General features: G+C 42.7%; 1 protein-coding gene across 1 annotated transcript; it reads left to right on the plus strand.

The window, feature by feature from the left end:
- The first annotated feature begins 78701 nt into the window (after positions 1 to 78701).
- On the plus strand, positions 78702 to 242816 carry ARHGEF38 (Rho guanine nucleotide exchange factor 38). The gene is made up of 14 exons (XM_073601859.1): positions 78702 to 79068; positions 129530 to 129717; positions 133912 to 134035; positions 140815 to 140962; positions 160854 to 160871; positions 170110 to 170309; positions 181665 to 181795; positions 182539 to 182643; positions 185847 to 185969; positions 196884 to 197204; positions 208925 to 209065; positions 220951 to 221149; positions 224728 to 224990; positions 241844 to 242816. The coding sequence occupies exons 1-14, from the start codon at positions 78867 to 78869 to the stop codon at positions 242027 to 242029; spliced, it is 2349 nt and encodes a 782-aa protein (XP_073457960.1). The 5' UTR covers positions 78702 to 78866; the 3' UTR covers positions 242030 to 242816.
- The last annotated feature ends 977 nt before the right edge of the window (positions 242817 to 243793 follow it).

Raw genomic sequence — 243793 nt, forward strand, 5'->3', positions numbered from 1 at the left:
GTATGTGTAGAGTTGCTGGCTTTTCATTTTCTCCAATCGTCTTCCAGGGCAGCATCCGAGAGATAGGCTCCTCCTCCCTAAAACAGGAAACACATTAGTCCACCATTATAAATTTCACAGTCTTACCTGCGTGCCTCAGTTGTTTTGTTTTTCCTCCGGACCCACAGGAGCTGCAAAGAATGTTTGTTATTTTCACTATGTCTCTGTGCTTGTTGCAGGAGACCCCCTGCCAGCATCCCATACCGCCCAACGGGCCTTGGGAGGGCGAGCAGGAGCAGCACTGAGCAACCTTGCTCAAGCCTGAGATTTCGCCCCTACTGAGGGGTCTGCAATCATCCCCCCAGGCTGCAGGGGGACTCTGTCATCCCCCCCATGCCGCTGCTCTAGGGCCTGCTATTCTGGTTTTTAGCAGGTCTGACCATCTCTTTCATATGCTTTCCATGAAAGCAGCTTCTCTGGCAGCTGTCACTGTGAGGCCGCCAGGGGGATACATCAGCACATGTACGGGTGGCTGCCCCCCGCCACCGCCGCCACAGCACACCGATCGGGTAAGTTATTTTTACCTCCTATCTGGTCCCCAGGTGGCCGCGGCCGATACCCCCGAGCGATGCGGCTGGTCCGGCCGGCCGCCCGCTCTCCGTGCGGCGCGGTGGCGTCCTCGGCACGCCGCCATGCAGGCCTCTCCATGGAGGCTCTGTGGGTGTGCCAAGATGGCGCCGGAGCAGAGGCGGTTCCGTTACCGGGTGGCGGCCATTTTCCCGTAGCCTATCTCCGGGAGGAGATAGAGCGGAACGCTCAGGACTTCCGGGGGTGGGAATTTAAAAAAAATAAATAAATAAAAAGAAAAAGCAAATACATACACTTAGGTTACAAATTAACCTTTGATACAGGTCCCTTCCTATCAGTACCATGGAGGAGTATACCAAAAGGCAGCGGCATGTGCAGGTGTGTCCACCAACCTGCACGGGGTCAGCTGGGGGCGGGGCCGGAGCTTATGCAGGAAGCAGTTAAAAAGGCCCTCTAAGCAGAGGATCCTGGTGGCTGATCATGTCTGACGCTTCTCCACCCTGCCCTGCAGATCCTGCGAGCCAGGACAGCTCCAAGGTAAGCCAGAATACTCTAGAGTTATCTCTGTCTTAACCTCTCTACAAAACTGCCTACTTTCAGGCAGTCTTTGACCACCTGCCTCACGGGGACTTTGTTTACTATGCTTGCTTCTAGGCATAGACCCCCGAGGAAAGGAAGGCGAAAGGCAAAACATGTGCCTCATGCAGCCACAGGCTTTCCCCAGATTGGAAAAAACCCCTATGTCAGAAATGCATAGACAAAATGGTGGCCAAAGAATCGCAGGGATTTTTGAAAAACCTGCTCAATTCTTTTAAGAAAGAAATTCAGAGCACTATGGCGCCACTACGCTCAGCTATTGAAAAATTAGAAGCGCCATCAAGTGTCGGTCAGGCCAGTATCCCATCTACCAGCGGAACAAACATTCCGGTGGGTAACAAGGTACAGGTAGATCAAGAGGTGGATTGAGATGAATCGGAGCAATCTGAATCGGAAGATGGAATCTGTTCAGACTCAGAGGAGGAAGATGACACTGCAGACTGCAACCTCAGAGGACACAGATAATCTTCTTAAAGCCATCACAGACACTCTAGGCATTAAAGAACAGAAAACCGCAGAGCTCACGATGCAGGACAGGATGTACAAGGGGTTACAGCCCAAGAAGCCAAGAACGTTCCCTGTACACCAAACCCTTAAAGACATAGTCAAAAAAGAATGGGAATACCCAGAGAAAAAACTTTTTATACCTGCCACAATCAAACGCAGATACCCGTTTGCGGAAGCAGACATCAAAACCTGGGCTAAATGCCCCAAGGTGGATGCCTCTCTGGCAAAAATTACAAACAAATCTGACTTGGCCTTTGACGACGCAGGTACCCTAAGCGACCCCATGGACAAGAAAATAGAAGCCCTCCTGAAAAGGGCATGGGAAGCAGGGGCGGCAAACCTAAATCCGGCTATTGCTTCCACCTGCACAGCCCGGACTTTGCTAATCTGGCTAACCCAGCTGCAAGAACTGCTGGAAAATGACACGCCCAGGGAAGAACTAATAAAAACCATCCCCACACTGACTAGAGCGGCAGCCTTCTTAGCAGATGCCTCAGCGGAAACTGTCAGAATATCCTCTAGGACCACAGCACTACTGAACTCAGCCCGCAGAGCCCTGTGGTTGAAATCTTGGGGAGGGGATGCCCCTTCCAAGAACCGATTATGTGGGATCCCATTCACTGGAGACCTAGTTTTTGGACCTGAACTAGAAACAGTCCTGGATAGGACTGCAGCAAAGAATAAGGGGTTCCCTCAAACCAAGAAAAAACAAGGGAAGGTGCCCTTTCGTCATTTTAAGAAATTTAACAAGCCAGGGGCAAAAAAGCGCTGGGGTCAACAAAATAAAAAAGGCAAAGGTGAATTCATCCTCAAGCCTCCTAACCAAAAGAACAAAAAACAATGACTGTCTCCAGGTGGGGGGCAGACTTGCAGCCTTTTCCCGCCAATGGGAAGAGACAACAAAAAACAAGTTCATATTGCGCACCATAGCGGATGGCTACGCAATAGAATTCTCCACCCACCCCCCAACCAAATACCTAGCAACCATGCTACCAAAGGACAGCGACCAAGCAAGAGGTTTTTTAGAATCCCTGCAGAACCTGCTGGATCAGAAGGTGATTCGTCACGTTCCTCAAGAGGAGGAACAAAGGGGCTTCTACTCCCATATCTTCGCAAAAAGAAAACCGTCAGGCAAACTAAGACTGATACTAAACCTCAAGCCACTCAACCGAGGGATAAAATACAAGAGATTCAGAATGGAATCTATCTATTCGATCAGGAACATCCTACCGTGGGAGACATTCATGGCAACACTGGACCTACAGGATGCCTACCTACATGTCCCCATAAGGGAGGATCATCAAAAGTTCCTGAGGTTCACAATTCAGGGGCCAGCAGCTACTCTGCACCTACAGTACACAGCTCTCCCCTTCGGAATCTCTTCGGCACCAAGAATATTCTCAAAAATAATGGCGGAAGCATTAAAGGGTTTAAGACAGCAGGGTATTGGAATAATACCGTATTTAGTAGAACTACTGTTCTTTGCGGACTCGGCAGAAATCTTAGAAAACAACTTGCGCACAAGTATGACCTATCTGCAAAACCTAGGATGGATAGTGAATGCAGAAAAATCTCAAATGACCCCAAGCCAGAGAGTGGTAAACTTGGGATATGTGCTGGATTCCAGACTGTCAAAAATTTTCCTAACAAAGGAAAAGGACGAAAAAATTACACAGGCAATTACCTCCCTGTTAAGGAATCATTCCACAACAATCAGGCACGGAACGTCCATACTTGGACTGATGACATCTTCCATTCCAGCCATCACATGGGCACAGATTCATATGAGACCCCTACAGAACTACATTCTGTCTCAGTGGGAAGGCAGGCAAGCATCCCTAGACAAGTCCATTCCCGTCCCAGCCACAGTCAAACACTCCACCGGTGGCTCAACCCACTTTGGTACATCGAGGGGCGCAGATGGGCTCAAGTCGATCCAGTCAGGATCACCACCGATGCAAGCGCCCTGGGATGGGGAGCCCACATGAAAGGGCTGTGCTCACAAGGGAAATGGACATCCAAATGGTCCCAAGCCTCCTCAAACTTGAGAGAGCTGAAAGCTGTGGGGGAAGCACTAAAAGCTTTCAAGCCAGCATTACAGGGGAGAGATGTAAAAGTACAAAGTCCCAAAACTTGATGAGGCTGACACAATCAATCCTACTATGGGCAGAAGCGAACATAAGATCGATATCCGGTATTCATCTGAAAGGAACAGACAATACATTGGCAGATTTCCTGAGCCGGAAAACGATAAGACAAACAGAATGGTCACTGAACCAAACAACCTTCGCTCAAATCACTCAAAAATGGGGAATACCAGAAGTAGATCTATTCGCTTCCAAGGCAAATGCAAAATCTCCAATGTTTTTCTCCCTGGACCCTACAGATGGCAACAGCGGGGTAGATGCTTTCAACCAAAGCTGGAAATGGCAGCTGTGCTATGCATTCCCTCCAACTGCCACAATCCCAAGGGTAATTCAAAAAATCAAGGCATAGAAAACAACGGTGATACTAATAGCACCGCACTGGCCCCAGAGAGCATGGTTCAGTCACTTGAAAAACCTCAGCATACAACCTCAGCTGACACTGACGGACCGGCCGGATCTACTATCACAGGGCCCGGTCAACCACCCGAACCACAAGATCCTGAAGCTTTCGGCTTGGTTACTGAGAGGGTAAAACTCCAAAACAAAGGACTGTCAGACAGAGTGATCAACACCATCTTAAACAGCAGGAAGCCGGTAACGAGGGCTATCTATGAGAAAATAAGGAAAAAGTTTGTTTCTTGGTACAGAAACAGACCAATCTCCAACGGCAGGATAATTCCATCAATTTTGGACTTCCTACAAGATGGTGCAGACAAAAACATATCGCCAAGTACCCTGAAGGTACAAGTTGCAGCACTTTCCTCGGTCATGGATACTAGACTAGCGGAGGACCCGCTGATAAGACGATTCCTTATAGCACTTAAAAGAACTAGACCAGCCAAAGCATACAGAACTCCCACCTGGGACATGGGCACGGTACTTAAGGGATTTCTGTCCCCTCCATTTGAACCTATGGAAGAAAGTTCAGACAAAAACCTCACGTTAAAAATTGCGCTCCTTCTGGCCCTAGTATCCGCCAGAAGAGTGAGCGAAATCCAAGCGCTGTCTACAATAAAACCGTACTGTCTGATACATCTGGACAAGATAATTCTCTCCCCAGATCCGGCCTTTCTACCCAAGGTCTCTTCTACGTTCCATAGAACCCAAAACATCATCATACCCTCACTTCCAACTACCATGGATAGTAGGAAAAGGGACATTTACAGTAAACTAGATGTAAGGAACACGCTCATAGCGTATCTCGAAAGAACGAAGGAATGGCGTAGAACGACCTCCCTTTTCATTCTCTATGCAGGAGTCAACAGAGGGAAACAAGCTTCAAAAAGTACCATCAGCAGATGGATAAGGATGGCCATACAGATTGCCTATAAGGCACAGAATATCACGCCACCTAGTGAAATCAGAGCGCACACAACTAGAGCCTGGGCAACCTCGGTCGCAGAGAAGGCAGGGGCAACTCCGGAGCAGATCTGCAGAGCAGCGACATGGTCGAGCTTCAGTACCTTCGCAAAGCACTACCGGATAGACCAGCTGTCTGACCAAGACCAAGCATTTGGTCGCAAAGTGCTCCAGTCTCTAACCCCACCCTAGTAAGTATTGCTTGATACATCCTCTCGGATGCTGCCCTGGAAGACGATTCGAGAAAACAGAGTTAGGTACCTGGTAACTCTTTTTCTAAGAAGTCTTCCAGGGCAGCACTAGTTCCCACCCTTGAAATGACAAATACCAGGTACAGCGGGGGAGCTTTGAGCTTACGGGTTATTCCTTCAGTGCTTTAACACAACTGAGGCATGCAGGTAAGACTGTGAAATTTATAATGGTGGACTAATGTGTTTCCTGTTTTAGGGAGGAGGAGCCTATCTCTCGGATGCTGCCCTGGAAGACTTCTTAGAAAAAGAGTTACCAGGTACCTAACTCTGTTTTTTTTTTGTGGGGGGGGGGGGCAGAACTCCGCTTTTATGCCAACATAATCCAGAGGAGACACCAGCAAAGTCACAATGTGACTCGGCAGGAGGGAGGGGCCAGGAGTGGCAGCGAGGGACTCCAGATGAGGATCTGGGCTGCTCTGGAAAACATGTATAACATGTTTGTTATTTTTAAATTAAAAGAAATAGACTTTAGTATCACTTTAAACTTTCTAGTCTCAAACCGTGTAACATACATTCCAGATGTTGTGATAAATTCTTCTAAAAGTAACTTTCCGGTGGCGGCTGGTGCTCCATTTTTGTGGGGGGGAAGCAAACAAACCAACCACCACGCCCCCAATCACTTGGTTGATCAGTCAAACTCCCCACCCCCGTCGCTCGCTCGTCCGCCCACCAACTCCACACTTACCCCATCTAGGTCGCAGGCAGCTTCGGCTCCTTCCTGCGTCTATGCATTCTATGCACCAAGATAAAAAAACCTTCTGTGTGCAGCAGCCCTCCCCAGCCCCCCAATACTTACCTGAGCACCATCTCGATCCAGCGATGTTGCACGAGAGTCTCGGCTGTCCGGAACTCTCCGTCCTCATTGGCTGAGACAGCAGCGGGGTGCTATTGACGTGAGCCAATGGCGAGAGAGAAGGGGCGGGCCGAGCCGTGGCTCTGTGTCTGCTGTGAGGGGACTCGGCAGGAGGGTGAGGCCAGGAGTGGCGGCGAGGGACTCCAGATGAGGATCTGGGCTGCTCTGGAAAACATGTATAACATGTTTGTTATTTTTAAATAAAAAAAATAGACTTTAGTATCACTTTAAACTTTCTAGTCTCAAACCATGTAACATACATTCCAGCTCTTGTGGTAAATTCTTCTAGAAGTAACTTTCCAGTGGCGGCTGGTGCTCCATTTTTGTGGGGGGGAAGCAAACAAACCAACCACCACCCCCCCAATCACTTGGTTGATCAGTCAAACTGCCCACCGCCCTGTTGCTCGCTCGTCCGCCCACCAACTCCACACTTACCCCATCTAGGTCGCAGGCAGCTTCGGCTTCTTCCTGCGTCTCCACCTCTTTGGCGGCTTCACTCTGCGTCTCCTTCTCCTCTGCGGCTTCACGGTGGCTTCACTCTGTGTCTCCTCCTCTTCAGCGGCTTCCTCCTCAGTGGCCAATACAATCGCTTCATCTCTCGGCCAATCGGGTCTTCCTGGGAAGCATGAAGACAATAGTGAATATTCATTCGAGCCCACCCTTTTTTGAAGCCAATTAAAGCCTCAGGCTCCAATCATGTGCTTAAAAAAATAAAACCCCAATGAAATCCATGCATCCGACGCCCTGCATGTAGATTAGGGGCCGGCGCATGGATTAGGGGGGCAGCACCCCTTCAACCCTAATGGAGCGGCCACCACTGTAAACTTCCTAGCTCTTAACACTGTGCGAAAAACCCACATCAGACACCCCCTTTCCCTCAAGATCCTGGCATCAATAGCCAAGCCGTAAAGCCAGTAAAAAAGGATGGAAGGTCCTTGCATAAGGAGATCTGGCCATGCCTGAAGACACCAAGGACCAACATACAGAGACAAATTAGGAGATACCTCAGTGTTCTTAGAGATGCCACCTAATTGTTAATGCAAAGCATTGGAAAAATACTCACCTTCATCTGGACAGTGTCCAGGAGCAGGCCCATATAATCCAATCACTGAGCTGACATCAGTGCCGATTTCTGGTGATTGAGAACCCAGCCAAACCTCTCCAGAGTGCATACCATGAGAGATACAATGTGCTCTAGATGCTAGAACAGATTGCTCCCTGAGCAGTAGATCGTCCGGAGTACTCCCTGGACCATTAAGAGCCCTAGAATCGGAGCCAGCACCTTTGTAAATACCCAAGGTGCTGTGGGAAGAGCAATTGGCAGGGCCACAATCTGAAAATGTCTTCTACTGCAAACCGCAAGAACCTCTAATGAGGAAGGAACATTGGGACAAGAAGGTAAGCATAATTTATGTCTACCAATCCCAGGAAGTTTTCTGGCTGAAACTTCCACGTCCGAAGAAACTTGAGATACCTGGGGTCCAATATAGGCCAAACCTCATTATTTGGCTTTGGAACCATAAAAAATTTTGAACAAAAATCGAGAAACCTTTAGTCCTGTAGAATTGGCACAATCACACTCTGAGTGATTAGGCGATCAAGAGCTTGTAACACCAATAATCTTTTTTTGCGGATAAATAGAAATATTTAAAAGCATTAAATAGTGTGGAAAATTATTGTATCTGGCTCAACTTGTAACAGTGAGCAAGACCCATTCGTCTGCTACCTCCCCCTCCACGAAAGCCCGCAAAAATCCCCCTTCATCGCGAGGGAGATTTAGCATCCAACTTTGTTGGCTTAGAGGATCAGGACTTGCTTACAAGCGACAAAAGGACTGCCTCATGTATACAGGAGTAGTAGTAGAGGGAACAGGCACCCTTTGAGATGCACGTTTAACCTGTCTTACGCAGAGGTGAGAAAACTCTTTCCTCCTGAAATCTTCTGGATATGTTTATTGATGCAAATAGAGGCTACCACCAGCTGCATAGCTGCCCCAACCAAAGCAAAAGATACCTAGAGCAACATTTCCAACTATTTATCAGCTGGATCATTAAAGACTAGAAAATCATCCACAGGATACTTAAGACTCTTAATAAAATAAGAGATTGTTGCATCATCAATGGCATACTCCACTTTTTAGTGATTTTTTCCTCCATAGGATATAGCTGCACAAGCCTCTTTGGTGGAACAAAGATTTTGTCAGAATGAATCCAATACGCATCCACCACTTCCTCTAGATGAGGATCTAAGGAGAATGACTGGGAACTTTGTGGCAGATCCCATGAACCCGGGGCAAAATCTTCAAAGATGCAAACTCGGGAAGTGAAACCTTTAAATCAGTGCGGACCATTTTGAAAAGAGAACCCATTAAATCCGGCCATAGATTTGATCCTTCTATGGCCTGCTGTAGTGGGTTTTCTGTCCAAAATGGTCCGCGTTGATTTGAAAGTGTCACTTTCCAGGTTTGCATCTTTGAAGGTTTTGCCTATATATTTCAATCCATCTATGGGTATCTCAGAAGTGCTGGAAAAAAAGGGGGAGAAGAATGAGGATTTCAAATCCCTGGATCACTACATCGGCTGTGTGAGCACTGACAGCTCATCATCTATGTAAGTACAGCAGGGACCAGGGGGTGGGGAGGATGTGTGGTGTTAGTAAGAGAAACAACATGTCAGTGCCACAAAGTATTGGAGCAAGGGGGTCAGAGTGGCAGCTAGGTAACTAGCATTTCTAGAAGAGAATAAAAATTTAAGCTCCCATGTTTTTCTGAAGATTGGTTTCCTTTAATTATTCGTAAGGTAACTATTGGGGGGGGGGGGTTGAATTCAGTGTGTTAAGAGTTTACTTTGCCTGGCCAACTGTCAAAAATAGCCCTTGGCAACATGGCTTCTTGCAAACTGTAAATGGGACTTCTTATGGCTTTCTTTCAACAATGGCTTTCTTCTTGCCACCCTTCCATAAAGGCCAGATTTTTGAAATGTAGGACTAATAGTCGTCCTGTGGACAGATTCTCCCACCTGAGCTGTGGATCCCTGCAGCTCCTCCAGAGTTACAATGGGCCTTTTATCTGCTTTGTGATTAAAGCTCTCCTTGCCTGGCCTGTCAGTTTAGGTGGACAGCCATGTCTTGGTAGGTTTGAATTTATGCCATACTCTTTCCATTTTCAGGTGATGGATTGAACAGTGCTCTGTCAGATGTTCAAAGCTTGGAATATTTTTTATAACTTAACCCTGCTTAAAACTTCTCCACAACTTTATCCCTGACCTGTCTGGTGTGTTTCTTGGCCTTCGTGTTGCTGTTTGTTCACTAAAGTTCTCTAAAACAGTGGTTCTCAACCCCGTCCTCAGGGTATCCCCAACAGGCCATGTTTGCAGGTTTTCCTTTATCTTATACAGGTGCTTTAAATCAGAATCAGTAGCTTGGTATTTTGGCCAGGTATTTTCTCTAAGAGAAATTCCCAAAACATGGCCTGTTGAGGGTACTTGAGGACAGGGTTGAGAACCACTACTCTAACAAACCTCTGAGGGCTTCACGGAACAGCTGTATTTATACTGAGATTAAATTACACACAGGTGGACTCTATTTACTAATTAGGTGACTTCTGAAGGCAATTTGTTCCACTAGATTTTAGTTAGGGGTATCAGAGTAAAGGGGGCTGAATACAAATGCACACCACACTTTTCAGATATTTATTTGTCATAAATTTTGAAAACCATGTATCATTTTCCTTCCACTTAACAATTATGTGCTACTTTGTGTTGGTCTCTCACATAAAATCCCAATAAAATACATTTACGTATTTACGTTTTTGGTTATAACATGACAAAATGTGGAAAATTTCAAGGGGTATGAATACTTTTTCAAGGCACTGTATTTAAATTTCATTTAACAAGTATCAGGATTTGTAGGTGTCATCATGTGTTGTAGAAATAAATAAAGGAACTTGGTGTTCGCTGAGTGTTGATGCATAAATATTTATGGCAGAGAAAGATAACGTGTTAGGCCTGGTCCATGCACGTTCTTGCAGGTTTTCATACCGTGCTGTGTCAGTAAATCCTGCTGTACCCTGTGCAACACAGAAATACTAGAAACTGTTTACTACTGACAATAAGCAGCTTGCAAAGTACAGGGCTCAAGCAGAATGTTGGTTCATTAAATGTCATTGTATAGAGTAGTAAAGAACTATGAATGCTTTAGTTTGGCTTCTCACTTGTGTGGTGTGCTAACTGCAGCACACGTTAACGCACAATTGTATATGTGTGTTGATGCCATTTAACACTCACATATAGTAGTTGCCAATGCAGTGGCTCTGCTGAGCACAACAACGCGCATACATACAAGTGCTGCAGATGTCAGTGTGTTGAGATGGGCTTCCTATATGCAGCACAGTTCAGTGCATGAAACCGCAAGGATTAACACATGAATAAGGGTGAAAGGGACCCTAAGGGCTCATGCACAAGTAGGTCAAACCATGTCAGATATTACAAGTGGATTGACCAGACACACTATATTACCAAAAGTATTGGGACACCTGCCTTTACACGCACATAAACTTTAATGGCATCCCAGTCTTATGCGTGTACACACGAGCGGACTTTTGACGGACTGAACTCCGGAGGACTTTTTGACGGACTTTCGACGGAGTTCCGACGCAACGGACTTGTCTACACACAATCACACCAAAGTCCGATCGTTTTGAACGTGATGACGTATGACCGGACTAGAATAAGGGAGTTCATAACCAGTAGCCAATAGCTACCATAGCGTCGGTTTTCGTCTGTCGGACTAGCATACAGACGAACGGATTTTTCGACCGGACTCGAATCCGTCAAAAAGATTTGAAACATTTTCTAAATCTAAAGTCCGTCTGATTTTTCGACAGCAAAGGTCCGATGAAGCCCACACAGGATAGAATGATCAGGTGGATTCGTTCCATCGGACCTTTGCTGTCGGAAAGTCCGCTCATGTGTACACGGCATTAGTCTGTAGGGTTCAATATTGAGTTGGCTCATCCTTTGCAGCTATAAGGAACTTGACAGGCCTGCACAGAGGCCTGACCTCAACTCAATTGGGATGAATTAGAGCAGAGACTGCGAGCCATGCCTTCTCGTCCACATCAGTGTCTGACCTCACAAATGCGCTTTTGGAAGAATGGTCAAATATTCCCTTAGACACACTCCTAAACCTTGTAGACAGCCTTCCCAGAAGAGTTGAAGCTGTTATAGCTGCAAAAGGTGGGCCAACTCGGTATTGAACCCTACGGACTAACACTGGGAGGCCATTAAAGTTCATGTGCGTGTAAAAGAAGGTGTCCCAATATTTTTGACAATATGGTGTATATTATACTGATATCATCATATTACTATAGTAAACTTTTGTCGTATCCAGTCATTTTGCTTGAAGAGCGGTCACCTGGATTAGATCGGTTGCTTTCTCATGTACAGAAGCTTACAAAAGTGACTACACCCCTCACATTTTTGTAAATATTTTATTATATCTTTTTATGTGATAACACTGAAGAAATTACACTTTGCTACAATGAAAAAAAGTGAGTGTACAGCTTGTATAACAGTGTAAATTTGTTGTCACCTCAAAATAACTTAACACATAGCCATTAATGTCTAAACCGCTGGCAACAAAAGTGAGTAAATCCCTAAGTGAAAATGGCCAAATTGGGCCAAATTAGCCATTTTCCCTCCCCCGGTGTCATGTGACTCATTAGTGTTACAAGGTATCAGATGTGAATGGGGAGCAGGTGTGTTAAATTTGGTGTTATTGCTCTCACTCTCTCATACTGGTCACTGGAAGTTCAACATGGCACCTCATGGCAAAGGAATCTCTGAGGATCTGAAAAAAAGAATTGTTGCTCTTCATAAAGATGACCTAGGCTATAAGAAGATTTCCAAAACCCTGAAACTGAGCTGCAGCATGGTGGCCAAGACCATACAGTGGTTTAACAGGACAGGTTCCACTCAGAACAGGCCTCACCATGGTCGACCAAAGAAGTTGAGTGCACGTGCTCAGCATCATATACAGAGGTTGTCCTTGGGAAATAGATGTATGAGTGCTGCCAGCATTGCTGCAGAGGTTGAAAGGGTGGGGGGTCAGCCTGTCAGTGCTCAGACCATACGCCGCACTCTGCATCAAATTGGTCTGCATGGCTGTCGTCCCAGAAGGAAGGCTCTTCTAAAGATGATGCACAAGAAAGCCCGAAAACAATTTACTGAAGTCAAGCAGTCTAAGGACATGGATTACTGGAACCATGTCCTGTGGTCTGATGAGACCAAGAGAAACTTATTTGGTTCAGATGGTGTCAAGCATGTGTGGTGGCAACCAGGTGAGAAGTACAAAGACAAGTGTGTCTTGCCTACAATCAAGCATGGTGGTGGGAGTGTCATGGTCTGGGGCTGCATGAGTGCTGCCGGCACTGGGAACTACAGTTCATTGAGGGAACCATGAATGCCAACATGTACTGTGACATACTGAAGCAGAGCACAATCCCCTCCCTTCGGAGACTGGGCCGCAGGGCAATATTCCAACATGATAACGACCCCAAACACACCTCCAAGACGACCACTGCCTTGCTAATGAAGCTGAGGGTAAAGGTGATGGACTGGCCAAGCATGTCTCCAGACCTAAACCCTATTGAGCATCTGTGGGGCATCCTCAAATGGAAGGTGGAGGAGTGCAAGGTCTCTAACATCCACCAGCTCCGTGATGTCATCATGGAGGAGTGGAAAAGGACTCCGGTGGCAACCTGTGAAGCTCTGGTGAACTTCATTCCCAAGAGGGTTAAGGCAGTGCTGGAAAATAATGGTGACCACAGAAAATGTTGACACTTTGGGCCAAATTTGGACATTTTCACTTAGGGGTGTACTCACTTTTGTTGCCAGCGGTTTAGACATTATTGGCTGTGTGTTGAGTTATTTTGAGGGGACAGCAAATTTACACTGTTATACAAGCTGTACACTCACTACTTTATATTGTAGCAAAGTGTAATTTCTTCAGTGTTGTCACATGAAAAGATACACTAAAATATTTACAAAAAAGTGAGGGTGTACTCACTTTTGTAAGATACTGTATATGAATTTATCAGACAGAAGTCCAAAACTTGCACGGTTATTTTTTTTTTTTTTAAGAAAGCACAGCAAAACTTAGTATGAAAACAACTCCTAAATCTGATGAAGTGTAAAGAGTAGTTCCCTACTGACTGCAGGTTTCTCTTTCCCCAGATGAGAGCACATAATTTGAATATATCCCATGTGTACTACACACTGTGATGTGCCAGCCTCCCGAGTACACACAGGAGCTGGGGAAGAATTCTAATGGCTTACTCTAGCAACTCCACCAGGAATTATCTACAGTGAAAAGATCTGGGAGGCTTTTATGGCCGTGAGGAGATTGCGTTGCTTAACAACTGATGCAAACTCAGCAAATAAGTGCTGGTAATTTAATGGTTGCTTACTGTATATGACCCAACAGTATTAATAAACAATATATTGTAACCCATCTAGTTCAGTGAAAAAAGTAATCTGATCAAAGCATTGACCAAACAACAGCAATCACTAACTCACCATATTCTAATAGAAACTCAGTTTGGAAAAAACACTCAACTCATATTGTATCAAAATTCTAAAACATACTGCTAGGTTTATTGGCTTTAGTTGGTTCTAGTGTGTATGCATTTTTGATATAGCTGTAATAGGGAGCAGATCAGTGGCGTAACTAGAACTTTCAGTGCCCTGATGCAAGAAACCATCAAGGGCCGGGGCCCTTCCCTCCCTTCATTGGCAGAACGCCAGGGCCTGGTTACAAGTTCGACCTTTGTGAACTTGGTAGTTCCGTCACTGGTGTCAGTAGTTTTTTATTATTTAAAAAAGAAAAAAAATTAAGAGCCCTGTTAGAGGGTTTTGGTGAGATATCAGGGATCTCAACAGACCTCTGATGTTCCACCTTAGAGAAAGAGAAAGGAAATTGAGGGCTTTGCTTCAGTTGAGCCTCAGCTGCACAAAATGAATGGACAGGAATAGCTCTGCACAAAGCTTCCAGTTCATTCACAAATTAAAACATAGTTTTTTTAGAAGCCCCATTGGGGGGTTTTGGTATCTCAACAGACCCCTAATGTTCCAACTTTGAGACTGAGAAAGGAGATTAAGGGCACAGCCCTCAATCTCTTTCTCTGAAGCCTCAGCTGCACAGAATGAAGGGACAGGAATAGCTCTGTACAGAGCTTCCTGTTTATTCACAAACTAAAGCATAGTAAACACAGTTTACTATGTTTCAGTTATGGATGGACAGTCAGTGAGCGGTACAGGGGCCGGGAAAGAGCACGGTGGGCTGGAGAGCACAAAGGGCAAAAAAAAGCTGGATCGGAGGAGCGGTGGTGAATGCACACTTCTCCTCCCTCCCCCTCCCTTGCATTCAGCGGCTGCAGAAGGAAAATGGAGAGATCAGTTCCTTTATATGTAGGTGCCCCCACCACTTCTCCTACCCAGGCGTACAGGTGGGCCGCACAGACCCCCTGCAGCATGGGGCCAGATTGTGATTGCAACCCCTGTAGGTACACCACTGGAGCGGATACAAAGCAAGACATAATGGAGAAATAAAGATGCAATGACATATTCTGAAAAAATCTGGGGTGAAGTAGGGAGCCTGCAGCCTCCCAGTTTAAAAACTATATTTACTGCCCACTGCAAATGAGATGACAGAGACACTAGGTTGAGATCATTTAGATATTTATTTTTTATAGTATATCTAAAGCCAAAACCTTTTTTGGTGGCAGCGTGAAAGGAATTGGTCAGGAGTGGTGGGAAATGTCTGCATTTGATAATAAGCTTCTCTAATTCCCAGGATCAACCTTGTTTAACCTCTAGTAGTCTGATCGTCACAAGTGATGCTCAAAATGTCACTTTTTGCCACCCTTAGGCTTGATGTGTTTGCTCCTTGGCTACTTCAGTGTTACATAATTAGTTAGGTTGAAAAAGTCAGGAAAGGAAGAGCAAAGATGTTATTGACCAGATATCGATCAAATGCTTGCATTCATTTTCTAGCTGGCATTTCCTTTCTTTAACCATTTCAATATTGGGCAATTTCACCCCTTCCTGCCCAGGCCAATATTCAGCTTTTAGCTCTCACACTTTGAATGACAATTACTCAGTCATATAACACTGTACCCAAATGAAATTTTTATCATTTTTTTTTTTTTTTTTAGATAGATGGATAGAGCTTTCTTTTGGTGGTATTTAATTATCAGTGGGTTTTTAATTTTTTTTTGCTATACAAGCAAAAAAATACCAAACATTTTGAAAATTAACACATTTTTCTTAGTTTCTGTTATAAAATTTTGCAAATAAATAATCGTTCTTCATAAATTTAGGCCAACATGTCATCTGCTACATTTCTTAATTTCGTAAAAATAAGCCAAATTAGTATATATTATTTAGTCTGTGTTAAATTTCTACAAACTGTGGTACTGTATAATTATAATTGATCAGTTCTGATGTCCTCCTCTGTTAGCGGCTGGCATAGCACACTATGTCAGTAGTTTTAAAAAACGAGTGTTGTAATAACCTCATTTCAGCTGTCTTCAGGCCAGTCACATCACTTGCGGCCGCTTTACAGCTCTGATCTATTGCTTCTGAGGGAGGGGCCATGATCTCCCTCTGACGTCAGCCAGGGAGATCACGTGGCCGGTTGTCTCCTCTGCAAAAGCCATGTCTCATAGCTGTAAAGCGGCCGTGAGTCACGTGACCTGACTGAAGACAGCTGAAATTAGGTATTTACACTGCTCGTTTTTTAAAACTACAGACACAGTGTGCTATGCCAGCCTCTTATAGAGAGGCTAGCAGAGAAATATTTTTAATTTTATTCTACAAGGGGGTTAAAAAACACTTTCATTTTTTAAAGGAGAAGTCCAGCATTCTCTTGTTTGGCTGGGCTTCTCCTATGGGTCACAGGAGTGCAATTAGTTTTGCACTCCTGTGACCCGTTTTCAGCAGCGAGTGGGGTGAAGTCCGCCCTCTGCTGACGTCACTGGAATCAGTCCAGGCACCGCATCATTGCGACAATAAAGTCTGGATCCGCCTGGTGCCTGGACTGATTCCTGTCTCAGCCTTTCAGCGAGCCACTGAGATGGCCACTCCCTGCCCCTCCACAGCTCATCTCTCCAGTGAGCATGGAGTAGCAGAGGGGAGCGATACTGATTGACAGTCAACAGCTCTCCCTCTGGGATCTGTGAGAACCGAACCATCGGCAATGTTCGATGGCTCGGTTCTCAGTGTAGAGACGCCGGGGGACAGATGCAGCATTGGTCCCATGCTGCATACACCTAGTTAAGTATAAAAGGGGGGAAAAAACCCCATAGTTATCTTTGAAATTATCCTTTAGAATCACTGTAAAGTGGTTGTAAACCCTTACATATACCCAGTGAAGTGACTGGCTTTAGGTGATACACAGACATAAAACAAATCCTCCTACATAAGTTGTATGTTTATCTGCAGCCCTCCCTCCTCTGCAGTCTTCTGAAACACACTGAGGCTGAGTGAGTCATGCAGATAGCAAAGAAAGTAGAGATCAGAGAGAAACCAGACTTGGTGCTTTGAAATCAGGATAGTACACACTATAGCGAGATGAGCTCTGTTCATTTTTCATGTCTGATATTTATAACCACTTTAACCCCAACCGCTCTATAACCGAAAGACAGCTACAACTCGGTTGTCCAGTTCTGGGAGGGCGTCTACTGACGTCCTCCCGGAACCTCGCCCCCTGTGCACCCTGTGATTACTGTGTCCTTTGGACACGTCTGATCACAGATCGAGTTAAAGGGCCAATCACAGTGGCCCTTTACCATGTGATGAGCTGTGTCCAATCACAGCTCATCACATGTAAATAAATGCAGGTTATCAGCATTTCCTTTCCTCAATGCTGTCACTGTGTGAAGAAAGGAAAGCCAATAACTGGGGAAATTTACAATGATAATCAGGGCATTGATCATCAGTGTAGCCCCACCAGTGCCCTGATTATCAGAGCAGCCGCATCAGTGCAGCATATCAGGGCCCCTTTCAGTGCCCATCAGTGCCACCTTACATGTGCAGCCTCATCAGTGCTCATCAGTGCCCAACAGTGTAGCCTATCAGTGCCGATCAGTGCAGCCTCATCAGCGCACATCAGTAAAGAAAAAAAATTACAAAATAAAAACTTTATTTTGGTCAAAATTTTCAGTCTTTTTTCATTTGTTTAGCAAAAGAAATGATAAGAATTTTATTTGGGTACAGTGTTGCATGACCGCACAATTGTCATTCAAAGTGTGACAGTGCTGAAAATTGGCGTGGTCAGGAAGGGGGTAAATGTGCCCAGTAGGCAGGTGGTTAAGCTAGCCATACACCCATCAATTTATTTTTTCCAGCCTGTGTGAATGTAACTAATTCTAATGTAACTAATTCCTCTTTGATGGGTGCATCCCCCACCACAGCTATTGTATTCTGACAGCCAGCGTCACCCACTGTCAGAATACCTGAACAGTGCCTGTATCCGATTAGATGCAGGCACTATTTGACTAACAATTTTCCACCCACCTTCTTAAATTTTTCTTAAATTTTTCAATCAAAGGTTGTCAGATTTAGTGGTGCAAGCAGGGCCACACATTGATCAAATTCTGGATAGTTCATCTGGCTGAAATTTGCTCAGTGTATGGCCAGCTTAGGTCTCTTATTTTAGCGTCTAGAATTGCAGCCTAAACAATGAGGGCCCATTCAAACCAGATGCAGTGGTATGTATTTTTGAATGCGTTCCCGCTGCATAGACAGTCCAAAATCCAGGTTATAGTTCATATTTTTTTCACACCACAAATGCGCGAAAATGCATATAAACTTGCAGAAATGCAACACAGTGCAGTACACATAAAAGCTCAAAGAAGAAGGAAGTGACCTCAAAGGAAATGCAAGCAGAAAAATCCCTGTACATTACAAGGATTATAACAACCTCTGTTGCAGATCCCTGCCTTTTGTTATTCTGGAGAAATCTGTGTGTGTGTGTTGTGCCTCTGTGCTAGTGGGTCTAATGGGAGTGGTTTCATAATTATCTATCAGCTGTGGCAGCTGAAGAGCACTAATGAGGAAAGCTGCAGGGCCTGCATCCCTTTAGGCCCCTTTCACACTGGGACGGTGAATGCGTGGGCAGTAACGCGCCGCTATTTGTAGCGGCGCTTTACCGTCAATTTTGCAGCACTATTCGGCCGCTAGTGGGGAGCTTTTACCCCCCGCTAGCGGCCAAGAAAGGGTTAAAAACCAGCCGCGAAAGGGTTAATACCACCGCAAAGCGCTGCTGCAGCAGCGCTATGCCGGCGGTATAGCCGCGCTGCCCCACTGATTTTAATGAGCAGGAGCGGTGTAGGAGCGGTGTATACACTGCTCCTTCACCGCTCCAAAGATGCTGCTAGCAGGACTTTTTTTTGCGTCCTGCAAGCGCACTGCTCCAGTGTGAAAGCCCTCGCTCTTTCAGGGCGCTTTGCAGGCGATATTTTTAGCACTGTAGCGCCTGCAAAGCGCCCCAGTGTGAAAAGGGTCTTAGACGTGTTCCTATTGGAAATATCTTACCAAAAATGACATTTTTGTTGCAGGGGATGCCGGAAATCTGACTTGTATCTTAGGCAGACTTCTGGGAAAATTGGTGAGCCAATTATACAAGCAGGAAATGATGTTTCTGGGGAGTGGTCAGTACAAACAATGTGTACAGAACAACTCCATGTAGCCATATTGCATTGCATTTATAGAAAATTACAGCGGACTGCAGATTGAAATGGAAAGGTAATTTTTAATAACATTCAATAACAATATGACTTATATCGCAATTGTACACACTATATTATTTTTTCTTTATTTGCTTTTTTTTCCCCCCACAAAAGTGGAGTTACCTTTTAAGAAAAACACATTGCAAATGTATGTAAATGCATGCAAAAAATGTGTCAATGTGCACATCAATGTGCATGCAAAAAGACGTGGTTTCTGGTGTGAATGGGCCCTGAATGTTGTAAAATAAATAAATGACTTATGCCGCGTACACACTACTGGTTTTGCCGTCGGAATAAACTCCGAAGGTTTCTCCGACGGAACTCCAACGGAATTCCATTCAAGCGGTCTTGCCTACACACGGTCAACCCAAAGTCCAACCAAAGTCCAACCGTCCAGAATGCGGTGATGTACAGCATGTACGACGGGACTAGAAAAAGGAAGTGCAATAGCCAGTAGCCAATAGCTTCCGTCTCGTACTTGCTTCAGAGCATGCGTAGTTTTTGGTTCGTCGGAACAGCATACAGACGAGCAGTTTTACCAATAGGAATTGGTTCCGTTGGAAATATTTAGAACATGTTCCATTTCTAGGTCTGTCAGAATTTTCAAAAAAAAAAAGTCCGATGAGGCATACACATGTTTGGAATAGACGATGAAAAGCTTCCGTCTGACTTTTTCTATCGGACATTCCGCTCGTGTGTACACGGCTTTAGAGATTGTTTTATTGTTCTGGTCAGCACCTGTGCATGCAAGTCTCATGATGTGGATTTACAATCAATAAGTGATATTGCAGGCCATTTGGCAGACCTGCTCAGTACAGATTTATCTGTGGTTGCTCTAGGATGTAGATAACAGTATGAGAAAATTAAGTCTTTTAAACAAGTTAAATATAGGCAGTGGAAAATATTGACACCGTGTTTTCCGCTGTATACAATAAAAGGTGCTCCATTTTCTTCCAATCGCCGCTTTGGAAAATCCCAGCATGCATCATTAACCTTTATAGCCCTTGTGTATTCATATATTAACATGTGCTGTAGCTGGTGATGTATATTGAAGCTTGGTTACCACAGACTATGTATTTAACTGTATGTCCAGGTTGCTGCTAGCTAGAGATGTGTGATAGTAAGTAGACAAATAGTAAGGAAGGCATCTCCTAAATCCCTAGAATTTATCTGGGTCTGTGCAGCATTCACACTCACCAAATGACTAGCAGTCTCCTAGCTAAGAATAATTAAAAAAAGCTATTGGAAATTATTTCTATACATAAAGGTCTATTATTTTCTGAGAAAACACAAATAGTACAAAAACCTTATTATGACCCTCAAGGTCAAATGCCCTCTCAAATTCCACATATATAAATGTTAAATGGATTACACATGCATAATGAGTGAGGGATTTACTGGTACAATTACATAATGACATAAGAAAATGAAGTAATAAAAACCTAGTTTAGACTTAACCCCCCTCTTCTTTAAGGCTGATACTTATAAAATGGTAAAGTGGGAAAACCCTTCCAAAAATATATTACTTTATTATTTTACAAAAATAAAATTAAGACTACACCAAAACACCAACCACACATAGACATACTGTAGGTTAAAAACATATAATATACAATGGCCCCCTCTCTCTCAAATCCTGATCACAAATGTCAACATTGCACCAATCATATTGCATATATTCTATTTATAATATTGTGGTAATAATAGCGCAGGTGATCATGTAGTGATCCTCTGAATGAAAAACACCTACTGTATTTGATTAGACACTCCAGCTTTCTGAACCAGTCAATGGATAAATGAATCCATAGCTTATATCCACTGAGAGTGAGACCCTTAAATATGGCCACAGTTCCAAAGCCTCATTGCAAAGTAAACTCAGCTGAAAAGCCCTGTGTAATGCACTGGTGATGCCTGAGTAGAATTATAGGGGTCTGATAATGTTGAGTTAAATATACAGTGGAGACGGAAAGTATTTAGACCCCCTTAAATTTTTCACTCTTTGTTATATTGCAGCCATTTGCTAAAATGATTTAAGTTCATTTTTTTTCCTCATTAATGTACACACAGCACCCCATATTGACAGAAAAACACAGAATTATTGACATTTTTGCAGATTTATTAAAAAAGAAAAACTGAAATATCACATGGTCCTAAGTATTCAGACCCTTTGCTCAGTATTTAGTAGAAGCACCCTTTTGATCTAATACAGCCATGAGTCTTTTTGGGAAAGATGCAACAAGTTTTTCACACCTGGATTTGGGGATCCTCTGCCATTCCTCCTTGCAGATCCTCTCCAGTTCTGTCAGGTTGGATGGTAAACGTTGGTGGACAGCCATTTTTAGGTCTCTCCAGAGATGCTCAATTGGGTTTAAGTCAGGGCTCTGGCTGGGCCATTCAAAAACAGTCACGGAGTTGTTGTGAAGCCACTCCTTCGTTATTTTAGCTGTGTGCTTAGGGTCATTGTCTTGTTGGAAGGTAAACCTTTAGCCCAGTCTGAGGTCCTGAGCACTCTGGAGAAGTTTTCGTCCAGGATATCCCTGTACTTGGCCGCATTCATCTTTCCCTCGATACAACCAGTCGTCCTGTCCCTGCAGCTGAAAAACACCCCCACAGCATGATGCTGCCACCACCATGCTTCACTGTTCGGACTGTATTGGACAGGTGATGAGCAGTGCCTGGCTTTCTCCACACATACCACTTAGAATTAATGCCAAAAAGTTCTATCTTGGTCTCATCAGACCAAAGAATCTTATTTCTCACCATCTTGGAGTCCTTCAGATGTTTTTTAGCAAACTCCATGCAGGCTTTCATGTGTCTTACACTGAGGAGAGGCTTCCGTCGGGCCACTCTGCCATAAAACCCTGACAGGAGGAGGGCTGTAGTGATGGTTGACTTTCTACAACTTTCTCTCATTTTCAACTTTCATCTCCTGACTGCATCTCTGGAGCTCAGCCACAGTGATCTTTGGGTTCTTCTTTACCTCTCCCTCCAAGGCTCTTCTCCCCCGATAGCTCAGTTTGGCCGGATGGCCAGCTCTAGGAAGGGTTCTGGTCATCCCAAACGTCTTCCATTTAAGGATTATGGAAGCCACTGTGCTCTTAGGAACCTTAAGTGCAGCAGAAATTTTTGTGTAACCTTGGACAGATCTGTGCCTTGCCACAATTCTGTCTCTGAGCTCTTCAGGCAGTTCCTTTGACCTCATGATTCTCATTTGCTCTGACATGAACTGTGAGCTGTAAGGTCTTATATAGACAGGTGTGTGGCTTTCCTAACCAAGTCCAATCAGTATAATCAAACACAGCTGGACTCAAATGAAGGTGTAGAACCATCTCAAGGATGATCAGAAGAAATGGACAGCACCTGAGTTAAATATATGAGTGTCACAGCAAAGGATCTGAATACTTAGGACCATGTGATATTTCAGTTTTTTTTAATAAATCTGCAAAAATGTCAACAATTCTGTGTTTTTCTGTCAATATGGGATGCTGTGTGTACATTAATGAGGAAAAAAAATGAACTTAAATGATTTTAGCAAATGGCTGCAATATAACAGAGTGAAAAATTTAAGGGGGTCTGAATACTTTCCGTCCCCACTATATATATATATATATATAGAGAGAGAGAGAGAGAGAGAGAGAGAGAGAGAGAGAGAGAGAGAGAGAGAGAGAGAGAGATCACTTTAAGAATTTGTAATGCACTTTCTTGCTTCTTTTTAGACACAGAGTTTTTAGTCCATGATGACCTTCTCAGACAGATAAGAAGCAACAGTTTATTCCTTTTTTGCTCCAAGAAATGGACAGTCTTATCTAGCTGGTCTGATCCAGTACCATCATGGCGGCACCCATGTTTTCTTTCACTTTCTATTAGTCACATGATGTAACCACCTACTTAACTGTTCCCTTGCTGTTAAGAAGATATGAATGCTGATTGGACTAAACTATACGGTCACACTTATAACACGCCTAGACCTTATGCATATTCATATGTATAAAATTGTATAGCCTGTAGCTGTAACCTCAGAAACACTTCCACTTTACTGCTTTATTGAGAACTGTGTATTGTGTTTCTCCACTGCAGTGTATGGAATAAAAGCACCTAATTCTCTTAAGATTTGGACTCACTGTCTCATCAGAAAAATGTCTTGTTTGGAGACTCCCTAACCTGATATAACATGCCCTAGAAACACTGAAAGGGCAACTTGGTCTAGAGGAGGGTGTATTACAGGATTTATGCTTGCTTCAATCATGGGGATCCAGTCCCTTTAGATGAATAAACAAATGACGAATTCAAGACTGTAAAGACCTCACTCATACACCAGTGAAGGCCAGACACACACCATAGTGGGCCCAGGAGCTTACACTTACAAAGGTCCCAAAACATAGACTTTCAGAGATCTTCCAAACTGGCCCGCATAGCCCACAAGGTCACACTCAAAGTGTCCATTGTTCTCCCTGCAACAGGAATAGGCTCAAATTGAGAGCATGTGTGAAAATATGTATATGTGCCATACTTATCAATCTATATTGGGTCACCAGAGAGAGGCTGGGCTATTGAAGAGGGCAATGCCTGTCCAGTTTAGCCAGGTATAGACCGGCTGCTTCAGAGGCAAATATTTGGCACTGTGGGCAGCTGTGCTTTTAAGTCATTTGCAAATGGCCACCATGCCCCGCGGGAGCATGCGTGATAACGTCACACACAAAGCATGGTTATGTTACTCGCTCAACGTCACCCATGGCCTAAACCTTCATAAGAAGTGCTGCAAAAAAAGCCCCTAACTACAACAAAAGTGTATATATACTGTGTTCAACTTAAAACAAATAAATAAAAAAAAGGGGGCACATTCCAAAAACATGACAAAATAACAAGGAATGCACATGATGCCCACCTACCCTTTAGGGAGAGCCCTAACAACGCGCCCACATTTACTTATTACATAAAGGTAAATACAATAATGCCATTATTATTACATTTTTATATAGAATAGATTAATACAATAGGTCAGTGAGTAGTGTAATCAAAAAGAATACCATTATAAACAATTTTCACAATAGAAAGCTCAGTTACATATGAGAAAAAAAAGCAGTCTTAAACCTTCAGCAGTGCCTTGAGTTTTTAAAATGTCCCTGCTGTTCTAACATATCCTCTGCAACCAAAACGTTTTACAAACATATTTAACACCTGCTCCAGGTTCGGTGTGTCTGTGTGTGATGGCTGCAGGATAATAATGTGAGAACTCATGCCATTCCAAGAAGTATTTTCCAGGTTTCTTCTACCTGCTGGGGCCAACCAGCAAGGCCTGGTGGATAAAGAAGAACCAATACTGATTTTCACAAGACGTTACAATAAATATTCTAAGTTGATTCTGCATTCTACATACTAATTTGAAAATGCAGGGTGCAATGAAGCCTGCAATTTCCTCCAGAGTGTTCTCAGTATAACACTGCAGAGAACACTCCATGATGGGTACATGTGACCAGTACCTTTCCCCTCCCAACATTTTTAATTCCCCATTAATTAAAGCCAGTCTTTGGGCAAATCTCTCCCATTGTCTGTCCATTCCCATCTGACTTATTATTAATATAATAAAATACCTTGCTACTGTAGTCTTCTAGATCCAGAGAAGACCCTGCTGTTTGGCAGCAAATAGGAAGTGTCCATGTCAACCAGACAGGGACTTTGACACAGGAAGAAGGACCCTCCTCTGTAGTAATTATATAATAAGACCTGGGGTATCACATGATCACAGATTTAGATGAGTACTTTAGGAATTGGTTGGAAATAGGGGAACAGATGGTGTGGGTGTGTGGCTGGGTGAGGATTTCAAAAATAAAAAAGGGCCTTCACTACTTTGGGACCCTTGCTAAAAGGACCATTTGGTATCCCATGTAGGGACTCATTTACTGTAATTGTTTATATGGTTGTCAACTTTAACTATTTTGGTGGGTGAATGGGACAGCAGAGGAGCACATGAAAGGTAAGTTACAGTGGAAAAAAAATCTGAATCACCTCATGATGAGTGCTGCACAAATGTACAATGTTTAATCATACCATGGGAATGCAGGCCGCACCTACCCTCCCTGAATACCACAAAGACAAGTACCTATTTAAATAATAATACAAAACCACTTGTTGGCAAAAAATTGGCCGCGGCACATTAGATAAGCACCTGAATGACCGCAACATTCAGGGATATATAATGTAATACTGACATATAATCACACACATAGGTTGGACTTGATGGACTTGTGTCTTTTTTCAACCTCACCTACTATGTAACTATGTAACTATGTAATATTTATTGGTGTATTCAGATCAATAAATAAAAATAACAACATCTTGATAATTTTATTAATTTATAAAATTCTTAAATTTCAAACAATAAACTTAAAACAGCTCAGTCTTAAAGGATTCGAGCATACAGAATATTTATAACCCAAGTCCTCCCTACAAATATGAAGGTTGACAGACCACATAACGTGCTTAGCGACTAGGGAGGGAGGGTGGAGAGCTTGTTGCACTGACGCTGACTAGCTGAACACTGGCAGGAATACTCCCGTGAGAGGGTCCTATATACAATAAGCCCCTTTCCAGAACATTCCAAGGGGGTCACATGACAATCTGGGAAATTCCCAAATGTCATGTGACCAAGTTTCCCACCCCAATCCTATTTGAAATGTTCTTAAAGGGACCTTGTCCCTAATACAGTAACATGTACATATATATATATTTCTATAGCCTCGCGCCACTAAATTGAATTGTGTGTAAATGCACAAATATGAAGCTGCTATCCCCCAAACTAGATGAATAATCTAGTGCAGTGAGAAAAAATATATGGTGAGGGGCGCTGGGTTGGTGAACAAAATTACATGTATAGTGTTAATAAACAACTAAGTGGCATACAAAAATACTAAATTAGTAAATATATACCAAAAAACGTGATTTACAGTCATGCAATCCCTGCAAAGTGTGAAATTATAGTGTCCTTGTGGAAAAACCCTATAAACGTATTTTTCTATACAAAAACCATACAAGTGCATATAAAAGTCCACATGCAATAAAAAATATAAAATATAGATTCCGATGCAGGTCAATATATATGAATTCTCCACGGTAAAAATTAAATTCCATAAATCCAATAGATGTGGAATGTCTTGCTGTGTTGATAGATATACCACCTTCACCAGCTGTAATAAACACCCAATGTGCTCAGTATATGGATATCCGCTTACCAGATGCTGTTGACCTTTTTAATTAAAAAGAGGTTAATATGGGCCTTTAGCAAAATAAGGCTTGCCGCCATGGTATGGATAAGCCTTGTAGATATCTTTTCCTCTCCCCCAGTAGCACGTCATAAAGTATAAAAAGAGGGGACAAAAAGGACTGGAATAGTGTAACCCCGTTTATTAAAAATATTTAAAAACAAAAGGTCAATTGGCTGCTTACATGAAAAAATGCCCTCGCCCGGCACTGAGGCTGTAATGCTCGTAATGGATCTTGTCGTTCCGCTCTGCGCATGGCGGCTGGCGTGCGCTTCACCATCCACCGCTGACAACCACAGTGACCGGAATGTGTTGTCACGGAATGCGTAACCAAGCACGCCTCAAAGGCGACAAGATCCATGTTGTCGCCTTTGTTTCCTTAAAACATGCCATAGGGAGCGGTGAGCTAGACATATTAATCTCAGCTGTTATCAATATTTGAGGATTAATATTACATGTTGCTGACGGAAGACTATTGCTATTGCCTAAATTGCTTATACTGACAGTATTTCTTCCCTCATTAGACCAGATGCTTCCATAATTACTGCTGTCATTTACTGGTGTATTAATATTGTCAGCCAATCTATTAATAGATTCCATAATGTTGTTAAGTGTATGTGCTAACTCACCTATACCACCAGGGTATAGGTGGAGCATTGGATAGAGCTGAAGCAGTATCATGCTGCTCTCTGTTTCCTCCAATTGCCAGCAGCAGGACGTCGATGACACTCGCACTGCCTGCAGCTTCATGCTGTGATAATGATGTACTGGGCAGGGCTTGCCTCTCCAGATCTCCTACCTCAGACACCGCCTCTGTCCTTCTCCGTGAAGCCGCTCCTCCCGCACGTCCGCCCTTGCCACTGGGTGGCCTTGGGGACCAAACCCTCCTCTTCTTCTTTTCCCTTAGGCTGACTCTCCACCCCCATAATATTAGCTGTCTCCTCCTGCCACGCCATGATACCTTCTTCTCTCTTTAGGGTAACGGGCTGCCGAGACAGCGCGCCGTGCTGGCATGTCTGGTGGTGTTGCAGGCTTCTTACCACTGGTCTGCCTCCCTGGGGAATACTGGGTAGGTCCACGGCTCTCTGCTCTCTTTCTTCTCCCTTCCGCTTGTTATCCTCTTCAGCCATGGTGAGGCACCTCCTGAGCCAGTCTTCCCCGCCACTTTTCCCTGCTCTTTCCAGCACTTGTCGCATTAGGGATTTCATAGTCATGCCGGCTGCAACTGAAAAGTATTATAGCCCTTCTGAGGAGCTTGTTGCACCGACGCTGGCTAGCTGAACACTGGTAGGAATGCTCCTGTGAGAGGGTCCTATATATAATAAGCCCCTTTCCAGAACATTCCCAGGGGTCACATGACAATCTGGGAAATTCCCAAAATGTCATGTGACCAAGTTTCCCGCCCCCAATCCCATTTGAAATTTTCTTAAAGGGACCTTGTGTCAGAGAGCTCAACTGGCTGGTCGCGGTGCTGGTGCACACCGGGGTGCGTTGGCGCGCGCGTCCCTGTGCGCACTGCCGTGCATGTCCCTGCAGGCGCTGGTCGGCGTACTGGCGTGCGGGCGGGCGCGTGCGTGCATGTGCGCGCGCAGGCATGCGCGTGCGCCTGTGAGCGTCGGTGTGCACGTGCGCGCGCTGTTTGGCGCCAATCGGCCTATTTAAGTTTGCCATGCACTCTTCTCAGTGCTGCCTGTTCATCAGCTTCCAGTTCCTAGCTTCCCAGTATCTGTCCCAGTGTTCCTGTGTTCCTGATCTCCTGGCGACCCGGCTTGCCTCTGACTCTCCTTTGATTGCTGCCCGTACCCGACCTTGGCTTGTTTGACCCTTCTTCTGCCTGCTCCTTTGTACCGTGCTGCCTGTCTGTTGCCGAACTCTGCCTGAACCCGGATCTGCCTGCTTGCTCCTGCTCAGCACCTGTTTGCCTGTGCTCCAGTTCACCATCTGCTGCTTGAAGTTCTATTCCCATCTACCACCTGGATTCCTCATCAGGCTCTCTTACCATTCCTTACTCCCGTGCCTCCTGTCCATCCTACCAGGGGCCGCGAGTGGGATACGTACGGGAGACCACCCTCTGCCCAAGCGGACTCACCGGTCTGGTAAGTAAGTCTGACAGTATCAGGCAGCCATGACCGAGTCCGGACAGGCCTCCCCCATGGATGAACTTTGCAGACACTTGGCGGGTCTTACCCAAGCCGTGAAGAGCCTTCAGGAAGGCTATGCAAGATTGGAGGAGCGAGTTTCAGTTCTATCCTCTCCTTCTGATCCCCAGGGAGCATCTTCTGCTGGACTCTCATCTGCACCCTCCGTGGTAATGCTTCCTCCTGAGCCTAAAGTACCCACTCCAGAAAGGTTTGCCGGAGAGCGCAGCAAGTACCGTGCGTTTCGCAATGCCTGCGAGCTCTATTTTGCTTTGCAACCACGCACCTTTTCTTTAGAAGCGACAAAGGTGGGCTTTGTTATCTCACTACTGTCCGGTGAACCCCAAACCTGGGCCCACCGCCTACTGGAACAAAAATCAGCTTCCTTGAATAGCTTAGATGCTTTCTTCATGACCATGTCCCAACTGTATGAGGATCCACAGCTGACTGCGACTGCAGAAGCCGCTCTGCATTCTCTTCAGCAGGGTCGCAGGGCAGTGGAAGATTATGCGGTGGAGTTCAGACGCTGGAGCTCCGACACCAACTGGAATGACGCCACCTTGCGTCACCAGTTCAGAATGGGACTTTCAGATCCACTAAAGGATGAGCTAGCACGTGTCGGGATACCCGCTTCCTTGGATGAACTCATCAACCTGTCCATCCAGATTGACCGTCGCCTGAGGGAACGATGGTCAGAAAGGTCTTCTCACCAGTTCCGCCCTACCTGGATGCTACCCAAGGTTCCCAGTGTGGCCAGTCAGCTTCCTCCCATCTCCACCACACCTACTCCAGACGCTCCAGAGCCTATGCAGCTTGGTTTGCTCCGTCCTACACTGACTCCTGAAGAAAAACTGCGTAGGCGAGCCCGCAATCTTTGTCTATATTGCGGTGAACCCGGGTACTACGTGAGGGCCTGCCCCAACAAGATGCGTAAGTGCCTTCCTGCTACTTCGTTTTGTGCATCTGTTGTACCTAAGACCGGTTCTCACCTTGCTCTCTCCATCATTTTGCAGCTTCCAGGAAGGACTACCTCAGTGACGGCCATCATTGATTCCGGTGCCTGTAGTTGCTTCATCGACCTGACTTTCGCTACCAATCTCCGTATTCCACTTGAACCTAAAACCCAAGGACTTACTATACACCTGGCAGATGGCTCTACCCTTCGTTCTGGCCCGGTCACCCAAGAGACTGTCCCTTTACTAGCCATCATTGGTACCCATCACCAGGAACTCCTTCGTCTGGATGCCATCTCCTCTCCGCTCTTTCCCATCATCCTGGGAATACCTTGGCTGCAAGCCCATAATCCCAGCATTAACTGGGCCACAGGGGAAGTTACTTTTCCTTCTGAATACTGTAAACAACACTGCCTGTACAGGTCTTCTACTGAAACCTCTCCTCTCCTTTGTATGGACTCAGATCGGGAACTATGACAGTCCATTCCTGAACCCTACCGAGACTTTGCAGATGTATTTAGCAAGAAAGGAGCAGAAACATTACCTGAGCACAGGCCTTATGATTGCCCTATAGAGCTTCTACCGGGAACTGAGGTCCCAGGCCTTATGATTGCCCTATAGAGCTTCTACCGGGAACTGAGGTCCCTTTCGGAAGAATCTTTCCGCTAACTGAGCAGGCGTTAAGCACACTAAAAACCTATATCGACACTTTGACACGAAAACTTGGAAAAAGGGTTTATCCGCCCCTCTACTTCCCCAGCCGGTGCAGGCATCTTTTTCGTCGAAAAGAAAGACCATTCTTTACGTCCCTGCATAGATTATCGGGAATTGAATAGGATAACTATCAAGAACCGTTATCCTCTACCCTTAGTACCTGAACTTTTTCAAAGATTGGGATCCGCAGTTGTGTTCACAAAACTCGATCTTCGGGGAGCTTATAATTTAATTCGAATTCGGGAAGGGGACAAGTGAAAAACTGCATTCCGCACTCGATTTGGGCACTTCGAGTACCTTGTCATGCCCTTTGGCCTCTGCAACGCTCCTGCAACATTCCAGCACTTTGTCAATGACATTTTCCGTGACTACCTGTATCTGTACGTAATTGTGTATCTGGATGACATTCTGATCTTCTCCTCTTCACTGGCTGTTCACCGCAAACATGTCCGGAATGTCCTAACCCGGCTCAGACTACACGGCCTCTATGCAAAATTAGAGAAATGTGAATTCAAACTCCAGAGCATCCAATTCCTAGGTCTAATCATCTTGGTGGATGGCATCAAGATGGACCCTCAGAAGGTGACCGCCATCCTGGCTTGGCCTGTGCCCGTAGATAAAAAAGGTGTGCAACGCTTCATCGGCTTCTCTAATTTTTACCGGAAGTTTATTAAGGGGTTCTCAGTAATAATCGCCCCATTAACCGAACTAACCAGGCAGGGAACTCGATTCTCTTGGACTCCTCAGGCCCAGACAGCTTTTGAGAAACTTAAAGAGCTTTTTACATCGGTTACCATCCTGAAACACCCTAATCCTGCTTTACCGTTTGTCTTAGAAGTCGATGCCTCAGAAATAGCAGTCGGGGCAGTTTTGCCTCAGCGGCAAGGTGCCAAAGCTCTTCTGTATCCAGTGGCATTTTTCTCACGCAAGCTTTCAGTTTCGGAAAGGAACTATGATGTGGGAGATCGGGAACTTCTTGCCATCAAATCGGCTCTAGAGGAGTGGCGTTACCTTCTGGAGAGTGCTGCTTATCCCATCTTGGTGTATACAGATCACAAAAACCTGGAGTATTTGAGGACAGCCAAAAGACTGAGACCACGGCAAGCCAGATGGGCACTTTTCTTTTCCCGATTTCAATTTCATATAACCCATAGATCAGGTTCGAAGAACATTAAGCCAGACGCGCTTTCATGTATGTTTTTGGATTCTGAAGAAACTCTGCCTCCTGACACGATCCTTCCCTCTGGAAACTTTTTACTCCTTCAAGAGGACCTTTTGACCCAGTTAAAACAAGCCTCTGTGGGAATGCCCCCATATCCTGAAACCAATCTGAGTGATGGCCTGTTTTGGCATGAAGATAAAATTGTAGTCCCGGCACCTTTACGGGTGACGGTGATGGAACTTTGCCACGACCATAAATTAGCTGGACATTTTGGCGTGTTGAAAACCACAGAGTTGGTGCAGCGCACCTTTTGGTGGCCTCAACTGTCCAGTGATTACAAAAGTTATGTGGACTCATGTACCACTTGTGCCCGAAGCAAAAACAGCCGGACAAAGGCTTTACCCATTCCAGAGAGACCATGGAAAAGAATATCGATGAACTTTATCGTAGAACTCCCTCCATCGGAGGGTTTTTCCACCATTTTTGTTGTCATCGATAGGCTATCCAAGATGGCACATTTCTTGCCCATGAAGGGCACACCCTCGGCCATGGACACCGCAAAAATTTTTGTTAAAGAAGTGGTGAGGCTACATGGAGTCCCGGCAAGTATTGTGTCTGACCGTGGAGTCCAATTTACTTCGAGGTTCTGGAAGGCTCTCTGTGATTCCTTGGAAATAGAGTTGGCATTCTCATCGGCCTACCATCCACAGACAAATGGGCAAACAGAGAGAACCAATCAAACCCTAGAGCAATACCTCCGCTGCTTCTCTGCATTCTCGCAAGACGACTGGGTCTCTCTACTACCTGTTGCAGAATTTAGTTACAACAACTCATTGCATTCAGCTATCAACCAAACGCCATTCTTTGCTAACTACGGTTTTCACCCTTCCTTCTTGCCGAGCTCACTACCCGAATGTACTGTTCCTGCAGTTGCGGAAACCATGGATTTTTTCTCCTCTAACAATAAACTTTTGCAGGAAACAATGGCCAAGTCTCAAGAGTACAACAAAAGGATGTATGATAGGAAGAGGCGTGGAGAGCTGATTCTGGAAACCGGCAACCAAGTATGGTTATCCACCATTAACCTAAAGATGGCCTGTCCCTCAAGGAAATTGGGCCCTAAATTCATGGGTCCTTTCCCTGTAAAGAGGAAGATAAATGATGTCGCATATGAGCTTGATCTGCCTGAGTCTTTAAAAATACACCCGGTATTTCATGTGTTGAATTTCATCTGTTGAAGCCTGCTGTCCCGAATCCTTTTACTGGCTGTAGGACCGGCCCACCTAAACCTGTCATAATTAATGATGAAGAAGAGTTTGAGGTTGAGGCAATCTTGGATTGCAGAAGGAGGAACAACAGAATTCAATATCTCATCAAGTGGAAGGGGTATGGGCCGGAAGACAACTCCTGGGAGCCGGAGAGCAATTTGCATGCCCCAGAACTTTTACGATCTTTTAAGAGCACCCATGCTTCCAAGCTGGCTCAGCTGGGCATCCGGAGGCTGCCCTTTGGGGGGGGGCATTGTCAGAGAGCTCACCTGGCTGGTCGCGGTGCTGGTGCGCGCCGGGGCGCGTTGGCACGCGCGTCCCATGCGTGCTGCCGTGCATGTCCCTGCAGGCGCTGGTCGGCATACTGGTGTGCGTGCATGTGAGCGCGCGCCTGTGAGCGTCGGCGTGCACATGCGCGTGTTGTTTGGCGCCAATCGGCCTATTTAAGTTTGCCATGCACTCTGCTCAGTTCTGCCTGATCATCAGCTTCCAGTTCCTAGCTTCCCAGTATCTGTCCCAGTGTTACTGTGTTCCTGATCTCCTGACGACCCGGCTTGCCTCTGACTCTCCTTTGATTGCTGCCCGTACCCGACCTTGGCTTGTTTGACCCTTCTTCTGCCTGCTCCTTTGTACCGTGCTGCCTGTCTGTTGCCTGAACTCTGCCTGAACCCGGATCTGCCTGCTTGCTCCTGCTCAGCACCTGTTTGCCTGTGCTCCAGTTCACCATCTGCTGCTTGAAGTTCTATTCCCATCCAGCACCTGGATTCCTCATCAGGCTCTCTTACCATTCCTTACTCCCGTGCCTCCTGTCCATCCTACCAGGGGCCATGAGTGGGATACGTACGGGAGACCACCCTCTGCCCAAGCGGACTCACCGGTCTGGTAAGTAAGTCTGACACCTTGTCTCTAATACAGTAACATGTACATAACCCTATATATTTATTTATTTTTTTTAATAGGAGGGGCAACTGCATACCCATGCTGTCAGGCTCAAAGCCTTAAGCTCTCCTAGTCCATTCTTTTATTTTTGCTCCATTTCTATCCCTTTAGTTGTATGTGTTTGTTGCTTATCACTGTATTTCCAGTAGAGGCCTTGCAGGTCACTCCTCAAATTACTACAGCGTTGTTACCCCTTCCACACAGTACGTGGTATGTGCTTTTGCCAACTTACAGGCAATGTCACTTGGAAGCCACACAACACCTAGTACAGTCCAGCAGTTGTAGTTTATCACAGGAGGAGGGTGCTTCCTGCCATGATGTCAGTGCCATGTTAGTTCCCACCCACTGACCACAGAATAAAAGTCATTTGATGCATCACAAAGTAATAAAAAGGTGCATTTTTTAATTAATTCTATTGTTGTAGAGGCAGACTAGCATCACTAGTCAGGGGTTTCGCCTTGCGGGTTGAAATGTAAAGGCTTGCCATCTATTCTAGGGCTTATTATTATATCTCTTGTGTGTATGTAACAATCAGCGCCACCCCTAATTCTTACTAAAGTGTTAAGTGCAAAATAATAAATAACAAACACTGTGCATAAATATATCAAAATATCACAGCTGCTGTAAACTCTAAGTAGATTCACTACATTACAAAGAATTGATATATACATATATATACAGTGGGGACAGAAAGTATTCAGACCCCCTTAATTTTTTCACTCTTTGTTATATTGCGGCCATTTGCTAAAATGATTTAAGTTCATTTTTTTCCTCATTGATGTACACACAGCACCCCATATTGACAGAAAAACACAGAATTGTTGACATTTTTGCAGATTTATTAAAAAAGAAAAACTGAAATATCACATGGTCCTAAGTATTCAGACCCTTTGCTCAGTATTTAGTAGAAGCGACCTTTTGATCTAATACAGCCATGAGTCTTTTTGGGAAAAATGCAACAAGTTTTTCACACCTGGATTTGGGGATCCTCTGCCATTCCTCCTTGCAGATCCTCTCCAGTTCTGTCAGGTTGGATGGTAAACGTTGGTGGACAGCCATTTTTAGGTCTCTCCAGAGATGCTCAATTGGGTTTAAGTCAGGGCTCTGGCTGGGCCATTCAAGAACAGTCACGGAGTTGTTGTGAAGTCACTCCTTCGTTATTTTAGCTGTGTGCTTAGGGGTCATTGTCTTGTTGGAAGGTAAACCTTCTGCCCAGTCTGAGGTCCTGAGCACTCTGGAGAAGGTTTTTGTCCAGGATATCCCTGTACTTGGCCGCATTCATCTTTCCCTCGATTGCAACCAGTCGTCCTGTTCCTGCAGCTGAAAAACACCCCCACAGCATGATGCTGCCACCGCCATGCTTCACTGTTGGGACTGTATTGGACAGGTGATGAGCAGTGCCTGGTTTTCTCCACACATACCGCTTAGAATTGAGGCCAAAAAGTTCTATCTTGGTCTCATCAGACCAGAGAATCTTATTTCTCACCATCTTGGAGTCCTTCAGGTGTTTTTTAGCAAACTCCATGCGGGCTTTCATGTGTCTTGCACTGAGGAGAGGCTTCCGTCGGGCCACTCTACCATAAAGCACCGACTGGTGGAGGGCTGCAGTGATGGTTGACTTTCTACAACTTTCTCCCATCTCCCGACTGCATCTCTGGAGCTCAGCCACAGTGATCTTTGGGTCTTCTTTACCTCCCTCACCAGGGCTCTTCTCTAGCTCAGTTTGGCTGGACGGCCAGCTCTAGGAAGGGTTCTGGTCTTCCCAAACGCCTTCCATTTAAGGATTATGGAGGCCACTGTGCTCTTAGGAACCTTAAGTGCAGCAGAAATGTTTTTGTGACCTTGGCCAGATCTGTGCCTTGCCACAATTCTGTCTCTGAGCTCTTCAGACAGTTCCTTTGACCTCATGATTCTCATTTGCTCTTACATGCACTGTGAGCTGTAAGGTCTTATATAGACAGGTGTGTGGCTTTCCTAATCAAGTCCAATCAGTATAATCAAACACAGCTGGACTCAAATGAAGGTGTAGAACCATCTCAAAGATGATCAGAAGAAATGGACAGCACCTGAGTTAAATATATGAGTGTCACAGCAAAGGGTCTGAATACTTAGGACCATGTGATATTTCAGTTTTACTTTTTTAATAAATCTGCAAAAATGTCAACAATTCTGTGTTTTTCTGTCAATATGGGGTGCTGTGTGTACATTAATGAAGAAAAAAAATGAACTTAAATGATTTTAGCAAATGGCTGCAATATAACAAAGAGTGAACAATGTAAGTGGGTCTGAATACTTTCCATCCCCACTGTGTGTGTGTGTATATATATATATATATATATATATATATATATATATATATATATATATATATATATATAGTGCAGTACTACTCACGTGAAAACTCTAATATCAAAAAACATTTGCAAAATTATGTTCATTAATCAAATATCAAACAGTACGATCATCACAATATCCCATAAAATAGAGTCCTAATGTAAACATACAGTATGTGTAACTTCTTGATTGTTGTGAACATCTGTGAATATCATTCACCCCCAAACTCTTCTATAAAGACTGCTTGGTTGTGCACACCTCCACCAGCCGTTATACCCGCACACCTCAACAATGAGTCAGGTAGACTCAGATATAAATCTTTACTCCCACTCCTCTACGGTCTCTCTCGTCCACAGTGGATCAACTGTTCATCATCAGCCCTTTTCTGCTTCAACAACTTCCCGTGTGACTCCAATGGGTAAGGAGTTGATCTCTCCTATATAAAACCCCGCTCCTTAGACTCTCCTCCACTTCTGGGATATCGCTTCCAGTGTCATGCAATCACAAATCTACTGAGGAAGACCAATCAGAGGTCGCTATGTGTGTGGAGGGGAGGAGTTCAGCCCGTGACGTCACGCAGCCATGGTGGTGAGCGAGCGGACGCTATTGTATTGTACAAATGCGGGTTTCATTTTATTATCCTGTAAGTGTCTTTTTAGCTGGGTTTTAATAAATTTTAAAACAGAGAGCACTATGTTTCCAGTGTTTGTGATTGCATGACACTGGAACCGCTTCACAGAAATCAAGAAATTACACATATGTTTACATTAGGACTTTATTTTATGGGAGATTGCGATTATCTTACTGTTTGATTTATGAACATCATTTTGCACATGTTTTTTGATGTTAGAGTTATCATGTGAGTAGCGCTGCACTAATATATATATATATATATATCAATTATGACCATATCTGCTTCTCTGTTATTTTTACCTGAATGGGCAAACTACAAGTTTACTTTGGTTCGCTTTAAACATTTTGTTAGAGCAAAATTCTGTCCTCATTCAAACTTCTCTCTTGGTGCGCTTGGTGAGGCGAGGCCTGTCAGGGAGAAACTTGCTTACAGGGCTGTGAACTCTCTCTCTCTCTCATGCCAGTGTGGCAACACGGTGAACCCAAATGGCCAATGACCAAGGCTTTGACTTGGGTGAAAGGATAGCAAGCTGCATACTCCCCATGAACAAAAGTACCAGTATTTTGCGCTTGATGTCCAGGTAGGTGGGAGAAAGAAGAGATGGAGAATATATGTAGTTGGGAATAGCCACCGTTAAGTAAATCTATTGCTGTTCCTGCATAGATAGGTTCACTTTGAAAAAGCCAAAATGCCAAAAGAAGGAGTGGGAGAGCCAAAAGGTAACCCCCCCCCCAAAAAACATCTCTAATATGCTATAACTTGTTCCCTAACATAGGAGCTATATGGGTCGGCATCCCTATAGTAAGAGGTTTGTGGCCCCTTGCTATGTTTATTACATTCTGTTTATTACATTCTCAACTTTAGTATTAGGAAGGTGCTGCCAAAGGGGTATTAAAAATAAATCTAAATGAGAAAGATACAATCAGCACAACCCCCAACTCTGTGTTCCCTATACCAAATTACGTAATTCTATATATACAGTGCATCCAGAAAGTATTCACAACGCTCCACTTTTTCCACATTTTGTTATGTACAGCCTTATTCCAAAATGGATCAATTCATTATATTCCTCAAAATTCTACAAACAATACCCCATAATGACTATGTGAAAGACGTTTATTTGAAATCTTTGCAAATTTATTAAAAATAAAAAATGAAAAAAAATCACACGTACGTAAATATTTACAGCCTTTGCTCAATACTTTGTTGAAGCACCTTTGGCACCAATTACAGCCTCAAGTCTTTTTTAGTATGATGCTACAAGCTTGGCACACCTATTTATGGGCAGTTTCTCCCATTCTTCTTTGCAGGACCTCTCAAGCACCATCAGGTTGGATGGGAACGTCGGTGCACATCCATTTTCAGATCTCTCCAGGGATGTTCAGTTGGGTTCTGGCTGAGCCACTTAAGGACATTCACAGAGTTGTCCTGTAGCCACTCCTTTGTTATCTTTGCTGTGTGCTTAGGGTCATTGTCCTGTTGGAAGATGAACCTTCACCCAAGTCTGAGGTCCAGAGTGCTCTGGAGCAGGTTTTCTTCAAGGATGTCTCTGTACATTGCTGCATTCATCTTTCCCTCGATCCTGACTAGTCTTACAGTTCCTGCCACTGAGAAACATCCCCACAGCATGATGTTGCCATTACCATGCTTCACTGTAGGGATGGTATTAGCCAGGTGATGAGCAGTGCCTGGTTTCCTCCAGACACGTTGCTTGCCATTCAGGCCAAAGAGTTCAACCTTTGTTTCATCAGACCAGAGAATTTTGTTCCTCATGGTCTTGACAAACTCCAGATGGGCTGTCATGTGCCTTTTACTGAAGAGTGGCTTCCGTCTGGCCACTCTACCATACAGGCCTGATTGGTGGAGTGCTTCAGATATGGTTGTTCTTCTGGAAGGTTCTCCTCTCTCCACAGAGAAACACCGGAGCTCTGTCAGAGTAACCATCGGGTTCTTGGTCACCTCCCTGACTAAGGCCCTTCTCCCCGATCGCTCAGTTTGGCTGGGCGGCCCGCTCTAGGAAGAGTCCTGGTGGTCCCAAACTTCTTCCACTTACAGATGATGGAGGCCACTGTGCTCACTCGGACCTGCTGCAGAAATTTTCTGTACCCTTCCCCAGATCTGTGCCTCCATACAATCCTGTCTCGGAGGTCTACAGACAATTCCTTGGACTTCATGGCTTGCACTGTTAACTGTGGGATCTTAAATAGACAGGTGTGGGCCTTTCCAAATCATGTCTGATCAACTGAATTTACCACAGGTGGAGTCCAGTCAGGTTGTAGAAACAGCTCAAAGATGATCAGTGAAAACAGGATGCACCTGAGCTCAATTTTGAGTGTCATGGCAAACCTGTGAATACTTATGTACTTGTGTTTTTTTTCGTTTTTTTATTTTTAATAAATTTGCAAAGATTTCAAACAAGCTTCTTTTACGTTGTCATTATGGGGTAATGTTTGTAGAGTGTTGAGGAAAAAAATGAATTGAATTCATTTTGGAATAAGACTGTAACATAACAAAATGTGGAAAAAGTGAAGCGCTGTGAATACTGTCCAGATGCACTGTACATAAATACAAATATCAGTGCTCATAAAATATAATGTGCTTAAAAATCCATGAGTTGCCGCTGAACACTACTTAGTGATTTCACTACACTAAAAACCATATATAACTCATAAAGTGCAGTGCTACTGGATAATTAACATTGTAATACCATGTTAATGTAGTCCATATAATCACTGTGCTATACACACATAAAAAAGTCGTAATGGAGCACAGCAGTAGATTACGTTTATAGAAAGACTTTTGGATGTGTGTATGGCACAGTGATTATATGGACTACATTGACACGGTATTATAATATTTATCATCCAGTAGCGCTGCACCTTATGAGTTAAATAAAAATAAATCTAGGCTGATATAAGTCTCCAGAAAGTTGGTATAGGCATAGGTCTGTGGGGGGTGAGTAACTGCCATGCAACAGGAGAATGCCAGAGTCTGTAAAGGTACTATATGGTACTAGGGGGTGCATGCTAACAATCTGCAGCATTGCTTTGCTTTCTAGGGCCATGTTAAAGGTTTTCTTTACACTAAAATTATATTGGTGAATCCCTCAATATCTACCTGAAGGGTCATCAGGGTGCTCCCAGAGCTTAAAGCCAAACTTTATTTTGGATTCCAGGTTCAAGCAGAACAGCCTTCCAGGAGGAGCAGGGCTTTTTCTTAAGCTCTATATAGTAATATGTGTGCTCTAATAATGTATTTACTGTTTTTTCACACATACCTAAAACAACAAGCCTTTGTTTGCACTCTTGTTTTACAACATAGCTTGCAGGAATCTTCTTTTGAGTTCCAGCCCCCAGCTGTCAGTAATTACAGCCTTCATATGGATTGTTGACAACTCTTCAAGAACTCTCAGATGGGTCACAGAAGGGGGAAGGGAGTAATAAAGATCAATGATCAATTCCTGGGATTGTGGCAAGGAGATTTATTGAATGTGATTTATTGATTTTAAATTGACTATGAATATATGCAGACTAGATGGCAAACGTATTGCCATTTTCTTTCCCAATTTAAAATGTGTGTGTGTAATGTGTTCATGAACACCATCAAGTGTGGCTCTTTTTGCGTATATGAATTTATTAGTTTACGTTGATTTTAGTTGGGGCCAAGGCTTTTTTTCTCAGAGAATGGGGTGCAGGAACTCCTCCCTTCCGAATCACCCCTTGACTCCGTCCCCTACCTACCTTCGAGCACCATTCCTTTGTTCCACCACTTACCCACCTCCCAGTACCACCCCTTTTAGAGAATAGAGAACCAAGTATCGTTTTGTGGTGCTAATTATTTTGTATGGAATTTGTTAATGATAACAAGAAAGGCAGTAAAATAGTAATCTAGCAACAATGAATACCCCAGCGACAATAGATCCACCCCAGCAGCAATGGAATCCCAACAGCCAGCATCAATAGACCCTCCAACAGCCATCAACATTAGACCCCCTATCTCAACAGTAGATCACTCCCAGTCTAGATTGACCCTCTGCAACTTAAGACCCACACTGCGCAACAATAGATCCCTCACCAGCAACAATAGACCTCCCCAGCAACAATAGACCCCAGCGACAATAGATCCACCCCAGCAGCAATGGAATCCCAACAGCCAGCATCAATAGACCCTCCAACAGCCATCAACATTAGACCCCCTATCTCAACAGTAGATCACTCCCAGTCTAGATTGACCCTCTGCAACTTAAGACCCACACTGCGCAACAATAGATCCCTCACCAGCAACAATAGACCTCCCCAGCAACAATAGACCCCCTGCAAAAAATAGATCCCCTTCATAAAAGGTAGATTCCCCAGCAGCCAGCATCAATAGACCCTCCCTCAACAGTAGATCCCTCTCAGCAATGACAGACACCCCAAGAACATAAGACCTACCCCAGCCACAATAGATCCCCCCTTCCTCCGCAAAACAGATCCTCACAGCATTAATAGACCCTCCAGCACACCCCCGCACCCCTTGCCATTACATACATTCAGTTCTGGAGGTGCCGGAACTGCCTTCCCCAGCGTTCCTGCTGAAAAAAAGCCCTGAATGAATCCTTACAATCTATGAATGGAGGACTGGCAGATGACTGAAAGGTCCGTCCCCTCTTTTCATAGATCTTATTACAGCATCCTAATACAGCTTCTATAAATGGCGGCGCTGGGCAGAAAGGGTGGGCGTAGTCAGGCATTCTTGATTAATACCAGCTTCAGCTCTCTCAGCTCTATAAGCCACTGTCTCAGTGGAAGATTACAGCTGGGGGAGGAAGATTTGAAGAAATGCAGGAATCAGCAGCACAAAGGACATATTAGATTATTAGTAAGCAATGTCCCTTCTGCTGATTTTAAACTAAAAGTAGGCTTTAAGAATACGTACTTGAAAAGATTTTTTTTTAAACCAGAGTCTAGTGGCACTTTGATGCATGTCAACACATGCGCACGGGTTGTCCATTGTATTAAATTGCGCGAACTCAGATCTTTGGAATGCATTATCTGTTTATGATGCATTAGCTATAGGGTCATTGATAACAGAGGCAGCACATAATAATGCAGGATTGTTCACAACACATGTAAAAATGCACAAAAATATGTACAGCAATCCAGCCTAAAGGTATTTGTCCAGTAGTTGTTTAGTTTTGTATAACGTTTAGAAGGATTAGAACTCCTGTTAGGTTTTACTGCTATCATGGGCACCATTGGAGAGATTTCCCATCATTTACTGTCCCGATGACAGAGGGTTTCCCAGACAGAAGTAAGGGGCAACTCTCCAACCGCAACACAGACAGAAAAATATCTATCTATATATATATATATTTTTTTTTAAGTAGGGAACTAGAACTCCTGTCAGTTTTTTTTCTGTCTGGTGAAACCATTGCAACTGGGGCAGTACGGCTCCTTCCACACCTAAGCATATTGGAATCACGGGCAGAATTGTGTGATTCTGCCTGCGATTCCAGAATTTCAGATTCCAGAAACAAAACGTTCAACGCGTTTGCGGTGTCATTATTTTTTAATGGCACCCCAAACGCGGTGCAATTTTCACCATGATTGTCACGAGATAAAACATGCAAAAATCAAGGCAAAACACACAATGCTAAACGTACCTGTTTTAGGGGCAAAATTTGGTACATGAGCATCTTTGGTACATTTTTGGGGGGAGGCAAATTCAAAATGAATGGTGCCACTTCAAAAACTTGCCACAAAAACGCACAAAAAAAGTGACACAGCAGTGTCACTCAGGTTTGGGCAAGGCTTAAGTGCAGGGAAATTTTTCTAAGGGATCTCTGAATAACAGTAAAAACCTGACAAGGGTTTTAATGCCTCTCCACTCTATTCAAAAACTAAAAAACTGTTTTTTGGGTTTTTCTGCTGGACTTAAATGTTAACCACCTAATATTGCACCATTGTAAAAAAAAAATGCTACATAGTGTTAGGGCATTTTTGAAGAACAGGACTTGAACGCATTAGGCACATATGTGCTCAATGTGCTAAATACATACTAACTATTTGGATTTGGCCTTTGGCATACATAACTATACTTTAAAGCAGCCTTTCTCAAATGGGGTGGCACGGCACCCTGGTAGAGAAAGGCTGTGAATGAGACCGAACTCCCGATCCTTAGCCAAATTGTAAGGCTAGGTTCACACTGATGTGAACTGGATGTGGGTTTCTCCACATCCAATTCGCATGGCAGGTGAGTGCGACCGGCTCTCAATAGAGCCGTTTCACACAGCTCTGGGGCAGTCGTGGTCCGCACTGGAAAAGGGTCCTTTGTGCCTATGGCTCTGTTTCAGGTGCGAATTCAGACAGAAATTCAGGCCTGATTCACACCTGAAACTGTGTACAGGGACGCATGCTGTGAGCTGCGGCCGGAGGAAGAGTGAACCCAGCCTAAATCGGCAATGCGGGAGCGCCGTCAGACTATGACATGAACTCAGCAAAGTGAAAGCAGTGGAAGAGGAGGTGTCTTCCTGAGTGTGTACTATACTTTCTGCCTCCCCCTACAATGTAGTATCCAGCTGTGTAAATTAAGGTAAAGTACTGAAATTTTTTAGAAAGCTATATATACAGTGGGGACGGAAAGTATTCAGACCCCCTTAAATTTTTCACTCTTTGTTATATTGCAGCCATTTGCTAAAATCATTTAACCACTTGACCACTGGGCACTTAAACCTCCTTAATAACCAGACCAATTTTCAGCTTTCGGTGCTCTCACATTTTGAATGACAATTACTCAGTCATGCAACACTGTACCTATATGAAATGTTTGTCCTTTTTTTCACACAAATAGAGCTTTCTTTTGGTGGTATTTAATCACCGTTGGGTTTTTTATTTTTTGCGCTATAAAAGGAAAGAGACTGAAAATTCTGTAAAAAAATGAATTTTTCTTTGTTTCAGTTATAAAATTTAGCAAATTAGTAATTTTTCTTCATAAATTTTGGCCAAAATTTATACTGCTACATATCTTTGGTAAAAATAAGTACAAATTGGTGTATATTATTTGGTCTTTGTGAAAGTTATAGAGTCCAAAAGCTATGGTGCCAATATCTGAAAATTGATCACACCTGAATTACTCTAATTTCTTGAGACCCTAATATGCCAAAAAAGTACAAATACCCCCCAAATGATCCCTTTTTGGAAAGAGGACATTCCAAGGTATTTAGAAAGATGCATGATGAGTTTTTTGAAGTTGTCATTTTTTCCCACAATTCTTTGCAATATCAAATTTTTTTTTTTCACAAAATTGTCATATTAGCAGGTTATTTCTCACACACCACATATGCATACCACAAATTACACCCCAAAACACATTCTGCTATTACCCCCGAGTATGGCGATACCACATGTGTGAGACTTTTACACAGCGTGGCCACATACAGAGACCCAACATGCAGGGAGCACCTTCAGGCGTTCTGGAGCACCCTGGCCAATTCTGACATTTCTCTCCTACATGTAAAAATCATCATTTATTTGCTAGAAAATTACATAGAACCCCAAAATATTATAAATGTTTTTTTTGCAAAGACCCTAGAGAATACAATGGCGGTCGTTGCAACGTTTAATCTCGCACAGTATTTGCGCAGCAATTTTTCGAACGCGTTTTTTTTTTGGAAAAAAAACAGTTTTATGCTTTAAAAAAAACAAAACAGTAAAGTTAGCCCAATGTTTTTGCATAATGTGAAAGATGAAGTTATGCCGAGTAAATAGATACCTAATATGTCACCCTTCAAAATTGCACACGCTCGTGGAATGGCGCCAAACTTCGCTACTTAAAAATCCCCATAGGCGACACTTTAAAATTTTTTACTGGTTACATATTTTGAGTTACAGAGGAGGTCTGGGGCATTATTGCTCTCGCTCTACCGATCGCAGTGATACCTCACATGTGTGGTTTGAACACCGTTTTCATATGTGGGCGGGACTTACATATGCGTTTGCTTTTGCATGCGAGCACACGGGGACAGGGGCGCTTTAAAAAAAAATAATTTTTTTTTATTGTTTTACTTTATTTATTTTAGTTTGACGCTTTTTTCCAAAAAATTTATTTTTTGATCACTTTTATTCCTATTACAAGGAATGTAAACATCCCTTGTAATAGGAATATGGCATGACAGGTGCTCTTTACAGTGAGATATGGGGTCAATAAGACCCCACATCTCACCTCTAGGCTGGGAAGCCTGAAGTAATAAAAAAAAAAACGATACTGGCTTCGATCGTAGCGGTAAGTCGGTAGAAGCACTGGAGGGTGGCGGGAGGGGGGGACGTCCCCTCTCGCCTCCCGTAAGAATGATCAAACAGCGGAACAGCCGCTATGATCATTCTTATAGTGTAGGGAATCCCCGGCTGAAAAAGATGATATCTGAATGATGCCTGTAGCTGCAGGCATCATTCAGATATCCCCGCACAAAGTCAAGAACGTCGTATGACGACGGGCGGGAAGAGGTTAAAACACATTTTTTTTAACACAAAGTTGTCCATTTATACAACATTTCTAACACATAGCATGTACATACCAAAAATGACACCTCAAAATAGATTCTCCTACTCCTCCTGAGTACGGCGATACCACATGTGTGAGACTTTCACAGCCTGGCCACATACAGAGGCCAAGTACAGCTGAGTATGGCTGAGCATGGCAGAGCATGGCAGAGCATGGCAGAGCATGGCAGAGCATGGCTGGGTATGGCAGAGTATGGCAGAGTATGGCTGGGTATGGCTGGGTATGGCAGAGTATGGCAGAGTATGGCTGGGTATGGCAGAGTATGGCTGAGCATGGCAGAGTATGGCCGAGCATGGCTGGGTATGGAGGGGTATTGCAGGGTATTGCAGAGTATTGCAGGGTATTGCTGGGTATTGTGGGGTATTGCAGGGTATTGTAGAGTATTGCTGGGTATTGCAGAGTATTGCAGAGTATTGCAGGGTATTTCGGGGTATTGCAGAGTATTGCAGGGTATTGCGGGGTATTACAGAGTATTGCTGGGTATTGCAGGGTATTGTTGGGTATTGTGGGGTATTGCAGAGTATTGCAGGGTATTACAGAGTATTGCTGGGTATTGCAGAGTATTGCTGGGCATTGCAGAGTATTGCAGAGTATTGCGGGGTATTGCAGGGTATTGCAGAGTATTGCAGGGTATTGCTGGGTATTGCGGGGTATTGCAGAGTATTGCAGGATATTGCAGGGTATTGCGGGGTATTGCAGAGTATTGCAGAGTATTGTAGAGTATTGCACATGGTATTGCACAGAGTATTGCAGAGTATTGCACAGGGAATTGCAGAGTATTGCAGAGTAGTGCAGGGTATTGCTGAGCATGAAGGAATGGCTGAGCATGGATGGATGGGTCCATGGATGTGACTGCACATGTCACAGAGCAGCGCTATGGGCACTACACATCCCGCCCACAGCGCTGCTGCCATCCGATCCCTCCCCCTCTGTGTACCGATCGTGTGTCATGACGCCGGTTTGTTTACATGTGATTTGACGGAGCGATTACATGGTAAACGGCCGCGATTAGCGGCCGTGATCCGTGATGCGCCGGGTCCTCTGTACCCAGCGGTCACGGATGTTCTCGGGTGCGCGCCCCAGGGGGCGCGCGAGAGCGGAATTCTGGGAGAACGTCACTGTACGCCCTCCCAGTGTTAAGAAACAGCCCTGTAGACGTCATTCGGCTATGGGCCGGTTGTTAAGTTTAAAAGTTCATTTTTTTTCCTCATTAATGTACACACAGCACCCCATATTGACAGAAAAACACAGAATTGTTGATATTTTTTCAGATTTATTAAAAAAGAAAAACTGAAATATCACATGGTCCTAAGTATTCAGACCCTTTGCTCAGTATTTAATAGAAGCATAATTTTGATCTAATACAGCCATGAGTCTTTTCGGGAAAGATGCAACAAGTTTTTCACACCTGGATTTGGGGATCCTCTGCCATTCCTCCTTGCAGATCCTCTCCAGTTCTGTCAGGTTGTATGCTAAACGTTGGTGGACAGCCATTTTTAGGTCTCTCCAGAGATGCTCAATTGGGTTTAAGTCAGGGCTCTGGCTGGGCCATTCAAGAACAGTCACAGAGTTGTTGGTGGCTTGAACACCATTTTCATATGTGGGCGGGTCTTACGTATGCGCCCGCTTCTGCATGCGAGCACACGGGGACAGGGGCGCTTTAAAATCTTTTTTTTTTTATTGTTCATTTTACTTTATTTATTTTAGTTTGACGCTTTTTTTCCCCCAAAATTTTTTTGATCACTTTTATTCCTATTACAAGGAATGTAAACATCCCTTGTAATAGAAATATGGCATGACAGGTCCTCTTTACAGTGAAATATGGGGTCAATAAGACCCCACATCTCACCTCTAGGCTGGGAAGTCTGAAATTTAAAAAAAAAAAAATCGATCCTGGCTTCGATCGTAGCGATGAGTCGGTAGAAGCACCGGAGGGGGGAACGTCCCCTCTCGCCTCCCGTAAGAACGATCAAGCAGTGGAACAGCTGCTATGATCATTCCTATGGTGTAGGGAATCACTGGCTGAAAAATCTGATATCTGAATGATGCCTGTAGCTGCACCCATCATTCAGATATCCCCGCACAAAGTCAAGGACGTTGTATGATGGCCGGCGAGTGGGAAGTGGTTAAAACGCATTTTTTTTTTTAACACAAAGTTGTCCATTTATACAACATTTCTAACACATAGCATGTACATACCAAAAATGACACCCCAAAATAGATTCTCCTACTCCTCCTGAGTAGGGCGATACCACATGTGTGAGAATTCCACAGCCTGGCCACATACAGAGGCCGAGTACAGCCGAGTATGGCTGAGCATGGCCGGGTATGGCTGGGTATGGCAGGGTGTTGCAGGGTATCGCAATGTTCTAGAAAGAGGGCTGGGCCTGGAACTGGAGTGGCAGGCAGCTTATGTGTGATCCCTAATCGATATTGGCAGGGGGTGGGCCTCATATATAAGCTGAGGTGATATGCCACTGGGGGAGGGAAGTCGGCTGAGTGAAGTGAGGAATGGCATGTTAGATAGCAGCAGGAGGCCATCCCCATCTGGGGGGGGGGGGGTGCGCCGATCGCAGGAGAAGGCCCAGGGAGAGCTGTGAGGGAACATTGCCTCTATCTACACGGTCATTGGCAATGTCTCTGCCACCACACGGTCGGATGGCGGGGAACTCCTGAAGCAAAGGGGAAGGTAAAGATATTGGTACGCATGGTCCAGTCAAAGTTCCTTAATCAAGGACTCAGGGCTGTTGGAAGGTCAGAGAGTGTTACCACAGTGGAGGGCTGGAGGTGCCAAGGGCTGGAAGTGCCAAGGAGTCTTTGAGGGAACTCTGCTAGTACATGGTCACTAGTGGAGTCTTCATCAATACAATACGGTGAGTGATGAGGAGTCCTGAAGCAGAAAAGAGACTGTGGGGATCTATGTCAAGTCGATGTTGCCTGCGGGCACATGATATGCAAGCTGGGGTGGCTGGGAACAGTAGTCCATATTTCCTAGAAGATATGCTTTTAACCCACTGGGCCTGGAGGTTCTGCGGGCCTCAGGCATAGTGGCAGCGAGCAACCAGAGGCACAGTAGGGAAGCTTATTCAGAGTGGGCCCCTACTATTCAATAGAAGAGGATGTGTCATATTTCAATACAGTAACTACAAGTTTGTGCAGGAGGAACCAAGTGTACAGGAGAAAACAAGTTATGGGCAGGAGGTGAAAGAGATCTAAGAACATTGCTTTTACACGGTCATTAGTGATGTCTCTGCCACCACACGGTCGGATGGTAAGAGAACTCTTAGATGGAATAGTCTGCGGAGGTTGAGCTGCAGGAGGAGCAACAGTCTGCATGGAGATGCAGGAGGAGATTCGTATCTAATTAAATTTGCACATTCAATCTTCTGGCTCTAACTTTATTCAGAATGTACTAAATCCTCAAATATGATGGCAATAACTTAAACTATGGGCATCCCATATTCCAATCCCTATCCAACGTGTACCCCCCCAATAAAACAAAAAAAAAAAAAAAAACTCGCAAAAGACTGTTCATTGTCTCTGAAGTGATGTATGAAGTCTGGCAGTGGGGTGATTTGGTGAATTGTTTGTTATTAGCTGCAATAGTCATGGCCATATGGCCGAGAGAGATGTGGATCACATAAACACGCAACAAGACTTATAACAAAAATAGACCTGAAGTGTGCCTTGGTGGTCTGGTCGGTATGCCAAGAAAACGGGTCATACCCAAGGTAAGTAATGGGTAGTTTATGAGGAAGGATGTGCTGAGAAGTGCCCTGAAAAAGGGAAGCTCGGGAGAGTATCGCGCACTGGAACCGACAAAGAGCATGGGCGAGTGGGCTGCTTAAATACCCTCCGGGCTCCTCCCATAAATTCAGGCCACCATACTGGCCTTCTTATTTATGGTCGTGGCCCTATGACCGAGAGAGAGATGTGGATCACATAAACACGCAACAAAGCTTACAACATAAATAGACCTGAAGTGTGCCTTTGTGGTCTGGTCAGTATGCCAAGAAAAGGGGGCAAAAGACTCAGATACTTGAATAAATCTTAATTGATTTTTGTGGTCATTGAGCCAGCTTGGTGAAGGCTTGTGCCATTTCTTCCTGAGGATTTAGGATGTATGTGGCAAAACAAGCCTAGTTTCTTGATTACGTAGTCTGATACTCCCTGTTGGGAGGCAGCTGAGGCTGCTCCAATCCGGAAGGAATATCCAGAGAACTGACTGGGGTTGAAGCCCAAGTTGCATAGGAGGATCCTGACATGCTTGATAAGCTGTCTGCCACTCAGGAGGGTGGTTAGAAAGGGTAGCAATGAGCTACCAACAGATTGGCTGGGTAGATGGGACCATAGTCGGTCGAGCACTGTCACTAGGCACCAGGTGTTGTAAGCCTGAAACAGGTTGATGTTAACCCCGGGGCCGGTTTGTTGCGTTTTGCAGACTGTGAGATGAAGAGTGTAATGGTCGGAAAGCGAGTCAGGTGGCGTCGGAGCAGTGTCTGACTGCCGGAGCCGCTGACAGTAAATTCACTAGATCGTAGGAAACCGTAGAAAGCCTGGTAGATGGCCGCATGGATGACTAGGCTGGGCAAAGCCCCAAAACAGAGGACGAGTAAGGATTTCAGACATGTCCCTGAAGAGAGCACTCATGATAGGTAGGCATTTGCCACTGACTATGGGTTGGTGCTTCTGAATGCCCTGTAGGAGGGACTTAACTGCATGGGCCGAGAATACTGACGGTATACTGGGGTCCTGTAAGGACAGGAAATGTTGGACACCGACTAGGTATAGCCTGATAGTATTGTGAGAAAGGGCCAGCTGCATGTGGCAATACGATATGAAGGCTAGGATGTGTCTAACGTCGCCTATCGCTGCTCCGGGGCAAGAGGCCAAAAACTTGCCGTAAGTGTTCCAAGCATCGCGATAGGCCTTCAGTGTGTTGCGTCCCAAGGAGTGGTTAATAAACTGGGTTGCGTTGGTGAGATGCAACTTCAGTCCATCGTCAGCAACGACCAGGTTGGGACAGGAGTAGTTGCTGGGTTGGCTCCAGGCTCCTACTGGAAAAACAAAGTAATGCTGAAACAGGACAGCGCATCAGCTGCGATTTTGCATTTGCCTGGAATATGTCTACAGAAGATATTAAACTGGTGACGGAGTGACAGCTGCGCGAGCCTGCACAGGAAGGACATGATGGGGAGTGACTTGGATCTACCTTTATTGATGATGTCGGCCGTAGCCTGATTGTCCATGGTAAAGAGCACCGTGTGTCCTGTCCAAGTGTGGCCCCAGACCTGGGCAGCTGCCACGATGGGATACAGCTCGAAGAGTGATGAAGACTGGGTGAAAGCATAAATTTGAGGGAATTTCTGGGGGCCAAGGTTCGGCCCATGGAGCCCATGGAGGCTTCGGCATCGGTGACCACCCGTGGTGGCTCGGCTGACACTGCCGGGATGAACATTGAAATGCTGTTCCAGTTGGTGAGGAACTTGTCCCACATAGCTAAGTCTGCTACTGCTGCTTGATCTAGTTTGAGAACTTGGTCTGGATCTTGCACTGGTGTGAGAAAGACTAAAAGCTGTGATATAAAGGACTGTCCTTGAGACATAATCCTCATCGCGAAGTTCAGCAACCCTAGTAAGGATTGCATCTGCCTCATGGTGCACCCTTTTGACCAGGTGAAGTCGTGGATAACTGTCCTGGTACGGGCTTGTTTGTGAGGGGGCAGGCTATGGCACACGTGTCCAGAGTGACACATATGCTCGGCCATGGGCACATTGAGATTGCTAAAGACCACTCTCAACCTGTCCAGATCCGCCGTTGGCGTGCCCGGTTGTTCGGTGAGTAGGAAGTCATCGAGGTGGTGGATAACCGTCTGACGGTGGGCCTGGTGTGACTTTACCTGAAATTAACTGGCTCACCCCTGCCATGCGACTGACCCTGGTGAAGATGCAAACTATATGTTATTCCCCTCATATTTTTTTGGGGGGGGGAGATAAAGTCCAACCTGGTGCTGGATGGAAACCTGAACTAACCTCAGGGAAAAAGACAGAGAAAAGAGGAATGGCCCGCGTGCCACTGAAGATGAATGGCCAACTGGGTGCCGCTGCGTGTTTATGTGGCTGATTGTTTGCCACTGAGGTGTGTTTGCAAGTTAGATTGTATGCGGGATTGCACGTAGGTGCATGCTGCGAAGTGTTTTATAATACTGGAGATGATATTGCGTGGTTGCAAGGGTGTCAGTGAGTGTGAGGTTGCTGAGACAATATTGCATGTTTGCAAGGGTCTCGATGAGTATGAGGTCTGTTTTAAGATGGCGTTGCGTGGTTGCAAGGGTCTCAGTCTGGTTTGCTGAGACATTATTGCGTGGTCGCAAGGGTCTCAGGTTGCTGAGATGGTATTTCGTGGTTGCAAGGGTCTCGATGAGTATGAGGTCGTTTGAGACGGCATTGCGTGATTGCAATAGTCTCGATGAGTATGAGGTCGTTTGAGACGATATTGTGTGGTTGCAAGGGTCTTGATGAGTATGAGGTTGTTTTGAGAAGATATTGCGTGATTGCAAGTGTCTCAGTGAGTGTCAGGCTGCTGAGACAATATTGCGTGATTGCAAGGGTCTCGATGAGTCTGAGGTTTTTTGGGTTTTGTTTATGATGATATTGCGTGGGGTCTCGACGAGTGAGAGGTTGCTGAGACGATATTGTGTTTGCAAGGGTCTCAAATGAGTGTCAGACTGCTGGGACGATTTTGTATGGCTGCAAGGGTCTGAACGGGTGTCAGGTTGCTGAGACAAGATTGTGTGGTTGCAAAGGTCTAGACGAGTGTGAGGTTGCTGAGATGATATTGAGTTTTGCAAGGGTCTCAAATGAGTGTCAGGCTGCTGAGACAATATTGCATGACTGCAAGGGTCTCAATGGGTGTCGGGTTTGCAGAGACAACAGTGCGTTTGCAAGAGTCTCTGTAAGTGTGAGGCTGCTGAAACGATATTGCCTTTGCAAGGGTCTCAACAAGAGTGTCAGGCTGCTAAGACGATTTATCTGGCTGCAAGGGTCTTAATGAAGTTCAGGTTGCTGGGGTGAGACCGCGTGGTCACAAAGGTCTTGATGAGTGGGAGGTTGCTCAAGATGGTATTGCATGGTTGCAAGGGTCTCAATGTGTGTGAGGCTGCTGAGACGATATTGCATTTGCAAGGGTCTCAACCTGCTGAGACGATTTTGCGTGGTTGCAAGGGTCTCAACAGGTGTCAGGTTGCTGGGCTGAGCTTGTGTGGTGACAAAGGGGTTTTTATTTATTTATTTATTTACTTTTATTCATATTTTATTTTTATTTTTTTTGACAAGTGAGAGGTTGCTGAGACGATGTTGCGTTTCGCAAGGGTCTTAACAAGGATGTCAGGCTGCTGAGATGATTTGCGTGGTTGCAAGGGTCTCAACAGGTGTCATGTTGCTGGGCCGAGATTGCCTGGTGGCAAAGGTTTTTCTTTTTTTTTTGATGAGTGTGAGGTTTGCTGAGACGATATTGGGTTATGCAAGAGTCTCAGGCTGCTGAGACGATTTGCACGGTTGCAAGGGTCTCAATAGGTGTCAGGTTGCTGGGCCGAGATTGCGTGGTGGCAAAGGTTTTTTTTTTTTGATGAGTGAGGAGTAGCTGAGACTGTATTGCATTTTGCAAGGGTCTCAATAAGAGTAACAGGCTGCTGAGACAGTTTTGCATGGCTGTAAGGGTCACAACGATTGAGAATTGGGTTACTGAGAAAAGGATAGAAACACCTGGTTTGTTTGGCTTACCGTACCCTTAAGCAAGCAGTATAAGGGATAAGGACAATGTCCATTTAATTCGTAGGTTCCGTAGGGGGAACTAAGGAACAATATAGGAGACAATGAATGGTAACGAATTGATAGGACATAAAGAATGTGGTAACAAATCTTACTTGCAAGTGGGCCATGCAAGTGAGTTCGCGGCGGACTGTGGCTGGAGTGCAACATATCGGGAAGGTGTGGCGTGATGCCGTGCACGGGGCAAAACAACAAGGTTTGGTGTAGAAATTAGAACACGAGAAGTGCGTATGAATGATTCCTAAGTTCCACTGAGGGAACCAAACACACGGTACGGGCGACACCGCGAGTGGCCACGAATTTTGACGTGACAGAACATGGTAACAAATCCTACCTGCGACAGTGACCGTGCGACTGGGTTCGCATTGGACTGGAGCAGGTGTGCAATACATCTGAAGAGTGTGGTGTGGCGCGGCGCCGTGCATGACACACATAAAATAACTTTGGTTTGGTAAATAAATGAGAGAGGAACCGTGTACAAACGATTTGTAAGCTCTGCTGCAGGAACTAAAACACATGGCATGGGGGGATACAACGAATGGCAACAGTAGAAAGTATGCAATGTATCTGATATGAATCGGTTGTAAAGAGAAATGACTCCGATACGATTCGGTTGTAAAATGTATGAAATGAATCTGATATGAATCGGTAGTAAGGAGTATTGAATGAATCTGATACGAATTAGTTGTAGAGTGTATGCCACCCCTTACTCTGAAACCGAACACATACCAACCACCCAGCCCCCCAGGCTAATCAAAGTGCAGACAAGGCATCAGGTGGGTCTAATTACCACCTCAATCAGCCACAGAACCTGTACAAACAATACATGTTCATCTACAAATGGATGAGACGGCAACCCAATGGACAGTGAATCTTAAAACCAGTGAAGCCTATGTCGAGTGATATTGGACAACAACCGACAGCGGCTCAGAGGCTTGGATTTACAAATGAATTGTATGTTGGCAGAAGGAACTTACACATGTACTACGCCTGTGCCAAATGATGTCGGAACATTGCCGACAACAAACTCAGAGGCAGGTTTTTTGAGACAGGGATGCAGGATAGGAAGCATAACGAATCACAATATTGCACATGATACGAAAAGGTTCGAATACTACCTGTAGTGAGTGGGAACCGCAGATGAAGACCACAAACGGAGAAGCCGCAATGCACTTGCGATCAAATGCACAGACTCACGAGCATAAGGTGAGCGGGGAGGAGGAGTTGGCCAAGTGATGTGTAGTATTGCGCACCAGAACCGACAAAGAGCATGGGCGAGTGGGCTGCTTAAATACCCTCCGGGCTCCTCCCATAAATTCAGGCCACCATACTGGCCTATATATATATATATATATATATATAGATAGATAGATAGATAGATATATCTATATCTATATAGATATGTAGATATTTATATATATGTGTGTGTATTTTAATGTGTATAGTATATATGGCCATGCCACTTAGTAGCCTGTGTGTCCTCTCCCGGGTCTCTCTTCCTGCCAAAGATGTCATCCTGTCAGCAGGGTAGGGGAGAAGAAAGATAAGTTAGGCAGCTCCTGCCCTCCGTCCAGTTCCACAGCTCCTCCCGCCCCCTGCCCTGCTGATAGGATGACATCATCAGCAGGGCGGGAGACATGGAGAGGACACACAGACTTATAACTTCCTCTGCCCTGCCAAAGGACTGTGCAGAGGAAGCAGAGACTGAGAGGGGTCAGTGATGTAAGAGAGAAAAAGGGAGGTCATGATTGCAAGGGGCACTGTGATGGGGGGGGGCTCTGATTGCTAGTTGCACTGTAATGTAAAGGGACACTGTGATATAAAGGGGACTGCACTGTAAAGGGACTGCCACGTACCTTGATGCAGAGCCTGACGTGTAGAAGGAGGCCTTTCGTACAGCCCCTGTTCTGAGACCACTAAAGTTGCGACAGTGGCCACAAGAGCACGGCGAGGTATGAGTGCCTGTAAGATGTTCCGTCAGCCACAGCAGCAGGCAGCAGGTCCATTGACAGGAGCAGGTAAGATCACTGGAACAGCGGATGGCAGCAGACCCAGAACTGGGCAGACAGCAGGTGGCAGATGCATGACGGGCAGCTAGCAGATGACTGGTGTGGAAAGGACTGGTAACACTCAGCAGGTGAAGAACCAGCAGGGACCAGGTAACATGCAGATTAGAGCTGGAGAATAACTGGATGTAAGGTGAGACAAGCCAGGTCGGCAACAAATCGTCAGATGTAGGCATAGACGGCAGGCAGCGAATCATCAGGGTACAAACAGAGGTCTGGAATGTTGAATCAGGCAGATAAACAGAGACAGAGCAAATCCAGAGACAGGCCAAAGTCAGAGCAGGAAGCGCTCCAGCAAGGTCAAGGCAAGCCAGGTAAGTAACAGGAGTCAATACAGGAACAGAAGCAGTAACACAGGTAATAGCTGCAGATCAAACAGCATTGGCTAACAGCACTGTTGCAGTTTAAATAGTGTCATTGGCACCAACATTAGCGACGGGGATTGTGCTTTCGCAATCGTGCACGATTATGCACAGGCAAACGGGCACCCACACATCTGCACCTGTGCACCCGTAGAGCTCTAGCAGCTTCAGCTGTACTAGTGCTAGTGCCTTCCTTACAGGGGCACTGTGATGTAAAGGGAACTGCATTATAAAGGGGCACTGTAATATAAAGGGGGGCTGTGATGTGAAGGGGAACTGTGGACACTCTGGTACTGCTTTAACCACTTGAGCCCCGGAAGGTTTCATGGCCAGGCCATATTTTGAGCTACGGCACTGTGTTGCTTTAACTGACAATTGCGCGGTCCTGCAACGCTGTACCCAAACAAAATTGGTGTTCTTTTTTCCCACAAATAGAGCTTTCTTTTGGTGGTATTTGATCACCTCTGTGGTTGTGTTATTTTTTGCGCTATAAACAAAAAAAGACTTATAACTGTAAAAAAAACAATATTTTTGACTTTCTGCTATAAAGCATATCCAATAAAAAAAATGTAAAAAATCCAATTTCTTTATCAGGAAAAAGATGGTTGGACTATATCAGGAGGACATTTCAGACAGTTTTTCCCATCCCTGGTTAACGTATAGCTTATAAAAGGAGGAAGAGGGGGGGGGGAAGGGGAAAAAAAAAAAAAAGAAATGGGGAGAGAATGGAAATCCCCCTCCTCAAATAAATGGGACTTTAAGGGAAAAAACTAAGTCTAGTAGGTGAGAATCAAACACGCTTGATAAAATTAAACAATATTTATTGAAATACAGTAAAAAGTAGTATTGTCAATACATATACAAACATATGACCATTCAGTAGTAAAATCCAGAATTCATACGTGACTAGAGCCAACATGTTTCGCAAAAGAATTTTCGCTTCATCAGGGCTAGGCACGATGTAATTGATTCATTTAAACTACTGTTAAAATTACAAAGGAATAAGGCTATTACCACCATTCACCGGACATCAACCGCAGAATCACCCAGCACGGACTGTCTCTGGGTGCCAGATCCCAGGCAGACAATACCGGCAGGAGGCCTGGACCACACACTTAGGGCAATATAGGCTGGTAACCCGTACCCTAGGTGTAGAGAACAAAGGGAGAGGAGCTGTGATGGTTCCTAATCACAAGATTGAGCGTCCGCCCGTTTCCGATGGATGGAAATGGCCGGACGCTCAATCTTGTGATTAGGAACCATCACAGCTCCTCTCCCTTTGTTCTCTACACCTAGGGTACGGGTTACCAGCCTATATTGCCCTAAGTGTGTGGTCCAGGCCTCCTGCCGGGGATCTGGCACCCAGAGACAGTCCGTGCTGGGTGGTTCAGCGGTTGATGTCCGGTGAATGGTGGTAATAGCCTTATTCCTTTGTAATTTTAACAGTAGTTTAAATGAATCAATTACATCGTGCCTAGCCCTGATGAAGCGAAAATTCTTTTGCGAAACATGTTGGCTCTAGTCACGTATGAATTCTGGATTTTACTACTGAATGGTCATATGTTTGTATATGTATTGACAATACTACTTTTTACTGTATTTCAATAAATATTGTTTAATTTTATCAAGCGTGTTTGATTCTCACCTACAAGACTTAGTTTTTCCCCTAAATTCCCATTTATTTGAGGAGGGGGATTTCCATTCTCTCCCCATTTCTTTTTTTTTTTTTTTTCCCTTCCCCCCCCCTCTTCCTCCTTTTATAAGCTAATTTCTTTATCAATGAATATGTATTCTGCTACACGTTTTTGATTTAAAAAATTCTCAATAAGTGTATATTGATTGGTTTGCACAAAAGTTATCGTGTCTACAAACTATGAGATATTTTTATGGCATTTTTACTTTTATTTTTACTAGTAATGGTGGGGATCAGCGACTTTTAGCAGGACTGCGACATTGCGGCGGACAAATCGGACACTAAGTTACACTTTTTGGGGACCAGTGACACTAATACAGTGCTTAAAAAATGCACTCTCACAGTACTAATGACACTGGCAGAGAAGGGGCCAACATCAGGGGTGATCAAAGGGTTAAGTGTGCTCCTAGGGAGTGATTTCTAACTGTGTGGGGAATGGCTTAACTGGAGGAAAACAGAGATCCGTGTTTCTGCTTAGCAGAAACACAAAATCTTAATTTTCCTCTCTGACAGAACTGCGGTTTGCCTTTTTTACATGCGGATCGCCGTTCAGCCTCTCCTATCAACGATCCCCTTGTCCCGTCGATCATTGCGTCCACCGGACCCGCTGATTGGCTCCCGCTGTGTCAATCACAGCGGGAGTGGGTCACCGGCAGTCCCAGACCTGGAAGAAGAGACAAAGGGGGAACTGTAAGGTGAAGGGGGACTGCGGACACTGATATAAAGGGGGGACTGTGCTTGAAAGGGGGGTTGTGATGTGAAGGGGGGGCTGAGAACTGACATCTGTGAACCTCCCCCCCACAAAACCAATCTCTGGTGCCAAAAAGGTTGTGGACCACTGCGTTAGTCCACTGATCTTCCCTCGTTTGGCCTGGAGGTTTAAGGCTGCATTCACACAACAGCGTTTTGAATCGCGGGCAGATTTGCCCGCAATTTGACAGCGCCGAGGTGTGAATGACAAAACGCGGGACTCGCATTCGAGATACCATTCATTTGAATGACACCTCAGATTGCGGTGCGGGTCTGCCAAGATTGTCTCACTATAAAACTTGCTGCAATCGCGGCAACCCGCATCGCAGAACGCATGTCGCCCAAAAGCGGCCCCTGAACTATTTTTGGGCCACATGTGTCCCGCGATGCGGGTTGCAGTACGTTTTATCGCGCAACAATCGCGGCAGACACGCACCGCAATTTGAGGTGTCATTCAAATGAATGGCATCTCGAATGCGAATCCCGCGTTTTGTCATTCACACCTCGGCGCTGTCAAATCGTGGGCAGATCCGCGGCAAATCTGCCCGCGATTCAAAAGGCTGTAGTGTGAATGCAGCCTTACAAGAAAAAAATAAAAGTGTATGGCTGGCTTACCTTCACTGTGACTTTCTTTATCTGCATTGTGTTCTGGGTAAACCAGACAACTAGCTTTTTTAGATGTTAGCCAGCAATGTGAGCCTTCATATTTCTCTCAGGACAGATTTCCATGAATGAGTATTGTTGTTCAAACAACACAAGTTTAGATGCAGCTATAGCAAACGCTCTGTGTGTGCCTCACTGTGCTCTCATGGAGATAAAATTACAGGACAGTGATAAATGAACACAAATAAGGCAGGTTCAAATCCAGTGTAACTGGAAATCTAACCAGTTGTCTATTATTGTACAGCATTGAGTGTAGACCTTCTCCCCATCATGTTTTAGCTTTTCGTTGTCATTCCCATTTCTGTAGGCATTTCATTATTCAGCATATAAACTGTATCTACACAATGGAAACCAGGAAAAAAAAAACAGATGTCCAATGTATAAGGTTAGGGGAATTTTAGCTGTCATTATTCAGATGTATGTTAGAAAGTAAAACCTGTTTTTCATTTTTCCATCTTCTACACAAGGTCCCCAGGATTAGTGATCCTGTGGAAGTGAAGTAGTCAGCAGCTTTGATTACGGGAATAGAAAATAATGGTGCAGTAAATCTGTTTTAAAATGTAACTAGTTTAAAGCAGAACTTCACTCATAAGGGGAAGTTCTGTCCCCCCCCCCCAATTTTTTGTATAATCTGAAAGATGATGTTATGCTGAGTAAATAGATGCCTAACATGTCACGCTTTAAAATTGCGCATACTCGTAGAATGGCGCCAAACTTCGATACTTAAAAATCTCTGTAGACGGCGCTTTAAAATTCTTTACAGGCTACCTGTTTAGAGTTACAGAGAAGGTCTTGGACCATAATTATTGCTCTCGCTCTACTTTCGTGGCGATACCTAACATGTGTGGTTTGAGCGCCGTTTACATATGCAGTCGCGATGTATGTATTCGCTCAATTCTGCGTGCAAACACGCGGGGATGAGGGCACTTTAAATAGGAATAGTAAAATTAAAAAATCTCCCTGGTACTTTAAATGAAGTGGGTACCATTTCTGCCAGTAAACAAAGTAGTAGTAGATACAGTATAAAATGTATTTGAGTAGAAAAGTTTACATGCATAGATATCACCAACACTTGCCAATTTAAAGTAGATACATAAACATAGAGTATTGGTACATAATTGTAATAACAGTCATGGTACACGGGCATCTATCCGACGCGTTTCGCGAGACCCGGCTCGCTTTTCAGGGGTGGATGCGTGTAGACATGTACCTAAGATGAAAAAGTATAAATTTGGCGATGTAATACAGTATTGATTATAAGGGCACAGGGTAAGAGGGGTCTTGGGTCCCCATACTCACCACTGAACTTGACCAGGGCTGCGGGTGTGTGGCTCTCAGAAGGCGGCAGCAGGTGCCTCACCAGGTAACTGAGGGGGTGGAGCCAGAAAGGAGAGCATGCACGGCATGGGTGTTGTGGTATGTCCCAGAGAACCTCGCTTGTCCATAAAAGTATAGGCTGTAAATATGAATATATTTGTCAGGCAACTAGAGTAAAATCAATGAGTATTGGCATTAAATTGTCTATGCTTGAGTAAGGGGACAGAGCAAAAGATGGTAAGGACATGGAGGCAAATGGGAACATAGAGTAGCAGGGGAATACCAGCAGATGAGAAAATGAGCTGTGATGTGAAAACCAAATAAAAGTGAAATGAAATTAAGTCCTCAAATATAAATAGGAATAGGAAAAGTGCATGACAGGTCTTCTTTACAGAGAGATGTGGAGTCTGTAAGACTTCACATCTCTCCTGTATGCTGGAAAGCCTGAGATAAATAACAAAAAAAACGATCTCAGCCTTTCCAGCTAAAAAAACACCAGTGAGGTCATAACGTCGTGCTCCGCCTCTAAAGGTCATAGAGATGGTGTGGGACCATCTGGTCCTCGGTTAGCTGTATGGTAAATGGCTCGCTGATTGCACGGGCGAGCAGGTAGAAGCACCGGAGGGTGGTGGGAGTGGGGGACGTTCCCTCCCACCGCCTGTAAAAACAATAAAGCGGCTGAATAGCCGCTGATTGTTTTTACTTTGCAGGTAATAGCCAGCAGAAAAAAAAGATATCTGAATGATGACTGCAGCTGTACCCATCATTCAGATATCTCCACACAAAGTCATCATATGCTGGCGCCGGGACTGGAAGACCAGTGAAGAAACTGGTTTGGGTGAGGCGCTGGATCCCTGGGCAGGTGAGTGTTTATTAAAAGTCCACAGCTACAGTTTTTAAAGAAATGACTGAAGAACCCCTTTAGGTACCTAAATTTGAATTGGTATGAGCCTGTTGTTATCCACTAAGCAGAAGACCTCTATTTAGTAGGACCATGGTGAAATAGGTAGAGGACAGAAGAATGATCTTGGCAGTCTGCAGCTGCTTTTTCACTATCCAATCACAGACTAGGGGTGGGGAGGTCACCTAGTTGTCTTACCTAATTGCAGCAGAGAAAGATCAGATCACCAACTTGGCTCTGCTGTTTGGCAGAGCTGTGTAAATCTCAGGACTGGATCAACAGCAATACAAATAGTTTGGCTAGTAGAACAGCCCCTCATGTGTTTTAAGGCATATCTAGCTGTGTACCTAGAGTTCAGCTTATTGAAGTGCCACTTCAATACAGGGCACTTTCGCACCTTCCTGCCCAGGCCAATTTTCAGCTTTCAGTGCTGTCACTTTTTAAATGACAATTGCGCGGTCATGCTGTACCCAAACAAAATTTTTATTATTTTGTTCCCACAAATAGAGCTTTCTTTTGGTGGTATTTGATTACCTCGGCGGTTTTTATTTTTTGCTAAACGAATAGAAAAAGACCGAAAATTGTGAAAAAAGTTTTTCTTTGTTTTTGTTATAAAATTTTGTAAATAAGTAAATTTTCTCCTTCACTGATGGGCACTGATAAGCTGCACTGATGGGCACTGATAAGGCGGCACCGATGAGGTGGCACTGATGGGCACTGACGATGGGCACTGATGGGCACTGATAGGTGGCACTGATATGCGGTACTGATGGGCATTGATAGGCGGCACTGATGGGCACTCATAGGTGGCACTGGTGGGCACTGATGGGCACTAATAGGTGACACTGATGGGTACTGAAAGGCTGCACTGATGGGTACATATAGGTGGCACTGATGGGTACTTATAGGTGGCACTGATAGACAGCACTGCTGGGCACTGATAGGCGGCACTGATGGGCACTGAAAGGCGGCACTAATGGGCATTGATGGGCACTGATGGCTGGCACTGATAAATTTAACTGATAGGCATCACTGGTGGCACTGGCACTGCCAGGCATTTTACTTTGGCACTGATTGGCAGCTGCCTGGGCACTGATTGGCGTTTCCCTGGTGGTCTAGGGTGGCATACCTGGTGGTCCAGTGTGGTGGCCATCCCTGGTGGTCCTGGCGGCATCCTGGTGGTCCTGGGCGGGCATCCGAGGGGGGGCTGCACTGATAAACAATCAGCACAAATCCCCCCCTGTCAGGAGAGCAGCCGATCGGCTCTCTTCTACTCCCATCTGCCAGACGCGAGTGAGGAAAAGACGATTAACGGCGCTTCCTGTTTACATCGTGATCAGCCGTGATTGGACACGGCTGATCAGTGGTAAAGACTCTCTATCAGAGATTCTTTACCTAGATCGTAGTTGCAGTGTGTCTGACTGACACGCCGCAACAACGATTACCACCCCGGGGGGGCGTGCATCGGCTTGATATCCTGAAAGACGTCATATGACGTCCGGTCAGGATATCGCAGCCACTTTGCCGACGTAATTTTGTTATATGGTGGGCGGCAAGTAGTTAAAGAGACATTTTCACATTGCCCACTGCAAAGTGACAGTGGGGTTGATTTACTAAAGATGAATAGACTGTTCACTTTACAAGGGAAGTTGCACTTTACAAAAGAAATTTTTAGTTTCCCATTGCATTTTTTTATTTTTAGTGCACATTATTGGGCATTCTTTGCAAAGTGAAGTTTCACCATATTCACTAAGCTTTGGGGAAATATATGTCTTGCAGAGACTCTAAGGTGTTCTGGGTATAAGACAGGAAGTCTCGGCTCAGAACATAGTGCTGTATGTTGTATACAGCCTCAGCTACCTACAGTTTATGCAGCACATCCAGTGGCCTCACGTTAGTGAGATACATTGTTTGTTTGGGCCAGCTTGGCCCAAACAAACTATGTAAAGTGTATCCAAAGCTGAGCTTTAAATCCCTACCAGACTCCCACCACCTGCAATCTGAAATGCTGATTTTATTTTTGTTTGTTCATTTACTTTACTTTTTTTTTTTTTACTACAGTTTGCCCACTGCCTCCAAGTCTCCTCGGCTTCTGAAGCCTCAGCTTTAGCACAGTGGTCAGAGGAGGGTAGACCTGGTGGTACATCATCAGAGGGCCAGCTGCCAGTTCCCAATGATAAAAAAAACAAAGATGGCAGTGCTGGGCCCACTACAGGCAATAGTGATTCAACAGATCACAGCAGGCAGGTGAGTATGTTTTTTAAGGACAACTCAACAGACAGGGTAAGTGGGAAAAGAAAAACAAGATCTGCAGGGGAAATGAAGTTGCTCTTTAAGTATATATAAATATTTGAATGTCCATTGCCTGGACACAGGTTGACTTTAAGACAATAGACTAAGGAAACATGCTATTTCAAGTCGATTATTTGTTCAAAAATCTCACATACTTTTTTGGCTGAAAATCACAAGAGTCCTCTGTGGAAGGGACAATTGATCTTTTAGGCTGGATTTGTCTCTACAGTTATAAATATACTCTTTTCATCTTTGCCTATATGGTTGCCTTTAATAAACAACTGTACATGGTATACACATACATATCTAAAGTATTTAAAAAAAAACATTCTTTTGGATAGAACTCATTCTATGAATGGCCATTATTACTGAAATTTCCAGTGGATGGTGGGATCTCAAAATACATGATTTTTTGTATGTCATTTTCCCTACCGCTAGGTATAAACTAGATGTTATTTGTCACTGTCAAGTCTATGTTGAAAGCTTTTATCTTGTAGTCAAAGTTGTTGCTATTTGCATATATGTCTGTACAACCGATGATTTGTACAAAGCTCTGGCCAAAGTAATTTAATCACTATGGTCAACTTGACCGAAAAAGGGTAGTTTGAAAATCTCCAGCAGTGAATAAAGATGATGTGTAATCATACACTTTATTGTTTTTTTATCCAGAGGGTTAAACATTTCCTTTTAGGCTTAAAGTATATAATCTATTCTAATAAGAATGCTTATAAGAAAAGAAAGTCTGAGGCCTGTAAGCTGCACTGCAGGATCGTGTTGTAACAAGGTAATATACTGCTGAGAGTTTGTTTTGATCTTTGAATGAATCAAGTATTTAGCTAAATGAAGGCATGCTTCCCACTGATTTTGGATCACAGAAGAGAATAAAAAGAATAGAATAAATTGCACATAACATTTAATAAATCGTGAAGATTATTAATTGCAGAAATTATAATTGTTCTCCTATTAGATTACATTTTTCCATTTAATGTGAACTTTAAATTGTATGTAAACCTTAAAGCGGAGTTCCACACAAAAATGGAACTTCCTATGCATGTCGAGTATCACTCACACCTAGAAACTCATAAGGAAGTTAGCAGTTCCAGGCCTACAGATGAAAGTTAAAAAGAATAAGCCTGGTATTGTGGTGATGCGATCACCACATGGTAAAAGGGTCCCAAAAGGGGAAAAGGGATAACTGTAAATGCAGAGATCCAGAGGGCAGCTAGGAGTTCTTAACCACATCCCAAAAGGGGTCCATCCAAGAGTATGGCCAACATCAATGCCAGGGAAGATGCAGACAGGAGTCTTGTGGCTGGCCATGCTCTTGGATGGACCCATTTTGGTCTGTTGCTAAGATCTCCTAGCTGCCCTCTTGATTTCTGTATTTACAGTTGTCCCTTTTTCCCCTTTTGGGACCCTTTCGCCATGGGATTACATCACCTGAAACTAGAAAACATGTAAAAAGGAGTTGAGAGCTCCTCCTACTGACTATGTCTGAGAATACAGAATATGTATTTGTCTTGTTACCTGTTGAAACCTTTTTTCAATGGGATGATTTTTTTAAACCTGACCATAATAAATCAATAAAATGTGTCCAGAAATGACTGTACATTACTATACAGGTACACTTTAAATTGCCAATAAACTTCTACAAAATATATTTTAAAGATCTGTTTGTCTTAGGATTAGGACCTAGAACAGACTGAATAAATTAAGACAAAGTTCTGTTTCAAATGTGTTTGGATGCTTTCCGACAGCAAAAAAATTGTGTAATCCACTTAATAATAGAAACAAAGCCAAGGATAAATCCAAGGAAAAAATCCAGGCTTACTTACCGACCAGCCCGCGGACAACCGAATCAACATGTCTAACAGTATGCGTTAAAAACAGGGGTTTAGTCTGCACACATCTGAAAATACATGCGTAATCTACAGGCCCCACCAAGGCACCCTGGTAGCTGTAGTCCTATCACTAACTGATAAGTGACTCCACAGTGGAAGCACATGCATTCTGATGTATAGATGGAGTGCAGATGAATTGAAGGGAGCCCACCACTACTTTTTGTAATGCACTTAATAATAGGCCATACATAATATAGGATATCTGAATTTCTCCCAAGATATCAAGGTATGCATAGCTCCCAACTGTCCCCGATTTGAAGGAGATGTCCCTTGTTTGAGACCAAATCCCTCTGTCTCTTTTGCACAAAATGTTTTATTTTACTACCAAAAGTGTTATACTTTAATACATTTTGGTCCAATCTCTATATTACTGCATTTGTTATTTTCGGATTCCAATATAAAGGAAAAATAGAGGTAAAAAAGGCATTTGTGTGGTTTAACCAATCACTTTCTACATATAAGATCTTTGTATTTGGCTCTGCATACTGTGTGCTAAAAGGCATCTCTCTTTATCAGAATACTAGGAAGTATGGCATGTCTGCATTTACTTGTGCTTGCAGCATTAGATTGACATAAAATGAGTAAAAGCTGGAATCTAAGCATTAAGACACATGCTAATTGATCCATATTAAATAAAAGTAGAATCCCAATTAAAATAGCAGTTGCTGTGGTTTAAAGATTACTGAAAAAAAGGATCTCCACCATCATAGCTTAAAGAACATATTTATGTACACTACAAAGAGATAGCAGGAATGCCAAGTCACACACATTCTGCATTCCCAGAATTAAACAAAGTCAAGTGTTTAAAGAAGATGCTTAGTACTTACCTCTATGGCGGGTGGTGCCTTGTACCTTTCCTGCTTTTAAGAGCTCTGGCGGCTAAAGAATGCTTAGCATCCAACACCAAGTGTGTCGCATGTCTGCTTCTCCACTGTGCTGTGTGATTCCTTTCACACACTAGATGGCTTCATTGGTGGCCACCAACAGCTGACAAGTTTAAAAGGGGTACTAGCCACTAGAAAGTTAATGGTCAGCACCGAGCCAAGGGTCATATACAAGAAACTCAGGAAAGCCACATCCTTTTTTTCGCTTATTTTTATTATACAGTGTCCTTTAGACCTTGCTCTCTGATGCATATTAACCCCAGAAGGGGCTTAACTGCTTCAGGTACGCCCCATAGCAGTTTTACTGTTACGGGGTGGCACCTGTGCACCGGATCACGTATACATACGTGATCCGGCTCTTCCGGGTAGGGCGTGCATGCCGGCGGCCTGCTCCCGCTGTGATCACTCAATGTCCGCCAGCACCCACTGATGATTTAGCAGAGAGGCAGAACGGCAGTCTGCCTATGTAAACAAGGCAGATGGATCCATGCCTTCCCCTAGTAAAAGCACCTCCCAAAGTTTAGAGAAACACAGGCTAGGCACACATTTAACCCTTTGATCGCGCCTGATGTTAACCCCTTCCCAAACAGTGTCATTAATACAGTAACAGTGCATATTTTTTAGCACTAATCACTGATCAATTGTGTCAATTAGTGTCCATATTGTCCACCGCAATATCGTAGTCCCGCTATAAGTCACTGATTGCAGCCATTACTAGTAAAATAAATATATAAAAATATCCCATGGGTTTGTAGATGCTATAACTTTTGCGCAAACCAATCAATATACGCTTATTGGTATTTTTATTACGAAAAATATTTAGCAGAATACATATTGCCCTGAATTTATGAAGAAATTCGATTTTTAAAACATTTTTATTGCATATGTTATATAGCAGAAAGTAAAAAATATTTATTTTTTTCAAAATTGTAGTATTTTTTATTGTTTATAAAAAATAAAAAATGCAGAAGTGACCAAATACCACCAAAAGAAAGCTTTATTTGTGGGGAAAAAAGACATACGTTTTATTTGGGTACAGGGTCGCACAACCGCACAATTGTCAGTTTATAGTAACACAGTGCCGTATCGCAAAATATGTCCTGGTCATAAAGGGGGGTAAATCTTCTGGAGGTCAAGTGGTTCATCATATAAAGCACTACCCCTGTAGCTGGATGATGCTTGTACTCTGATGCTGCCCTGACCTCGCAAGCTCCTCATCCCTTCTGTCATTCTAGGTTCAGACATAGTTTAGACAATCAGAGTTCAATAAATGGATCACCAATAATACCCAGCTCAGAGTAAAGGACAATAGACCACATATTTCAGCAACCACAATTATTTTAAGTAATTCAACATGGCACTAATTGGTATTCAGAAGGCTACAACAACACATTCAAAAGAGAAGTAAAAGGTAACACACATGAAATGGCAGTAATTGAGTAACACCAGCAAACTGTAATTACTCAGTAGATATCTACAGTGACTAAGGAAGGTGCAGTACTGGTTGTGGGGAAAGAGGGCTTAGAAAAACAGCCAATTCCCTGGCAGACACTGGTACAAAGTAAAGGAACCAAGTGAGAGACATTAATGCCCCTTTAAATAAGTAGTGAACGTTTGTGGTCAGAAAATGGAATAGGTACCAAAGTTGTAGTTATGATCTTCTGCTAGCAAGTTGGGGCCCTTTAAGGTTGAAGAGTAATGGAGGATGACAAAGTAAGATCTGCAAACGGGTCAAAGGAGTGACAGGTGGGGTTTCTTTAACTGGCCTGGATATACAGTATATACATTCAGGTATAGCTTCTGAATACATACATACATAAGCCTTTTTGTAGCATCTGTAGCATTTTGTACCTGTCAATAGGATATCATGGGAACCCCCCCACACTCAAGCCACACCCACACAAAACCCCACCTACATATTTCACTGCCCACTGCGTTCATCACAGAATTTCTCTACATCATGCTCAAAATAAATGTTTATTAAGTTAATAAAGAAAATCAAGAAAAACAAAATTACATTAAAGTGGTAGTAAACTGAATTAAAAAAAAAAAGGCGCCAGGCAGGTAGGTCATAATGTGTAAGTATGCATTGTATATGACAGACTTACCTGAAAATGAAGCCCTGCACCGCTGAAGGCGCTTCCATCTTCATTTGTCTTCCTTAAGGGTTTGGAGGCTTTAGCGATATGAATGGCCGAGCCGGCAATAGCATCCAGGGACGTGCGGTGAGGTCAGTGGCTGGTGAGGCACTAGCTAGTATCAGAGCCAGATACACACAGGTTACATACGCCTCAAACGTTAGAGCGAGAGCAATAGTTCTAGCAATAGAACTCCTCTGTAACTCTAAACATGTAACCTGTAAAAAATTTTAAAGTGTCGCCTATGGACATTTTTAAGTACTGAAGTTTGGCGCTATTTAACAAGTGTGCGCAATTTTAAAGCGTGACATGTTCGGTAGCTATTTACTCGGTGTAACATCATCTTTCATAGTATACAAAAAAATAACTGGCTAACTTTGGTGTTTTTTTTTTTTTCTTCTTCATAAAAAATACTGTGTAACATAAAAAGTTGACCAACGACCATCATTTTATTCTTTAGGGTGTCTGCTAAAACAATATATATAATTTCTGGGGGTTCTGAGTAATTTTCTAGCAAAAAAATGATTATTTTTACATTTAGGAGAGACGTGTCAAAATTGGCCTGGGTGGCAAGGGGTTAATTACCATAAGTAATATACAAATAATTATTATATATTGTATTTAAGGTAATTTACTATATTTTCAAAATCTGTACTCAAGTAGGTGACTTAACGGACAAATTACTGAAGTTTGAAGTTATAACTTCAAACCAGTAATTTCACAGTAAATAGATAAATAATAACATATAGCATAATAATATATGATTTAGCTTTATTAAAACAGTACCTTTTCAGCACTAGAAGATTCTCATTCTCCCTCTTAATCTGAGAAAAACATGGGATTATTGGTAAATCTTATACCCATAAACCCATGTTTTTTCCTTCTAGTTAAGAGAGCTGGGCTGGAAGGGAGATTGTGTCTTTCAGACAAATGCCCCCTTCTATGCCACTGCAGTGAGAGGACAGCCTCCACTGCAGCATTTTTATTAGACAGCTGGGGCCAATGGTACTTTACCATGGGTCCAAGGCTCCAAGCTGTCTATTGAGCTCAGTGCCTCTGACAAGAAGTGAAAGGCACTGTGAGCTCATTCTGTCAGTCTGCTGCAAAGTGCGCCAGCTTGTACTTAAACTGGCCGTGTTGTATGTAGCTTCTGACAGGCTGCGCAAGGAGCCCCGTATCTCTGGAAACCATAGGTCCCAGGAGCCCCAAATTTTGACCAGTGGTGGGGTAGGACTTTGGCTACAACCCCCCCCCCCCAAATTTGGGGTCTCTGTGACCCCAGGTCTGCCTCACCTGCCTCCCCTGACTGCACCTCCATGAGAGCATCACTCCTGTGCATGCATGTGGGAGTTACTGTTTACGACATGGCTCTGATGGAACGGCACAGGGATGCGTTCCTTCAGAGCGCATGCGCCAGTGACATCAATGGCTGCATCTAAAGTAAATATCTCCTAAATGGTGCACATTTAGGAGATATTTACTGTACCTATAGGTAAGACTTATTATAGACTTATTATAGGCTTACCTGCAGGTAAAAATCATACAAGGGAGTTTACTCCCACTTTAAAGAAAGTGCAACAGTGTCTTGCCATCTATGCAATCTATAGGATAACACTGCAGTGTCCTATCATCACTGCATTCTATAGGATGACCCTGCAGTGTCTTGTCATCTCTGCAATCTATAAAATGATCCTGTCATCTCTGCATTCTATTGGATAACCCTACAGTGTCTTGTCATCACTGCAGTCTATTGGATGACCCCCAGTGTCCTGGCATCACTACATTCTATAGGATGACCCTGCAGTGTCCTGTCACCACTGCATTCTATAGGATTGCCCCCCAGTGTCCTGTCATCACTGCATTCTATAGAATGACCCCGCAGTGCCCTACCATCACTTGTGTGCCAAACTTTACATCCATTGCTGTCAGTTTCCTAGCACTTGTCTCTTCCATGATCCTAAGCTCACCGCAGGTAATCTGTGCTTTGTCTCCTATCTGACATAGAAGAAGAGATGCCCATCGTCTGGTACAAGTTTAGGAGGATCACACTGGTTCACATTGACATGGGTCCTGTCCAGCAGCTACACTTTACAAATCAGCACTAACTTGCTGTCCCCCGCGGCAGGGATGTGGACTGTGGCCCCGCCCCTACACTGACCCCAGAGGGAGACAGATAGGTGGGTTGTGTGTAGAACACCACAGGAGGAAAAGTGGCTGGAGCAGCTGCCCTCATCTCCGTGGCTCCATCATCCCAAAACAGCACAAGTCACTCTTCTCACAACATGCTGCTGCATCGACCACTGGCCAAAGGTCGTCCGCAGGAACCGCATCATCGTTCACTGCCTTCTCCCTTGAACCTCTACTTACTGGGTAATAAAGCTGTGGTCACCTGTCAGATGCCTCTCATGGGGCCTCCTACTGGCCTTGGGCCCTCAGGCGCTGCCCCGTAGTGTCCTTCCTGGGCTGCTGACATTATATCTAAGATAGTGGCATCCAGCAGCAGTCTAATGGCTTTTTGATGTCTACACACGAGGGGATTTTACAGGTAAATAACATAAAGAATATACATAAAGTAGAACTATAGGCAAAACTTTTTCTTTCATTATGGATAGCGTAAGAGAGGGTTATAACCCCTGTCAGATTTTTCTCCCCATCTTTGTCCCATTGGGGACATTTTACTTCACTTTCTGCCCCGTAGCCAAACCGGAAGTGGGAGGAAATCCCTGCAAATTAAAAGAACCAGAACTAGTGTCCCCATTGGAAGGTTTTCTTTCTATTACACTTCTGGGGACAACTCAAAATGAGGATTTTCTTTTACTTTCACTTTCAAAGAATATGGGAAACAGGACAAATAGAGAAGAGAAATCTCCCTAACAGGGGCACAGACAGCAATAAAAGCTGAGAGGTGTTCTAATCCCTCCCCCCACTATCCAAAATGAAAAAAAAAGTTTTGCCTTTAGTTATAATTTAAAATGCTCATATAACCTTATAGAAGGATTTTTTGTTGAATTAAAAGTCTGGAAACAGAGTCTCGTTAAAATGGTTCTGTCAGCAAGCTGCTAACTGGTATAGACCCCTTTCACAAGGCCATTCCTCATTCCCATTCTGATCCAACTCAGCAAAGGATCTGCTGAGTGTGATCAGAACAGGACAAATGTAACTTTTGGGTCTTCTATTTCCTTTCCAATTTTGTCCTTCTTTTTGTGATGAAGGAAAAACTGACCCACACAATCTCTAAAATAGCTTTAACCACTCGCAACTCGCCGTCATTGTACGTCGGTATTTTGACGCTTAATACCATTGTTATGGCAGCAGATAGCTTCCATAACCCTGGTATTTTCAACAACGGTGAGCGGCTAGATTCAGATAATAAGTGGTCTCCGTGGAGGATTCGCTGCAAGGTCACTTTTATCAGGGGTGGGAGATGGCCCCCCTCCCGCCACGGTAGTGGTGGAGACGATGGCATCCTTCCCCCCTGACAGGCATGGAGCTGAGTGAGGGAAAGATGGCACCCCACTTGGCTCCATAACATTGAATGGCAGAAGAGACGTCAAACGTCACTTCCGCCCAATGGCCTTAAAGGGGGGAAAAAAATTTTTGCAAAAAAAAAAAAGAAATGACATTTTATTTTTTATTTTTTTTTATTTTATTGCATTTTAGTGTAAATGTTAGATCTGAGGTCTTTTTGACCCCAGATCCCACAGTTAAGAGGTCCTGTCATGTTTTTTTTCTGTTACAAGGGATGTTTACATTCCTTGTAATGGGAATAAAAGTGACACAATTTTTTTTTAAAAGGACAGTGTAAAAATAAAAAATAAAAAGTAAAATAAATAAGAAAATTAAAAAAATTAATTAAAGCGCCCCGTCCCACCAAGGTCGTACGCAGAAATGAGCACATACGTAAGTCGCGCCCGCATATGAAAACGGTGTTCATACCACACATGTGAGGTATCGCCACGATCGTTAGAGCGAAAGCAGTAATTCTAGCACTAGACCTCCTCTGTAACTCTAAACATGGACCTGTAGAAATTTTTAAATGGAGATTTTTAAGGGTAAAAGTTTGTCGCCATTCCATGAGCGGGCGAAATTTTGAAGCATGACATGTTGAGTATCAATTTACTCGGCGTAACATTATCTTTCAGAATATAAAAAAAATTTGGGCTAAGTTTACTGTTTTCTTTTTTTTTTAAGTCAAAAAAGTGTATTTTTTCCCAAAAAAATGCGGTTGTAAGACTGGTACGCAAATATAGTGTGACATAAAGTATTGGAACAACTGCCATTTTATTCTCTAGGGTGTCTGAAATATATATATATAATATTTGAGGGTTCTAAGTAATTTTCTAGCAAAAAAAATTATTTTAACTAAACAACAAGTGTCAAAAAGAGGCTCGGTCCTTAACTGTTTGCATCATCTGGTTTGTCACATTTGGGTCAGCAAAAACAGAAAGGGATGCAAACCTTTTCCTATTGCTTTTACGGACCTACACAGATTCAGATTTGAGCGGATGTAAATAGACACACCTTTGTTTAAATTTACTTACATCTGTGTGACCATAGAAATACGTTCTATTCCATCAAGACCCATCAAGAAAAGGAAAGACGGAATGGGCCTAAGTTGCAGGCATATAGAGACAACTACACATAGGGGTTGATTTACTAAAACCGGAGAGTGAAAAATTGGTGCAGCTCTGCACAGAAACCAGTCAGCTTCCAGTTTTTTTTTTTTGTCAACGCTTAACTTATCAAACTGGAGTTAGAAGCTGATTGGTTACCATGTACAATGCAGCTGCACCAGATTTTGCACTCTTCAGTTGGTAAATCAACCCAATACTTTCAGTATATTCAGCAGTTTTAAGTGACTTCACTTTGCTCAAATGCTTGGCTGTCCCTATTACCAAAAGCTTCAGAATTTCCTAGTACAACTAATATATATGTTTAAAATTATTACATTTTGGCCATTCAGAAAACTTTTTAAATAAACCTTTACATTTTTTATGGCTTTTGTTTTCTTTTACTTCTTACTCATTATATTGTCATTGATTGTGCCATAGTTTTTAAGTCTAGGCAGAATCTATTTAAACCACATGAAAAGGACTGAAGGGTTCCCAGCCTCAAATCGTGCTGAATGGTGGGATCTAGGAGAGGAGGATTTGTCATTGCACATATACAATTCCACCAGCTGAATTCTTTGCTGGAGATTCTGGCTTGGTTGGCCCTATTGTACTACAGTTATGTGAGATGTGACAGCTGGCTTAGCTTCTTTTATTAACCTTTATTCACTATCTCCTCTAAAAAGACTTAGCTAAACCTGCTTATACACTTTCCATTTGAAGAATTGTTAAGTCAATTTTAAAAATTGCACTTTATATTTAGCCACAGAGTGGGAAAAAAAGCACAATTCAAAATACAATTTTTTTTGTCCGATATTTTATTATGTCCATGTTTAAACTTTAAAAGTTGTATTTTAGTTTGAGAACTCTTAGGGACATGTTAACAAACTTGGTACCAAAGGCCACAGTGTCATGAGAAATATATAGGGTCTTCATTGTTGGCCCTCTTTTGGAAATGCTAGTTGCCTGGCTGTGTCTGGGTTCAGTTCTTTTGAGTCATTATAAACCCGTAGCAAGCATTCTTTAACTAAGTGTCAAAAAAGTGTCAGAATCCCTTAACTTGTTCCAGGTCAGAGATTCAAAAAGCACTGAACAAAAAAATCAGCACATTAGCCAGGAAACTAACATGGCGGAAGAAGAGGTCAGCAGTAAAACCATACCTCCAAACATTTTGAGATGGGAATGAGGGACACCTACTAGAAAATGTATGTAGGCATAGGACACCCCCCCACCACGCCCCTTAACCCCAAAAGGGGTTAAGGGGCGTGGTGGGACATAACCCCAAAAAAAAAGGTTAATTAACCACTAAGCCACCGCCCACCATCATATGACGGCTGGACGAGGCTTCTGTTGTTCTGGGAGGACGTCATATGACGTCCTCGCCCTCCCGCTGCGTCACTCGGGACCCGGTGCGCGTGCCCGGCGGCCGCGATGTCCGCCGGGCACCCGCGATTGCCAGGTAACAGAGCAGAAGCGTGGATTTGTGCATGTAAACACAGATCTACGTCCTGTCAGAGAGGAGAGGAGACCGATGGCGTGTCCCTTGTACATAGGGACAGCGATCGGTCACCTCCCCCAGTCAGTCCCCTCCCCCCACAGTTAGAATCACCTCCTTAGGTCATACATTAACCCCTCGAGCGCCCCCTAGTGTTAACCCCTTCCCTGCCAGTCACATTTACACAGTAATCAATGCAATTTTATAGCATTGATCGCTGTATAAATGTGAATGGTCCCAAAAATGTGTCAAAAGTGTCCGATGTGTCCGCCGCAATATCGTAGTCACAATAAAAATCGCAGATCACCGCCATTACTAGTAAAAAATAAATAAATAATAAAAATGCTATAAGTCTATCCCCTATTTTGTAGACGCTATAACTTTTGCGCAAACCAATCAATATACGCTTATCGCAATTTTTTTTTACCAAAAATATGTAGAAGAATACGTATCGGCCTAAACTGAGGAAAAAATTTGTTAAAAAAAAAAAAAAAATGGATATTTATTATAGCAAAAAGTAAAAAATATTGTGTTTTTTCAAAATTGTCCCTCTTCTTTTGTTTATAGCGCAATAAATAAAAACCGCAGAGGTGATCAAATACCACCAAAAGAAAGCTCTATTTGTGGGGAAAAAAATGATAAAAATTTAATTAAGGTGCAGTGTAACATGACCGCGCAATTGTCATTCAAAATGCGACAGCGCTGAAAACTGAAAAATGGCTTGGGCAGGAAGGGGGTGTAAGTGCCCTGTATTGAGGTGGTTAAACCTAAATTATTAAATAAGTGCTTTTTTTACCACTAATATTCCTTTATATTGGCTTTTAAAATTGACAAATGCAGCAATTTAGATCTTGGATGAAAAGTTTAGCTCTGGGAAACACTTTTTGAAAGATAAAAAGTGCATTTTATATACAACTATATAGATGAGACCAAAATGAGGGACAAATGAGGAGGAAAGAGGGACAGAGGGTCATTGTTCCAAATCAGGGACAGTCCCTTGAAATCAGGGACAGTTGGGAGCTATGGTGAAACCTTCAATATTTGTCTTGTGAGTCACTTTAAAGAGAAATTTCACCCAGTTGATATTCTCCTCCCACTGTTTCTCTCCTGTGCCACCATCTACAAATATCCCTCAAGTACTCCGATGTACTGCAGGTCTCTGATAGGTATTTGAGACCTGGCAGAGACCTGTGGCATGTCTGTGTATGTTTGGGGCAATCCAGAGCATGAATACACATACCGCTGGTTACTGGTATCTGGGACCTTGTAGAGACCCATGGGAATTACCTGCATGTGCACAGACATGCTATGGATCTTTGCCAGTTCCTGGTCTCTGAGCCTTGTGATGTTAATGGACCCCCTCAGTAATACACTGCCTCCAGGAATGTGTGACGAAGACACCCCAGAAGGCAGCAGGGGTCTCTACATAATTCTCACCTGGTCAAGAAAGCATAGCGCTATAGCACAAAAAAGGTACGAAACATTTCCAAAAATGATGAAACATTTTCCAATTCTGTAAGAGGGAGGTGGGAGGAAAACAAAAATGTATTTTAATGTATTAAGTCTGCTTGAAGGAATAGGTCATTCTTGTATTGTTCACAAATAAATATTTTAAAGTAGTGCACATTCAGTGTCATACATTATAACTATCCTTTAATCAATGTTTGCTTCAATAGTGATGGTTTGCATGCTTTTGTAAGGTAGAACCTTGCAGTGATGGAAGCCGATTTAACTATAATATGAAAAATGGTTCCAAAGGACAATCTGGTGCTAACGGCACTGCAATTTATTTGGACTAGGGACATATCTTATGAATTTAAATAGTGCCAGTATATTCCACAGTGCTTTACAGAGAACAATGAGCCATTCAAATCATTCCCTGCCATGAAAGTAGTCTAATGTGCCCACAACAGTCACAAACTTGTATGTTAGGCACATTTTTACAGAGGCTGATTAACCAATAGTAGATTGAATGTCACATTGGATAAAAGGATTGTAGCACAATACATACAATTTCAGTACAATACTGCAATAATGTCACTGTGTATAAGATAAAAATGGTTGAAGGAAAGGATTGCAGTAGGCTAACATAGGGTGGGAAAATGTGCTAGGGTAGAAAAAGTTTACCAGTAGCATATTGTTCTTCCAGATCCACAGTGAAAAACCAATGCTACACCACATTACCTATGGGAGGTAACAGAGAGAGTCTTATGGGACATACACGCGGTCTGACTTTTCGGCTACAAAAGTCCGACGGACCAAATCCGGTGGACAATCCATCTCGTGTGTGCTTCCCCGGACTTTCAGCGGACTTTTCTAGTCGAAAATCTGACAGACTTTAGATTTGGAACATGCTTCAAATCTTTACGTTGTAACTCCGCCGGACCCAGAAATCCGCTCGTCTGTATGCTAGTCCGACGGATAAAAATCCACGCTAGGGCAGCTATTGGCTACTGGCTATCAACTTCCTTATTTTAGTCCGGTGTACGTCATCACGTACGAATCCGTCAGACTTTTGTGTGATCGTATTTAGGCAAGTCCATTCGTTAGAAAGTCCGCCACAAGTCCGCCAAAAGTCCGTCGAAAGTTTGTCGGACGGGCTGTCGGACTTTTGTAGCCGAAAAGTCCGACTGTGTGTACGCGGCATTAGGATCTCCTGTGTATGCAGTCATTCAGAAATGTATTATCAAGTCCCTTCATATCCAGTAAGCTGTTTAGAGCATGGGTGCTCAACCTGTGGCCCTCCAGCTGTTGCGGAACTACAAGTCCCATCATGCCTCTGCCTTCATGAGTGATGCTTTTAACTGTCAGCCTTGCAATGCCTCATGGGACTTGTAGTTCTGCAACAGCTGGAGGGCCACAGGTTGATCCTCCATGCTTTAGATCATCCATGTACAGGAGAATCTCTTTAAAGACTGCAAATTCTTTCTTTTGTGCCAAATCTTCCTGTACTGCCACAATCGAAACATTCAGCTTGTGGACCGGTAACGTAGATCATTTGCAAAATGAAAAAAAGGAAGAGGGCAGCACAGTGGCTTACTGGTTGGCACTTCTGCCTTGCAGCCTTGTGGTTTAGGTTCAAAACCCAACCAGGACAATGCCTGCAGGGAGTTTGCATGTTTTCTTTGTGCTTGCATGGGTTTCCTCTGGGTACTCCAGTTTTCTCCCACACTCCAAAGACATGCTGGAAGGTTATTTGGCTCAAGTGTAAGTTGGCCCTTGTATGTGTGTGGATGCATGTGAGGCAGGCACTTTAGATTGTAAGCTCCTTGAGTGCAGAAACTACTGTGCAGTCCAATATGTAAAGCACTGCATACATTGTTAGTGCTATATGAATACCTGAAATAAATAAGGAACAGATAAATACTGATTACAAGAAATATTTAACTGCAAGCTGGACAATGTCATTAATCTCATTTCCTCCTAAGATCAATTACTTGACTCTGAACAATGTAAATCTTTGGTCAGCTGTAGTTCACAGAAATAAAGTCACTTATTAACGATCACCACTTGATAGCTGAGAATAAAGCTGGCCATGCACCTATAGAATTTTTTTCCAAAAAAGTTACCTTTTGGAATGTTTGTTCCATTTTCTAGTGGCTAGTGGGGTCAAATCGGCAATCATAGTCGACCATAGTGATGAGAAGTTTTTAAGGAGCAGGATGGAAATTTTTTCTTGTTTCTTATCTGAACAAACAAAATTCTAACCATGAATGTGGTTTCGTTGGGGAAAAATTGTACATTTGTAATGTGCATGTGATAGGCACAATAGAAACCTGTTTAATACTTCTGGGATTCCATTCAAATATCAAGTCTGGATGAAATTTTAGGGATTTTTGAAATAAATTAGGGCCCTTTCTCACTGATGTGTTTTTGCTGGATGAGTTTACCTTGCTACAAACACAAGAAAACCAATAAATATATCTGCGGGTGCGGTGTGTTTTGAAAAGTCCTGCATACTGCATCTTTGGTGTGCTTTTCAAAACAGCACCAAAAATGTAGCTTCCCATTGAAATAAATGAAAAACGCATAAAAAATGCACCGCGGTTGCATTTTTGGTAAGTTTTTTGAGTCACATGTCCATGTTTCAAAAGTGCATGCCAACCAGGCAAACGCACTGGAAACGCATATGCAGTTTTAACTGTTTTTTCGTCAAGGGAGCAGTGTAAAAGCACCCGAAGTTGACTCAGTGATGGCAAGATCGAATGCATTGATGAGCGAGTTTTTCAGAATTTCAATTGAAATTCTACTGGTGTATGACCAGCTTTACGCTGTCAAGCTTTCCCGGGAAGGAAAATGATGAGCGGGGGTTGTGCGAGGGCTTGGTTTGTTAGCTTTACTTCTTAGCAATCCTTTCATCAGTCAAGGAAATAAGTATAGAGATTACAATGTCTTCCTCGCAAGGTGCAGACACCTGTATTAGCATACAAAGCCCTAGAGAACATTTGACACTTTTAGTTCCAGGTAACATACTACATTCGCTGTGTGTCCCAAATGTTAGACACAATTCTAAAGCTGCTTGTGCATTTGTCACAAATGGCTGGCACAATAGGGAAAGGATAACAAAGGCATTGAATGCAGAGGTTGGACTCCCCTCTGTGTTGAAGGGCTTAGCAATGTGCAATCATTCCAAGCTTTATTATCACTCAAGGAGTTAAAGGGAAGAGAGCACACTCCTCTGCCTAAGGAAGTTAAGTTTGTCCTGGGTAAAAAAATGAGCCGGTGCTGCTTTGCCAGCTTGTGCTGCGAGTGTCTCAGGTGACAAGCCCTCAGGTACATTGTAACATGACTTCATAGGGGAGGAGCTATGATCTGTACAGGTGTCTCCCTTGGACAGGTTACTAGTGCAGGTACAGCTGATTACTTAGAACCAGCGCTGACTCATTCCATTGCTGGAATCATACACTTATAAAATAAAGCGGTGGCAACGGAGAGTCTGCTTTGGATGACCGGCCATGGACATCAAGGACATGAGTGGAAAAGATTCTGGAGGGATCAAGAAGAAGAATCTAACCTTTCTCAAAAGCAGGCTATACATGTTAGAGAGGAGGAAAACAGACACCATAGTAGAGCAAAACACCAATGGGGAAAATGGAAATTCAGGAACCCTGCGCAGGAGTCAGTCTGACAGAACAGAATATAACCAGAAGCTAAAAGGTAAGAAAGAAAATTTCAATAAGTACACTATAATGTTGACTGTAGATAGACAAAATTTGCGTAAGACTTGCAAGATCTGCATTAGAGAACGTCTGGCCTGCACCAGATGCTGCAGCGACAGTTACTTCTGACTCGTGCAATCTTTCTTTCAGCAATGCACTTGCAATCACAAGTACATTGATATTTCTTTTGGAAAGAGAAAAAAAAAAAAACGTTAGCATAGCCTTTCTCAAGTCTCAACAAGGGTTCTATAGAACGTTAGAGTTCCTCCAGAGGTTGCTAGGGGTTCCTTGAGCAACGCGAAATTTCTGTAACCAATAAGTAACCACTGACAACATTGATCTTTTCATGCTATCTGTAAGGGTGGATTCTTCCCGATGACCATAAGTCAAAAAAGCATTCTTTCAAGTGACCATTACATTATTGTACCCAGAGCTATAGATATGGTCATTTATAGGAGGGGTTCCTTAAGACTGGGAAGTTATTTCTAAGGGTTTCTTCATGTTAAAAAAGTTGAGAAACAATGCTTTACCAGCACTGTAACCATTTGCATTGCAAAAACCCACAATATGTTTATGTATAGTCATCCTTAGACTTGGAAGAGAACCTGGAAGCATTGCTCTTTAAAATGTGTTTAGTGTGTTCTTATCTGACTTAATCCATCCATGTACTCATTCAAATGCAGTATATAGTAAACTGTATATTCGTGGTAATACTGTGACCAATGCCTACATTTTAACTGTGCTGCCTTTAGCAGAACTATACAAAAGTATGTGTCTTGTCAGTGGCAGGTGGTGCTCAAAATTTTTGAGGGGGCGCAAACAAACTAAAAAATAAAACTGTTCAGGTGATTATGCATCATTACAGCTGGATAAAATATTGAAAATGTTATTTGTTAAAGTCATCTGTTAAAGAACACAATAAATGTACCATGAATCAGTGATTTTTTTAAAATCAGTAAACATCAAATGTGCACATCAATTGCCATCTCACTGTGCCCATCAATCGCAGCCTCATTGTGCCCATCAATTGCAGCATCACTGTGCCCATCAATTGCAGGCTCACTGTGCCTATCAATTGCAGCATCACTGTGCCCATCAAATGCAGGCTCACTCTGCCCATCAATTGCAGGCTCACTGTGCCCATCAAATGCAGGCTCACTGTGCCCATCAATTGCAGTGCCACTGTGCCCATCAAATGCAGGCTCACTGTGCCCATCAATTGCAGTGCCACTGTGCCCATCAAATGCAGGCTCACTGTGCCCATCAATTGCAGGCTCACTGTGCCCATCAAATGCAGGCTCACTGTGCCCATCAATTGCAGCCTCACTGTGCCCATCAAATACAGGCTCACTGTGCCCATCAAATGCAGGCTCACTGTGCCCATCAATTGCAGCCTCACTGTGCCCATCAAATACAACCTCACTGTGTCCATCAAATGCAGCCTCACTGTGCCCATCAATTGCAGGCTCACTGTGCCCATCAAGTGCAGGCTCACTGTGCCCATCAATTGCAGCCTCATTGTGCCCATCAAATGTAGGCTCACTGTGCCCATCAAATGTAGGCTCACTGTGCCCATCAAATGCAGGCTCACTGTGCCCATCAAATGCAGGCTCACTGTGCCCATCAATTGCAGCCTCACTGTGCCCATCAAATGCAGGCTCACTGTGCCCATCAAATGCAGGCTCATTGTGCCCATCAATTGCAGTCCCACTTTGCCCATTAATTGCAGCCGCACTGTGCCCATCAAATGCAGGGTCACTGTGCCCATCAAATGCAGGCTCACTGTGCCCATCAATTGCAGCCTCACTGTGCCCATCAAATGCAACCTCACTGTGTCCATCAAATGCAGCCTCACTGTGCCCATCAATTGCAGCCTCACTGTGCACATCAAATGCAGCCTTGTTGTGCCCATCAATTGGAGCCTCACTGTGCCCATCAAATGCAGGCTCACTGTGCCCATCAATTGCAGCCCCACCTTGCCCATTAATTGCAGCCTCACTGTGCCCATCAAATGCAGGGTCATGGTGCACATCATATGCAGCCTCACGGTGATCATCAATTGCAGCCTCATTGTGCCCATCAAATGCAGGGTCACTGTGCCCATCAATTGAAGCCTCAGTGTGCCTGTCAATTGCAGCCTCAGTGTGCCCATCAGTTGCAGCCTCACTGTGCACATCAAATGCAGCCTCACTGTGCCTATCAATTGCAGCATCACTGTGCCCATCAATTGCAGGCTCACTGTGCCTATCAATTGCAGCAGTACTGTGCCCATCAAATGCAGGCTCACTGTGCCCATCAATTGCAGGCTCACTGTGCCCATCAAATGCAGGCTCACTGTGCCCATCAATTGCAGTGCCACTGTGCCCATCAAATGCAGGCTCACTGTGCCCATCAAATGCAGGCTCACTGTGCCCATCAAATGCAGGCTCACTGTGCCCATCAATTGCAGCCTCACTGTGCCCATCAAATGCAGCCTCAGTGTGCCCATCAAATGCAGCCTCACGGTGCACATCATTTGCAACGTCACTGTGCCCATCATATGCAGCCCCACTGTGCCCATCAATTGCAGCCTTACTGTGCCCATCAATTGCAGCCTCACTGTGCCCATCAAATGCAGCCTCACTGTGCCCATCAAATACAGTCTCACTGTGCCCATCAAATGCAGCCTTGCGGTGCACATCATATGCAGCCTCACTGTGCCCATCATATGCAGCCTCACTGTGCCCATCAATGCAGCCTCTCTGTGCCCATCATATGCAGGCTCACTGTGCCCATCAGTTGCAGCCTTACTGTGCCCATCAAATGCAACCTCACTGTGCCCACCAAATGCAGGCTCACTGTGCCCATCAATTGCAGGCTCACTGTGCCCATCAAATACGGGCTTATTGTGCCCATCAATTGCAGCCTTACTGTGCCCATGAAATGCAGCCTCACAGTGCCCATCAATTGCAGCCTTACTGTGCCCATCAAATGCAGCTTCACTGTGCCCATCAATTACAGCCTTACTGTGCCCATCAATTGCAGCCTCACAGTGCCCATCATATGCAGCCTCACTGTGCCCATCAATTGCAGCCTCACTGTGCCCATCAATTGTAGCCTCACTGTGTACATCATATGCAGCCTCACTGTGCCCATCAATTGCAGCCTCACTGTATTCATATAATTGCTCTGCATCCACTCCACTGCTAGATACTGTATTTTCCATCCCTAACCTGGTAAAGCCTTTGAAACAAATGTATCAGTATAAATAATTAAGACATTATTTTTTTCTCTTTCATTTATTTTACATTTCTCTGAACCTACCAATAGAATGTGAAAGAAGGGGTTGCTCGAGCCGTGCGTTCCATCCACGGAGCTGCAGAGTCACTTCTGGTTTCCCACTGGCACAGAGTAACCGGAAGTGACACCACAGCTCAGAGCTAAGCACCACCCATTTCCTATGGTGGTGTCAATAGAAAACCCCACAGCAAGGAGAATGACTGCAAGATGGGAGCGTTCAGGTGCATTGCTTTGTGCCAAAAGGACTCCCAAAAGCAGGAAAATGAAGCCTCTCACCTGCAATCACGTGATTGCATAGACGTCACGCTGCCTATAGTGCACTGTATCCGGCGCCCGTACACAGTGCACTCAAAGGACCTTTTTTTTGTTTTTTTTAAAGGGCTTTTTTTGGTGACTAGCTTTGAGGGGGGGGGGGGGCGCCGCCTGTGGGCCCCCATAGACGGGCCGCAACTGTGTCTAAAGTTATAGGACAATCTGTCTCAACTGTCAACAGTCTCAATTCAATATGTTTATTGTTGCTGAGATGATGGATGGATGGCTGGATGTGGCTGTGTGCAGAGTAGGAGTAGCAGAATTTTTGTGTCCAGCACCATAGTGCAGATCTCACTGCATCTTATCTCCCTGCCTTTTCCCAATCTCTCTGTTTGCTGAACCATGTTAGGTTTGAATTAATGAATGCTTATACCATTGTTAAGGCCTTATGGTTGCCCTAACCCAGTATTATTAATTATGTCATTTTGGCAGTTGTGTGTTCAGCATTGCAAACTGTAGCCAACATCAACCACTCTAACATAATTACCCACGTATAGTGAATGCTTGAAGGGCAGTAATTGAAAACAACAGTTTCCATTTACAGAAATCACTGACAAATATTTCCGATTGCTGGGATATATTTTGCACCTTGCCTTACTATCTATGATCATTTCATGCATCCCTGTTTGTGGGAAAAGATATCTCCTGTGGAATCATCTGCACCCTATATTCGAATGAATTTCGGACATCTCTGGCAAAATTAGGACTTCACTATGAGATTGCATATATCTATTGTGGCATTTGCTTGCATTAGGCTTGCTTTTTTATCTATACGATTCAATAGGAGTGCAATATTGGCTGGCAGTAGCTCAGACGTAGGTCAGACGCAGCTCAGAAAGAAGTCAGAAGTACCGGTAGCTATGCTGCTTCTGACCTCTTTCTGAGCTGCGTCTGACCTACTTCTGAGCTACTGCCAGCCAATATTGCACTCCTATTGAATAGCCTAAGAAGGAATTTAGAAGGAACTTAAATGCAAACTTATTTAACCTGTAAGCATACCTCCCAACTTTTTGAGATGGGAACGAGGGACACCTATTAGCAAAAGTATGAAATAAAATACAGGAACTAATGTGCAAAACCACAAACTGAATAGATAAAAGATAGTACCAGATAAGAAGATGCCAACATAGATCAGTGTACTCACACAACCCTGACAGACAAGCATTCAAATATGATAAATATGTGGCCCTAGCCTATCCTTGTGTACCAACTCCAAATACAGGAAAATCCCAAAATGCTGCAAAACATATATATATAAATATAACTTCCTCTTGCAAGTGCAGTGTGCATATATAATAGCAATACCCTATGATGACCAAATGAGGTCTCATTCAATATATAATAAATTTGCCATAAATCCAAAAAATATAGTGCATCAAAATATTATATTAGGTTTCCTCGTGCTCATAAACATACAAAATATATTAAAGTGCTCCGTGCAAAATGCAACTCCTGTTGCGATTATTAGAACAAAAATTAAAAAGTGACAAAATGTGCAAAATTACCATAAAATGCATATGTGCATATGGGCATATGACAGTTGTGCAATAAAGTCTACAAAGACGCTGTTTCATGCAATGCGACTCGTAATGTCCGCAGTGGTTCGGCCGAACCCGGAAGCCTTCACTGCAGGTGAGAGGCTGGGGGAAACAATTGTCTCGCATCAGAACGGAATTGGAAGAATTTATCACAAGTCACCTGTATTTGCACTTTTCAATAGACTTTCCTTTGCGGAAATTACGAGTCGCATTGCATGAAACAGCGTCTTTGTAGACTTTATTGCACAACTGTCACTTTAGATGTACTGTATTGCCTATGTGTGGATGCGGGGCTCTTAGTCGCATCTTCAGTCGCACATATGCACTTTATGGTAATATTGCACATTGTGTCATTTTTGAATTTTTGTTCTTTTAATCGCAACATGAGTTGCATTTTGCAAGGAGCACTTTAATATATTTTGTATGTTTATGAACACGAGGAATCATAATATAATATCTTGATGCACTATTTTTTTTGGATTTATGGCAAATTAATTATATATTGAATTCTTAGTCGCATTTTCAGTCGCACATATGCACTTTATGGTAATTTTGCACATTGTGTCACTTTTTAATTTTTGTTCTAATAATCACAACAGGAGTTGCATTTTGCACGGAGCACTTTAATATATTTTGTATGTTTATGAGCACGAGGAATCCTAATATAATATTTTGATGCACTATATTTTTTGGATTTATGGCAAATTTATTATATATTGAATGAGACCTCATTTGGTCATCATAGGGTATTGCTATTATATATGCACACTGCACTTGCAAGAGGAAGTTATATTTATATATATATATATATATATATATATATATATATATATATATATATATATATGTTTTGCAGCATTTTATGATTTTCCCGTATTTGGGATAGGCTAGCGCCACATATTTATCATATTTGAATGCTTGTTTATTAGCAAAAGTATGTAGGCATAGGACACACCCCTTGCCCCCTTAAAGGTGAATTATACAAAAAACAAAATATTAGTTAATATTTTGCACATAAAAATAAAAGTGCAAATAAAAGTTATTATAACGTGAAGCTCTATGTATCCGCCTTTCTATTACATATAAATTATATATGGATACGAGTACACTGACAGCTGGAGATTTGATTAAGATCATATATGAGCACAGATTTATGAGCTTGAGGTGAGCAGGTTTTCTACCTGGGGTGTGGAGGTATATATATATATATATATATATATATATATATATATATATACACAGTATATATATATATCAATGGAAGATTGTGAAGGATAAAAGAAACAGAATTTTTTGGGGGGGGAACTGGACTTAACTTTTTTCTGAACTTTGCATGTTTTTGGATTAGTTAAAGCTGAACTTTTTTGAGCATTTATTGTGGACTTCCACAAATATTTAGATTCAGAGCATTTTTTAATAATCACTGATTATTTCACAGATATTAAAGCAGAGCTACACCCAAAAGGGGAAGTTCCGTTTTAAGCACCCCCCCTCCTATGCCACATTTTGCATGCCTTTTTTGGGGGGGAGGGGGGAGCGGGTACCCAGTTTTGAGAGGTATCAGCTCGCACTTCCGCTGGGACCGCCTAGGTGATCCGAGTGGAAGTTCTCCTCTCCCGCTCCCTCCCTGCAATCTTCTGGGACTCGTCACAAGTCCCAGAAGATTGGCCGATCATTTGAGAAGCGCACCACGACTCGTGCATGCGCAGTGCACACCTGGCTGTGAAGCCGCATGCTGTCACAGCCAGATCCCAACAGTTGTAATGCCGGTGAGAGGTAAGGAAGAGAATCGAGGGTTTGCCGGCCATATCGCTGGATCCTGGGACAGGTTATTGTGTGTTTATTAAAAGTCAGCAGCTACACTTTTTGTAGTTGCTGACTTTTAATAAATGGGAAAAAAAACAAGGAACAGCGCTCAGGTGGGTGAATCCAGATAAATGAATACGTGAAGTGAATTGAAGGACTCGTCTCAAGGGTGCTTGCCACGGCTCGCCCATCGTACAAACTGCTAAAAGGAAGAAACGGCTGTACTCCAAGATGATGAATATGAGTCCTTTATTAATCCATCCAAGTGACACACCTTTAACCAGTTGCTGACAGCCGCACGCCGATATACATCGGCACAATGGCAGCGGTGGGCAAATTGGCGTACCTGTACGTCCCCTTTAGGAGCCGGGGATAGCAGGCGCACCCGCCACTTGCAGCGTGACCGTGCCCGTGGGACCGGCGGACTCGATGTCCACCGGTCTCCCGGCGATCGTGTCACGGAGCCTCAGAACAGGGAAGTGCTTATGTAAACTTCCCCGTTCTGGCTTGTGTCGTGACAGAGATCGCCGCTCCCTGTCATCGAGAGCAGTGATCGCTGTCATGTGACTAGTAGCCCATCTCCCACAGTTAGAATCACTACCTAGGACACACTTAACCCCTTCATCGCCCCTAGTGGGTAACCCCTTCACTGCCAGTGTCATTTACACAGTAATCAATGCATTTTTATAGCACTGATCGCTGTATAAATGACAATGGTCTCAAAATAGTGTAAAAAATGTCCGATGTGTCCGCCATAATGTTGCAGTCCCGATAAAAAATCGCAGATCGCCGCCATTACTAATAAAAAAATAATAATAATAAAAGTGCCATAAAACTATCCTCTATTTTGTAGACACTATAATTTTTTGCGCAAACCAATCAATATACGCTTATTGCAATTTTTTTTACGAAAAATATGTAGAAAAATACATATCGGCCTAATCTGAGGAAAAAAAAATATTTATATATTTTTGGGGGATATTTATTATAGCAAAAAGTAAAAAATAATGCGTTTTTTTTCAAAATTTTCGCTCTTTTTTTGTTTATAGCACAAAAAATAAAAACCGCAGAGGTGATCAAATACCACCAAAAGAAAGCTCTATTTGTGGGGAAAAAAGGACGTCAATTTTGTTTGCGTGCAACGTCGCACGACCGTGCAATTGCCAGTTAAATCGGCGCAGTGCCGAATCGCAAAACATGCTCTGGTAAGGAAGGGGGTAAAATCTTCCCCCCAAAAAATGACTGGAGCCCCTCTTTCAGGTTTATTGTTGTGTATGCACAGGTACTGATTAGGTTGCGCTGCACTGATTTAATCCGAAATAAGACTCATGTACTGCTCCACCGAATCAATCCTCACATGTAGAGACCAGCCATTTTTACACAGACACCACATGCACTTTTGCCTTTGGAGCCTGTGTGTACGGAGATGAAAGGTAGTCGTATCTGTGGGCTGCTATATCGGTCATAGGAGGAGCACTGACAGTTGTATATAAGCCTCGATGACCTGAGGAGGTTATTACTGGTTGAGTCAGCCGTGAGAACCAATGCTCTAGGCTGTGAGCAGCATGTAATATAGTGCAATAAAACTCCTGCCCAGTGAGACACCAGCTCCTGCAGTGTGTCAGTGCTGTGTGCATAACAGAGTCCTCCTAGCATAGCAACAGATCCATGGTGACAAAAAGACTGTCAAACTATTTCCTCATACCCTCTGTGAAAGTAAACGATGTCATTCAACCACAAGCCAGATTTTAGGTGTTTTTATATGTGAACAGTATCCATTAAACAGGAAGTTGCTATTGGTGTGCACAGTTGTCATAAAATATGCATGTTAGATACCATTTACGGAGATATAAAAAAGTATAAATAATACCCGTGTCAAGTGTTTCTCTGGAATAAAAATTTAGATTTTTCAAGAGAGTCGGGAAGGATTAGCTCTTGTCAGATATTTTTGCTGTCTGTGTTTCCAGTGAGGAGATTCGCCACGATGAGCCTAAGTGCGCTAATGTAGCCAATTCATTTTGAATGAGCTGTCAACGCAACGCAATGATTTAGCGCACATTTACCTTTATTTCTCAGTGTAGCATAATACAACACCCAGATGGTTCACATATGTGCATTTTACATATAGCGTAAAGGTGGACAAAGATGCAGGCGCTGCATACTAGCACATTATGAAAGACTTACCTTAAAGCGGGGTTCCACTCAAATTTTTAACTTAATCTTACCCCCTTCAGTTAATTGCATAGATGTTCAAATGCCGCACGAAAATTTTTTTTATCGCTGTAATTACCTTTATATTGTACTTTATTGTGGCACTTCCTGTCTCTCCTCCCTTGGGATTAGACGCTTATCTGACTTGGTGTTTCTCTTTGATGAACCTACAAAGTGTGTAATAGTAGATAAGGTTCAGGTCCCCTATATTCTTGATTTTGTGGCAGATCCCTGGGATTCACATTTGGGCCAAATCACAAATTATAAGCAGATATGTGTTTGTGCCAGAAATTAGGAACAGCCCATAATGCATTGCTTAGCTTTTTCCCAGCTCAGCTGAGTGAAAAGAGCCAATATCCTCTGACTACAAAAGGGTGCGATCACAGCAGTCATATTGACTGTGCATGTTGGAGCTGACTATTGTATGTAAGGACTGTGTAAGGAGAGATAATGGGGTTGATTTACCTAAGGCAAATAGACTGTGCACTTTGCAAGTGCTGTTGCTCCAGAGCTTAGTAAATGAGGTAAAGCTTCACTTTGCAAAGAATACCCAATCACATGCAAGGCATATTACCAAAACAACATTTTTGCTTGCACATGATTGGATGATGGAAGTCAGCAGAACTTTTGCACATTTACTAAGCTCTGGAGCAACTGCTCTTGCAAAGTGTGCAGTCTATTTGCCTTTAGTAAATCAACCCCATTATCTCTCCTTACACAATCCTTACATAGAATAGTCAGCTTCAACATGCACAGTCAATATGACTGCTGTGATCACACCCTTTTCTAGTCAGGGGACTGGGTTATCCATTTCTTATGAATATTGGCTGCAGATTGCAGTAGTAGCCTACACATCCTTAGGTATCACATGTTCACCTTTCACCATAGTTTCAAGAAAATACTACACCAGACAGGTCTAATCAGAGGCATTTTTTTTTTTTACCTATTAAGATAATGCTTGGGGTGATGTGATAAAAAATGAGGTCACAACTATGCCAATAAACTCTTTTATCACTGGCCAATTTTTACAAAGAACCGCCTGCTTTATCTGTATTTTTTGAGCAGACACCTTCCTATAGCTTTTCAACCTGTTGTGGCTGCTACTTCCTTGGGTCAAAGCCAGCTAAGTACCACTTGATGAAATAGCATGCATCACAGCTTAAACTACCTTGAAAAAAAGGCCTTTTTTTAAACTCAAATGAATCCGATTGGGGTGCTGATGACGTCTATAAGACAATCTCAGTGTATGTGAAAAAATCAGTTCCATAGCCCAATATGCAATGCCAGAGTCATGCTGCCACTGTCATTCTGTTTTTGAAACTCCCTTACACCTTTAAAGTGGAACTAAAGTTTAAAAAAACAGGAGGGCTCTTTATTGCAGAAAAAAATGCAATGTATCTTCTTCAATAAAATACACTTGTCTGCCTGTTTGCAATCCCCTGTAGAATGTAAATTCAGCTACGCATGCGCAGCTCAGTTTACTTTCTGGTAGAGAGTGTCTATGTGCCAGGATGACTACACTCCTGCGCATGCATGGGAATGAGATCATCCTATCATCCTGCACCTGCCATTCAAGACAGCTGAAGACTGGCACCTGGAAGAAGCCAGGGCAAAGATGCCAGTACATATGAAGGACCTCATTGGCATCGGACCTTTGGAAGTACTTTTGCCTTTTGTTCTGTTTTATGGCATCGCCCAAGCCTGTATTTAAAGTATTTGTGTATATTCAATGTCAATCAGAAATTTAAATGAATGTATAAAAAAAAAAAAAAAAAGAAATTTGAATGAAAATGTATTGTTTCCTTTTACTTTTTTATTTTGTCATTGGTACGTGTTTTCCACGGTAGTGTCATGCTTCCCTTACCATTTGTTTCACAATAGCTTGCTTTTAAGCTCTACAAATGACCAGAATTTATTAACAAGACTTGCCCCTCACAGAGTTTATTGGGGTTTACCGAAAGTTCAGGGTCACTGAATATTTAGCACGATTTTTCAAACTGTTCGCAAATCCAACTCAGACATGTTTGACCATCACTAGTGTTATTAAGTTTATATGTTATATTTACTGGTATACACACACATTTATATATATATATACATATATTTGGCCACCCAGGCAGATCAGACCACTCAGTCCATGTTCCTGACTGCTGGTGGCCTCATCTGTAAATAATTTAGGCTTCTTTGATGGCCCAATATAACAAATAAAGAAGTTTGACATGTATGAGCAATGGTAAAAGCTATTGTACATAATTTGCATATATACACACCAATACAACCCTCATAAAAACCGACGTCTCTCATTCTGACCAAAGGTCATTTGCGCAGAAGCAGTTTGTAGGATCCTGGATTACTTTACTACAAAACATAGAAGGCATCTGCATCCCATTCTGCAGACAGCATTGAAGAGATTAAAGTTCACACAGGTTGATGCCTGAGGCTTTTGGGCATGAAGTGGCTTTGTTAAGATCACAGCAGATTGTCTTGGGAATTGGGAGTCTGGTTTCCAGGAGTATTCGCAAACATACCCAGTGTTACCAGATGACATACTGTGCTTTGTGTGCTAGCATAAATGTGACTACACATATTCAGTATGCCCTGCCAATTAATACAGATTAGCTGGTCTTGGGCCAGATATGTCCTGTAAACACTAACAGTCATCTGGCATGAGATTTGAAAACCTGTAAAACTTAAAAGGTCATATTGGCAAGGACAAACAATGATTCCTATTCAACGTGACCCTGTACTGTCACTTAAATCACCTAGTTCAAGTGTATGTCGAGCCAAAAACATTTTTTTTACTAGTTAGAGTAGGAAAATATCAGAACTTCTGTCAGATTTTAGTCCTATCTGGGGCTCTGCCAGAGAGATTCACTTGCACTTCCTGTTCTGTTGACAACATTTTACCACAGGAAGTGCGGGAAACTCTCCCATAGCGACACAGAAAGATATGACATTTTTTCTTTCTTTAATACTAGGCTAGGACCTCTGTCAGATTTTTTTTCTGTCTGTCTCCCTGTCGCAGATTTTCCCTCATGTCCTGTCTTCCTGTCTGGTAAGAAGATAATGAGGGAAAAGAAGTGAGAGGAATTTTCTCTAATGCAGCCACAGACAAGAAATCTAAACCTTCCCCATTCTAACCAAAACTAAAATACATTTTTATTTCTGTCTGCATTGCTGTTGTAGATTTTCATTCACTTCCTGTTTAGTGACATCATTGTCAGCGGAAGTTATAGTAAATCAAATGGAGCCCTCATAGCATTAACAACCTGATAGGGGTTCTAACCCTTTCCCACTCTAGCCAAAAAAAACTAGAAAAAATTTGGACTGGATATACTCTTCAAGCTACCCTTGCATATCAGCCACCATTAATTTTATCAGGCAGTAATTTTAACTTGTCTGGAATCCTTCTCTCGTTGTTCCTGAAGCCCCCTGAACATCTCATGCAAATACCGTATTTATCGGCATATAACACGCACTGAAAATCAGGGGGAAAGTGTGTGAGCGTGTTATACGCCGATTCCTGATGTCTCTGAGGGAAGAGGAGTAGCGAGCGCCATTGGATTATGCCGGTGTTCTGCCGAGAAAGTTCCCCTCGGCGGATAAGGACCCCCCTCTACTGTGCAGGCGCAGCGCTTGCGCAGTAGGAACAACAAGGGAGCCGCCGAAAAGAGCCGAAGCTGAACACCTGAGTCAGCTGTACACGGTGCCTGCGTGCCAAGACTAGTTTAATAAAAAAGAGTTTGTAACAGGCCCCTCGCGGGCTTGCTAATCTCGCCACGCTTCGGGCACGGCCTCGCTGCACTCGGCATATTATTATTCTACCTCTATGTCCACTTGGATGGTGGGGCTTTGACGTGGACATAGGGTAGAATGTAGTGCGCAGGCGCCATGTACAGTTGACGATCAGCTGTTCATCTTCTTCTATTTTCGGCGGATCCGTAGTCGTTCGTACTGTGCAAGCGCAGCGCATGCGCAGTACAGGGGGGTCCTTATCCGCCGGGGGAACTTTCTCGGCAAGACACCGGCACTCAGACACGCACAGCCAGGCCTTCTGGCCCCGCATTGGGCCACTGTTCTGTCTATCATATGAGCAGGGCCAGGAGGCTTGGCTATGAGTGACTGAGCGCCGAGTACACAGGAGATCGAGGCTTTGTGTAATCCAACACTGGCGAGGCTGCAATGATGGGAAAGGGGAGGCTGCAGATGGGCACTGAACAGGCTGCATTGTTGTGCAATTTAAAGGCTGCAGATGGGCACTGAGCAGGCAGCATTGTTGGGCAATTTAGTGGCTGCAGATGGGCACTGAGTAGGGTGCATTGATGTGCAATTTAGAAGATGCATTGTTGGGCACTGAGCAGGGAGCATTGATGTGCAATTTAGAGGCTGCAGATGGGCACTGAGCAGGGTGCATTGATGGGCACTGAGCAGGCTGCATTGTTAGGCAATTTAGTGGCTGCAGATGGGAACTGAGCAGGGTGCATTGATGTGTAGTTTAGAGGCTGCATTGATGGGCTGTGACCCTTATTGTAAGTTTTTTTTCTTGAAACATGAAGGTGCATGTTATACGCCGATAAATACAGTAATTACTTTTTTACATTTAGTATCAGAATATGCTTAGGCACACTTACCTGCCCCCAAGGTGCTAATTCTTTTGGCTGAGGGTAAGACACTCAGGCACTGACTGCTGTCACATGGAGGGATATGGCTGGGAGCACCGTGCTCTTGGCAGCTTTTGGGGTGAGGGGAGGGGGGGTTCTAGTTGCACTGAGAGGAGAAATATAAAAAAGTTAGAAGGCCTTGAAAAGTTCAGGAGTACTATCTGGCAGGTTATGGTACTTGGTATAAAGCAGGAAGAATAAGTGGGACATTTTAGTACAGTCTGCTACAGTCTAGGTAAAGTGTAAACCACATCAAATTTTTTTCTTTCTTTTGGATATAAAGGAGACGGTTTATTGTCACCTTCTAAGGGTTCATTGTGGAGATTTCCCCTCTATTATCAGTACACGAGGAGCATATTCTGGTCTCTGCTCCATCAATTGACAGTACATGAGGAGCATATTCTGGTCTCTGTTCCATCATCTGACAGTACATGAGGAGCATATTCTGGTCTCTGTTCCATCATCTGACAGTACATGAGGCGCATATTCTGGTCTCTGTTCCATCAGCTGACAGTACATGAGGCGCATATTCTGGTCTCTGTTCCATCATCTAACAGTACATAAGGAGCATATTCTGGTCTCTGTTCCATCAGCTGACAGTACATGAGGAGCATATTCTGGTCTCTGTTCCATCATCTGACAGTACATGAGGCACATATTCTGGTCTCTGTTCCATCATCTGACAGTACACAAGGAGCATATTCTGGTCTCTGTTCCATCAGCTGACAGTACACAAGGAGTGTTATTTGGTCTCTGTTCCAACAGTTGACAGTACACGAGGAGTGTATTCTGATCTCTGTTCCATCTGGTCTCTGTTCCATCAGTTGACTGTAAACAAGGAGCATAGTCTGGTCTCTCTTCCATCAATTGACAGTACATGAGGAGCATATTCTGGTCTCTGTTCCATCATCTGACAGTACATGAGGAGCATATTCTGATCTCTGTTCCATCACCTGACAGTACATGAGGCGCATATTCTGGTCTCTGTTCCATCATCTGACAGTACATGAGGCGCATATTCTGGTCTCTGTTCCATCAGCTGACAGTACATGAGGCGCATATTCTGGTCTCTGTTCCATCAGCTGACAGTACACAAGGAGTGTTATTTGGTCTCTGTTCCAACAGTTGACAGTACACGAGGAGTGTATTCTGATCTCTGTTCCATCTGGTCTCTGTTCCATCAGTTGACTGTAAACAAGGAGCATAGTCTGGTTCTGTTCCATCATCTGACAGTACATGAGGAGCATATTCTGGTCTCTGTTCCATCATCTGACAGTACATGAGGCGCATATTCTGGTCTCTGTTCCATCATCTGACAGTACATGAGGCGCATATTCTGGTCTCTGTTCCATCAGCTGACAGTACATGAGGCGCATATTCTGGTCTCTGTTCCATCATCTAACAGTACATAAGGAGCATATTCTGGTCTCTGTTCCATCAGCTGACAGTACATGAGGAGCATATTCTGGTCTCTGTTCCATCATCTGACAGTACATGAGGCGCATATTCTGGTCTCTGTTCCATCAGCTGGCAGTACACAAGGAGTGTTATTTGGTCTCTGTTCCAACAGTTGACAGTACACGAGGAGTGTATTCTGATCTCTGTTCCATCTGGTCTCTGTTCCATCAGTTGACTGTAAACAAGGAGCATAGTCTGTTCTCTCTTCCATCAATTGACAGTACATGAGGAGCATATTCTGGTCTCTGTTCCATCATCTGACAGTACATGAGGAGCATATTCTGGTCTCTGTTCCATTATCTGACAGTACATGAGGCGCATATTCTGGTCTCTGTTCCATCAGCTGACAGTACATGAGCCGCATATTCTGGTCTCTGTTCCATCAGCTGACAGTACATGAGGAGCATATTCTGGTCTCTGTTCCATCATCTGACAGTACATAGGCGCATATTCTGGTCTCTGTTCCATCAGCTGACAGTACACGAGGAGTGTTATTTGGTCTCTGTTCCAACAGTTGACAGTACACGAGGAGTGTATTCTGATCTCTGTTCCATCTGGTCTCTGTTCCATCAGTTGACTGTAAACAAGGAGCATATTCTGGTCTCTCTTCCATCAATTGACAGTACATGAGGAGCATATTCTGGTCTCTGTTCCATCAGCTGACAGTACACAAGGAGCATATTCTGGTCTCTGTTCCATCAGCTGACAGTACACGAGGAGTGTTATTTGGTCTCTGTTCCAACAGTTGACGGTACACGAGGAGTGTATTCTGATCTCTGTTCCATCTGGTCTCTGTTCCATCAGTTGACTGTAAACAAGGAGCATATTCTGGTCTCTCTTCCATCAATTGTCAGTACACGAGGAGCATATTCTGGTCTGTGTTCCATCATCTGGCAGTACATGAGGAGCATATTCTGGTCTCTGTTCCATCATCTGACAGTACATGAGGAGCATATTCTGGTCTCTGTTCCATCATCTAACAGTACATGAGGAGCATATTCTGGTCTCTGTTCCATCATCTGACAGTACATGAGGAGCATATTCTGGTCTCTGTTCCATCAGTTTACTGTACTCAAGGAGCATATTCTGGTCTCTTTTCTATCATTTAACAATAAAAGACAAGCATATTTTTGTCTCTGTTCTGTTAACAGAACACAAGAATTGTAATCTTGACTACACAAGAGGGGCTTATTCTGGTCTCTGGTCCATCAGTTAACAGCACTCGAGAACCATAATCTGGTCTCTATTTTGAATGAATACCCCAGTACATAACAGTCTAAAAATCTCCTGGCAGAACATTTTCAGCTGCATTGCGTGAGTCATACCCTGTGTTTGATTACTGATTTGCATGCTGTCATACTGGAGATTTCATCCTTGTGACAATATACTTCCGCATTCTGAAAGGAAACCTTCAAAGAAAAAACAAATGTATCCAAGGAATTTTGCATACTGCAAGCTACATTTAAAAGGCTAAAAAAAAATTAAATATGTTGAAGCGCTCTCCTCTAGTTAGGCTAGTGTTTGGTTTCACTGTAGTGGAAGCAGTGGTTGTTTGTTTGGTCTGTTCAGGGTTTACTGATCTGTAGATTTGATTCTTTCCTCCGGCCTCTGAATGAAATTTCCAGAGTAATAGGCAGGGAGTTTCAAATGATCAGGGCGAATATTTATCTTGCCCCAGCCAATCCTGGGAAGGAGGCATCCAGAAGGTGGCTGGGGAAGTGATAAATGTTTGGGAAGATTTGCCAAAGTTTTCTTTTCCCTCCAAGGTGGGTTTCATGTCTCTTGGGGCTGCTGCTCCTGGAGGCAGCTTTATTGAGACAGGAAATTGCAGTCTGGGCTTCAGCAGCTGCTGGACTGAGGGCTTTGGAGAAGATTGTCAATGGGAATTTGCTAGAGGGCACTGTACTGAAGTCCTCGACTGGAAAAGGACCTTGTCATCTCCCTCACTGAGAAACTACCTGTGGATGCTGGGTGGCTGACAGCTCCTGGACACTGTGAGTAAAGACCTTGCTGTAGACTATTGGCTGTGCAAGTGTCAGAAGGGAACTAAGTGCCAGAAGTGGCTATATGGACTGTTGCTGTAGGGTCCTAGATATACTGACTTTCTGCGTTACCTCCAGAAAAATCTACTATTAGAAGATTAGTGGAAAGTTTGTCCTCCCATTATTGCTATTGATTGGCTTGGTGTATCCTGTGACCCTACATCCCTCATGTTAAAGTTCTTCAGTAATAAATACTAAAACGACATCTCCTAGACTGAGCCTGAATTGTTGATGTGCGTGGGACTGTGCTTGTGTGAATGGCAGCCTCTGTACTACTGTGGGAAACCTGGGTATATTCTCAGCGGCCCTTTCGGGTTTAAGCATACAATTAGTTATGAGTCACCTGCTGGCTTCTTGTATCAGAAAGTCCATTGGTGAGATTTCCCCTGTAGTACTTTGTGCCACTTACAGACTGATGTAGGAGAGTCCACTGGGTAAGTGCAACATTATTCTTTGGCTATAACAATTCAGGAGTATTTTGAATTCTGGTGGGGTTTACTTGCTCACAAATGTTATACCCAAGATTTATCCCGAGCTCAGCTTAATTTTTTTTATTGTGCAATCATTCAGTTTACTGGAGGAACGAGGCCAAGGGGCTTTTGAGAAAGTTTATGCTATGGGTAACTTTTACTCATGTAGCTCTTGGTCCACAGTGCTGCTTCATCTGGCAGGAGGGACAGGCTACTGTACTACTGATGCTGCACTGCACTTCCTCTCCACCTCGCAAGCTGTTATGGACTTTGCAGCCACAGAGCAAGACAGAGCACTGGCAAGCTGCAGGATTGTATGCAGCCAGCACAGAGAGAGCTGGAGAAAAGCCCTGCCCACAACCAGAGATAACAGAGAGGGAGAGGAAACTGAGCTGCTGTGGACTGTGGGAAGGACAGAGCCTACTAGTTACCCATAGGAAGTTGAAAGCCCGGATTATGTGTGCTATGTGTCCACATCCCTAAACATCATATATACAATACCAATATTTGTAGTCATGAGACGTTTAAATTGTTTTTGATAATACTCAGTTCTCTTATATAAGAGATATGTCCACAAAAAGTCCAATGACTACAAATGTTTTTATTGTATATAAGCCTGCTAGGTATATCTGTGACTTGTGGGAGATGCCAGACAGACTGAGCCTATATTACAGATTGCCAATGGAGCTACAGATAACAGCATGACCAGGGCTCTGGAGAGGAAAAGGAAGGTCTGTTCCTGGGCTTGAGGCAGATGTGGTGATGACATTGTGGGAGACAGATCCTGCTGCATGCTGTTAGAAGAACATTTCACTATCACATCAGGGATGCAGAGAAGCAGAGTAGTAGACATCTCCTGGTACTCGAGAGCACCACTGTCACTGACTGGTGCTGTTACCTGATCGTTGAGGGGAACATCCTTCACTGAGCCATGGAAAGAGAGCAGAGGGAGATTGGCAGTCACCCCAGGATTTGATGAGAGGCTACTGGCAAAACCTTATTCCACCCAATTAAAGAGGAACAGTAATGTTTACTTAGGACACAGTGAAGGTGCTTATACCTGGGTTAGAAGGAACTTTCGAACACCAGATCTGGACCCCAATGTGCTGGCCAGCAGGGAAAGGATTTATACAGATTGACAGACTGTTATTGTAACATTGTCCTTTAGGCAGGACCCTCCCTAGTATAGACTTTAGGGGTCAATCTCTGGATCATTGATTTAATACCAGCTGCATATCCTTATTGCTACTGTACATATTCACAAAAAATATCCCCTCTTCTGTCTGGATGTGTCAGAGAGCATGGTGTTGTTTACACAGTCATTGGCTTTGGAAACAGGGGACTTGAGAAAATAGCAACTCCTTCGTGGGTTAGCGCCACATTTAAACTAAAACAAGTTCACTGTTAAATATTTCAGAACATACATACAGTACTTTATAAGTGGCCTGTTAACTCAGGCCGAGGCGCCCTTCACATTGGGCACTCTTTACGCTTTTGTTATGGCTTTGGGACCACCACAATCTACTGGGATAGCCAAAATTGGTAAAGAGTGTGTTAAAGTCTTGGAATGGATCAAAGCTGGTCAAAAGGGAACGAAAATTTGAACAAAAATCAAAACGTTCTTTCGATCTAACATTCGACGGCCTAATCATTGTATCATTCAATTTCCAGCAATCTTCAAAACCTTTCCAATCATCTTCAACATTAAACTTTGTTTTTTCCTATTGATTTCTACTACTATCCCTACTGTTCCTGCGCATTCCTCTTACATTTTTATTTTCAAAAATTGACCTACAAACGATTAGAAAATTGTTCATTCAAGATACATTTCTAACATGTTCAATCATTCCTTTTAAATCCTGAAAAGGAAATCAGCTGTAGCAGTAAACATACTAACCATACAAAAATTTAATGATCGGTCAACCGACTCAATTTTTTGTTTGCTTTCTATACATGTATGGCTAGCTTAAAGTAATTGTAAAGGTTAGTTTTTTTTTTTTTTAAATAACAAGCATGTCATACTTACCTCCTCTGTGCAAAGGTTATGCACAGAGTGGCCGCGATCCTCCTCTTCTGGGGTGCCCGGGCGGTGCTCCTGGCTCCTCCTCCTCATTGAGTGCCCCCACGGAGAGCCGCTTTCCATGGGGGCACTGGTGCGGGCCCGCGCCCGAGTTCTGCTGCTGCGTCCATTGACACAGACAGCAGGCTTCGGCCCCGCCCTCGACTCCCGTGTCACTGGATTTGATTGACAGCAGCGAGAGCCAATGGCCCCCACTGTTACAAATCTGTCCAATGAGGACTCGAGACAGCAGCTGGAGCTGCTGGGCTCGTCCTTGAAGCTGGAACGAATGGGTTCAGGTAAGTAAAATGGGAGCTCTGGGGGGGCAGCTGTAGCACGGGAGGTTTTTCACTTTAATGCATAGAATGCATTAAGGTGAAAAACCTTGAGACTTTACAACCCCTTTTAGTATGTTTTATGTTGCTTTCTTTATTATAGAGAATATTTTGTTTATGCCATAGCTAACAGGTCAAATGCAAAAAAGTATTTTTGTGTTCAATATGTTATAAATCATGTTCATTGTTTGAACAGGGTTATGAAAGTTTTTATGTTCTTATTAGCCCTGCAGTACTGCCTTTGTACTATTTACATAGGCTTCAAGTCTAATAAAGTTACTTATGAGTTGACCCTTTAAATTACTTGGCTGTACATTTATGGCCTATAACTTAGGCTAAAAGGCATCCTATTATATTAAAGAAGAATTCCAGGTGTGGATATTTTATATACACAGTAGTTACACTGGTTCAGCCTGGAGCAATGTAACTTTTTTGTTCCATACCTGACCAACGCTCCTGAAAGCCAGAAATCTCCAGGAGTAGAGGCCCCTGGAAACTGCTACTCCAATAATCACCACTTTCTTTTGGGTTATGTGCCAAGCGGCTGCACTTCTGGTTACTGAACATAGGAGGTTTTGCCATTTGAATGAATGCAAAGTGTTCTCTGATTGGGCAAGGTAAAGAGGTGGGGTGGTGACATCACACTCTCCACCTTGTCCAATAAGAGAACGCTTTGCATTCATTCAGAAGATGCAAAGCATTCTGTGAATAGTGCCCATGCAGAGTGGCTGACCTCCTGTGTTCACAATGCAGAAAGGCAGATCCTTTAGGAAAGCCCGGAGGGGCGTAACGCATCAGGTGGTCGGTGCGGAGTAAGGTCAGGCGCCATCTTACTGATATCTAATCTGCCATTGTGGGAGTATACTGTGCTTGTTACCACAAATGTGATGTGTTATTTTATCCTGTGAGTGTTTTTTTAGCTTTCATCTTTAAATAAATCAAACAGTTTACACTATGAAGCCCCTTTTTTTGCAATTTACATGTTCGGTACATGCTGAGGACTGGAGAGCTTGAAACGATTTCTGTATGCTGACCAGCTGGCTGCTCTAAAATGGGCTTATTGACCTCTTTTCATTAATGAGGTCTGCTTTATAAGGTGAGGAGACATATTCACTGTGAGCAATGGTGATCACTTTTTGTCCAGGGTGTTTCTGCACACGTTTGGATAGACTGAATAATTGCTGAAGTTCACAGGCTATTTGCCAGATCAAGATAGCTTAAAGATTTAAATTGGACTGTGTATGAGACTTTTACTTTGTCACTTTATAATCCACATGTGTGGCATTTGAGACTTTGTTTATGACTTATTTTTTCTTTTGCATTATTGTATTTTTTTTTTTTGCTGTCTCATATTTACTTTTAGGTTTGTAGTGTGGAGCGCTTCACTTTTACCTGAATAAATGCGGCAAGGCAGCCACTGAGCACAGGACCCAGAAGCTAGTGGAGATCACTGGAGTAGTGGTATTTTCTTCAGTGATTTCCAGCTTCCAGGGGCATCGACCAGGCATTGTATTTACTGTACATAGTTACATTAGTCCAAGCTGGACCAATGTAACTATATATTAACTATCCATAACTGTAATTCCTCTTTAAGTTGCGTATGCAATATATAAGACTAAACAAACAGAGAAAGATATCCCATATTTAGTTATTGTAATGCCGCATACACATGACCGGACTTTACGGCATACTTGGTCCGTCGAACCAGAGTCCGTCGGACAATTCAATCGTGTGTGGGCTCCAGCTGACTTTTTTTTCTCAAAAGTTTGACGGACCTAGAAATGAAACATGTTTCAAATCTGTCCGACGGACTCGAGTCCGGTCGAAAAGTCCGCTCGTCTGTATGCTAGTCCGACGGACACAAAACAACACTAAGGAAGCTATTGGCTACTGGCTATCAACTTCCTTGTTTTAGTCCGGTCCTATGTCATCACATACGAATCCGTCGGACTTTGGTTGATTGTGTGTAGGCAAGTCCGTTCATTTGGAAAGTCCATCGAAAAGTACGCCGGACAAAGTAAAGTCCGCTCATGTGTATGCGGCATAAGGTTGTTTTACACTGGTGCGAACACAGACATCGCATGTGAATCGCACAGCATTACTGTGCAGATCACATGCGATGTCTGTGCGATGTGAATTCAGCCATACAGTTTGTATGGCTGAATTCGCATCATGTTTGGACCCGCACAGGATTCGCAGGGTTTTCTGCATCGCACCAGTGTGAACCCAGCCTTAATCCTCATTGTAATTTTACGGGTGAGTATTCTCTGGTAATACTGTCCTTCTGGTCCCGGTGGCTCCTGTCCATAAAAGAAGAACAGTAAATGTATTTCATCATTACAAAGAACACTACAAAGAACACATAGTTTACTGCTCACAATCTTGTTTAACAGGTCCATAAATGCATACGCACACCCAAATTCTCTCTAACTCATAATAGTTTAAACCATAAAAAGGTAATGGTTGAACAACTAGGAAACAAAACTGTCAGTAAGTTTAAATATGATGAAATATTTATCATTAGTAATAGAAAACGCACTCACTTGTGCAAAGAAGCTGCTGGCAAAGACAGACACACTGTGCAATCAACTAAATAAACAACATTTTGCCGCCCTAAAGATATATTGTGATACAAAACACATGTCCATTTTAAATGTGCAAAGATGGTAACAACAGTCCCAATCGGAAGATGCGTGCACCACTGTGTAGTGAAAGGTATCAGGAAGCTTCTATATTCACCAAGTGGGCCATCACCAGTAGTAAGGTGGACTCTTACCAGAATCTATGGACTCTATTACAGAGTCAAATTGGCCTGCAAACAGTATCCTAGTTGTTGATGCTAAGACCTGGGTGGTTACATCAGATCCTCATGATATCTCTGATTCCCCAATGGTATATTGGATATATATGGCAACAATGATATTGCAGGATTCCTCAAAGAAATAAAATAAATATGCTCACATAGTGTGAATCTGTAAAACACATTTATTAAAAGTATAAAGCAAGGCTATTTATATGTGAGTCAAAAAAACAGCGCTGTGTATACAAAACATTCACAGGCAATGTAGTAAGCAATACCAGGTAACACAAAGATTCCATACAAGCGTGGCAACGTCACATGCATTAGCTCCATCCAATGCGTTTCGTCATAACAGATGTCATCGAGGGCATTACCGTAACACAGAGCTGTTTTTATGACTCACATGTGAGTAGCCTTGCTTTTTACTTTTAATAAGCATCTGATGTAACCACCTGGGTCTTAGCATTGAACACTAAGACACTGTTTACAGGCCAATTTGACTCTGTAATAGAGTCCATAGATTCTGGTAAGAGTCCACCTTACTACTGGTGATGCCCACGTGGTGAATATAGAAGCTTTCTGATTCCTTTCACTACACAGTGGTGCACGCATCTTCTGATTGGGACTGTTGTTACCATCTTTGCAGATTTAAAATTGACTTATAATATTTTTTTTATCACAAACTTTTACTTTATTGATGTGTTTTGTATCACGATATGTTAAAATATTTATCCAATAGGTAACAAAACCTGGATGTTAGATCAGATTTGTCACCGTCTGGGTATTATACAGTATATTGTGCAGCTCATTTTTAAAAATGAATCCCTTAATGTCCAGTGATATTCAAGTTGTTACTGCATTATTGCATAATGCAGACTTAATAAAATGAAAATGAACCATTAAAGTGGTTCTAAAGTCAAAACGTTTTATACCTTAATGCATTAGGTTAAAAAATGCTCTACTACATGTCCAAGTCCCCCCTGCCCCTAAACACTTACCTGGCTCTATGTCACCACTCTAGCACTGTCCCCATCTGCAGCACTGCTCCACTTCCTAGTCTCGCAGGAGACACAGGAGACACGGACAGCAGCAGGAACCATAGGCTTCTGCTGCTGTCAGTCAAATACTGTTAGGAGTGAGCAGGGGAGAGGCTTACCTGCACTATGTGTGCCTATGGATGCACACACCCTGGTTCAGTAGTGCTTGCTGAGGGGGCACGCAAAAGAATGAGTGCAGGCAGGGGACTCCTGAAGAGGAGGTAAGGGACTGCTCTGTGCAATATAAATGCACAGAACAGGAAAGTATAACAGCTTTTTTATTTTAAAGCAAAAAATATATATATTTCAGTAGTAAACTATGTTTTTTTTTTGTTGGTTTTCCTCTATTTTATAAACAAGCAACATAGTGGTTTCTTGATACTCTTCTGCAGGCTTACAGTGGTTGAAAAGCCAATTTGTTATCTTCCTAGAATCCCCTATGTTCCATTACGTTATGTACCCCAGTGTGCTATATAAAAAATATGCCGCTTTACACCTTGTTTCAGACTGCCGCTCTCCTCTCCCGATCTGACAACTACAAAATGCTTGTATACACCTGCAAAAACGCTCAAGTAAAAAACACCTGAAAATATTATTCATTATTCAGGTGTGAATGCAGCCTAAAGGCAATCAGCTAAGTTCACATCTATGTATTTTTAAGAAAAGAGAAATCCCCCTTCAATGGGACTTTTAAGACGACATACACTGATATAATGCGAAAAATATTTATTTGAGATACATAAAAATCTGCGATCAAATTAAATGATCGATATTAAAAAAAACATCAAAATTTGTACAAAATATACATACATATAAGAAAACAACAAAAACAAAAAACAACCGGGGATTACTATTTACCGGAGAGTGTTATCACCTTTTTGTCATGTTTTTCATGTAAACTGTTGTTTTTTGTTTTTGTTGTTTTCTTATATGTATGTATATTTTGTACAAATTTTGATATTTTTTTTAATATCGATCATTTAATTTGATCGCAGATTTTTATGTATATCAAATAAATATTTTTCACATTATGTAAGTGTATGTCACCTTAAAAGTCCCATTGAAGGGGGATTTCTCTTTTTCTTAATTATATCCCAGGGATGCGGCAACCACACTGTTTCAATCTGATATGGTGAAATCCTCTTTTTTGCTCTATGTATTTTTAGTGTGTTTGCAGAGCCACAGAAACGCACTACAATCCATTTAACCTTATTTCCTATGTGTCCGATTCACATCTATGCAGTTTCCTGCAATGTGTTTTTTGGAAAGTTGTAGAGACTCTTTTTACACGCAGCATGGTGCATTTTTGGCTCCCTAGACTTCAGTGGAATTGCGTCAAAAACGTATAAAATAAAACACATGTACATGTGTTTTTGGTGCGTTTTCCTGCATGACAACAGACACCTCCTCCTAGCAACATCAACACTACTCATGAAAAAACAGAAAATGCGCTGCTAAAATGCATCAACCGCACATGCATAAATGTGAACCTAGCCCTGGACAGCATAAAGTACTCAACAGGGGTTCAATATTTCCCCACTCTATCCAAAATAAAAAAACAAAATTGTTTGATGCATTCCAGATGCTTTTTTTTTTTTTTCCTCTTTTTTTTCTTCCTCTTCCTGTTTTTTTCACTGTACTGGGGTCGAGTGCGTTTTTGATGCATTTTTAATGCAGTTCAGTGTGCTCCAGTGCATTTTTGATGCATTTTACCGCGTACAGCTCTGTGCAGAAAAAATGCAGCATGTTCTACTTTTTTTTCTGGAACCGGAAAGCACTGGAACTGCAAGCACTGGTGTGAACTATGCCATTGAAAACCATGTAACCTGCTTTCTATGCATCTTGGATTAGAAAAAAAAAAAGTACTGGAACGATTGTGGTATAAACTAGCCGCATAACATTACAAAAGACACAGTCCAATGTGACCGCATCAATTTCAGGATACAAAGCACAGTGATTGGCTGAGATAGCAAAATGAGACATACAGGAGACATTTTATCCCAGGGAACAAGAAAAGAGGACCAAAAGTTGTAATACTTTCTTCCTTTTTCTTTGTTTGATACTCGTTCTTTAGTCAGTACAGTATCATGTATGATTCAGAAGTGGAAAGAACATAAATTAAGATAACAAAGTGTGCACTGCCATGTAACCTCCTCAGGGAAAGTCTCCAATTGTTTTGAAAAGTAGGTCACGGTTTATAGCAACTATATTTTTCACCATGTAGCAAGGCTGAGGGCCATTTTAACTCAATGCATTAACACTTGCTTTTGATGCGAAGTAATATGTTGCATTTATGTGTGTTTTAAATGTTTATTTATGTGCATTTTAAAGCCATGTTTCATGCAAAGTGAGGGCAAAATATTAACAATATAGGATTCCTAAATGTATTTTAAAAAGCATAAAAATGCATTTTATGTGCTTTGTTGTGCAGTTTTTAACATGCATGAACAAAAAAAGTGCTTTGTATCCTGTTTTTTTTTTCTTAAATCACCTTGCACATTATTAGCATGTCTTGTGTATGACCAAGGAGAAGTTCATAACCAGAATTGTTCTCATGAATATCTACCCCACACCATACATGCAGAATATAGGCTGACCATTCCAGCCACCATGCATGTCAAAAATATGCCTAACATTGGACATCATTACCAGTGTGGTTCTTGTTATCAGTGGGACCCCCCAATAGGTTCATACCTTTATCTTTAACAGAGAGAGGCATTGTCTACCATCTTTGCCAGGGTTGCCAAAATAACTTCACTCATCATCATTGTGGTCAGCATACTGATTTATGTTTGTCTATATGACAGATTATTGTTTGATGTTAATATAATAAATGTAAACCTTTGGCTTGTAATATATAATATCTATTTTTAATAAATATACTGTATATATTATATCAGAATACATATTTTCAATTAAAAAAATGTTTTCCATTAAAGTAGAACTAAAGGCAATTTTTTTTTTTTCATTTTGGATAGAGCAAGGGAGGGTTATAACTCCCGTCAGATTTTTTTTCACCATCTGTGTCCCATTGTGGAGATTTCCCTACACTTCCTGCCCCATAGCCACCAAACAGGAAGTGAGAGGAAATCCCTGCAAATTAAGGGAATTCCTTGGGGACCCCCAGGTCACCATAACTAGTGTCCCTGCTGGAAGATTTCCCTCTATTACTTTTCTGGGGACAACCCAAAATTTGAGGGTTTTTTTTTTTACGTTCCATTTCAATGATAATGGTAAACAGGACAAATAGAAAGGGTGAATCTCTTTAATGGGAGCACAGACAGCAATAAAAACTGTGTTCTAATCCCTCTCCACTCTATCCAAAACTAAAAAAAAGTTTTGCATTTAGTTATACTTTAAGTTTTCCAGTACAGTGGCTGAAGCTACTGTATATCATTTAATAGAAAACACATGTTTTAACTTTGTTTCAAATATGTAATGTAATTTTGGCATGTATTTACATTTTAGTTTAGTGGATCACAGAATTCTATTTTATAAGGTGAAATAAGGTTAGATTCCAGATTTACCATTGCAAATAATGATGGTAGTTTATATATGGATTATTCCATCATTAAACTCATAAGCCCATTTCCTAAGAACAACATTATTTGTTGGAAAAATGTATTTTAGTTTACTAGTTTAAATGTTTCAGAATCTTTTTAAAACAAAAGCATATTGATTACTATTAAAATATATGCACAGGATATAAAACCGCCTTAAGAGTTCCCTTTACTGGAACTAAGGGGCCAAGCCCAACCCCTGAAAAACAACCCCACACCATAATCCCCCCTCCACCAAATGATTTGAACCAGTGTACAAAGCAAGGTCCATAAAGACATGGATGAGTGAGTTCTGACCTCAACCCAATAGAACACCTTTGGGATAAATTACAGTGGAGACTGCAAGCCAGGCCTTCTCTCTTACATCAGTGTCTGACCTCACAAATGCACTTCTGGAAGAATGGTGAAACATTCCCATAGACACACTCCTAAACATTGTGAACAGCCTTCCTAGAAGAGTTGAAGCTGTTATAGCTGCAAAGGATGGGCCAACTCAATATTGAGCCCTACAGACTAAGACTGGGATGCCATTAAAGTTCATGTGTGTGTAAAAGCAGGCGACTCAATATTTTTGACAATATGGTGTATGTTAGCCATCGATTAATGCAGAAAATTTGGAGTTTAGGTGATACTCTTTTTTACTATCTTAAATTATCAAGGACGCAAGCTTTTGGGACACCTTAGGCCCTTTTTTCAGGCTTTATACATTTGCATAATTATGTATACTACTTTTACCAGAGACAGGTACAGGTACTTCGATGTGCCTGTAGGAGCCACCCGTCCACAGTACAATGCAGACAGGCAGTCCTAAAGAGGTTAATGACTTACAGTATGGTAGCCAAAAAAGAGTATCATGTAAACGTCAGACTTTCTTTAGAAAATTGTCATATTTGTCTGAGCGAAAAGTTCACAAATCTGTAGTGGAACAATTCTGGGGTTTGAAAATGCTTTGGGTAGTTGTAGATGGCCCAAAATTCACAAAAGTTACTCCCATTTTCAGTATCCTTTGCAGTAAAACCATATGTGACCTCTCTTTGGGAGCACACAGAACTGGCTGTAGAAAGTACGGGGACCGACCCCCTCTGTTACTTTGGATAATAGAGAACAATCAATTTTCTACATTTTTATTTCCCTTATTGGCAGCACAACCACTAACATTATATCCCAATCTGTTGTTCTCAGGAAGATATCTGTGAATTTTGGCACAGACAAGAGATAAAGCTCATAATCTGAAGAGGAATGTGTATCAGTCACTCATCACCCAAGGCAGAAAATAAGATTTTTTTTTTACTTTACTGGTAACATAAGAAGATAATACATGGTAGTTAGACATTAGCAAGCATGACAACTGCCTTATAGATTGCACATGTCTTACACGAATGCATGAAAATGTGTACAGCAGAAATGTTGGAAAAGTTTGATCTCAAGAGAATAATTGGCTTTAGTAAAAAAAAATCTAAAATCTAAAGTTCTTTCCCTAAATGGGTGTGCAGGGTGTCTGTTGAGGTCTGTGATTGCTCATAGACATCACTGGTTCTTGAAAGTTCCCCAGTAATGTCTGACACAGTAGGGGTTATTTACTAAAACTGGATCATGCAAAATCTGGTGCAGCTCTTCATAGAAACCAATCAGCTGCCGGGTTGTATTGCGACAGTTTAACTGAATAAGCTGACATTAGAAGCTGATTGGCTACCATGCACAGCTGTACCAGATTCTGAGTGCTCCAGTTTTAGTAACTCTCCCCCAGTGCACCTTTCTTTGGGCCTTTGTACTCATAGTTTTAGTGTGGAATTGTTTACAAGCATATGACTGTTCCATAGGACTTGTAAGACTCAAGTCGATAGGCTATAATGGTAGGTTTATTTGCCATAAATATTTATTTTCACCAATGAGAGACAATTGTAAATGATATTGTATATCTGTTAAAGCTTAGTAAATCAGGTCCATAGAGTAGGTTTTCTTAGGTTGGTCATAAACAAGCCAATAATTACAAACTTGAGGTGCTTTCAAATAGTTCAGAGGTAATCAGACAGATAACACAGTGTTAGCATACAGGGACGTTTTTCAACTGAGTGGTCCTCTTTAAAGTACCTTGCGTATGCCCATATCTGCCTTGGGCTAAAAATGTAGCAAGCACAAGAAAAAGCATATACAGTATATCCTAGCACAGTGTTCTCATGAAGTTATCTGTCTGCTCACGGCAAACTTTAGGGTTTTTACCTGAAATGCCTACCTGTTTACAATTGGCCCCTTGAGCCAAGCAAAAAACATAATCTGTCCAATCACAATTATTCCTCTGATAAGCCTGCTCCTTATTCTGCCCCTCTCTGTAGAAGATACTTGTAAGCTTGGCTAGGCTGACCCTACATGTAATGTAGAGTTCTACAGCGCTCTTACTAGAACAGAATAGGTAATTGGCCGAATGTTTAGAAAGGCTGTAACTGTAACTTGCAGTTTAATAAACAGGTGCATTGGGGTTGATTTACTAAAGGCAAATAGACTGTGCACTTTACAAAGTGCAATTGCACTCTACAAGTGCAGTTGCTCCAGAGCTTAGTAAATGAGCAGAAGCTCTGCTGACTTCAACCATCCAATCATGTGCAAAAAAAAATTCTGTTTTTTAAATTTTCTTTGCACGTGATTGGGTATTCTTTACAAAGTGATCATTTACTAAGCCTTGGAGCAACTACACTTGCAAAATACACATTCTATTTGCCTTTATTAAATCAACCCCAAATTGGGAAGCAATAATGCAAAACAAGTTCAGGACAGCATGCATACACTGCCAAATAATGAAAGCTACACAAACATGGACTCTTCAGAGCAATGTATCTGTGACTCAGTTAGGCCCCTTTCACACTGGGGCGGTGGGGGCGTCGGCGGTACAGCAGCGCTATTTTTAGCGCTGCTGTACCGTCGTTCTTGCAGCGGTATTCGGCCGCTAGCGGTGCGGTTTTAACCCCCGCTGGCGGGCGAAAAAGGGTTAAAATCCCTCGTATAGCGCGGCTATAGCCGCGGTATAGCCGCGCTGTCCCATTGATTTCAATGGGCAGGAGCGGTTTAGGAGCGGTGAATACACCGCTCCTTCACCGCTCCAAAGAAGCGGTTTGCAGGACTTTTTTCACCGTCCTGCCAGCGCACCGTTTCAGTGTGAAAGCCGTCGGGCTTTCACACTGAACAAACAGCGGAGGCTGTTTAGGGGCGGTTTGCAGGCGGTATTTTTAGCGCAATACCGCCTGCAAACCGCCTCAGTGTGAAGGTCTTAGGGTAAAACAGGTCTGCCTAACATAGGGGTTGATTTACTAAAGGCAAATCCACTCTGCACTACAAGTGCACTGCAAGTGCACTTGGTAGTGCAGTCGCTGTTAATCTGAGGGGAAGATCTGAAATGAGGGGAAGCTCTGCTGATTTTATCATCCAATCATGTACAAGCAAAAATGTTGGTGTTTTTTTTTCCTTTTATCCCCCTCGGATCTACAATGACTGCACTTCCAAGTGAACTTGCAGTGCACTTGTAGTGCAAAGTGGATTTGCCTTTAGTAAATAAACCCCTAGGTCTCTCTCTGATTTAATAGCAACAGAAAGTCCAAGCTGAGAATTGCTACTTCAGTAAAACAGTTCAGAACACAACTACTTGTTATTTTCTTCATAAACAGCATTGCTCTCAGTGATTTCCAGGGTAGCTTTGGTAACACAGGTGAACATCAGGAGGAGTCCAAGGCCCAAGGATAAAGGGCCCACCCCTCTGGAACTGCAGTACTTTGATAGCAATTAGGAAGGGACTACACAGTAGCTGTGCCTTCTGGAAAAACTGCATGCTATTAGGCGTTGGCCCGACTGTGGACACCAGTTCTGACAGTGAAGGGCCTCTTTCCTGGTCACAGATCACTTGTGCAGCTACTTCTGCCTCATCAGGTATGGCCTCTGTGAGTTACAGAAGGCAGGCAGCTGAAGAATCTATACTCCCTGGCCATGTCCAGGAACCCAGGGAGAGAGAAATATTAGGATTAAATGGGCCTGCATCTGAGCATGTAAATGGCCACTTCGCTACAGAACATGCAATAAGGGCAACCAAAACACCCCCTAAAGTTACTGTGCAACTTTAAACTGGAAGGTGGGGATCCATGCAAGATCCAACCACATTCAGAGCACAAAGGATGAAATCTGTTGCAGGTTGGTCTGAAAAGGAATGGAGAGGGGATATGGAAGGGGCAACTACAAACATGAGAAAACAGCTCGATTGATGACATGAAAATGACCAAACAGGAAAATGCCCTCTCTTGCCTGTGTGCACGTTCATTAAACACTTTTTATTTGAATTGTCACTGAAAAGAACTGTGATATAATCACAAAATTAGCTAACCAATCATCAATCCAACAAATCTTTTCTTCTCTGCTTTTCATATTTTTAGCTGTTAATCACGTTTTTATTCCATAAGTATTTTATTGTGGCAATAGTACAAATATATAAACATCTTGTTGTTAAGAATACTCAAGTTTCATTCACATTTTCACATTCAGGTAAGGTTCAATGCCATTTCATCTCCATGGCACCCCAATGCACTATTACAGGAGAAGGTATTGCACCATCACTATGGTGACCCACAAGTCAAAGAAAAATGTCAGGTCTGTTTGTCATGCATTGAGGTATGCTGCCAGCCCATTCAAACATTCAAATATATTGGGCTGCCTATTGTGTAATAATACGTTGCATTAACGAGGGGCATTGCTAGTCCCTGGCACCCAGAGCCTGTGCCCCAGGTCTTTTTTATGATTCATTCTATGCATGTCTCTGGTGGCCATGTGGTGTCTCTGGTGGCCATGTGGTGTCTCTGGTGGCCATGTGGTGTCTCTGGTGGCCGAGCAGGGTCTCTGGTGGCCGAGCAGGGTCTCTGGAGGCTGTGTGGGGTCTCTGGAGGCCATGCGGCAGTAAATCTGCTTTAGGGCAGTTGTGAACTGGGTAATAATAGCTGCCAACCTTAGTGCCAGCTTACGCAATAACAACCCACAGCATTGGTGTCAGTAGCTGCAATAATAAGCCCCCAGCAATAGTGCCAGTTTCTGCAAAAATAATCCCAGCAATGGTGCCAGTTTAAAAATAATAATAACCCCCAGCACTGATGGTAGTTTTTGCAATAATCCCCATGCAAACTGACAATGGGGGGGGTGGGGGTGCTGGGGGTTAGGGGAGGTTAATTAATTAACGAAGCTATTTGTAATATGCAGCATGAAGGGGTTAATTACCACTGACACTGGTGCCACTAGTGCAGCACAAAGGGGTTAATTAACTGACACTGGATACTAATGCATAAATGACCAGTGACAGTACATTAACCCAATTCATGCTGCATATTACAAATAGCTTAGTTAATTAATTAACCTCCCCTAACACCCCCCCAAGAGTGAACCACTTCTGTCAGTTCACACGGACACTGTGACACAAGATAGCAAGTCCTCATCCGCCAGCCCAGTGCCTCGCGTAAATTGATTGTTGTGTCCACTCACACATTCTTTCCTGTCAGGTCGCAGTGCCAACAGCACTCTCCTCTCCACTCCAGTCCCGCCTCCTGGCCTCTGAATGATGTTGAGCCAGGACTAGGAAGCACCTGTCAGACGGAGAGTTCTCCATGACTGTGTCTGACACAGACTGCGTTGGTCTTTGACTTGTGCGGGGTGCAGAAGCACATTGGCACTGCTACAGGCAAGCTGTATACAGTCCGGCCTTGGCACAGCAAGTATTTCTGGTTTCTTCTGCCCGGCAGCAAGCTGTATACAGTCTGGCCTTGCACAGCAAGTATTTCTGGTTTCTTCTGCCTGGGGTCAGCGCCGCCCCCCTGAAAAGTGCCGCCCAAGGCAATTGCTTTGTTTGCCTCACGGAAGATAAGCCCCTGCGAATCAGTATTATGGTTGGGCCACTAGTCTGTAAGATTAGATGTCCAGAACACCTCACTCTCCTTTACATCAGATGTCAAGAGCCCTCCACCATCAGAAGTAAAGAGCCCCCCACCATCCCTTACTTCACAGTGCACCCCCCCCTTACCATGTGCTGATGCCGGGAAGAAGATGGGGGCAGAGCTGGAAAGCAGAAAGTGCAGGGTCTGGAGGAGAACCAAAGGAGGGTTGGAATCAGCTGCCGGAGTCTGCTTAATACTGGAACCAGGGGAGGTGGAGATGAGGGCTTGCTGCAACTGCACAGAGAAGCACAGCATATGGTGGAGGAGTTCTGTCCTCCTCTCTGCTGCTGACTGCTAAAACAAGGCGAGGCCGGAGACGAGGGGGTTCCGCAGCTGCAGGAATGATACGAGGGCCACATGAAATGGACTGGTGGGCCGGATTCGCCCTGCGAGCCTTGTGTTTGACAAATGTGGTCTAGATGAAACCCAATTAAAATGACCCAATATATAGATACATGCTTAAAATCGGTGTCCTGTAATATTTATCATGCGCAGAAGTAAACCAATACACTTTTCTTTTAAAACGGCCCCCGAAGGGTATGCATATTACAAGAATTGTGCAAGCATGGTCTGACCACCCTCAGATTTCACGGTTGAGCACTGCATGCTCTTTACTAGTATTCTCTTCCATTGATGTTGCTGTCATGGTGGCTGTGTGTGTACCAAAGGAGTATATTTGCATTATGCTATGTAAGAGTTCCTGTCACAAAATAAACAGAGTTGGTGGGAATGTTCTGCCTGCTTATATAGATAAATATTTATGAATCCACTACGCAAAAAGGGAGACATAGTACATACATACAAGACTGTTCTACTCTACTCCACTCCACTCCAAAATGCGGGCACACTTCCAAACATGGTAGAATAGGTTTATCTGTGATCCACTTGGTAATCTGTTCCTTTTCTGGATTTATTCTCATGTTACTACGTTAAGGTGTACTTTTCCTTACTTTTCCTGATCAAACAGAAGATAAAGCTATGCACACAAGCACTGTTTGTCTTCGTAGCTCAAACACAATTACATTTCCCTCTAATATTGGATCATTATACCTGAAGGAACAGGCTGTTGTCGAAATGTCAAGCTGACTAGACTTGTGTTTTCTTTGAAATGATAGGTTAGAAAATAGGAATATGAAATGTACTTAGTTTGTTCTGAGAACTAGAAGATTTTTTGGCCCTGCCTAAAAATGTTATGTTTTCCACTTCAAATGATTTTTGAGCACCAACAGTGCACTTTGTTTCTCTTTCCAGCTTGAACAATGCTTTTTCTGCAATACAAGGTGTAGTTAGAGGAGTATACTCTTTTATTGGCTGAGTTTTTTTTTCCATGCAACTTGCAGTTAAAGCAAAATTAAACGTAAAAAATGTATTATATTGCAGCTTACCAATCCTCGAATATGGAGCTGCATTTATTTTTTTTAGGCCTTTATTCTTTATTTTCACCTGGCTATCTCGCCAATAGCACCCTTCCTGTCTTAGGGTGTCTCCACTCCGGATGGAAGAGCAGTGGAGCGCAGAACTTGCTGTACAATGCAGTATGCTCAGTACTCCCTAACAACACTACTGCTCATCATATCCCATTCATCTCCTTAAACTTTTGAATCAAAAGGGACTTCTCAATAGTTTTCAGCACTGACAAACCTAAAAACTCTCAGTGATGATGCTCCAGCCTCCCTGTGGAATACGTATGGTCATAAAGTGGTTAAAGCTGAACTCCATGCAGATGATGCCATGCCACCTAACACTATTATCTGTCCCATTGCTTGCATAGATGGGACTAGATATGGGTAGCCATGTATTTGAGTTGTGGAAGAAATTGGAGCCTTCAGAAGAAACCAACTGGATCATAAGGAGTACAATGAGCAAAGAGCAAATGTATGATGTTGGATTGGGATTGAGCCCAGGACCAAAGCAATGCAATCCATTAGTGCTATCTACTTTGTTCTTGTTGCTTTTGACTCCATGTTGTTATATTTAGTTTCCATAGCTATGGGTAGGCTAAGGCCGACCTTCTGTTTGGGTGTACAGGTCTTGTTCCAAAAGATAGGGTCTGAAAGAAGTATTATGAACTAAGTGGCCCCAATGGTGAAGTTTTTGTTATGGTAAAGCAAAAATAAAAATACATTGAGCCTACAGACTCTGCAAGGTTTTGGCATTGTCATTTATTTCCTATGTCTCAGTTGCTTGAAAAAGGGATCAGCAAGATTTGAATGCATGAACATCTGAGCCACTCTTTGTACCTGATGCTCATATACACGAGTCCTTACATAGCTTTTCTCTAGTCACCCAGTCACTCAGTAAGCGTAATCTATCTATTAATATATCCCAAGTAGCACTGCATTGATATATGATGCCATTAGCACAGTTAAAACTGTAAAACTACATTAAAGTACATATACATCCTAACTGAATAATTTTTAGTTGCTAAAGCACCGTATACCTTAAGCAATTACCATGTTTAAAAAAAATGCTTACGTACTTAAAAATACTTCTTTTACCCATATTTCATCCTTTGTTGTATCTCAACGCTGCTGATCTACTGCAGTCTCTTTGTGACCACTTTCTGTCTATATGCATGTAGTCTGATGATGACTTAGGGCATACTCACAATAGGAGATCTATGCCATGCCCGGTCACATTTGATCCCCGAATTAAAGTTTGTTTGTCTAGTGTAATTGCTCCACACTGTGCTCAGGCATGGTTCAGTGTACTGTGCCCTGCCCTGAGGTGGGTTCAGACAAAGTTTAGTTGGATTTGGGCACAGTGCGAATCTATGTGAGGCAGAGGTGATGATGTACACATGCGTGGGCCTGGCACAATGTGAGGGCAAGCCAGTGGGAGAGTGGGGCAATCATGTTCAAGCATGGTACAAGGCAACCATACCTAACGTCAGCATGCTCTAGGTGGCATTTCTCAGAGTTAGTTTTCTTATGATGGCAACAGAGGACCGTGCCTATATGTTGAAATGGCCACTTATAGTCTCCATCAGAAGTCCATCTGACAAAGTCACAATGCAAGAGCATAGATGGAAGACTGGGACAGGCAGTTTTCTCTCTATGATGGAAGGTGTTTGAATAAGGACCTTCTTGGCAGGAACATCATGTATTATTTTAATGAAAGACGAAAATTAAAAAAAAGAATGAACATTTTTTTTAAAATTACATTAACAAATTTGTGGTTTTAGGAGATTTTAGTGATTGGGTTTATATTTACTTTATCCACTTGCCGACTACTGCTGGTCAGTGGCTTAAGCAGGCGTTGCCCTGCTTATGCGCACGCCCTGGGATCACATGGTACCTGGGTCAACCACAGCACCCTGTATCATGTGGTAGCTGTGGCCAATCACAGCATCAGAATAGTAAACAATACAAAGTACAAAAAAAATGTTTAAAAATTTACGCTGTACTGCACTAGTGACTATGTAAAAAACAAAAGTGTAGAGAAAACACATTTTATTTAATTCCTTCATTTTTCAAAAAATGTTGACAAAAACATAACAACTTCAAAAAACTTGTCATGCCTCTTACTAAATACCTTGGACTGTCTACTTTCCAGAAAAAATCATTTGGGGGGATATTTGTACTGTCCTGGAATTTTTGGGCCCCAAGAAAGGAGATAGGCCGTCATTTCATCAGAATTGATCAATTTTCAAATATATGTACCATAGTTTTTAGACTCTAAAGCTTTCACACCAACTAAATAATATACACTGATTTAGGTTATTTTTACCAAAGAAATGTAGTAGACTACATTTTGGTGTAAATTTATGAAGAGAGATTATTTATTTACAAAATTTGATAACACAAAATCCCATGGTGATTAAATACCACCAAAAGAAAGCTCTATTTGTGTGAACAAAATTATATAAATGTATTTACAAAATGTTATACCAGAAAGTCCAGTGGTGATTAACCACTTCAGCCCCGGAAGAATTTACCTCCTTCCTGACCAGAGCACTTTTTGCGATTCGGCACTGCGTCGCTTTAACTGACAATTGCGTGGTCGTGCGACGTGGCTCCCAAACAAAATTTATGTCCTTTTTTCCCACAAATAGAGCTTTCTTTTGGTGGTATTTGATCACCCCTGCGCTTTTTATTTTTTGCGCTATAAACAAAAAAGAGCGACAATTTTGAAAAAAACGCATTATTTTTTTACTTTTTGCTATAATAAATATTCCCCAAAAATATATAAAAAAAACATTTTTTTTCCTCAGTTTAGGCCCATACATATTCTTCTACATATTTTTGGTAAAAAAAAATCGCAATAAGCGATTATTGATCGGTTCGCTTAAAAGTTATAGCGTTTACAAAATAGGGTATAGTTTTATGGCATTTTTATTAATAATTTTTTTCTTTAAACGGCGGCGATCAGCGATTTTTATTGGGACTGCGACATTTTGGCGGACAAACCGGACATTTTTGACACATTTTTGGGACCATTGTCATTTATACAACAATCAGTGCTATACAAATGCACTGATTCCTGTGTAAATGACACTGGCAGTGAAGGGGTTAACCACTATGTGGCAGTGTAAGGGTTAAGTGTGTCCTAGTGGTGTGTTTCTAACTGTGAGTGGCATGGCTGTGTGTGACATGTGACTGATCTCTGCTCCGATAACAGGGAGCAGAGATCAGTGACACTGTCACTAGGCAGAACGGGGAGATGCTGTTTACATTAGCATCTCCCCGTTCTTCCTCCCCGTGAGGCGATCGCGGGTATTCCCGCGGCGATCGAGTCCGCGGGACCCGTGACCCGACTCACGGAGCTTGCTGCGCGCCCGCTGGCCGCCTCTTAAAGGGGAATGTACAGGTACGTGGTTTTGCCTGTACGTGCCCTTCTGCCGCAGTATATCTGTGTGAGGCGGTCGGCAAGTGGTTAAATACCACCAAAAGACAGCTCTATTTGTGTGAAAAAATTATATAAATTTCATTTGGTACAGTGTTGCTTGACTGAGTGATTGGCAGTTAAAGTAGCACAGTGCTGAATAGTAAAAAATGCCTTGGTCATGAAAGAGGTCAAGTGTTGGGAAATTTGGATGTAAACATTGCATCTTACCTGTACTTGTGTACGCATTATATGACCATTTTCGGGTTCCAAGAATATTACAGACATTTTTCAGGATTTCCAAACAATTAAATTATAAAGGGCTTTGCAGTTTTCAAGAATATACCGTAGTTAAAATCCCCAATGGCCCTTATATACACAGGCTCCACAAGTCAAATTGTGAAAGTTTATTATCATCTGTTCCAACTGTATTTACTTCTTTATTTATTAGGGATGGTTCATCCCCGATTGCTTTCCAGTGGGTTTTTAAAACTCATGGAAAACGCATGCGCAGTGGCTTCCATGTATTTCAATGGCCCTAGTTCACACCAGTATGGTCAGTTCCAGTGCAGTCAACAAAAGTAGAAGCTGCTGCATTTTTTTCATGAATGAATTTGGAATGTTGTAAAATACATGCAAACACACCAGAACACATGTAAAAGCACCTGAATGAACATTGTCCTAAATTAAGATAAAGATTATTCAAGTGTCAACATAAAAAAAGTTTAAAAAATGCACTGAAAATCCATCAAAAATGCGTGCAAGCACACACGAAAAAATGCATCCGGATACAGAAATTGTGGAGTGAACCAGCTCTAAGGGATTTTAACAGCATGTGTAAAGGAAGTTGCAGTGATGTGATGTTTTTGGTGTAAATATTTTAAGATGAAAACCTTGCATCTTCTATTGATTTTAGCTACTGTCTGATTCTTAAAAAAAATCAGCTGTTCTGTTATTCCTTTTGGGTATTGCTTTCATCCACTTATCTCTGGCTAATAGATAAAAGTTCATGCTGCAGACCAACGTGGCTGCATTAATTGTCAGGGAATGTTGAAAAAGGGAACAATGTAAAAATGACTACCATGTCATTCCATGGTGAGCACTGTAACAAAATGTTTAATTAGGCATTTCTTGCCCTGTTTATCCAAACCAAAAAGAAATGCATTTACTATTTGTTTAAACACGCAGATAATTGATATGAGTCATGCTTTCACGTACATAAAAAAAGGGATATTATAATGTAAACTATACCCCTGCCTCCCAGCCCTGAAGCATTCATTTTCTAATGTCCTATGACAAGTTACACATCTATTGGGCATGAGGTCCATCCACAGAGGCACAAGTATAGACACACGCCATTGATCTATTATGGGGGAAAGAGGGCTCATCTAGCCTGGTATAACAGATGAATAGGACTACAGTGCCATACATGGACAGACTTGGACATTAGAGTTGCCACCTCGTCCCTTTAAACCCGAACACATGAATTACACAGGTTCTGAGACTAATTTAGTGCAGATAAGGCACCAAGTGAGTTTAACCACTTGCTTACTGGGCACTTAAACCCCCCTCCTATCCAGACCAATTTTCAGCTTTCAGCGCTGACGCAATTTGAATAACAATTGCGCGGTCATACAACACTGTACCCAAATGGAATTTTCATAATTTTTTCCCCACAAATAGAGCTTTATTTTGGTGGTATTTGATCACCTTTGCGGTTTTTATTTTTTGTTTAAAAAATGTAAAAAAAAAATGTAAAAAGGTAATTTTTCTCCTTCATTGATGTACGCTGATGAGGCGGCAGTGATGGGCACCGATAGGTGGCAGTGATGGGCACTGATGGGTGGCAATAATGGGCACTGATGGGTTACACTGATAGGCAGCACTGCTAGGTGGCACTTATTGGCACCACTGGTGGGCATTGATAGGTGGCACTTGTGGGCATTGATAGGTGGCACTGGTGGGCACTGTGGGCACTGTCAGGTTGCAATGGCAGGTGGAACTGGCAGGGGGTACTGATGGCACAAATGAGGCAGAATTGCCTCTTCCTCTTCGGGACCAATGTCCTTTGCTGATAAGCTGGTGATCGGCTTTTTTTTTCTCCTCGCGCTGTCAGCGTGAGGAGAAAAAAAAAAACGATCACAGAGCTTTTGTTTTGATCATGTGATCAGCTGTCATTGGCTGACAGCTGATCACATGGTAAGGGGCCGCGACCGGCCCCTTACTCGGATTGGTGATCACCCAAGTCTCAGTGACTCGGTGATCACAGCGTGCTCCGCGCGCGTCCTGCAGGGCGCGTGCACAGGGGAGGCCGTCATATGACGGCCTCCCGGAAATTCAGGTCCGCGCTGTAGCCATCATTCGGCTATAGCGCTGATGTCAAGTGGTTAATTACCACCTTAATCAGCCACAGAACCTGTGTAATCAATATGTGTTTGGGTTTAAAGGGATGAGGTGGCAACTCTATTGGTCATCCATGTTCGATTTAAAACACCATTATAGTGTAAAACAAGCAAAGACTTTGATCAGTGCTTGTGTTTATTTTACTTGTGCTTTGGGTGTCACAAACACCTACCAAGCCTCCCATTATATAGCAAGCAGTGAGAAGGGCAATGGAAATATGTAAAGTGCAGTAGCCAATAGGGGTCAAAAATCATCTTTCATCATCTTTCATCATCATTCACATTAGTGCAATTTCTCCTTCATCTGCCATCGTGCTGCAATGGAGGACAATAGAAATCACATTACTCTCTAGGGTGCGCCGTTCACATCAATACAACATAGTACAATGCAATTTTTGAAAGAGTGCGGGTGCTTCTTTTGGTGCAGCATTTTTGGACCCATGGATTTCAAGAAATTTTGAGAAATTACCCATTGAACCTGCCAGTCATGGGAACTTCCTCTGTCTTGATGGCAATGATCTGCAGGTTCATAGAACCTCTGCAGCGTTGCCACCCCACTGCGCACGCCCCCGTTCTTTTAACAAGTAAGCAATATCTACTCATGCCTTTAATCTCTGAGCCTCCTACATCAGCATGGCCTAGGTCACAGACTTCACTACGCCGCAACCCATCATATGTCCTGGTGATGTAGCTTTAGCTTTCTGAGGCCTTCCCCTCCCAGGCCATGCAGAACAGAGTGGGACAGTCAGTCAAGCAGCTGATCTGCAGGACATTGTTTTAGAGCTGCCTAGAGGCTGCTAACACACCAGAATGAATCAAAAATGGAACATGCGTCATTTTATTACAACCCATGTGATTTGGAGGGATATTGGGTTGTCTTTGACAATAATTGGCACTCCAACTTGCTAATGCAATGCACTGAACCGGAGAAGTCTTAATAGGCCCCCAACTTTATTTATATCAGTTGTATACATTTATAGTGTATACTTTCAGCAACTAGATGGGAGAATATCATACCTCCCAACATTTTGAGATGGGAATGAGGGACACCTACTAGCAAATGTATGTAGGCATAGGACATGCTCCCTGCCACACCCCCTTAAAGGAGAATTCATTAAAAAAAAGTTAATTAAAACCACCATGGATTTTTTTTACCACTACTATTCCTTTATATTGCCTTTTAAAATTTACAAATGCAGCAAATTAAAATTTGGATAAAAGGTTTAGTACTGGGAAACACTTTTTGAAAGATAAAAAGTGCATTGTATATACAACTATATAGAACAGATCAAAATGAGGGACAAATGAGGAGGAAAGAGGGACAGAGGGACATTGCTCCTAATCAGGGACAGTCCCTCGAAATCAGGGATAGTTTGGAGCTATGGAATAAGCTATGTTTTTGGCCACTTCCTATTCTAAAGATATGGATAAAATAACCAAAGAATGATATATGATTCTGATGGTAGATTTCTTTGTTTTAACAACAAAACAATCAATTCATCTAACGCTGCTATATCCAGAATATCCATAGAAGGACTATAATATTGCCTTGGTTAAAAGTGTGCAATTGACACGAAAAATTGGAAATGGAACACATAATATAGACAATGTTAAAAGTCATTCATTGTATTGCTGCCATTTGTGCAAAGCATTTATCACTGTCTGTGGTTCTATCCATTCAGCTAGGCCCCAGGTGCGTTAAGCAAATTACATAACAACACCTCTGTTTATATTGCAAATCTAAAAGTGTGATGTAGACTAAGAATCTGAAGATCTGACATGAGAAACACTTCATCACCCTCCAGCCTTGTTTGTAACATGGAGAGACATATTAGAAATGGAGCACTAATACATTGTTTAGACTTGCTTTGCTGTCTGAAGTGTGATCCACATTCAAATCACACTTCAGACAGCAATAGATAGGCAGTGAAGAGGCAAAGGGTTTCATTTACTAAAACTGGAGAGTGCAAAATCTGGTGCAGCCCTTCATAGAAGCCAATCAGCTTCCAGGTTTTATTGTCAAAGCTTCATTTGAAAAGCTGAAGATAGAAGCTGATTGGCTACCATGCACAGCTGCATCAGATTTGCACTCTCCAATTTTAGTAAATCACCTCCATTGCTTTGCCTCTCCACTGCCTGTTTTAACCCCCTAATTACTTGACAGCCGTACCACAGGCACATGCACTGTGTGTGGTTGCAGGGTGGTTGCAGTGCACCACCAATCACTTGAATGGGTCAAACTTAGTGGACAGTACCACCCGCTGAACTTTACAGGTGTAATTCCTGCATGTGTACACCCCAGACAGCAACAACAGAGGGAGCAGTTGAGGGGTGGTATAAAACCCCTTTTAGCGCCCCTCCCCCCAACCGCAAGTCTAAAGGAGGCCTAAATGATTACTAGTATTTTAAATATTAGGGACTGACAATGTGAAGTTTCATTGCATAACAGGCAAATTCATCCAAAGTAGGGGCTTTGCCACATAAACCCACCAGAATAGATGATAATTACTATGGTCAAGCATGGATCAAGCCATGTAACACTTAGGGGTTGATTTACTAAAGGCTTAGTGCGCTTTGCAAATGCAGTTGCTCCAAAGATTAGTAAACGAGGTAAAGATTCACTTTGCAAAGAATACCCAATTGCAGGAAAATTTAAAAAACTGCATTTTCGCTTGCACATGATTGGATGATGGAAGTCAGCAGGTCATTTACTAAGCTCAGAAGCAACTGCTCTTGCAGAGTGCAACTGCACTTTGCAAAGTCTATTTGCTTTTAGTAAATCAACCTCTTAGGCTCCATTCGCACGGGCATTTAGCCACGCTATGAAAACCAGTAAAAATAATCGACTGATTCCTGTGTCTGGGCATGACAGCTGTGTAAGGATAGCTGCAATGACAAGGTGCCACTGGGAGCCGCTATTTGTGACTGTTCTCATGCGGTGATCATGGCTGGATGCCAGGGCTGTTTTTTCCACTGGGCACGCTGGGCAGTTGCCCGGGGGCCCCACTTGTCTGGAGGGCCCCATCCAGGCCGATCCTCAGTGCTGCAATCTGCTGATTAAGTTGACTGACTGCACTGGTTGCTCACTTGCTAGAATCACCGGCCGCCCAGCGTCTAGCTAGCAACAAGTGATGTCAGTCAGAGGCCGCGGCCGCCCCAGCAAGCTCCGCCCACCTCTGCCATGTTTTTCAGACAGCGTGGAGAGGGAGCGGAGCGGAAAGATGGCCCTTGATAGCTGGCGCTGCCTTGCTGCTGTGAGTGACACACTGTACTGCACCAGGCCGGCGGCTTCAAGTAAGCCTAACACTGTCTACTTAAGTACATTCAAGTTGTGCATCACACACAGCCACTGTCTGTGCCAATTTAAAAGCTGCCACTGTGCCCATCAAAGCTGCCACCGTGCCCATCAAAGCTGCCACTGTGCTCATCAAACGCTGCCACTGTGCCCATCAAAGCTGCCACTGTGCCCATCAAAAGCTGCCACTATGCCCATTAAACGCAGCCACTGTGCCCATCAAACGCTGTCACTGTGCCCATCAAACGCTGTCGCTGTGCCCATCAAACTCGTGTTATATTGTCCAAACGTTGTGTTAATGTTTAAACACTGATTTTGTTGGAAGTACCAATAAATATAGCTTTTTTGATAATTTGCATTTTTATTCTCGTGCGTGATTGTGTAGACAGGGCCCCAGTGCACTGTATTGCCCGGGGGCCTTTAATGCTCTTAAGATGGTCCTGCTGGACGCACTTTGCCTGTACCACAATCAGAGCAGGGGACTTGTGGTGCAGGCTGTGTATAACCAATGGGGGCCACAGAGGTTGGACATTGGTAATTATATATCTGCAGAGGCGGAGTGAGTTAGTTCAGGGCCAAGGGGCAATAAAGGATAAGTACGCTTTTTTTTGTAAATGCACATATCCCTTAAAGAGGTTGTAAACCTATCTGTGGAAGTTGTACCTATAGGTAAGCCTAGAATAAGGCTTACCTATTGGTACTTTAAATATCTCCTAAACGTGCGCTATGACCCCGGTATTGTTTTTTTCATGAAATCATTCCGAGCAGCTCACGAGCTGCTGGAATTATTTCCAAAGTTGCTTTCCACCATGAAGTCACTTCAGGTTCAGGCTGGAAGTAAATCATTTTTATTTTTTTAAAGCAAAAGATCAAAATATTTTTTTTTCACTTTTTGACCCCAGAGCTCTCCATAAAGAGGACCTGTCATCCTTATTTCTATTACAAACGATGTTTACATTCCTTTTAATAGAAATAAAAGTGATTAAAAAAATAAATTAAAGGGACAGTGTCAAAATAAAAAGTGAAATAAAGAAGTAAAAAAAATGTTAAGCGCCCCCATCCTTCTGTACTTGCGCGCAGAAGTGAATGCATACTTAAGTCAAGTACGCATATGTAATCAGTGTTTGCACCACACAAGTGAGGTATTGCTACAAATGCTAGAGCGAAAGCAATAATTCTAGTGCTAGACCTCCTCTGTAGCTCTAAACAGGTAACCTGTAAAGGCATTTGAAACGTCACCTATGAAGATTTTAAAGTACCATAGTTTGTCGCCATTCCACAAGCATGCGGAAATTTAAAGCGTGACATGTTAAGTATCTATTTTCTCGGCATAACATCATCTTTCACGTTTTACAAAAAAATTAGGGTATATATTGTGTTTTTTTTTAATTCATTAAAATGTTTTTTTTCCAAAGAAATTGCGTTTTAAGAAAAACCGCTGCTCAAATACCGTGTGACATAAAAAATTACAACAATCGTCATTTTATTATTTAGGTTCTCTGCTAAGAAAAAATGTAAAATGTTTGGGGGTTCTAAGTGATTTTCTAGCAAGAAATACTGATTTAAACTTGTAAATCAAAAGTGCCAGAAAAAGCCTAGTCTTCAAGTGGTTAATAGCTGAAAGAAGCGTTTACTGAAAATAAAGTATATTTTGCTTTTAAAGATAGTTATACATTTAAAAAAAATGCAGAGTAAAGGAAATAACTACCCTTTCACCATTGTAGCTACAACCAGGACAAGGTTCGATAGTGAGAACAATGATTGTGTGAACCACCACAAATATTTTTCTTATTAACAGACACTTTTGAATGGCGGAAAATGACATCATACGACTCTGACAGTTTATTCAAGAAAGTACCTTAGAATCATTTGTATGTTGAGGAAGTCAGATGACTCAAATCTAACACAAGCATTTCAGATATACTATAATGAGAAGGAAAATATGATCTCATATCACCCAAGGACATATGTTTCAGCATTACACGGTATGCTATTTCCGCTGTGATCACCTTCCATTAAGAACTGTACTTTCCAGTTCAACCTCATGTTGAAGCATATAACATTGTTCATTCAGAAACTGCCTGTCACAAGTATGGAAATGGATGAATTTTAATTGCTAATGTATCCTACTTTAAGAAGATAAGCAAACAGAAATTAATACATCACTGAATATCCTAATTTTTAATGTAAAGCTGGGGATATTATTTAGCAAAGCTTATGTCAAACTGGCAGGCCTTAAAGCTGAACTCCAGGCAAACTGCTAAATACACAGATAAAATACATATATGCAAGGGAGCTGTTTTACCTGCCAAGGGATTTGTATTTCTGTCCATCCAGTTCTGAGATTTGCCAACTCTGCCATACAGCACAGCCCTGTCCAGCAGGGCAGGAGACCTGAATTTTTTTTTTCTGCTGCAGTTTAATAACATTAAGGCCTCATGCACATTAGCAGATTGGTCCACACGGTGTAAAAAAACAGGGGTATTTTGGCATCCAGGAAGCATTTGTGCAGCATACAGCCAGGGCCGGTGCTAGACTATTTTGTGCCCTTGGCAGGACCAGCTACTTGCACCCACCCTACAAAAAATAAAGGCTGCAAATGCAGCCAGTGCTGGGTTGCTTTCTCACCCCCTTGCCAATGTTAGTCCCATGTGGAGACTGACTGGGGAGCTGGGAGGAAGAGATGTTGCGTGCAGCACGGCTTGCACCTCATTGGCTGGATACCTCTTCTTCACAGATTGGCTGACGTTTGCAGGAGACGGATTTGTCTCCAGCTAACATCATCCAATCCTGCAGTGGTATGTGGAACGTTGGCGCAGTGTAAGAGGAACAGGGCAGCCATCGGAAATTTTTAGGGCACCTTACACAGCTTTATGCCTGGGCCCCCTGGGCCTGACCCCCCTTACATCAAAATTTACCCCTTTCATTAGGGTCCCCAAAGTGCCCAACCCTTATGTCAGGGTCCCCAGATTCCCCCTCCTTTCCTCAGTGTCCCCAGAGTCATCCCCCTTACATAAGGGTCCCAAGATTCCCCTCTCCTTAAATCAGGGTCCCCAGAGTTCGCCCTTACAGGGTCTTGTCGAGTGGGAGAATTATCGTTTTATCTCTGGAGTTGATCCCTTTTTAACCTCCCTGGCGGTATGATTATTTCAGATTTTTGATGCTGAAAGCGGTACAATTATTTTGCATGAAAATTTGGCGTTTTATATTGTAGGCCTGTAATTCTAATGCCGCGTACACACGAGCGGACTTTTCGACCGGACTGGTCCGACGGACCGAGTCCGGCGGACAATCCGATCGTGTGTGGGCTTCATCGGACCTTCAGCGGACTTATCCAGTCGAAAATCTGACGGACTTTGGATTTGAAACATGCTTCAAATCTTTCCGACGGACTCGAGTCCGGTCGAAAAATCCGCTCGTCTGTATGCTAGTCCAATGGACGAAAACCAACGCTAGGGCAGCTATTGGCTACTGGCTATCAACTTCCTTATTTTAGTCCGGTCGTACGTCATCACATACGAATCCGTCGGACTTTGGTGTGATCGTATGTAGGCAAGTCCATTGGTTCAAAAGTCCGTTGAAAGTCCGTCGGAAAGTCCGTCGGACCAGTCCGGTCCAAAAGTCCACCCGTGTGTACGCGGCATTAGGAATAACTCACTTAAATCTGACCAAACAAGAGTCTAGTAGACATCCCGGGTATGATAAAGTTTGAAAAACGAAATCATAAATTATAATATAATAAATAACTATAAATAGTTAAATCAAAAACACTGAGATTTTCTCAGTTGCAGAATTGTCGCTGTCATTACTTTCAGCGTTTGATGACGGATCTCCCCACAAATCACTAGCGCTCAATTCTGCGAGTGATTCTACTTTATTATCGCTGTTTTCTAGCTGGTCTAAAACCACTTTTGATGTAAAGGGACGGTTTTGGTTACAGAAAGAACAGTTTTTATAATATAAAAGTGCATGCAGGGCACTGGAGAAACCACTAGGAACAAAAGGGATGTGAAATAATTTCATACAGTAATGTAATCTGTAAGATTACAGTGTACTGTATGTATAGTGTGTGATTCACTTTTTGAATTTGGTGCCTTTCTCCGTCCCCGTGTGTCGCAATGCTCGCAGGGAACAGAGCTCGGCTCCGTGATGAATCAAGCGGAGGACGAGCCGCTCACACTGCGGGGGAGACATCGCAGGATCCAGGGGACTAGGTAAGTAAGCTCTTCCTGGATCCTGCGATGCGATCCCGAGTCTGGATCGAGGTTACCGCTTTTGGTTCTGAAATTCCACCCCGAGCCAGACTTGGGAATACCGCCAGGGAGGTTAATGCAAGCCAGTATTCTATTTGCTTTGTTAGCAGCAGCTTGGCATTGCATGCCATTGCTGACCCTGTCATCTACCAGGACCCCCAGGTCCTTTTCCATCCTAGATTCCCCCAGAGGTTCAACCCCCAGTGTATAGATTGCATTCATATTTTTGCCACCCAAATGCATTATTTTACATTTTTCTACATTAAACCTCATTTTCCATGTAGTTGCCCACCCCATTAATTTGTTCAGATCTTCTTGCAAGGTTTTCACATCCTGCGGAGTTGTGTCTCTTGTGATGATTTTTCTGTTTTTAGTTTTAGCTACACTCAGGCTTTAGCCTCCTAGCACCCTTTAAGTGAAAAATACTCCTTAAGGCTCTGTTCACATTTGACATGTTGGGATCTCGGGCAGATTCGCTGCGATTTTGCCCGTAATCTCAAATCGCAATGCAATCGCAAAATGCATGTCCGAGTGCCATTCATTTTCAATGGCACCTAAACGTAGTGCGATTTTGCCCCCCGATTACCGTGCGATGGATTGTGCTGCAATCGCAGCAAACCTCAATGCACAAAGCTTGTCGCCCAAGAGAAGCTCCTGCTCCTTTTGGGGCAACCAGCTCCACACCTTGCGGTTTGCTAAGATTGCTGCATGGCAAAACCGCACCACACTTTAGGTGACATTAAAAATAAATGGCACACAAACACATACTGTATGCTATGTTTTGCCAGCGTTGCAGTGGATTCCGCCTGCATCTAAAATGGCTAGATACGAATGGGGCCTTAGTAAATTACAGTACAATCTGGAGAAAAGAAAGAAAAGGGCAGACGTGATTGAAACCTTTAAATGCTTAAGGGGTGTAAATAAGGTTCAGGAGGGCAGTATACTCAATATGAAGCTAAGATCAAGAACACGGGGACATGACCTCAATCTACCAAGAGGAAAGCTCAAAACTAATCTTAGAAAGTATAATTTTTTTGAAAGAATAGTTGATGTTTGGGATATATTCCAACTAGAGGGCATTCAAACATGCATTTGTACCAACATAGATCAATACTCTGAAAATAAAGTATAGTATAGTATATGCTGCATACAGGATATATAAAAGGAGGCAGACTTGGTGGACCACTTGCCTTTTTTTCTGCCATTATTCTTTTTTGAGGCTATTACTCTACAATAATCCTTGTCTACATTACCAGAGTGCCATATTTTGCAAAATAACAGAAAATGTTATAGTCAGGGTCAGTTAGCACACATATTTGGCAAACATGTTGGAAAATCTGTTTACAACTGCATCTGAAGCACAAAAGTGCTTGCTAATGCCACCCTGTCAATTCCCACTTGGCCCATCAGTCTCACTTGTTACCTAAACCTGTACTATTTGGATGCTGCAACTATTGTGTCTAATATAACATTGGCTTTTTGACATAGCTAGAACCCAAAGAACTGCAACAGTACTTTAATTTTTTTTACCACCAACAGGTAATATTGGATACGTGTGAGTATCTGATTTGAATATCTTTCTTCTTTACCTTGCCATTGTCCCAGGGCTATATTTTGCAAGCATTTCTACCACATATATATATGGAACAACCTTTGCACTAGCAAGGTTTTGCCGAAGACAGTGGTCATCCAAGTGGGGTCACAGACAGCAATACAAATTTTAATACTTTCACAATCTATCCAAACCAAATAAAACTGGCGATATCTCTTTAGATAGCCCATAGTGCGTTGTCAATCCTTTGTCTTATATTAAATGTTTATTTGTAAAAAAAAAAAAAGTTGTGTATATATAGTTAACAGATATAAGGTAAAAATGCACAAATAATAATAAAAAATAAATACATAAAATTCACCCCAAATCATAGCTTTCTTTAAAGTGTTTGTAAACTCTAACAATGAACTCCTCTTTTTTTCTTTTTTTGGAAAGAAATGTCAGCTTCTAATCCTCACACCATGTGATTAATTTAAGTGCTACATAACTGTTAAAAAAAGGAAACAATTTACTATGACAGGTATAATTAATATGCCATTTAAATTACTGGATTTTGCAGCACAAACATGTGATATAAGTCTTGGGTTTTCCTTCTTTTTCACTTATCATAGAAAAGATGGCACCCAATGTTGCATCATCCGCTCCGACGTCTCCCATTCAAGACACAGAAGAGCTACAGAGGAGGAAAATGGAAAAGAGAGCCAAGATTATCTCAGAACTGATCCAGACAGAAAAGGACTATTTGAATGACCTGGAGCTTTGTATCAAAGAAGTTGTTCATCCACTTAGGGAACATCATGTGAGTTTTTTATTGTCTGTGTTTTTTCATCTGGGATTCTTATCTAATAAGATGTTATCATCTATCCAATAGGGCCATATGCCAATCAATCATTAAAGTAGTAAAGTATCACCTTGTAAAACAACCCATTCAGCTTAAACTATATGAAATGAAAGGCAAAACATTTGTGTATAGATATAAAAAAAATATAAATACCTTTTTCCATTTTTTATAAGTAATCACATTCTCTCTGTTCTCAGCTGCATAAGGGCTGATGGAAGGAGAAGCAGCAGCACACTGAGCTTCCAAGTGAATGGTTGCACAACGAGGTGTGTCAGGACAAGTTTGATCATTGGAGGAGAGCACACTGAGTTCCTAGCACAGCTAGAGACTGACCATGGTGTGCTGTCCTGCTTAGTGTGGTCAGTTTTTAATAGGAAAGCAGAAGGACTGTCAGGAACACCAGGGATTTCACATAACGGGAGCAATACAAAGACAGCATGATACCTTCTCATACAAGTACATGGTACAGCAGGCACTTTTCAGGATTGTAAAGTGTTAATTTACTAAATCACTTTGTTCCTCCTTTTCCATTATGAATATTGTGGTAATATGTACTGTAACCAGTGGCGGCTGGTGCTCAAAATTTTTTGGGAGGCGCAAATAAACTGAAAAAAACTGAAACCCCCCCATTAATTGCAGCCTCACTGTGCCCATCAAATGCAGCCATTGTGCCCATCAAATGCAGCCACTGTGCACATCAATTGCAGCCATTGTGCCCATCAAATGCAGCCACTGTGCATATCAATTGCAGCCATTGTGCCCATCAAACGCAGCCCCTGTGCCCATCATATGCAGCCATTGTGCCCATCATATGCAGCCACTCTGCCCATCATATGCAGCCACTGTGCCCATCATATGCAGCCATTGTGCCCATCATATGCAACCACGTATGCCCATCATATGCAGCCACTGTGCCCATCATATGCAGCCACGTGTGCCCATCAAATGCAGCCACTTGTGCCCATCATATGCAGCCACTTGTGCCCATCAAATGCAGCTACTTGTGTCCATCATATGCAGCCACTTGTGCCCATCATATGCAGCCACTTGTGCCCATCAAATGCAGCCACTTGTGCCCAGTATATGCAGCCACTTGTGCCCGTCATATGCAGCCACTGTGCCCACCGACCCCCCCACTCGCGGCTCTCGCAGCACCCCCAGCCCCCCTGCGCATGCAGCTCTGACAGAGGGGACTTACCGCAGTAGCTCCCCTCCAATGCACCAGAGCAGCGACAACCTCTGCTCCAGCGTGTCTCCTCCGCTCCTCTTCCCAAGCGCCAGGCATCCAATAGGGTGGCCTGGCGCTTTGGCCAATCAGGAAACAAAACAGGTCTGACGCTCTGCCTCCTGATTGGCGGGGAAAAAGGTTAGTGTGAAAATAGCGAAAATGAATTCGCTATGGTCACACAATTGGGTGGGATCAGGGCTGAATCTCTGCACCCCGAGCCCACCCTATTTTGAAGCCTATTAGAGCCTCTGGCTCTAATCAGGTGCTTCAAAAAGTACCACCCCTCCCACCCTTGCCATAGGAATCCATGCATCCGGCATCCTGAAAGGGGCCGGGTGCATGCATGGGTGGGGGGGCGGCGCCCGTGCACCCACAGTGCAGGGGCCGCCACTGACTGTAACAGGTGTATTCAGTAAGTGGAAGAGCAAAGTTCATAAACCATACAAAATGAGATCAGAAGTCTTACATTAGACAATAAACAATAAAGAGAAATATGATTGGTTATTATGGGTCACAGCTCATTGCACTTTACTTCCTGTACCATTTAAGAATGATAATACCCATTGATATTGGTCAGGAGTTTAGATTCCAGTAATTTACGTTATGTAATTTATGTAATTTATGTTACGTTATGTAACTTAAGTTATGTGGATTACAATGAAGTAAAAGAGACAGAGAGATTTTTCTTCTATTAAAAGAGATTTTTCTTCTATTAACACAGTGGTGTACTGGATAGCACTCTCACCTAGCAGTAAAAAGGGTCACTGGTTCGACTCCCAACAACGACACTACCTGCCTGGAGTTTGCATGTTCTCCCTGTGCCTGCGTGGGTTTCCTCCGGGTACTCCGGTTTCCTCCCACACTCCAAAGACATGCTGGTAGGTTAATTGGCTTCTGTCTAAATTGGCCCTAGCATATGAATGTGAGTTAGGGACCTTAGAGTGTAAGCTCCTTGAGGGTAGGGACTGATGTGAATGTACAATGTATATGTAAAGCGCTGCGTAAAAATTGAGGGCGCTATATAAGTACCTTAAATAATAATAATATTAAGTCTTAATTGCTTAATAGTGATAACAGGCATCTAGGACCCAAATATTCCATCACAACATACATTCCTTCAGCACAGGGGTAGTTTTATTCTTTGCTAAATGGGATGAATGTGAGGACTACTTTTATGGTTTGTTCCTTAATCCACATTACAAGTAGGGAAAGTTCAACTTGAATGACTTCCATATTATTGCTGGTGACATCATCTATTTGCTGATCCGTGTAACATGGAAATTAGTACAAAAGGCAACTTCTATGGTTTCATTTGACTGTAATGTGATCCACAGAGCGTAGTAACTTGAACAGTGACAGTGTGTGTGTGTGTGTGTCAATGTACATGTGTCGCTGATCATATACACACCTAAATATGCACTCATAAATTGTATTTGTTTGTGCATGCGTTTATATAGATCAGAGAAACCTGCAGAATGTTTAGTAATATAGTTATGGTAGCTGTTAAATGGATCTCTTAAAGCAAATAAATTCTCACCTTTGAGCTTGTTTGAAGTTCAGTTTTATCTTTGAAGGGAAACGGTAGGGCATTTGCAGTGACTAAACAGTTCATATCATTATTATATACTTTGTAGTAAAATAGTGACCCCTCCTGCCCCTGGTCACGAGCATTCTGTAGGTGTTTTTAAAAATAAAGTATTTTTAAGAACACCCTTGGCTAGCTTGTGACCGCATACAGGGCCTATTTACATATATACGAGCAGTCTTCAAAAAGTTTCCTCATTTTTATATTTTCGTTGGAAACGGTGAAGGAGGGAGGAATAACTTTTGGTTGAGTCATGTGACTAACCTGTCTGGCAAGCCGGATGACCTTGCCGTTTAGTAGAAGAGTTGTCACACTGTGGTGAAGATGGCTGCAAAACGTATAAATTGAACCGAAGAGGAACAGCAGTCATATCCATTTTGTGGGCAGAAGGTGTACCGGGAGCACAAATTCATCTCCGCATGTGTGCTCAGTATGGGGATAAAGTTTTCTCTTGTAGAGTTATTTATGAGTGGGAGGTTATGGAACACCCAGCTTATAGTCCAGATTTAGCGCCGTCTGATCGCCACTTTTTTGGACTTCTCAAAGAAGCTTTAAGGGGGAGAAGATTTTCATGTGATGATGATGGTGTGAAAGCAGCAATGCATCAGTGGGTACGCGCTCAACCAAAAACGTTTTTTGCTGAGGGCATTAAAAAGTTGGTACAACGCTGGGAAAAATGCATCACAAAGGAAGGTTTACTATTTAGAAAAGTGATGTAATTTGTTTTTGAAATTCTTAATAAAAAGGGTTTAAAAAAGATCAGAAACTTTTTGAAGACCCCTCATATTTTTGAAAATTCAATCATATAGGTCTTATCTAGGGGACAATAACTACTTCTTCTAGCCAATGGAAGTTTTTGTCATTGATGTTTATTCTCTTTCCTATAAAGGGCAGAGGAGTACTACTCATTACACATGTAGCCCTACCACATGTCAGAAAGTTTGATAATTGATAATAGCAGGAGTTGAAAATGCAAATATGATTTCTCCTGTCTGTGGGTTGTCTCTCAGCCAGCAGCTCTATAAACAAGTACACACAGCTTAGCTGATTTGGCAGGTTGATTCTATGGAGTGGGTGGTAGAGTCTGCACCAGACACTTGTAGTACTGGCTTATTTGGAAACAATAGCAATCCCTCAGACAGGAATGTTTTCTATTTCCCTTAAGATCTGTCAGCCAGGAGTGTCTGTAACCCACCATAGTCATGAAATTGTCACTTTATCTGGCCGAAGCCATCCATATTTTGCTACTGTCAGACGTCTTCATGCCTGTTGTACTATGAGAAACCTTTAACATGGTCAGGCATTTTGATTAACCTATTTATTGCTTGTGTTCATACAGTCAGACCGCTTTGATGTGGATGCTCTCTTCAGCAACATTGAGTCTGTCTGTCAAATTTCAGCCAAGCTGGTATCCTTGCTGGAAGAAGCCACGACCAATGTGGACCAGGAGCTTCAAGTTATAGGTTAGTAAGGATGTCCATAGACAATAGGGTGTTTGAAGGTGCAGACATGATCTAACTGCTCCTAGGGATCTCTATCATGTGGCCTCACATAAACAGCAACACTTAACCTAGCTCAGCAGGGAGGGAGGATAGCGGTCAAGTGGACACCACCAGTGCTGCTCATCTTGAAAGATAACAATAGCAAAACATGATTTTAGTTATGTTTTATTAAAAATAAACCTGTCACCTTGTCCCACACCCTCCACCACCAATGCATTCCCTGTATTACCTCACCATCCCATTCACCAGCCAAAGCTCCCTGAAATACCAGTTACTTCCATGTTGGGGGAACATGTGACCCTTTCTCCTTCCTTTTCGATGCTGTGCATAGTGTCTGAGTAGTCAGCCCGAGCACTAACAGGGAGATAGGGGAAAGTCCATAGATCTGTGTAAGCTCTGACACAGAACAGCACTGAACATACACAGGGCTATTTAATCAGAGCTCAGGCAGGCAAACAGCTCAGTGGAGAAGGTAGTTATCAGTAGCACAGTGACATGTTCAGTTTAAAGTATACCTTTCTATACTGTAATTTTACTAAACTGGCCTCAGGTCTAAAACTCAGACACCCAGTGGTATATGTGCACATTTTCAGAGAGCCAGGCACATGATTGTGAACAAGGATAAGCACCTGAACGACCGCAACATACAGGGATATACAATGTAATACTGATGTATAATCACACACACAGGTTGGACTTGATGGACTTGTGTCTTTTTTCAACCTCACCTACTATGTAACTATGATGCCTGTGAAAAAATGTCGAGATCCGGCCGCTGCTCCAAAACTCATAAGACCAAATGAGTAACAACAAAAATTCCAACACAAGAAGCGCAGTTCCAGTATATTATTACACAAGCAAAGTGGAGTAAAAAGTATAAATCTTTAATGACAGTTGTATCCATTCATAAACTTTAACCAAATTATCAAGTGGGGAATGTCTTGAAAGCACAGTAACTCATGGCTAGCATGTCATCCTCTGCAGACCTGGACGGGATGGATGGCTGTAACAAACCTTGGTACTGTGTGAAGACAGTGAGGCATACATAAAGGCATACATGGAGGCATACATGGAGCTCCCACTCTCAAACTGTCAGATACAAAACTAGGGAGGGTGGAGGGGGACCCGAATGCTCCAAGATGTAAATTTTCAGCCCAGGAAAGGCACACTCTGTTCCCGATGGTCGGGGAGGAGAGGAGAGACAGAGCCATAGAGGCTGTACAATCCTGATTGGAGGAACAGGAACAAACCAGTAGCTTATTTACTGGTCTATGCAGACAAATGTGCAGCAGCGATCACAGACAGGCTGAAAACGGTCAGGCTGGAGTATGACCATGGCAGCTGTGGGGGACCAGTCACAGTGCTGGAGGGTCCCTTCACGAGCAAGGAATATGCTAAGATTTCTTCTTAATCCTCTACCCCTAGACATAATGAGCATTTAAGACTTCCAGTGAGTAGGGCCCCACTGCAAGGGTGATATTTATATTCCTAGAGTTGGGCTTTAAAGTATAACTAATGGCAAAACTTTTTTTTGTTTTGTATAGAGTTTAGAGGGATTAGAAGACCTGTCCGTTTTTTTTCTGTCTGTGCCCCCATTAGGGAGATTCATCCTTTCTTGTATTATTTACCATTATCATTAAAAGTGAAGGTAAAAAAATCGTGAGTGTCTTACAGGATAAACAATTAATTGTTGACAAAATATGGTCCCCTTGGCTTGCTTATTTACAGGTCACAAATAAATGAAACTGACTTTATGGATGATCGATAGAGGATCCCCAGATGGACTTACCTTTTCTTTCTTTCTCCTCTTCTCATTTCTTCTATGACTTTTCTGATTCATACCAGCCTTGGCACCATGCTCTAATGACTTTCTTTTTCCTTTTTCTTATTTTAGTTGCTCATGTTTGCACTCTGGGATTAAGAGTCCCTAACGTGGGACCATCATGTTGCTGGGCAATAAATGTTTTTCTGGAAGCTGTAGTCGCTGGGGAAGGGCTTTCTAGATTTTTGGGCCTTTTTACAGTGACTACGCTTTAGCGAGATCACAATCTCAGGATCCTTATGTATCTTATTTTCATACCCTGATTATCTGGATAATTGTCTGAACCGCTACCTCCCTGTGTTTATGACGTTATTGACGTCTCATACTTAGTCTATAGCTCAATGCAAGCTCTCTCTGTTTATATGTGCTTATGCCCATGTACCCACTTGTGGCCTTGCGGAAGGCCTAATGCGATTGCCAAGTTTTTTTTGTTTGTTTCCCCTCCCGATTTATGTACCAATTTTGTTACATGTACAGAGCAAGCGAGGACTGTGCGCCACTCTGTTAAGGGATCATTTACTTCTTGTTTTCTATTAATAAAAAAACGATTGAAACAGAAAGTGAAAGTAAAAGAAAATCCCAAATTGTGGGTTGTGCCCAGAAAAGCAATAGAAGGGAAATCTTCCAACGGGGACACTGGTTCTGGTGACCTGGGGGTCCTCAAGGAATTAATTTGTATTAATTGCTGTTTCAATGCGATAATTAATTGGAAGGTGTGGTTTAGCAAACAGTATACATGTTCTGTTTTCAAACTTGAAAATAGTGCTGTGATCAAGGCTTGTAATCCGGAATGTGTGAGTCCCTGTATATTTTTACTCACTTTTTTATGCACCAATAAAGAAGCAACAAGGACGTTTGGAGTTGCCGGCTCTATTCTTTGTATTTAGGTCCCCAAGGAGTTCCCTTATTTTGCAGGTGTTTCCTATCACTTCTTGTTTGGCTATGGAACAGGAACTGAAGGGAAATCTCCGCAATGGAACACAGATGACGAAATCTGACAGGGTTTATAACCATCCCTAATGCCGCGTACACATGGGCGGACTTTTCGACCAGACTGGTCCGACGCCTTTCCAAAGGACTTTCTGACGGACTTTCCGACGGACTTTCAATCGAATGGACTTGCCTACACACGATCACCAAAGTCCAACGGATTCGTACGTGATGACATACGACTGGACTAAAATAAGGAAGTTGATAGCCAGTAGCCAATAGCTGCCCTAGCGTCGGTTTTTGTCCGTCGGACTAGCATGCAGATGAGATTTTTCGACCGGTCTCAAGTCCGTTGGAAAGATTTGAAACATGTTTTATTTCTAGGTCCGTCTGACTTTTGGGGAAAAAAAGTCAGCTGGAGCCCACACACAATCGAATTGTCCGACGGAGTCCGGTCTGCCGGACCAAGTCTGCCGGAAAGCCTGCTTGTGTGTATGCGGCATTACTCTACCCAAAATGAAGAAAAAAAGTTTTGCCTATAGTTCTACTTTAAGTTTATCTTAAAATAAATGGGTCTCTAACCTCAAATTAAAAATGTATGTGTACATTCTTTGACAAAATAAAAAAAAAAGATCTTCTCCTTGTTTTTTTGTGATGAAAACATCACAGCATAAAAATAATTGTGTACTTTTTATACAAATGTATGTACAAATGGTTGCACAAAGCAACCAAAAAATTCACATTTGCAAGTTAAAACACACCTAATGTTTAGAAAGGCTGATTTCTGTCCACCAGGTCAGTTCTAACTGCTCAAGTATGAACTCTCAACTCTTTGAAGCCCAGTAGTATTGAACAGATGTCTCAATGGACTCAGTGATCTGGTGCATGTGGAAATTTCACCATAAATTCTGAATGAGTCACATAATATAGGATTACTCATGTTAAGCCAGGGCTTTCCTGTTTATGCAGACTGAAAGGAAAAGGAAGAACGGAAGAGTACGCAACACAAAACATAATATATTTAATGTAATTATCAGTGTCTTCCCTATACATAAAGAGTTAGTCACCATGTGGGTTAAAGTCATGCACCCGTGCATGCATAAAGTGTTTGATAGAATATTTCATATTTTTTCTAGTAAATGCATAGGCTACCTCTTCCAAAAAATGGCAGAACACATACTTCCTCAAAACACAATGACAACACAGATAACAGGTGTTCTTTTCTTTTTTTGTACAATAGACTAACAAGCAAAGCAGTATAAGAAAAGTATTAAAGCACTAGCCCATACCACATAAATAAAGGTACTTCAATTTACTACAATCGAACTGTAAATGATCAAAGCAGATTATTACAATAGGAGTACATAGCTCCCAACTGTCCCTGATTTCGAGGGACTGTCGCTGATTTCGAGCAATGTCCCTCTGTCCCTCATTCCTCCTCATTTGTCCCTCATTTTGGTCTGATTTATATAATTGTATATAAAATGCACTTTTTATCTTTCAAAAAAAGGTTTCCCAGTGCTAAACCTTTCATCCAAATTCTAAATTGCTGCATTTGTAAATTTTAAAAGTCATTATAAAGGAATAGTAATGGTAAAAAGAGCCCTTGTGGATTTAATTAACCTTTTTTTTGGTTAATTCTCTTTTAAGGGGGTGTGGCAGGGGGTGTGTCCTATGCCTACATACGTTTGCTAGTAGGTGTCCCTCATTCCCATCTCAAAATGTTGGGAGGTATGGGAGTATAGAACTCAGTCTAGTTCAAATCTAAAAAAGAATAGGAAAGTTTGGGGCAGATCATTCTTCTTTACTAAATGAGCAGAGGTAAGAGGGCATCATACTATACTCAGTGGCACACAATGTCATTTCACTAAGCAAAATACTTGTTTGACTCGATTGTGATGGAAACCAGGTGCTGCATTCTGGGTCCATGGCAATATTCAATATTCCAGCTCTAGTCACATTTTCAGGAAATGCTTGCTTGCATTACTGCTGTTTTGCTTTGTGACTTAAATTAGTTTAGTTTAAATCTTTCAAGGGCTAAAAGGGACATTTTTGTGTTTTTTGGTATATAGAAACGTGTTATAAATTACACCTTTTTGTGCAGACAATTACTTCCGCCCACTATCGTTTTTATTCATTCTGACCTACAGTAAATAGCTCCTAATCTAAATAGGTAAAGAGCAGAGTAGTCTTTGTGCAATCATTTTTCAGCCATCCTAAACGAGGGACGAGTACATTTGATATTTCAAGGCAGAGCAGCGAGATACTGGAAAATGTAGAAAATTATGTTTATAAAAAAGGAATGGTGCAGTGTATTACAAATCAACAAAATGTTTTTTTTCATTTGGCGTGTTTTTTAAAATGTATCACTAAAAAAACAATTAATGCAATGAATAAAAACATGAAAAAATTTACAGTAAAATGAATTGTAAAAAAAAAAAAAAACAGCAATATAAACACAGTAAAAAAGGAATATGTTAAATTAGAGTAAATAAAGGTGGTAATGAGGGGCTAAATAGAAATTAAGTTTATTATTTTTAAATCTATAGGTTTGATGCAGCTAACTAAATGTAACAAAATCATTACATTATTGCTATCAATAAGTGGTGTAACAAGCTGTTCATTCATAACGAAAGCAGGAAATGCTGTCAGCGTTTTTTTTTTTATTATGATCAGAACCTTGGATGTTAAAATAAAAGTGGTTCCCACCAGCTGGAGAGGATACTGTAGGAAGTATTTTGTACACCCTGTTAGTCCTGCAGGTCCTCAACTTGGTAATATAACACAGATACAGATGTTGTTAAAATTAGGAGCAAGAGGAGCAAGAGGGTGGGACTTTGAACAAAGCACGTGGTTGAAATGAATACAATGGTAGAGATTGAGATATTTAATATTCCGTAAATAACAAAATTACACACATGATTTCCATATGCATAAAAACAGGAATACACGTTAAAGGTGGCGTCAATTCCTAAAACAGTGGTAACTGGTAATAACATGGTTAAAAATGGGTAGCATGATAGAGTTACAAAATCCACCATATACTACAGTGGTTTACAAAAATGTTGCAAGGTGACATCTGCATGACCTATGACCTTACTGGTCCCTGTCACATAATGCTGTAGTATACTGGTATACAGCCGTTTGGTAGCTCAACGCATTTCGCGGCTTGGTGCCGCTCATCAGGAGCAAGCACGTGGCGTGTCTGCAAATGGGAGATGAATAACTAGATAAATAATCTTGTATTAATAGAGGGGAGGAGAATGAAAATGGAGACCCCCACCAATAGATCACTGACAAGTATATATGCAGCTGGAGACGTAATGTCAAGGACCATGTACCACCCAAAGGCATCCATGTCGGGAGCTGGGGGGGCTGGTCCAACGGCGACACACAGCACGGGCGGCAACCCGGGTGGACCCAGGCACACAGGGCATACCTAAGGTGAACATGTGACAGTGAGAGTAGGAGGTGATTATGCCAAATAAATGTAGTGCAAAATTGGTGTAAAAGGGGGTGTGATGACAGTGAGGTGTGTGTCGTGTGGTGGGACTAATGTATACAAGGGGAGGGGGAAAGAAAGGGACTGGTGGGGGGTGAATGAACAGGAGTGAGGGTGGACAGCCATGGTGAAGGGTTGCCACCAAGACGCCTGAAAACAAGAGTGTATATGAACGACAGCCAAAGTGACTGAAAACTGTACAAAAATGATCTGGTACTGGAGAAGGGGGAGAAAAGAGCCCTGGTCCAGGAGGGACATGAGAACTAGTGTGTGCAGGAGCCCCGTGTGACCAGGCCCGACCAGGACAGCCGCCCATAAATAAACAGATACAGATGTATTAAAACTGCCATACTAACATTAAGAAAGTGACTAAATTGTTTCTAAATATGAATTGGACTTGTCTTTATGTTGTCAATAGATATGGTTACACTGACTGCAGTACCTAATCTAATATCCCCATACCTATTTTAATTTATCTTTTTACAGGTGAATTGTTTCTTGAGATCAAATGCCCATTAGAAGACGTGTATAAAATCTACTGTTACCATCATGATGAAGCACATAGTTTGCTGGAATCCTATGAGAAAGATCAGGAGCTCAAGGAGTATATGAGGCAGTGTACACAATCACTGAAGTAAGATATTTAATATTTCATTCTAAGAGGCTGATTTATAAAATCAGTGGTATGCCTTGACAGTGGCCGTGCCAATTCTTTAAAATGAAAAAAAAAAAAAAAACCTCTGCATTTATAAAGTTAACATTTCCTGAAAAAAAAAATACATTGTATAATTCTCATCTTGCCAATCCTATAAGCTGCAGCTTATGCACATTACCTATATTTCGTAAGTGTCCCAGTACCTTCCAAACTACTGTATTATGCAGCTGGTGACCTAACCTTGCATTAGCACACTGTGGCCCTCTCCTTCCTGTCTTTTTAGTTTTCATAATTGCTTCTAGGTGTGATAAGTAGTTTCATGAGCAAACGGGAAGGCTAGAAGGACAAGCAGGGGTGATTTGGTAGGTATCTGGGCATATTTGAAAATAAATAGCAGTGCATGTTGACACCAGGAGCAGATTAATCCGTGCTTTAAGGTGTAAAAAGCACATGGGCATGCTATAAATCTATTACTCCACAGCAGGATTAAATCAATCAGATGTTCTTAACATTGCTTTGTGCCTGGGAACTGTTTACAATTATACACCATCCCTAGAGTGCATCTAACATGACGTTGTTACATTAAACTAGACACTGGAATTGTTAAAAATATTTTATTTCCCTAATCATCTTCTAGGATAGCATTTATAAGAGTGGCTTCGCCCACCTAAAACAGCAAACACAAAACTCACATCAAATAAAAAAAGTGTAAGCTACATACCTGCTTCAATTCTTCAGCCTAGCAGCAACTTTGAAGCAAGTACCTTTTTTTTGCAGTATTCATGCTAGGAACAGGTAGTTATGTGTATTTTACTAGGGAGAGTCTCCTTATCTTTATTTTAGAGGATTTTTTTTTTCTCTGAGGTATCCTTCCTCCATTCTAGTAATAATACATCCCCCTTCTGAGCATAACTAAGCAAAACGTGGTAAAGCCTCAGTCCATTCATGGCCTGTGGACAGAGCCCAGCTTACATTTCACCAGGGAAACTAATTTGTGGCAGAAGACAGCAGTGGCATGTAGGCAGAAACACAGTTCTGACTTTCGGGGCAGGCGCACTTGCAGCCAATGTCACTTTTACTCAACTCACAGTGTTTTGGGACTCACAGACACCAAAGGAGGAGGATATGGGTGTGGGGTAGAGTTGCAGAGGTCGTACTCATCCTAAGAAAACAGTTGGCGGATGTACTAATACACTGCACCAGGGCCCAAAGATGTCACCTCTGCTCCGATGGACTTCCCTGTCAGTGGCTTCAAGATAAGTGAAAGGGTCTTTTTTCTATGTACCTTACCCTTCGGGTGACATCCAGGGTCAGGGTCTAGTAGCTTTTTATGTGCTCCTTTTGGATTTGATATTCTCTTTCTCCTCTTGAGATATTGTACCCAGTTTGTCTTTTGCCACTGGTAGGAAGATGGTTGTCTCGATACTGTTTTTCAGAATAAGACACAGCCAAATAAGAATCCTGCTGACCCCCACCCTGATCAATCCAGGAGCAAAAGATGAAGTCCTTCCAGTACCAAACTATTAGCTTTCTGGAACAAACCATTGTGCCAACTACGTAATGATACATTTACGGCAAAGAAATCCACAGGTCTTTTGAAAGGACTTATTGATTCTATGAGAAAATAGATGTCCTCATCCTCTGCAAATCCATCTAATCCCTTTGTATCTTTGCCTATTCATGACAGTAGCACCATGTCAGAGGATTCCAAAGATGTGCTGGATTCCTCTGGTGAAGCAAAAGTTGATGAGTCTTCTGCTAATGAAGTATCAATAAAGCACACAAATACCTACTGCCCTTCACCGAAGGCGATGAAGTCCTAAAACCAGAACTTGCTACTTCAGAAATTTGCAGGGGGGATAAGCAGCTATTAGTCTATAATAAAATGTACAGGGGATAGCAGGGAAAGAAGTCCCACTCTTTCAATATTTATGAAGAACTAAAATAGCATATTAAAGTAAATGGAAGGAACCTGAAAATTTTTTGGAGTGGTTCTCAGCCCTGTCCAAAGCAACAAAGTACATTGCAGATACTTTGTCAGAGTCAATACTTATAATGGGCAAGGTCACTGCTCAATTCAGCATGACAAGACTTATGGCTAAAGAGACGGGGGGGGGGGGGGGGGGGGCGGGGGGGGGACGACCATACATCTAAATCAAGGTTATGCAGCATGCCCTTTATCTTTTCTTTGGTAATGAGTTAGAGTGCAAGATAGGTCAGCAGACAAGAAAAACATTGTCCCAAAAAGATAAAAAAACAAGGAATACGAAACCTTTTCAAACCCTGGGATTTAATATAGGAGGAGAGACAAAAATGAGGACAAAAGCTAGGCAGCCAAAATACATCAGGAAAATTAGGTCTCTTATTCAGTACCACTGAACACTCCTCTAAATCGCAATGACACACTTCTAACAGTCTGAGGAAGGTTGGGGGACTTCCTTTTTTTGATGGGAACAAGTGAAAAAAAGCCATACATCCTAAACATCATTATGTTTCCCACATTTTAACAAGGCTAAAACTTTTTGGGAAATATCAGGTGATCCTTGTTCTAAAACCACTGAACAAGTCAGGAACAAAAAGTTCAGGATGGAGTCCATTTTTTTTCAATAGGGAAGCTGTTGAGAAGGGATGCATTAATGCAGACTGTCGATCCAAGGGACCAATTTTGGGGTTTTTCTGGGAAATCCTCACAGAGATTCCTAAGGTTTGCCGTGAGAATATTGCACAAAACACATAATAGTTTGGGGCCCAATCCTTCCGAGGGAAAAGGGAATATTCTTTGTCCCATACATGGATGATCTCTTATTTTCCCAAACAAAATCTCAGATAGTAACATTTGAACAAGGTTCTCTGTCATCTAAAAATGGGGTGCATCAAAAACACTTTTGAGTATGGTAAGCTGGGTCACTAATGATTTCTTGTTTCTTAGGGACTGCAATCACAAGTTTTCTCTGCCTTAGTTACTAGTTCTGTTCACACCTACCTTGGGGTGTCCCCACTCAGCAATAATTCACACAGTCAGGTGCAAGGTAAAACTTGTATTAAAGTAATGCAGCAACAGTTCACAATAAACCTGGTGGGCAGGTTACCCAGCCGGGTGCACTCACAGTTTCCAACAATGTGAAGAAGCAGATTCTAGCCGGATTGACAGCCTCTCTAGAGAAGGAGCAGAACGTGACCTGGCCGTCTAGCACCCAATCGGGGAAGTGTCCAGAAGAGATGCAACCCTACTCTCTCCCTCCTCATCAGGAACCTTTCCTTAGCGCTGGAACTGTCCCTCGCAGTCTACTCTACCAACGCACCAAAAGCGCACCAAACCTGGGAGCCAGGGCCTATAGAAAGGCCCTGCCTGACCCAAGATGGTCACCAGAGTCATATGGGGTGGCAGCATCCAGTTGGATCGCTTCCCCCAGTGACCCAGGAAATCATAGAGGAACAATGTTCCTCCTGACTTCCTCCCCAACTACAGTGCCACTGTGGATAGTACCACTTGCAGTAGAGAAAGCAGACTGCACCTGCCTACACACCTGTTTTATTTGGCATAATGTAAAATAAAATAAGAAATCAAGCTGAGAATACTCTACTTTCTCTTTACTAAAGATTTCTGTAGAGAGGAACAGCTGCGAGTTTCAACAAATTTTTTGAGGCCTGGTGAGAGCAGGGTTAATAATACCGGTTAAAAGAAAGAGAGAGAGAGAATTACATTGTAACAGTTCAGATTCTTAAAAAAATATCAAGTAGAGAGAGTGAGACTCTACTGATTGGCCATAGTACGTGTATAGAACCCAGAAATCTAAAAAGGTACCTCAACAAGAGAGTCTAGACTAGATATAAAAAATATATTGCCATACTTTACAACATCAGGAATTATATATATATAAAAAAAAAAGGTATAAAAGGCACAATAAATTACTATGATATATTTATACATTTTATAGCATCATCATGTAACCTTAGCTGCATTTAAAACACATTTCATTATTTTTTAATAAATTCACAACGGCTTTTTTTGCTGTTTTCCTTATATCTGTCTGTCTTCTTTAAAGCTTGAACTGGCTTCCATATCATTATGGATTGCACAGTAAGTCATTGACAAACTCCCTGCATTATGAAGGATATAGGCAGAAACCAAATATTATTCACTTTGTTCATAATCAGTAATACACTAATGAGCAGATACTTTAATATGGTGCCTAAATACTATTTAATTTAAGATGGGAAATAATTGACTTATTTCCATGCTTGAGGAGGATTAAATTATGACCGCTGCTTCAAAGTCTGCAGAATATTTATATTTAAGCAAGGACAATACACAGACACCTTGATCTGGTTTGATGTACATCCACATTGTATTTGTCTGCAGAGCACATTGATCAGCAGCCTGCACAGGTCCTTCCTAAAGCAAACAAGCTGCTAATTTCAACCACATCACAGGGACGGCTCAGGCTTCTCCCATCCGTTTAAACTGCCTTTTCTCTTTTGAGAGTAGAAAAAGTGCCCGCGTCTGACACCACTGCCTGGATGGCATTGAAATCAAAGAATGTGAAGAAGCTAATTATATTGAATTGCAGGCTTTGAGTAAAATGTTAAATGGAAGCTAAAATGATTATTCATGATAGAATGTGGGCTTTTATGTGACAATGAATGAGATGGACAAAAAGGGGTTTACAGGGATGAGCTACAGAATGATTCTTCTTACTGAGACTTTGCAAAACAATGTTATAGTATTATTGTTTAAATGAGGAGTAAGTAAAGAAAAATGTAGATTTTTTTTGTCCATGGAAATACATATAGACTTTTTTTTAGACAGCCCTCCACTTGGTGTTTTTAATGTACAATTTAGCTGAAAGAATTTATAGGTCTAGAATGTATATGTATTTCGTAATCAATAGGAGGGCCTAGCACCAATAGGTGGGATCTTGACCAATTTTTGGTTTTCAAACTGTGACATAGAGTCCATAGAGTTTACAGTCTGGCTTATGTGTCTGGTGTCTGGGCAGGTGAACCTTAACTGATAACTAAACCCAAGAACACAAATGCAATATTGTTGCAGCATATAGATGTGATGGCATTCCTTTCATTGTTTGTTTTTTTTTTTTCTTTACGCTAAGAATAGTTTCAGCAAATACAGAAAATACCCACCTATCTTGCCAGAAATACAGTGCCTTTGTCACTTCTTGTGTACTGCAAAGTATCTTCCTTCCTTGCTATTTGCTGTAAACTACCAATTGCCCTGCTCTCTATGTAATGCTAATGCAGAGATATGGAAATGTTTTAAGTCCATATCGGGAGAGCAGCATAGGGTGACAACCATGGCTCCCTCTATTCATACAGTGGAGGAGCAACAAAACCAACCAGGGACAGGCATGTGTTATTTGCAGGATTACCAGGTAAAAATAAAGCAAAATAAGCTTGCAAAAAAATAAAATAAATGCAGCCGCCTCATCAAGCACTAGTAATCTGCAAAATACTTTTTTGGTTTTGGGTTTAAATACACTTTAAATCGACTTGGCCACGCACAGGTATGGTCACTGTAGAATTTCTGGAGATTCGGAAACATAGGCAAACTCCAGACAGTTTGATGGGCAAAAGTGCTGACAGATGTAGAAATCATTTTCACTCTATAAAAGGGCGCATTTCGGGGGCGTGGCGTGCGGCTGATGGAGTAGGCAGCACGGAGTGAGAGCTCCGCCGAAAACCCGAGCATTTACCCTGCTAACACGATCCTGATGTGCCTACACCACCCACCACCTACACTGGAGGGTTCCTCTCCTCATCCCCGATCCAGCGGTGCAGTTTTCTCCACAAACCAGCGGCGGACATGTCCCGTAAAGGCGGCAAGGATAATCTGCAGGCCTCAGAGCATGGGGATGTTCAGCAGCACTCTGGGGAAGGGTGGCCTACCTAAAACACCCTCCTAGCTCATGGATACCTCTGATCTGGACTCCCCTGCAGAGACCCTGGAATAGGCATGGCCAGAAGATACAGAACAGACCTCCTCATGGGTTGCAGTAAGTACACCTGCTCCTAATATTGCTCCCAGGGCCCTGACAGACCAGGACAATCAGACCCCTGAACCGACCCTGAGGGACATTTTTGCAGCTGTAACCTCCTGCAACACATCTATTAATACACTAACTAATGAGATTAAAGGAGTGAAACTGGAACTGAATATGGTTAGACAGGACATGCAGAAGCTGCGTGATCGCATGGCTGCACTGGAAGACAGAGTGAGCAATGTGGAGGATGATGTTGCCCCCCTGCAGAGGGAAGTCCACCATATGCAATCTATTATAACTAGCCATACAGCCCATTTAGAAGACATGGAAAATAGACAGAGATGCAATAATGTCCACGCGGTAGGCATACCAGAGAGGGCTGAGGGCAAAAATTCTGTGGCATTTATTGAGAACTGGCTGACTAAAACTTTCGGCAAAGATGTTTGTACTATAGTCTCATGGAATGTGAGGGGGCTGGGAGATGGAGGGAAACGGTGGCATTTTTCTCCACAGTTAAGGCTCACAAGCCCTCAATGGTATGCCTGCAGGAAACTCACCTGCAGTACAACTCCATATCTACACTCAAAAGCCGTGGTTACCCTACCCAGTTCCACTCCATCCACACAGCTTACTCGAGAGATGTCAGCATACTTATTTCACGGGCGGTCAACTTTCAACTACTGCACTCCCTGATTGACGATCAGGGACGGCATATCTTTTTACTTTGCAATTTGACAGGGCTGACTTATATAGTTGCTAATTATTATGTCCCTCCACCCTTCTCCTTTGACAGTCTGAAACATTTGGCTCAATTCATGGCCTCATACCCCAACATCCCTGTCTGGGTGTTGGGAGATTACAATAATGTAATGGATAAAAAACTAGATAAATTCCCATCCACCTGGCAGTGCTCCCAAGCCGGGTGGTCCCACCCCCTTTGCTAGAGTGACCAGAACCCTACTGTGCAGTGTTACTCGTGTTTCTCAGCATCATACAAATGGCTATCCCGCATAGATCTATGTCTAACTAATGACTTGGCACATGCACTGACTAACTCTGTGAAATATGCTCCACGTAACATATTGGACCACTCCCTTGTAAGTGCTAATATAATAATCTCGCCAAATCCACAACATAAGCTCTGGAAGGTAAACCCCTTCTGGTTAACAATATTCCCGAGCTCTGATTCCATTCCCAGGGCTCTGGCAGAGTTTGTACGTTTTAACCAGAACAAGGCCAGGCCTGCGGTGGTCTGGGATGCCCTGAAAGCTCACCTTAGGGGCCTGCTCACCAAGCAGATTAACGCCATTAAAACTAAAGACTGGGAGAATCTGGTGATGGATGAGGCTACCAGGGCGGAGGAGAGGTACATTGCTGCCCCCTCTTCAGAGTCGGAGCGTAGATGGCAGGAAGCACAGGCCCTGTATCAACAAGTTTCCACCACTGCAGCAGAGAACAAGAGATTCTTCTTGCAGCAAAAATATTTTAACGAAGGGGAAAACACAGGTCACCTATTAGCTATGATAGCTAAAGCCCAACAGAGCATGACTCACATAGAGGCCATCCAACGACGGAGTGACAGTTACTGACAAGACCCACATACCTGACGTGTTTTCACACTTCTTTAAGGACCTTTACACATCTAAGGTACATCCCACACACGAGGAACTAGCCCACTTTCTGGACCAGTGCTCCCTCCCCCGGGTGTCACAACAGGGACTTGCTGCCCTTAATGCACCACTGAAGTTGGAGGAATTGTCATTGGGGTTGGCACAGATGGCCTGGGAGCTGACGGACTATCCACAGAAACGTACGGGAAATACGGGTACACTCTCCTACCTAATCTATTAAAAACCCTAAACAATGCCCTTCAGGAAGGTAGTTTACCTGCCTCCATGAATGAGGCTATTATTGTAGTGATTCCAAAGCTGGGCAAGGAGCCATTACAACCGGACTCCTATAGGCCTATCTCTCTGCTCAATGCAGATGTCAAATTATTGGCGCGAGTATTAGCCACCAGACTTTCGGGAGTTGTGGCAGGGCTGGTCCACTCTGACCAGTCCGGCTTCATTCCTGCTAGTTCTACGGCATTGAACATTCGAAGATTGTTCCTTAACACTCAAATCCCAGTAGATAACCCTGGCAATAGAGCCATCTTTTCTCTCTTGACGCTGCCAAAGCCTTTGACAGCGTGGAGTGGAAGTATTTGTGTGAGGTTTTGCAGTGCTTTGGTCTGGGCGATAAATTTATCTCCTGGGTACAGCTTTTGTATGCTGCCCCTATGGCCAGGGTGAGAATAAATGACTCCCTATCGGAGCCCTTCCCTTTGTTTCGTGGTACAACGCAGGGGTGCCCGTTGTTACCCCTGCTGTTTGCCCTTGCACTGCAGCCTCTGGCGGCTATGGTGCGGGCCTCCCCTAATATCATGGGCTTCTGCAGAGGACAGGGAGAGGAAAAGATTTCCTTATATGCAGACGACACCCTGCTGTACTTGGGGGGTACCAGGCACTCTTTAAGAGCAGTAATGCACTTAATAGATCAGTTTGGACAGCTATCAGGCTTTGCCATTAACTGGCATAAGTCGGCTCTGTTGCCACTGGATCCGTTACCGGCACCTTTGCCGGAGGACATATCTCACATACAAGTGGTTTCCTCATTTAAGTACTTGGGAATAGTGGTGACTGGGGACACACGGGACTACATAGCTCTGAACCTAAAGCCCTTCCAACAGAAGCAGGCCAGTTGGAGTAGACTACCGCTGTTGGTGACTGGTCACGTAAATCTCATAAAAATGATCTGGGCACTGCAGCTGTTGTACATTCTGCACAATGCCCCGATCTGGATACCACAGTACTGGTTCTGACGCGTGGACTCGCAGTTCAGAGCTCTCATATGGAGAGGTGGAGTGGCGAGAATTAAACTGGCCACTCTACAACTCCCCAAGGACCAAGGAGGCATAGCGGTTTCCGCACCCTCTAATGTACTACCTGGCTGCACAGATGCAACATTTCACGGGTTGGTCTCGGGGCGTGTCAGACCCCTCCAGAGATCTCCTCCTGGGCCCTGAAACAAACTATACTGCCCTATCTAATATGGAGATGGGCTTCCCTAAAGTCCCCTCCACTTGCCCAACAGTTCAGTCACTGAGGAAAATCTGGAAGAGGGTTAAGACCACATTGGGATTGACAGGCTGTCTCCGTCAGACTCCTATATGGCGTAACCGCTTTTACACAGACTTGACCAGGGTACCCAACCGGTCGATCTGGGAAAAGGCGGGGGTTAGTTTCCTCACCCAAATACTCGACGGACCTGTCTTAAAGCCGTTTACCCAATTACTGAGCGAATTCCCTGCACTCAAAGGCCACCTCTTTCAATATATACAACTACAACACACCATTAGATACCAGAGTATAGAATCTAATTTGCAACTAGAAGAATCCACGTTCCTTGACTCCATATACTGTGACCCAGAGAAGAAGAGAATCATCTCTAGAATCTATACCCACCTATTATCACACATACAGGCCCCTGACTTGTTACCATGTAGCAAGGGGTGGGAGCAAGATGTTGGCCCCATTGATGATGAGCAGTAGACATGTGCGCCGTCAATAAATTTGTTTCGTTTTGTTCCGTTTCGTATTAGAATTAATTCGTATTTTGTAATTTGTGTCCAAAATTTCGTACGAAATACGAATTTTCGTTAGGTTCGTTAACTTTTCGTAACAATTACGAATATTCGTTATGATGAATTTATCATTATGTGGGGCTCCCACCATCCCTGTGCTGTGATGACTTCCTGGGTTTTTAAATTTTAGGTTTGTTAACTTTTCGTAACAATTACGAATGTTCGTTATGATGAATTTATCATTATGAAGGGCTTCCACCATCCCTGTGCTGTGCTGACTTCCTGGGTTTTTAGCTTTTAGGTTCGTTAACTTTTCGTAACAATTATGAATGTTCGTTATGATGAATTTATCATTATGAGGGGCTTCCACCATCCCTGTGCTGTGCTGACTTCCTGGGTTTTTAACTTTTAGGTTTGTTAACTTTTCGTAACAATTACGAATGTTCGTTAGGAATTTGGATCCGAAATTCGTAAACGAAATTTCGTATTTCGTACAAAATTCGAAAGCATAGCGATTCGTATTTTGAATCCTCCCGAATGTACGAATTTACAGAAATTTGTACGAATATTCGATTCATACAAAACTAATCGCACATGTCTAGTGAGTAGTGGAGTCAAATTCTGGGAGTGGGCCCCTTGGTATCAGTATCAGCAGCACGGAGACTGTCCCACCTGTTCATACTGCACAGGGTATACTGCATTCTGCGCAGTTACATAAATGGGGTAGGCGTGATTCCCCCATGTGTCCCAAATGCCAGGCCCATCCAGATGATCTCATTCATATACTCTGGCGATGCCCCAAGCTAGTGAGGTACTGGAATTGCATTGTCACCAGAATAAACAGTGTTTACCAGGTTCAGCTAGCGGTGGAACCGCTAATGTGTTTACTAGGTAGCCTAGATGAAGACCTATACCTCCCCTCGGTATACATTGCCCTCACGAGACTCCTATACTTAGCCAGGACGCTGATTGCCCGTTTGTGGCTATTGGCACGCACCCCAAGGGAGGCGCAGTGGATCCAAATGGTCAATGCTACTCTTATTCGGGAAAAAAACACATATCATTATAGAAAATCGCCAAAAAAATTTACCAATATCTGGCAATATTGGTTAAATTCCCTAGAGGTGGCACCACCACAATTGGCCCTGGATAGGCTGCTGATGGGATAACTGGGCCTGTTGTGCTGTTCTTGGAGCCTTGTACTGTATGGCAAGATGTGTGACGTACTGGGAGTGGTTTGCATGATTGACAGATTTAAACCCCTAGTGGTATATCAATGGTTGGTCTAACACTTTACTTTTAATTGAATTTATTTTAATTTTGTTTCTTTATTGAGTGAGCACTAGGCCGTTACAATGTTTTTTGGTTGTATGTTAGCAGTATTGGCTTTACAGTTAACGCCACTTTTATGCTGATGTGAGAATTAAGACTCCTGCTATTTTCTTTTTATGTCTTTATATGTCATACATATGCAATATGTACCAAGTAATGCCTTGAACTCTCATTAATAAAATCCTTTTTTGTTGACTAAAAAAAAAAAGGGTGCATTTCTCTTTTACATAAGCAACACTGAATTTAAGGACACTTTAATTTGATGCTGTTTGTTTTTGCATTCATGATTTCACCTTATCATGTTTAAACAAGTAACTTGAGAAGGAATTAATTCACGTTTATCATAGTTCTAACACTTTTTGTCACGCCCACAAGAACAGTAATATTTTAAAACCCAACTCCCAACACAAAAAAAATCTACCCTTGCAGTGGGGCTCTGTGCATTGTGAGGGTTAAGTGCTGGTTATGTCTACAAGTCTCCTCTCTCCAGCAGGGTCCCCCCAGTGATCCCGCAAGGCCTCCTCTCTAATGCTGCATACACACGGGCGGACTTTTCGACCGGACTGGTCCGACGTACCGAATCCGGTGGACAATCCGACCGTGTGTGGGCTCCATCGGACCTGCAGTGGACTTTTTCGGTCAAAAATCTGACGGACTTTAGATTTGAAACATGTTTCAAATCTTTCCGATGGACTCGAGTCCGGTCAAAAAGTCTGCTCGTCTGTATGCTAGTTCGACGGACAAAAACCGACGCTAGGGCAGCTATTGGCTACTGACTATGAACTTCCTTATTTTAGTCCGGTCGTACGTCATCACATACGAATCCGTCGGACTTTGGTGTGATCGTGTGTAGGCAAGTCCGTTCGTTGGGAAAGTCCGTCGGAAGTCCGCCGAAAGTCCGTCGGATAGACCGTCGGACCAGTCCGGTCGAAAAGTCCGCCCGTGTGTACGCTGCATCAGGCACTTCCAACCACAATTGGACTCCTGCCTCTTACAGCTACAATGTAGGGCTGATAACCCTGCACTGTGCATGATGATGCTGGGGGGCAGCCCATAGACCAGATCTTTGGAGAAAAGAGGCAATTTTGTGAGCCTGCCAGAGTGGGGGATGGGGTAGGCAATATTGCCTGTTTCTATGACCCCTACACATAATAAACATTTAACCTTTGCAGTTCTGTGGGTGCAACCACTGCAGGGCTAGATTTTGTCCTATTCCCAGAGCTGGGATTGAAGAATACCTTAGTGGGCAGTAGTAATAATATAAAGCTAAATTCCAGGAAGAAAATGTTGAACGTACAACAGCAAAGTTGAGTTATAAACTGTAAACTATATATAATGCATTATACCTATCTATGCAGCAGGTGGCGCTGTAGTATTATAGTGTATCTATGGTAACGTAATTAAAGGAAGTGTTTTTCTTTCCTCACTGTTCTCTTATACTTTACTTCCTGTTCCTGTTTCTCATGCTGTAAGACATAATCTAATATCTCCCATGAAAGTAAAGTATTCTCTGCAGCCAAGAAGCTTCCAGCACATTATATCAATACTCTGCACAACAGGTTATGGGCCCATTGCACCCAGAATGCACCCAGCAAGCACCCAGCAGGCACCCAGACACACTGGAAAGAATACTGCAAATCTGTGAGTACTGTATACAAGCTGATGAAAGATGGCAAGCGGTTCATATGTGAAGTTTGCAATAGCAGAGCTGAACAATGCCAATTACCAGCTGTGGCAGTTTAAACTAGAAATGCTTCTTAGCAAGGATGACTTGTGGCAAGTGCTGAATACAGACAGACCCACAAACAGAGAGACGGAGGAATGGGACAGAAAAGATAGACAGCCAAAAGCAACCATAAGCTTATTAGTGGAAGATGAGCAGCTTATCCACATAAGAACAGAGAGAATGGCCAAAGGTATGTTGACTTCATTACAGAAACTGTATGAGCGTTCAAGTCTAAACTGCAAGCTACTTCCACTAAGAAAGCTATATAAGATGAGACTAGAAGAAGGCCAGCAAATGTGTGACCACGTGAATGCTATGCTAGAGATCATAGAGCAGCTGTGCGCCATCGGAGAGGATATCAAAGATAACCATATTGTTGCTCCTCTGCAGCCTTTCAGAGACATATACTGCTCTTATTAACGCTTTAGAAACCAGACCCGAGCAGGATCTGACACTGGAATATGTCAAAGGCAAATTAATTGATGAATACGACAGAAGGAAAGAAAATACGCATAGTGATGACAAAGGCACAAAGCGCAACAAAAAAAGCAGAGTCTGTTTTCGCTGTAAAAGGACCGGTCACTTAAAAAAGGACTGTTCTATCTGGAAAGCCAAGCAGCGAAGGCTAGAGCTATCCACAAAAGTGACACAGAACTGCAAGTCACACGGCTGGTGCTTAGACTCAGGTGCGACAAGCCACATGACTAGCAATGAGACCTTCTTCACAAACATTCATTACAGTGCAAAAGACTAAAGCATTACCTCAGAAGGTAAAGGCCAGGGCTTCCTAAACTGCATTACACCACACATCCTTGTAAAGAAAATGCTTTATGTTCCAGAACTAGAAGGCAGCCTTCTATCAGTGAAAAGCCTTGCAAACAATGGTTTCACAGTTAAGTTCCAGGGTTATGAATGCACAATTCACAATAATAAGCGATTCCTCGCAAAAGGAAAACTGGATGATTACCTATACAAGCTCATCACCACAGACTAGCAAGCCAAAATAGTCTCTAGTGACCGACACAGCAAATGTATTCACTTATGGCACAGGCAACTGGGGCACAGAAGTCCAGAAGCTATACAGGACATTATAAAGACAGGCTTATCAGAAGATTTGATAATAGTGCCTTGCAAAGTGCTCATGAAATGCAAGAGCTGTATAGAAGCAAAAGCCACACGTGCTCCCCTTCCACGGGCATCTCAAATGGCTCTCAAAAAAAACTACCCACCCCCTGTAGCTCATACACTGTGATGTATGCAGTCCAATGAAACTCCCACGTCAGGCGAGAACAGATATCTACTGACTTTCATTGATGATTATTCCAGGTACACAACTGCTTATCTGATGAAACACAAGAATGAAACATCAGAGAATTTTCAAGAGTTCATTGCCATGTCTAGCAAAAAATTCCAACTGAAACCAGGAATAATACGCACCGACAATGGGAGAGAATACATAAGCAAAGAAGTGGCCTCATACCTGAAGAGACAAGGAATAGTGCACCAGATAACCACACCACACTCCTGAACAAAACGGTGTAGCAGAAAGGAAAAATTGCACTCTTATAGAAATGGTCAGGTGCATGTTGTCGGATGGCAGCCTACCTCACAAGTACTGGGCAGAAGCAGTCATGACTGCAACCTACCTACAGAACAGACTACCCTCAAGAGCCACTAAAAGTACTCCATTCGAACTGTGGCATGGGTCAAAGCCAAGCATAGGGCACATTAGAGTGTTTGGATGCAAAGCATATGCCTATAATCCAAGTGAAAAGCGATCCAAGCTGGAGAACAGAGCCATAGAGGGCATTCTAGTAGGCTACAGTGAGCAAACTAAGGGTTACAGAATATTACACCCAAAGACTGACAAAGTGACTATAAGCATAAGCCGCAGTGTTCAATTTTGATGAGAGCCCATCACCAGAAATACTGATCCCTGAAAGCTGTGAAGTGAATATGCCCAACAAAACAGAAGAAAAGGTCGACCAAAGCAAACCTATCTAGGAGTCAGAACAAGAGGTGGAAATCAACAAACAACAAACAATGCCCAAAGCAAGTTCTCCACCAGATCCTGCTGAACTGCCTGAAGTCAGAAGAGCCACTCAGACCACAAAGGGGATACCACCCTGCAAGCTGTCATACACTGTCAAAACACACAGCATACTTGAACCAACATCCTGGGAAGACATAGAAAAACTGCCAAAACATGAAACCAATAAATGGAGAAAAACACGTGAAAATATACAAGGTCTCTAAAATAAAGAAAAAAACACTTGTCAAGGAATTATTTCAAACACAGTGTCTCAACATGTGATTCTTATTTGAAAAAATAATAATAAAATATTAATAAAAATGTTCTATAAAACAAGTGTCCATGTATATCCAAAATTGTTTCAATGGTATTCCACCAACTGAATGTGCTATACACCGTTCCCAGTGATAACATAATACATCAATCCATATGAAGATTAAATTGGCCTCTTACCAAATCCCGATGATATCTAAATTATAAGAAATAATCACTTGCATGAGGTAATTAGATGACCAATGCCTAGCCATTTCCTCTGTGTATCTCCTGACCTCCGAGATAGATGGATCCGACAGTCTGCGGCTCAGTGTCCCCACACCACATACTCCAGACTATGTCTCCACACTGAAAGTTTACTGCACAGCGTCCCAGCACAGCTTGCCTCGCTCAGGATAACCTCTGCAATTCCATCAGGTGTGTGTATAGGATTGGGAACACAGAAAGAAGGCTCATCGCATAGTATGTAAAAACAGGAGGATTTATTGAGCTAAAATATGCACTTACAACAGAGAAGATAAAAATAAGCAGTAGAGAGAGGATGGTCCAGCATGGAAGTCACCAACAAATCTGGATGCTAATCATGTCACAGCTCCCATCTCCTTCCAACATGTTTCTCCTTAACAGGCTACATCTGGGAATGGAGGATAGAGCTAGGAAGTCATGCACTGATCTTTAAAGCAACCGGGACACCGGAAGTGGATTGCATAACCATGTTGACCGGGGTCACACCACATTTCAGTATGCAGCTATGAATTTTGAAATCCCCAACATGTGGAAATTGATTTCCCTAATGAGAGGATCACATTTAAATATGCATCTTTCCTCTCAAAAGTTTAAAAAAAAATGAATAATTTAAAAAAAAATAAAATGAATAATATAAAAAAAAAGTATATAAATTAAAAATCTATTAATTCATTGATTTCAATTAAATATTTAGTCACACGGTTAATGCTATCTAAAGAGACGTATATATTCACACAACTCATAACCGTCATATCCATCTCATATACATTATGAGTATTTAGGAAATTATGTGAATAAAAAATAAAAAACAGAAAATTAATAAATTAATAATATACAGTTGCAAAAACATAACTTTGAAAAATATATTAGTACATTTGACTATGCACAATAAATTGATTTAAATTGATTTAAACTCTATACAGAGGACAAGTTTATAGGTGGGATATTTAACTATTATTATAAAGGAATTCATGTCCCACTCCACATTTTGGCCATGAGGTTGGAAATTATAGAGGTCGAATATCCAGCGGGTCTCACGCCTGGATATCTCCCTTCTGAGATTACAGTACTTCCACGCCAATGTGGAGTATACTTTTCAATTCCAATCACCTCTAGAGATGAGGGATTTTTTTCTATGGCAATAAGCAATGTGTTTTGATAAACTATGCTTATCAAACCCTTTTCGTATATTGGTTAGATGTTCACCAATACCCAATGTTAATGCCCTGGTGGTCCTGCCAACATATTGGAATTTCCACGTACATTTTAGGAGATAGATGACCCCTTTGGTGTTACATGGGATGAAATCCTTGATTTTGTGTTCTCTTTGAGTGGTAGTAGAACTAAAGGACTTTGTGTGTATAGTTTTGCAATTCCTGCATACCATGCACCTCCTATACAGGAAAAAACAGTTAGATTCCCAAACATCTTCGGCTTTAAAGGCAGATCTACAATATTGGGGGCTAGAACATTTCTCAAAATTTGAGATTTTTTAAAAATCACTTTAGGTTGATCCAGGAGAACAGAGCCCAGTACTTTATCTCCTTTTAGGATTTTCCAATGTTTCTTTAGGAGCCTATGGATCCAATGATGATGGGTCGAAAAAGTAGTCAAAAATCCCTATTCAAAGTGATTATTAGTTCTATCAGGTTTAACTTGATGGTCAAGATTGGACACATTATTAATCTCCTGTTCTAAACTTTCATGGGAGTATCCCTTCTGGAGAAATATATCTTTCAATAACCCAGCCTGCATCAAAAAGTCCTCTTTTTTTGAACAGTTTCTTCAAATTCGTCAAAACTGTCCCTTGGGGATTGCCTTAAGCCATGTGGGATGGTGACAGGTATCCTGAGGTATAAAACCATTTTGGTCAATACTTTTAAAATGGGTCCTAGTGAAAACTGATCACCTTCCCTGAATATCATAAGGTCTAAAATATTAATAGCCTAATGATTACATTCGTAGGTAAACCTGATACCCTATATGTTCAAATTCAAATTCTGCCATAAATTGTTTTAAGGAGTCAATGTCCCCCTTCCAAATAAAGAAGGCATCATCTATAAAGTGACACCAAAAATGTAAATTATCATTCCTATCCAGGTACAACACCTGCTCTTCCCACAGCGCCATGATTAAATTGGCGAGACTGGAAGCAAATTTTGGTCCCATGGCTACACCAGTACGCTGTTGGTAAAGTTCACCTCCAAAGGAAAAATAATTATGTTCCATCCCAAATTTAATATGTCCAGTATGAATTCTTTCTGAATGGGGGGAATCTTTCCATCTCTCTCCAAAAAATATTTGGCTGCCTCATATCCTTTTGAATAGGGTATGATAGTGTAGAGAGATGAGACATCTGCCCTCACAAGCAGTGCCTCATCCTCCAACCTCATTTTGGACACATTAATAATCATATGAGAAGTGTCCCTCAAATAAGCTGGTGTGTCTTTAACTAAATGTTGTAAAAAGAAGTCAGTGTATTTTCCTATATGAGCAGTTAGTTAATCAATGCCGCTAATTATTGGCCTACTTGGGGTTTAGTCTGACATTTATGTATTTTGGGGAGATAATAAATGATTGGGGTTCTAGGTGCCAAAGGTACCAGATATTCTCTGTCCTTTTTGTCTAGGATCCTATTAGCAAATCCTGTCTCAATGATCTTATTCAGTTCCTTCTTAAAGCCAAAGGATCTTTTTTGAGGACTTCATATGTGTTCATATCAGATAGTAAATTATCAATTTCTGCTAAGTAGTCATCTTTTTTGAGGAGAACCAGCCCCCCTCCCATGTCAGCTGGCCTGATTATTAAATGTTTTCGATCTTGTATCCCAGATTTTAAAACCACATCCGATCCAAAACATAATTGACTTCTATCTAAATCCTTCAGGACCAGGTTTTCAAAAATCTTCAAACTGGGCCCTGGATTACCACGGGGGGGGGTTAAGCAAGGATGCATTCCTCAATCCCGTGTGTGTCACCTCCCCTTCTTTCATCACATTAACCTCTCTTTCACCAGGTTTGGAGAGAAAATGTCGCTTGATACCTAATTTTCGCATGAATTTCTGTATCAATAAAGGTTTGAAATTTACACTGCATGTATAGGAAAATACGTTGACTTCTTTTTACAACCTTTAGTTAAATACACAAGAAAAGGGAGGTTGGGACTTTAGATTGACTAGTGGAGGTATAGGTTGTAAAAGCATTTAATTGGCATAGATGGATGTATAGATACATTACAATTATGAACAGACAAGTAAAAACTGTTAATTTCATTTATATACACACATGCATTCAGGGCATGGACATAAAAAAAAATTATATCATGATTGCATAGATATTGGCTTCATGGTATAGGATATAAAATTAATTGATAAGTAAATGTTTGTTGTAAATTCATACATATATACAGACATGTCATCTGAGTGGCACATTGCAATGTTATAAAAGATATGTATACATTGTAAACATCATTGGTTGTAGCTAGTGGGTCTAGATAGATTCCTATTGGCAGGCATATGACTGCATCCTAAATGGCCGACGCATTTTGTGTATAGCACACTTCCTCAGGGGCGGATGCTCAAAAGTATCTACAAAATATAGAATATAATTAGTCTAATATAGCACTAGGAGTAACAGGAACAGGCAAGGTTGTCAATCCTGGGTACTTACATGGAGCCAGGGCCAGAAAGATTTGTCTCTCCCAGGAGCTGAGGTAGTCTAAGGCCGTGCACCAGTAGGGCACACACACACAGGGTCCCCAGAACACAGATCACCAGTCTTCATGGTGTCTGCAAGTGAGCAAGGTGGTAATATTCAACAGATCTATGTTCAATTAAAATAATATCCATGAATGATATAGTATTTAAATGGAGTGCGTTGAAGATAGATAGTCAGATAAGACCGTGGTGACAATGAAACCATGTGCAAGTGAAGTTATGATAGTGAGCCGCAAACCAAGAAGCTTCCAGCGCATTATATCAATACTCTGTACAACAGAAAATACAAAAAAACACCAATTTGGTAAGTGCTTCCTTGCACAGAGGAACTCAAGGTGGGAGAGAAAGATACAGTAGAGTGGGAGAGGAAGAGCCAACTAAATGCAAATATGACACAAGAAGAAGAGAGATGATCTGCTGTTCTTTCACTTTCCAATTACTAGGGGCAGAAGATAACCAGGCAACATTGCATAAATGTAGTAGAGGAAAGTCAGCTCACCAGCATTGCTGTGATGTCTTCCACAATTGTATAATTATCAAGAGTGGCTGGATAGAAACACAAATCCGTTGGCCTTTGAATTAAGCTGAATTTCTGCTTTTCCAGTCTTGGAAAATTTCCCTGATAAAGATGTATTCAGTGCCTAGTCAGGTTTTTTATTCAGTGTATTCAGTGCCTAGGCAGGTATCTTACAGTAAAAAAAAAGTTTTGCTTGGAGTTCAACTTTAATTGTAGTTCACTGTTTGAGTATTGGGTCAATTTCATGTCACTGTATTATATCCTTCAGAATACATTATTTGTCCCATTATTTCTTTCATTTAATTCTTTTATTTTCTCATAAAAAAATAACAATAAAAAAATGAAATAAAAACATTTGCAGTGCCATGTCCTCCCTACTTACAATGTCATTTCTTTCTTTCACAGGAAAATCTATGAAGAGCAGTAAGTATTATTTCTTTATATTTTTGTTATTATGGAGTTTATATGGTGTCTCAGCAATGTTAGGAAGTACTTATTAACAGGTCAGATTACTAGAGCTGATAGGCTTTATTAGATGCTGAAGGAAATCACTTGTTTCCATGTACTTGGGGACCTTGGTGATGGGCTCTCTCTGTTGTTGTTCCATCTTGGAGTCTCACTCTACTGTCTGTAGTAGGTGGAGTAAAGCTGGCCATACACTAGTAGATTTTCATTTTCAGAACCTTCGCTCAGTTTTCAGATCTTTAGTGGGGTCACATAGTTTTCAACTACAGTGAAATTTAAAGAAGTGGAGCAGGGTGAAAAATGTTTCTGAAACACATTTCTAACAGTGACTATGTTTTTTTTTATTTTGGAAATGTAATTTATTCCAAAGTCAAATATTGAAAGCAAACAAAAAATTTTGAAGTACTTTCAAATGACATTCGTCAAGTCTGATGGCATTACGGAATGTACTGACAAGATATTTCTTACGAACGTTCGTAAAAAAAAATCTACCAGTGTATTACCAGCTTTACTCTTATTGCATTCTTCACAACAAATGAACAAAGTGAACAAATGAATAATCTGTCAGAGAAAATGAGACCACCTTGTAGGTTGGCATCTTCACAGCAATGGAAATTGAAGCCTTGTGATTCAAATTCACAGTATTTTCTAAAAACTAAAATGATTGGTTACAGTTAACCACTTGCTGACCGCCCTATACTGCTACAGGGTGGCAGCTGTGTGCGCAGGATCACGTATATATATATATATATATATATATATATATATATATATATATATATATATACATACAGTATTTGATCCTGCACTTCTGCCTGCAGGGACAAACAGGACGCCGACGGGCCACTTCTGCTGTGATATTTCACAGCAGAACCTGATCTGCAGATGCAGGCACTCGTTGTCCTCCGGCAGTCGCCGATCGTCGGTAAAACACAGAGAACTGGGCAGAGAACAAGGCATATCTCAGTTCTGACGGGGGGAAGGGATCGATCTTGCGTCTCTTCAAAGCAGGGACTAGAATCGATCTCTTCCCCCAGTGAAAGCAGCACAAAAAACACTGGCTAGGCACACAGTTAACCCTTTGATCGCCCTAGATGTTTAACCCCTTCCCAGCCAGTGTCATTAGTAGTACAGTTTTAGTGGTAGTACAGTTTTTAGCACTGATCACTGTATTAGTGTCACTGGTTCCTGCAAAGTGTCAAAGGTGTCAGTTGGTGTCCGATTGTCCACCGCAATATCGCAGTCCCGCTATAAGTTGCTGATCACCGCTATTACTAGTAAAAAAAATAATTAAAAATTCCATAAATATATCCCATAATTTGTAGATTCTACAAGGTCTGTGTTAATCCAATCAATATATGCTTATTGTTTTTTTTTTACCGAAAACATGTAGCAGAATACATATTGGTCTAAATTTATGAAGATGTGCATGATTGGATGTGTTTTAAAGCAGAAAGTAAAAAATATATATTTAAAAAATATATATATTTTTTTCAAAATTGTTTTTTTTCATATTTCATTTATAGCGCAAAAAACGCAGTGGTGAGCAAATACCACCAATAAAAGCTTTTTGTGGTAAAAAAATGACAGTATGAAGCAATTGTCAGTTAAAGTAACGCATTGCCAGATCGTAAAAAAATGGCCTGGTTATGAAGGGGGGGTAAATCTTCTGGAGGTCAAGTGGTTAAAGTGTATATATTCAGGAAAAACATACACTTAACGGGTCTAGTTATAAAACATTCAGTGCACGAATGTCAGAAGCATTTTTGCCAGGTGAATTTAATGTCCTGTCATTTTTATAAGAGGTTACTACCTGCGCTGTCAACTCCATCTAGTGGCCAAATTGTGGCATGATTTTCTGAAATATCTCAATGAGGAAACAATAACCCATTTTGGCCACTAGATGGCGCTAACAATACAGGCAATAAAGCGGACCTTCAGTCATTTCTTCTACTTTTCATCTATCTTCTGCCCTTGTTGTTTAAACTTTGGATAGTAAAACATTTCTTTTTTTCTGCCAGTAAATGTCTTGTCTGATCATTAGCCTAGGCTTATGACATCATGCACAGGTCTCTCTCTCACTCTCGTGAAAGTTTGCCAGGAAGGGAGGGGGGGTGAGTCATAAGCGGGCCAATGGAAGCTGCAGGGCTGCAGAGCTGGAGGTGTGCCTCTGTGTGTCTGTGTAAATCCAGGAAGTGAACAGGCAGCAGCTTCAGCTGCCCACAGTTAAAATGGCTGCAGCCAGACATGGCAGAGGGGGGTTTCTGCAGCATATTTGGCAAGTACAGAATCACAGTATATATACAATAATATGCAAAGTGGTTGGAGGGAAGCTTCAAAATGGCAAAGATGTTTTTATTACAAATTATGTGAGCAGACTGCAGTTCCTCTTTAATCTCTTAGAAACAACTATGGGACATTTTATTCAACTTGCAGGAATGCTTCTGCTGCATTTCACATTCGCCCAACAAATGTTTTATAAATGGACTCCATGTAATAAATTTAAAATCTGTAAGCACAGTGTACATTATGTAGAAGACTTCATATTATGGCTGGATGATGCTAATAATTACATTGATATATGTAAGGGACAGCATTGATTACACTGATGAATGGAAATGAAAACACCCTGTGTTGAAAGCATTTTGAAAGTCTAAATATTTACTTAGAGTTTGCAGTTGAAGTGACTTCAATCGAAATGGGAATTTGACTTTACTGCTTACTACATTACTTCTTTGCTATTTTCCTTTGACTGGTAGAAGAGGTTAGTGCATTGGGTTGGTTTACATTCATTTATTTATCTTCAGGTGAGTTAAAGGTGTTTTTCTGTTCGTGTTTGCCATGTTGGAAAGCAATATTGTTGTTTGCTTACCCTTTGTAAATTTTCATCCGGTACACAGAGCTTGCTTTCACTGAACAGGCAGCATCTGGAGACACCAAGTGGCAGTAACCGATATAATAACCTGGAAGATTATGCTGATAAACACTACAAAAACATTTGCAAAAAGACTCACTGTTACATTTTTTTCTATTGCTGGCCTCTCCTTGTATATAGGCCAGAAGTCAGGCTGTGGTGCTGTTCCTCATGTCCTGGTGCTTTAAAGTGATTGTAAAGTCTCGTTTTTTTTTTTGTTTTTTGTTTTTTAAATAACAAACATGTTATACTTACCTCCTCTATGCAGTTGGTTTTGCACAGATCAGCCTGGATCCTCCTCTTCTTGAGTCCCTCTTTGCTGCTCCTGGCCCCTACCTCCTGTCGAGTGCCCCCTGAGCCAGCAGCTTCCTATGGGGGCACCAGAGCCAAGTCAGAGCTCCGTGTATCCATTCAGACACGGAGCCTCAACCCAGCCCTGTCCCTTCTCTCCCCTGATTGACTGACGAGCTTTGACTGACAGCCACGGAGCCAATGGCGCCACTGCTGTGTCTCACTCAGGAGGAGTGTCCCGGGTGGCTTAGACACTCGTGGACATCGCTGGATAGAGATGGGGCTCAGATAAGTAGTTGGGGGGTTCTGGGGAGACTGCTACACACAGAAGGTTTTTTATCTTAATGCATAGAATGCATTAAGATAAAAAAACCTTCTGCCTTTACAACCCCTTTAACTCACAAAGTTCTGAGTATACAGATAAGGATATTTCTGACCTTTTTGGTCTGTATACTTGTTCCAGAGGGTCACATAACAACCAGAAAACTAGCATTTTCAGAAGGTGTCCAGCAATAATAGACCCCCATTTTTTTCTTGTGTCTGGCCACTTTACAAACTAAACTGTTTTTTTTTTTTTTTTGGATAGAGTGTGGAACAGTTAGAACATTTGTCATGTTGTTTTAGTGCCATCTTGGGCTTTGTTAGAGAGATTTGCCATTACTTCCTGTTCTGCTGACAATGTAATACCAAACAGGAAAAGAGAGGAAGTCTCTAGCACAGGGGTAGGCAACCTGGGGCCCATCCAGCTGTTGTGGAACTACATTTTCCATGAGGTATTGCAAGGCTGGCAGTTACAATTAGTCCCAGAGGTATGATGGGACTTGTAGTTCTGCAACAGCTGGAGGGCCCCAGGTTGCCTACCCCTGCTCTAGCAGCAACACAGACAAAAATAAAAATGTGAGGAGAGGTGGGGTGGTGATGTCCAACTCACCTCGTCCAATCAGAGAACAGTTAGCATTCATTCAGAAAATGCTAAGCATTCTCTGAATGGAACCCCTGCCAAGGAGCTGACCTCCTGTGTTCACAATGCAGCAGGGCAGCCATTTGGCACAGGACCAGAGCGGTGTCCACTTCAGTGATTTTAAGATTCCATAGACATTTGTCAAGCATAGGATAGACTGTACATCTCAAAAAGGTAGATATTGTGAGCGCTAAGTATTGGAAAGCTGCTTGCACTAGAGGATTACCATATTCCACTTGACAAAAACAGAAAGAATCCCTTTCACACTAGAGGCGTTTTTCAGGCGCTAAAGGACTAAAAATGGCACCTGAAAAATGCCTCCCCTGCAGCCCCAGTGTGAGAGCCCGAGTGTTTTCACACTGGAGCGGTGCACTGGCAGGACATTAAAAAAAGTCCTGCAAGCAGCACCTTTGGGGCGGTGGAGGAGCGGTGTATACACCGCTCCTCCACCGCCCCTGCCTATTGAAATGAATGGGCACCGCTGCCGAAGCGCATGCAAATTGCTTTGGCAGGGGCGCTTTTAGGGTGCATTTAATCCTTTCTTCAGCCGCTAGCGTGGGTTGAAAGCGCCCCGCTAGCGGCCGAAAAGCGCCACTAAAACGATGGTAAAGCGGCGCTGTACCGCTAACGCGGCCCGCGGCTCAGTGTAAAGGGGCTCAAAAAGCCTTGTGAAGTAAACTTAAAATGCCATCATTTGTGCAAAAAGGTAACCTACAATACAAAGATTAAAGTGCAAATAGAGCACTTTAATATCAAAGCTTGATATGAAAAAAAAAAGGCCACATCAGTTCAAGAAAAGGCCACATCAAGCTGCAACAATGTAACTATGTATAACATATGCATACCTGGAATTTTTCTTTAATTATGCCATTAAAGCATTTTGTTATATCTTTGATAAGCGCAGAACAAAAAACTCTGTTGATTCTGTCAGTAATCCAGTGAGCTGGATCACTTTCTTTTCTCTCTGCCTGTACTGCACTGCCCCCCCCCCCCCCCCCCCATGTCATGGAGATGAGGAGAGGGGGAAGTGTCCAGTAGTCTTAATAAATTTCCTGTCCTAGGTTGGCAAAGCCACTTCTCCATGATACAGTATATAGACTATTGTTTCACCCTAGGACAGAAAGTGTGTTACTAGCAGAGGAAGATAAAGAAAAATATTGAAAAAAGAAAACGAATGCAGCCACTCCAACTAAGGACTGGTAAACTGTAGTAAATTAAATTTTTGTTGTTGGGTTTGGACACACTTTAAAGTAGTAGTTCATAAAACTAAAATCTGTAAATTTACAGGCATCCACAATCTAAGACTAACCTATCTAGCCCTGTAAAGAAGAAATCGCTATACATACCTTTTCTGAAGCCGCTCTGGTCCGGTCCCATGTTGAGCTGTCAGCAGCGGCTTCTCTGTGGAGGCGGGTACAGAGGAGGCAGCCGACAACGGAAGCAGTGCCGGGACAAGGCCAACTAGAGCCCAGGGCAAACATGCCAAACTGCACCCCCCCCCCCCCAAAATATATTAGCATTATGTGTTATCAAAAATCCCCCCTCCCAAAAAAATGTGAGTACTAATCTGCATGCTTACTCCCTAAGAATAAATTCCCCCTCCTCCAATGGCAAATCCAACCCTCCCAGCATAAATCTTTAACCCCAATCCTCCCTCCCAGCTCAAATCCTCTCTCTCCCCAAATCCTCCCAGCACACCCCCCCCCCCAAAAAAAAATACTCCTCCTAGAACAAATAGACTGCTCTTCAAAACCCCCCTCCTCTGAGTATACATCCTCCCCCCCCCACTCCAAATCCCCCTACTAGCACAACCCCCCCAAATACCCCCATTCATCCCTACTGGCACAAATCCCCCCCCCCAAAAAAAATATTTCCCCCTCCTAGCACACATCCCCTATACAATATCACCTCTTCTAGCACAAACACCCCAAATCCCCCCTTCTAGTACAAATCCAATTCCCTCACCCCCCCCCCCCCCAACACAAATCCCTCATAATCACCTTTCCTAGCTAACCCCCTCAAATTTCCCCTCCTAGAACAATTCTTACCCCCTGATGCTCCCAAATTCCCCCACCCAACACAAATCCCCTCCCCCCCAACCTGCTTGTGGTGCCCCTCCATCTCACATGATAACAGAGTGCCCAGGGCAGCCGCCCCTCCTGCCCACCCCTTATCCCGGCCCTGAACTGAAGCCCTATAGTAACTGTACGGGTGACATCACTTCCCAGGCATTTCACAGCCATTGTTGGCGGTCTCCTGCACACAGCATCCGCCACTGGAGACCGGACCAGAGTGACCAGGGCCGGATTTCCCACAAGGCCACCGAGGCCAGGCCTCGGGGCGGCAGTGGTACAGGGGCGGCGCCGCCCCCCACACTAACATCAGCATGCAGTGCACCCGGGCGCCAGAGAGGTGGGGGCGCTGAAGCGCTAGAGTGCTCCTCTCCCTCCTCCTCCTCTCTGTGTCCAGACTGAGGCGGCTCCCTCCGCAGGTCACCGCCGCCACCGCTGTCTTTTTCGCTGCTCAAGCCCGTCCCCCCTCCCTCCTCCTGTCAGAGAAGGAGAGCAGCCGCCGAAGATCGGAGCGGCTGGTCTCTGTGCGGGGGGGCGTGTTCTCCTCTGTCTCTCACTCCCGAGTCCCGCCCAAGCCTGTGCCTGTCTCCATCTGTTCTATCTATTGTACACACTTGGAGGGGAGGTTGTCCTGGGGGGGTTGTACTAATGGAGGGGGGGGCGTTGTCCTGGGATGTCTGTACTAGTGAAGGGGGGTTTGTCCTGGGGGGGTTGTACTAATGGAGGGGGGGGGGTTGTCCTGGGATGTCTGTACTAGTGAAGGGGGGGTTTGTCCTGGGGGGTTGTACTAATGGAGGGGGGGTTGTCCTGGGATGTCTGTACCAATGAAGGGGGGTTTGTCCTGGGGGGGTTGTACTAATGGAGGGGTGGGGTTGTCCTGGGATGTCTGTACTAGTGAAGGGGGGGTTTGTCCTGGGGGGGTTGTACTAATGGAGGGGGGGGGGTTGTCCTGGGATGTCTGTACTAGTGAAGGGGGGGTTTGTCCTGGGGGGGTTGTACTAATGGAGGGGGGGTTGTCCTGGGATGTCTGTACTAGTGAAGGGGGGGTTTGTTCTGGTAGGGGTCTGTACTAATGAAGGGGGGGTTGTCCTGGGATGTCTGTACTAGTGAAGGGGGGGTTTGTCCTGGGGGGTTTGTACTAATGAAGGGAGGGGCGGTTTGTCCTTGGGGGGGGTCTGTGCTAATGGAGGGGGTGGGGGTTGACCTGGGGGGGTTGTACTAATGGAGAGGGGGTTTTCCTGGGGGGGGTTGTACTAATTGAGGGGGTTTGTCCTGGGGGGGTTTGTACTAATGGAGGGGGGTAGACATGGGGGGGTTTGTACTAATGGAGGGGGGTTGTCCTGGGATGTCTGTACTAGTGAAGGGGGGGTTTGTCCTGGGGGGTTTGTACTAATGAAGGGGGGGTTTTGTCCTGGGGGGTTTGTACTAATGAAGGGGGGGTTTTGTCCTGGGGGGTTTGTACTAATGAAGGGGGGGGTTTGTCCTGGGGGTTTGTACTAATGAAGGGGGGGTTTTGTCTTGGGGGGTCTGTACTAATGAAGGGGGGGCGGTTTGTCCTTGGGGGGTCTGTGCTAATGGAGGGGGTGGGGGTTGACCTGGGGGGGGTTGTACTAATGGAGAGGGGGTTTTCCTAGGGGGGGTTTGTACTAATGGAGGGGGGTAGACCTGGGGGGGTTTGTGCTAATGGAGGGGGGTTGTCCTGGGGGGGTTGTACTAATAGAGGGGCGTTTGTCCTGGGGGGTCTGTACTAATGAAGGGAGGTGGGTTTGTCCTGGGGGGGTCTGTAGTAATGAAGGGAGGTGGGTTTGTCCTGGGGGGGTCTGTACTAAGGGAGGGGGGTGGGTTTGTCCTGGGGGGTCTGTACTAAGGGAGGGGGGGTTTGTCCTGGGGGGGTCTGTACTAATGAAGAGAGGGGGGGGTTTGTCCTGGGGGGGTCTGTACTAATGGTGGGGGGTTTGTCCTGGGGGGGTCTGTACTAATGGAAGGGGGTAGTTTGTCCTGGGGGGGTCTACACCCAGGAAAGTACACCCAGGGCTCCAGAGGGAGAGGGCAGTGCTGAGGGAACACCATCAGAGAGAGAACCCAGCTGCCCTGCGCCACCAGAGGGAAAGCCACACAGCCTGGCGCCATCCCTGGTGGAGAAAGGAATGGAGTCATTGCAGGAATACAGATCTGGGTGCTACCCAACGGAGTCGCCATGGGCAATTCAGAGTGAGCTGACTCCTGATCAGGGGAAGCATTGCTGTATCGCTGGGTCAGGTGAGAGGGCCGATCGGCCATTATCTACTAATGTCCATAGGAACTGCAGTCTCTGACCATCTCCTGTATCATGTCTGCAGTCTCTGACCATCTCCTGTAGTATGATTGCAGTCTCTGACCATCTCTTGTATCATGTCTGCAGTCTTTGACCGTATTATGTCTGGGGGCTCTTTCTGGTGGTGTGGGGGGGGCCGCATTGAAGGGCCCGGCCTTGGGGCGGCAAAGGGAGTAAATCCGGGCCTGAGAGTGACTTCAGAAAAGGTATGTATAGCGATTTCTTCTTTACAGGGCTAGATAGGTTAGTCTTAGATTGTGGGTGCCAGTAGATGTAGAGATTTTAATTTTAGGGTGAATTTCTATTTTGACATGCCTCCCAGCTATTGAAACAATATTCATGATGGGCTACACTTATTTATACATCTCCAGTTTTTATACAATGTCTGTTTTTTTATATAGCCCTTTACACTATGCAATACATAGAACCATTTGTCTAAGCTATCTATACATTTTTACCATTATAAACTATTTAAAAGTCTGCTGTTGACATTTTTCTACAGTTCTTTATCATGAACAGATGTTCAGCAATGCAAAGACAGTAAAAAAATAATAGACGTGTCTCTTGTTTGGTGTCTATCATTTTAATTTTAAACCAAGCTCTGTGTAGCGTGTGTAAGTCATATCTTCATTCTGGCCAATTAGGGGTAAACCGAATCTGCTGGACATGGGGTCCCTGATGATTAAACCTATCCAGCGAGTGATGAAATATCCCTTGTTGCTATGTGAGCTGCTGAACTCCACTCCCCAGTGTCATCCAGACTTCAAGACACTACAGGATGCATTTACAGCTATCAAAGACGTTAATGGCAACATAAATGAGCTGAAGAGGAGGAAAGATTTAGGTACAGTAAAACATCCCACACTGGAATAAACAATATGCTGAAACAGTCTCATTAGACAAAATACATTAAAATAAAATGTATCATTGCAATACAGCTATAACCTGTTGACCTTGTAGAATTTATTCATGTATTATCTATTATATTTAAAACAAACGGCAGACAATGAAATAGGAAACTTTGTAGGACTATTGCCTCTAAATGTTTTTAAAGTATATGTTATGCGTGTTGAGGAATATTTTGTTTTTTAATGGTTAGTAATGATAGACTATAGATTGGTCAAATATAATATATGCAAAGTATTTCACAGTCAATTGTAAATGGAAGTAGACAGTTGTAGACAGACCTCAAATGCAACCTAAAACATTTGACCATTTCCAGTTACAGGGATACTTTAACCTGTCTATGTAGACATAAGGAACAGTGGCGTCACTAGGGGGGTGCGGGGGGTAACTCCATTCTGACTCTCCCGAGGGTGAAGAAAGCCCTGGATTTTTTTTTGCAGCTGATCCCGCCGGAACACCTCCAGCGCAGCGGCTGCGCCTGGTGTGTGTCCTTCTTCCTCCTCCTCCTACTTCCCTGCTGAGTCTTTCACATCTCACAGACGTAATGTCACTATCTCCGCCCAGGCGGTGTGGCTGCACACTGTCCCCTCCTCTCCAGCTGCCGTCCAGGACGGGTGTGTACAACACTACAGTTTACCTGTCCTGGCCCTGAGCCAGTGCTGACTGTAACAGGTGGGCGAGAGGGCGACAGCTTGCGTTGAGGGGGTGTCCACCGCCGGCACCGAGCCCCAGCCTAAGGTGAGGTGTGATAGGTGGGGGGATTGCCATGGTGCCCCGGCACGCCACCTGAGAGCTTGTGTGGGAGGACTTAGTGTATAGGCCTGGCGCCCTGTGCTGTGCTAGTCTGATAACGAAGGGGGTTGTGGGAGGTGGTCTGCTAGACACAGCTATATATTATATTTATATATTATTATATATATATTATAATATAGCTGTGTTAAGCCGCACCCCCCACCAGACCATTTCAGGGTGGGCAGTTCACTCAGCTACTATACCTATACCTCCTGTGTCCAGCAGCACCCCCCCCCCCCCGGACACAGTTATATTATATTAGTTTTAGGCAGGCATAGTAGCTGAGTGAGATACCCACCCACCCTGAGCTGGTCTGATGAGGGGGGGGTGCTGTGTTCACAGTCACCAGGTATAGTAGCTGAGCTGAGCCGCCCTAAGCTGGTCTGATTGGGGGGGTGTCCACAGACCACAGCACAGGTGTAGACAGATACTGACCCACACCCACATCAGATCCATCCAGCAAGCAGAAGGTCACAGCAGCATCTTGGCATTTTCCTTGCGGCCATCACATACCGTCTACCACGGGCCAGCAAGCAACACGCCTTGTTTTCAGAAGATTACAGCATCTTGCCATCTTCCCTGCGGCCATCAGATCTGGTCCAGCAAGCAACACGCCTTGTTGTCAGCAGGTCAGTTCCAAAATCCAAATCATCAATGCCATCAATGCCAATGATGCCATTATTTGCTGTCCCCAGGGACAGATCCAATCCAGAGATCACCATACAGTGGGATCTCTGGATCAGATTTGTCCCTGGGGACAGCAGATAATGAAAAGTATGGGCGGATGATGTCACTCATTGTGTTGGAGCCCCGGTTACAGCATGGTACTCTGAAGGTCCAGCCTGGTATGCCGGACCTTCAGAGTGCATGCGCCAGTGACGTCGCTGGATGCATCTAGTGTGAATATCTCCTAAACGGTGCCTGCTTAGGAGATGTTCATCTTACCTACAGGTAAGCTTTATTATAGGCTTACCCATAGGTAAAAATCACAAAGCGGTCTTTACTAGGCTCCCTTTCTTTAGTGCTGCACTGTTTACCTTAAGTGTTATATCTTATATTGTTTTCCAGCAATATTGTGTCAGCAGCTTTACTAATTTGAATTTTAGGTAACCCTAGTGCAACCTAATTTGTGTATTAAGTAACTGCCACTGGGATTGAGTACAGTAAAATATTATAAATACCAAATTATAGCTACACATTCATCACACATGAATAAATTACACAGTGCAGACATTCTTTTCCCCATACATTCACTGTGTAATGTGACCATCCAAAAAGAAGGAGGTGTGAAAAAATTCTGTGCACTTTAATAATTAGCCATAATTTATTATAGTTTACTTATTATATGTCATATTTTAGTGAATCGATCCCAATGACAGTAGGCCAGGCACTGGGTTTGAATAGTCACTGGATTGATTGGACGGGCTGTAGGGCTCAAAGGTATGAATAACATTAGCACACTTTGTACTGTAATAATGTGATGAATGTGTAGCCAAAAATTCTTAAATATAATATTTTATTGTAATCAATTCCAGTAGCAGTGTCTAGGCCTGTCACTCAGCTTACTGGAATTGATTACGCTAAAATGGTTATATATAATTATACCCTTACTAAATACCTCAGACTTTCTACTTTACAAAAAGGTCATTTGGGGTGTATTTGTACTGTCCTGGTGTTTCTGGGTCTCAAGAAATGAAATGGGCCGACAATACATCAGGATTGATCAATTTTTTGATATATACCATAGATTGTGGACTATGGTATATATAGGAAATGTGGTCATGATGTGAATCTCCCAAAGGTGCTCTATTGGATTGAGATCTGGTGACTATGGAGGCCATTGGAGTACAGTGACCTCATTGTCCAGTGGTGAGATGATTTGGGCTTTGTGACATGGTACATTATCTGCTGGAAGTAGACATCAGAAGATGGGTACACTGTAGTCATAAAGGGATGGACATGGTCCGCAACAATACTCAGGTAGTCCGTGGTGTTTAAACAATGCTCAACTGGTACTAAGGGGCCCAAAGTGTGCCAAGAAAATATCCCCCACACCATTACACCACCACCACCAGCCTGAACTGGTGATACAAGGCAGGATAGAGTCATGCGCCAAATTCTGACCCTATCATCTGAATGTCGCAGATGAAATTGAGACTTATCAGACCAGGCAACAGTTCTCCAATCTTTTATTGTCCCATTTTGCCTGTGCCAATTGTAGTCTCAGTTTCCTGTTCTTAGCTGACAGGAGTAGCACCTAGTATGGTCTTCTGCTGCTGTAGCCCATCTGCTTCAAGGTTCAAGGTCTGCCCATTCTCCTCTGACATCACCAAGGCATTTTCCTCCACACAACTGCTGCTCACTGGATATTTTCTCTTTTTTCCCACCATTCTGTGTAAACCCGAGAGATGTTATGCATGAAAATCCCAGCAGATCAACAGTTTTAAAAAAATACTCAGACCAGCCCGTCTGGCACCAACAACCGTGTCACATTCAGAGACACGTAAATCCCCTTTCTTCCCCATTCTGATGCTCAGTTTAAACTTCAGCAAGTCGTCTTCACCACATCTAGATACCTAAATGCATTGGGTTGCTGCCATGTGATTGGCTGATTCCCAATTTGCGTTACCAAGCAATTGAACAAGTGTACCTAATAGAGTGGCCGGTGAGTGTATAATACTTTATTGTAATCAAATCGCTGAGATTGACTAGGCAGGCCATAGGGCCTATAGCCTGGTTAATGACACTGGGTCTTCTCAGGCCTAATCTGAAACACAGAATATATATCTGAACAGAATATGTTGATATTTACTGCAGGAATATTCTATCATGCCACATGGAGTACATAAGTCAAAGAGACCAAGTGGATACCAGCAAAGGAGGCAAAAATGAAATCGATAAAAACACTTGCTGGATCCATGCTTCAATATGTGAAAAGACCGAATGATGGACAGGGTTCATCAAAAGACCCTGCTTGTCAGTCTCCACTTCATGAAGCTGATTCTTCTGATGCTATTGTTTGACAGCACGCCTGACATATCACATACTGACCAGATGCCCGAAGTGATCAGATACGTGAACATCAAGAATAGGAAAGTTGAAGTAAAAGAAGTGTTTCTAGGATTTTTCCCTTTAAAGGGGAAAAAAGCTGCTGATCTCAGTTTGGATATCCTTAAAAAATTGGAGAGCGATAGACTGGACATAATGATGTGTTGTGCTCAGGTTTATGATAATGCTTCTACTATGGCTGGAATCCATGGAGGCGTACAATCCATTATTAAGGACAAGAACAAGAAAGCTATTTTTAATGGATGTGTGGACCAGTCACTTAAAGAGGAAGTAAAGCCTCTTAAAAAAAAAAAAAAAAAAATACACCCTGCAAGGCAAAGGCATAACGAGTTAGTATGCATAGCATACTAGCTCATTATGAATTACTTACCTGAGATCGAAGCCCCGGCATCGGCCCTCGTTCACCTCCTCAGACGCCGCCATCTATCCCAGAGTGACTTCCGGGTATCGCGGCTCCGGAACTGTGACTGACCGGAGCCGCCATGACGTCCCTCCCGCACATGCACGCTGGTGCCGCCAATAACGGCATGATCGCCGTTAGAAACGGCACGCTCAATGCGCCTGCGCCCGTAGACATCGGTGCCGATATTCCTGCAAATATCTCCTAAACCTTTTAGGTCTGGGAGATATTTCTTGCACCTACAGGTAAGCCTTAATCTAGGCTTACCTGTAGGTTAAAGTGGTTGTAATGGGTTTACAACCACTTCAACTTGTGTGGTCAGCACTCTTGTGTGACATTTTTTGGAACTCTTCAGTCAATGTTTTCTTTTTTTGCTGCCCCCCCATCGATGGGATGTGTTAATATATCATACTGGAGTGTCAGTGAAAAGATTATCAACAACATGCTGGAATGCTCATCATGCTGCAGTTAAGCCAGTAAAATAACAATTTGATATGTTTGTGTCTGTGATCGAAGAGGTTTGTGGTCCGTGTAAAAATTTGAACACAATAGGAGCAGAAGAAGGTCTTCTGCCTGCTGTCTGTGATTTTATGGTTTTGTGCTACCTGTACTTCTGGGGTGATGTACTTCAAGAAGTTTAGTGCCTGCAGACCAAAGGCTTAAGTCTGGACAAGGTGATGACAAAACTAGAGTTGCTAAGAATTTTTCTGTATGAAGTCACCTAGTGTACCAAGCAATTAAACAGGAACATTTAAAAGGTAAATAATAAGGAGTTGCAGTAGAGAGAAGAGTCAGGTTTAAGAAGAGGATGGCAGGCATGTAATGCTGGATGCATAAGTCTACAAGATGAGAATAAGAGGGCAATGCTTGAGTGCAATGATCGCTTCCATTATGAACCCCAGATCAGATTAAGAGCCATCATGGAAGTTGCAGGCATGTTTGAGGCTGTTCAAGCAAAGCGTCTCATATATGAAACTGAAGAAAAATTAAAGGTGGCCATTCCAAAACTGACCACTTTTTATGAAGAAACATCTGAAAGTGAGCTGGTAATAGAGATTCCCAGACTGAGGAGACATCTGAAAGCAGCAAAGATCAACCTAGAAAAAGTCAAAGATTGGTCAGCTTTACAAGTTTTGACCTTCATAGCTAAATAGGACTTCATTGAATCTCTTCCAACTCTTTCACTATTTCTAAAATTATTTCTGACAATCTGTGTGTCTGTGGCTTCATGTGAGTGGAGCTTTTCAAAGTTGAAACTGATAAAGAACTATTTGCGTTCAACGATGGGACAGGCAAGGCTTTTTGATCTTACATTATTATCAGTTGAAAGTGAACTAGCGAAATGTATTGATTTTGATGATGTTGTTCACAATTTTGCAGCTGTCAAGGCTAGAAAAGCAAAGTTTTGATTTAGATGTTAACTAAATGCTTTCATATTTTTTCCTGTTTATTTTTGTGTTATTTATGTATTATTTCAGTAAAGTTTAACGGTAAAACAAACAGTTCTTTAACAGCTTAAGCTTTGAGTTCTATTATTTTCATATGATTTTGTTAATCAAATTTGCTAGTTGCTTGATAGTTATTAACGGCACTACTGTTGCCAATATATGCAGTGTTATTAGGGGGAAAAAAATTATTAAGGGGGGGGGACCATGTTATACCACACCAGGTGACATCAACCCTAGTGACGCCACTGATAAGGAAACAAAATAGATAAAACATATTTTTAAATCAATTTAAAGTGGAACTTTAGTCACAAATATTAGGTCCTGCTAGATCACGTCATACTGGCCCCTGTTTCAGGTATAGCTACAGTGTCTTGAAAAAGTATTCATACCCCTTGAAATGTTCCACATTTTGTCATGTTACAGCCAAAAATGTAAATGTATTTTATTAGGATTTTATATGATAGAATAACACAAAGTGGCATATAATTGTGAAGTGGAAGGAAAATGATAAATTGTTTACAAATAAATATATGAAAAGTGTGGTATGCATTTGTATTCTATCTGTGAAGCCCTCAGAGGTTTGTTAGTAAACAAACAGCATCGTGAAGGCCAAGGAACACACCTGACAGGTCAAGGATAAAGTTGTGGAGAAGTTTAAAGCAGGATTAGGTTAAAATATCCCAAGCTTTTAAAATCTCACAGAGCACTGTTCAATTCATCATCTGAAAGTGGAAAGAGTATGGCACAACTGCAATCCTACCAAGACATGGCCGTCCACCTAACTAACAGGCCGGGCAAGGAGAACATTAATCAGAGAAGCAGTCAAGAGGCCCATGGTAACTCTGAAGGAGCTGCAGAGATCCACAGCTCAGGTAGGAGGTTCTGTCCACAGGACAACTATTATGTGCTCCACAACTCTGTCCTTTATGGAAGCATGGCAAGAAGAAAGCCATTGTTGAAAGAAAGCTATGCAGTTTGCGAGAAGCCATGTGGGGGACACAGCATACATTTGGCAGAAGGTGCTCTGGTCAAATTAACTTTTTGGCTTAAAAGCAAAATGCTATGTGTGATGGAAAACTAACACTGCACATCACCCTAAACACACAATCCCCACTGTGAAACATGGTGGCGGTGGCATCATGTTGTGGGAATGCTTTTATTCAGCAGGTACAAGGAAGGTACAGGGAAGCTGGTCAGAGTTAATGTAATGGGAAGATGGATGGAGACAAATAAAGGGCAATCTTAAAAGAAAACCTGTTAGAATCTGCAAAATACTTGAAACTGGGGCGGACGTTCATCTTCTAGCAGAACAATGACCCTAAACGTACAGCCAGAGCTACAATGGAATGGTTTAGATCAAAGCATATTCATGTTTTAGAATGGCCAAGTCAAAGTCCAGACCTAAATCGAATTGAGAATCTGTAGAGCTTGAGCTATTTTGTAAAGAAGAATGGGCAAAAATGTCACTCTCTAGATGTGCAAAGCTGGTAGAGATATACCCAAAAGACTTGCAGCTGTAATTGCAGTGAAAGGTGGTTCTACAAAGTATTGACTCAGGGGGGCTGATTACAAATCCACGCCACACTTTTCACATATTTATTTGTAAAGAAATTTGAAAACCATTTATCATTTTCCTTCCACTTCACAATTATGTGCCACTTTGTGTTGGTCTATCACATAAACTTCCAATAAAATACATTTATGTTTTTGGTTGTAACATGACAAAATGTGGAAAATTTCAAGGGATATGAATGCCTTTTCAAGGCACTGTATGTAAAAAAAAAAAAAAATGAAAAATAAGTGCCTATACTGTTTAACCACTAAGCCACCGCCCACCGTCATATGACGGCGGGACGAGGCTTCTCTTATTCTGGGCGGACGTCATATGACGTGATCGCCCTCCCGAGCCACTAGGGGGCGCTGCGTCGCTCGGGACCCGGTGCGCGTGCCCGGCGGCCGCGATGTCCGCCGGGCACCCGCGATTGCCGGGTAACAGAGCAGGACCGTGGATCTGTGCATGTAAACACAGATCCACGTCCTGTCAGAGAGGAGAGGAGACCGATGGTGTGTCCCTTGTACATAGGGACACCGATCGGTCACCTCCCCCAGTCAGTCCCCTCCCCCCACAGTTAGAATCACCTCCCTAGGTCATACATTAACCCCTCGATCACCCCCTAGTGGTTAACCCCTTCCCTGCCAGTCACATTTACACAGTAATCAATGCAATTTTATAGCACGGATCGCTGTATAAATGTGAATGGTCCCAAAAATGTGTCAAAAGTGTCCGATATGTCTGCCGCAATATCGCAGTCACAATAAAAATCGCAGATCGCCGCCATTACTAGTAAAAAATAAATAAATAAATAAAAATGCTATAAATCTATCCCCTATTTTGTAGACGCTATAACTTTTGCGCAAACCAATCAATATACGCTTATCGCAATTTTTTTTTACCAAAAATATGTAGAAGAATACGTATCGGCCTAAACTGAGGAAAAAATTTGTTAAAAAAAAAAAAAAAATTGGATATTTATTATAGCAAATAGTAAAAAATATTGTGTTTTTTCAAAATTGTCCCTCTTCTTTTGTTTATAGCGCAATAAATAAAAACCGCAGAGGTGATCAAATACCACCAAAAGAAAGCTCTATTTGTGGGAAAAAAATGATAAAAATTTCATTAGGGTGCAGTGTAGCATGACCGCGCAATTGTCATTCAAAGTGCGACAGCGCTGAAAACTGAAAAATGGCTTGGGCAGGAAGGGGGTGAAAGTGCCCAGTATTGAGGTGGTTAAAATCCAGTAATACACTGTCTTACCCTGCTCTGCACATGCTCAGTTGCGCTCTATTTTTTGGCACTGTGCCAAATTTGTAGAAGCCGTTCTGCTGACAGCCTGAAGATTTACAGTTATTCAGGGGCTCTGGGCTTCAGCAAAATGGCAGCCTTCGGCAAAAAGAAACAGGGGCAATGCCGGAGGCAATTTACAGCACACATTCATTTTGGTAACATACAGTAATTAATAATGCAGAATGTTTGTTTCTTGCTAAAGAACATACTTTTTTATCAAGTTGTTATGGGTAAAGTTTCACTTTAGGTTATATATGTTTTTGAGGAGCACCTGTAGTGCCAGAGAAAATGATATTTTGCAAAGGAGGGAAGTAGGGACAGTGCACAAAATCTAATAAAACCTTAATTTCAATCTCCTATATAAAATACATCACCAAACATGAGGTGAGACTAATTTTCACATGCAGTAGAAAGCAATGCTTATACTTAACAAAAAGCATCTATTCACAGAACTGTGGTTATTAGAAAGTCAAAATTAGAACAGTTCATTAGAAAGCAGTGGCATCACTGAAAGAGAGAGAGGTGTCACTCATGGAAATTACACATAATGTAATAGAGTCTCATTACAATACAAAGATGTGTTGTAAACGAAGCTGCATAGAAAACCTCAAAAAAACCTCTACCATCACATGGCCATGAATAGGCATGAATAAACACCTAAATAATAAATCAACTCCTATGTATATTATAAAAGAATAAACTTGCGCGCTATTGTGTGTAATTTTGTTTTTTAAAAAGTATAAACCATCAACCTATGATGAATATAGTCAAAATAAACTCAGGAAAGGAAAAAATATATAATAAATGTATAATGACCGTGAATTGGCTGCAACCACTTGGTAGTTTACCCAAAAAACTACATAATCAAATAAAAAGGAAATAAGAGTGGTGCGCTTATTCAATAACGTGCCATGAATTAATATACTTCAAAAATGAACATGATAAGTATCCAAAAACATGCAAATAAATAAATGTGAATAAATGTCCAACTAAAGCCAGTTCATATAGTCAGTTCATATAGAGATAAGAATCTCATGGGAGTAACTTGATAGAAGAAAAAACAGACAACACATCAATCCAAACATCGACTGTTATATTTATGAATTGGCTGCTCACCTCCAAGAATGACCCAAAGGTGAAACAAGGCTCATCAGATAGTCAGATAAGAAATCCTGCTGATGGATCTGTAGAGACATCCAGGTCCCAAGCGAAGACGAAGAACTATGTCCAGATCTTGGTATCAAAACATCTTAGGAAACTCCATATGTAGAGGAAACAGCTCGCTCCAAGAAATGGTACTTCTTGTATAAATGGCGCTCAAAGGAAACAAAGAACAGCTATAGTGCAATATTGACAAATAGAAAGTCACTGAGGAAGTCAGGTGACCAGTGATGCAACGCATAGGGTGGAGCCTTGTGATCATTTCCAGTGGCGTTTTACAGAACTGCAGCGAGGAGGCAAGTGCGTCACTACTTCCATTGTTTGTTACTGCAATTTTTATTCTTACTTGATGTAAGCAGCCTCTTTTACTAAATAAATTTACTTTTTATTTGGCAATATTGCACTATGGCTGTTCTTTGTTTCCCTTGAGTGCCATTTATACAAAAAGTGCCACTTCTTGGAGCAAGCTGTTTCCTCTACATATGGAGTTTCCTAAGATGTTTTGATACCAAGATCTGAACGTAGTTCTTCGTCTTCGCTTGGGACCTGGATGTCTCTACAGATCCATCAGCAGGATTTTTTATCTGACTATCCTTGTTTGACCTTTGGGTCATTCTTGAATGTGAGCGGCCAATTCATAAATATAACAGTTGATGTTTGGATTGATGTGTTGTCTGTTTTTTCTTCTATCAAGTTACTCCTATGATATTCTTATCTCTATATGAACTGACTCCTACCATTGGGCTTTAGTTGGACTTTTATTCACATTTATTTATTTGTATGTTTTTGGATACTTATTATGTTCTTTTTTTTTTTTTTTAATTAATTCATGGCACGTTATTGAATAAGCGCACAACTCTTATTTCTTCCTTTAACTCCTATATGTAAACCACTGACATTCACCCCCAAATACCATTAATTACAGATGTAGAGTTATACCAATTGTCACCTTCAACCAGTAGCTCAGAGGCACATAAGCCTGTTAGCAGATGCTGAGTAAAACACCTAAATACAATTGGTTATTGGTGTAAAGTATATCAATGGTAACCTGCAGCCGGTAGATTGGGAAGAACATAAGGCTGTTGACTTGTCTATTATGAGATGCTGATGCTTTATGTGTAAAACCAAGAAGGGCTGACAAATGTACCTTTTTATTAGATTTAATATAATTTCTCATCCAGATATCACTGAGAGTTTTTTTTTATAACTTATTATATTTTTTATATTTTTAAATCATTTGCCGTAGCGGAATGTATTTAACAAGCTGTAAAATGTGGGAGATCATTGTTTTGTAATGTTTTTCAAGGACAGTTCTTTATAACTTATTCTCTAGAGTTAGGATACACATCATAGTTTCACAAAAGATATATTTTTAATTCCTGGTTCTCTAGCTCCCTCTCAAAGTTTCCAGCCCCTAACTGGTCCCTCAGCTGACGGTCTTTGATTACCAATTGATTAATCATCATCTGTGTTTCCTGGGTCATATTTTTTGACAGGGATGTCAATATAACATTACAGGAAGGGTTTGCCCTTTAACATCAGCCTGGTAATATTTGATGCCTTTTGATATACTTCCAGTGCTGAAGTACAGGAGGGTAGATGAAGAGGAATCACTTAAAGACAAACTTTCCAAGCTCAGTATTCACTCAATTACCAAGAAATCCAAGAGAGTGACCAGCCACTTGAAGATACTGACTGGAGGGGAACAGGTAAGCTGAGCTATCTGGGAGATTCTGTGTATTACATTTGACACTAGTTGAACCAGTGGACTGCAAACTACCAAATATACATTTCTTGATTTTACACTGTCTTACATTAACTGTGTTTCCTGGATTTTAACTGTGAATAGTAGACGTGTGCATGGCCTTCAAATGCCCACGTGCTTCCTACATATTAAGATCTGAGATGGGCAGTGCTTTCAGTACACGTCCTTGAGTGGTCCAGTAGGTAAAATATAGAGAGCCAATTTGGCGATGTTGCATCCTGGACAGTTTTAAAGGAATTACATTTTTAAATTAACTGGAAACCCCCTTAAATCCTGGGTTTTACCCAAGATGGTTCCATGCCATTGTACTAACTGAGGCACTGGTTAAATTCCTCCTTTTGCCAAAATAATAAGCTCAAGTCTAATCATTTTTGCTGCTATGGGCAATGTATCCACCGTTTCCTCAGGTGCTGTAATAGCAAGTAAAATGTAAAATGACAGCACATGAGGTGGAATTCTCATTTACACCATTCCTACAGACTAGAATGTGAGACAAAATTTCACCTACAGTATCACAGGAACAGGACTTCACCTATTAAACTTCACCTATAAGACATACCCACAAATACTACCCAGGGTCCTGGCTCCATAGGGATGACTGTCTACACACCATAAATTATGCCAGCCAGCATACCGCAATAGTATTCAAATATGATTAACACCCTTGTATTTTGGAATACATTGTAGGTGAAAGACCAAATATTTAACAAGGAAGAAAAAGTATTCAGAAATTTGGAGAAGACGGTTAGATTGTGTGTGAAGAACATTTCTTGCACCCTACAGCATATGCAAGTGAGTTCTTATGTGATGACTGTTTTCCTATGCATTAAAATACAACTAAGGTTAAAACTTTTTTTTTTAAGTTTTGGACAGAGAGGAGATAGACTAGAACTCCTTTTTATTGCTGTCTGCACCCCCGTTAGCAAGATGCACCCTCTCTATTTGTCCTGTTTACCATTATCACTGAAAGTGAAAGTAAAAAGAAATCCCAAATTTTGGGTTGTCCCCAGAAAGGGGAAATCTTCCAATAGGACACCAGTTATGCTGACCTGGAGCTCCCCAAGAGATTCCCTTAATTTGCAGGGATTTCCTCTCACTTCCTGTTTTTGGTATAGGACAGGAAGTGAAATGAAATCTCCCCAAAGGGACACTGATGACAAATAATAAACTAATAATAAACTAATAGGAGTTATGACCCTTCCATACCATATCCAAAATAAAAAGTTTTGCCTATGTTTCTGTAGTCTTATTATAGAATTATATAATTTACTGGAATATACATTTTCAATTCACACTGCACCATATGTAATTATTTATTTTAAAATAATAAAGATAGTATATGCAATAAAAAAAGTATAGATTACAGATGCATTGTTAAATACCCACACAAAGTACATATTTTTTTTTATTAAGAGTGTGTTTTCTATAGATATAGATTGCACAAATTTTCTGCAGTTGCAATTATTTTTTGTAGCTCTTACCGTATAGTTCAAGTACAAATATAAATGTGTAAAAAGGTTTTGCAAACCACAGAAAAAAACACAAACCAGCTCCCCAAATGCCTAGTCAAACATGCAAATGCAAGAGCAACCATGCAAAAGGTGATACAAGGATATATTGTATGTTGGATACTACCGTGTTCTTGTTAGTAATAACTGGGGCATAATTAGGACCCATTCACACCAGACCACACTATGCTACAGTGCACATATTTGGTTGCGAGGAGGCACTTTGGGGATGGGACAGTCCTGTGTAAGCTGTTAAACAGGGCTCATATCCTGTTATTGTGATTTTACATCATGTTACTGAATATGCCTGATAATGAGATAATATACACTTGAAGGATGAACTGCAAGGGTTCAACCAAAAACCAAGTAATTATTTTTTGGGTGAAAACTATTAGATAAGCACCTGAACAACCACAACATGCAGGGATATACAATGTAATAATGACATATATAATCACACACATAGGTTGGACTTGATAGACTTGTGTCTTTTTTCAACCTCGCCTACTATGTAACTATGTAATACTTTGTAGAACCACCTTTCATTGCAATTACAGCTGCAAGTCTTTTTGGTATGTCTCTACCAGCTTTGCACGTCTAAAGAGTGAAATGTTTGCCCATTCTTCTTTGCAAAATAGCTCAAGCTCTGTTAGATTGGATGGAGAGCGTCTGTGAACAACAATTTTCAAATTTTCAGCTCTTGACACAAATTCTCAATTTGATTTAGGTCTGGACTTTGACTGGGACATTCTAACACATGAATATGCTTTGATCTAAACCATTCCACTGTAGCTCTGGCTGTATATTTAGGGTTGTTGTCCTGTTGGAAGGTGAACCTCCGCCCCAGTCTCAAGTCTTTTGCAGACTCTAATGCCGCGTACACACGGTCGGACTTCCCGACAGAAAAAGTCCGATGGGAGCTTCTGGTCGAGCATTCCAACCGTGAGTATGCCCCATCGGACTTTTTGTGTCGGTATTTCCGACGGACTCAGATATAGAACATGTTCTAAATCTTTCCGTCGGAAATGCCGACAGAGTTTAGCCCGTTGGCAAGTCCGCTCGTGTGTACGCAGCATAACAGGTTTTCTTCTAAGATTGCCCTGTATTTGGCTCCATCCATCTTCCCATCAACTCTGACCAGCTCCCCTGTCCCTGCTGAAGAAAAGCATCCCCTCAACACGATGCTGCCACCACCATGTTTCATGGTGGGGATGGTGTGTTCAGGGTGATGTGCAGTGTTAGTTTTCAGCCACACATAGCGTTTTGCTATGCTATGCTATGTTCAAAGCTTGGGATATTTTTTTTATAACCTAACCCTAAATTAAACTTCTCCACAACTTTATTCTGACCTGTCTGGTGTGTTCCTTGGCCTTCATGATGCTGTTTGTTCACTAAGGTTCTCTAACAAACCTCTGAGGGTTTCACAGAACAGCTGTATTTATACTGAGATTAAATTACACACAGGTGGACAATATTTACCAATTAGTGTCCACCTGTGTGTAATATTAATATTTAGTAATATTTAGTATTTAGTAATATTTAGTAATATTTACTTCTGAAGGCAATTGGTTCCACTAGATTTTAGTTAGGGGTATCAGAGTAAATGGGGGCTGAATACAAATGCATGCCACACTTTTCAGATATTTATTTGTAAAAAAATTTGAAAACCATTTATCATTTTCCTTCCACTTCACAATTATATGTAACTTTGTGTTGTTCTATCATATAAAATCCCGAAGAAATACATTTACGTTTTTGGTTGTAACATGACAAAATGTGGAAAATTTCAAGGGGTATGAATACTTTTTCAAGGCATTGTATACAACTGCATTCACTATAGGGAGAAAACACCATATCCCAACACACAGCAAATGTATTTTTAGCTGTTGTTATCAGTCTGAGCGGAGATATGTATAAGGTAAGGTCAGTATCCTGACCACATACCATTACCCACAGGTGTGGATTGGTCCTAAGGGTTACTGTAGCTATACACTGGCTAAACTGCCTATTTGAAATCCTATATACCACAAAACCTATTCCACCCTGCTAACAATACTTTCCTTTTAATCTACTATCTCTGCCAATCCATAAAAATCTCCCTTTTTTCTCCCCCGCAACTACATCCACATTGCCCCAAAAAGCTAAATGCTCTATAAAGTGAAAAATAAAGAAAAGAGTTAAAAACCACAAATAACCCTTAACCCAACATGTTTCGCCCCAAAACAAGACTTCATCAGAGGTGTAAAGGGTGCAAATGCGTTTAAAAAATCAGGATACCAGCTTTCATAGTTGAGAACTAATAGTGAGGTGCAGGAGCAGATTCTCAGCCGAAGCTGGTTGAAATTTGCATGTTAGAACACTATTTTATTTGGGACATAGTAAAAAAACAAAAGTAATGGTCGAGTACCACCTGGATCTGCCTGCAATTGCATACCAGCTGTGCTTTCCTAAGAAGGGAATGACTTTATAAATATTTTTCTCTCATAGGATGCCTTGCCATTGGCTGGCCTTAACGTTGTGGAATTACAGGACATACTGCATGATGAATCCCAGGAAAAGCACCAAGACCTAAATTTGCAAAGCAGTATGGGAGTACAATATGAGCAGCTGGTGAGTCTAACATAAATGTGAGAAAAAAATGTTTTCAAACAGGTGATAGATGCAGTGCCGGCATTAAAATGTCATTGTTTGCATATTAGGTACATTCCTGTTAAGTAATATACTGAAACACATTTTTTGTTTTAGGACTTAATATATGTAAAGCTGAAATCTGTGTAGATTAAAAACCACAAACTCATACAGGTTTGTGTTCATGAAAGTAACTAAGTGTATTTTAAAAGGTATCTAATGGAAGGACGTGAATTATAATTGATATCCATCTCTTGCAATCCCCTGTACAGCAGAGTTTAAACTGCAAATGGGAGAAGCAGCACAAGTGCTTATGTACCCACTGCCCACGAAGGGACATGCTGACATGAGGAGAGAGCAGAGTTACAGAAAGATGAACTAATCAGTCTGTTACTTCTCCTTCACTGTCCAATGAAAGGACGGGGGCAAAGAAAAGACTTAGTTGTATTACTTTACTTCGGTAAAGAAAATTCAAGTTTCAAGATAGCGTTGCTGTCTGGCAGGACTGGGTAAATCTCAGGACTGGATGGACCAAAAATGAGCTGGAGTAGGGCTCTGGAACCCCACAGTCTGTTTGATTGGCCTATAGGGATTGAGCACTACATTATGCTGGGTGGACAAAAAACAAATCCTTAACCACTTGAAATCTGGAAGATATACCCCCCCCCTCATGACCAGGCCATTTTTTGCGATATGGCACTGCTCTACTTTAGCTGACAATTGCGCGGTCATGCGACACTGTACCCAAATAAAATGTATGTCATAAATAGAGCTTTCTTTTGATGGTATTTAATCAACACTGCATTTTTTATTCTGTGCGCTATAAACAAAAAAAACAGCCATTTTGAAAAAAAAAAAAAAAAAAAATTTTACTTTCCACTATAAAACATATCCAATAAAAAAAAAAAATGTTTTTATAGATTCAGGCCGATATGTATTCTGCTACATATTTTTGGTAAAAAAAAAATCCCAATATGCGTATATTGATTTGTTTGTGCAAACGTTATAGCATTTACAAACTATGGGATACAGTATATACTGGAATTTTTTATTTATTTTTTATACTAGTAATGGCGGCGATCAGAGACTTATAGCGGGACTTCAATATTGCGGCGGCCAATCGGACACTAACTGACACTTTTGACACTTTGTGGGAACCAGTGCCACTAATACTATGATCGGTGCTAAAAAAAATATGCACTGTCACTGTACTAATTACGCTGGCTGGGAAGGGGTTAACCATTTAGGGCAAAGGGGTTAACTCCGTGCCTAACCAGCGTTTTTGTGTCATGTGTGTGTTGCTTTTACTTAGGTGGGTCATTGATTTTATTCCCTGCTTTGCAGGGACACAAAATCCATTCCCTCACCCCCCCTGTCAGAACGGAACTCTGCCTTGTTTGCATAGGCAGAATCCCGTTCTGTGTCTCTGTCCAATGATCGGCAGGTGCTGGCAGACATCCAGTGTCCGACACCTGCAGATCAACTTCTGAATAATCACAGCAGAAGCAACCTGCCAGCAGCAACCTGAACCTCCTATAGGTGAAAGTGCAGAATCACATATATACTGTATACGTGATTCTGCACAGGAGGACCGCCCTGTAGCAGTAAATCTGCTATGGGGTGGGTAGTAAGTGGTTAAACAGCTCTCATACCATATGTATTTAGCTCCTTGCCTGGAGTTCAGCTTTAAAGTGGTTGTAAACCTCAGACATGAAATATGAACAAAGCATATCCTTCTATAGTGTGTACTTGTCTCTATCCAGAGCATTAAGTGTCCTTTCTGTCTGCTGCCTCATTTTTCTGCTAACTGCATGAGTCACTTCTGACAAGTTTTCCTGAAACCAAGAGATAAAAGGTGACATGGATGGAGGGACGGGGATAAAAGGCAAGGGAGCTCCAGCACGCAGCCTTTGATTGACAGCCTCAGCTCTGTTCCTGTGTGCTGTGTAAAGCGGTGTGTGTCCATTCCCTTCAATCAACTCTCAGAGCTCCCCTCACTGAGTGTGCAGCGTGTCATGTCAGGTCTCTGCCCCCTTTTTTTCTGACAGCTCAGACAAGCTTTATAAATGATGGACTTTAAATAGATGTAGAGAAGAGAATACTGCAGATAAACAGGTACAACTTATGCAGAAGGATTTATTTCATCTTTATGTATCACTTGGGGCCAGTCACTTCACTGGGTATGTGTAAGAGTTTACAACCACTTTAAAAGAGGGTATGAAACAATCAAGGTAATACATTTTAATCAGGAGTTCTGCCAGCATTAATAAGTGTGTGTTATTTCTAACTATGTTACTATATTAGAATGAAGTTTAGTTCTGAACTTCTGTGACCCAAATTCAGCCGACAGAGGGCTAAAGTCCACTGTCGGCTGACATCGGTAAGCCAGTCCAGGCTCTGGAGAGATCCCGACTTTAATGTCCGGATCCACCCAGATGCCTGGACCGGAAGCTGGCTCAGCCTCTCAGAGCTCCGCTGGGTACCTAAGCCAGCCGCTTCCACCCCCTCCACAGCCCAGCACTACAGTGAGCCCTGGAGGGGCAGAGCAGAGAGTCGGTGACTGAAGACTGAGAACCAAGCAAACAGTGGTCTTTGAACACTCAGTTCTTGGCCTTAGAGTCAACGGGGGACAGATGCTGCATCCACCTATTGTAGGTGAGTATAGATGTTTGTTTTTTATATTCCTGCACTTCTTTTTAAATTTACTGTGAAATTATGTAATTGTTTCTTTACATATCAGATATTGAGCTGCTATAGCTTTGTCTATCTATCTATCTATCTATCTATCTATCTATCTATCTATCTATCTATCTATCTATCTATCTATCTATCTATCTATCTATCGTAGAGTCCCTAGTCTAAATTGAATTGTTAATTTAGCCTTAGATTTATACTTTTGTTTTCCTCAGGCTTTCCATAATGCGAAAGCCGGCCATAAACGGAACAAATTTCTTTCTTTCTTACAACCATGGATGTTGACAGGGGAATCCCTCCCTCCCACCAAGCCATTGTGTCCTCCCGGCGGGGCGTCCCGCACGTAAAATCTAGCAGGCTGGTTATACTCAAGTTGATCAAGTTAATTGGTACATTCACCCTGCCCATACATGGTTTACATGGTTCATGCTGAACCAGCCGAGATTCAATCGTCAATGGCCGGCTTAAGCTGCATGTTGTTGTTTTCTTCTGCCTGCTGTTGGGGAGTGTCCCTGGCAATAATGTGAGAATATAAAATAGCTCTGTGTTATGAATATTTATATTTCCCTGGCCAACCACTAGGAAGTGTGTTTCCAATGGTGTGTGCAGGGGAATGAAATATTTGGGGTGACCTTAAAATGTTCCCTTCCTTATAGGCTTATTGCCTGGGGAGGGAGTGTTGCTAAGACTCTCTTCCTCCCAGGCCTGCTGCCTAGAGAAGGTGGGCTTTGCTTTAGAGTTGTCCAAGCCTAGGGTCTGTAGCTGGAAAGCATATCCAGGGAAGGAGAGGCAGGAAGGTGACTACCTGGGTAGGGGCACCAGGGATGAAACCTTGTCTGCTAAAAAGTGTCCAAAAGAGTTGGGTATATGTTTTGAACAATTCTGTTGGCTCATACAAGGCGTATGTGTGCTGCCCTGTTTCCCAGTCTAGAGAATACAGAGTGCCGGTTAGGCTCAAAGGTCCTTCTCGTGTATTGACCACAGACAGACATACAGAGTCTGCATTTTTGGTCTTTTTGGGTATTCTGTGCCCTAATCCCTGCCTGCCTGAGTTTATGGTTCTCTAATAAACCCTGGTAAACTTCTTAAAGTGACTGCTGTTCATTTCTTCCACCCCTTAGAAAGTCAAGGATTTTGCCATGAGGTGATATACCATCCCATGGAGCCACCTGGGGTCTCTAACTGCCTTCAGGGGGCAAGGGGCTGCTTTATAGCTACCTGTCTTTAAAGCGCAATGGCAGTCAAAGCATTTACTTTATTTGGATAGAGATAGGAAGGGTAAGGGCTTTCTCTCATGTTTTTACTACTGTTTACATCTCTTTTGGAGAGATTAGCCCTGCCAGGGCAGAAAGTGATGGCAAATCTATCCAATAAAGGCACAGACAAAATAAAAACATGTTTTTAATAGAGTAACATTTTTATTGCTGTCTAGGCCTTCCTGTCCTAGTGACAATGGGACCTCCCATTTCTTGTATCAGTGTCAACTCTTCCCCATTCTATCCAAAATGAAAATATAAAGCTGAAGCTAGGCTTTAATATATTCACTAGTGCTAACATTTCATTAAAAAAAAAACTCCCAAAGTCTTTACTTCTTAAACATAAGGCTTTAAATCATAAAGCTAAATTAATTAAAGCATTGGATGGATTTCTAAATAGGTGTCTGAATTAATGAGTGTAATAAAAAAAATTCCAAAAAAACATCAACCTGAAATTCAAAATGAAGGTGATTAAGACTGACCTATCCGCAGATAGATTTGCATGCATATCTAGTTTAATGAACATGTTACTGTAAGATTACAGCAGCACAACACTCGATTCCATATTCTTCAGAAATGTTTTCATATTTATAGGATAAGGCAATTATGACATGGTTTGCATTTCCAAAGCTCTAATCATGTCAGCTTGAATGGAGTCATATGACAGGTGCAAGTGACCGTTCAAATCTGGCTTTGATTGCTGTGTAACCAAGCAAGAGCAGCAACGGTATTTTCGGAAATGTGTTTGGGGCTGAATGTATATTCACTCAGGGTGTGAAAAATGAGTAGTGTACAGTGCCAGTAACAAAGTATATGTGCGTTCTGCAAGAGGAGCAACATTTTATTTTAAATTCTAACTTGATTTACAAGCGTGGTCTTGCAATACGAGCAATAGAAGGATCTCAGTTTTAATGTAAAAAAAAGTGGAATGACACTCACAATGTTAAAAACAATATCCCGCATTAAGGAGTCTGATGCTCATCCATGTAAAGCCGCTCGTGTATACAGTACATGGCCAGAGGTCTGGGGTACTGGTGGCTCCCAGCGCTTCCTGGAGAACTCAACAGATCCCGAGTGTCTCCGAGTTCTCCAGGAAGCGCTGGGAGCCACCAGCACTCCCGACCTCTGGCTACATAATTACATAGTAGGTGAGGCTGAAAAAAGACACAAGTCCATCAAGTCCAACCTATGTGTGTGATTATATGTCAGTATTACATTGTATATCCCTGTATGTTGCTTTAATTCAGGTGCCTATCTAATAGTTTTTTTAAACTATCGATACCACCGCCTGTGGAAGGGAATTCCACATCCTTGCGCTCTTACAGTAAAGAACCCTCTACGTAGTTTAAGGTAAACCTCTTTTCTTCTCATTTTAATGAGTGGCCACGTGTCTTATTAAACTCCTTTCCGCAAAAAAGTTTTATCCCTATTGTGGGGTCACCAGTACGGTATTTGTAAATTGAAATCACATCCCCTCTCAAGCGTCTCTTCTCCAGAGAGAATAAGTTCAGTGTTCGTAATCTTTCCTCATAACTGATATCCTCCAGACCCTTTATTAGCTTAGTTGCCCTTCTTTGTACTCGCTCCATTTCCAGTACATCCTTCCTGAGGACTGGTGCCCAGAATTGGACAGCATACTCTAGGTGCAGCCGGACCAGAGTCTTGTAGAGCGGGAGAGTTATTGTTTTATCTCTTGCGTTAATCCCCTTTTTAATGCATGCCAATATTCTGTTTGCTTTGTTAGCAGCAACTTTACCATTGCATGCCATTGCTGAGCCTATCATCTACTAGGACCGCCAGGTCCTTTTCCATCCTAGATTCCCCCAGAGGTTCTCCCCCCAGTATATAGATTGCATTCATATTTTTGCCACCCAAATGCATTATTTTACATTTTTCTACTTTAAACCTCATTTGCCATGTAGTTTCCCGCCCCATTAATTTGTTTAGATCTTTTTGCAAGGTTTCCACATCCTGCGGAGACGTTATTGCCCTGCTTAGCTTAGTATCATCCGCAAATACAGAGATTGAACTGTTTACCCCATTCTCCAGGTTGTTTATGAACAAAATAAATAGGATTGGTCCCAGCACAGAACCCTGGGGGACCCTACTACCCACCTCTGACCTTTCTGAGTACTCCCCATTTATCACCACCCTCTAAACTCGCCCTTGTAGCCATTTTTCAATCCATGTACTCACCCTATGGTCCATGCCAACAGACCTTATTTTGTACAGTAAACGTTTATGGGGAACTGTGTCAAATGCTTTTGCAAAATCCAGATACACCACGTCTACGGGCCTTCCTTTATCTAGATGGCAACTCACCTCCTCATAGAAGGTTAATAGATTGGTTTGGCAAGAACGATTCTTCATGAATCCATGGTGATTACTGCTAATGATACCGTTCTCATGACTACAATCTTGTATATAGTCCCTTTTCATCCCCTCCAATAGCTTGCATACTATTGATGTTAGGCTAACTGGTCTGTAATTCCCATGGATGTATTTTGGGCTCTTTTTAAATATTGGTGCTACATTGACTTTTCTCCTATCAGCTGGTACCATTCCAGTCAGTAGACTCTCAGTAAAAATTAGGAACAATGGTCTGGCAATTACTTAACTGAGTTCCCTAAGTCCCCTTGGATGCAAGCTGGTCCCAGCGATTTATTAAAGTTAAGTTTCCCAAGTCTAATTTTAATTCTGTCCTCTGTTAACCATGGAGGTGCTTCCTGTGATGTGTCATAAGGATAAACACTGCCGTTTTGGTTACTGAAGCCCCTTGATTCCCTCATGAAGACTGAGTAGAAGAATAAATTCAATACCTTTGCCATCTCCCCATCCTTTGTAACCAGATGATCCTTCCTCATTCTTTATGGGGCCAATATGGTCTGTCCTCCATTTTTTACTGTTTACATACTTAAAGAATTTCTTGGGATTTTTTTTGCTCTCCTCCGCTATGTGTCTTTCGTACTGTATATACCAGCAGCTTTACATGAATGAGTACCAGCCTCCTTAACATGGCATATTGTTTTTAACATTGTGAGTGTCAATCCACTTTTTTTTTTTTTACATTAAAACTGAGATGCTTCTACACTTAGATGGCGCTGCTCTTTTTGTTCTTTGTGTTTTTTGTGCCTCTAAGTGTAGCAATATGATTAAATTTAATGAAGGTACGAATGGTTGTGGAATTAATCATCTGAGCTTCCATGACATGTTATGGGGAAATTCGCTTTGATATACGACTAGTTTGGATTACAAGCATGTTTTTGGCACAAATTATGATCACAATCCAAGGTTTTACTGTATTGACACCAGAGGTTCAGTAAGACAAGCTCAGCAAATAGCATTTTCAGTAGACATGTGCAATTTGTTTCGTTACTAATCCATTTGGACAAAATTCTGCATTTCCGTTCATTCGGAAGCATCTGAATGAACGAAAGACTCTCTTGACGAATGCATACAAAAACAAATTGTCAGAAAGAACGAAAATTTGAAAGAGCAAAAACCCGAAAGAACGAAAACCTGAAAATGCAAAAATCTGGAACAGAAAATGATTCAACCTATGAGTTTAACGAATCAATTACATTCAAATTATTTTGTTTTTTATATTTTCTGTTGTAATTAAATTATTAACTATCATTATAGTTTTTATTATCATTATTATTATTATTAATTATTATTATAAACTATTAAATTATAGGTAAAATAGCTGGTCGGTAATTTTTCTATTCAGGTCTCTGCATCATAGCAGCTAATTTGGTATAGATTAGATTTTTATTGGAATTTCCTTTCAAATTTGGCTAAAGTAACTGTTAGTGAATGTAACGAATACGAATGCATGCAAAGTTACAAATTATCCGAGGTAACAAATGCCGCATCAAAACAAATGGACAGGAACGAATACAAATGCTCCTGAAGTTACAAATTATCCAAAGTAATGAATGCCACATCTAAATGAATGAAACTGTTACTGAACGAATGCGAATGCATACGAAGTTACGAACGATCCCAAGTAACGAATGCCTATCATAATGAATGATCCGATAAACAAAAAAAAAAAACAAATGAAACTAAACAAATTTTTCAGTAGTGCATGTCCAGGGGCGTACTGACAACTCATGGGGCCCCTGGGCAATAGGAGAAGATTATGGGGCCCCCGGGCAATAGGAGATTAAGGGGCCCCCAGGCAATAGGAGATTATGGGGTACCCAGGAAATAGATTATGGGGCCACACAGTATACACGCACATACAGTATACACACACAGACACACAATATACACACACAGTATACACACACAGAATACACATACACACGCTGAAAAGGTACTGGAGAGGTAGGGCAGCTATAATCTTGGGATTTAAAAAAAAAACAGGTTTTTACATACTGTCCCTGGTTTTATTGAGGCTGGCAACCCTGATGGGGCCCCTTAGTGGCATGGGGCCCCCGGGCAGTGCCCGAGTGCCCAAATGGTCAGTCCGCCCCTGTGCACGTCTAATTTTCAGATAGGGAAGTCAGCAATGGCAGCCTGTAAATATCCTATGTGATGGGTTTCTTTTGAAAAACAAGCGAATTCAGTGGTGATGAAAAGCTGCAGTATTAATGCATACATTTGCCATATGCTGTACTTTTTATGAGCAGAGTTTTGATCTTAAAGTTTTGATCGCTTGCTGTTTTTTTAATTAAAAAGAAATTCTCCCTGTAAAGAAAGTTATTCTTCCAGCTGACTGCATAGAAGAGCTATGTTTTCTAAAAGGTCTTCTACATTTGACACATCTGGGAGTGTTAGATGCTTGCATCCCCCACCGTATTCTGTGGTTCCATCTGCTTGCCCCTACAGGACACAGTATTGATGTAGGGGATGGCGGAAGGAACCACAGTGTGCAGGGGGGGACTACGCATTCGATACTACAGTGTGCCAGATGCTAAAAATGTTACTGCTAGCCTAGATCTAAAATGCAGAGTAATTTGGTGGTGTGGACAGCTAGACATGTACATATTAATTATTTGCTTTGCAGGAAGAACTTCTTTTGAGCTTTTAAAATAGTTCCAGAGTTTTTCTAAACACGATTCACTGTTGGCCATGAAAAGAGCATGATCCTTGTACTATATATGCATTTAAAAGAATAATGTGTGATAATATAATATTAAAATAATATGAATAATAATGTGATAAATATAGAAAAAGAACTTTAAAACTCATTCCCAGTGAAAGAAAACAAAACAAAACAAACAAAAAAAAATGTTGTTTGTTTTAGTTTAGAGCAGGGAAGGGTTTTAACCTCTTTTAGGCTTTTATTATTTGTCTGCGTCACTGTTGGAAACTGTAAATGAGAAGCTTCAGACAGCAATAAAAATCTGACAGGGTTCTCATCTTTCCTTATTTTTAAAACATGTTTTATGACTGTGTCCCTGTTGGAAAAATTTAGCTTACTTCTAGTCCCTGTGATCACAAAGGAAGGAGAGGAAAATCTCTCTTACATAAACAGCAACAGAAATTTAAAGGGTAACTCTACTTTCAAAAAACTATATAGCAAAAAAACAAAAATAATACAGCATAACACAATATCTCAACGGAATGTTCTTAAAAATTACCTTTACGTTTCAGTTTGCAGCCACTGTAAATTTCTGCAATATGGCACCATGTAGGTATTCTGTACACAGTTGGTGTACAGAATGCCCCCAGAAATGTTGTTTCCTGTTTGTGAGATTGGCTCACTGGCTTTCTCAGACATCTGCACTAAGATACAAGTCAAAATTTAGGCATCCCCGGTAATAATGATTTTAGTTTTGTTGAGAAACTTCCTAGGGGTGGTTATTTGAGCTTTTCTCAACCTTTTCACCCCAGAGGAACCCTTGAAATAATTTTCAGGTCCCAGGGAACCCTTATTAGGATTAGTCCATTAGACAATTGTGTTGGTCAGTGATTAGAATGACACCATTCAGCTAAAAGGAGCATTGGTGTCATGCTACTAGCTCTGCCAAGTGGTGAAAGACCTTGAAATATGCAAGTAGCATTAGATGAGAGGGCAATCTTCCACTCTTCAAGGATTCCCTAGCAACCTCTTCAGTAACCATAGGGTTCCATGGAATCCTGGTTAAGAATGGCTGGGTTAATTACTTCTAAAGAAATGCAGACATTGCAACTTTCCTCATTAGGACACTGAAAATGAACCAGGTGATTATAATGAAGCAGATCCTTCCATTCACAATCAGTTTGCAATGGACATATTAGGGTTGATTTACTGAAACTGGAGAGTGCAAAAATCTGGTGCAGCTGTGCATGGTAGCCAATCAGCTTCTAGCAAAAAAAACCTGGAAGCTGATTGGTTTCTATGCAAAGCTGCACCACATTTTGTACTCTCCTGCTTTGGTTAGTCAACCCCACTGAAATAAACAACATTTTCTTTAGAACAGAATATACGCTCTTTCACATGGGTGATTGTGAGACAATAAAAACAGGCACTCTGGCTGCCCAGCACCTGTCAAACTCGCCCATTGAGTTCAATAGGACCGCACCTTAACCATGAGCCAAATGCTTGTCTCGCAGTTGTGGTGCAGTCCTACAATGTAATATTGCTGTTAGGCAATTTTAAAATTTTTAAAAAATGTCTAAAAGACAGAAAATCAGGTATCAAGAGATGGCAGTAGCATCTCCTAAACACCTGTCAGCCACTGCTATACCACACTCTGATACACAATCCACAACGGATCGCTTTTCAGAGGGCGATAAGCTAACTGACTGTCTGAAAGAACCCCGGAGTAGGAATCTGCTACATAGATTTGAAAGCGTTTGGGGGGTTAGACAAGCATTTCCCTTTGATTTATATGTGGTCAATGCTTTGTAATGAATCTCCCTACAAAAACCATCCTATTTAGGGTATTAACAGTCCCATCATTATTCAGATTGTACATGCCTGCTTTAAAATGAACCTTTATTTGTTTCCCAGGTCTGCAAACTGGATCACCTAGTCTGTACCCCACTGAGCACTCTGCAGTCCATGTTTTCCACACCTCAAAAGCTCATTCAAAAACGCTATGATAAACTTCTGGACTATCACAGTTGCCTTCAGAAGCCGACAGACTCTCAGTTGGACCTGGCAAGGAAGGACTATGAGGCACTTAACGCACAGCTACTGGAGGAGCTGCAAGTATTTAATAAGGCTGCACGCAGCATTCTATTCAACTGCTTCTACTTCTTCATAGCCCTGATGAAAGAACTCGTGTTTGCTGCCAAAGAGTCTTGCTCACATGCTGCTGAAACATTCACGGTAAGTTTTTAAAAAAGTAGGCGCTTATCAAATAAAGCAGTGCAAACAGCAACAATTTAGTGTAACTTAAAGGAACCGTTATATTTCCCTTCTCGTCATTTTAGAAAGTCAGACTTAGATAGTCAAACTCAGCACTTGCATACACGCTTTGGCGATGCGCTGGTTTTCACACAGAGAACCTGGTGACAATTCTTAGGCGAGCCATAAATGAATCACTTTACTTTCCATCTACCTGTGGTAGAAGGATTCCCCCATCAACATACATAGTTACATAGTAGGTAAGGTTGAATAAAGACAACAGTCCATCTAGCTTAGCCTGTGTAGGTGTGTGTAGAAAATCATGTCCCATATCCCTGTATATTGTGTTCGCTAAGATGCACGTCCAAGAGTCTTTTAAAACTATCCATACTGCCTGCTTACACCACAAATTGCGTAAGAGAGTTCCACATCCTTACCGCCCTGACAGTGAAAAACCCCCTAAGCACCTTAAGGTTAAACCGCTTCTCCTTCAATCTCATTGTTTGGCCCTGTGTCCTCTTACCCTCCCTGAGACTGAAAAGTTTCATACTTTTGCTGGGATCACCACTGAGATATTCGCGATCATATCTCCTCTCAAGTGTCTCTTCTCCAGGGAGAATACATTTAGTGCTTGTAGCCATTCCTCATAATTGAGGTCCTCCAGTCCCCACATTAATTACACAGGTTCTGTCACTGATTAAGGTGGTAATCAAACTCACTTGGTGCCTTATCTGCATTAAATTAGCCTTAGAACCTGTGTAATTCATATGTGTTTGGGTTTAAAGAGATGAGGTGGCAACCCTACATCAAACATTTGTTGGCAGAAAGTTGGACAACAATTGTCTGATGGAGCGTGCTAACGGTCGGATGTTAGGCCAACAGTCTGTCATCACACAATCCCTGTCGAAAATCCAATTGTGTGTACGTGGCTTTAGTCAGTGTTGATGGGGGAATTCCTCCCACAGCACTATTGTATTCTGTGAGGGGGGGGGGGGGGTGCACTGGGAGCCTTCCCAGCCAGCGGAACACAATGATTACTGCTAGGGGCTATAGCCACAGGCACTAATTGCATGTAGAAAAATCCAACAGGCTGATTGTACCCAAGCCGCTCGACGGAAACCCTACTAAACTGGCCAAATTTTAATTAATGTACGGCCGGCTTTAGTGTGGGATTTTCAGCATTAAACAGTTATTGACCATAAAGCTGGCCATATTCATAAGGATTTCCATTGATTCCCCTCTCCACGCTAACCAATAAGAATGGATGGTTAATGTATTCTGACATCCTGCACCCGTTGTCATGATGTAAATGCAAAAGCAGCTAAGGCAGGACATACGTACCTGAAATTAATTCTAAATTATCTCAGAAGTGATGTCAAAAGTATGCTGCTTTGACCCATCAAAGCCCTTTACATAGTTACATAGTTAGTCTGGTTGAAAAAAGACCTCCATCCAACCAACAAAAGAGGTGGGGGTGGGGGGGGGTCTTAAAAATAAAAAAATCATACAATCCCATATACACAATCCTATACCCACAGTTGATCCAGAAGAAGACAAAAAACCCAGCAAAACATAATCCAATTTGCGCCAGCAGAGGAAAAAATTCCTTCCTGATCCCCCGAGAGGCAATCAGATATTGCCTGGATCAACTTTACCTATAAATGTTAGAATCCAGTTATATTATGTACATTTAGGAAAGAATCCAGGCCTTTTTTAAAGCAATCTACTGAGCTGGTCAGAACCACCTCTGGAGGGAGTCTATTCTACATTTTCACAGCTCTTACTGTGAAGAAACCTTTCCGTATTTGGAGATGAAATCTCTTTTCCTCTAGACGTAAAGCGTGCCCCCTTGTCCTCTGTGATGACCTTAAAGTGAATAACTCAACAGCAAGTTCACTATATGGACCACTTATGTATTTATACATCTGTTGACACAGACCCTAAAGTCTAGTACACACTATGAGAAAATTGGACGAGGGGTCTGATTTTCAACAAAGGTGCGTATCATGATGTAACCGAAAATCATATTAACTTGTACGAAAATTCTCAAACGACACATGTAGGCAAACTTAGCTACATACTGGCGTAGCAGCAAAGGAAGTGATATAGTGTAAATGACCCTTTCAGCCATGTCCACCAAATACCTTCAATCACCCCTGTACAATTATGCTGCTTTCACACTGAGGCGCTTTACAGGTGCTATAGCGCTAAAAATAGTGCCTGCAAAGCGCCTGTAAAGCGCCTCTCCTCTCATTCGGGCTTTCACACTGGAGCGGTGTGCGCTAGCAGGACGCTAAAAAAAGTCCTGCAAGCAGCTTCTTTGAGGCGCTGTAGGAACGGTGTATACACCGCTCCTACAGCGCCCCTGCCCATTGATATCAATGGGCAGCGCCGCCGAAGTGCCAGCAAAGCGCTGCTGCAGCGGCACTTTGTGGGCGCTTTTAACCCTTTTTCGTCCGTTAGCAGGGGTTAAAAGCGCCCCACTATCGGCCGAAAAGGGCTGCAAAAATGAGGCTAAAGCACCACTAAACTTAGCGGCGCTTTACCTCCGAAGCCCCCAACACTCCAGTGTGAAAGTAGCCTTAGGCCCCTTTCACACTTATACGACTTGTCCCACGATTTTGTACTGCAAAATCATATGACAAGTCATTCTCCATGATTTTCAATGACTACCATTCATATTGGCACGACTTTAAGTCATGCCGACTTCAAAGTAGTCCCTGCACTACTTTGGTCCAACTTCCATACGATTTGTACTCCATAGACCTCAATGTTAAACCCTCAAGTAGCATGCAAATCATACCTGAATAATATAGACACAATTTCAGTACGACTTTGTAAGCACAAGCTGTAAGCACAAGTCTCACACCATGTATGTTTTCATTTGTTAATGCCAAAGTTGTGGCAAAGTCGTACAAAGTAGTACTGATCCCAAATCGTGTCAAAATCGCACAGATTTGCGGTAAAATCACGCCCGTGAAATCGCAGTAAAATCGCACAACTTTGAAGTCGTACAAGTGTGAAAGGGGCCTTACTGTACACGTTGAATGAAAAATGGACACTGTCTTAACCACTTAAGGACAGAGCCTCATTTTGAGATTTGGCGTTTACAAGTTAAAATCAGTTTTTTTGCAAGAAAATTACTTAGAACCCCCAAACATTATATATTTTTTTTCTAACACCCTAGAGAATAAAATAGTGGTCGTTGCAATACTTTCTGTCACACCGTATTTGCACAGCGGTCTTGAAAACGCACTTTTTTTGGAAAAAATACACTTTTTTAATTCAAAAATAAGACAACAGTGCAGTTACACCAATTTTTTTTTTATATTGTGAAAGATAATGCTACGCCAAGTAAATTGATACTCAACATGTCACACTTCAAAATTATGCCCACTCGTGGAATGGTGATAAACGATTGCTCTCGCTCTAACGATCACGGTGATACCTCACATGTGTGGTTTCAACACCGTTTTCATATGCGGCTGCTGCTCACGTATGCGTTCACTTCTGTATGCAAGCTCGTCGAGATGGGGCACGTTAAAAAATATATTTTTTTTTTCTTATTTATTTTCACACTATTCTTTTTAAAAAAAAAAAATTGTGTCACTTTTATTCCTATTACAATGTAAACATCCCTTGTAATAGAAAAAAGCATGACAGGACCTCTTAAATATGAGATCTGGGGTCAAAAAGACCTCAGATCTCATATTTACACTAAAATGCAAGAAGAAAGAAATTAAAAAATGTTGTTTGAAAAAAAAAAAATGTCCCTTTAAGAGCTATTTGCGGAAGCGACAGTTTGATGTCGCTTCCGCTCTGCAATGGTATGGAGCCAAGCGGGGCCCATCTTCCCCTCAGTCAGCTCCATACCACAGACCGAGAAGGATCCGATCGCCTCCACCGCTACCGACGGCTCCAGTAAGCGGGGGAGGGCACCGGAGCGCGCCGGGAGGGAGGGGAGGCCCTCCTCCGCCACCATTAAAAGTGAATCCGCCGCAGAGACCACTTTTATCTGAAAGCCGACCGCCGGCTGAAGAAGAGGATACCGGGGTTATGGCAGCCAGCTGCTGCCAAAACAACGATATTCCTCTTCAAACAGCCGACATATAATGACGGCGGGCGGTCGACAAGTAATTAACGTTCAATAAAAAATTTCTAGCTTGCACCTTTGTTTTTTTTGTCCGAACAGTCGGAATCAGCTGTCGAAAGCGCTATACTAATGAACAGATAATCGACCAATCGTTCCTCTTAAAGAAATTTTCGTCAATTTTCTTATCTTGTGTACTGGCTATTAGGCTGACCATACATCAGTAAAAGTATATATCACAAATGTAATGTTTGCAACATTAATTTGATTCTCTAATGGTTAATGGAGTCAAATCGGCTTTTGTTTTTTGCTCATTGTGACAAGAAAATTCAAAGGAGTAGGTTGACATTTTTTTTTCTCAAACTAGCTAAATACTAACTGTGAATGTGGTTTTCTAGTGGGAAAAATTTGTACAGATTGTAATGAAGCCTGTTTAATACGTCTTACATTCCATTCAAATAGCAGGTCTAATTTTGAGTGAAATTAGATGACTCAGTGATAGCAAGAAAGAAAAAAGTCTGATGGATAATTGTACTGAATTTCCAAATGAATATTTGAATGAAAATCTAAGTATGGCCAACTTTAGGCTTACCCTAATGCCGCGTACACACGAGCGGACTTTACGGCAGACTTTGCCCGGCGGACTTTTTAACTGACTTTACGACGGACTTTCTAAATGAACGGACTTGCCTACACACAATCCACCAAAGTCCGTCGAATTCGTACGTGATGACGTACGACCGGACTAAAACAAGGAAGTTCATAGCCAGTAGCCAATAGCTGCCCTAGCGTGGCTTTTTGTCCGTCGAACTAGCATACAGACGAGCGGACTTTTCGACCTGACTCGATTTCGACGGATTGATTTAAAACATGTTTCAAATCTAAGTCTGTCCAACTTTTGAGAAAACAAAGTCCGCTGGAGCCCACACACGATCGAATTGTCCGACGAAATCCCGTCCGCCGGACCAAGTCTGCCGTAAAGTCCGCTAGTGTGTACGCGGCATTACACCTAAAGCCACGTACACATGGGCGGACTTTTCGACCGGACTGGTCTAATGGACTTTCCGACGGACTTTCAATGGACTTTTGACGGACTTCCGACATGACTTTTTAACGAACGGACTTGCCTACACACGATCACACCAAAGTCCGACGGATTCGTACATGATGACGTACGACCGAACTAAAATAAGGAAGTTGACAGCCAGTAGCCAATAGCTGCCCTATCATCGTTTTTTGTCTGTCGGACTAGCATACAGACGAGCGGATTTCTCGGTCCGGCGGAGTTACGACGTAAAGATTTGAAGCCTGTACCAAATCTAAAGTCTGTCAGATTTTCGACTGGAAAAGTCCGCTGAAGGTCCGATGAAGCCCACACACGATCGGATTGTCCACCGGACTCAGTCCGTCGGACCAGTCCGGTCGAAAAGTCCGCTCGTGTGTATGCTGCATAAGATTTCCCTCAACAACAAAAACATAAAGTTCAACTCAATCCAGAGCTTTTTTTTTTTGTTTTAGAAAGACTTGGGAAGAATAAATATTTTTGTTAATGTTCACACCTCCCAACATTTTGAGATGGGCATGAGGGACACCTACTAGCAAATGTATGTAGGCATAGGACACCCCTCCGCCCTGTCACACCCCCTTAAAGGAGAAATAACCAAACGAAAGGTTAATTAAATCCACAAGTGCTTTTTTTATACCACTACTATTCCTTTATATTGGCTTTTAACATTTACAAATGCAGCAATTTAGAAATTGGATGAAAGGTTTAGCACTGAGAAACACTTTTTGAAAGATAAAAAGTGCATTTTATATACAACTATATGGATTAGACCAAAATGAGGGACAAATGAGGAGGAAAGCGGGACAGAGGGGCTTCCCTCGAAATCAGGAACAGTTGGGAGCTATGAATGTTATACTGCTGTCCTTGTCCCTTAGGCTTGGTTCACACTCCTGTGACTTGGGATTCGACTTGTGAGACCCCAAGTCGCATGACATGTCAAATCACATGTTATGCCGCATACAAACGATCGGGATTTTGGTCGGAAAAAGATATGATGGCTTTTCCGACGGGATTCCGCTCAAGCTTGCCTTGCATACACATGGTCACACAAAAGTTCTCTGAACTTTCGACCGCCAAGAACTCGGTGACGTACAACACTACGACGAGCTGAGAAAATGAAGTTCAATTCTTCTGAGCATGCGTCGAATTGTTTCCGAGCATTCACAGGAATTTTGCGCGTCAGAATTGCTACAGACAATCGCTTTTTCGGATAGGAACTTTTTCCGACCGAAAAATTGAGAATCTGCTCTCAATCTTTTGCTGCTGGAATTCGGCCAGCAAAAGTCCGATGGAGCATACACACGATCGCATTTTCCGACCAAAAGCTCTCATCGGTTTTTTGCTGGCCAAACTTCCAATCGTGTGTACGGGACATTAGTCAATGAGAGCTGTCTTAGCAATACTGAAGTTGCTCCAACTTTAGAAAAGCTTCCTGTACTACTTCAAGGCAACTTCTATCTGACTTGTGCCCATACACTTTAATGGAAGTTGCCTCCAAGTTGGATCCTCATCTATATTGATGTGATTTGGATCTGACATTAGATTACCCAGGCATTCCCGAAAGTCGCTTCTAAAGTCATATCAAACTAGTACTCAAGGTGACAACATATCGCCTGGCAAAGTCGCATGTAAGTTGCACGACTTTCAAGTCGCAGTAGTGTGAACCGAGCCTTAGGGAGATTTCTTCTGTGACAGCAAGACGAGAAATGAGGGCTGTCATCGGGGCTGGACAGTAAGACATAAACAGTAATACTAACCTCACAGAGATTCTAAACCTTCAGCTCAGCAGTCAGTGTCCCCACGCGATAAACACACATCCAAGCGTTACTTGCGTACAGGCAGGTATGCACTGTCCTGAACACAGACAGCTAGAGAATTACAAATGAGCGTGCTCTATATGGCCTTCTTGTGGCTGTGTTCGTGAAGCCTGATTTGTTTGTCACTTACTTAAAGGCCATTTAAAACCAACCTGGACACATGGTGACAATACTGCTGTACAAATTCAGTAGAAGTGGCAAAACCAATTTAAAGTAATACTTTAGCCTCTCATCCCCTTTCCTGTGCTCTATCCATAGAAACAGACATGGTGCTTGACTAAGCCTAGTTGTCATATGTGTGATTATTGTAGGGAATTAACCGGCCAAAATTCAATCTGTGGGTGGCCCTGTTGCCACCCTCTTGAACAACATCCTTTGATTGTGAAAAAGAAAATGACAGCTGAACAGTGGATGTAGCTTATTGGATGCAGGCACTGTTTTGGGAATTTTTACAGACGGCAGGACCAGCTCTCAAAATACAATAGCCATAGAGAGAGCTTTATCCATCTGCGCTGCATAGTGTGGTTGAAGTACTCTGTTAGGTTTCTTTGGTTTTGCCCGCTGGGTGAACAAAGAAAATCTTTGTGTGTATGGCCAGCTTAAGTCAGGCATAGATGGTTCGAGGAGATTGAAACCATGTATCGGTAGGCTGATTGTACCCTAGTCGGTCAATCGATTGACTTGGGTAGAACCAGCATGTCATATTCTTGCATGCAATTAATCACTGTGTTCTCCCCAACCACCCTCCACGGGGAGAACACAATGGCTCCTTGGGAGGGATTCCCGCATCAACACTGACATTGTTGATGTGGGAATCAAGAGACTTTCTTTCCTGCAACCACGGGAAAATCGCGTCATCTATAGCCAACTTTAGACATTGTGTACATAATCATTGCTGTGAAATGCTAGCTTATGCTTTTCAATGCAGCTGTGCTAGAATGCATTTGTTTGAACACAAATCGCAGCAATAGGTTGTGTTTGGCTTGATTTGTCATGAACGCAAATGTATCTCAATAGGAAATGCTGCATTAAGTTAAACCTGCTGGCCTGTGTTCCAAATGCACGTCAAACACAAGGAGACAACACCCATTTACACAAGCCCCATAGGCTAGGTTCACAGCACAGTGATTGTACTTGACTTGATTGTATTTCTGACCCCAGAAATCTATCTTATTTAACACAACTGGGTTTTACGAAAAGCTGGGGGAGTGTTTCCTTGTTTCATATTGAACGCAGTCTGGAAAACCACGCAATTCTTAGAATGCTAAATATTTACAGCAATTTCAGACAGCCTTCATTCTTTGATGAGGGGGTGGGGGCAGGTTTCACTGAAAACTCTAACACAGGGGCTCCCTCTAGTGGATACAGATTTGTATATGAAATAGTATCAAGAAAAAGCAAAAAAATATGGAAGCTGTGTTGAAATTCAAAACCTCAAATTGTAAAAAAAAAAAAAAAAAATACACAGATGGGCAGACTTTATGTATTAGCTTGTTTTTTTATAACACTGTACACCTTATATTTAAGATTTTATTTTGTGATTGCATCCATTGAACAGGTCAGATTTGTTTTTCCATTATTCCACTATGCTTCATATGTAATAAACATAACAGATTTCATGCATGCTGGCATTGGTGGTTTTTACATTAAAACCAATAGGATAAATACAGTACCTGGAGAGATAATAGAGCTCATATAGTAAGCCAGCATGCCTTCCTCCTTTCCATCTCATGCACCTTTCTGTATGTTCACATCTGTTTGGCTCTAGTCCCGGATTAACTCCCTGTCTCCCAGTGAACCTGGACATTGAGTGATAATTAGCACAACAATGCCTTCTGAGGCTTTGTATTAGCAAGGGAGTTAAACAATAGGATGCAAGAAGTATCAGCAGTCACATGGGTCTTAGTATACTGATAAGCCACAAAAAGAAGCAGCTTATCTGTGTTGCCTCAAGCTTATCAGCTTCCGGTTTATATCCTGCTCAATCCCCATAGAGCTGAGCTGAATTCCAAACAGCTTGGTATCCACACAGCCACAGCCAATCACCTTGCCCATATATCTTCTCCCTGTGTAGCGTGAATCCTTTTACTTTACCTGACATTTATTCATAGCAGATCATCATCCCAGGAACAAAAAATCAGTTTCACCAGACAGACTAGAGGCTCTTCAAAGAATATTTCTTCGGAATCTATGTTTGTGCAACATATAACATGCCATTTGAATTACAGTCAAAATTTTGTATTAGTAATAAGGTAAAATAGAGTCTAGAATCTTTTTCCTAGAGCAAAGGCGCAAAGCAGTACAAGAAAGAGGGCATAGACCAATAAAGGTCATGGATGGCAAGGGTTTTCTTTAAGATTATAAGGTTAAAGGGCTGCAAGGATTAAACATCCCTGGCTTCTCCTTTCTCTGAGCAGTTGCTAAACACCAGTCTTAAAGTGGCCACACACACTTCGATTTTATTATCCAATCCATGTAAGTTTTGATCAAAATGATCACATTCACAATCAATCAAATAGCCATAACATCAATTCTGTTTGATTTAGACTTAAAATTATTGTAAACAATCACCTTGTAAAAAAATCTATTCAGTTTAACTCCTTTGCGTCCCCGCTATAGCTGAATGACAGCTACAGCACGGACTTACCTTGCCAGGACGCCGTCGTAGGACGTCTGCTTCTTTACATGCTCCCTGCGCACCCTCTGCGGATCGCGCAAGGCGCGCTCTATGATCACTGAGTCAATAAGACTCAGCTGATCACAGATCGAAGTAAGGGGCCGATCCTGGCCCCTTACCACACGATCTGCTGTCAGTCAATGACAGCTGATCACGTGTTGTAAACAGAAGATCGGTAATCTTTATTTGAGGAGAAAAAAAAAGCTGAGCACCGGCTTCTGTGAAAGGGACATCAATCCTGAAGAGGAAGAGGCACAGCCACATCATCTGTGCCCACCAGTGCCGCCTGCCAGTGCCCACCAGTCCATATTAGTGCCACCAATCAGTGCCCACCAGTGCATATCAGTGCCACCAATCAGTGGCATCTATCAATGCCCACATGCCACCTATCAATGCCCACCATGCCACCTATCAATGCCCACCAGTGTTGCCAATCAGTGCACATCAGTGCCTCATCATCAGTGCCACCTAGCTGTGCTGCCTATCAGTGTCACCTGCCAGTGCCCATCATTGCCACCCATCAGTGCCCATAGCTGCCACCCATCAGTGCCACCTATCAGTGCCCTTCAGTGCTGCCTCATCAGTGGCCATCAGTGCCACCCATCAGTGCCCATAGCTGCCACCCATCAGTGCCACCTATCAGTGCCCTTCAGTGCCGCCCATCAGTGCCCATCAATGCCACCCATCAGTGCCACCTATTAGTGCCCATCAATGCCACCCATCAGTGCCACCTCTCAGTGCACACCAGTGCCACCTATCAGTGCCGCCTCATTAGTGTCCACCAGTGCTGCCTTATCAGTGCCCATCAGTGCAGCCTATCAGTGCCCACCAGTGACAGCTTATCAGTGCCAATCAGTGCAGCCTCATCAGCGTACATTAATAAAGGAGAAAAATTACCTGTTTGCAAAATTTATAATAAAACAGAAAACAGTTTTGTTTGTTTTTTCAAAATTGTCAGTCTTTTTTTGTTTTTTTAACAAAAAATAAAAAAGCCAGTAGTGATAAAATACCACCAAAAGAAAGCTCTATTTGTGGGGAAAAAAATGATAAAAATTTCATTTGGGTACAGTATTGTATGACCGCGCAATTGTCATTCAAAGTGTGAGAGCGCTGAAAGCTAAAAATTGGTTTGGGCAGGAAGGGGTTTAAGTGCCCAGTAAGCAAGTGGTTAAAATAGAAATGAAAGGCAAAACAATTGTATATAGATATAAAAAAAAATGATAAATATATTTTATTGCCCATCTTTTATGAGTGATCACATTCCCTATGTTCTCAGCTGCATAAGAGCTGTGGGAGGAGAAACAACTATACACTGATCTTCCCAGTGAAAGGCTGTGGGGAGGGGGGGAGGGAGCGTATCAGGACATGTTTGATGATTGGAGGAAAGTAGGCTGAGTCACTGCTATTCTCTCCTTGTGCAGGGTGACTGGTCTTGTCTCCGCCCCCTCTTGTAGTTTCCTGCAGGCAGCCTGTATTGGGTATGCTGGGCTCCTCTCACAGCTCCTCTCTGCATAAGCTAGGTACAACACGTAGATGATGTCAGTGCTACTTTTACAAGGTATTTGATGCACACAAAATGCATTTATATGCTTCAAGGTAATACCTGATTTTCCAAAGGTATTTTTTGGTGCACACAAAATGCATTTATATATATATATATATATATATATATATATATTATATATATATATATATACACTATACTATACTATATTTCTATGCTATATACTATACTATAGTATGTGACTGTTTAGGAATATATAAAAAAATAATACAAATATATGACTAAATATCATTAATTATTGCAAGTTGGCCCATGAACCAGACATTATAAGTACCCCCAAGAGGGAACAGTTAAGAGCCAGCTTAACACATTTATAGCTATATCATTTATTAATTATACAGATTTCAACTGTATACCTCTAAGAAGGACAGTTGTGGGACTTGACAGCTGAAATGGTATGAGGAATTTGAGTAGGGAAAAGAGAGACAGATGGGAAATGACTATGTAAGTGGTCTTACATCATTTTGATAATTGTTGTTTTCTGACAGATCATCTCTGCAAATGTGATGGAAGTTCAACAACGAATCATGGATGAGCTACAGAACTTAAACATTATGAAGGAAAACAACAATGGCACCTTTATTGAGAGAAAACTGAGCTTTGAGAGAAAGAAGACTTTATCTCCCCTGGTAAGATATTTTTTTTTATTGTTGTAAGCTTCCATGTGAAAACCATTGACCAAAGGATGGAAGTTGGTCGTCCTCCCTAAATTGCCAATCGCTATACATTAAGGGTTTTGTATAATAATACAGTGCACTGATTAATCATTTTTGGGAACTCATTGTAGCAAATAAAAAGCATTCTTCTGTTTTTTTTTTTTTTTTTTTTTAATCAGACAAATGAAATGTGATTTACAAGTGGTTGTTATGAGCTACTGCATGACATTGCTACACACATAAAGCTCTGCATCTGTCCATATTCAACTACAGCAATAGTGACATCTTCAGGCTATGTGTAGGTACTACACAGCATACTCGCATCATCACAAACCAACAAAACATGAATAAATCTCTACATTTTTTTTATTTATTTGGTGTTATTGAGTATTAAGAACATCTGTAGTATTCATTTAAACACCAGTCATTTCAAATAAGAAAACATATATCTGTATATCGTGTAGTTTCTTAGTGAACACATTTTTGCATGAGGAATGGTAAGATTAATAGACATTACATTTTATTCAATCTGGCCAACATGTGCCTAGAAAAAATCCTGAATTATTAAACTGCAGCTGTGATTTTACAGAAGAGTTCACGACTGAGTAGGAAAACTCACAGGGCACAGGGGAATAAGGCATGTATAAACAATAGCAAAACTAAATAATAGTGAAAAGAAATAATAAAATAAAGAATTTTTGTTAATTGGGGTTAATATGCAAGGCAATATGAAGGCATTTGCTTTGGGTTTTGTATAGTGGGAAGCTTGTGAGGTAAAAAAATTTAAGTGATTAAAATTACCATAATAGGAGAAGGTTATTTCATAAGTAATACCATGATAGTACTATCTATGTCACTGTGTGGCCTTTTGAATATATTGAAGGCCGCACCACTGCTTTCCAGGATTTTAGCTATTGTAAGCCTGTTCATTATATTCAACTATGTTTAGCTTTCGCTATATGACCAGATTTGTACCTAATGTATTTATTTTATTCTGACATTGACAAAACTGGACAGCATGTAACATTCTTGATGCCAGGAGATTTGTGAATAGTAAGAATGGGGTATTGACAGTGCTAATCAGATAGAGAGAGGATTCCTACTTTTACTATTCGGATTAAAATATGACTTAAAGACAGCATCACTTACATCTTAAAGGCTAAGTTCATCTTTTAAATAAACTGAAAACAAGGGGCCTTTAAAATACATTTCACTGCACCATTTGTAAAAATGTTGTTTAATGCAAATGGCAGACCTTTAGACCTTTTCAGTCACCGAATAAACTTGGCCGCAATATTCCCAGTGTTTACATTCTTACATTCTGGCTTTTTTTTGAGGACACAACAATCATTGGGTGCTTGCCTTTAAAGGGAAATTTTGGGCATAATAAATGTATGTAGTTGAGCAGTCCAATGAGTCCACGGAGTAGGGTGCATGGAAACCCAATCCCCATGACCTAATATCTGGCAGACCAATCTTTTTGCTGCCTTACTTTTTTTTTCAATCAGAACTGCTCTGCCTGATCTCAGGACCAACTTTACATTGCTTTGGGTCCCCCAAATAGAGTCCCGGAGGCAAGCTGAAACTCTCTCTGCAAAATTTTTAAGATGGCATCACAGGCCTTGTGGCCACCTCTCATGTTCCATCATGTTCAGGCTCCATCCAATCCTACTTTACTATTTGCGGATGAGAAGTAACTATGACACTAAGAGGTAACTTCTACCTTCTATATGCATTGCAAACACTGGTTCCAGTCCTTATATCTAGGGATGGGCGAACGGTTTGGCCCGAGCATACCGACCACAATGCATTGCGGTGCTGAACAGTGCATTGCAAGCCCTGATTGGCTGAAGCAGCGAAAGCTTCAGCCAATCAGGGCATAGAGCACTGTCAGAGTCATGATTGGACACTGTCGTCATGACTTTATCAAATCATGTCTCATTCAGTATAAAAGTTTTCTTTCAATGGCAGCCATTTTCAGCGTGATTTCTGCGTTGGAGAGAGATAGAACAGGGCTCTGTTCAGTGCTATTAGTTAGTTAGTATATACTATACTATACTGTTCTATTTTGCTTCAATTGTCACTGTAGAATATTAGCTTAGTGTCAGTCTAGGGATAGTGTGAATGTAGTGAGGAGGACCATCATTCAGCTTTGCATAGTGTGCATCTAGAGCAAGGACAGCCCAGGTAGTTTCACTGTAGTGTAGTGAGGCCATGTCATTCATTCATACATACATTAGTGTAGAGTAGGGACAGCTCAGATAGTTTTGGTATAGTGTAGTGAGACCGTGTCAGTAATCTTTACATAAGTGTATAGCTAGAGTAGGGACAGTTCAGGTAGCGCCAGTGTAGCGACGGTTGAACACTGTCTATTTGATTGCGTTACTGCCAGTATAACGCCATTTACTTCTGTGTGCGTTACTGCCAGTTTAACACCATTAACTTCTGTGTGTGTTACTGCCAGTTTAACGCCATATAGTTTTGTGTGCGTTACTGCCAGTTTAACGCCATATAGTTCTGTGTATGTTGCTGCCAGTTTAACGCCATATAGTTCTGTGTGCGTTGCTGCCAGTTGAACGCCATATAGTTCTGTGTGCATTACTGCCAGTTAAACACCATATAGTTTTGTGTGTGTTACTGCCAGTTTAACACCATATAGTTCTGTGTGCGTTACTGCCAGTTTAACGCCATATAGTTTTGTGTACGCTACTGCCAGTTTAACGCCATATAGTTCTGTGTCAGTTACTGCCAGTTTAACGCCATATAGTTTTGTGCATTACTGCAAGATTAACGCCATTTACTTCTCTGTGTGTTACTGCCAGTTTAACGCCATATAGTTCTGTGTGCATTACTGCCAGATTAACGCCATATAGTTCTGTGTGCGTTACTGCCAGTTTAACGCCATATAGTTTTGTATGCGTTACAGCCAGTTTAACGCCATATAGTTTTGTGCATTACTGCAAGTTTAACGCCCTTTATTTCTGTGTGCATTACTGCAAGTTTAATGCCATATAGTTCTGTGCGTCACTGTAAGTTTGGCGCATTATATTGCAGTATATTATAGTGTATCCTTGGAGTGTGTCTGTGTAGTGTGAGTGCTCAAATTAAAGTGCACCAAACACCACTTTACATTGATTAAAGTGCATCTACGTACAGATTTCCACTTCTTTACATTTGCTTATAAGCACGGCCCCCTCCCTCCCAATAATGTCTGGGAGGACAACAAGGAGAGGCAGACGTTCCCTTGGCACAGTAAGGGGGCCAGCAACAAAGGTGGATGTGGTGGTCAGTCCTCAGACAGGGCATCATTTCCTCTGTTTAGTGAGATTGCCCATGCTATCCAGGCACAACATGCAGAGGAGGTGGTGGACTGGCTTACTAAACCTTCCTTATCCTCCTCATTCTCTGTCACACAAGCAGAGACAAGCGTGCAGTCCCCTGCAGTTGCCAGAGTGGATAAACCAGCCTCCTTGTCCACATCTATTCCTGCCATAGCCTCAACATCAGCCATGGAGGAGTCAGCTGAGTTATTTGACCACAGCATCAGCCACTTGCTCCTTGATGATGCCCAGCCATTACTGGATTCAGATGTTGGTTCTGAGGTTGAGGATGACAGGAACATGAGTCTAGAGAGAGGGGAGAACACTGGTAGACAAATTGGGATTCATATTCCCCCAGCTGCAGCGTATTGCCAAGTTATCTCCAGTGGTAATGATGATGATGGAGATGGAGATGATGATGATGAGGTCACTGATGGGACTTGGGTGCCAGATGAGGAAACTGAAGGTGAGGCAGAACTGCCCCAAGGAGGCTGACATCAAGAAAGAGTAGAGAGCAGCTACCCTATTCCATCACATTCTGCAGCTGTTATCTCCTGGCCCACTTCCCAAAGTTCAGCTGTCTGGGCATTTTTCAGCACATCTGCAGCAGATCGCACTGTTGCTATCTGCAAACTGTGTCTCAGGCACATCAAACGTGGGAAAAACACCAGCCATTTGGGTACCACATGCTTAACAATGCATTTAACATCCAACCACTCAGCCGGTTGGCTCCTCCTCCTTACCCACTTCAGTCTGCCCCTGCTATACCGAGTCATTACCTCTCAGCAGCCTCCACTGACAGGAATGATGGTATAGCACAGGGTGTCCCAGGTCCTAGCAGCACATCTGCCAGCAGCACACCACCAGCACACTACCATCAACTGTAGCCGGCGAATTTCTATGCCCCATCTGCTGCAGCGGAAAAAAAATACAGTGCCTGCCACCCACATGCCCAGCGTCTAAATGCAAGCTTGTCAAAACTGTTGGCTCTCCAACTTCTGCCTTTCGGCCTGGTGGATTCTGCCCCCTTCTGTGAATTCGCACAATGTGCTGTACCTAAATGGCAGTTTCCCACTCGTTACTACTTTTCACGTAAGGCTATTCCATCTCTCTACCATCATGTGGAAGGGAATGTTCTGGCATAGTTGGGCAAGGCAGTCAGCCATAAAATCCATCTTACTGCTGACACGTGGTACAGCAAGCATGGGCAGGGACGATATATTTTGTTCACAGCACATTGGGTAATGCTGCTTGCAACTAGAAAGGATGCAGGAAAGGGCTTGGTTCTGCATCTTTTTGTGCCCCCACGTCCCATACAGCTGGTGGTGATGATGCCAGACCTGTGAGCTCTAACCCCTCCTCATCTTCTTCACCCTCCACCACCTTTATGCCCTCCTCTGCAGAATTGTCAGATGAACATCAGGTACCCCCTAAGTGTTCAAGTGCTATTCCATGAGTCAAGCTAAAAGGTGCCATGCAGTGCTTCAGCTGGTGTGTTTAGGGGACAGGAACCACACCGGAGCAGAGATTCTTGCAGCTCTGCAGGGACAGGGCCAGAGGTGGTTCACACCACGCCAGCTGGAGCCAGGAATGGTGATGTGCGATAATGGCTCAAACCTCCTGGCTGCCGTTAGACAAGGAAAGTTGACACATGTGCCATGCCTGGCACATGTCCTCAATTTCATGGTGCAGCGTTTCCTAAATAAGTACCCAGGGTTGCAAGATGTGCTAAAACTGGACAGAAGAGTCTGTAGCCATTTCAGGTGGTCATACACAGCCAGTGCTCGGTTGGCTGAAATTCAGCGGGAATTCCACCTGCCCGCAAACCGCCTGATTTGTGACATGCGTACTAGGTGGAGCTCGACTTTGGGAATGCTGCAGAGGGCCATCAACAAGTACCTGTGCGAGTATGGCACGACGACAGGCTCAGCCCAGCTTTTTTTCCCCATGCCAATGGCTGATCATTAAGGATGCATGCACTATATTGTCACCATTTGAGGAGGCCACAAGGACGGTGAGCCATGACAGCGCATGCATTAGTGACACAATCCCTGTTGTGTTCCTGCTGGAGCAGACTCTGCATGGCATTATGGACAGGGCACTGGAGGCAGAGCAGCAGGAGGAAGAGGAGTACTTCCTTTCCTCTCAAGGCCCACTTTATCCAGACACCATCATTCCTATGTCACAGAACACACAGAAGGAGACAGGGGAGGAGGATGAGGATGAGAGATTCTGGCACTTTCATAGGCTTCGAAGAAAAGGAAGACATGCGTCAATCTGTAAGCGATGGCTTTCCAACCCCAGGACTCTTGGGAATAGTACGTAGCTGGGAGGAGGAAGTTCCAGATGCTGTCAAATTTGAGGAGCATGGGCAACCTCATGCTTCAAAGCCTGCGAAAGGACCCAAGAATATGTGGCATAAAGGAGAAGGATAATTACTGATTGGCAACCCTCCTTGACCACAGTTATAAGGGGAAGGTCTCAGAACTCATCCCGTCCCCACAGAGAGTGCAGAAGATAAAATCTCTTGGGGGCACGTTAAAGAGGATTTTATTGAACATTTTTCCTGACTCCAGTAGGTTACAGTGTCGTGGAAAACATAGTTTTGAGTCTTCTGCTGATCAAGAGAGGAGCGTTGGAGAAGGCGTCCACCTAAGTGAGGCATTTCGAAATTTTTTTAGTCCTCGCCGTCCAGGGCTGTCAGCTTCCACATCCCACCGGCAGTGTCTGCATCACATGGTGGACGATTACCTTGGGGCCAAAACAGAGATGGAGAGCTTTCCAGCTGACGATCCACTGACTTACTGGGTCATGGGACTAGACCACTGGCCAGAACATGCCCAGTATGCCATTGAGTTGTTGGGCTGCCCTGCATCCAGCGTGCTTTCAGAACGGGCATTGAGTGCTGCAGGAGGTTTCGTTACTGATCATAGAAAGCATCTGTCCACAGACTCTGTGGACCATTTGACTTTTATAAAAATGAATCAGTCCTGGTTTACCAGCTATGAAACCCCTGATGCCGATGTCACTGATTAAGCCTTTTTTTCTGATTAAACCAATTTTTCTGCACCTGTTTGACAGGTGCATATCATTGCATTTTTTTACAGCAAGGCCAATTCTTGCTTTCATCAAGAGTACCTCTATAGGGTTACAGTGGGAAGGCACCACCGACACCGACTCCCAGCCAAAAAATATGTGATGACAATCAGGCAAAGACAAAGAAGAAAGTGCAAAAATAGGCCACGTCCGTAAATATATGAAGACAAAAAAAAATAGGTAGTACTACGTATTACCAGGGGGGCGGACTTTTTAGGCTGAGAAACACTGGAGTGGAAGTAACAGTATAAAAATATAAATGTATTAAATGGTAAAAATCCATAAAAGTAAGAATGAAGATTATAACATAAATGCATCTTTGAAAATTGTGCAGTGAGCCCTTGTATGTCTGCGCGTTTCGCCGCTAGGCTTCCTCAGGACACGGCCAAGGTTCACAGACGAGACAGATAAGAGAATATGTTTCTCTATCTTTTTTGGAATGCACAATCATGTACAGTCACGATACGGTGGGTAATTCACTCAAAGGTTAAAGAAATATATTAGGTATCGCTGAGTGTATGAACAGGGGCATGTGAATAGTATTCCTTTTTTGGGAACGGCCATCAAAGAGAGGAGGGCCATTAAAGAGTATCCCACAGTGAATCCTGGATTTGAATTCCAGTACTGCTGATGGCTATATATCGCCCAACAGCCAATCGCTGTATGTAAAAAGTCCGCCCCCCTGGTAATACGTAGTACTACCTATTTTTTTTTTGACAATCAGGCAAACCCATGGACCAGCAGGACAGGGTACACCACAGCGGAGAGCACACGGTTCCCCCTCAACGCAGCTTACAAGGAGTCACCGAATGATGTACTCTCAAAATCAGTCAGGAAAGGGGGGAGAGGGCCAAGCACCTGCGGCAAAGTTTCCAGAGCATAAATACCGGGTGTATAAATCCAAATATTATTCTTAAGTTGTAGGTGATTTAAATGCGTATAGAATACTATATATTACGGACAGACATCTCCACCACAAATAAATAAATAATATTTAATTAACTAATGAATTAATTAATTAATTGGATAGTTGAATGCAATATACTGATGTACAAAAGCAGGAAGGGGCGAGGGAATGTGAGATAAAAAATTATTATTGAATTAAAAGTGAGGAAGACCAAGATAAAAATTCAAAAAGAAAAGCAATTCTTGCTTTCATCAAGAGTACCTCTATAGGGTTACGGTGGGAAGGCGCCACGGACACCCAAAGACCAATTTTTCTACACCTGTTTGACAGGTGCATATTATTGCAATTTTTTACAGCAAGGCCAATTCTTGCTTTCATCAAGAGTACCTCTATAGGGTTATGGTGGGAAGGCGCCACCGACACCCAAAGACCAATTTTTACGCACCCTTTATTTCTATCCAAAGTCAAAGTGACACCAGAATGTATCCAAAAAATCTCTAATCTTGTTCCCAGTGCACTGCATTGTGGCCTCATCATACACACTGGCTCCCCAGCTGTTGCTGAGCAAAATAAAGGCAGCTTGCAGGGAAAATGTCATTTTTTTGGCTTTATAAATGCAATTATTGCTGCAACAGATTCTAGACATGGTACAGATCTGCCAGTTTGCAGGTAGACTAAGGGGACCCCCCCAGGCACTATACTGGAAGGATTTTTTCATTTTTATGCTTTCACTTTAAAAATCAAAAAATCACTGCTCATTTAAAAATGACGTTTTTCTTGATTTTATTGATATATGTACCCCGGGGCAGGACCCGGACCCCTATACCATTGTATGCCCAATTACTTGCATATAAGCCTTCAAAATGGGCACTTTTGATTTTTGATGTTTGGGTCCTATTGACTTTAATAGGGTTCGTTATTCGGGTCCGAACTTTCGCAGTGTTTGAAAGTTCTGGTGCGAACCGAACAGGGGTCCGTTCGGCCCATCCCTACTTATACCTTTGTATAAATATGTTTCATCAGCCTGATTTTGGCACCCTGCTTTGGTTGATGACATTTATCTTTGCCTACTGGGTGTTCTCTTATTTTTTTGATGCTGTAAATTCCCTTTCAAGGCTACTAAGGCACACTGATACAGTTCCCCTCTACTGGTGCAATCCTGCCGTACAGTCCAGACAGAAGGGTTAGGCTAGTCGTACACTGATTGAAATTCTGCTGGTTCATGTCACATACCTGATGGGGAGCCTGACGTGCTAAGGAAGGCCTCTCCTACACCTCTGGCTCAGGGCCCTGATAGAGTAGATAGGTGGCACAGGAGGTGCCTGTTGGTCTTGCTAGCAGTAAAGCCGGTAGGATATCAATGCCATGTAGTGGACGCTGGCAAAGAACCACAGTGGAGCAGATGAGCTGGATCGTGGTAGGTCAGCAGTAGACAGGACAGGCTGGCATTGGTGGCAGCAGACTGGTGAGGCACAAGCTGGTAGCAGACAGGTTTTGCAGCAGAGAACTTGAGCAGGCTGGATAGCAGTGAGATCAGGCAGGTCAGGTCAGATACTGGTAGGCAGATCAGGTACAGGAGTGCAGATAGAAGGGTGGTCAGGGTACAAGCCAAAGTCGGTAACAGATCTGCGATATAAAAGCCAAGGGAGCAGGCAGATGTGAAGGTCAGGAGACAAGCCGGTTTTGGTGCAGGCAGAGTTCAAGGAGTAGTCAAGAAAAGCCGGGTAAGTAGCTAGAATCAGATACAGGATAACAGAACGTAAATTTGCACAGGAACGCTGTAGACGAGACAGCACTGGAGCAGAGCACTGACTCACTTTAAAATAGCTTGTTGCTTGTTTGGCCCGATGAACTGTCACAGATGTGCATGCCTGCAGACGATGACGTGCATTCGCGCGTGGATTTGCACGTCCATATTTTCTAAGTTCATGTGAAGGGCAAGGAACTGTCCTGTGACTGTACACAGAGATCCACCCATAGGGGTAATCTTGGTTATTGGCATTCCCTTCCTGACAGTTCAGCAGGGACCAGTCGAATTTTGATCGGTGCGTATCTGTTCATGCTCAACAGAAGCCGATCATTTGATCGACTTCCGTTGAAGGGACATGCTGGAAATTTTTTTTATCTTGGCGGGGGATGTCCTTCATCCACCTCTTTTGTGTAAATAGAGGAATATGTTTTTTTTTTTTTCAGCCCGCTGTCTAAACATAAAAAAAAAGTGTATGGCCAGCTTTACAATTATCTGCTTCTTTACTCTCTATCAGCGTGTTCATGGTGCTCTCTGTCCACTTCCAGTAGCTATTTCTTTTCCTATTGCGCACCATCTTTCATTGTTGATGAGGGACAGGTCTTTATCTATTGTAAGATGGAGAGGTTTAAATAAAAAAATCAAGAGGTCCATGATACTTGCATATATCATATAGACAGATACGCCTCTTCCTCCCCTCTACAGAAAAAGTTGACCTGGGGCCCCCCCACTGCCACCCACTACTTACATCCTGCACCAAGATATTTGCACTGCCCATCAAGATCCTCAAAGTTGCTCCCAGCTGCAGATGGGCACAAGGTGTGGGCAGGCAGGCCACACTCTACGCTGCCAGATGATAGTGGTGGGCTTGTATGTAAAAGAGGAAACTCACCGGGCCCGCTGACTTCCAGATTCACCTACAAACCCACGACTTTGACCAGGCAGCTCAGAGTGTGACCTGCCTGCCCCCACCTTTTGTGCACATGCATGATTGAGTAGGGCAGGGAGGGGCTGTACTGGGCTTGGTGGGGGCTAAACAGCGCATGCACCGCTGGGGAAAAGGGCTTTCCCCATCACCCTGTGTAGGTGAAACCGGGAGGGGAGGGGTTAAAGTGGCACTTACCACCAATGATTGTGGGACATTTTTCTTTTTATAGGTGGGGGGATGTCAAGTTTCTTAAACACTTTCATATGGAGTCCATAGTAAATGTACTCCCTCAGTCACTGACATATCCGACCTGATGACTGGAGCATTGCCTCCACCCTGCTCTGCACAGTCACAGCGCTTACATCCTGTAGACTGGGTAATGCAGCCACAGGAGCACACATAGACCAGGATGGACAACAGCGCCCTCAGATCAGTCACAATTCCTGCACCTTCACAACTCAGATCACCCCAATTCTTCCACCTTCTCAGGTTTTGGGGCATCCCCCCAAATCCTGAACCTTCACACTTCAGATCAGCTCTAACTCCTGCAACTTCACACCTCAGATCACCCCAGTTTCTGCACCTTCACACCTCATAGCAGCCCCAATTCCTGCACCTTCACACCTCAGATCAGTCCCAATTTCTGCACCTCTAAATTAGTAGTTGCCAATAGCTGGTTAATTACCAGTCCAAAATGTCAGCACGCAGCTCGGGCATCCGACTCAACACCAGGATCAAATCTAGTCCGATGTGGGGGGTGCAGGAAAAAATGTCAGGGGGCAGAGGATGGTTAGTCAGCAGGGCAGAGGATTGGGTCAGCGGTTTGTAGGGGAGTGTACAGAGACCAGCAGGGCAGAGAATGGGAGGTCAGCATGGGAGTGTACAAGGGTCAGCAAAGCAGAGAACAGGGGTCAGATGGTCAACAGGGGCAACCAGGGCAGAGGAAAGGGTATCAGCAGGGCAGTGTACAGAGACCAGCAATGCAGAGGATGTGGTCAGCAGGGCAGAAGACTGCATCTGCAGGGTATAGGACAAGGGTCAGTGGAGCATATTGCGGGTTTAGAGGGGCATAGGATGGTGTCAGCAGGGCATAGGATGGTGTCAGCGGGGCACAGGATGGGGCCAGTAGGAAAGAGGACAGGGGTCAGTGGGGCATAAGATGGGGTTAACAGGGCATAGGATGAGGTCAGCAGGGCATAGGATAGGGGTCAGCAGAGCATAGGACAATGGTCAGCGGAGTTCAGGACAGGGGTCAGTAGGGCATAGGACAAAGGTCAACAGGGGCGAGAACAGGCCAGTGGGGCATTGGATGGGGTCAGCTGAAACTTAGGACAGGGGTCAACAGAGCAGAGGACAAGGGTCAGTGGGGCAGAGAATGGGATCAGCAGGGCAGAGGAAACCGCATCCAATTCGCAACCCAGCCTTAAACACACAGGGGAAGATTTACTAAATCTGGTGCACACTGAATCTGGTGCAGCTGTGCATAGTGACCAATTGGCTTCTAACTTCAGCTTGTTCAATTATGCTTTGACAATAAAACCTGGAGGCTGATTGGTTACTATGAAGAGCTGCACCTGATTCGGTGTGCACCAGTTCTAGTAAATCTCCCCCACAGACATGCTGCTCGATAGACCGACAACATATGCCTAATTTTCTTTATTAACCTTGGAAATCCTAATCCAAAATTTGGTAGGTTTTATATGCATTTTGTCCCCCTACATGGTACAGTTATACCTAGCCAAGAAATAGTTATTTATTGATGGTTTAAATGCCCTAACTTGACAACTTAATATTACAATTCCGCATTAGCATTTTTGTAAATGCAGCCGTCAATAACTCCTGCCTTTGTTTTCCATTAAGCCTGAACTACCTCGACAGACGGAGAGCCACAGGTGCAAGCTATTGTCTACCTATGGTGCAGATAAACTTTACCAAGCAAAGCGCAAGTGCAATGCTTCCCAGGACCAGGATATAGATCTGTATGAAGGGGAGCTGGCAGCTATTGTTGAGTACAAGGACCCTTTGGGAAGCACCAGCAGGTGGTTTGTGGACACAGGATGTAAGTAATAGAACACTCAATCAAATATTGACTTTCTTTTGTGTGGATATCGCTCTGTTCCACTATCTGAGCACAGTGGTTTACTTCTTACTAAGCAACTAGAGAATGGCTTCCAACTGTAATTACAGAACATTAAACATGCACGAAACATTTATTTTTATGGCAAAAAGAGCAGCCGTCTTAGTTTCAGCCTACTGCAAAACAAAGTGGAGTTGGAAACATAAAGGTGTGGAGTGATATTAAATGACCATCCGCTAATTCTCCCAAAGTAGATATTTGCATGTCCATAGGCACCTCTGTAGAAAATATATCTGCAGACAATCATTTTTAAGTGGCTCAACTCCTCCTAAAACTTTAATTTAATTCAATAAATACTTTCCATAAAGGCCAACTCCACTTTTTCTTTGATTGTTAAGGCAGGTCTTTCCAGAAAATGTCTAAATGTTTATGTATTTCAAGTTTATTGTCCCTTTAATATAAAAACGGGTTCCTATTAATGAAAGGATCTGGAAAGAGATTATATTGCATGCCTTTATAAACTGTTAAAATAAGGGATGAGCCGAACACCCCCCTGTTCGGTTCGCACCAGAACATGCGAACAGGAAAAAAGTTCGTTCGAACATGCGAACACCGTTAAAGTCTATGGGACACGAACATGAATAATCAAAAGTGCTAATTTTCAAGGCTTATATGCAAGTTATTGTCATAAAAAGTGTTTGGGGACCTGGGTCCTGCCCCAGGGGACATGGATCAATGCAAAAAAAAAGTTTTAAAAACGGACGTTTTTTCAGGAGCAGTGATTTTAATAATGCTTAAAGTCAAACAATAAAAGTGTAATATCCCTTTAAATTTCGTACCTGGGGGGTGTCTATAGTGTGCCTGTAAAGGGGCGCATGTTTCCTATGTTTAGAACAGTCTGACAGCAAAATGACATTTTGAAGGAAAAAACTCATTTAAAACTACCCGCGGCTATTGCATTGCCGACAATACACATAGAAGTTCATTGATAAAAACGGCATGGGAATTCCCCAAAGGGGAACCCCGAACCAAAATTTAAAAAAAAAATGACGTGGGGGTCCCCCTAAATTCCCCCAAAAATCCATACCAGACCCTTATCCGAGCACGCAACCTGGCAGGCCGCAGGAAAAGAGGGGGGGACGAGAGTGCGGCCCCCCTTCCCTCCTGAACCGTACCAGGCCACATGCCCTCAACATTGGGAGGGTGCTTTGGGGTAGCCCCCCAAAACACCTTGTCCCCATGTTGATGAGGACAAGGGCCTCATCCCCACAACCCTGGCTGGTGGTTGTGGGGGTCTGCGGGCGGGGGGCTTATCGGAATCTGGAAGCCCCCTTTAACAAGGTGACCCCCAGATCCCGGCCCCCCCCCTGTGTGAAATGGTAAGGGGGTACATAAGTACCCCTACCATTTCACGAAAAAAGTGTCAAAAATTTTAAAAATGACAAGAGACAGTTTTTGACAATTCCTTTATTTAAATGCTTCTTCTTTCTTCTATCTTCCTTCATCTTCTGGTTCTTCTGGTTCTTCTGGTTCTTCCTCCGGCGTTCTCGTCCAGCATCTCCTCCGCGGCGTCTTCTGTCTTCTTCTCCTCGGGCCGCTCCGCACCCATGGCATGGGGGGGAGGCTCCCGCTCTTCTCTTCTTTTCTTCTTTTCTTCTCTTCTTCTCTTCTTCTTCATTTTCTTCCCCGGGCCGCTCCGCAATCCATGCTGGCATGGAGGGAGGCTCCCGCTGTGTGACGGCGCTCCTCGTCTGACAGTTCTTAAATAACGGGGGGCGGGGCCACCCGGTGACCCCGCCCCCCTCTGACGCACGGTGACTTGACGGGACTTCCCTGTGACGTCACGGGGAATGCCACAGGGAAGTCCCGTCAAGTCACCGTGCGTCAGAGGGGGGCGGGGTCACCGGGTGGCCCCGCCCCCCGTTATTTAAGAACTGTCAGACGAGGAGCGCCGTCACACAGCGGGAGCCTCCCTCCATGCCAGCATGGATTGCGGAGCAGCCCGGAGAAGAAAATGAAGAAGAAGAGAAGAAGAGAAGAAGAGAAGAAGAGAAGAAAAGAAGAAAAGAAGAAAAGAAGAGGAGAAGAAGAGAAGAGCGGGAGCCTCCCCCCCATGCCATGGGTGCGGAGCGGCCCGAGGAGAAGAAGACAGAAGACGCCGCGGAGGAGATGCTGGACGAGAACACCGGAGGAAGAACCAGAAGAACCAGAAGAGCCAGAAGAACCAGAAGATGAAGGAAGATAGAAGAAAGAAGAAGCATTTAAATAAAGGAATTGTCAAAAACTGTCTCTTGTCATTTTTAACATTTTTGACACTTTTTTCGTGAAATGGTAGGGGTACTTATGTACCCCCTTACCATTTCACACAGGGGGGGGCCGGGATCTGGGGGTCACCTTGTTAAAGGGGGCTTCCAGATTCCGATAAGCCCCCCGCCCGCAGACCCCCACAACCACCGGCCAGGGTTGTGGGGATGAGGCCCTTGTCCTCATCAACATGGGGACAAGGTGTTTTGGGGGGCTACCCCAAAGCACCCTCCCAATGTTGAGGGCATGTGGCCTGGTACGGTTCAGGAGGGAGGGGGGGGCCGCACTCTTGTCCCCCCCTCTTTTCCTGCGGCCTGCCAGGTTGCGTGCTCAGATAAGGGTCTGGTATGGATTTTTGGGGGGACCCCACGCCGTTTTTTTTTTTTTGGCGCGGGGTTCCCCTTAAAATCCATACCAGACCCGAAGGGTCTGGTATGGAATTTAGGGGGAACCCCACGTCATTTTTTTTTTTAAATTTTGGCCGGGGTTCCCCTTAATATCCATACCAGACCTGAAGGGCCTGGTATGGAATTTAGGGGGACCCCCACGTCATTTTTTTTTTTTAATTTTGGTTCGGGGTTCCCCTTTGGGGAATTCCCATGCCGTTTTTATCAATGAACTTCTATGTGTATTGTCGGCAATGCAATAGCCGCGGGTAGTTTTAAATGAGTTTTTTCCTTCAAAATGTCATTTTGCTGTCAGACTGTTCTAAACACAGGAAACATGCGCCCCTTTACAGGCACACTATAGACACCCCCCAGGTACGAAATTTAAAGGGATATTACACTTTTATTGATTGACTTTAAGTATTATTAAAATCACTGCTCCTGAAAAAACGGCCGTTTTTAAAACTTTTTTTTGCATTGATCCATGTCCCCTGGGGCAGGACCCAGGTCCCCAAACACTTTTTATGACAATAACTTGCATATTAGCCTTTAAAATTAGCACTTTTGATTTCTCCCATAGACTTTTAAAGGGTGTTCCGCGGCATTCGAATTTGCCGCGAACACCCCAAATTGTTCGCTGTTCGGTGAACTTGCGAACAGCCAATGTTCGAGTCGAACATGAGTTCGACTCGAACTCGAAGCTCATCCCTAGTTAAAATCTATAAATTAGATTTCACAGCAGTATTTAGATGTAGGTTTATTTTATCTGAACTTTATAAAACTATCACATCATTGCTAAGTTATACAATTAACTTAATAGTTGTGCGTTTTATGGTTATACATAACTGTGTTGTACTTCTATATTTGCAGTACTACAAGGATACGTATATTCTTCCTTTCTGAAGCCATACAACCCAGGAAGGCAGCAGAAGGATTCATCTGACAGCGCGTTTTGTGATGAAGACTTTGATGACCTCAGTCTCTTTGTCTCGCCTCGGCCTTCCCGTGACAGAAGCAGTCGTGCATCACAGAGCAGCGCTGGGGACAGCAGCCCATCCATGAATGGAGATGAGGACAAACCTGAAATTAATGACTATGATGCAGACTTTGGTCAGAATGGAGAGGAATTTCATGTAAATATCTTTTTTTTTTTTTATTTCAATACTGTTATATGCATACAAAACATATTGGCAGCCTTTCTGATAATGTGATATTTTAAGGAAAGACATTGGAATCATTAACTTTGTATGCAGTTTTTTTTTCATATTTTATCTTTGTTGTGTTTGCACAGGCTTTTGTATTATCTCTTGTTCCCAGTGCGAAATATTATCAGTGACCACAAATGGGCTACTTCTCTTGACAACAGGTGGTGAGAGATCTGTCTGCATTAAGTTTGGCTCATACTTCATGCCATGATTTAAGGCCCATACACACGATCAGAAAATCGTACAAAAAATACCGCTTTCAAAGCGATCGTAAGACAATCTGATTGTTAGAACACAGCTTTCGAGAGCCGATTAGGATAGGTCATGCAAAATTATCCAAAGGGACAACAATGACATTTTTTCTCGTATGATTACTAAATCATACAGTTTTTGTCCGAGAATGCAATGCAAATACAATTCAATACATTACATCACTTCCGAATTTTTATTCTGTAGTACGAGAATTTTCGTAACTTTAGTAACCTCTTTTTGATATGGTTACTAGCGTGGAAAAAAAATGACTGACCGATAATCTCATTGTGTGTACCAGGCATTACTGTGTGGTAAGTTTTGGCCTGCAGTGCCTAGTATTTTTAAATGGTAGTGCACTGTTTTTTGTTTTTTTGTTTTTTACTTTATTGGAATGTCACAGTAACATGTTTCATTCATTTTTATGTACCGCAGCAGGGAGAAAAGGATCTGCAGTGCAGGACAGAAAAATGCTGACATGTTGCAGATTTCTGCACTGCACCATGGCTCTCTTGAAGGCTGTGTTCAAGTGTGAACAGGATACATAGAAAACAATTGTTTTCTGTGCGCCATTATGGAGACAGTTTTCTAATGTTAAAAAATGCTGATCTCCACTCAAGTGTGTACAAACCTTTACAGTGGTACTAAAGGCAAAATCAAAAATGACATACAGTATCTCACAAAAGTGAGTACACCCCTCACATTTTTGTAAATATTTTATTATATATTTTCATGTGACAACACTGAAGAAATTACACTTTGCTACAATGTAAAGTAGTGTGTCTAAACCGCAGGGAACAAAAGTGAGTACACCCCTAAGTGAAAATGTCCAAATTGGCCCCAATTAGCCATTTTCCCTCCGCGCTGTCATGTGACACGTTGGTGTTACAAGGTCTCAGGTGTAAACGAAAATTAAGGCAGCCACAGCTTCTAAGGACTGGTAAGCTGCAATAAATAATTTTTCTGTTTTTGCTTTGCCTTTGAGCACATGTGAATTATATTAGGGGAGAATGAGCAGATGTCAGGGTTGTCAGAGCAGATGTCATGCACTTCAGAGTTGTTTATGGTAAGTCAATATAGTAAGTTTCTTTCAGAGAGAGACCAGCAATGGCAACTTTTGTAATTCTCACATTAACCACTTGCCTACTGGGCACTTTTACCCCCTTCCTGCTCATGCTAATTTTCAGCTTTCAGAGCTGTCATACTGTGAATAACAATTGCGCGGTCGTGCAACACTGTACCCATATGAAATTTTTATAATTTTTTTTCACACAAATGGAGCTTCATTTTGGTGACATTTAACCACTTCAGCCCCAGAAGATTTGGCTGCTCAATAACCAGAGCACTGCGCTGCTTTAACTGGTAATTGCGCGGTCATGCAATGCTGTACCCAAACAAAATTTGCGTCCTTTTTTTCCCAGAAATAGAGCTTTCCTTTGATGGTATTTGATTGCCTCTGCGATTTTTATTTTTTGCAATATAAACGCAAAAAGACCAAAAATTTTGAAGAAATAAATTATATTTTCTACTTTTTGTTATAAAAAAAATGCAATTAACTCAATTATAGTCATACATTTAGGCCAAAATGTATTTAGCCACATGTCTTTGGTAAAACAATGTCAATAAGCGTATATTTATTGGTTTGCGCAAAAGTTATAGCATCTACAAGCTAGGGTACATTTTCTGGAATTTACGCAGCTTTTAGTTTATGACTGCCTATGTCATTTCTTGAGGTGCTAAAATGGCAGGGCAGGACAACCCAACCCAACCCCCCCCCCCACACACACACACACACACACACACACGACCCCATTTTGGAAAGTGCACACCTCAAGGAAATTGCTGAGAGGCATGTTGAGCCCATCAAATATTTTACTTATTTAAAAATGATTGAAAAATTACAAAAAAAATTACACAAAGTTGTCACTAATGATATAATGCTTACACACGCCATGGTTATATGTGGAATTATACCCCAAAATACATTCTGCTGCTTCTCCTCCTGATTATGGGGATACCATATGTGTGAGACTTTTTGGGAGCCTAGCTGCGTACAGGACCCCAAAAACCAAGCACCGCCTTCAGGATTTCTAAGGGCGTACATTTTTAATTTCACTCCTCACTACCTATCACAGTTTTGAAAGCCATAAAATGCCAAGATAGCACAAAACCCCTCCAAATGACCAAATTTTGGAAAGTAGACACCCCAAGCTATTTGCTGAGAGACATGTTGAGTCCATGGAATATTTTATATTTTGCCACAAGTTGCTGGAAAATGACAATTTTTTTTATTTTTATTTTGCACAAAGTTGTCACTAAATTATATATATTGCTCAAACATGCCATGAGCATATGTGAATTACACCCCAAAATACATTCTGCTGCTTCTCCTGAGTATGGGGATACCACATGTGTGAGACTTTTTGGGAGCCTAGCCGTGTACAGGACCCCTGAAAACCAATCACTGCCTTCAGGATTTCTAAGGGCGTAAAATGGTGATTTCACTTCCTCACTATCTATCACAGTTTCGGAGGCCATAACATTTCAAGATAGCACAAAACCCCCTAAAAGACCATGGGCGTCCGCAGAAACTTTTTTTTGGGGGGGGCATCATTTTAAGGTCACCCATGCTCCGCCCCTTTTCCATAATGTCATTCCATAATGTCATGCAGAAAAAAAAAGTTTGTCATAGTCTCGAAACTTGTGGCAAAATATAAAATATTCCATGGACTCAACATGCCTATCAGCAAATAGCTTGGGTAGTCTACTTCAAAAAAGGGGTCATTTGGGGGTGTTTGAACTGTCCTAGCATTTTATGCACGACATTAGAAGTTTATGTCACACATCACCCACTCTTCTAACCACTTGAAGACAAACACTTTTTTAAATTTTAATGCACTAAAACACACTATATTGCCCAAATGTTTGCTGAAATAAAAAAGATGATCTTGTGGCGAGTACATGGATAGCAAACACGATATGCTTTAAAATTGCACACAAACTACATACATTTTTAAAAGCCTTTAAAATCCTTTACAGGTTACCACTTAAGATTTACAGAGGAGGTCTACTGCTAAAATGACTGCCCTGGATCTGACCTTCGCGTGATACCTCGCACTTAAACTGTTCCTGTTTTAATTTTTTTTTTTTAATCATTTTTATTGTTATGTCAGGGAATGTATATATCCCCTATGATAGCAATAGGTAGTGACAGGTACTCCTTTTTTAAAAAAAAAATGGGGTCTATTAGATCCTAGATCTCTCCTCTGCCATCAAAGTATCTGACCACACCAAGATCCGTGTGATAAAATGCTTTCCCAATTTCCCAATGTCGCTGTTTATATCTGGCGAAACCTAAGTAATGAATTGCTCGTAGCTTCCGGTTTCTTAGGCCATAGAGATGATTGCAGCCATTCTGGTCTCTGATCAGCTCTATGTTCAGCTGGCAGAACCTCCGGCTGCATTCTCGGGTTCCCTGTTGGGACAGGAGAGACCAAGAAAACCATGGAAGACAGTGTGAGGGACGTTCCCTTCCACTGCTTGTAAAAGCAGTCTAGAGGCTAATTAGCCCCTAGGATTGCTTTTACATGAAAGCCGACCGCTGGCTGAAAAGAATGATACCAAGATAGTACCTAAACCTACAGGCATCATTCTAGTATAACCACTCAAAGTCCAGCAACTTTGGTTCTTGTTGGGCATATATTGTCATATTCTTTTTTTCATGGAGCCTGTGGGCTGAACGAAAAAATGCCCACCATTAGAATACCACCCTTCATCCACCCACTTCTAATAATGGGCATACTTGCACCATTTTTTTATTTTTCTGTGGTGGTGAAATCGCCTCCTACAGCGCTGGAGTTGCTGATTTTCATATCGTGAGAGCAAACGCTGTTGCTGTCAAGATAAGTAAATCAGCGCTGCAGCCGAATGGCTTACAAAGCAAACAATGGTAACGATAAAACATTAACTTAATAAAACAACTTGATTTTTTAATGCAATCTGTGCCTAAAAAATATATGCTGAAACATGGGGGCAATCCTCCACCCCTGCCCCCATGCTTCAGCATATATGCTCTTTTTTAATTTTTTTAACTGTGGTGGTGAAATCACCTCCTACAGCTGTAGAGTCACGGCTTTAAGTATTGTGGGAGCAAATGCTGTTGCTGTCAGAATAAATAAACCCGTGCTGCAGCTGAATGGCGTACCTGTTAAGCAAATGATGGTTAACAAAAAACAAAGTAACATTACAGTATAACAGTAAATCATACCATACCTGCAAAACAAATACAATAAAAAATAGTAAAAATAAAAAACATTACAGTTCTAAAATACAGTAACAATAGGGAGAGAACAATAGCTATAGACCAACAGAGAGGGAACAATAGAGTGAACAATAGAGAGTGAACATAAGAGAGAACAATAGAGATAGAGAAAAAATAAAACCACAACTATTATTGGCTTTTTTATTTATTAATTTTTTGTTGTTGTTTTTTAAATTTTTTTTTAATATAAAACTGTAAACGTTCCAGATTAGGGTCTCTCAAAATGTGATGGCCATCTCATCTTTAGAAAACCTGCGCAAGTGTGCCCTAGGACTGTGCAATACTCTACCCTCTGCTAATACTCAACTAGTGTATGGTAGCGTAAGAAACATTTACCAATGCAAAGACCAGGTTGGTCAGGACAGGAGGGACAATAAAAGCAGGTGTCATGCCTATAACCGCGTTTTCTGCAGACATGACATCTTTGGGGATTTCTTTTAGTAGGGGTACCAGGGAGGACATACGGAAAATGCCTCTTATGCAGTTCAGATGCATACTCACTCCATAGGCTCACTGCATTTGGATTGGAAACAGAAGGGCTGTGATGATCTCTTCCTGAAATTTAAGGAAGGATCCAATTTGTCCTGAAGCTTTGTATAGCACATAAGCATTCAGCAGAGCCAATTGGAATAAATATACAGACACTTTTTTATACCAGCATCTGGCCTTATGGGCAATTAGGTACGGCGCCAACAACTGGTCGTTGAGGTCCACCCCTCCCATGTTAAGGTTGTATTCATGGACACAGGAGGGGTTTCTCCACAACACCAGTCGCTGTTTTAATTTGGACCGTCGTGTCTGCGTGAAGGGAGGAGAGAACGAAAACATTCTTATTATCCCTCCACTTCACAGCGAGCAAATTATTACATCTCAAGCAGGCTCACTCCCCCAGCCTAAGATGGGATTCTACAGGCCGCTGGGGTAAGCCCCGGCAATTAGATTGCAAGGTGCCACATGCGCCAATTCCATGATCAAACAAGTAACTAAAAAGCGGCACGCTTGTGTAATAATTGTCCACATACAAGTGGTACCCTTTTCCGAATAAGTGTGACACCAAGTTCCTCACAATCTTACCAGCGCTCCCTATGTAGTCTGGGCAGTTCTCCGGCTCTACGTAACTATCTCTTCTCTCGTAAACCATAAAACTATATGTATAGCCTGTTGTTCTGTCACAGAGCTTATACATCTTGACCCCATATCTGGCACGCTTGCTAGGAAGATACTGTTTTAATGACAAGCGACTAGAAAACTTAATCAGGGACTCATTGACGCAGACAACTTGATCGAGAGTAAGCAATCTCTGTGAAGGGTCAACTGGGGATTAGCAGCGATGAACTGACCAGCATACAAATTGCTTTGGTCCACAATAGATCTATAGAGATCTTCCATGAAAAACAGCGAATAAAAATCAAGTAACGTAAAATCAACGGTTTCCACCTGAATTCCAGGTTGGCCAGTGAATGGGGGAAGTACGGGTGCTGTAGAAGTGGTGGGTTCCCAATTCGGATTGGCAAATGCAGCAGGAAGGGCACTACGGGCTCAACGGGCCTGTCTTTGTCTTCTTGGTGGCTGCGGCACACTAGTTTGCTAGCCACCTCACCAGCTTGAACTGCACTTATGGGACTTGCCACGTCACCAAGTATTACTGCAGTGCTGGATGTACAGCCAGGATGTACTAGGTCGCTGGTGCTTGCCAGTTCACCAGAAGGATGAGCGGCACTAGTACTGGCTCTCTGCGCCTTACCAGAGCCCTGCTGTTCTTGCACCTCAACGACAGCAGAAGAACGGGGTCGGGTACACCTGACCTTGGCAGGGACCACTACTCCATCATCAGAGCTATCTGTCAGGGTGCCGCTGCTATCTACAGGTTCGTATTCTGAGCCTGAATCTGACAGATGGGTGAGTTCCTCTTCACTCTCATCTGTCATGCTCAGAAACGTGTAGGCCTCTTCACTAGTGTACCTGATTTGACATTTTGGCCTCTAAATTTACTGGTACAACTAGTGAGACTCACAAGAAAAAAGAGCACCTAAATGTCAGCGACTGCTTCAAACGCTACCAAAAAAACTGTTGACGTTCGCAGGGATCAGGCCTGACTCTGGGAATGCTGCAGTTATGTGTTTAGTGTTTTTAGTAAGTGACAGTGATCGACTGATACTGCACTTGGGTGGGCTGGTCTGGGCGGAGGGGCTAAACGCAGGTGCTAGCAGGTATCTGGGCTAACGCTGCATTTTTGGGAACCCTAATCTATTGAGGACGCTAATATAGTTCTGATCAGATCAAAGATATCGATCCGTTCAGACACTATACTGCTAAGAGAGGTGTATGGTGTGTGCGTGGGTGTTAGCGCTACTGGCACTAATCTGACGCTGCCTGAGGCAACGCAGACCCTAACTGACACTAAAACCTAACTGATATCACCTGCCGGGTGATCAGGGGGTTAAACCTTTTATTAGGTAATGTACTTCAGGTGCCCTTACGCTATAAAAAAAATAACTAACTAACCAGCGTCACCTGTGACACTAATACGGTGATCACTGGTGACAGGGGATGATCAAGTGGTTAAACCTTTATTAGGGGGGTTTAGGGGGGTCCCTAGACCTATCTGGGCCTACTACGAAGTACCCTAATGCTGATTAGTGTCACAAATGACACCAGTACAGTAATCAAAGAAAAATATGAACACTGCACTGAGTGACACAGTGACAGGGAGTGAAGGGGTTAACTGGGGGGGGGGCATCGGAGGGTGAAATGTGTGCCTACGTGTACTGTGTCAGTGTAGTGTTGCTGCAACTCACCTTTGGATATCCTCTCTCCTCTCTCTGAAACGGAAAATAATTCCAGAGAGTGAGATGACATCACTTCCCCTGCCTGTGTTTACATTTGCAGGCAGGGGGAAGCATTTCATTCGTCAGAACCGATCAGCAGGTCCAGGCCATAAATCATTGGCCTAGACCTCATAGGTGACACTAATGAGGAGGCACTGATAAGCTCAAATTGGCAGCACTGGTGGGCACTGTTGGGACTGCACTGATAATCAGGGCACTGGTAATCAGTGCCGATGTCCCTTTACCACAAGCCAGTTATCAGCTCTCTTCTTCTCACTTTAAGCTGCCAGCGCAAGGAAAGAAAAGCAGATAACTGGCTTGCGTTTACATCCTGTGATAAGCTGTCATTGGACACAGCTGATCAGGTGGTAAATGGCCGCTGTGATTGGCCCTGCACCCGGATGCGTGATCAGCTGAGTCTGAAGGACTCGGCGATCACAGAGAGCGCTGCCTGCATGATCTCAGGAGGACGTGCATGTACGCCCTCCCGGCAAAGCAAGCCGGCGCTGTAGCCCTCTTTCGGCTATAACGCAGGCAAGAAGTGGTTAAAGGAGTTATATGGTCACAACATTCACTTTCATTTTAAAACATACGCATTGGAATAGCATTATAAAAAATAGTTATATTTGACAGTCCAAAATAAGTTTGCTTTCATTTTGTGAGTTCTGCCTGTCATCTCTTTCCACAACTTCCTGGATTCCCTGCATGCTTTGCATGTTCTCCTCTGCGGTTTACTTTTTAAGGACTACATATCCCATGGTACCTTGCTGCCTGCAAGCTGTGATTCCTGTATTGACTCTGCCTCTTGAAACCACTCCTCTCAGCACCTCTGTTGTTCAGAAGGGAGGTACTGTGAAATATTTGACACAGCAATGTCTACTTTCAGTCATAGTGAAAACATGTCATAGTAGTAAATGTGTGGGGTGTTAGCTGAGTATTGAAAGAATGCGCTGGAAGCTTCTTGTTCGCAGAAAAGACTTGCATTTTCATGGAGGAATATCAGAACATATCTTACAGCATGTAGACAGTAAGAGAACAACAAACGAATGCACACAGAGGAAAAACAGTACTTCCTCCCTGTCAGGAACCATGAATCAGACTGAGACAGAAGTGCAGTGAAAATCACACTGTTTAATAATAATTATGGTAAAAGGTAAACAGAGCAAACGTGGTCAAAACATAGCCAGAGTTTGGTAACCGAAACGGATAGTCCGACAAGCCAGGATACCAGGGAGCCAGGTATCAGCGTACTTCAGAACAGGCCGGGAAATCAGGAAACCGGAGAATCAGCTTAGTGGAACAGCAAGCAGGATCAGGAACCAGAAGGGACGTCAGCCAAGCAAGTCTAAGCAGGAACACAGGATAGAGTCTCTTGATATGTTGACCAAGGCGAAGGCAGAGATGATCTGGACCGAACGGCTTAAGTAACCAGCAGGACTGACGAACAGGATATCATCAACAGGTGAGTCACTGTGGAAAGATTGGAGCTGGCAATTAACGGACAGCTGAACAGCCTGCCCAGAGAAGGAAGGGCTGAGCCCAGCCCTGACAGTACCCCCTCCTCAATGACCCCTCCCCCTTGGAGGACCACCAGGTTTGAGGAGAAAACATCTATGGAAATCACGGAGCAGGACAAGCGCATGTACGTCCGAGGAGAAGACCCAAGAGCGTTCCTCCGAACCGTATCCTTTCCAATGAACCAGGTACTGTATGTGCCACGAAACCTACGGGATTGTACCTCATACTCCTCATGGTTCTCAACCTGTACTGGGTGAGGACATAGAACCAAGGTGGTGCAGCAGTTGCAGACCAAAGGTTTTAATAAGGAGGTATGAAATACATTTGAGATATGCATATTCAAAGGAAGGTCTAAAGCGTAAGCCACTGGGGTAATCCTGTGAAGAATACGGAAAGGCCCAATAAACCAAGGCGCAAACTTCAGTGAGGGAACACGGAGTTGGGGGTTGCGAGATGCCGGCCAGACTCTGTCCCCAACCTGGTAGGAAGTCGCAGGCAGGCATCTGGGGTCAGCATGAAGTCTGTACCTATCATTGGCATGTTGCAAGGCCTCCTGGACTTGTACCCAAGTGGAATGAAGACCACGAAGATGCTCCTCTAACGCAAGGAATGCTCTGAGGAACAAATGAGTCAGGCAACATGGATGGTTGGAAACCATAGTTCGCCATAAACGGGGACAATCTGGAAGCAGAATTCATGGCACTATTGTGAGCAAACTCCGCCCAAGGTAAGAGGTCTGACCTGTTGTTATGATGGTCAGAAATATAGCAATGTAGAAACTGCTCCAAGGACTGGTTGGCTCTTTCTGCGGCCCCATTAGACTGCGGGTGATACACAGAGGAGAAAGAAAGCTGAATTCACAACTATGCACAAAAGGCTCGCCAGAACCGGGACACAAACTAACTACCCCTGTCTGAGACAATCACCTTGGGTAGCCCATGTAAGTGAGAGATCTCCCGAGCAAAAATGGAAGCCAGTTCCTTAGATGTGGGCAACTTCTTAAAGTGGATGTAAACCCGAATTTTTTTAATTTTTTATATATATATATATATATATATATATATATATATATATCATACTGTAGAGTATAAGATTTCCTATCATTTGAGCCCAGTCTTGCCACACAGAGTTAATCCAGCTCTGAGCAATCCTCTTTTATTGTTCAGTGAGATAAATCTTGACAAACTGAGAAAAACTTTGTCAAATACTCCCCCTTGCTGTGAGTGACAGGTGATTTACATATCTCGTGCACTCATGCAGTATTTTTTAATTCCCCCCCACTGCTTTCTTCAGCAGCTCTGCAAGGATTGGCTGTTCCACACCTCAGCATGATTTGGCATGCTGATGTCATGTGGTTAATTTCCTGTTTTTTCACTGGATGTTAGAGATCATAGCAGAAGTTCAGTGTTAGAAATACACAGGAGAAAATGCATATTGACAAGGGGAGTGTAGAGGTGGGCGGGGAGTCTACTGACATCACGACTCTGACACCGAGCTCCAGACAACAGACCCACCCACAGAATATGCAGTTTTTTGGGTCTAATAACAGACAGAGGGGAGACATTTGACAGGTAAAGATACATGCAGGAGGCATGTATATCCTTATAGATAACCCCTATGGCAGTAGTTTAGAAAGGATGACATTGGGTTTACATCCACTTTAAGTGGAATACAATGAGACATTTTCGAGAACCGGTCAACCACCATAAGGATAATCCGCAGAGAGACATGTGAAGCCCAACTGCATGGGTTCCACTTCACTGGCCGACTTGGTAGCAAGGGGCATGGAAGGTGAGGGAGGCAAGGGTGGGATTGCAAAGCTCGGAGACAAATGTACAGGAGGCTTCCGCAAGCGCTCCTTAAAAGAGAGTCTTTCTCTGAGTCTGGAGTCAATGAGGATACAAACGTGATCAACTTCTCCAGCTCAGCAGGTATAGCTCGGGCTGCTATCTCATCTTTGATGGTATCCAAGGGACCATGAGAAAAGGCAGCCATGAGGGCCTCATTGTTCCAAGCAACATCTGCTGCCAGAGTACGGAATTCAATGATATAATCAGCAACAGTTCTCGTACTCTGTTCGATGGAATGAGGCTCTTGGCAGCAGAAGCGGAGCGTGCAGGAACGTCAAATACCCTTTTGAAGGAAGCCACAATTTCTGGGTAACTCAGGACAACGTGTTTTTGTGTCTCCCATAGAGTGTTTGCTCAGTCCAAGGCTCCCTCAGAAAGCAAAGATATCACAAAACCTACTTTGCTTCTGTCCAAGGGAAACGCCTGGGGCAACATCTCAAAGCATATCTCAACCTGGTTGAGAAACCCTCTGCATTGAACTGGATCACCCCCAAATCACTGGGGAAGCGGAGTGGAACCAGACATACCTCCTAAAGAGGTAATACTCGAAGCGGGTGCCTGCACAGAGAGCAGCAGCAGGGATGGCCTGCAACATGGGTTGTACTGGAGCAGCCACAGTGGGAGATTCCAGGTGAGCTGTGCAACTCAGGAGCATCTGTAACGCTATGGCAAACTGATCCATGTGGTGATCCTGCTCATACAATCTGGAAAAAATATTAACAACAAGTGAATTCACTGCATTTTCTGAATTCATGGCCTTCCCTGCTGTCAGGAACCATGAATCAGACTGAGACACAAGTGCAGTAAAAATCACATATTATTATTATTATTAACCACTTGACAACTGGGCACTTAAACCCCCTTCCTAACCAGACCAATTTTCAGCTTTCGGTGCTCTCACATTTTGAATGACAATTACTCAGTCATGCAACACTGTACCCATATGAAATTTTTGTCCTTTTTTTCACACAAATAGAGCTTTCTTTTGGTGGTATTTAATCACCGCTGGGTTCTTTATTTTTTGCGCTATAAAAGAAAAAAGACTGAAAATTCGGTTAAAAAATGAAATTTTCTTTGTTTCCGTTATAAAATTTAGCAAATTTAGTAATTTTTCTTCGTAAATTTTGGCCACAATTTATACTGCTACATATCTTTGGTAAAAATAAGTACAAATCGGTGTAAATTATTTGGTCTTTGTGAAAGTTATAGAGTCCAAAAGCTATGGTGCCAATATCTGAAAATTGATCATACCTAAATTACTGACGGACTATCTATATTCTTGAGACCCTAACATGCCAGAAAAGTACAAATACCCCCCAAATGACCCCTTTTTGGAAAGAAGACATTCCAAGGTATTTAGTAAGAGGCAGGGTGAGTTTTTTGAAGTTGGCAATTTTTCCCACGATTCTTTGCAAAATCAAGATTTTTTTTTTCTTTTTTTTTATTTCCACAAAAATGTCATATTAGCAGGTTATTTCTCACACACCGCATATGCATACCACAAATTACACCCCAAAACACATTCTGCTATTACTCCCGAGTATGGCAATACCACATGTGTGAGACTTTTACACAGCGTGGCCACATACAGAGGCCCAACATGCACGGAGCACCTCCAGGCGTTCTGGAGCACCCAGGCCAATTCTGACATTTCTCTCCTAAATGTAAAAATCATCATTTATTTGCTAGAAAATTACATAGAACCCCAAAACATTATATATGTTTTTTTTAGCAAAGACCCTAGAGAATACAATGGTGGTTGTTGCAACTTTTTATCTTGCACGGTATTTGCGCAGCAATTTTTTGAACGCTTTTTTGGGGGGAAAACACAGTTTTGTGCTTTAAAAAAAAACAAAAACAGTAAAGTTGGCCCAATGTTTTTGCATAATGTGAAAGATGAAGTTACGCCGAGTAAATAGATACCTAACATGTCATTCTTCAAAATTGCACACGCTCGTGGAATAGCGCCAAACTTCGCTACTTAAAAATCCCCATAGGCGACGCTTTAACATTTTTTACTGGTTACATGTTTTGAGTTACAGAGGAGGTCTAGGGCCAAAATGATTTCTCTCACTCTAACGTTCGCACCGATACCTCACATGTGTGGTTTGAACACCGTTTTCATATGTGGGCGGGACTTACGTGTGCATTCGCTTCTGCATGCGAGCACACGGACAGGGGCACTTTAAAAAATTTTTTTTTTTTTTTTTATTGTTCGTTTTACTTTATTTATTTTAGTTTGACACTTTAAAAAAAAAAAAAAAAAAATTGATCACTTTTATTCCTATTACAAGGAATGTAAACATCCCTTGTAATAGGAATATGGCATGACAGGTCCTCTTTACAGTGAGATATGGGGTCAATAAGACCCCACATCTCACCTCTAGGCTGGGAAGCCTGAAATAAAAAAAAAAAAAAAAAACAAAAAAAAACGATCCTGGCTTCGATCGTAGTGGTGAGACGGTGGAAGCACTGGAGGGCGGCGGGAAGGGGGGGAGGTCCCCTCTCGCCTCCCATAAGAACGATCAAGCAGTGGAATAGCCGCTATGATCATTCCTATGGTGTAGGGAATCGCCGGCTGAAAAAGCTGATATCTGAATGATGCCTGTAGCTGCACCCATCATTCAGATATCCCCACACAAAGTCAAGGACGTCGTATGATGGCCGGTGGGCGGGAAGTGGTTAAAACACATTTTTTTTTTTTAACACAAAGTTGTCCATTTATACAATATTTCGAACACATAACATGTACATACCAAAAATGACACCCCGAAATAGATTCACCTACTCCCCCTGAGTACGGCGATACCACATGTGTGAGACTTCCACAGCCTGGTCACATACAGAGGCCCAGTACAGCCGAATATGGCCGAGCATGGCTGAGCATGGCTGCGCATGGCAGGGTATCACCGAGTATGACTGGGTATGGCTGGGTATTGCAGGGTGTTGCAGAGTATTGCAGGGTGTTGCGGAGTAGTGCAGAGTATTGTGGGGTATTGTGGGGTGTTGCGGAGTATTGTGGGGTGTTGCGGAGTATTGTGGGGTGTTGCGGGGTATTGCAGAGTAGTGTGGGGTGTTGCAGAGTATTGTGGGGTATTGTGGGGTGTTGCGGAGTATTGTGGGGTGTTGCGGAGTATTGTGGGGTGTTGCGGGGTATTGCAGAGTAGTGTGGGGTGTTGCAGAGTAGTGTGGGGTATTGTGGGGTGTTGTGGAGTATTGTGGGGTGTTGCGGAGTATTGTGGGGTGTTGCGGGGTATTGCAGAGTAGTGTGGGGTGTTGCAGAGTAGTGTGGGGTATTGTGGGGTGTTGTGGAGTATTGTGGGGTGTTGCGGAGTATTGTGGGGTGTTGCGGAGTATTGTGGGGTATTGCGGGGTATTGTGGGGTGTTGCGGGGTATTGTGGGGTGTTGCGGGGTATTGTGGGGTGTTGCGGAGTATTGCAGGGTATTGTGGGGTGTTGCGGGGTATTGTGGGGTGTTGCGGAGTATTGTGGGGTATTGTGGGGTGTTGCGGAGTATTGTGGGGTATTGCTGGTTATTGTGGGGTATTGCGGGGTATTGTGGGGTGTTGCAGAGTAGTGCGGGGTATTGGGGAGTAGTGCAGAGTATTGCAGAGCATTGTGGGGTGTTGCAGAGTAGTGCAGAGTATTGTGGGGTATTATAGTATGGAGGGATGGCTGAGCATGGAGGGATGGATGGCTGGATGTGACTGTATTTGTCACAGAGCAGCGTTGTGGGCACTACAGATGCAGCCCACAACGCTGCTACCATCCGATCCCTCCCCCGCTCCTCCCCCTCTGTACCGATCGGTACACAGAGGGGAGGGAGGAACCGGCGTCATGACATGACGCCGGTTTGTTTACATGTGATCGCTCCGTCATTTGACGGAGCGATCACATGGTAAACGGCCGCGATTAGCGGCCGTTCACCGTGATCCGTGATGCGCCGGGTCCTCTGGACCCGGCGGTCACGGAAGTTCTCGGGTGCGCGCCCCAGGGGGCGCGCGAGAGCAGTATTCTGGGAGGACGTCCATGGACGTCCTCCCAGGATAAGCCGACCGCGCTGTGGCCGTCTTTCGGCTATGGCCCGGTCGGCATGTGGTTAAACTAATGGTAAAAGGTAAACAGAGCAAACGTGGTCAAAACATAGCCAGAGTTCGGTAACCGGAATGGATAGTCTGACAAGCCAGGACGTCAGGGAGCCAGGAATCCGTGCACTTCAGAACAGGCCAGGAAACTGGAGAATCAGCATAGTGGAGCTGCAAGTAGGATCAGGAACCAGAAGGGACATCAGCCAAGCAAGTCTAAGCAGGAACACAGGAGAGTGTCTCTTGATATGTTGGCAAAGGCAGAGATGATCTGGACTGAACGACTTAAGTAACCAGCAGGACTGACAAACAGGATATTATCACCAGGTGAGTCACTGCGGAAAGATTGGAGCTGGCAATTAACTGACAGCTGAACGGGCTGCTCAGAGAAGGAAGGGCTGAGCCCAGCCCTGACATTCCCATTACATCATATCATAGAATACATGAACTATACACTATAATACTACAGTGCCACCTGTTGCGTAGATAGGTATATTGCATACAGTATTGTCAGTTTATTAGCAACCATGCTGTTGTTCTTTTCCAAAAAATTGAGTTTACAAACTTCAATATCATTCAGAATAATAGGACTAGGCTAGAAATAATTGAAATTCTACATGGAAATAAATATATGATTTTACATTTTGACCTTAAATAAGCTGTGCCCCTTTCACACATGCTGTCAGTTTGTCCGTTTTTCATCCATCCGTTGACGGATGAAAAATGGACATCAATGCATCTCTATTGAAAAACTGATATAAATGGATGATCATCCATTTACATCAGGTTACATCTGCATCCGTCATCTGTTTTTTGATACTGATCAAAGCTCTATTTTTCTTCTGTTAAAAAAACGGATCGGATGAAAAACGGATGTAAACTGACAAATGGTCAGTTTTTTTCATCCGTTTTTGCATTGGTAGTAGATGTAAAAAAACTGATGAAAAACGGATGAAAAACTGATGAGCATGGATGAAAAACTGATGACATCTAGTGGCAGAAAAAAAAGTACTGTGATGTGAAATCTCTAAATTGCAGCTGAATATTGCAGAAAAATTGGTTTTGTTTTTTTTTATACTTTAAACAATATTTTTTTTTTTTTTTTTGTCCGGATATCTGCTTTAAGATGATCAAATGGCCATATACAATACAGATGCACACTTCCAGTACTTGGAAGCACGGTTTCCATTTTATCTAACACCATTGTGTGAAATTTGCAACGTGTATACTGCTGCATAGGATCCAATGAAATCTAAAATCTGGCGATCCTATTAAACTGGTTGGGGGGTCATAAATTGAAAATGGTCTGGAGCTCAAGGTAAAATTAATCTACTGCTGTCTTAAAGCAAATGATTTTTTTCCTGGGTTTCAATAAGTGATCAATGCACATTAAAGTGGAACTTCACTCTAAAGGGGAAGTCCCGCTTTATGCCCCCCACCATATTTGGTGCTTTAACATTTTTTTGGGGGGGAGCGGGTACCTAGTTTTGATAGGTACCCACTTCCATGTCCACTCGTGATTGTCTGCGCCCTTCTTCTCTTTGCCCACAGCTTTCTGGGACACGTCACAGGTCCCAGAGAGCCATGGGACCATTCAGAAAACGCAGCACAGCACGGGCTTGTGAAGACGCAAGGAGTTACAGCTAGATTCCCACAGTTCACATGCCGCTGCTGGGGACCCGATGACCGGCAAAGAACCGGCCCGGGTGAAGGGTGTCCTTTATTAAAAGTTAGCAACTGACTTTTCATTTTTTTTTCTCTCTGGGGTGAAGTTCCTTTTTAAGAACCTGCAATGGGCACTACATTTTGATATACATATGTAAGAGGTCTTAAAATTGGCAACCTTTATCTGATAGAGAAACTTGCTAATATAAAATGTTTGCTATTTAAATAACTGTAAAATCTAACAATTGTCTTTTACGCATTTCAGATTTTCTATGCTGTTTATGCCTTTGAAGCAAGAAGTAAGCAGGAACTTACTTTGGAAGAGCATCAGCGGGTCAGAATCCTTAAGTTCTGTGATATGAGTGGAAACAAAGAGTGGTGGCTTGGAGAGGCACATGGCCAGAAAGGTTATGTTCCTGCAAATTACCTTGGAAAGATGACATATGCATAGCCATGGCTCATCTCCCTGAAAGCATTGTGAAGAAATCTAGGACAACTCAGACTTTGTATTAGCAGAAACGAGACACCTCTGTGTCCGTATAATGTGAAGGATATCGTATATATCCAGAGTGCAATGGGATCTGACTGCCTTGACCTGAAAAAAAGAACAGGTGTCAACAGAAAACAGGTCCTCTCTTTTTTTTTTTCCCTCTGATTGGAAATATTGTGTAGCATGAGTGTATGTACAGCTCAAAGCACTTTTACAGTATATCTGGACTATAATTGTAAAGTACTACCTATGCTGCCACAACTATGATGAAGCATACACCTACCCCCAAAAACATTGGGTTTATGCATTGTAATATGTTTGAAACATATCAGATATTATTCTGGCACAAATATAGCAACACTATAATGAAATATGATACTGATATACTGTATATTGATAGTATGTTAAAATAGTTTTATAAAAAAATGTGACAAATTATGGTTCAAAAATGTAAATTTACAATTTAAGGCAGATTCTATATATATATATATATATATATATATATATATATATATATATAAATGATTTAAACTTTTCTATGGTATGAAATGATTGGAATATACATTATCTCACAAAAGTGAGTACACCCCTCACATTTTTGTAAATATTTTTTTATATCTTTTCATGTGACAACACTGAAGAAATTACACTTTGCTACAATGTAAAGTAGTGAGTGTACAGCTTGTATAACAGTGTAAATTTGCTGCCTCCCCCAAAATAACTCAACACACAGCCATTAATGTCTAAACCGCTGGCAACAAAAGTGAGTACACCCCTAAGTGAAAATGTCCAAATTGGGCCCAATTAGCCATTTTTCCTCCTCGGTGTCATGTAATTCATTAGTGTTACAAGGTCAAATTTGGTGTTATTGCTCTCACTCTCTTATACTGGTCACTGGAAGTTCAACACGACACACTATAAGAAGATTGCCAAGACCCTAAAACTGAGCTGCAGTATGGTGGCCAAGACCATACAGTGATTTAACAGGACAGGTTCCACTCAGAACAGGCCTCCCCGTGGTCGACCAAAGAAGTGCTCGTGCTCAGCATCATGTCCAGAGGTTATCTTTGGGAAATAGACGTATGAGTGCTGCCAGCATTGCTGCAGAGGTTGAAGGGGTGAGGAGGTAAGCCTGTCAGTGCTCAGACCATACGCCGCACAATGCATCAAATTGGTCTGCAGTGCTGGAAAATAATGGTGGCCACACAAAATATTGACACTTTGGGCCCAATTTGGACATTTTTACTTAGGGGTGTACTCACTTTTGTTGCCAGTGGTTTAGACATTAATGGCTGTGTGTTGAGATATAATAAAATATTTAAAAAAATGTGAGAGGTGTACTCACTTTTGTGAGATACTGTATTGAAATACTCAGAAATTTTGAGGGCTCAAGATCTTCGTGATTCTATAAAATACTGTAATTAATATCTAATATACCACAAGCCTTTATTAAGTGCCTATCCATCTTCGTAAAGTAAATATCTCAATGTATTAAAATGTATATTTTTCATATCTATATTTTACTTAACAGTAAGTACAATTGTCCAAATAATGACCCAAATTCTTCTCTTTAAAGAGAATGAAAAAATTGACAGGTAAAATGCTAAAGTTGTGTTTTCTTCAGACTGTATAACTTGGGGGTGAGATGTGCACTAGTATTATAATATAGCAAATAATAATTTATTAAATATATGATTACAACCATCTACATAACAAGATGCATGG

This window comes from Aquarana catesbeiana, linkage group LG01 (assembly GCF_042186555.1).
Source record: "Aquarana catesbeiana isolate 2022-GZ linkage group LG01, ASM4218655v1, whole genome shotgun sequence".
In the NCBI taxonomy this organism is placed as follows: Eukaryota; Metazoa; Chordata; class Amphibia; order Anura; family Ranidae; genus Aquarana; species Aquarana catesbeiana.

Coding starts and splice junctions, on each gene's coding strand:
- ARHGEF38 (XM_073601859.1), top strand. CDS start 78,867: ATGGACATCAAGGACATGAGTGGAAAAGATTCTGGAGGGATCAAGAAG. Junction 170,310..181,664: donor GAAGAGGAGGAAAGATTTAG/GTACAGTAAAAC, acceptor ATATACTTCCAG/TGCTGAAGTACAGGAGGGTA. Junction 221,150..224,727: donor GTGGTTTGTGGACACAGGAT/GTAAGTAATAGA, acceptor CTATATTTGCAG/TACTACAAGGATACGTATAT.